The following is a 288,358-nucleotide window of genomic DNA, read 5'->3' as shown; positions in this document are numbered from 1 at the left end:
CTTCAGCCACAAAGATTAACTAATTAACAGGTTCCTTTGCTGTTTTATACCCACCTTTTCTATTCTAAATTTGGGATCGGCCATTCAGAAAGGAGAACAAGTTTTTACTGAAGACGCTGAAAGAAAAGGATATATGTTTTTAGCACCAAATAATTCGCATCTGGAAATCCGAAGCCAGGGCTTCAGGAACTTTCACCTTATATTTAACCCGCTTATGCAGATCACAGTTCCAAAGTACGTGTACGTGGTATTTCCTAAAGCTACAAAAAGCATTGAAAACTGATCATACGGAAGGATTTAGGAGGAAATCAACCAAAACCACACAAGAAACATATTAAATGGCCAAAAAGACAATTGGATAATGAAGAAAGGTGACAGCTTCAGCTAAAAGGCATCTCCGTTTATTAGCAATATAAGGCTAGCAACTAAAATAGAAAACCAAGATGACGAATGGAAACAAAGGCAATAGGTAACAAGTAAAATAAACTAGAAGCCGTGGGCAGCAGAACATGGGTGAGGAAAGCTAAAGATAGCAGGAAAATGGCTGCAGAGTTGGGGGTATGCAGTTTTTAAAGTGTAATAGAAAACACAGAAACCTCAGCAATCCTCTAAGACCACAATGAGATTAACATAGTGAAGCAGAAAATATAAAGTAGAAAACACAGAAGTCTTCACAGTCCTTATTTCAAAAGAGGGATTTTGACAAACTTACCAAAGAAGAACCATGAAACACTTAACAGTTCGGTAGTGATGAGCTGAAGTGCAATTCAACAGCACTTTAGAGCAGGTACGTTCTCCTAAGCCAGCAGCCTCCCGGGACGCCAGCGCTGCTGACGTCCATCCCTCGCAGGTCTCTGGGCACGTCCAGAAACGAGACTCTGCCACTACTCAGAAGCAGATGCGAGCAACAGCATAGCGAGAAGATGTTGGTAATAACACTCAGGTTAAATTAGGAAAGCTAACACGGGATTCAGCTTATTTTAGCGGCTGGGAGGGGTACGTGCATGCTAGTGCCTGTCGGTTGGTTTTGCACAGAACAGATCTCTCAAACGCCGGCGGCCGGCTGGGGAGTTGGGGGGCTGCGGAGCGTGGAGGGAGAACGGATCCCACAGCGAAGAGCACAGACCCAGCGTCTGCAGGACTGGTGCTGGACCCAGCGTTGGGCAACAGCTTAAGAATCCTGAAGTTAATCACTGAAAAACCGTCCTTGACGATAAAGATGACACAGAAATGTGTCCTTTACCTTGGGGAAACAAAGATCTGGTGGTGAAGCTGAAGTCAGACCAACTCAAATGAGAATCCAAGGACACCTCTCTTACCAGAAGGGTGATTAATCTCTGGGAAATGCTAGGGAAGGAGGGGTTGATTCTCTATGTGACATTTTTAATCCCAAATTCAGTGCCTTTCTTGAGCAAAGCTTCAGTCAAACTCTAGTTTTGGACTAGAAAAATCAGTAATTGAGGAAAAACTCAATGGATAGAGAGGATGTACAGCCCGAGACCCCTCTGGCATTAAATTCTATGGTGGAAAAAAAGAAAAATAAAGAAAGAAAAAGAACAACCCCAAAAATACCCTCAGAGCAGCCTCATCAAGTCGAAAACAACTGCTACACTGACAACACACTCTCTTGTACTCGGGGTACTTCTTTTCCCTGCGCTTGCTTGGCAATAAAGTACCACTGGATAAAAACGCAGGTTCTGGAGTGTTTGCCTGCTTTCTGAAGGACAAAGTAAGACTTGTAAAATGTTGGTTTTGAAGCACAATCTACAGCGAGGATTTGGGCTGAAACTGCATCTGTACGCTGAAGAGGGGATAGAAGGCCCAGCAGGGAAGAAAGCAATAAAAATATCATTGTAATATCCCTAACTCAATAATCAGCTCTCTCCGTGAGGGAGCGGGGTTTGGGCAAAGGGAGCACAAAGCGCGTTTCCCCGACGCGGGCGCAGGCTGCACGCCGAAGCTTGTTAGAAAAAATCCGGCAACGCAACGCGCACAGCTGCCTCGCTGCAGGTTTTGTGCCTTGCTCAGAAGACCCCGCTCAGCCTGGGCGTTATCCCTGCCCGCATCCCCGCTGGCCCCCGCGCAAGCCCGTCCCGGCGGGGCTGGCAGCCCGCGGCCGTAGCGCCCAGCGCCGTCCCCGCCAAGCCCCACGCCGCGGCGTTCGCGGCACCGCCGGCTCCTCAGCTGCCATGGGGGCTCGGGGTGGGACGGACGGACAGACGGAACCCTCGCCCGGCGAGCGCCTGCCACCAGGCAGCTTCTTCATCTGCTGCACCTTAAAACGCCATGACTGAGCGCGCACAGATTTGAATTCATTTTCATCCTTATCAGCTTTGTGAGAAACAGAAAAAAGAGAATAGCTTAGGAGCTTTGTGCTCCCAGACATCATACAGGTTGGGTAAGGACACAGACTGTTCATGTATGCTGAAATGTCTCTTTTTAAATGAGGAAAAAAGGGTGGGGGGCTTTAAAACTGATTTTAGTGTCCCAATGAAAGCACGACAGCAACAATTTATAATTTTCTGCTGTCTGGTTCCCTCAATATTTCTCCCTCGCCGTGCATCCCTCCTCTCCCTCTCCCCCCACATCCATCCTCCATTTCCCGATAACTTCTCATCACGCTGGCTCGAGCCTCATGTGAAATGGTGGCGTGCGGAGGGAAGAGAGGAGGAAAGGGAGGAAGAAAGGCGCTATGATTGGGAGGGCAGGGGGAAGAGAAAGATTGAGAGAGACAGAGAGAATGTCAAAGCTCAAGTCTGGCATTTGCCTATTTAAATTCAATCACGCAGCCCTTGCAGAGCTGGAAATGGATGGCCTGCGTTATGAATTTCTGATCAGACGGCTGATAGGTTATGAGCAGGGACGTAATCCCATTGAGAAAGCCTTTTTTCCCAAGCAAGGGCAAGCAATAACTGCCCTTCAGAGATGGCTCTGTGCTTTGCCCTTTTTATAATTTTTCCCTTTTCTTTAAAAAAAAAAAAAGTCCAAATAAGCATTTTTATGATGATAAATGTGTAATAATGATTCATTCTGCCTGCATCTGAAATGGGATATGCCTTTGCAAGGCAGACATGCGCTCAAAATAAACTGCCATATTTTTTCTTTTTTAAACCTAATTAGAATTCTCTCCTTCTCTCAGCTCATTTTGTACCAACACCAGTGATCTAAAAAGAAAGTGAAAGGAATGAACACATGCATTGAGACCGGTATTTTTAATACCCTGCAGGGTTTTTATCGTTTTATAGTTTGCCTTTTTTAACATGATGTGTTTACATAAAAGGATACAAAAAAAAATTTTCTTCAAATGGCAAGAACTACTGGCATACAGTAGGGGCAAGCCAGAAATTATTTTAAAAGCTGATGTTTTCTTACTTCTACCCACGTGACATCATTCAGTGTTGCTTTGTGTTACAGTGAATTAATCAAAGTAGCTGAGGACACTGAAAGATTTACAGTAGCCAAATTCACCAGTGAAGGAAAGCGCATACAGCAGCACGTTGGCAGTGCGTGCCAGCACCGGAGCCGCGAAGAGCACTCGTAACTTTTGTAATCTTAAACAGTAGAAAGCACGGAGTTCGCTATTTAAAGCTCAGGGTATATGTGCTGAAACGACACCCGTCCCAGTCTTCTCCCATGTAGTTAGCGATAGGACGAGAGGAAATGGGCTTAAGCTGCACCCGGGGAGGTTTAGGTTGGAAATTAGGAAAAATTTCTTTACGGAAAGGGTGGTCAGGCATTGGACCCGGCTTCCCAGAGAGGTGGGGGAGTCCCCATCCCTGGAAGTGTTCAAAAAACGGGCAGAGGTGGCACTTGGGGACATGGTTCAGTCTACTCTACCTTTGATTGGCTTAGTGTGGACTTGGTAGTGTAGGTTAATGGTTGGACTGGATGATCTTAAAGGTCTTTTCCAACCTAAACAATTCTGTGATTCTATGATTCTATGACTGGAAACAGTCACAGGGGAGAGGGACGTTGTCCCAAAACTGCATTAATAGAACAGGGGAGACACCTGACGTGACGGAGGCTTCTGCGAGTAATCAAAAGGGAAGAAATAATGTCTGAAGGCATGGGGGGACGGAGGGGAGAGCAGAGAAGCACCTCAGTGCTGGTGCTAAGCAGGAACTGGCTCTTGGAGGTGCATCTCCAGCGTATCCAAAAGAGGAAGGCACGTCAGTGCAGTACTCTGCATATGGGAGTACTTTGGGAAAGGAAGCATTGGAGACCATGGCTGCGTCTGCCAGCAGGTATCGTTCATGTAATGGAAATCTAACAGCGGGGGAACCCCGTTACCTATCTGTACACATTATTTAATTGCAACAGAAGCCCAGGAAAGATTTAAAACATAAAGCTAAATCCTGGCCACATCATTTCAGCTCATTACCAGCTATCAGCTGACTTGAGTTTGCCGCTAGGCTCTCGCTTGCTCCACTCCCCTTCCCTCCCGAGCAATGCCCGTCCTTGTCTGTGCGGAACGCAGAGCCACCACGTTCAAATCCTCCGGGATCTGAGCGGGGGAAGCCTTCGCGCGTCTCACTGGAGAGCCGTCAGCTCGATGTCTGTGCTCAGCAAACGGCTACGACCCTCCTGAAACCGGGATCAGAGGCGTGCCAGTGAAACGGCTGGCTGGGAAGCCAGCACCTCGCACCCGCGGGGAAAGCCGAGCCATGAGCCAACGGAGACGGGACAGCAGCAACCGCTTCTGCCTGCGGCTCGTCGCTCGTCTTTCCTGCAGCTGCACCTTTCCATTTGTAGATGCACATTTCAGCGCCGGCAGCATTTGCAAAACGCAAGTTGCTGTTATGCCTCTTTGGGTACAAGAGGTTTGCTGTCCCACACGAAGTGAGGTGAGAACACGGCAAAATCCCGCGGTCACAAGTTACCATCTCCACGGAGAGCACCACGTCCATGGGCAAATCGTGACTGCAGAAACGCTGCGCACGACTTCCCACCTCAGCTCCTGTTTGTCCTGCTTTCGGCTGGGATAGAGTTAATTTTCTTCCTAGTAGCTGGTGTAGCGCTGTGGTTTGGATTTAGCATGAGAATAATATGATAACACACTGGTGTTTTAGTTGTTGCTAAGCAGTGTTTATACTAAGACTCCACACTGTTTCATTCATATTTTTCCCTACTAATGTACTCACATATCAACAAATCACCTTAAGTAAGCAAAGAGATTTTTTTAATTGCCAAGTTGCTCCCAAATGAGAGCTTCAGGGCTGACGGCAGCCAGGCTGAAGCAGTTTCAGGCGGGTCTGGGGAGGGCTGATGCACGGTCACCACTGACAGAAAACCCAACGCATGGCAGAAAGAACACGAGACAAATCGCATGCCACATCACTGCATTTCCTCTTTGATTTGAGCCGAAGGTGGCTGTTAACATAAACCAAAATGTGCTGTCTATCGGCTCGTATGGTGCCACGAGCACCTCGGAAATAGAGATGGAAACTGCAACCCAGGCTGCGATGTCTATATGGCATTTCTACAAGTTCTTCTAGGTTTGTTGGATTCATTCCCAGATGCGGCTTTTGCTTTTTTAAATATGCCAGAATACCTTGAGACAAGCGAGCACCTAAGGCTATCGGTGTCTTAAAGGAGATCGTAGTTTGCAACTGGGACTCTGTGAAATTCAAGTGCTGGGTTTGTGGAAAGCGTGATACCAAAGAGTCCCCTGTGAGCTCTAATTTAGCAACCACCTCCCATCAGTCAGGAGCTGAAGCCAACTTTATTCTTATAAATGCAGCTACTTCAGAATAGCAAGGCTATCAAAAAAAAAAAAAAAAAAGCACAGACTTTTCATGTTTTCCTCATTTTGCTCAAATCATGGATCATCAGCTAAAAACCAGAGCATTGCGGGGACCCTCTTGGACGTGCTCGGCCAAAGCACCAGGTCCTCGCTGCGCTGCAGCCGCACCCCACGTAACACCCCATCTCTCCTGCACCGCCCTGCCGGCGGCTGCAAGGGACAGCCCGGACCGGCACGGGAGCCCTACGCAACAGCCTTTCTTTTCTCTTTTAATAGATTAAATTGTGTGAAATTTGCCTGTGTCAAATTGCCACAGCTATGTGCACGAAGGGAAAACTGGAAAGAAGATATAAAGTGATTTTCTACCCTGCTGACAACGTCGTAACTGCAAAGAGTTTTAACATTTTGCATGCACAAAATGACGGTCCCACGAAACCCCTGCTCTGCAAGCATCTTGTGTATTTTTCCTGAGGAACGCAAAAAGCTGATGAACCAAGTGGTTTCGTACTCTCGCATGCTCCAAACGGTTAATTTTGTTCAGTATCCTTGCACTGAAATGGGCAAGAAACCTCGCGGCTGATAATTATGAAATAACGCGGCCACAGGGGAGTTCCCTCCCCATTACCATTGGTTAGGGACTGTCTTATGTCCTGGAGCAGTAGAATTTTGATTATTTAATTGAAATTATATGTATTAGCACGGATGTTCTCGTTAGCCATAAAATAAAATATCTAATATTTTCAATCTTGTTGCATCAACATCTTGTGGCAATGAATTCCAAGGGCTAAAGGCACCTTACGCGAAAACATCATTGTTTAAATTTGCCACCTTTCAGTGTCACTGCGTGGATTCTTGCATTAGGAAAAAAGAAAACAAAAACGAAGGGGTAGGAACAAATAACTGCCTATTTGCCTTCTTTATCTCTTTTTATGTCATATGCAGAATAAAAAATTTGCTTTAACTGAGGTAGAAAAGTATTGTCAATTATCCAGCATATCACATAATTTCTTTTCAATCAGTTTCTAAAAAAAGTCTATCTTCCACTACCACATCTTAAAGCCAAGTGTTGATATTCTCCTTCCGAACCGATCAGTTCCCAATGACCGAGTAAAAATCCAGAAAGATTTTTTTTTTATTATTATCTGTGTTCTAGTCAAATACGGCAGTTCCTAAGCTGGTGGTTACAACTGCTGCCACTTGTATTTGCAATATCTGCTTGACATATTTATTTGGTAAATCAAAAATAGAGGTTAGCTAAAGAGGCAAACCTACAATAATAAAGCATCTTCTTGCAAAAAGCTTTTAGTGGTTTCTTTAACTTATCATTACATTTAAACTCATTTTTCCTAGTTTTCACTTCTGCAGTTAATAACTTTTACATAGCAATCCTATAATTACATTAACAAAAAAGTAAATTTCCCCCATTTCTCACAGCATTACTAGTATTACAGCATTAATGGTGTATTAACCAGTAAAACCGCAAATTAAGTCAACTCATCTTCCACTGATAGGGCATGAATTCGTAATTTAGGCGGGTTTGAAGTTTTCAGTGGTTTTTTTAACTATTATCAAGCTTCTGCTTTTCCCAGTGTAACAGTAAAACCCACACAGGAATCATTTTCACATTCTAATCACCATACAGGACTTTTTATTTGTTTCCTGAAATACAGCAAACACGGGAAGTCGATTCCAGTGGAGGGCGAACCGCGGTGTTCGGCTCCGGACACCGGGACACGTCAGGGAGAGGTGGTGACGCACCGAGAGACAGTCCGCGACCAGAGCCAGCGGAGCATGTGAGCGTCTCCAGAAAAGATTTCCGACGCGCATTTTTCTCTAAGCACGTCCTTCTTAGCCAGTGCACACCCTCAGTATTTCGGTCACATCCACCACACATCATCCTCAAACTCACGCGCTACGGAACGCGGCAGTGGAAGCCTCGCCTCTGCCAGCACGTTCAGTCCTGGGCAACGAAGGCAAAGCTATCGGGGCAGAAGAGCGCGCGGGGCATCTGCACCAACAGCCTCAGGCACGCACAGCTACAAAAGCGAGTCAATAAACTGCTGATGGAGGGGCAGGGGAAGCGTTCGGGAGCGTCTGCCGTGGCCGCGGCGCCCCGGGCTCAGCACCCACAGCTGTAGCCCTCGCGTCCCAAGGTTGGGTGGGATCCTCGCCCGAGCTTCAGCGCTTCCAAGCCAAGGAGGGGAGGGACAACACAAACTCATGATAAAATGAACAGATTTCAATAATAACTTTAACAGTCAAAAACATATCTTTGGAATATTAGATTTATGCAGTGGGAAGGAACCGTCAAAAATGTTCCATTTCAGAAATACAAAGGCTTACTGAGCCAGCCAAGCACAACAGAAACACTCGGTGATAAAGGACATCACAGCCCTTTATAAACTGAACCGGTGGTTTCCCAAATTTAATATGCATGAACAGTGCATGTGAGTCCTCTTAAATCCAAGTACCAAACCCTGCCTGTTTAATAAATCTCACCAGTACTCCACTATTAGACAGGGGATTAAAACTAATCTATCAATCCCAAAACCAAGCACAGAGTGGATTAAAATGCAAAACACATGAGAGTATGAAGATGCTTAATGCTAAATAACAAACATTTCAATCACAGAAATCATTTTTATCTTCTTGTTTATGCTAAGTAGATACTATTAGGCTTAATATCTGTATTAACACAAGTGGGGGAAGAAACAGTTTTAAGGAGACCTAAATACTTGAATGCTACTGTATTGCTTGCAAGCAGAAGCTCTCTTGTTGAAAGTGAGTACACCATGGCGTTTAAAATAATTGTTTACTCTCTGAGGCCAGCTCAATGGTGCTTGACCTTTTTCTATTTTTTTAACCCAAAGCAATGCACCCATAGTGTCTTAAGAAAGAGAGATTTCAAACCTGTTATTTGCATCATAATATCTGAATATTGCATTACCCCAGCACTGGTGGTGTCACAAATGTTCGTCTCATCCCCTAATGTTCAATGCAGCTTGTCAATGAACTGCAGTTTGGGCTGGGGTTTGTTGCTTTTTTTTTTTTTTTTTAAAGAGTAAATGAAAAAGAGCTCATCCCACCATGGTATAAATATAATAAGCAAAGATGTGGAGAGAAGCGTGGAACTGCGTTTGCCTATACGAAACAGAGGAATGACCAAATGTCACTCACACAATGCCTCCCAGTTCACCCAATAATTCACTTTATCATTGTAGCTCCAAATTCATAGCAAGGGGACAACCCCCTTTCTGGCATTGTACGTGAGCAGCGTGAAGTTACACATCCATATCTGCATTTGTCCATCTGCTTTGCAGAGATAAGGATTTGGGAGCGTTGCACCCAGCTGTGGTAGGAGACGGTGCTCTGTATGTTCCTTCATGACTTTCTGAGTGCTGGGAAAAGCCCGGTGCTTGCCTGAATTCACTTGAGAGCATCCCAAACCTGCAGAACTGGACCTTATTCCTCAGTATCCAAGCAAAAACCACCCACTGAATCAATGAGTAATCATATGATTTGATATGAAATAATATCCACCGGGGATCTGTTTGGGGTCATCATCACCCTCATTTCACTTGTAGGCATATCAGGTTGTGAACCGATGTCTGCAGATGTGAAAGCTGGTGCATTAACCCAGTGGTATTATCACCAGCAGAATGTATAATGAGGCGAGCGAGAGCGGCTGGTTTGCGTGAGGGGATGGATAATGTCACACAAGTTCAGGCTCTCTAGCTGGAGAGGGGAATTTGGCAACAGAGAAAAAAAAAAAAAAAAAAAAGAAGATCCAACCCCTGCTCTCGCCTCCACAGCACAGACTTACAATGCTGGTTATTTGTCCACAGGGTCTTGCTTTTGGTGTGGCAAGAGGCTATGGTGCTATTTCAGCTGAAAAATGCAGGAAAGTTGCACTATTCTTGTTTATCTTTGCATTGGCAGCTAAACATGTTTGCTGAAGTGTCGTCAGTCACTAGTCACTGAAGTCCTTCCACAGCAGTGTACAGCCTTAATGGAAAGCATGAAATAGAGAGAAGCATACTTTTTTTTTTTTTCCTGAGGGCTGAGACAATTAAATAACAGATTTATGCTGTCCTAATCTCTTAATTTTAGCAGAAGTCACACATTCAGGAAAAGAAAATGGGAAGGGAGCAGCAGTTTGATAGTTTCTGTATGAATTGAAAACGTCGGTATTTTATTTCACAATGAAGTAAGACACACAAAACAGCGAGCACACCCTCTCAGCTCATCTGTTTGACAGGTACGTCGCCTCTCTGACTACAGCTCAATTTTTACCTGCCGCTACCCTCCGCACTGCTTGCGTCCGCGTCATCTCAACACAGAGCATAAGCATCCCATTTACGTGTATTGACAAGCGAACAGAAAAAGCATGACCGTCTAATTTCACAAACGAAGGAATATCCACAAGCAGCTGTCATCCCTTTCCCTCTCCCCTAAGGAGACGGCTGCACCTCTCTCCCGGCCTCGGGAGGCAGCTGCGGACAGGGCTGCGCTCAGTGTCCCCCTTGTCCCCCTCCAGATACACCCCACGCTGCCCCTCTGCCCCATTCGTCATCAGCGTCCCTTCCCCCGACTGTCGCTCCCCGAATGCCCAGAGTGGTTCAACTCTGTTATTTAAAGGCATTTTCATTTTCCCCACTTAATGTAACACTCAACACCAAAGATGCCAAGAAGGAGGTGAAAAGTCGGGATCATTACAAGTAAACAGCTGACGGTTGCTAGCAAAAGCTGTACAAAATAAATTAATGACATTATCATCAGTAATTGTGGAAGCGCTCATTAAAATGCCATTTGGAGAGAGGAAATACCTTTGACAATGGTAAAATACCTGGAAAAAAAGTTAGTCCGTGGTAGCGTAGGGCTCAAATAAGAAACCCGTGGGCAGAAGAAGGGGAAGGAAAAACGGTGCAAATGCTTCGGAGCGCAGAAACTATTTGAGCCTACGTAGCAGCTCTGTACCGGCTGGAGCTATCTAAAGCTCCGTTCAGCTTCCCCCAGTCCGTTCCCAGTGGTAAAGAGGCAGTAGCTGCTGTTCTTATTTCCCCTTTTAGGGCCTTTCCTCAGAAGAAAAGCCTTGCGGCTGGCAAGCTTCGAACAGAATAGAAATGGAATAGTTCATTTGGAAGGGACCTCCATCCATCACCTAGTGCAAGCTAGCAGGTGCAGCCCGAATGACCGGGGCAGGTATGCCCATGTGCAAGTCGGGTCTGGCGCCAAGACTTTAACTTATCTAGGAGAGGAAAAACGTCTGTAGCGTAAGCGCTTGTGTCTGTTAAACAGTCACACACTGCTTTCAGTCTCCGACTTCGTCTTTGTGCTTCCAGTGCGCTCGTGCGGTGCCGTACGAGGCCAGGCATTGCACAGCCTTTGCAACTGCGTTGCTTGGGGCCGGCTGCGCCATCCGTGCGTTTTGGGAACCGCTGCCACTAAAACACATCGCCGTTCAGAAACCGTCCGTAGCATTTGTGTGACCCGGAGCAGCCCACCCCGAACCGGGGTCCCCTCCCCAGCCAGGGCTGCCCCAGAACAAAGGGGGGCTGACGGGACCCTGCGCTGCTGCCCGGCAGCTCAGCGCGGGTGGAGTGCGGAGAGGTTTATAAGATTAATTCTTATCTCTCTGGGCAGTGGGTCAAGTCAGAACCGTCATTCAACGAACTCTATGGATAATCTCCCTTTATTACTTTCAATCAAACTAAGTGTCTGCAATCTGCAGTGTGGTTACTAATTTATTGAAAGAAATTACTTGTAGAGCTTGATTATATAATAGACGAAATATAAAATAGTCTGGGTAAGCATCCATTAAGTTTTTCCATATCTCATTGCATAGCAAAGCTTCTTCAGCCTCGCTGCATTAGCACCCGGCAGCTGTTCGGTGGGTGAAGATTCACAGAAAGAAGTGGACGTTATGCTTGTCCACTTGCTAATTAAAATAAAAGAAAAAGAAATGTGATTAGGGTTATGTTTGGTATCAAATCTAAAAATTTGCTGTTTGCAAATATTTAACAAATGCGTTTTGTGAGAAATCAAATTTCTAGTGTATTCTGGTTAATGGAATTCTGCTGCAGCCCCTGGACAAAACAACGTAAAGCTGCCCGGATTGTGGAAATCATTCTCCTCCAGTGATGGATAATATAGCATGAGGTTTTGCTTGGTTTGATTAATTTCAGAATATTGCAGAGAAGCTGCATAATCCCTAAGATAGCAGAGAAAAGAAGGAAGACATGATGAAGTAGGATAAAAGTGCGTAGTAATGAAGCACAGACCGTTTCATGCATTATAGAAAGCTCACAAACTCATGTTTTTTTGGCAAGTAGCAACCACAATAAGGGGCAACACTGGAATGCACTTTTGCTTATGCAATTATATTATATGATCTGAGCAGGGGTATTTTGAAAGCAAAAACCTGCTAAACATTTCCACGGCTATGACTGGAGACAGAACAGAAATAGAAAATGCACGTTTCCCTTTTTCTGTTCACAACGGTCATCATTTATACAAGCACTGAATATGGAAAAGGCTCTGACAAATTTACAGTGGTGTTTGGATGGATGAGGATGACGAATGATGGATGAGGGAGGCAGAGGATTCCCTTATTAAAGCATCAAATCTTTCCCTAAATATCAAACAGACATCTTAGCCTCAATTGTTTGACTCATACCAAAAATAACCTGAACCAATGAAGTCAAATTTTGCTTCTTGATAGAAACTGGAAATTTGTCTTCCATTATACACAATTTCCACTATATAAATTAGTATTTTTTATTCTGTGCTTTATACCTATTTATATTCATAAAAAAGAGAGAAACGTGACAACACAAAAAAATTTCAGTACAAATTAGGCAATTGGCGTAATTACAGAATTGCTCTGTTTGGCAATTTTGGGACATAGTCCCAGCATTAGAGTGCACGGCACGCTCTCCCCGTGGCCCCGAAGCAGAGCTGCTGCGGCAGGGAAGTCCCCACTCGTGCCGGCTGGCGTGGAGAAAATGTGGAGGGGGGGAAAAAATACCCCTTTGCTCCTGAGGTGATTTTATTTTCTGTACGGCCTTTACTGGCAGAATAAGACAAAGGGCGTTGCAGCCCCAGGGCTGACGGGGACGGTTTCACCACCTTCCTCCGCACAAACTGCGTTTGTGAAGACGGGTGCTGGAGCCGGCGATCGCCGCTCTCCGGCTCGCCCTCGCGTAGCCGGCCCGGCGCAGGATGAAACTCTGCGGGAACCGCCGTACAAGCTACTGCCATGGAGCGTCCCTTCGTGAAAGGGGCCAAACCATAATCAGAAATTAATGTTTCCTTGACGGCGTCACTTGATCTGGTGTACGATCGGCAATACAATAAATTTGTATATGGGCAAAGAAAGCAACGAAGCTTCAGACAGTTTTGAAACCCAGCAGATGGTTCTGACCCTAAGAGCAGAGATGTTTCACCCGGTTGTGCTGTGCGAATTGAACATGCAGTGGCAGAACAAGACACCAGAAAAACTAAAATTCTGGAAATTCATTCAAAGTATTAAGAAGGAAGGGGCAGGTTCAATTCAGCAACGTGCTAGACAAGGGGTTCGCTAGCTAATAGGCAACCAACACCCTGCGTTCAATTCCATGATGGAAAACAATATTTTAAATTCCAGAAAAAAATTTTAAAAGTAGTTATTAGCGGGTCTCAGAAGAAGTTTTATTGCTCAGCTGCAGTCCTGTAGATGAGTCATTTTAGTTTCAAGACGTTTCATCCAAGGAAGCATGCCCGTATACACCAGCCATTACAAGTCCATCAGAAAATGCCATACGGACTTTCCACGGCGTCGACGAGGCAAGGAGCCTCCAAGCAAGCGGGGAGCGACCGCCAGGACATACGCCTGTATCCCCTCACCCCACCTTTGAGAGTTTCAGGTACAGACAAAATTAGAAAGGTATCTACATTTAAAATGTATTTTCTGCATTGTAAGAAATTGCACGGTTTAAAAATAAAGACAAACAAAACCACTTTGCATACAGATGGGGACAGCCTGAATCTTTGGGTCTGTACTCATTCCCCAGCACAAACGCCCACCCTGTATTAATGTCAACCTGTCTCTGTATTACCTTAAAACCCACCCCCTTCCCTTTCCAACTGCGCATAGGAGGCCAAAAAAAAAGAGCCGCACACGCCTCTGTTGCAATGAAAAGAAGGAAAGAGTCACGCGAATGAAGAGCAATCTAAGCAGGGCTCGCAGAAGTTCTCCAGAGGAATGGGCACGGCTGGCTTCCCATCAGTGATGTGAATGGCCACGTCCACCTGGGGCAGCTAAAACCGAGGGCAGGATGGGGGAAAAGCATCGCCTTGGAGCCTCCCCCTTCTACGGCGTCAGCCCGCGGGCGAGTAGCGACTGCTCCGACTTTCCAGCCGCGTTGCCGGTGCGCCGGCGGGAAGCGCGGCCCGTCCGCGGGGCACGGGGCACCGAGGGGCTGCCCCCGGGGCCAGGCAGGGAGCGCGGCCCAGGGCTGGGCACAGCTGGGCGCGGGACGGGTGCCCTGAGCACCAGCAGGCACCCGCCTGACGCCGGGAGCGATGGTCCCCACGCCGAGCTGAAACGTCCGCCCGGGACTGACCCGGCGCTGGACTTCGCGGTTTTCTTCCTAAAAGAATCTTTGCATTTTCTTTGATAGCCAAGAATCAGCAGTGACTCACTTTAAACGAAGACAGATGACAATAAATACACATCTGCTGCTTGCTCATGGTCACAGAGCCACGTCCTTCGCCTGCTTTTGACCGGGACGGGCTCCCCGTCCCCGCCGCAGGCACGGGCTCGCTCCCACTGCTCCCGTCAGCACTGGCAGCGTTTAGCACTTAGAAGTAGTTCAGAGAGACAGGTAGGCATCTGTCTAAATTTAAAGCATCTAAGTAACCCTTCAAATTGTAATGAGCAGTTATTTATTGAGACACAAAATTCTGTTCTGTGTTACTAACAAAAAAAAAAAAAAAAAGAAAAAAAAACCCTCAGGAATTTTCATTACTGAAAATATCTTAATACATGATTTTACTCATGTGAGCAGTTCCTTTGAAGTCAACAAGCTGACTCGCATGTGTAACTGTTTGCGGGATCAGACACTTAGTTTATCATTTTTAAGTTCTGCTTCAGCATTGAGGGATGATGAAAGTGTCTCAGTGGCACGGATCAGAGCCGGCGCAGCCCACCAAAGAACTAACTTTTTTAGAAGAGACATAATGAAGAAAGGAGAAGCAACCTGAGCGTCTGAGCGAGAAGAGGCTTCCAGGGCTGGAGGAAATGCCGGGGAATGCATAGAGGGGTATCGGGAGACGACAGCAGCTCCAGGCTGAAGGCAAGAAGTTACCAAAGCGGGATGCTAGGATGGATAAGGCTGAAATACTGTGGTTAGAAAAGCCAATACATTAGGATGCTGGATAATACGGGAAAATAATGTGTAACACATGTAAACCGAGTATTCTCAGCTGTAATGTATAGTAGTGACTATCCTATTTCAAAAATAATATTGCATGATTAGAGGTGATTCACAGCAAACCATCAGGAATGATTAGGGATATGGAAAATCTCTCGTATGACCAGAGATGAAAGACGACTTTTTTTTTTTTTTTTAACCTTAACTAGGCAATAAATAAAAGGAGCCATAATAACAGCATATAAGATAATGCATAATGTACAGGGGGTAGATCAGCTGCTTCTGGGCCATCGCATAACACGAATACCTGGGCATCCTCCATGAAATTAAAAGGTGATGCATTCAAAACCAATAAGGGGGATTTCTTTCCACAAAGGCAAATTAAACTTGGGAACTCCCTGACACTGAGCACGCTGAGCAGAGGAACTCAGAGATGCAAAAATGGAGTAGACATTTATGCTAATATAAAAAAAAAAAAAAAATCCAGAATTATAGAAGTTAATGGTAATGATTTAAGAAAAAAAAAAAAAAACAACCCACCCAAAAAAACCCCAAACATTACCTCATACCAGTTGTGGTTTAATTCACTCGCTAGAGAGAATCAAGGGGAAAAATAGTACATGGGCAGACAGTTGCACATGTCTAACTCAACATTTCTTATTCCCTTTTCTGAAGCATTTGGGCTGTTAGTGCAGGACAGAGTACTGGGTTAGAGGGAGAAGAGGCGGATGCTGTCAGCTCCCCAGCCGTGGCTTTTTCTACCAGAGAGCACGCACACACCAAAAAAAGAGAAGAAAGAAGAGTCCTCCTTCTCGCTCCCAGATTTGTGTGCAGAGCTGATGACGTTCAGCCATCACCTAAGGCAGCGATTCCAGGCTCGGTGCTGGGCACCACCCAGGAGCAGCAGCACACTCGCACTCCGGTTTTCCAAAGATTTAGCATTTACTCCTGCCTCTTCCCACATCCAAATCCTGGAGAAAGGAGACAACAGCCTACACCGGTGGCCCATGCCTCGCCCACCCCGGCCACGGTGCCCGCTCCCTGCCGGGAGGTGGGGGGTTGCTGCTGGAGGAGGGTCACCCCTGGGGCTGCGGGCTCCCCGGGACGGCACCGCCGCCACACAGCCGCGCCGCGGCACGCAGCAGGGCAGGCGCGATCCTGCCACCAGCCACGACCACAGCGTCACCTCGTCTGGCGAGCGGGGACAGCCAAAAGGTTTTGCAGTGCAGCTCAGCGTGTCCCATCGTGTTTGATTTAATGCTTCCCACAAAGCGAGCCAGCAGGTCCCTGCGCCTCTTCGCCCCTGGCTGCCCATCCTCCCTGGTCCTAACCAGAGGCAGCTGCTCTGCAAACCTCCCCAAAGGCACGGGGGAGCAACGAGCACGCCGGCACCGCTGCCCTCCCCGCATCCCACCTCTTGCTCCAGCACCCTTCATCCCACGTGCATCGGGAGCCCTCAAACGCCTCGAGGCCAGAGCAGCCTGCAGGTGCCAGATCCCACCCGGAGCTTCAGTCCCTCCCGGCAATATCGTGCCGTGAAGGCACAGTGCAGGAGCGGGCAGCCGGCAACAAGCCGGGTGGCCCCAAGCAGCTCGGCAGTGTCCCTGCACTGTGCCCTTCCCCAGCCCGCTTGCAGCCAGCTGGAAGTTGTAAGAGGGTCAAAAAAGTATATATTGTAGTTATTAAATATATTATTATATATTTATTGTAATTTATTTATTAAATATGTATGTAAAGAAAAGCCCTCCTTCTGCAGCCCCCTTTTTCTGGAAGCACAACTCAGTGGAAGAGGCAGAGGCCGCGGCTCAGCTTTATGCCTGGGACAAAGGACAAATCCTGCCAACCTCCACGCCTTTGCAATGCCGTCGACGCACCGGAGTCGGCAATGGGAAGGGTCGTTCCCTGCCGTGCCTGTTGCCCACCGGACACGTGCCCTGGGCCGTAGTCCCATCTCAGCTGCAATATCACAGGATGCTTTAGGTGGGAAGGGACCCTTAGGGATCATCTGGCCAATATCCTGTACAAAAGCAAGCATGTCCTGAGCTGGTAGAGGGGGCGGCTGCAGAGCCACCCTGTTCCCCATCACTGCGGCTCGCTTTGCTCAGCCTGCCCTGCCAGCTGGGGGTCCCGGACAAACCCAAGCGTTGGGCACGTTGGGCTCGGCAGCCGCCCCAGCAGCCCCGGGCCACCAGCAAAGCACTTCTCGACGCCCAGGGCCCCGCGCCGGCTCCTCGCCCCCTGCCCAGCACCCACCAGGCTGAAGCCTGCAGCTCTGTCACGTAGTTGTTATTCCAAATGCCGATGAGGACGTAGGTTTATTTTGCACCAACACCCTCGTACAAATGGTTTCCGAGCCTTGCCTTTTTTCCAGATCACAGCTAAGCGTTGCACCGCGCTTCCACCGTCAAAACCCCAAAATGCTAAACGTGTAATTGATGCGCCCCTTTCTCTCCAAAGCCCCGTTAGCTCTCCATTAAGTTTCACACGTGCACTGACTTTACCTTCAGACCACTAAGCTGTTTGTAGATTTTACTCTTCAAAACACTCCCGTGTTTTCCTCTTAGCTACAGAGCTACACATGCAAACGCTCCAGATGAAAAGCCCGCAGACGGCACAGGTTCTGCACTTCTGGGCTCAGCATCCCAGGAAATGGAATCCACATGAGAAAACATCCCCTTAACTACCTTTTTATTAAAGCTTGTCAGAAAGCATTTTCTCCCTTTTTTTGGGTGGAAAAAAAAACACCACCAAAAAAACCCCAGTCCATTTACAAAAATAATTGTTTGGCTCAGTTTAATCAAAAATGCAAAAAAAAAATCTGCTGTCAAAAATTAGTTTTGTTTTTCATGTTAAAGGTCAAAGATTTTCAATCAAGACAGATATTTAGGTGAAAGATTCCATTTCCTCACAACACCATTTTTAGCTGGGAAAAAAGCACGAGCAAAGCTTTTTTCCCAAACATCTCTTTCTCCTCGGCTTAATTAGCTTTATGTGCTTTCCTCACGTCACCGGCACGCAGCGCGGGATGCTGCCAACCTCTCCCGTGATCCCACAGGCAATGCCAGCATCGCCGCCGCAGTCACCGCACGCCAAGACACACGTTGGGAAGAGGAATACAGTGCATCAACAGCGACGCGAAACTTGTAGAAGCACCTTCGCATTGGAAGTCATTCATAGATTCCCTCTCCTGGGAAATACGTACCTTATCTGGGTCTCAGCAAGGGAGATACCTGCCCGTATCTCTTATACGCTCCTCTATACCTGCCGCCTGCTTGTGAAGGTGAAGTACCATGAGCGAATATACGCAACAGCAGGGAGACGGGTGACACACGACTAAACAAAAAAAAAAAATTATGGACCCTTATTCAAACAACAGCTTGGAGGGGTCGGGGGAATCACCTGCAGGTAAATTTGGATTTGTTTGGTTTTGCTTTTGTTGCGAGTGCTCTTATCCCACAAAATGAACCTCTGCAAAAATAAGTATGTAAGAAAAGGTAGACGAGATATAAAACATACTTCCATCAGTTTCTTGATGGTCTGCAGTTACATTTTTGCATGGAAGTCAATAAAATTCCATGCAGTCTGTGGTTTTTTTTCCAGTGGATGCAATTTTTACAAAGGAAAGTTATAAATAAATTATTAGTTGGGTAAAGCTGCATTTGTTCTTAAAGGAGAAGAGGATCAAAGTAAGGGAGTGCGAGAGAGAAGGCAAACAGATACAACTAGATTAGGCTGCAAACACCTTTAACTCTTCTTTTATTATTGCACCTGTTAGATTCATTTTTAATGATTTTTAACCTTATAATTTTATATTTTAAGTCTCTAATAAATCACATTTCCCTCCCTTGGGTGATGTGTTTTGATATCTGTTTATTTATTCACATCAGTACCTGAATGGTTATGGTAGAAAAATCTTTCCGTAGTATATTTAACATGGCAGAGCCCAGAAGGAAACCTGCAGTTCTCATAATACTTCTTAAAATAAAATAAAGTATCTCCTCTTTTATTTGCCTTTGAAGCAGTCACCAGCTGCGGTGGTTTGGCTCCTGCCGCACACCTCACCCCGCACCCAGGTGAGCGGGTATTACCCCACTCGCACCCCACACCCCGCTCCCAGGGGTGGGAATTGGCACCGCTCTGCAGGGAGGAGACCTCCCAGACCCGGCCACGCAGGAGACCAGGGCTGTGGGTGCGTCAGCCCTCCGCAATACGTGTAGGTTCTGTTAACTGTGCATTAAAACATACTTGTCATAGAATCATGGAATCGTTTAGGTTGGAAAAGCCCTTTAAGATCATCCAGTCTAACCATTAACCTACACTACCAAGTCTACTCTAAGCCAATCAAGGGTAGACCAGACTGAACCATGTCCCCAAGTGCCACCTCTGCCCGTTTTTTGAACACTTCCAGGGATGGGGACTCCCCCACCTCTCTGGGCAGCCTGTTCCAATGCTTGACCACCCTTTCCGTGAAGAAATTTTTCCTAATTTCCAACCTAAACCTCCCCTGGCGCAGCTTGAGCCCATTTCCTCTCGTCCTATCGCTTGTTCCTTGGGAGAAGAGCCCGACCCCCCTCCCTGCCCCCTCCTGCCAGGAGCTGCAGAGCGATCAGGTCTCCCCTCAGCCTCCTCTTCTCCAGGCTGAACACCCCCAGCTCCCTCAGCCGCTCCCCACCAGCCCTGTGCTCCAGACCCTGCCCCAGCTCCGTTGCCCTTCCCTGGACACGCTCCAGCACCCCAATGTCCTTCTTGTGCTGAGGGGCCCAAAACTGGACGCAGCATTCCAGGTGCGGCCTCACCAGCACCGAGCACAGGGGCACAATCACCTCCCTGCTCCTGCTGGCCACACTATTCCTGACACAAGCCAGGATGCTGCTGGCCACCTTGGCCACCTGGGCACACTGCTGGCTCATGTTCAGCCAGCTGCCTACCAACACCCCCAGGTCCTTTTCGGCCAGGCAGCTTTCCAGCCACTCTTCCCCAAGCCTGCAGCGCTGCATGGGGTTGTTGTGACCGAAGTGCAGGACCCGGCACTTGGCCTTGTTGAACCTCATACAGTTGGCCTCGGCCCATCGGTTCTCTCATTGTCATCTCATTGGAAACATCCAAATTACCATTTACGCAGCAACAGGACAAACCAAGAGAGCCAGAAGAGCAACCTGCTATAACATGACTGGGAAGCGCTCCCATCGCTTTGAGCAGCGACCCATCTGCTTTGTACTGCCAGCCACGGAGAGCACCAGCAGCCGCCAAGGGAGAGGTGCCTCCGTGTCATAGAATCATAGAATGCTTTGGGTTGGAAGGGACCTTGAGCAATCATGGAGCCCAACCCCCCTGCAGTGACAGCCATCCCCAGTTTCTAGCTTGGTGTCTACAAGGCGCGGAGACTTGGGAGAAGCTGGTTGGGACCTGCAGTGACCCACTCTTGCTGCCGATTCAGAAAACACCACTTCTTCACCCCCTGAACTTTTGCCAGTGCTCACAGCCTCCACCCCAGGGACCTGCCTGGACCATCCCTTGTCTTGTATATCCCGACTGGCCAAAGTAATAGCGACATAAGGAGTTTGGCGAAGGAATTCCCCCACCAGTCACCTTACACTTAAAAGGCACTGGAGACTTACAAATACTTGTGAAATAATAAAAGCCCTGAGAGGTACTGTCCTCGCAGCAGGCTCCAGCTCTTCGGCGATCCCGAAGCTCGCGGGTTCCCAGCCAAGCAGGGGCCTCCTCCTTCCCCCGCGCCGCCTGGACCAGCGCCATCTCCCACATGCGCTCAAGCAGCGCAAAACCCACCTTGGGTTTAACCTCCTCCTTGTGTTACAGACTGAGGGAAAACAGATGTCTCGGCCGCGCCGGTATGGCTCACAGAAAGGCTGGTGCGCCGCAGCAGCCCTGCACCACTCTTCCATGCCTTCCCAGGGATGGTCTCCCAAGAAGGCACATTCCCGCTTTATTCGGTGGGGCAGCATCCCAGAAGATGCCGTCGTTGGCTTTTCTTGGGCAAGGTTAGGTGCATCTGACACACAGCCTCAAACGGAGTTTATAGATAAAAGCGGAGCTCTTGGCTGAATGCACGTAAATGCTTTTAATCATATCACGTGTGAGATCCCTGAGCGTCTGGAGGAAGGCACAGCGGGTCAAGTGCTGGATGTTTTGCTAAGGAGATGCCCGTGGAGGAAGATTGGATGGCACAGCCAAGGATCGAGACATCCGACCGACGGCGAGCGCGGCTGCAGTGTGCCCGGACCTTCACCGGTCGGGTGAGGGAGGAGCTGGCTGGAGACACCAGCACCGACACAGTGGCAGCTGGCACAGGATAACAGGAGCCCATAGGCTCCTGGCCACTAAATTCCTTTTTCTTTTTTTCCTTCTTAGAAGTGGTGAGAGATCAGTTGATGCCTCCTAGTCCCTTCCAATCACGTTGTCTGTGATTTCCATGATCTCCTAAAGCTGAGGAGTTTAGTCCTCATTCAAACAGAAAGTCTACAAGACCACAGAGTGAAAAATCACGGGCTGATGTCATGTTTAAGGTCTGGGAAAAAACCTCACGGGCTTACTGGGCTGCCCTAAAAAAAAAAAAAAGGAGCATGCTTCAACGCAAGCTCTTCAAGACAGCAACAGAGCTCTTGACTGCAGTTACGTGTTTTGCTCTGGATACGCTCTGAGGACACAGAAAAGTAATCCATCTCGAGTATTACAGCTTTTCTATAGACAACGCATCCAAAAAGGTTTCTAAGTGTAGGAAAACAAGTATATAATTACATAATTAAGCAGATGCACTGCAATTTTTCTTTCATGTTACTCTTTATATTTTTAAAAGGCAACAGGACAGAGCTGTGCTAAAAAGCAATAAAGCACGGGTAATTTAATACTAAATTACATCCATATTGAAAAGTTTACATGAAGTTGAGAGCAGACAGAGGTCAGGTTTTCAACAGGACTGTCTTTAATTGTGGCCATCAGTTTTAGCAATCCAGATCTCTGGATCAAAGACAAATATAATGCGTTTCCTCAACACTGAATAGTGAAAGCAGACAGTAAGCATGGCACTATCTTGCACCGAAAGGTCATAAAAATGATTATCAGAGGGGGAATATGTCTCGCTGTTCAACACACACGTTTGCATAACATACTGTATATTTTCAATAGTCCATTTTTCTAGCAGATTTTTCAGCAATCAGGAATGTAAATTAAGAATTTTACTATTAGTTTTCAGATGCAAAGGGGGTTTCTCATCCTTTAATAAATGGGCCATTTTTGTGTAGGTCTCTTTTAATTTTTTCAGTTGCTTTCAATCATACTCTCAGCCCACTGAAACAATTCCTCCCTCCTTAGGGAAGAGATGTGAGCCGAGACACTGTTTTCTTTCTAAGGGGGGTGGCAGGGAAGAAAAGAAAAAAAAAAAAAAAAAATCAAATGAGGAGTAAATTATCAGCAAATCAGATAGAAACAAGTTTCCTAGGTCTGCAGATCCATTGTACAAATGAAGCAATTTCATCTCTGCTTGCTCTGGGGGGGTGGGATTTTAAGTGGCCAAGGGGGACTGGAACGGGATGCTAGCAGACGAAGCATCACAACATTTGCATGCATAGACCACTCAAATCTGCACCAAGAGACTACTTGTGAGAATCCATCTTTTTTCACTTAACAAGATACAAAATATAAAACACATTTGCCTCTTATTAAGCCTCTCTTGTAAGTGGTTCCAGGTCCACCATTTTTAAAGAGGGGGAGAGGCGAGCCTGGATGCTCTCTTGGGAATTTCACGGGAGTGACTGGAGATGAGGTACAGGCTGGGAGCCTTTATTACTTTTTTTTTTTTTTTTTACTTTTTGTTTTTTTCTTCTCTCTAAAAGCACAGAAGGAATAACATTTTAAATCATTAGCATTTACTTTAAGTAGCACTTTCTTCAACTAAGCTTCCCTTCCTGGCCCTCACCCTGTTAGCACTGCACCCCATGCTCACGTGGAGGAGCTGCCCTGACGGAATTGCATTCTGGTTTTTGAATGCAGAAGGTGCTTTTTAAAAACTCTGGCCTCCAAAGAGAGGCGGCTGTGAAAGAAACCGTAATCTTGTTTTTCTTTAAAGCGTACCGAGAATAGGGTTCTTGTGTTTATTAGCACCTAGACCTGCAAAGCATATAGCCTCTTAAAGTTCCTTTAGTGCTGCTGGAGTGGTTTCTGGTTTGGTTTAAAAAACAAAACAGCATGACATAAAACCACCACCAATCTCTGTTAAAAACCAAGGATTCTTAGCAGCCTAAATGCAATTCACAGTCCTATGTCACACATTCAGTAGCATTTTCATCATTTCTATGCATGTTAAATATTAGATGCAATACTGAAATATTGAAGAGGAAAAAGGAGGCTGGTAGCAACTGCTTGAATTTACAACACAGACAAAGAGATAGGTGGAGGTGAGTTATGAAAGAAGTCATGGATCCTGCAGGTTCAAGCATGTAACAGAAAATAGTTATGAAATACCCCTCATTCAGTGTTAAAAAAGGAAGGAAAAACAAGTTGCTCTTTATCTGGAAATTAGGTGTTAATAAGACCTCTTCAGAAATAAAAATTGTGTAATTTTCACTGCAAAGCAGAACGTATGTTCTCCCTTTCAATTTGCCCAAAAGGAAACCTGGGGCACAGGTGCTTTATCTTGAACATCTAGTATTTCTAAGAAAATGGACCACATTTCTGGAACAGAGCAAGCATTGTCTTTCATTTCCACATAAAGAAAGAGGCAGAAGAAATTCTTTTATAAAGCAGTCAAAGGGATGGAAAATAGAGCATCTGTTAGAAGGGGGAGCAGAGAAACATCATCTCTGCTACATTTGGCACCAAAAACTTTTGGATCTTTCCAATGCATCTTTCGCGAGTCAGACAGTTGCCACATTTCCCCTAGATCTCCTGGAAACACTGATTTGCTAACTAAAGCATATGTCGAACAACCCCTTTTGCGGCATAATAAGTTCAACAAGATAGTTCACTTCCTTGGAGCAGCTGTGCAGAAGGTTAAACGTTGGACGCAGAGGTAGTTTGTCACAGCTCAGGAGGTGAGAGGTGCCTCTAATCGGCTGCACGCAGCTCGGAGCAGGAGGTGCACCATCACCAGAAGGTCTCCTTCGGGGCAAGGGAGCCGGCAGGGCTCTGGTCACGGCCGAGCCCGCTCTGCGGGGCGGTGGCACCACCCCGGCTCCAGCCGCAAAGCAGCTGCTGCAGTCACAGACTCCTACCACAGCAAGCAGAGACACGCAACGTCTCTTTGTCTTTGGTCATAGCAGGAGAAGACCCGGGCTACGCAGGGATCTTGTCTCACACCCCACCTCAGAAAACACGTTCACCACCTCACCGCCCAACGCTTGGCCATCTTTCCCACCCTGCAGCTGGAGGGACACCCACTTTTAGGCTCCTCACCTCCCAAACGCGCTCTCCACCGTCTCCTGCCGCCACCAATCCTCTTCCAACAGTCGCCCCTAGGCTGCAGCTTTTGGGTAGGATGGGATGAAAGCACAGCTCTGCCCCAGCCGGCAGCTGCTCCTCCACAGGCACCAGCCACAAGGCCACTGCCAAAAGGCAGCACCAGCACCTTCTGCTCAGTGGAGAGCCCCTCACCCCCAGGTGTGGCCAAGGAAGTGCTGATTGCCTTCCACAGCTGTACCAGATCACAGGAATTAAGAAAGATGAAGACAATTACTAATCCTGGTGGAACATTTCACACTAACTTTTTGTAGGTTTTATGGTCTAAACTAACAGCAACTTGTGTCTCTCCAACCAGCACGTGGGCTGAGCTGGGCATGGAGTCATTTGTACGAGGAGAGGTTTTGTGGAGGTCCTACATCACAAGCTTTAGAGAAGCCACATGTAGAGCACCATGTCCCTGAAGCATTCCCCCTCCATGCACAGTGACTGAGGGAAGCAGCAGCGATGGTATTATTATTGACTCTTAACCAAGTCTTCAGCTACATCGTTATTTTCTGGGGAAGTACACTCTTTTCGTCTGTTAAATGGGTCTCTCACTGCAGCAAAGATTCCCAAACACTGTAGGTAATCTCCAACTTTCTCCTTTCAGTATCCTAGTAATATCATTACCTTCTTAAACATTACTTCAAAACTGGGATTGCCTGGAGCCCTCCTGAGAAATCAGGTTAAAACAGGTGAAGGTATTAACTAACAGATAAAAGAGCAGACTCCAAACAGCTGGCTTCCCTCCTGCGCTCTCCCATGTATCACCCAAAAAAGTGCTTCCGAGCCTGCTCTCGTGACTTGTTGTGTGCTGGCCCTTACACCAGTAGAAGGGGGTTTGGGGCAGGGGAAGGCTCCCCGGGCAGAAGGTACAGGGCTGAGAATTTAATCCCTTTGTACCTCAGTCACCTAATCCATAGAACAGGGATAATAATGCTCACTAATCTCAGAAGGCTTTAATTGATTATTTGTTAAGATCATCAAGAACTTACCAGGAAGGCTTTAAATACCTGCAAAGTCTATTAATTATTTTATCATTATCATTGCTGAAAAATTATATTACTTTCATCCTTTTCCTTTGTGACGTTTAGACCGGGAAGGTTTCGAGGTGAACCTTCTGTCTTCCTGCTTGATCACGTAGCACACAACACCCCGAGGCCGCACCCCAGCTGAAGTCTTGGGGCATTATTATAATAAGCATAGCTTTAATAGTAAATTCCTCAGACCAAGGATTATGTCTTTCTGTTTATCTCATTGTTATATAGAAAAAAATATGAAAACGATATGGCAGAGTGCAATGCTGTGGCTAATGGCGACAAGCGAGGAAATACTGTATTAAATGAATATGGCAAGGTGAAGGCAACAGCATTTCTAAGAGGGGAACTTCAGCTGTAGCTTTTCATCGTCAGATCTTGGAGCACCTTGCAGTGGAGCGCAAGCTTTTCTGCATCCACTTTAACGCACAGGTAAAGAGCAATCGTGCCAAGTTAAGTGGCAGAGATCCAACCTGGTCCCCAAGTCAATCTTAATGAGGCATTACTAGAAAATCTAAGGCTGTTTATCACTGCTAACACAATGACAATTGCATGTTTATTAATGTAATATATATAATCATATTAAAACCATATGTTTGTCTACACAGTTTCATAGATTTTTTTTTTTTAAAAATTACTTGACCCAAACTTCAGTGTAACCGCACTATAATAATTTTCATCCTTTAAGCTCAAAGGCTTGTTAAAGCACTGACCAGGAAAGCTGCCTGTCCACGTTATGGATGGCCTGCGACAAAGAGTTCACCAGCTCCTTTGGTAACTTCTTCCAGCGGTTAACTACTGTCGTTAACATACCTGTGCCATATTCCCCGACTGAATTTTGGTGGTTATAAGCTGAACCTGCTGCCATTTGCAACAGCTTTCTCCGTGCAGCCACATACACAGAGGGAAGAGTTTCATGTCAACCTAACTTACGCAAAAAAAAAAGGCTGACTTCTCTAAAGTGCTTTAGGCAGCTACTTGTGTTCCAAATGTTTGCATTTTTAGACCTAAATAATAAGCAAATGTTGCTTGTCACCAAAGCCTATCTAGAGCAGATATTCTGATGCTCTAGAGTGAAGATTTTTGCATGATTCTGGCAATATTTGGTCACATCTGAAAGATTGGCTTGTCTAATATCAGTAAGGAAAGATACTTCATGGCTGGTGTATTAGGAGGAAGCATGTCCTAAATGACTTCAATTCTCGTTTAATCTTTTCACCTCAGGGATCCAAACTTCTCAGAGCAATGGCCAGTGTGAGCTCAGCCAGCTGAGTGCAATAACGCCGGAGAATCTGGGCACAGCAGGAACATGCCGGAACCGTTACCTGCAGTTTGCATGTACATCCACACCACGCGCGGACGAGGGCGGTCGGTGGAAGATCTCATTTTATTATGGCCTCAGGACACCGAGCTAGAAATGGTCTAACAGGAAGGGGAAGGTTATTGAGCCACAAGCTTTCTCTCAGATGGTTTTCTCTTCAGAAGTTTACTTTACCTCCCAAATTAAATTTTTTGGTAATATTCAATACTTTTTAAAAAAAAAACACAAAAAAAACCTTAAGTTGTAGCAGTGTGTCCACAGTTATTTATTACCTGCCTTGTGGTCTGAACAAATATGATTTTCTTATTCTATGTTGTCAATAGGAAAAGCACATATGGTTTTGGTTGACAAAATTATGATAAAATTCACTGTATCCTAAAAAATGATTGAAAAGTTTGCAGATGGTTTCTGGGCATAGTAGGGAGGGGGAGGATTGAATTTCAACAAAAGACGTGCCAAATTTTTTTTCTCTTCTTACTGTTCACCCTGTTTCCACATCCCAGCTTTTTTCTTATTAGATACTAGGGTAAAGCAGGTATTCAGCCCAGAAGTCATATGTTTCTCTTTAGCTTTTGGCATTCCATCACACTTTGTCATGTTCACATTATGTTATACCCAGGTTCATTCACAGATAAACATGAAATGACATCATAAGCCTCAAGTCACAAACAGCAAAACACAATTAACAGTAATCTAAAGAGTGTCACATTTGCCTCCCAAAAATTTCATGTTTGAGGAATGTTGGTCTTACTCATATTCTGAAGGTTTTCAGTCAATCTAAATTTTGTCATCATTTTTTTTTCCTGAAAAACTAAGTTCTGTTCTTCTCAGTTCTTTTACTTCCTAAGGGACAAAAGAGTGGGGAGAGGGCCAGGAGCTGCCAGCCCAGATCAGGCATTATCTTATTTCTTGTTTGAATTCATAAACCCCTTTTCCGCAGCACTGTTCATGTAGTCAAGATCGTCACTTCTGTGGGCTTTGCTGTAGCTGCTCGCTGTGCTTTTGTCAATTCTATAAAACAAAAGACCCGTGCAAGCCCTGCTTTTTGCATTTCATCTCCAAAGCATCTTTACAAAGAGATTCACCTCTCACTCAGTGAAACACATTTTTCTTCTACTTTGTCTTTCTGGGAGAAATATTTATTTAACTTTCTGTACCTGACCGCTGCAGTGATTGGTGCCCCGTTAAAATGACGGCCAGGTGGGCTGGCAGATGGGGCAGACGCTCGGACGTTGATGAAGGTGGGGACTGGAAGCTGCAGGCTGGAGCCTCGCAGCCTTGCGAGAACACAGGGATTTTGAATTAACCGCTGCGCACTGGGACCAACCTGCATTGCTAAAATAACTCACGGGGAGCGCCTCTCACCTTCTCCTGTTTTCCATTAATTTGGTAACAGACTTCAACCTGTCACAGAGGTTTTTCTCTCCATGACACTCATGGTAGTTGACGATCTGCTACGTCACCACCTCTGGCAGTTGTTCGTACCTTGGTGTACAGATGTAGGTCCACACTCCACGTGGTGATCAACATGGGCTGGAAGAACAGAAACCTGGCCAGGAGATTCTGCTTCCCCAGGAGAGGGTGGAGGGATGACATCCCCTCCGCGCCTGAACATGAGGCGAGCTCTGAACTCTGTCCCTGCTCTTTCATTTTAGCCATGTTAATGATGGATAACACAAAATCCTCAGAATTTATTCAACCTGCCAGACTATTCCCACCTCTGCCAAACCTGTCAGTGGCCTTTGGCAGCTGTCGTCCCACCTGCCCGGCGATGTCCATGGAGCAGCGAGCCAGTTGTTGAGGGGAGAACATCTGGAAGGTGTCATTGGAGTGTTAGTAGCTCTCCCTGTCCATGAGCTATGCCCAAACATGTCGATAAGTTTCCCAACATGGAATTCATTTTTTATAACAGGATACATGTGGAAGTTCATGTTTCAGCGGTGGCCAGAAGTGGCTCTTTTCTTCTTCAAAAAGATTTGTGACCTCTTCTCCAGGCTACTGTAATATGATTTATTTGGGTCTCCTTTCACAGAGCACTCACAGGCCACGGTATTACAGAATACAAGAGCACAGGCTTTCAGCTACGAGTTAATGAGAGTTATGCTCTGTGACCCGCACCATCTGCCCGTTAGCCAGCGAGCACAGCGTAATGACTGCCACGGCACAGAGCCGCTCTACGCGAGGGTCCATCTGTCCTGCGCCGCCAGGACAGCCAGCGTGGTCCGCGCTGGGTAGGGACAGCAAAACTCCACGTGCGCGGAGCAAGCGTCAGAGTGCAGGAGGGACACTTCCCATCCCATGTCTGCACCCAGAGGCAGCAGCCGTCTCCAGGCGTTTTCTGTGCTCCAGACACATCAGAGATGCAAAGGAAAACAGGACATGTGCCTGGTACAGATGTTCGACCACAGAAAGACGAGCAGAACAGTGGCTGCGCCTCCTTCCTAGAGCTGCTTTGATCCTAGCCTGGGACACGGAAGTTTACAGCCCAACTCAAACACGTCTAGAAGTTTTTACGTGCGTCTCAGAAACATGGAAGGTTCACCCAGCCATATCTGTTCAGTCAAAAGGGTACCTGTCCTACAGCAGTGATGCACGTTCTGTAGGCAACCATTTGATTGTGCAAAGGAAATATTTGGCAAGATCTGTGCAGTGCAAAACCCTGAACTGACTGAGGAGCAAGATGCTCTCCCTACCCATGCCTACTTCTAGCAGAGAATGTAGCCTCATTGAATTTTATCTAAAACTATTTTCTTATTCAAGGTCTCTCAAAGCACTTATTAAAATAATCAGTTGAACCATCACAATGACCCTAGACAAACGCAGCAGCTGGAAGATCTTTAGCAACAACTCAAAAAACATCCTTGTAGAATACCATGCATCACATATATCTCAAAATACCGCACCTAGGAAGAGGTTCCCTTTACTGAGGTTCTGAGCGGTTCCTTTTCAAAGGGACCACGGAACCACTACCTCCGGCTTGGACAGAGAGCAACGTGCTTTTACGCCTTGTCTGAACTGCCACCTTCTGTCTGAGGCTCCGAGAGGCGGGATCAGCCCTCTGCATTAGTACAAATCCTTGATATGATGCTTAAACCTCTAACCCACCAGTTCAGAGGGAAGAATTCTACCCAATAAACCTTCCTGACATGCAATAAAATAACACATTTATTTACTTGCTTGAACCCACCAATGTGCTGTTCATTTCAGTGATTGATAGAATTGGGTTATAATAAGCATACTTTATTATTGAAAAATTTAATTTAAGGTTTAAACATAAAACAAATGGTATTTTCAAATCTATTTTAATGAAGACTATCAAAACCATTCCATTGCCATAAGGGAAAAATTCTGTCTCCATATCTGTTATGTATATATGCATAAAATCTTCAGCCTACAAGTATAAGTCGCCTGTCCTTCTATCAATCCATCATTCTGAAAATAGAATACAGAAAGCCTTATTTTTTCACTTAATTTTCATTAGATTCTTGAGGGAATTAAAATAACACAATAATGGGCAAATTCTGCCACTACAAATCCAAATGACAGCAATGAATCTACTTACGGGCAGAATTTGGCCAAAACTCCAGCTAGGAGTGCCAAATACCGAGCAGGTACCCATAAAAGTATACTTAGAGCTCAAGTATGTCAGGTAGGTAAATAACATACTTTAAATTCATACAAGAATATGAACGCCTTTAATGTGCCATAGCGGGTAATGGATTGGCTAGCGGGACAGCGGCACGGCTCCTGCTGTGCGCTGTAGCTGTGGGCAAACCCCTTTTGCATCGGTGCAGAGCACCAACAAGGCTCTTTGCCTCTTGGGGCAAATCCCATGCTTGGCGCCGTCCGTCGTAGCCGCACTCCTACCCACGTTTCTAAAGAGGTTAAGAGGTTTTTCTCGCACAGGGAAATGCAGGATTTCTGGTGTGCCTCCAACAAGGCTTCCGGACATCCAGACACCCAGCCTCAGAGAAGTCTAGCGATGCGATGTCTTGCCCGGTGCTCACGGTGACAGACTCGGCACGTGCATCTTCATCCAGGGCTTCCCTGCGTAGATGTTAGCCAGGCAATCCTTGCAAGCACCGTGCCAGAAAGCACAACCCAGCAACGCGCTGGGACGCCTCACTTCTTCCAGCGGGACTGGAGAGAGTTGCCAGGTTGTGCGTATCGGCTCTCCCTTTTTCCACGTGCGTTGTGTCATTCACCTCTGTCCCATATACACACTTGGAAAGAAGATTTTTGGAGGATATTCTGAGAAAAAAAAAACCTCTTCTAAAGCTTTTCACTGAAACTTTCCAGAGACCTTCCCGCAGTCAGTGTGGACATCACCTCTCTCATCTTTAAAATAAAAAAATGCAGAAAGATACCTGACACGCCAGAAGAAAAATGCTGCTCCTGAGTCCCTTTCCCTCACTCCGCTTTCCCTGCAGCTGGGAGGAACGAAAGGCTGCGGGTGGCTGCTGTGGGACAGAGGTTTTAGGGAACAGTCTCCCAGCCCCATCCTCTCAGTTGAGTGGTTGGAAGACGCCTCTACCCCAACGGTGGCACCGGGATCACCGCCCGACCTGCAAGGCTCGTCTGCAGACCCCACGCCAGTGCCGCATCTGGCACCAAGTCCTCACGGATCACAAACAGGCAGAGTGCCGCCCGCCCGGCAAACCGCCGTCCCTGGGCAGCCCAGCCCCAGGAGGTGAAAACATCTGCCCACAGCTGGCTGAGCTGGCCCCGCTTTCCTCAAACCCCTTCTCTATTCTTGTCCCATTACCCTTTATTTTTGGACATAGGCAAGACATTTTTTCAGTTTTAATGCATTTTAAAAAATACTTTGTGGCTGCTTGCTTCTTATAATTGAGTGCGTAAGTTAAGGTTTAGCCATGTGCTGAAGTTCAGGGGGTAGGAATAATAGAATCGCATTAAGGATGCTGGGAATGTTCTCATTCACATTTTCCTTAAATTTTTTTAAATCACCTCAAACCATAGCAGTACATTAGAAGTGCACGTTGTTGGCTGGATTCTTGTTTGATAATTTCTAAATGATCGTCTGTATTCTAATTTGGTTTGCACACTGCCCTGATAAGTCAACGGATTCATTTCTTCAGTGGGTCAGAGCCTTAGTACATTTTGCCTTTTTGCAGAAAAGAAATTTATCTTTTGAAATGACTTATTCTTTCCCTGGATGTTCCTTTGATGCAGGTCTATTGTTTCAGTGTAAAGAAAATGTATTCCTTTAACAGGTTTATGCCTTCAATGGAATTTGTGTAAGTAGGTTCCACTGCACAAACACAAAAAGCCCTAATACATGCAGGCTGGGTCTACATCACGCCGTCAGATGTCAAGTTTGATGACTGATGGTACTTACACAGATTTACACAACAAAAAGTACATTAAAAAGGACGTTAAGATTGTGAGTCAAAGTCACAAAAGCATGGAAATTCACATTTCAGGATTTAAACATCCAATATTGACATGGAAAGCTGAATATTAAAATGGTATCCCATTAGAGTTAAGGTACTGAATAATTTTTAATCTAGACTATTAATTTCCTGAAATTTGTTTTTCTCTCTGCCTCTTAAGGCTTTCACATTTTTAATTAAGTTTTTGTTGTGTATGTGTCCTTGTCTTGTAATTTCTAAGTTGCTCCTTCTGTGTCTAGTATAATTACATAATATATGCAGCATGTATGATAGCTTAATTAGAAATGTTAACAGCGATATGTATGGAAATCATAAAAAGCTTCATGAAACTTTGAGAGTAAATGTTTCTACAGATTTACCGAGGTTTATAAATGGTTGTTTCCAGTATTATTCTCTAATAAAAACAATTACACCTAACGCCAGCCGACTTGGAGTAAAATTGTTAATAATAAGAAGAATAATTAGTACTTACAGAATCCTTATCACCACGGTGTTATTGGTTTCAGGTGGAAAAACGGATGTAGGGGTTAAGTGACTTGCCAAAGGGCTGACTTCGAGTCAGTGTAAAAGAAAAAAAAAAAAAAAAACACAACCAAAAAATCCATGCTTAGAAAACATAAGCCTCAAACCAGGCTCAGGCAACAATATTAAACTGCCTCGCTTTGATCGTTTGACCCCCTCCCCCACGTGTCTGGCATTATTCTTACAAAACCCTTTTGGATCCAAACCTTTCAGATGTTGAATTGCTCTTAGGAGATGGTGAGCACTAAAATAAATGGGAATTGAAGGTGCTTAGAAATGTGCACAGCCAGAATGATGCAAAGTTAAAAATAGTCAAGTAAATTGTTTTTTGAAATTTTTTTTGTAACGTTAAAAAAAATTATTCCCAAGTTTACACATCTTATGCCAGGCCTTACCCTGGCGTGAATTCTCCCAGGCGATTTTATAAGCCTTCCGAGTAGAAGCGTGTAGCAAACCCAACAGCATGCTGTAACTTTAACTAGCAGCCTTACAGCCTCGCTGCAAGAGAAGCAGAAATATGCAAGTTAAACCAGTGGATAAAAAAACCTCCACTGTAATGACTATTTGCTACACTTTCGAAAGGGGCTGGGACAGCTTATGAGGAAAGCAGAGGAGTACCGGGAGGAAGGCAAAGTGCAATGAGATAAAACAGGAACCGCTAGTTTGAATACAATTTATGTTTGCTAATTCCATTTCTATCTATACAGAAGTGAGGCTCCATCTTACAGCACAGTGCAGCCATTTTAAGTTCACCAAGAACAAACTAAACAGAAAATAGTATTTTTCCTCAAATAAACCATAATATTGGTTCAAACGCTCACGGGAGAAGTAATGGCTAATGGATGATTAAGGCCAATATCAAGTAAAAAAGTGAAATTTTCTTAATATCTCAAGACTAGTCTGTAATTCCAGGACCAGAGGAATTGCCTCTCTCTGCAAGCGCGCCCATGGTAACATTTTGGTGTTAAATCAGTATTAAAATACACCAGCTATGTATTGGCACGGGATTTGCAAAATACGATCATTTATCGGTTTCCATTGTTGCTGAATTTGCTTTCTTGCCTGCAATGGCTTCACTTTGGACGAGCCAGAGCAAGAGCAACCTCTCCCATTCCCCTCTGTAAGCCAGTGCCTGGGAGCCCGCCATCCCATCAGGGCACGGAGCGGCGACACCAAAGCCGGGCGCTGGCATCGGAGAGGGAACGGGAAGCAGCAGGTGGAAGAGAACGAACCACGGAGGAAACGCCTCGGCAGTCAACAGCGGAGCGGCAAAGATGGAGACAACGCGCGGAAGTATTCAATGCGTCTTGGTGAGCCGTGTGTATTGAATTTAGCAGACGCCAGAAGCTCGCTCTCCAACATGCAGAAGAAGGAAACCCGCGCCCGGCGGGTGGCTGTCACCTCCCACTGCCGCGAAGGACCGGAGGCACGCGGCGAAGGGCACCGCTGGCGCGGGGCCCCTCCGGACGGGGGGTCAGCGCTTGCCGTGGAGTTTTTCCAGAGTCGGAGGAAAAGCGTGTATACTTACTTATCTGCTCCCTGTGTAGATAATGAATGGACAGACCTGATGTGCTCTGGAAAGAGTATCAGGTTCTGAGTGGCAGGGAGTGCATCAGAGATAAGGTCTGTTCGTGAAACAATGGGCTTTTGTAGCCGTGTTTCATGTCCCTAGATCAAAGTCCACCATTCCTCTTCAGTCACTTCTAAAACAGGGGTTTGAGAATCGAAGGGAAGCCGATTTCTGCTGAGGGGAGTTGTCTAAGGGGTATTTCAGGTGGTTTAGCCTTTTTCTTCCCACCAGAAAGCAAAGAGAACACGAGTTACTAAAAGAGGGTTTTTTCACCATAGCCAAAATCCCACACATTTAAAATTTGGACACGAGATAATCAGAACTGTGAGAGCTGAGCAGCCTGTACTCTAACTAGACTGTCACAACACCGTACAACAGCGTTTATCGGCAGGGTTCCCGGGAATCCCCTGCCCCGAGCGGCTCTTGGAGCTGATCCGCTTTCTGCTGAAGTGGTGGAGGGGGTCGAAATTTGGGTTTATATTGAGAAATAGATTTCAGCCTCTGTTCTGACTAAAGACAGCGCGACTGGAACAGTGGCAAGCGCTCTTCATTCTGGACTTCAGCAAAATACTATTATCAATAACGTTAAAAAGCTATGTTTCAGCAGACAAATTGTTATGAAAGAAAACAATTGCAAGCATCTCCTCGCCGGTCCAGCCCTGAGCCCGGGCTCCTCTTCCCACACCGCCGCTGCGTACCAGCCAGGCAGCCACCGATTCCTCCTCCCCTGCAAGGTTGAGAAGGGCACTTTATTCTTTCCAGGTGTCCTGCACTGGTTTATTTATGGTCGCACTTTCTTTCTTAGTGTGAGAAATCCTAGCTTTTAGCCAGCTGTAAAGGATTGGCAAGACACATTTGTAAGGGGAAAAAAATTAGCGACGCTTTTTTCTTACCAACCTTTGCCCACCTTATTAGGCGGGGAATTTTCCAGTGTACTTAAATAAGCCCCGCAGCAGCCTCCGCGTCTGACCCGTGAGCAACGGTGTACGAGGGCACTCAGTGCGTTAGACCAGAAACCAGCCGAAACGTGGTCACATCTGATAAACCTGGGCTCTGGCTTAGGAAAAACTTCCCGTGAGGAATGAAAAGGAGGACAAGCTGGTATTTCTATTCTCAAGGGCTTTGGCAAAATCACAGCCACTGCACCTAAAAAGCCCAGGAGCCACCGCTTCTCTTGCAGTCCCTAATAAAGTCACCTTCTCCCATTCCAAAGCCGGTGTCGCGGTGGCAGGGACGGAGAGGAGAGGTCCCCGGCAGTGCCCACCCATGCAGCATCAGATCAACCCAAAACGACGTTCACCAGCTACTGCTTCTGCACCCGAGCCCGGTAACCCTCTAGCTGGCTGCATCTCACTTTTTAAAAATGGAAATGGCGCACTCAGAAAGAAACAGCTGTGCATCACTAGTCGCTCCTCTAGCTGTAAATCCGCACCCAGAAGCAGGGTGTCTTTTTTTTTGCTGGAAAAGCAAACTCAGGGCGCAGGGAATGTGTTGCGGCAGCTTCGTGAAGCCCAGGACCCCCGTGGGACCAAAATCAGGCGAAGTTCAGCAGCATCGCATGGGGCCCATGGGCTCTGTCCTCACCGCGCAGCTCCTGCCCAGAGCCTGGCCCGCAGAGGACCGGGCTCTCGGTCATCGGAGAGGTGACGTGGGAAACGTGCCGAGAGCTCAGCTGTGAAACAGAGAAGCGTGAAGGCCCTGGAAAAGTTGTTGCTTGGAAGAAAATTAATCTTGGGTTTATCAAAATGAAGTGTCAGATACCTTTATGCATATGCTGGAGAGACTCTACCCTGCTTGGTTAATGGCAGGTTATTCCTTTTCTTACGCTGTCAACTATTGTTACTGATTGTTAATAGCATTAATATTTCTATCACTTAATTTATTTTATTAATCCCATTCAGGTTTACCATTACCAGCATATGAACTGTAAATAGCAATAATAATGCCATCAAGGTTAATATCAGTGATGCTGAAGGGTATTATGTAAAACACAGCCTGTGAGCGGCAGCGAGACAGGCGCCTATAAAACCTCGCCGGCGATAGCGGGGGGTGGGTTAAACAAAGGTCTCGCACAGATTTACGGAATTGCGTTATCTTCTGGAAGAGGTGAAGATTTAATACCAAAAGCCTCCTTTAAATTTCCTGTAATGTTCCTTTCTATCCCCCGACTGTAAAAATATAGCCAGAGAACGTTCTTAAGGAACAGCGTTTTTATCTTAAATTATTAAAAGTCTAATAGCGGTTTCAGTTTTCTTCTAAAAGCAAAGGCAATGGAAACAGACAATTTGTCAACTTTTAAATCACAATATGCAGGTGTTAGGGTGATTGCAAACAGTGCAAGGAAAAGGTCTGTGTAAGAGAGCACAGGACAAACACAATTCCCGGTGTTCCCCCGAAAGCCCGACGCCAAGCGCCGGGGTGGGAAGGGGGGAGGCGGCTGAGCAGGGGGCTCGCACCCCGGGTCCCGTGCAGGCGGCAGACTCTGCTCTCTCGGGGGTTTGCAAATGTTTCAGCTGTCGGGGGCAGAGCTGCCGCCTGGGACCCCCGCGGGGGCCGTGCGGCCGACGGGCCAGCGACAGGAGCGCCAGGGGGCAAATCGCCCGCGCCCCCGGCCGGGGAGGGCTGCGTGTGGGACACGGGGTCACGGGGCCGGGATTTCACATATCGGCGACGGCTCTGAGGGCCTCGCGTGGCTGCGGCACCCGAGGCACCCAAAAAGGCCCTGTGGGTCAGGCAGGTCCCGGGGGGGACCCCGGTGAGCGAGACGCCCGCAGCACCGGCCACGCCGCACGCTGAGCCTGCAAAGCGCGCCGAGCCCCGCCAGCGGGGTGCGCGGGGGCCGTTCTGGATACTCTTCTTAAATACGTCCGGCACGTCGCAAACCCAGGGTAGCGCTGCGCTGTCAGGTGTGCGGGCACGTACCGTGGTTGACCGAGAAGAGCGACGATCCCATCAGCAGTAAGCACGCCTGCATTATTTATTCCCTCGGAAATAAAAATAAATCTGCTAGCTAAAGGTTTATCAGCAATTAAAAGGCCAAAATATCTTTATGCAAACTATCGTTCTCCCAACTGGAAGCCTCACGGCGCAGTGAGGGGACGCGGGTCCTACGCGTTTATCACCATGACGTACGCGTACCCCGGCGCGGGGCGCGGGGCGCGCCGGAGCCCCTTCTCCCGCGGGCGAGCCAGGGGGACGAGGAGGTGACAGCCGGAGGGGAAGCACCCAGGGACATCCCTGTCAGCGGCTGGGCAACCTAAGGAAATACTTGCAAAAGCAGCTTTGGAAAAAAGGGGGTGAAAAAGATCCAAGAGAGAGAATTTAAATCCTGTAGGAATTCCAGGAGAATACGGAAGCGGCTAGCAAAGAGGCCATTGACTGCAGCAGTTGAGGGAAATCGGGAGAAAGGGCTCTGTTTGCCCCTCTGGGGTGGGTTTCTGAAGGTAAAGAACACGTCGGCTTCCTGCGCCCGGACAGGGGGATTTAGTATTCACACCCCTTTATTTGGGAGGAATTTGTAAAGGAGTTGGAGCTATAAAATACCTTTCTGCTTGTTTTTCATGGACGCTGCTGCAGCGGTTGCAGAAGTCTGCCAGGGCAGAGAAGGGAAAAGGACGTTTGCCATGGAGGAAGGCTTCGACCTGCGGTAGGAAGTGGCCCGTCGACACAGACCCTCCTTTCTTTGTTACATCTGCCTTGCCTTCCTCGAAGAATTAAATTAGATATACAAGGGGGAAAGAGAGAGGGAGAGGGGGAGAGAGGGAGAGAGGGAGGGCAAGGGAGGGAGGGAGGGAGAGACGAGAAAAAAGGCTCAGGCAGGAATATATTTCCTATGTCTGGATAAGGGGAAGGATTCGAGGTAATTGCTTGCTTTTCTCATTGTTCTCAGCTGCCAAGCAGAGATTCATAGAGTGTCTGCAAAGATCTCTCTCTTTTTTCTTTTCCTTCTAATTCTTCACACACACCCCCGAACCCCCATCTACCCCGATCCCCATCCCTCCCCTTCCTCCTGCTTATTCCACCCTAGGAAAAAAAAAGTAATTTGTCTGGTTTATTTATGATGCAATGAAGGTATGCTGAACGCATCGGGATAACCTGACACTGGTCAAACTATCTGTCAGCAAAGAAGAACTGCCTTCATACTCCAACGAGTGCATAATTTAACCATTTCTCTACCAGAGGGCAACGCCAGACCATCCATTTAAAACAAGAGGGTTTGTCACTGCTCCCTTCACAATAAAACCCGGGTTTGTTGCACCCTGGCAAAAACAAGCATTTGACATGTTTTCAATCAACCCTTTATCTTCTCATTTTCGCTAGTCATATACAGATTGTCTGCATGTAATAAAACTTCTACTTGGAAAAATATAAAATGATTTGAGATATTCATATGAAAGCCAGGTCCCAAAACAAGATGGAACACACAAATCTGCCAGCTATGAAACCAATTCAGGATGGATTTAGGACCCAGATAGATCCAGACAATTGGATGCTGAGTATGGGGAAGAAATAGTAATGCCTCAGGTCTGAAAGAAGTACATATAATCCTATCCTCCTGATGCACAGGGAGGCAATGGCTTCAGCTCGGAAAGAAAATGCAACCCATCCAGCGAGCAGGGGAAAAGGGAAAAGGGAGAGAGAAAGAGAGAGAGGAAAAAAGAAAATATTGGCAAATAATATTCCAAAATATTTGAAATGTGAGCCAAGAATAAAAAAAACCAACTGCATAAGGGCTTTTTTTCTTTTCATTTAAAAACCCAAAACAAACAAACAAAAATAATCTACGCAAGCCCTGTTGAAATAGGATGGAGCGAACAAGGGAAGGGAATTACTAGTTGCATTCCACCATTTTAAATTAGTCACAATATTTTCTCCTCGCTCCTGATACGGCGCAGCAAGAAGCATGCATGACAGCACGCTGGCCAAGCGAGTTGCCAAAGGAGCCATTTGCCGGCACGGATTTTGCCGGCAGTTCCCACCGCGCCGTGCCCAGCTGGCATCCCGCTGCGGCCGCGGGGACGGGACGCTCGACAGCAACTGCAGGCAGCTCCCCGCATCCCCCGCAGCTGTGCCGCTAGCTGGGATAACTCCTGATACAAGACAGAAAAAGACACGCCGAGTTTTAACAGTTAGATTTTTTTTTAATTTCATCATAAAAAACAACACACAGGATTCGGCCCAGAACTGCGAGTTCTCGCGGTGTGAAGCCCTGCCGGGCACAATTGCCTGAATACGTGGGATTTGAGCGCAGCGAAAAATATTCTGATGCTTAATAAATGACAGAAGAAAGTATAAAAAAAAATATTTTGCAATATAACGCAACGCATGCAACAGGGATCAGGGAAGGAACTCCAGGAAATAAGGGGTTTGACGAATAGCTCCTGCTCCTGATCTTATTTATTCCTGATACACACCAGCACTCGCCTTCACGCCGTAAGCAAGCAGAAGATTTTATGAATGGGAATATCTATGGCAAAAGGGAATGTAAAATAGAAGGGAGATAATAGGAAGGGTCGGGTCAAAGCCAAGAGGCGGTCCCCGGGACAGGCGAGTGACAGCCGCCACCGCAGGCCACCCTCGCCGGTCGCCCTGGCCGGGGGCGCGCGCAGCCCCCGCGCCACTGTCCGGGGGCCGCCCGCCTCCTCGAGCTCTCCTCCTGCCGCTCGGCTGCTTTTGGCCGTCGGTTTTGGAAGGAGGGATTGCAAAACTGAAGTCTGGTTTTATTCTGCGTTACTGAGAAGCCAGCGTTTGGAACCGACGTTTATTTTTCTTTGTGAGATTATTTAGGAGTCAATCGCTCCAGCTGTATACTCACCTACAACTGTACGTGTATAAAACACACATTAAGATAAAAGCAGATACATTTGGCAAAACATCAAAATGAAGGCATATTTTGGATATGGGGAATCAATTCATAAAAGAAGGGATTCTGTAGTAGATGGATCAAAAAAAGACAGATAATGTTGTTTGCCCTGTCATTTGGGAAATCCCACGTCTGCACAAAAATGATGAACATACATACGTTTTTCACACAGGAATTGCTCCATAATAATTAGTATACTTGGGAACGGTCCATTTTACTTTCTTGTTCACCTTTATTTTTTCACTACCGAATGAAGAAATAACATGAAATTGCAACGACCAGCCAAGCTCCTTTGAATTCACAACCATTTTAAAATAGGAAAATACAAAGCGAGGTAAATCCAGCAAGCTTCGGTTTTATTGTCAAATTGCAACTAAAATTAAAACGAGTTAAAACAATTTAAATTTGTTCAGAAAAAGCTGCAATGAGATTGAAACATTCTGTGCCTGTTTTTAACTTGAACCAATTTTTTTAAGGCTGAGTTACAAACCTGAAAAGAGGATGTTAATACCTGAAACAGTTGCATTAATTTAAACGTAGGAGCCCAAATAACATCATTATAATTCCGAACAGGTTGTTTTATCTCCTCAAATCCAGAGTTAAAACCTACTAAAATAAAATTACCAGAGCCTTTTCAACAGACAAGCCCCTTCAAAAGAAACCGTACAGTTCTGCAGCCTGATTTGTGTTACGGATTTTGAAGTGTTCATAATTTGTATTTGTGAAACAAGCTGGATTATTGCAGCGGGGGAGATCGTATCAGTTTACCGTCTGCCTGAGTTTCCTACAGAAACCTGACAACCCTCCTCCATGAGCCCCTCTTTAAGTAATTGCTCTGCCATTTTGTTGTTGCTTCTTTTCCACCTGACTCGGCCCCGGAGAGCCCAAACCGCACGGTTAAAAATAGACTGGAATGTCCCAAAACAAAATTTGCTATTAACAACATTTCTGTCGTCCCTCCTCATCACAAAGCAGAGGCATGTATATGCTGATGCAAGGGAATTTCCTTCAAAGCAGCGATATTTTACTTAAATAGGAACTTAGAGCAAATGAAAATCATACTTTGTAAAATAAAAGAATCCCCATTCCATTTCAAAAGGCTAAAATTGTAAAAGAAAAGTAGAAAATATTTGCAGAGGAAAACACATTAAAAAGGAAAGAAAGAATAAAACAGGTAGCCAAAAGAAACTTTAAAAATAAATTCACAATTCTCATTAGCAATGTAAAAATTATTTGGATTACAGATTTCCGTAATATCCAGACCTACATTTTTGAGAGCTGGCTTTAAGGTCAATGGATATTTTTGGTTACATGCTCCTCTGGTGTAATAAAACCAAATAATAAAATGCAAGTCCTATTAAAACTGAAACACATCTGCAAGTTTTTTTCCCACCTTTGATGAGTTATGGGCATAGGAAAGTGCATGACCGTTTTCTACACTGTTTTAAAATAACTATAAACAATTTCTATAATGTATTTTCAACGGGAGCTTGTTAGTAATATGAGATTTTTTTTTTTTCCACAAACGCTAGAATACTTAATACCTAAACTGTTTTATCATTTGGCTGCTGAGTATTTATTTGTCACAGACATGTACTTTAGAGCCTCGCACGGAGAGATCCCGATATTTCTCTGGGCTCAGCTCTTTGTGAGTCTACTCCTTGCTCATATATAAGCATGAAAGAAATACAGTTGACATAAATACTGGTTTTCAAATACTGTGATAGTTAGTAGTTCGGTGGCTGCAGACTAGCAGCAATTCGCTGTATTTGTCCCACTCTCTTGTAGGCTTTTCCCTATTTTGGGTGGTGGTTTAATGAAGCCATTTGCCTCTCTCATCCCCAACGCTATTAAATTTTAAACCCGCCACGCAGCCTTTCCTTTTTTCACCCTTTTTTATTATTACCACCCGTTACGGCAGCATGGGGACCCCCGCGCCCCGGTACCCCCCGTCCCTCCAGCCGCCCCAGCCTGGCGCTCTCGCTCCCCACGGTTTGGGGTTTCCCCCCCCCCCCCCCTTCTCCTTAAATCTCAGCTGCTCTTTCAGCTGGCCTCATGCGCTACAAGGGAATAATTTGCTTTCATAATTTAATTTTTTTTTTTTTTATATATACACATCTCATGTTTTTGTTAGGGGGATGCTGCTCGGGATGCAGGCAGCCTGCGCTGCCAGGCAGCGGTTCGTGGATGGCGAGTGCCCTCTGCAGGAAAAAACACCCCCAGCCCAGCCGGGAAAAACACCCTCAGAAGTAGGAGAAAACAGAAGCAAATCAACTCCTCCATTTTTTTTTTTTTTTAACTCATTTAATTATGACACCACACATCAGTGCTGATGGACGCGGGGAGTGCTGCCGCGCCCCTGAGCTGCATTTTCCGGCGAAGCCCAAAGCTGCTTCAGTCCCGCCGCAGTGCCACGGGCCGTCCCGCTCCGGCTGCGGGGCAGCCGCGCGAAATACGGAAGCGGGCAGAAGAAGAATTTTCATTTGCGAGGTAATGTTTTATGGCAGGCTCTAAAATCCCTGCCGCGTATTTCAGAGCGCAGACATGCAGGATTCCTGCTTCTCCCGCAGCAGAGCTGCGCAGGATGGAATTTTTATTGGTTTTTTTCCCCAAAATAAGCTCCGTTGGAAATTTCAAATCGAGCCCTGCTCAGACACCTGTCCAGAGCGAGGGCGCTCGCTGTGTGCGCCGTGCGCCGCTCACTCTCCGTTCTAAATAGCAAATTCTGATTTAGCTTTTATGTTTCTATTGATAAAGTCGACGCAAAACATCAACTGGGAGAAAGCTATAGCGGCAGATTAGTAAAAACCAAAACAAAGAGAACACTTTTAAGGCAGGTCTGTGACCGGGCGCCTGCGAGACCTTTGAAAGCCAGCGCAATATACGGCGTCCTGAATGCCTTTTAATCAAAGGCCCAGCTCCGCGCGGGGACCCAGCTGCCTTGTATATCACAAGCCATGATTCCTTTCCCCAAACGCAGACGTGTGTATTGCAGAAGAGGGTGGGATTAGGGGAAAAAAAAAAAAAAACGTTCTCTAAAGGGAAAGCATTTCAAAAAGACGTCATGAAATGAGAATTTACTAGTCTTTTCCAAGAGCTAATAATGCCTGTGCAGCACAATAGGCATCGCTCACTGTGCCACAGACAGGACTTGCAGACTCCTTTTTGTCGTCGCCGTCGTCGTCCCCCCCTCTTTAAGAATATAGCTTATGCAAACCTCGCCACAGACTTTTCCTTGAGATTGTATATCAGAGCAGCAGGGGGGCTGATGAAGTGCTCATTTTTTTACATCAGTCTTATAAATTGCTCTCCCCATTAATTGTTTCCATGGAAACGATGCATTTGGCTTGTATGGGGATCCTGAAAAATTTTTAATGGGATTCTTAAAAATGTGCAGGAGGCGGGTGGGGGGGAGGTAGGTGCTCTCAAACACCCTCAAAAAAAGATCCAGCATAAGTTCTAACAAAATGTGCAGTTAATTGCTTGTTTCCAAATGTTGCTAGACTGAACCCAGATTAAATCGAGGATCTGAAAACATTATTCAAATGACCAGGGGAAAAAAAAAAAAAAAAAAGAAACAAAAGGGCAAGTACAGATTATGTGACAGCACAGACGAGACTTTTCAAACACCTCCTAGCAAAACACAGCCATGAGACCATGACCAAATAACAATTTTTTAATGTCACAGCCTTAACTAATAATTTAAGCATGAGCAGTCCTTGATAACCCATCAGATCTTCCAACAAATGCTGTGCTCCTTGCAGAATCTCCACGCGCTGCTGACGGGGACAGCAGCAGCCCCACGCAGGCTGCGCCAGCAGCGCGCACAGACATGCACGCACCATCTTCCCTTTCTCCACTCTTCGTACGCCTGAGAGGATTTTTCTTTTAATTTTTTCTTTTTTTTTTTTTCCCCCAGCAGGGAAAGTATTTGTATTACAGGGTATGAAACTAGTCCAACATGCAAGCATATTTAATTTGGAAAATGTGTGGCTAAATGCCACTTGTTATGGGATTAGTTAACAGCTGCAAGTCTGCTACTGTGGAAAGAATTTAGAAAAAAAAAAAAAAAGGATTTAACTGAGAACTGATATGTGCCGTCTCCCAACTTTCTCTGTGTATTTTCAAGTTACATCCAGTTTCTCAGCTCTCTATGGGGTTGTCCTCACTTAACTGTCAGCTGAAGCTATCTACACTTAAATTAACTCCTCTCAAGTCAGTCTGCTGCGAGCGAGGGAGCACAGTCAGCGCGTTCGGAGGCGCGTTCGGAGGGGCCGGCTCAGCCCCACGGCGTGACTCGCACCAGCAGCAGCTCCAGCCCCTGCAGGAGCACCCCTGGCTCCAGCTGGAGACACGCACCAGCGTCGGGTTGCTGGCAGCTCTCAACTTATACCTCAAGCTAATCACGCAGCGAAGACAGGCTCTAAATTACTTGTTAAAAATACTGTCCTCGTCCCGAGTGCCCCATAGTGTCCTCCAACGCTAAGTGCTGTTAACGGAGGAGAGTGTCACCTTCAACGCGGCAGTCACATAAGGCAAACCCACCAGCCACTTTATTTTTCCTGCCCGTATGGCCACGGCCTCCCTGTGCACCTGCGTACGTCTCCGCACGACAGAGACACGGAGAAGCAGGGTCCTAGTCCTGCAAGAGCGTAAGCATGCCTTAACTTCACGTGCATTAGCGGCTCCACTGGGACCTGCAGGCTGCAGATGCTAAAAGTGGAAAGTAGCGTGCGGAAGAAAGCTGTAATTTCCTTAATTTTATCTTAAAAGGGTCCAGACTGGGTAAGTTCTGTTTTTCACAATGCTACAGCAAAATTTTCCTTTTCCGATATTCCCTCTTAAAACTGACAAAACAAAAATCATTGTTTCGAAAGTTGGAGGTTTGCAACCTCACTCCCCCCAGGGAGGCTGGTGAAGCTTTTTTCCATTTGTCCGCGTTTAAAACCAGGTCCGCTTTAAGAGAAACAAGTGAGAAGCGGGTTTTACCATTCCAGAAATGAAAGGCATTTACCCTCAAGACAGTAAAACAGATCTTTTAAACCTTTCTGATGCAAGAGAGGAAATGGGAAGTTTACAAAAGTAAAGCTCCAGTCCTGCACGTACAGACCTGATCTTCCTCGTGTGTATAGCTGACTGAAATCAATACGATTTCTCACGAGTGAAGCCGCAGACGCACATAAACGTTTCCATATTTGACTCTTATATCAATACTAAAGTTGCATTAAAGAAGAAAACATTCTTCGCGACAAATTCAAAAGGTTGCCCAGTTTAAAAAATTATTTGTGAATTATGTATGCGCTGATAGTTTTCATTAAATTACGTTATTTATGCATTTATTTAAAGCAAGTCTCCGAGCTCGCATGTCCTCAGGATAAGCTCGGCCGCGGCTCCCCTGCCCGTAGCCAGTATTTACAGAGCCTGCACGGGCCGCAGTCGCTGGCCGCGGCCAGACGCGGCAACACCTCGCCGGCACCACGCGCACCCAGCCCGGCGGCTGCAAAAGCACGCTTGCTCCGTGCGTGCCCGCGCTGGGGAAGGGCGGAGAGGGCAGCTCTGCTCCAGGGACACACCGGCATCCACGGGTTTAAGGCGAAACCAATTCCTTTCTAACCGTCTCGCAAGGCCGAGCTCACACCAAGACATCTTTTTTTGTGTGTTCAAAAAATGGGCAGAGGTGGCACTTGGGGACATGGTTCAGTCCGGTCTACCCTTGATTGGCTTAGAGCGGACTTGGTAGTGTAGGGTAATGGTCAGACTGGGTGATCTTAAAGGGCTTTTCCAACCTAAACAATTCGATGATTCTATGATCTCTTTACTCTGCAGAGTGCTGCAAAGGGCCCTCGATACGGAAAAGCAACAAGTATTACACGGAAAGGACGGCAAGCAGTAAGGATCAGCAGGAATTACTAATGCGTGACAGGGATCGCTTCCCCGAGGCCTTCACAGCGTAATCTTCTCTCCCACTTTATGAAGCCACCCAAAGCAAATCCCAACTGCTAACCATAAAAAATGAGAGCTATTTGCTAGAGACCTGATAATGTTTAAAAATATATAGTCAAACATCTTGCTAAGTGAAGGCATGATAAAGTCAAGTCCATCTCTTACACTAACCTTCAAGGTAAAATTAATAATTAATTAGTAAAGCCAGGACATGGAATGATTGCTATCAATATTTTAATACTTTTACTGCTAATTTCATTCTCTCTCCATAATCTGCTTTCTGAAAAAGGAGGAGAGCTACGTGTGCATTTTCAGTGCGATACCCTGCCGCAGCTGGGGTCAACGCTGGAGAAGAAATACCGCCCCGAAGCGTGCCACAAATGTCATTTCTGCACGAAACAAAACCCAGCGTCCAAGGCTCGGATTTTGTGACGTGCATTCGGCAAGCGCGCGCGCTGCAGCCTTTCACTGCATCCGCGCCAAACCTGGGGCTGCTCTCATGAAGCCAGCAAGAAAACCAGGGGTTGCTTGTAATGAAGATAAGCGAAACGCACCCAAAAACTTCCCCTGAGCGTTAGAAATACCCAATTCCCTGAGCTGCAACTTGGCAAGGAAAACTTTGGCCCAAGAGGAAAACTGCTGGGAAAGCTCGGAGGGGTGAACGCGGGTGGGCACGGAGGCCGGGCAGGCGCTCGGGGCGGGCAGCAGGCGGGCGAGGGCAAGGGCGGTAACCGCTGCCCTCCGCTACTGGCGAGAAAAGTGTGCCCTCGCCCGCTTTATTTACTCTTTATTAGTCTAATGAGGCTGTTTCCTGGGAGTTTAATTACCATAATAGAGACAATTCCTTTCTTAACCCTCTTTACAGCCTAGAAGAGAAAGAGCCTCTGAAAGGGGGAAGCCGAAAAGACGAGCCGCCAGCCGAAAAGCGGTGTTTCCAGTCGGGCTGAGCAGAGGCACGAACCCTCCGGCACGTGGCCGTAAATCTCACCCCGTGGGGTGGGGCCGGCTGCGCGGCATCCCCGTGGCGGCCGCGGCGTGGCCGGTGGGCCCTGCCGCGGGGGGGTCCCCGGCCGGGCTCCGCCGCCCGCCCGCCCTCGCCCACCGGCCGGGCGATCGCAGAGCAGGAATGCAACGCTGCAGAGTTCTGCTGCAGAAAAATTAAGAGCACATGATTAATGCTACGTAAAATGTATGGGTTACCAGCCCTTTGAAATCTTACCTCTTCATCATTTTCCATTTACAGTTTACTAATGAAATTAGATATGGTAAAGGGTTTCTTTCTTTCTTACTTTTTTTTCCCTTAAATCAACTGTGCATTTTTTTAGAGTTAAATCAACATATTTTTCCATTCCACATTCAGCAAGAAATCAGAATATTAAATGTTTCTTTTTCCTGGTGCTGCTAAGAAATATTTCCAGAGTGTTGCCATAATACTTACAGCGATTTACTGTATTAGACTTACACGTCTGTTATTCTACGCACCACGGATAGACCAGATCAGATTAAAACAACTTTTGTTAGCTGGGCTAGTCCGTACTGACACAAAGCTGACATGCGCACAGACCGGACCAGCCTTCCCTCCAGACTTGCGTTAAATGGCAGACAATAACATTGTTCTGCGCTTTGCCATGTATATATTATTTAAAAAAAGAAAAAAAAAAAAAACCCGGTGTTTGAAACATTAGCCAATGGTGGGTTTAAAAGGAGAGCACTGAGCAGCAGCCTCCTCCACCGACGGCGGGGAGCCCCGGCCGCTCCCGGCACCGGGGCTATGGCAGGCAGCGGGGCTCCGAGGCCAGAGCAATCTGCTGCAGCCGTGGCTTGCAGCTATAGACATTTTAAAAAGGTAAAGGCAAAGAGGCAGTGAGGATGAAAAGAACCAGATCTAAGAGGAGAAAACATACAGCCTATGAAAAAACCAACACCGAGCTGCATTAACCCAACCAGAAGCCTCTCCTAGCCCGCTTCGTTCGTTCCTACGCAGTACGGACAACGTCCTGTAAAGCCAGTGCTGAAAAGGGGATCTGCAGGAAAACACAGAATAAACTTGTGCCAGAGTCCAAAGTCCAAACCAACACAAAATCCTCTACTGATTTTCTTCCACTGAAGGCTCAGCACCGCCTCGGCGAAGGGGTTTCCCCTGGCTGGCGCGTGAACCACTACAGCTGCTACCCGGGTGCTGCCTCCGTCCCCGCGCCCTTGGTGCTGCTCAGGCACGGAGCAGCTTGCCAAGCGCCCGGGAATGGGCTCGAGGAGAGCCACGGCAGGGGTGAGGGCACCCAGGGGGCTGGGAAGGAGCTGAGCTGCGGGGAAAAGGGATAACTATTCAATGTCTTGGTGCTCCAGCTCTGCCTCTGCCCTCCTCCCATGCCCAAGCCAGCGCTGCTCCTCATCGCGTCTACTGCAGCGCAGAGCCCGGGCAAGGAAACGACGGTGGATGGCGGTGGACACTACCCAGAGAGCAACGGAGGCAAACATGCACGATGCAGTCAACTGCCGCTGTTTCTTGCTTTGCTTAAAATTGCATCACTGCTGGTTTTCCTGACCTTCTCCTTCATGACATCCTGCAGTGGGTTCGGCACCCGTCCCCCGCCAGGGACGGCAAAGGCGCGGTGCTGGGGCAGCTCGCTGCGGGGGCTGCTGGCAAACATCGTGTGGCTTTGAAACGGCGATGGCCACGCCTGCTGCGAGCGCAGCGCAAACAGAACGGGGCGAGATGCCAAGCTGTTCGGAAGCCCTGCTTCTCGGGTAGCACAGTGTCGATGAAATAAAGCAGTTAAACACCACTGCTGAGTTCACAGCTCGAAAGAGGCCAGGAGACGAGGTTCACGCTGATGTTACGCACTGCATCCACGTGAGTTACACGTGCACCACGTCCACGTGAGCTACACATGCACCACATCCACGTGAGTTACACGCATACCACGTCCGCTGAGTTACACGCGCACCACGTCCGCGTGAGCTACACGCACGTGGCGTCCACATGAGCTACACGTGCACCACATCCACGTGAGTTACACACGCACCGCGTCCACGTGAGTTACACGCGCACCGTGTCCACGTGAGCTACACGCGCACCACATCCGCGTGAGCTACACGCGCGCCACGTCCACGTGTTACACGCACACCACGTCCGCGTGAGCTACACAAGCACCACGTCCACGTGAGCTACACGCGCACCGCGTCCGCGTGAGCTACACGCGCACCATGTCCACGTGAGCTACACGTGCGCCGCGTCCACGTGAGCTACACGCGCACCACGTCCACGTGAGTTACACACGCACCGTGTCCACGTGAGTTACACGTGCACCGCATCCACGTGAGCTACATGCGCACCACGTCCATGTGAGTTACACGCGCGCCGCGTCCACATCAGTTACATGCGCACCACATCCGCGTGAGCTACACGCGCGCCACGTCCACGCGGTACACGCACACCACGTCCGCATGAGCTACACGCACACCGCGTCCGCGTGAGCTACACGCGCGCCATGTCCACGTGAGCTACACGCGCACCACGTCCGCGTGAGCTACACACGCGCCGCGTCCACGTGAGCTACACGCGCACCACATCCACGTGAGTTACACGCGCACCACATCCACGTGAGCTACACGCGCACCACATCCACGTGAGTTACACGCGCACCACGTCCGCCACAGCCACAGCTCGCTCCCGTCCAGGACAGCTCTCCAGCACTGCCTGCCACCGGGACCGCTGGCTGAGCAGCGTCCAGGGACCGTCGGGAGGGAACCACCTACTTCACTTTGGATCATACTCTTTTAACAGACAGGATTTTTGGTGTTTATATAGCTGTTACCACAACCATAGATTGACACTGTAAAAACGAAGGTGAAATGAAATAATTAAAGACATTCTCCCCGAGGTTCTGATCACAGAGTCGCCACAAGAGAGAAGGGATTTGTGAGCCTCTCGCTTCACGAATCCAACGCCGCGTATTTAGATTAACGCTATCTTTTTCTGTGTTGCATTTTGAAGGTTAGGACTTGGCAGCCAGAAACTGCACTCTCACTGAAATTCATATACGGATATCCCCTTTGAACACCTCCTGAATGGTTATTTTAAATAACATTGTGTTTATTAGCAGAACAGAGGAAGGACTGTAAAGCAGGAGAAGCGAAGAGTTTGATTTCCAGTCAGTGATGAATGGCGGGGGAGGCCAGGTCACCCGGCTGCAACATCAAAGGGGCGACTGAACCAGCCAGCACACTTGAAGTTAGTTAAAATGCCATAACAATTTTCCGAGTTTTTCTTTTTACTTACATTTAAAGAAATTATATTTCATAGCGCTGGCTTCAGCCATTATTTCCAGGTCTCTGATGATACCCAGGACTACAAAAAGGCACTACCTGCTGGCGTGCCAAGGGGTATTTGCCGCACATTTTAATTGTGATGCAACGCGCTCCTCTCCTCGGCAAGAATGATGTCTTTTAAAGAGGCGGAACAAAGCACCCACCTCCAACAACGCGCTATTATGCACCCTCACGCCAGCCTGTGCTGCTTCTAACACGTCAGGATTAAATTGCCAAGTAATTTGCATGGGTCTGGCTCCTTTTGGGCTAAAAACTAGCCTTGCCCTTGCCCCTGGCCCCTCTCTTCTGTCACCAGCGAGTAAGGAACCGGATGCTTTTGGGGTATCCCCTGGCAGGAGGGGCGAGTGCTAAACCGGTGCTGTAGAGGTGGGCCAGATACAGGCTGAAGAAATAAACTCGGATACTAAGTGCACTAAGTTATTTACCAAGTGTAAACTCGTAGTTAGCAAAGGTAAATGCAGCCCCAAACCGACTCACAGGAGCAAGGTACGGGTATTGAATGAACAGGTATTCACAAAACTGCGGGTCTTCAACCAAGCCTTAGCAAGTACCGAGAGAAACAGCAAAAAACTCTGGTAAAACAGACGCGTCTGCTGGCAGTCATCTACTGCACACATGCCTCTCACTGCTCGTTCCTCAATCGCTGACTGCTCACCAGTGGTTTTCCAATAGGATTTTCCTTCCTGGAGAAAAAGGAACCATACTTAACAGGTTCCTCACTTACGTATTTATCTTTAAAGACCCCCATTACACCGGAGCATCTCCCGGCTGCCTGCTGCACACCCAACCTGCTCCCAAACCACCGCGTTCCCATGCCAGGACGCCCGGAGCTCGCCTCGCATCCCGCATTGCGGGTCACGGCGGGAGAGCAGCAGGGGGCAACCTCGCCCCGGGAACGCTGCGGGAGCCGGGAATGCTGCGGGAGCCGGGAATGCTGCGGGAGCCAGGAGCACAGCGGGAGCTGGGAATGCTGCAGGAGCTGGGAATGCTGCGGGAGCCGGGAATGCTGCAGGAGCCGGGGAGCCACAGCGGCCCTGGAGGGTCCACTCCAGGATAAACCGAGATGAAACAAACCGAAATAAATAAGAAATGAACTAAATAAAAAATAATATAAATACCCCCCAGGCCCCCCCGTGCCGGCAAGGAGGAGGCCGTGAAGGCAGATAGACTTACCGGGGGTTTGGGTTTAACTTTGCCTGCAGGCACTTTTGAGCCCAAGTAACGGCGGATCTGGGAATAACAGGTGTTTATTGATTTCCTTGTGGTTGTTGGGGTTTTTTCAGCCGCAGAGCTGCAGCAGAAAGACATATGTAATCCATATGTAACACTTCAGAAAATGAAAGGCAGCAGAAACACCGAACAGGTGGGTGGAATGGGGGGAAGTTTTGACTCTCTCCCCAATAAACTTTACCTACTTTTCCCACATCATCAATACTATGAAGAAAGAAAAAAGAATTTTTTGAAAAACCCGACCTCCCCTCAAATGGCTTTCAGCGTGGATGCAGCATCCACCCAAATCAGAAAACAGGCTGGGGTTCCCTCCTGACCGTTCCACTCGGGGGCAAGTTTCAACGTAGGGTAGCTGCAGCACGGCGCTGCTAATTCTCTACGGCTAACGATCTTACGTCGGGGGCGAGACGCTGTTTTGCCACAAAGTGAACAAAGCCAGGGATCGGGAGGATAAAGCAGCAAGTCTAGAAAACGCAACCAAGCCGTGGCGTAAAGCTGAGCAGAAGTACATTCCTGCGTGTCAGGCTTTCCTAAATTATCTCCTAGGTAAACAACCTAAAACTGGCCTCTCCGCTCTGACGTACACCAACTTGTTTCCATGGGCGTTTTGCCTGGGCAAAGAACCCAGGCCTTTGTCCCAGTTTTTTTATCCACTGAATTACATACATTTATTCAGGCTCGTCCAGCCTGACTGGGAGCGTACGGACCGCAGAGGGCTGCCAGCGCCCTCCCGTTCCACCGCGCCCTTTGCCGCCTCTGGAGTACCCATAGCCCTTCTCCTCCCTGCAGCGGCAACAAATTCATCTCCACCGCATTAGTCCAGCATTACCTTATCAAAGTGTGTGTGGGGGGGTAATATCGATCATTTTCTCCAATTTTAAAAAGAGGGTGAGGGGAAAAAAGAAAAAAAAAAAAAAAAAACGAGAAGGGGGAAGCAGACAAAGAGAGGCTAAATCAAACCACAGAGCAACAAAGGAGGAAAAACAGGCGGAAGGTGGCAATTGTTTTCTGAACCCCGGCTAAGTGGAGAATTGAAACGAGGGAGGCACCGCGAGAGGACCAGGGGATGAAAGGGAGAGATGGTAAGAAACAGAAGGGCTATATAAGTCTGAAAATGGCTAGAAAGAACAAGGGAGAGAGGAGACAAGAATGGAAACCTCTGATGTTGGCAGGAAATGTTGTGAGTCTAAAGATGAAACAACTTGTGGGGAAAGAAATTGGGAAAAAATACCCCTGTGTATTTCCTAGGGTGAACTCGAGCAGCAAATGAACTGCAGAGGAGACAGCTGCCGGACAGCACTGGGCAGGAATGAAATGGTGCAGCATCCTCTGAAGGAGAATTCATTGTTAGAAAATGACATCCTTTCATAATACCAATATTTTTCAAAGCCTGCTCCAGCTGCAGCTGCAGATGTGACTTAAAAACCCGAGCAGGAGGCCCATTCCCCTATGGCAAGACTATATATTCTATGACCGTAGTATTATTGCCATAAAGGGAATAGGAGAGATGGGGCAGGAGAGATACTTAAAACTTCCAAACTCATGCCAGACAAGCAGTAAGGGACATACAAGGAGTTTAGGAAAAGAAACACGACGGCTTTCTTACTTATCTATGAAATTCTTATAGAAATGTTTATCATGTATATTTTCACTATCCCCTAGTATGTTGGGGGCTTTAATTCCTTTGGACGGACGCCAGCACGTTAGGAAAAAAAAATGCCAGGGAGAGGGAAGGAATACATTTACTAGAAAAAAACTGCATTCCTTCCAACCTTTCTGCAGCTTCTTAAAAAAATACAAAAAGCCTCCTTCAAACTGCTCAGTGCCATACCAATTTCCTGTGTAGACCTGAATATTAGTATATGTTTTTCTGTGTCTCCTAAGTTTCCCAAGTTACCTAATGCACGCTCAGCATGAAGCATTTTTAAATGAGTTAGTCTTTATTGAATTATGATTTCCAGCAGTCACTAATAACAAAATTCAAATTGCTCCAGCAGACGAGGATTTTAAGAATGCTGAGAAGAAACTGAGTTTTTAAGAGACTCTAGAAGAGCCACCCACTGCTTGTGTATAGTAACCGTGAGCCTCTTGACGAAATACTTCAAATAGTTAATTAGATTTGCTAAAAAAAAAAAAAAGAATCAGTCATTAGGAGTTGCCACTCTGGGAGACACTGGATAAAGGCTGTTACTGGTGCACCTACGGCTTCATCAGAAGTGAAGCTAAAAAAAATTTTTTTTTTAAATAAAGTTTCAGTTTTTCCTCACACTGTCCCTGCAGTTGGCACGATGCAATTAGCAACACATCTAAAGGGGAAAGAGGAACTTTTATTCCATTAGGACTTCTTTTTTACCTCGGGAATTTCTTCAGGCTGCTAAAAAGGCGTTTTTCAAGCAAGGAATAATAGGGACGCTTGGAGCCTATCCGCAGTCCACGAGGCTGAGAACTGCAGATCACCTGCAAACTGAATTTGTTCTATTTTGTTAACCATTTATTTTGTCTTTACTGGCTGTTCAAAGGGAAGTGTGATAATCCCACTGTTCCTCACTTGCTCAGCAGGGAGTTTAATCTAATAAAGCTATTACAGCAGAATGGATTAAAGCAACGTGAAGCATTAGTAATTTGAGGAGCAGTTAAAGAATGTTAACACTGAGACTCTGCGCGTATTCTCCTAAAAACACGATCACAGAGATGAAAGCAGAGCTCCTACTCAATATGTCATTTTTCAGGCACAAAATTTAATTCTTTCAGCATCCTCATCCAGATGTTTATAGCGAGGAGCAAGAGGCTGGCTATTATTTCACAACTGCTGAAACCAGAGGCTGGCCAGAACGGGCATGCTTTAGCTTACCCCAATTTTGATTAATCCCTCTGTTATATCTTTTTTAGAAAGAGATACGTGGCCGAAGTCATCTGATACGGCATATTAGGATGAGATGCAGTATTAAAAGCTGAGGGACTTCACAACGTTCCCCGCCGTTCACCCCCTGGGTGCAGCAGATGTGGAGCATCGCTGCCAAGAGCACTGAAGCCCCGCAGCGGCGTGGCTGGGCAGGTACGAGACGGAGGGAAGCTCCACTCGGAGCGGGAAGGGTTTGGCTCCTACACCATGCCCCGATCCCAAATGGAGACAAACCGTAGTGGTTTCGGCAAACGGCCGACCCGAGAGCTTCCTGTGCTGATGCCGGTGCCAAATCTGCCCATTACAGCCCCAAAGCGAAGACGTTAATTAATAACCGGCAATTACAAACAGAACTCGGGCTGCATCTCCGAGGACACAGGACTCCACGGCTGCCATGTCCCTGTTACGGAGCCGGGACTGCTGACAGCCTGCTGCCGGGGGGACCGCGGCACCGGGTCCCAGTGAGACAGAACCAAGTAAATAATAAAGCGGTAATGCACTGCGTAGAGATTTTAAGTACATTGTACACTTATTTTACTGTACTTGGTTTTTAACGTATTATTGATCTTACCGTGAAATCAAGCTTTTGGGGGCAGGAATGCAACTGAAACCCCAATTCCATCGCAGATTCCTAGATTCTTTATCGATATTGTCTCAGCCAGGAAAGCACTTAACCCACGCTTGGCATTTTGTCAGTAAATAATATACATTCACGACATCAGAGGCGGGCGTGCTCTGGGTTGCTCCTGTTCTGCACGGGAGCCCGGCAGGACTCTCAGCATGCCTCTGCACTGACCGGGGTCACGCGCCAGCGTTTTCAGGAAGGGGTACATTTCAAAAGCTCAACAGCACGTGATTACCACAAAGCCTTAAGACAAATGATACAGAAAACATGGTTTTGTCATAGCCAGGAAAGTTCATCGCTGCGTTCAGAGATGCTCCTGCTCAGTCCCGACTGCAGAGCTGCTTTGGCTCTCCCAGAAGAGGAACCTTTCTGTGCTCACAATAATAGGGGTAAGAGCCGTAACGGGATCAGTTGTGCCCGAACACATGGAGTCTTGTGGGGGGAAAATACCTGAACCCCGCATCATTTCCAAAGCCCACCGGGATGGTCCCAGCCCGCAGCCACCTGACAAACTTAAATCTGAACTTGAAGGAAAAAAAATAGGCACTGAGAGTCAGGAATGCGGGCCTCCTTTACACCTCAATGCTGGCAAGGACAAGCGCATCTCAGAGAGAAATCCACACGATCTCACCTCCTGAACGGTAATTAAAAGTGCTTTGCTACCCCAGGATTTAGGGGCCCGTTCTGTACCTGACTGTTCCCTAAAGGGCAAAGTTTAATGCAACGTTATATACATATAAGCATATGTATATACGCTTATAACATAAAATTTAACACAGCATAATATGCAGTAGCACTGATAGAGGCACAGGTGCTTTAAATGGACCACAGCCCAGCAAAGTTCTTTCGCACCACCCCAGCGACACAGAGGGTCCCTGGTGTGGCAGACCCCAGCTGGCCCCGGGAGGAATCAGAGCAGGGCGCGAGGGGAAGGCTCGTGGTCAGAGCAGCCTCCGGCAGAGTCGCTCCTGCACCCCACGCTGCAGGCGCCTTCACCAGAGGAAGGCTGTGAGCTTCCACCTACCACATCTCTCTCTGCTGCGATAAATACTTTGCAATACATGGCAAACGTCCTGAACCTCTTCTGTCTGACAGTCTGTAGGTGCAATGGTCTCCTACAGAAAATTAACAGCTGAAGTAGAGAAGATGGTAATTATTTTAAAAGCTGGGAAGCGAGAGAGTAAATAAACAAGAGAGCATCCCATCCAGCACAAGCAGGTGAGGTCAGGCTTGGGAGATGCTGCCCAGAGCCGTCCACAAAGCCCTGTCATAGGACAGAACCTCACAAACCCACCCAAGCCACCAGTACTGTCCTGAGGAACGATCATTGATTTGGTAGATTTAGAAATACACATTAATGCATTCAAAATTGCTCCTCTAATCATCTTTACTACATTTCTTCTGAAAAAAAAAAAAAAAAATAGCTACATGCTGACATATGCATCGATACATGGGAGCAGGATTATTTCTAGGAAATTTGTGGGGAAACTTGGAAACTGGACTTGAAGCATGAAAGTAGCTGGCAGCTTAACTATGAAAAAATCTATTGCCTCTCCATGATGCAAGTTCCTCCACTTAATTCAGTCACTGGTTAATTTGTTTCTTTGTTTAATATGATAGAAACCCCAGGGATCAAATCATTCATAATAAAATTATATTAGTACTTTATTTTTGTCATTTCTGATTGCTCTGAGCAAGCATTATTGGATAGTTTGATCGTGGGATACAGAAAGTTACCATTTAATTAATATGAAAGGTGCCTAAATTTTGAATAATATTGAAGAAAAAAGCCTTAGGACGTGGCAGGAGACTCGGATGTATTATTAACTCCTATTGCTTTCTACGCTGTATTGGCTGTCAGGTTTTGGGTGCACTTCAAGATGTGAGATTTAATCTATAAAGCCTGTAGTTGCTCAGAATGTTATGGTCAGAAATACCCATTTTTCACCAGTTGTATTGACACGACGGAGAAGAAGCCAATGCACACCACAGAGGGGAAGCCACATGTGTGGGGTGCAGGTGGGTGCCGGGGGGCTGGCGCTGCCCCGTGCCGGCTGCTGCCCCTCTTGGATCTTGGTTTTTGGGGTTAGTCATCAATGACAACCAACGAATAAATCAGGTTAGCTCAGGAAACCATGAAGGCATTATTGACAGTTTGAGAACAACCACCAACCACCTGTAGCCACATGTTCACATAAAAAAGCCAAATCTTTGACAATGTGGGGATAAATACTTTCTCAAGTGAAAGTGGCAAAGTCCAGCTGCTCAACACTGCAAAATTGTCCTGAACCCACTGAAAAGTGGGGTGCTTTGGTCATCCTCTGCTTTGCCAATACACCCCACCAGTGTCTCGAAGGACCAGTGCCAATATCCTTTATTGCAGCCCACCGGGGAAATTCTCCGTTGTGTGCAATGATGTCCTATCAACAGGCACAGCGATACTTTTCTTACTGTTGTCAACTCATCACGAAGATGTGAAGTTTGTTCACGAAGCCTCTGTCCCTCTCCGGTGAGCAGCGTGTTGAGGGAGCCTCCCAGACGCCCGCTCCCCACCGGTTGTGCCACGCTCCTCCCCTCCTTTCCCAGCTCTCAGCTGGATTGCCACAGCTGGGAAATTGCATTTCATTTTCCTCCAACACAAACCGCTGGTCGGTACATTTTGCTTGTCTGCATCAACCAGCCGGGTAAACCCCAGCCACCTCCGGAGGGATGTAGGTGACAGTGTCAGGCGTCAGTAATGATGCATTTTAATCAGGCTCTATGGGGTCAGTCAGCAAGCACAGGAAAAGCAAATAGTTGAGTCAGTACTCCAATATTTTTGAGATACCTAGCCTAAGATCCACAGGTCATAATTAGCAAAAAATGAAATGACCAGGGGATAAACACTGAATCAGAGGACGAAAACAAAAATAATGGTGTTGAATCCAACAAACAGCAGTAAGCCATACACACAAAACTGGCTCACCTCTTAATTCAAATATTGGCATGCAGTCTAAGCTAAACATTTTTGAAGAGAAATGTGAAGATACAAGACTGAAAAGATAAGTATGATAGGTCTGTGATTTAACTGCTGGTTTAAAACTTCATCGCTGCTAAACACAGCCCCTGCACCTCCCAGGGAGCGACCTGAAGACAGCCCTGCCTTCGCCCTACAGCCCGTCAACCTTTCAGATGGTACATGGTCAGCATCTGAACCATTTCCCAACCGGTGAGCCGGACTCACCTCCTGCCTCATCTGCAATAGCAATAAATAACAATAATCACAATTATGTCAATCTTTAACTACCAGAGAGCAAAATAAGGTATACATTTGGGGGCGAGATTACATAGCACCAGCGTCCTCTAAGGTTCTTGGGTTTTCCCCTAGAAGATGCAAGAACCACTGCAGACAGGGACGAGTGTCAACCAGCAAGAAAATTCCCAACGCTCTCGGCACAGCACTTGTTTTCTGCAGCATCAGCTCTCCAACCACTCCCCTCTGCCCGCACAGATTCATACCTGTCTATAGTTAACAGCGTAATAAAGACAAACAATTACATTGTTGACTGGCGGGTACAACTTGCAATAAGGAATGAGAAAAGCCTGATCTAAAAGCCAGCACCAATGTGGTTTAACAGCAAACGAACAAATATTGTTCCCATCCTGCTCCCTGGGAAGTCACGTCCTCTCATTGCACGTGTAGAGCAGGTAGGAGCCTAACGAGCATTTGGGCACAAGACCACCCACGGATGATTAATCTGTCCCTTCCTTGTGGCAAGGATGGATGCTCCAAATGTTTTATATATTTGTTGCTTTTGGCTGAAATCTTTGCTTGAAAACTGCAACCAGGACTAGCCCTGGCAGAACAAAACAGAGTCTGCTTTACCTCAGCAGAAAGCCACATTATTTTTAAATCCCAGAGTCTCTGATTCAATTTGGGTGCTGGAGTGGCGTCCCCAGCAATACAGCTCGTTCATCTTACGCAGTTTATGCTGCTGAAGCTCTTTATGGCTTATGAACCATCCAGCTCCGGCTTTGCAGTTTTCATATTGTTATGCAGACTGCCCAAGATTACACTGCACATTGGATTCATTTTTAAGGAAGCTATGTCTTTCTAGACATACGTCTTTAAAAATGAGGCTTTATACACGCATGTCAAGAAATTCAGAGTTGACGTTCCCATAGCAAACTCAATTTTCTCCCCACAAGAACAGGCTGTGACCACTGGACGTATTTATAAAGGCATTAGATCCGGTTATGCTAGCTTCTGTAAAGATTGCACATATACCTGTTTCGTATAACAATTTTAAGTGCAAACTATTTGGCCTTTGTTGATATGGCCAAAAAGCGTGAGCTGTGATGGGGAGCAGTCCAAGAAGTTAACACAAGTTTCTCACTGTCATCAATAGCTTTCAGTATTTCCAACATGCAAAGGCAAGGTTTACTTTTTAATTGTTGCGACTAGTTTAATAAATGTGAAGGTTATAGCTAATCAACTAAATCCTCATTTTCACGTCTTAAGCAGCTCTCTGCTATATCGGTCAACAAAACATATGACGTTGCCATCATCTAACTTTCCTACCAGATACAGAAAATGCTGTCGTTCGTTACCAATCAGTTCCCTAAAGAGTCATGGGTTAGAAGTTTAATAGTTTTCATTTCCATAGCCAGCTGAAGCATTTTGGAGAAAGTCCCCGGTGCTCATTACGCTTCACTGCACAACAGACACAGATGTCTGCTCTTTCCAGACCCTCTTTAACCTTGATCTGCACGTGGAAGGTACTGGAGTAGCACTGTGATAAAACACAGCACAAGCTGGCCCATTTAATATTTGACCTGGGAACAGTTTATCCGGTCCTACCGGTTGATTAAATCGGCACAACACCAAGGAAAGTTTCCGTTTGGCTGCAGGACGCTGAGCTCGTTTGCCGACGCAGGGATTCCCGCAGAGGACGGGAGCAAGCCTCCGTGCAGCACCCTCGTGCCTGCAGCATCAGGTCCTCCAGGGAAAGCCTCAGGAGAGCCCACGCCAACCCAGCACCGGATAACTTACCGAGGCAAATTTTTTACCCACTTTCAAGCATTTGATAGCTTGGTTACTTTCTGAAGCATGAGATTTGTATGTCTTAGGATGTTTATTTAATGTATTTGGGAGTGTTTCAGTTATTCCTCTTAACACCAAGTGTTCTTGTTTTGCTGAAACATCTGACTACAAAGCACTTTAAGGCACCGGCTCCCTCAGCAAAAAGGGAAGGTGAGAAAACAGCCGGGGCTGGTACTCTTCCCCTGGTCCTCCCAGCCCTGCTGTTCCTCCGAGACCTCCAGCGTCATCCAGAAGAGAGTGGACTCAGCCATGTGCTAATTCTGCACTTACTGCTGGCTCATTTAATCACTCCATTTCCAGCTTTGTAACCTAAAAGAAAGCGTTTCTCTCCGCTAGAATAAACTTCAGGCTCGCCCAGGGTTCAGCGTGAACTCCAGCGAGATTTGCACACTGGCGTCCCAGAAGAAATGCATCTTTCTAAAGCGCAGCACACCAGCTAACAAGCAAAGCCCCGCCAAGCGAGCCGGGACCAAAGGGGAATCTGGGAAGTGATGCGTCCTGCCGGGGCACAAGGGGCAGGCGCGAGGTCCCAGAGCAGCAGGATTTCAGCAAAAAGCAGGAGCTGGGAGAGGCTGGTCACGGCAGTGAACGTCCCCAAGCTGGCACACAGCAAAGGAGGGCTTTCCTAGCATTTTCATCACCCCGATACTAATACCTCTCTGACTCTCTTTGGGTCTGGGTTGGCAAAGCAGCTGACCTTCCAGCTCCAGCTGCAGTAGGAAATTTGACTTTGGACTGTGTAGGGATCCCTACTTCACAGATGTAGGGATTCTTATCCTTAATGCACTACCACGGGAAAGGACCGTGGTGTAAAAATAGGCATGGAAAATAAACCTGCAAAGTATTTTACCCTAACCCAGACACCTTTGCACTTTATGCTGCTCCAGCATTATCTTATGATCCTCCACAGTTAACAAATGCCTTGATATTATCTAAATATTTCTTTTACCCACTTTCATCATCTTTTGTAGGTTGTAAGTATTACTCATTTGGCAAGTCCCCTCTGCAGTTTGAACAAGTGCAAAAACAAAAGCAACCAAGAAGTACCCGTTCAGACAATGAACACAAATTGATTCTATTTATAAAACTTATTTTTCTCTTTTGTTTTGTAAGATATTCACAAATGGTAATTAATATAATTAGCCTCCTTGTAAGTCCAGTATGAATAGTTCTTTTCATTAAAGTTAAAATAATTAATATTTTTAATGCCTGTCAAGGCTTTGGAAGTACAAAATGCTGTAGGCTACAAAGGGCAAAAAATAAGGCTACAGTTAAAAACATATATTATAAATGGTCCCTTAAACCCTGGCGTGGTATCCTTTTATCATTCCTTCATTCCGAGGTTAGTAGGTTATTAACCTGTATCCTGAGGGAGAAAGGATGCACATCAATTATATCAATTGAATAGACAAATGAAAATCAAATTAAAAATTTAACACGCACAACCATAATTACAATACAGTGCTTCTAAGAGGAATTTCTTCTGAGGAATGAAACGTAGAAATGCTTTCTCAATTTTAACTGCAATTTATAGTAGCAGGAAAAAGTAGCCAGAGATAGGCAACCTAATGAAAGTGAAGTCCATACAGGAGATTTCAATGAAGTCTTTACTCCTAGTCCTGAAACACTACTGTGACAAATCCATTGTAATTTAATCGACCAGTCCAGTATTTAACACTGTGAGGAGTGCTTTAAAAAGAGAGATTTATTTGTGTTACTTCTAGCCAAAGTCTAGCACGAGCGTGGTCAAAGCTGAAGACAAGAGGCCGTGCGGCTTTCCGGGCACAGCCGCTGAGGATGCGCCCAGCCCCGCTCTCCAGCCTGGCACCGGCACCGCCAGGTCACTGCTCCTCTGTGCCAGCATGCCCACTACAAGCTGCAAATAAAATATTGTACCCACTCATCACGTGCTATCGGTATCGACAATTTCCGTGAGGAGAGTAGTGCGCTCATTCGTTTCACCTGCTGTACAGCTAGTTTCAAGATCATCATTAAAACCCGAGTGAACCAGGGAAACCTATTTTTTGCATACTACTTAAATTGTGCGGTTGTGGTCCTCTGGATTTTGTGCCCTCTGTCACCTCTACTCCTAACAGAAATGATTAAATGTTTAGAGGCATCCATCAGAGAAAAAAATTCTTTTCTAAATCTGCCACCCACTGAGAACTTTTGATTGCAATTTTAGACTAAGATGCAAAAATATTTAGCTCATTTAAGTAATTAAATGTGTTTATACTGTGTAATTATATGTATTAACATTGGCATATTTAAACAATTAAATAAACAATCAAAATGCTTCTGCCTTTCATGGTATTTACCTATCACAACAAGCTCCAGCTCCATGAACCTTCCAGCTGGCAAAGTCCTGCTAGAAACACTGGGATGCATGAGGGGTCCCTGGCCATTCAGTAACCACCGAATTGGGTTGTCACCTTCCATTACTGGACGTGAAAACAGATGTGAAAAATGTAATGGCACAGTTAACGCACCGCAGTATCTCCAAGGGATGGCAGAAAAGAGAGAGGAGGCTGGACAAAATAAAATACCTGGAAAAGGACAGGCAGGCTTCTAAGATGGCTGCGGTGACGCAAAAAACTGCACGTCTAAGCACATACAAAACAACGTAAAAGCAGGCCTTTACCCAAAATGCCAATGTCCCGAGACTAGCAACTAGATACAACAGCTGGTTTAAAATTCAGAAAGAGACATTTCGAGGTTGTAGAAAAACTCTCCATAAGTTGCACCAATAAACCTTTCCAGACGTCCCACAGAGGCTCAGAAGTACCACGCAACAGCAGAAATCACGTTATTCCTGCAAATGCCGCCCAAGACTTCACCTGAGAAGCTGTAGAACAAACTATACAACCAACGTGCAAACACGGGACCTTGAGCTCCTCGCTGTTCTGGCAAAACACTGAGGAGAGCTCATGGAGGAAAGCTGAAAACCAGAAAGACGACAGAAGTCTCAGGGAAATAATGGGGTGCAGGAACAAAAAGAGACTTTGATGAATGCTTCCCGTTCCTAACATAAAATCCTAGATATGGTATTATTTCCTTATATTCTGCTTTAACTCTGAGGACACCACAACATAGAAATGTGAGACCATACGTTTGTTTAACTTGCCTCCAAGCAAACATTGCCACGAGTAGTATGCAGATGCAGTCAGTGAAGATAGAAAATACCAGTACAGCCCGTGGGAAATACAGGCATTTCTGGAGGAAGGAAATACTGAAAGACTAAAATCAGGGCAGCCAAACCCTTCCCTTTTATCGTACAGGCTTGGTCAAGCATCCCCCCGAGCCGCTGCTGCTCCAAGCCCTTGCCGGCGGGCGCAGGGGATGGGTGTCTCTTCGCTCCCTGCGCTGCCTGTACTTCTCAGGCCAGAAACAACTTTCTAGCAATGACTCCCAATTATCTTAACACCAAAGTTGGGGAAGAAGCAAGAGGCTCCGCTTCTCTCTGCAGATTTGCCTGTAACTTCAACACTTCATCACTTGTAAGCTGAGGACAATTACTCAGAAACAAATAGGGAACGAAGGCAGCACTGCAACAGAGCTATGCCATTTTAATGCTATTTCTGTCTATATAAAATCTTCTGTAATTTGTTTACGACTACCAGATTCAACAATAGTGTGCAAATGCAAACCCATTTATGTTAATGTCCTCTCTCTCTCTCTTTCTCAGATCAGATTCTGAATAAAAATTAGGTAAATACTCTGTTTGAAAATATATAAGATGAGAACTAGTTGGGGAGGGAGCAAGAGAACCTCCAAATGCACGATCCTATCAGCCACATTATTTTTTTTTACTTAATAACTTAAGTGTACTGTTAGTGAAATTACAACCTGCTTGTGACACAATAAATTTACAACAAAATTCATTCCATAAATTATTCAATTCACTGACTGCAACTACGCTGAGAAATATCACCATGAGCAGATGATTAGCATGTGAAAGGAAAGCCATCTCCAGACTGAAACAATCACTGTCACACCTCCATTTGAAGATGCCTAGTGGAGTTTTGTAAAATTACCATTAAGAATACACATTTAAGGCTTTAGAGTTTCTATAAAAGCGTTAAGTATTTGATTTACATTAGATTCATTTGTTCTTTCTTCAACTGTCTCTTTTTCCTACAAACCATAACTGTTTCAATAAATGCTGGCTCAATCAAGTGTGCATTAAAACAAAAGAATTTAAGTTCAATAAAAGTGATGAATCAGAACTAGAAGTTAACCTTCCCCCTCCCTCCCCTTCCCTTGCCACATGATTGCTACAGCAGGGGGAACAGGCCGATTTGGTAGCTTAGAGGCACAAAATAGTCTTGTCCCACATGGACATACACTCCTGGAGAGACAACCCAGGGCCTGGCCACCGGTACGGAGCTGTGGAATCAAATGCCAAGTCCTTCTCACCGTCAGTAAGGAGAGGAGGGTGGTGATGAAGAAACATTTCTATGCAACAACTTATCTTCCTTCAGATAAACACTGGAGCTCTCAATGGACAAAACTCGACATCTCACAGTCTAACCTGAACCAAATTATTCTGGGTATCCACCAAATTAAAATTCTAGCCTAAGTTCAGCAATTAGATCGGCAGTCTTCCCAATTACAGGAGAGTGAGACTACTAAATGTAACTGATGCCCAAGCAGCAGCAGCGTCTACCAGAAGCATGAGCAAAATCAATGGAAATGCTTCACCAGGCTGCTGAGGTTTCTTCCGCTTCTACAGTTAGTTTCTGCCCCAAACAGCTATATAGCAGCTATATAGTGGTAGGAGAACCGACTACAGCTGTATATCCCGTACATCATTGCAATATAATACTAGCAGCAATTCTTTACAGCAGTCCTTTAAAAATATTCTGATAGGGCAAGGTAAAGATTAAAACCTCCCACTATGCTCTCCTTTTATACTAATTGTTTGAAGAATTCTTTTTATTTCAGGATGCAGGAGTAACTGCTCTGAAGACATGCATTAGCTCCCTGATGAACGACCCACATCCAGCTACTGCAACGCCCCACCCGGAGAAAACAAGCTGATGGATTAATTTTAAGCACAATTTTCTCAGGTGACCTAGATGAGTTTACCAAAATGCCTCCATACAACAGACCCTTCTGATCCAGGCCCATGAAATGTAAACATCTTACCCATTAGAAGCATTTAAATGGCTTCCAGCATCTTTTCCTCCTGCTGGATTTCTCAGCTAGAGAAATTCAAGGAGTATATGTAAAGAATTTATTTCCCTGGAAAGGAGGAGGAAGGATTCTTCTCGTTCTGGGAATCAAAACGTTAAATTTTCACAAAATACTTAAAAAAAAAAAAAAGCCCAACAGCAGTCTCCAAGTGATTCAAGAGTCACTGCCATGACAAAAATCCACTTTCACAGGCGTGAATGTTTCAAAATAAAAGCTACTGGTTTTAAGACGCATAATGACATTAATCTGACTTCTTCCTCACCAACCGTGCAACTTGCATTAAAAAAAGAAAAAAAAGATTGTTCTAGAAGCAGTGACCACAAGAAAAAAAAAAAACTTTTTTGCTCCTTTACCCAGAAACTTTATTGGCTCTACATAAGACTGCACTTCTCCATCCATTGACAAATTGCTTTATCTTTTATTATTCTGAGTTCACGATCAGCACTCAGACATGTTCCCTAACTGCTTCTCGAAGTCTCTCCCATTTGAAAGCAGTACCTTACATTATTCATAAGGATAATCACAAATATGCAGAGAGCCGTAGACATGTAATGGAGAGGCTGGCTTGTATCCGATCCAAATTCCATGCACTTCATGGAGCTTACGACTTTCCCATAAATTTTTGCAGCATGGACATACCTCCATTCTCAGCCACTCCAACTGTCCCAAAGCAGGGACGACTTTGGAAAAAGTTCTCATGCTCCCCCATAAAATTTTATTTCTTTTGAAGGATGGAAATCAAGTAGATATATTATGCCACCTTCTCATGGGTTCTCCAGTTGGATGTATTTGTTTACGCTTGCTGTCTCCTGACTGTGCATACAGAAGGCACAAATGGTGTTCGTGCTCTTAAACAGTATTCTGGGAATTAAGGGAAATTAAACGTTTTTCAAGAGCACAAGGAAAGCAAAATCAAGTCACCGTCATTTCCAATGGCTCCATGAAAAAGCCGAGAAAAGTCAGTGCCCTAGTTAGCAGGGACTGCTGGCAGCCAACACCTGGGCATTTTTTAAGGCAGCTTCTTTACCTTTGGTGATCTAGAGAGACTTCTTTCTCGACTACCTTGCAAGAGCACCCTGTCAGCCACAGTCCTGTGGCAACTGCTTTACGAGGCAGAAGGTAGGGGTAAAAGCCCAGTCAGCCTAGAAGAGGAAACAAATGAAACAAGTCTGTAACTGCAGGGGCTGAAATGATGTTTGCATGGGAGATTATTAAACAAGGACAGAAAGGAAAGGTGAGGGATCTTCATGGCAGGGGCTTTCCACTCATGTGGTACTGGAAATATCCCAAGTCCTTTGGGCAAGATTATTAAATAACAGTAATAAAGTAATAGATTAAGAAAATTGAGGTATTTCTAAATCCCTCAAATTTGAGACAAAAAAAAAAATTCTTTCCATTAAGCTTCAAACTCATCCTGAGCAGATTCTTGTCATCAGATGCAGTCATAAGGAAGAAAGAGATGATGCATTCATAGCCACATTAACCGTAATAACTGTGTAACTTCAGCAGAAGACAGAATCATGGAGACATTAATAAGTGATGAGATCACAAAACATCTGGAGAAATGTGAGCTGATATAAAAAGTAGCCAGCAGAGTCTTGTAAAGGGTAAATCTTGTTTGACAAATCTGCTGGAATTTTTTAAAGAGGTAACACAGACTCCAGACAGGAAGAAAACAAGGGACATAATCTGTTTGGATTTTAAAAGGTTATTTGACACATCACAGCCCACAGGCTGGTGTATTTAAGTACGGCGAGTCAAAAAATGCACCAGCTTTGAATGGACATATAAAATTAAGGAAGTTAACAGCCTGGTAATATTATCAGCGAAAAACAGAGGGAGCAAAGAGGAGCATGTTTTCTTCTGCGCACGTAAGATAAAGAGGAAGACATCATAATGCAAACATCCAACCAGATGGATCACATTGAACCACTATGTGGAGAACATAAAGCAATATACTGTATAATGGCCATGATATTCATCTTAACTGTAAAATGAGGAGTTTTAATATCAGAAGCCTTATGTACAATGATGCCTTTGGAAGACGCACAGCAGAAGAAACTGGGAGAGACTGTAGGAATAACTCACGAAGATTTCACGACAGGCAGAAGCCTAACAAGGCAGATGGAGCTGTGCACGACAGGGAAAACTGGCTGAGTCCTCCATGAACTGTGCACCGGCCAGTTCGGGAGACCACACTGGGATTGCTCTAAAACGGGAGCAGCATGCCTTAAGCCTTCTGTCTTAAGGACAAAGTGATAAGAGGTTGATGGCTAACTCACACAGAAAGGAAATACAAAGGGCTCTTTCTTTATATTCCGGTAGACTGAAGTTTTATTATTATTTCTTTTCCCCAAATCCTTTCAAATCTACATGGTTATATCACTCAGAATAAAGAGAGGTAACAATCTGCCCAACATCAGGCTCTGACACAGTTGTGGGCAGCAGTTTTGGGTGGGCCGAAGATTTGGGGTTTTTCCTTCCAGGGAAAAAGACCATGTGGTGGGATCATCCTTGAAGCTCTGATCCCTCCTACAGTCTGTCAGAGAGAATAGCCACCACTCCTGCATGGAAAATCCATACACAGATGGACATGCGTCCAAGGGCTGACCCAAGAAATAGTTCGAAGTCAGGTCCTTCTGAAGTAGATCCCTGGCAGAAGGGAGATCTTCTCCAAACTCTCCAGAAGCTGCAAGTCAACAGTGAGCTAGGCAACGAATAGCCAGCAGCGAGCAGATGTCCTCTTCAGCAACAGGCTCCACGTTTATCCTGGGAAAACTGATGGGAAATTTCTCTCCCTTGAAACAGAGCAAATAGTCTTCGTTAGAGGGATGACAAGACGATGAGGGCTCCAAAGATGTAGATTATCACTAGACTGAAAACCTGGAAAGCAAAATGACCACTCCAGAGCTCCTCTGGCTGTTTATAGCAAAGATGAAGGCAGCAAAAAAATATAGAAATAGAAATTAAAACCAGAAAATTAAATTAAGTAAGGAAAAGTCTGGTCCCAAGGGGATGCTGTTGCACCTCTGGCTTGAGTATATGTGATGGTATGAATACTCACAGAGCAAAAGCACACACGGCATGCCTACTCGAAGGAAAATGCACGTCAGTGCTTTCTGCTCTTGTTTGGTGGCCTTTATTTTTTCTTGATAAACCATTAATGACTGAGATTATTTGTTCGGTTGTACAGCCTCCCCATTTTTCTGTTTGCAGCACAATTCCCTTTTATGCTGTGGAAGTGGACTCGCAGGGAGCTCCAGCAGCCCTTCCTTCATGTGTTTACTGTTCCTTTGCACAAAACCAGTTGTCTTATATCGGTTCAAACACGACTGGCCTGTTTTTCCCCTCTGGCAGGCAGCAACAAGTAAAAACTAATGCAGAATTCATTCTCTGACTTAATACATAAAACTTGATCACATTTTCTGCTTCTCAGCTGAAACATATTGATCTGATTACTCTTTGGGATGAAACATGGAAGAAGACAAGTTCCTCATATATAAAAATAAATTATTTAATGTAGATGTCCAAACACACATACAGTTATATTACACGTGTAGATCAATACATGATTTTTGCAAAGTGTTTGACCATCTCTGGAGATAAAGAACATATATGGAATTAAGCCCCAGTTTGCCACATTATGCCAGTTTAATATATCTATTAATAGCATTGATCTTAGTGGAGTCAGACTTTCAGGGAACTAGAGGGGAATAAGGATAACCCAGAGATGAAAGAAACATAGAAGAAAAAGGGGGGAAAAGGCAGCACGAGAGGGGACGGGTCAGTGACATAAAAGGCAGCTGGCTGCCCGTGCCGGGTTTCTGGTCCTGCCTGGGCTGCCTGCGCCGAGCATCACCTGGAAAGACCCTGCCAGGGGATTTGATGAGAAGTTTCTCATAAAACTGCAGCCTCCACGCTGCACGGGATGCAGCCACCCAGGGCAGCAAGCTCTGGCTGGGCACGGGGCGGAGGGACCGCAGACCATCAGCAAAAGTGAAGGATCAGTGAGCACAGGGCAGGGCGAAATGCAGAAGAAAAGATGCACGACAAAAAGATGCCGTTTGGTCGGGGGCTGCAGTCAGCACTGCCCGTTTCATATAAGCGACGAGGCTCCCAGCTACGGGACACGCGGTGTCCGCGTGCGGGGACGTGCACGGGCACCACCCAGCCCACCCTCCGCAGCGAGAGCCTGCAGCACGCCGCATGCACTCCGGGAGACAAGAATACGTTTTCAAAAAAAACTTAGTTCAGCATTTTCCAACTTCTGGAATTTGAAACTTAAATAATCTCCTTTTCACCTTTTCTTTAAAAAAAAAAAAAAAAAATGCACGGAGGATTGTTTTCAAACACAGCCTGCAGTGCAGCGGGCTGCTGAGGCAGCAGCACTGTCTTGAATTACAATTTTTATTTATTATTTTGTTGTGCTCCCTATATTTTTCTTACAGCACAGAGAAGGAAAAAGGCAATTTTCAAAAGTTTATAACTCAACTCTACCGCAATGAAATGTCATTTGGGAGACAGAAAAGTGGAGAAAGAGGGACATTTATGGCAAATCTCCTTTGCCGGTGTTTTTTCTTGTCTCTTTACAAATGTCTGCAGAAAACACCAACAGAATTAAGGCTTACGGGGGGGGGGGGGGGGGGGGGGGGGAATCACAAAAATGCTACAGTGGAATATGTTAAGCAGTCCCAGTATTATATATACCTCTCTTTTTAAGTGTTCATACAGAAATACACTTGTAACCATGTAAACGTTTGTTCTCCGAGGGCAGGATGCCGCCCCGCGATGGGTTTGTAAGAGCTGGCACCGGGGGGGAGGCACGGCGTTCCTCGCTCGTGACCGCACCAGTACGGCCACACATCGCAACATGCCTTTGTCATGATTTTTACTTTGGAACTATTCTAGCAAGCACTTATACATGTATTTAGGGAGACTTACTGCATTCTTCCACCTGTAAAACTTTAACTGCTTTGTGTTTAATTAACATAAACCTCTGAAGGAAAGGGAAAAAAATATGAAAACAAAGGCCCCCGGTTTCTCCCCAGTTGCAGGGGCTCAGCAGAGATTTCCTTTAGCTTTGGTAACATTAACCAGCGTAAAACCAATTACTAGAATGAATTCAAATAAATTTCTTGTCTTAAAACTCATAACTTCAAAGCCAATTCCTGTGAGCCTCCCTGAGCGAAAGGAAAGGGCTGAGCCTACTGAAACACAAGGGACGTCTCCTTCTTATCGGGTCAGTGGGGCAGGCTGTGGTGCCCCGAATGAAGCACTTGTGGGGTGAAAACAGGAAGAAAAGGAAGTGTCATGGTGAGCAGGTATTTTGAGCTAACAGCTGCAAATAAAGTTGATCAAATCTTTGTGCTATTGAAACAAACCCGAGCTGGGAGCAGAGCACAGGTAAGGAGGTCAAGGATGCATGAGTCACGGTGTTGAGACATTGCGATGAGTTTGCTTGCAGACATAAACGCTGACGCAATACCTGCATCCACAGCTCATCGCCGATGACTAACCACCGAATCTCAAACCTGACCTGGGAGGACCGAACTCCAGGAACACGCAGCAGCTGTACCGAAACACCTTTGAGCATTTCATCGCTATTCCTAGAACTAAGCGCAGACTCTCTCCCGCTGCCGAGAAGCAATCCCCCAAAAGCTGGAAGTGGTCACCAGCCGGGAGCCGACACCGAGCCAGGTCCAGCCCCATGCCCTCGCCCGGCATCCCGCCTGACACCGGCAGAGGAGCCGAGAGGGCAGCACAGGGAAAGACGCGGCCAGCTCTGTCAAATGCTTTCCAATTCCCACGCTAGAAACCAGGAACACTAACAATAAATCCTTACTGGGGCTTTTTCCTGGTGCTCCGTCCAAGGCTGCAAAACTAACATTAGGAAGGGGTCTGAAGAGCCGAAAACAAATTCAGCATTATGCAATGCATATTTAAAATACATCTAAAATCATTCCTATAGCACAGATTCGGGAATGAAGTTGATGGCGATCTCACCAAACTGGTCCAAAAGCATCATTAGACACAGTGTAAAGTAGGAAGGAAACGTATGAAGATAAGAACGCACAATGGCACGTGCGGCAGGGAGCTTACTGTCAAGTATTACATTTTTTCTAACTGCAAAACGGAGTCTTAAAATAATTTCTGCATAGGCTTTCTGTGTAAAAAGCACAGTCAGTGAAAAGTTACACTAATTTAAACAAAATTAATAAAGAAATGTTCTGCTTCTTTTTATCATCTTTCTACCTCTCATCATTTATCATGCAAATTAAATTGCAGTAATAGAAAATGTAAAGAAAACAAACTCTGCAGTATATTGAAGCCTCTATCCAGCAAGAGATAAGGTTGAATATTAGAAGGAAAGGTGCAGAAAATTAGCTGTCCATACAATAACTGGGAGGGAAACTGTTTTATTTAGCCTGGAGGGATTTTTTGTTGCAAACTGACTAAATTAAAATCCAGACTATTATACCCAGTATCGCACCAGAAAATGCCTTTTCCTTGCACTTTTAGATAAATTTTCATTGATCTCATTTTATGCATGATTACATTTTTAATGAGATGTACAATATTTCGAAGCTAATTTTAAATGCCTTCTCTCTCTCCTTCCTCCATTCCCCTTACCTCCTCCCAGCATATACACACTTACTGCTTGTTGGATTATCATTTCTGATAAATTGCTAGACCAAAAAGGAGCGTTACCAAGAGGAAATAAATCACTTCCATCTTTTGCATTACTTCCATCCTGCACAGTAACCTTAAAAATGCCCACTGTCTAATTATGCCACCTTGCAATTCTTTCCAAAAGCAATCATTTTATTTCATGTAATAATTTTATTTGTTGTCAGTAACCCTGAAAAACATACAGACTGTGGTAAGACGTCTCCTTCCTCTGCCGGCAGTACTGCCCTTGAAACTCAAAACTCGTTTAGAAATAAAAAGTTTTATTTGCAAGATCTTTGACTCTTGTGAATAAAGTACAAAGCAGGTGAACGTGGGTGAACTGGCCTGTTGCCAGAGCATGGTGATCTTGACTTCAAAATATTAGGCAATAATTGATTTTCAGCATGGAAAACTTGGCTCATTCCCAGAAGTTTCAAACTTTATTTTCTTCCTTTGACTATTTTTGGTAAAGTCATACCCTGTAAAACAAAGGGGGAAATTGCAGGGGCAAAGCATGAAATAAAAGTTCTGCCTGTAGCCCATCATTAAGTACCCCGCATTTTATTTCCCGCTTTGATTTGAGGGCTGCGTTTTGGTGAACAGGGGTTGGTTTGTTCACATGACAGGCGGAGGCTGAAGGAATGCATTGCAATGCCCGAGTCAGCAAGCACAACAGCAGAAAGATGCCTCAGAGGTGTCAATACGTAGGGTCAGAAAATGAGAGTAACAAAAGGCGGCTGAAGGTATGAACTGCCGTAGGCTGATGATGCAATGCCTTCACAACGGGTACAAAAGGAGGTTTTGCATGTCCTCTCACCCTCGTACACTGAGTGTCCTGTTCCTACCCTGTGATACGCCAAAGAGCTTCGCTCTTTCCAAACCCCTTCCCTGGGCTCACACCCCGCCCCACGAGCCCTCCGGCTCTGCGCAGGCTGAGACCCCGCCGTGCTCCGCCATCCCCCAGACAAACTGGGCTGCCTTTTTCCCTGCTCTCCTCTGCTTTTCCTCCAATTACTTAAGATCTTTTTCAAAGCGCGATGCTCCAACCAGATACTGAAATGTAAGCGAGGCTTTGCGAGCCCTGACCAGTGCAAGGTAATAACTTACCTTAATATATATGGTAACCCATCCCAGAAGGCTCTACCACTGCGACACTAATATATACACCATCCCACCGTCCAGTCACCATCAATTTGTGGTTACCTCTGCGCATTTTTTGCAGTTCTGCTACCTTGCCAGTTTCTCTCCGGTTTGTATTCAGGAAGGGAAAACAAATAAATGAGTAAGTACGGAGGTTTAGGTGTCTCTTAATTGAATTTCAACTCCGTAATTTCTGACCATTTTTCAAACTTTCCAAGGTTGTCCTGAATTGCTCTCTTGTCCTCTGGAGGGATAGCGGCCGCTCTCCTCCTTTCCTCTGCCAGCCTCAAGAGCACATTCACTACTTCATCGTTCACAGATCTGAAATGACCGAACAGCTCCTGTCCAAGGCAACCCCCCCAGCTCTCCGCTTGATTTACCCTCTCAGTTTAACAACAAACTATTGATAATGACACTTTCGGAAAATTTCATTCTCCTAGCACATGTGCACCCATCTTAGAGGGTGTCAGTGCAGGTAACCGTAAGCAAGGCTGCATGGGACCGTGTCAGAGCATCACTGAACTTAAAATGCATCACAGCTCCAGCCCCTGGGGCTCAATGGCATAGTTGCTCCTGGGGATTGGGTTGACCGGACACGATCCGCGGTTACCAAACCCCTAGTGCCCTCCTGCATTTCTCCTGCGGCCGTCCAGCCCCAACCGCAGTTGTGTCAGGAGGGGCCGCGAGCACCTTTGGCACTGGATCTGCAATGGCAGCCGGTCTGGTGACGAGCAGGGACGGGTGGAGAGGAGGGGAAGTGGGGACCGCAAGATGGGATAGCCCTGAAGTAAAGCAGTAGGGGAGAATATGAGAAAACTGGCGAGAATGGCAGGAGAAGGGAAGAGGGCTGAGATGGAGACTGGGCTCTGAAAAACACGGAAATGAAGGCGCAACGGAGAAGTGTCAGCTCAAGCTGAAGCATCAGGAGGGGGGATTAGGAGTTTAGACTCAGGACACTGGAAATGAAGCCGAGTAAAACGTCCCGTAGACAATGGGAGCACGAAAGAATCTTAAATGCAAATCCACATTTCACAAAGGATTTATCGTTATCCAGCACCGCTTTGAGAATTAAGTGTTTCCATCAGGAGTCTTGTCCCAGTGCACTAACACGACAGACGGCGTGAGCCTTTCCAGATGTGGGAGTGCGGATGGGCTTACGGACCTGCGAAGCAAAATACTTTCCTACTCTCCCCAAACAGATGAACGTTTACACAACATGTGAAAAATTATTATTACCAAGAAAGCATCGTTACAGGCAACAGACAACAGGATCCTGGGATCAGAACCAGTGTGTGAAAACACAAAAAGAAAGTTCTAGGAAGGTGAACACTTGAAGAGAGGGAATATAGATCATGGAGCAAAGTCTGACCCTCAGGATGCACGCCAATTCATATTAAATTGTAGTTGTGAAGGATGAACAATGTCAGAGCTTTTAATGAATAAATGACAGGTCTTTGTGGTGAAATTAAAAAATTGTAAAACTTCCACAGCTAAACAATAGCAAAGAACCATTATCACGGGTCATTAGAGCTCAGCTGCTATTAAATATAAACTTTGGGGAAAAAAATGATTATTTCCACAGATACAGTTTGAGACGTCCTGCAAATGATACAGGCAGGGGAAAAGAAAAGGGAGAGAAAGAAGGGGCTGGGTAGAGGAAAAAACATCCCGCGCAGACCAAGCGACTATAAATTCACAAAAAGACCAGCTGGAGATCAGGACATCCACGGCTGCGAACCTCTAGCAAGAAAGATGCCTTCTTAAAGGAAAATCAAACTAATTGCAAAGCAGTCAGAGTAGATCAATACAGCTAACATTTTAAATACAAAAACCTGCATGTTCATGTGGCTTCCACATGTACTGAATGCATCCATGTTTCTCCAAATACTTGGTGTGAAAGCCATAGACTATTTATATTTGCTCTGGCTGCCGGCATTTCATACATGTCTTTTTAAGCAAACCATTGTACAAACTAAACACAAGTTCCCTGCATTACCTGTGGCATGTGGTCTTGTAAGGAATTTAAATCACTGGCCCGCCTGTAAGGAGGGATAATCTGCAGCGGACGGTCTGCGCATGTTAGCTGCCCACCTACAGCAAACCAGAGCGAAGTATAATTTCCATCTGTCTTTTAAAAATACTGAGCTTTGCAATGAAAATTTGAATTGAGGTAACGCATGTAAGAGCAGCCATATGGGGTTAAGCTCTGGAGTCATCTGTCCCAGTGTCCGTTTTTGATGGGGAGCAGTAGCGGGTGCCTCAGGCGAGCACAAACCCTTCCCCACGCACAATAAGCATTTTAGCGTCTACTCTACTAAAAGTTGTTTCTCTGGGCCCAGTTGCGTTCAGCAGACGCCCGAGTTTTATCCTAATTTTGCGGGCATATCTTGGACTGGGACTGTTTTCAATAGAGTACATTTTCAAAATAATCCCAGACATTTGGCAGAGAAATTGCAAAAGCTGCTCGTAGGTTGTATGTAACTTTTAACACACAAAAGCAATTATTGCCTTCATTTAAATGCCTCTCCAAATGGATCCCGTTCATGTGCTGGCAAGTCGGAGAGCCTGAACTGAGTCTGCTTTCAGGAATGTGAACTTCTGGACAGTGCTGGATCGCAGGCTCTCACCTGAACGGCCAAGGCCAGCTCCGGTGCAAATAAACAGCCCAGGCGGAGCGGGAGGGCAGCGCTGGGCTGGGGAAGGCTGAAGGCAGGGACAGGGGCAACATCGCACAGACAAACTCTTTCTTTCGACGCAGGCGTAACCAACTCCCACACCCTGTTATTGCTGCTACTGCTTTATTAAAATGCATAAAGCAGCCAGAAGCAAAGACACCAATAAATTCTTCTGTAAAAGCAGAAATGTTTTTTTCAAATGGCTCCCTTAACACTAATAATCACAGCTCTCTTATGTGTACTTGACTCTGGTTAACCTTTTTCTGGCACTTTTTAACTTCTCCAAGTCAGGTACTAATATGGAACTAATGTGGGGTTTATTTTCCCTATAGGAATAGCAGAAAGAGCACTGCACATTATCGTAATCACGCAAGCTCCTTCCAGAAACTGCAGGACTTTAGATCAAAGCATCCGCATTATGGCACAGGAAAAGAATTTAATAACAATTGTGGGACTAAGCATTTTTTTAATGTTAAGGGTTTTTTATTGAATATTAATCCTATAAAATGCTCCTGAAAGTTGGCAGAAGGAAAACTGATGTCCCAAATAGTTACCGCGGCCTTCCACATTGCAGGGATGCAGTTGCAGTGTAATCAGAATTCATCATGCAATTAGCAGAAGGACAACAGGAAAGGAGACGCTTTCTCCCGCATCACGCTGCTTGAAACAATAAGAACTGCGAGAAGCAAACAGAGCTCGTAATTGTTAACCTTAGCCAAGCACTTGAAGTTTGCGTGGTTTTTTGCTTCATGGCTTGCAATTTCTTTCAATACAACTCACACTCAATATTTGCACTTTCAATTTTACCTTCTGTTAAGGATTTGCACTATATTTCATCTCCCAGGGGAACAGAGATGCTGGGAACATGTCTGCTGTGAAAATGAACAAGAGGTACCCAGAGTTCCCCCCCCCTGTTTCTAACTGCTGGATACTTTCCTTTTTCTTTTTTTTTTTCCTGGAGGAGGTCACTCCAGCTCCCCGACACGGCTGCAATCGTGCTCCAGCCGCATTAATCCCTGCCCTGCTGAGCTGCTGGAGAAACAGGAATTCATCTGACACCAGCAGGGGAAAGACAGAAGGAAAAATTAAGGAGAAAAAAACCCGAATGAATAAATAATTCAGGCAAAGGATGAATACTTGAACAAAGCAGCGTCTGTGCGCGAGGGAACGTCAGGCTGTGCTAGAATAGATAAGAGCACCAACCGACAAAGGCGTACTTTGTAAAAGCAAAGCCAGTTTACCTGGCTGGGGCGCAGAGATGAGAGCTACCCCCGAGCATCACCTGGACGCACACGCTCAGCGCTGCGGGCAAGACCTGCTGCCACCCCAACGCGGCACAGGTAAGCCACCACGAAGCCAAGAGGGGCCAAGCGCCAGGCACGGACCCTCGCGCTGGCACGTGCCCGGGAAAACCTCGGAAGTGGCCTGGGTTTGCTGCCAGCCAGTTCAGCTGCTACTGGATAGAGGGACGCTCAGCACGAGTTCTCCTTTCTCTGTCTAAGTGTCCAGTGGCCCCAGTCACCTGCTTTAGGATTTGCTGGGTAACTTAGGAAACCCAGCCCCAAGGCATGGGTAAAGGATCCACACTGTGGAAAACACCCTGTGCTTTAACTTCCACTTCAAATAACCCTTTTCTCTCTTCTTCACAAGCTAAACTCTGAACAGGTGGTTCCGTCACGCTGCACACACCAAAGCAAGGGAACATAAAACCGCGCTCCTGTGGTACATGACACTGAAGAGCAGGGCAGCACACAGCCTCTGCACCCCACAGATACCACACTGTACTGGTGCGTGGAGTAAGGCAGACTTGCCATTAGTTTCTTGTACTGAGACGCCTCTAGCTTCTCCTTTACCGGAAAAGGAAACTCATTAGGTATTGCAAGACCGTGTTAGTTAACAACCTGAAATGAAGCGAGTGCAGAAACTACTTTTACCATCACCTCCACCTTATCGGTTCAGAGTTTGCTGGCACTCAGTGGAGACGTTTTCCCACCTGTTCATCAAACAGACATCCTAAAACAATGAACAGGAGAGTGACCGACCAAGTGCCATGCAAAAGATCAGTGGTTCCCCCATGGTCCCACACCAGGGTCTGCGCCATGAACGTTACCGTCAGCTGTGAGCCGCTGCAGCGGTGCCTTCCAGCATCCCCGTCCCTGCTGCACTGATGCCCAAAAGTGATTTTCCTGCCATGACCATCAAGGCCAGGGCTGAGTGAAAAACACATTAATAAATTTTCATATCTTAGTGTTTTATCAATGCAGTCTTGCAAGTTTATGAGCATTTGGCTTTATTTTACACCAGACAACTCAACGCCACCCCGGAGCAGGCTGCCAGATGTGCAGTATTTACTTCTGCAGCCCTATCGCCTGTGACGGGTCAAGTCAAACAGAAACCTCCTGGGAAGCCAGGATCGCTCTCCCAGCTGCCCTGCACGTGCTCCTCTGGGCACCGCTCTCCAAATGGGTTGACCACATTTGTGACACCTCTGTAAGTTATTTTGGAGAAGAGTTGGTGGTGTCACCCAGCATCTGGGGCTGGAATACAAAATTACGGTCTAAACATCTTAAAGACCAACAAGGTGAGTGCTGCAGTAGAGATTCAAGGCATGAACTAGGTATGTGAGGATCCCAAGAGCTGCAAAAGTAGTTTTCATTCATATCCATATACAGATTTCTCAAGATAAAACTGCTAAGCTGGCATCTATGCAATACCAAAGATATGTGCTATCAAGTGCCCTCAGGAATCTCTGCATATTTGGCATTTGGGAATGGTGAGAACATCAAACAGTTGTGGACATCTCAGCAACATACAGCTCTATGTATTTCACTGTACTACATACTCTGCCATCACCTAACCTTGCTTTAAAACTCCCTACTAACTGAGTTTTCTCCCATCTTTGAGAGACTTGTGCTTAGTATTAAAGATTTCATTATTGGTTGCTTTTTTCCTACTATTGCTTAAAAATTTCTTTTGTTAAATTCAGCCCCTCACCTTCGGTTTGTAAGATGGGCGTCCTGCTGGACAACAGATCTTTCCATCATTGCTCACAGCCGTGGGCATTTTTGTATGCTGATGTGGCTGCTTAGTCACTGCTTAGCCAAGCTGCAAAAATTTACCTCTCTTAATCTCTTCTCATAAATCAATTCTTCCAGGTCCCCAGTTCTCTTTGTTGCTTTTCTGTGAACTTCTTCCAGTTTGTTAACAGAAAGCCACTGACGTGGTGCCAAAACGGAGCATGATTTCCCAGCTGCAGCCACGGCTCAGTACCAGGGTCACTATTATTTTCCTGCTCTTTACTGTGATGGTTCAGTGCAGGCAGTCCAAAACTCTACTGGACATTTTTCCTATATGACACTGCAAACTCGTATCTAACTTGCTGTCTGTGGTTACCCTGAAATGTCTCTTAGCATTGCCACCACTCAGGTTCTTTCGTATTGAATATACCCGTGATGGATTAGTACTTTCATACACAGGCAGCTATATCATCTGTATTTTTCAAGGCTGAATTTCATTTTTCCCCTTCCCGCTTCTAACTTCTATAAATAACCTGGTATTATACCTGTATAAAATCCTCCACTACCCATCATTCTCCAAAGTTAGTCCGATGATGCTTACTTCATCTCTCAAGTTATTAGAAGTTATTAAAGGAAATGCACAGAATTAATTCAGGACCAGCCACATGGCTGTAAATAACGCACCACTACAATATTCAACATTTTGCCTTTGCCGCTGTTCTAGTCTTTAGCCTTTTGTTGAGTTTTCCATTCGGTAGACAGAGCTTCCACCTGTACCACCAGAATTAACTTTTCAAACACGAGCCTGTGAGAAGATGAGCACTGTTTTACTCAAGTCTGCCACAGGGAATCTACTGCCTTCCTCACACCCACTCCCTTCTGTGGGTAAAAAGCTGGGAGCAACCTTTGAAGAATCCTATTACCTGTATTGCTAATGGGTCTGCAATTTTCAGTCTCAGCACGGTTACGACTATCAGCTCCTGGGCCACCTTCTGAAGACCGAGTCGGCACTTTTGCCGCTGTTGCTGTTGGGAATTGGCTGAAGACTGGGAAGGCACATGCAGGAAACGTTACTTTTCCCTTCCTGCCATGTCTATTGCAATCACTTAATGATTTCTGTATCAGTCCCATCAAAAATACTGGGGTAGGACCTGGATTAGGTCAAAGCCCTTTACTATGAACCCCGCGTCTATGGGCCTACTTTGAACCTGCCTCTCAGTTTTATCATGCCAACATCTCTTTTCCCACTAAAGAGCACTCAAGAAACTTTTAGATGCTGGCGGAAAGCTGATCACGTAACAGTCCTCTATTTGTGGCTAAGCTTAGCAATCTCCACAAAATGACAGCCAGTTTTCAGGCGATACGCACACCCTCGTCTGAGCCGTGCCTGTGGGTTTTGTCCGGATCAGAAGGATGCCAGCACATTTAACCCTCCAATTTCAGGCTGCGATAGTTCTTTATTATCTTATCCATAAATCTTCCAAGCACTTCTCTTTTAAACATTCAAAGAGAAAACTTCAGAGCAAGCTAAAGGTAGGCATTTTATTGTAGTAAAAGAAAAAAAAAATAATCCAACAGGAGATTGCCATCTTGACAATCTGTTAAAAAAATCAAACCAAAAAATGCAAGGGAGAAATCTTGCCTGCATACCTGTTTTAATGTACCATGCAGACCATCTGAGTTACATAAACAACAAAACCTCAAAAGCCGTCGACATCTGAGTATTTTAAAGTTGCTGTAAGGCAACTTTTTGGCAAGTGGTCATACAATTATTTGTTCTGGAGACTCTGCGTCGACTGCAGAAGTAGTGAACACAAGCTTGCAGAGGTTTTGCCTGAACATGAAGCAGAAGAAAGTGAATGGTCTCTGTTTCCTAGCAGTCTGTCCCAACTTGGGCTCAACCACAGGAAATCTCTACTTTTCAGAAATAAACTTGAGCCTTATGACAGGTGGCTAAAGGGAAAAACTGTTGACTATTGCCCTTTTCATAAGACCTTCAGAGATGCCCATCGCAGGCTACTGAACACCTGGAGGAGAGGATGGGGCTCTTGGACTGGAGAGTCCTGTGAGCAGATGGGCAAGGGCAAGCCCCCACATCTACTTGCCACCATGGACTGTCAGCATCTCCAAACTGCCTTTTCCAATGAGAGCTCCAGACCAACTTTATCTATGTTATAGGGAGGGAAAAGAAGAAGGAATCAATACAATTTGAGATGTTTTGAGCTATAGATCACTCACAGAAGGCGGCAGATGTCAAAGTCTGGGCTGGCCAGACTAAAGACAGCAAGGAGAAGCATGTTAGGCATATCAGGACCAAAAGACATTCCAAGAACTGAACTGGTTTATTATTTGATGGAGATGATTATATTATTAATAAGGATACAGACAGGGCAGAACTGATCAATAAACATTTTGTTAGGAAAGACACAGACAGCATACTCAAATCAGACAAAGACAATGAACTAGTCTGAGTCTATTTCTAGCCACGGGGAGTATTAAACAATCTAAAATCTGATGGCCTCTGGATGCCCTGTCATAAAAGAGTTTCCAGAAGAGATCACCAATCTGTCAATATGAACTGAAAAAGTTAACATACATGGGAAACTGCAGAACACTGGGAGAGCATGAAGATTACATACATACAGAGGAAGCAAGACTTGTAACTATAGGTTACTTAACCTGACATCAATCCTCACCAGAAAGTAATCAGATGCCCATCTACAAGAAGGGCCGGAAGGAGGATCTGGACAACTACAGGCCTGTCAGTCTGACCCCGGTGCCGGGGAAGGTTATGGAGCAGATCATCTTGAGTGCCATCATGCGGCATGTACAGGATAACCAGGTGATCAGGTCCAGCCAGCATGGGTTTATGAAAGGCAGGTCCTGCTTGACTAACCTGATCTCCTTCTATGACCAGGTGACCTGCTTCGTGGATGAGGGAAAGGCTGTGGATGTTGTCTACCTAGACTTTCGTAAAGCTATTGACACCATTTCCCACAGCATTCTCCTGGAGAAACTGCCTGCTCATGGCTTGGACAGGCATACTCCTCGCTGAGTAAAAAACTGGCTGGATGGCCAGGCCCAAAGAGTTGTGGTGAATGGAGTTAAACCCAATTGGCGGCCGGTCACGAGGGGTGTTCCCCACGGCTCAGTACTGGGGCTAGTTCTGTTTAATATCTTTATCAATGATCTGGATGAGGGGCTCCAGTGCACCCTCAGTAAGTTTGCAGACAACACCAAGCTGGGCAGCAGTGTCGATCTGCTGGAGGGTAGGATGGCCCTGCAGAGGGATCTGGCCAGGCTGGACCGATGGGCCAAGGCCAGCTGTATGAGGTTTAACAAGGCCAAGTGCCGGGTCCTGCACTTGGGTCACAACAACCCCATGCAACACTTTTAGTATTTAAAAGACGTGTAGATGTGGTGCTTAGGGACATGGTTTAGTGGTGGACTTGGCAGTGCTAGGTTAACAGGTGGACTTGATAATCTTAAAGGTCTTTTCTAACCTAAACGATTCTATGATTCTATGAAAGTTAATATAGAGTTTGATCAATAAAATATTAGAGGATGGGAATAAAATTAACTCAAGTCACAAATGTTTTATACGGAGTCTTGTTGAGCAAACATTGATTTTTTTACATTTCATAGTGTTGTTTGAATTGACTGATTCTGAGTCAGAGCCTTTGGGCAAACAGGGCTGCGCCATGCAGCAAACCCCTCGCAGGGCTTTCCCTGCCCCAGCACCACAGCAGGTGACTGTCCCCAACAGAGGGGCAGAGATATCGTCCACCAGGCAGCACACAGGGGTTATCACATCCCACCTCGACCCTCGCTACCATAGCAAACTACTTCATGTTCATTTGAGGACAACGAGCCCCAGCCTTCACTTGAGTTGATCTTCTCAAGTAGACCTCAGAGTACTGGGTCACACCACCGACAGAAAAGCATGGCAAAACGTAGGAAAACCTGAGTATTATCACATAGTGTTGGCACGTGAGTCCGTTTTATCTTATCAGTTCTTACAGCCCAAGCAAGATGGCTGAGAGCAGGAGGAAAACCATCCCCACAAAGTGAGCGTGTGCTGGTGGAGGCACTCCTTACAGCCACCGCTATCACATCCACTGCCCCTCGGACCAGAAACGTTCCACAAGTCACCACGTCCAATTCTGTGGGGAAAACAGGAAAGCTAAATGGAAGTTTGGCCTTGATCCACTGAAAGCAGGAGATCACTGTAAGTGTTACAAGGTGTTCCCATCCTACATTATGGCCAGACTCCAAATTGCGCAGAAGCTGAAATAATGGTTTTTATTAAAGGGGATTGAGGCTGGCCTTTGGCTAGCTTCTGCGTGAGCTTCCTGAGGAACAGAGGCTTTATGCTCGCTCATAGGAGACTGGAGCTGATGTATCCAGAGAGTTTAGTTTCCAGTTGCTCAGGTAAACGCAACTTCAGGCTAATTTTTATTAGCTAAATAAGTTCTCCGTGCACAGATTTACAACACATGTGACCAACTCAAAATTTTAATTACAAGCAGAGAATGATTAAGCTGCTTCTTTAAAGGAAAGACAGAGCTAGTCTGGTGGCCTTCTGGTAGCACTCCATAACGTGACGGAGAGGCCTGGGCTGGCACTCAGTTCTCCAGCAGCCTCACTTATGGGGCCAGCAGATGAAGTATAATCATCTGCTGGAAGGGCTCCAATACTCATCTGGGCCTCCAAAGACATTATTGCCTGGAAAACAGCGAAAGCTGGGATGAGGCCAAGGTCCCCGCAAACACCAAGTGCTGGGTAGCATGGCTCGCCTTGCCCTTCCTGAAGGGGAGAGAATAGATGGCAAGGCTTGGGTTTTGGGGTGGGTTGAGGCAGAGCATTTTCTGATGCGGCAAGGTCATAAAGTCATTTAAACCGCGGCACTTCCGTTGCATCCACTGAAACATCAGTGGTCTATTTGTAAATTATTAGTGTCATACACAGACTGCTTCAGGGAAATGCCGTGTGGTGTGTGATGTAGGAAGCAGGGCGGGCTGGGTTTTCTATGAGGTTAACTACAATACGCTGCTGCAAACTGGCCAAGTACAGCTATGGTGCTACCACACACACCGTCACAGAGCACAATTAATGACTAATTGCTGAAGTGCAAGAGGGCACTGGGCACTCCTCTTACATGGGTCCTAAAGGGCAAGGACTGGGATCCGGCTCCCAAAGGAGCTGGTGTCAGCCCCACAGATTCAGCAGGAACCTCCTCCACCTCCAGCACATCCCTGACAAGTCCTTTACTCCGTGGACACCTCTGCAATCTCCACTGCTTCACACATCCCCATCACCGCCAGCCTGATGCAGGACACCCACCTGCAAACATGCGCAAGAACCCCGAGATAACGGGATCCAGCAATTCTAAGATTCAACTTCAAAGACATTAAAAGACATAACATTTTATTTGCCTTCTGCTTTTTAACTTTTGGGGTCCAACCAGGTAATGCTTTCAAATTTTTAATTAAAAATAAAAGCAAGGCTGCTTCTGCAGTCATTTCTCTTTGAAGTTGGACATTTAAGTATAGTATCTGTTACCTGAAGACTTTGCTAAAGCTACAAGTTTAGGGAAACTCTGCCCAAAACATATGTCTCAGCAGATCTGGACGCTTATTTTGGTTTGATCTAGTTTTATTTTGCCTAAAACTCTTCCCGTACATTCTTTCAGCAATTTAAAACTCATTTTGAATTCCAGGCAGTTTTTCTTTTTGCATTTTAATTTTAACGCACTCTTTTCATATCATCACGACAAATTGCCTCTCCTTTTCAATCCAGTAACAACCACCTCTGTGCTCAGCACCTTCTCGCTGTCGCTGCAATAGTTAACAGCGGTCCAGACACAGCGCTTAAGGAGATAGTTTCATTAACACCTGGGAGAAGAGCAGGGCCAGCGGCTCTGCTCTCGTAACGCCTTTGCTGCCGGGTGGGGATTCGTGCGGGGCGCACGCGGGCTCCGCACACCTCGACAAAGCCCCTGCAATTCGCACGGTGCCTTCTCCGGCGAGGCAGCGCTCGCAGCCAACCTCGCACGTCTGTGAAAGCAAAGCACAAGCCTCCAGTCTTTATGTTTCCTCTTAACCACAAAAGCATACTTACATCCTACATTACTCGGTGTAATGGGATCCATCATCAAAATACTCTTTCTACTGGAGGACTGTTATGTTTCATTGCTGAAAGAACTAAAACTTTTGAAGCCTCTCCTTAATTTTCAATGAAAAGCATTTGGTTCCAGGGTGACAGACGAGGCTCTTAAGAGCTGTTACCACCTCGGGTAATTATAAAATGACGGAAGGGGGCGGGGGGGGGAGAGTGAGCGCCAGATTAACACTCTGTGTGTTTGTGCAGGGCTACAAAGGCACTGCCATGGGTGCCTGCACTGAGAGCTCAGTTTTAACAGCTTCCAGTTGGAAAGAAAATTGAAGGAGGATGGAAGTGAGGAAAGAAGAAATTGCAATTAAAAACTGAAATGAATTCCAAAATACCATATGAACTGGAACAATACAAAATACTTTCAGAAAAAAAAAAAAGAAAAAAAAAATTAAGAGAAGTGGCTTTTGTTGCACACGGAAAACAGCCCAGATTTGAGAGAAGAGTCAAAAAACTCTTGTGCAAGCTTGGGGCTGGCTCAGGCCCTAGGAGCTGGAGGAGGTTTGTCCTCTCCCTGGGAAGCAGGTAAATCTCAGCAAATTGGAATTTCGTTTTGACACTTCACTTAATGTGCTCTACATTAAGTGTAACTGGGGGGGCGGGAATCAAAGCAAGACAAAACAAGGCAAACAGGCTGAGCAAAGCCCCAAGAAATGAAACTATCGCAGCAGTAATAATTAGCTCTTTAATATGGTGAAACTGAGTAATGCTACAAACGCAGGTAGACATTACAAGAAACATACAGACTGGAAGCACGGAAAAGCATTTTGTCTTGGGAAGAGATAAAATGAAGTAGCTCTTCAGTGACGACAGCTGAGCACGGAGGTGGGAATCGCGCAACGCATGATTAAACAGGGCAAAAGTTGGAGACAAGGGGCATCACCGAGGTACAGTAGCCTTCAACCTTTGATACCCTGGCCCCTAAATCTAAATTAAACCAGAATAAAATGCAAGATTACTAGCCTATAGGTCCATGTAATAAATTCCTCCCAAATTTTGCCTACTGCCAGCAAAGCGTTTATAGTGCTAGGTGGGGAAAAGCTAGGAAAATCTCTATTTTAGTGGCCGCGCTCACTGCCAGCCGCCAGCGTCCACGGGCACCAGCTGCACTCACCCATTTCAGACCGGGCCAGCGAGTAAAGGCACTGCTCAACTAGGGGGGGAATGATGGCAAATAAAGGGCGCTTTAATAAAACAGCAGCATAATACAGGACTCTGTCCTCTTTATTTTTTAATAGAAGCCTTTCATGATATGGAACTAATTATCGCCATCTGCCGTCCCCATACTTATATTTCCTCTCTCACAGCTCATTCTTCAAAAACTCAGTAGCTTCCTCCCTTTACATTTGTAAATGCTGTTGACTATGGATAAAATCCATGTTTACTTTGTATTCAGGGCCCATAGGAAAGCTTGTTTTAATCATCAACAGATGTTACATTCTGCTCTGCTGTGCTTGGCACACAACTTCAGAGGGAAATAAAAGAAAAATCTTTATTTTAAATTTAAATTGTAGATTGTTACAGACTAAATAAAATGCCAAATTGTTATTGGAAACAACATGGCCACTGTAATAACTATAACTGACATTTACTTTTAACAATTAGAATTTTTTTTTCTGGTGCTGTTTAACACAAGATGGTTTCCACATTTCGCAAAGGATTTTTTTTTCCCCCCTTTTCTCTGAAATGATTTGCAATCAAGCCACAGACATTTGTAATTTATTTTTATTTAATACTTTCCTACGAGTTTATGAAATACTGAGATTATTATGCTATATACAGTAGATAGTTTTTGAATACGTTCTCTCCCTCCGGACTCATATTTCAATACACATTATCCCCTTGAACTCATTTATAAACACCCATTATTCCCACAGACCCCGCTATAAACATGTAATATCTCTGTGGACTGTTTCAGCCTTATGGTCCTTTTTATCTCTGGCTTCTTTCCTATTTATATTCATCTTTGATGTCTGAACACGCGTTCCCCCCCGGTTTTGTGTACCCGGGGGCTGCGGGTGCCCTCCGGGCAGTGCTGGGAGCAGCACGCCGAAGGCACAGCCCTGGCTTCGCTGTTCCTCATTTCCCAGCTGCTGGCAAAACCGAGCTGGCAACAGAGGCCGGCTCGGGCACCTGCTGCACATGTGCTGATTGCGGCATCCTGACATTCCTTACTGATGTGATCGACCGATTCTTTTTTAGCCGCTGGTGTGAGCAATAAGAATATGATCTCCAAGCCTCCATCGCCAAGCACTCATCCCATACCCTCCCTTATCAGCTACAGCTTGGCCCTGCGTACAGTTACCAAATCGGTGCTTTCTTTGAGTGATAATTTCTCATTTCAGTTTTATTTCTACACTACTGAAGAACCTACTTTGTGAAAATATTTATGTTTAGTATTGCTCAGAAGCAAAACGCATTAAAATGTCTGAGCAGAAAAACTGAAAAATTAGGCACGATAGCTCTTCATTGTACCTGACTACAGGGAGCGATTGGGAGTGCTCATTCTCCCAGCAGATTTTGCCAGACTTTGCCAGATGCTGAATATTTGAATATTTGCAGCAGCAAATAGTATTCATCCACTTTACTCCTACAGTAACAAAATACACGAAACCAAAAAATGCCATGTGAGTCTCCAGAAGACCACAACATCCCAGTCTGGGTACAACAGAGGGATGTCTCAGAAGCAAACAAAAGGTAAGGGACATACACTGCCATTTATAATTAAACCTCATAACGTTTTTATGGGACAAAAGCTGCGTACTTGGAAAGGAAGGAGCATCCCACACAGCCAGAGTGAATTTCAAGGGGTGTGCTGCCTTAAATTCCTAGCCTTAAGAAGGGAGACATTTCTCAATTACTGCAGCATCCTCTTCTCTGTCCTTGACAAATGCACTCTTGCTCTGTTCACAGCCTGTCTGGAGTGTTACTGCAAAGATAATTTCCCCATCCATCACCTGGAGCGTATCACACATCTCTGCAGCCCTCCATTAGCCACCTCTTCTCCCCTCCTCAGACACAAGCTCCTTCTCTTCACTTTCGTGGCTCTTCACAACCTCTCCCCGTTTTACTGAACAGCGCGACGGGACTGCCTCCCACCTCCGGCCGGCACGGGCTGCCCGCTTCAGCTCCCTGCCTGCCAGCTTTCCAAACGCGTTTGTGCTTTCTCCCATCCTGCTTTTCAAAACTGAGATTCTACTATTAAACACTGGCTACAAGGGCAACACGGGTGTCTGCCAAACCCAAACCCGCTACCTAGAACTGAGCACAGCCGCAGGTACTCGTACGCTTCAGCTCTCATACAGTCTCTTCGCTCCGTGCATAATCCTGCTCGTGCCCATGTTGAAAATGTTGAATTACCAGCAGTGCAAAAGCAAACCATTGAGCTCACTTTAAAGTCACAAGTCATTTTTGTCCAAAATCACTTAAATGTCTAAAACTCACACAAAGCAACGTGAAAAGGCCAGCACTCAGATTTACCCTCAGCACTCTGGATAACACACTGCCAGCTTTAACTCCATCATGCATCTCTCGCATTGAGGAGCCATCGTGAGGGCAGCAGCAACATCCATCCGCTGTACTTCCTTGGGTTTCTGTAACCCTCCAAAACCCATCATATTGTACCCAAAGCTTTCATTAAATCAACAAGAGAGGGAGAGCCTTGCTTTTTGTGCAGTCTCTCAACATGCCAGGCAATGAAAAATTATTGTAATCATCCTCATAACCTGCACGTGCACCAGAAAGCTTTCAAGAGTACCTACAGTGAAACAAAGGGGTACCTGCTCCCCCCATCAGTTCCCTCTCCTGTTTGAAATCACGTGCACGTAAGAATGCAAATGCATAACGATGTTGACAAGATGATATTGTAATTTTAGATAGTTGCATGATTTCACACCAAAAGACAGGTTAGACGCAAGCTTCCTGCATCTGCGAGTTTATGCATCAGAGTGTCCAGAAGTTTTTAGAGCAAGTCAAGATGGGAGCAGAAGGAAGCTGTGCTGTACCTGGATCGATACGGCGAACGCCATTGTAGGCTTTGGAAGGATGCAGATGTGGGGGTTTATATCTAGGATAATACATTTATAAGAATGCAACGATGCACACACAATTACTTACAGTCAGATGTTGCACATGTTTGTGCAAATATTAACCACAAACAAGTTAAAAAAATTTTTCTTAGGAAATTTTGAGACCTAAAAAAGAAATCTCAAGAGGAAATAAATCCTTTTCTTTCAAAAATTGCAAACTACAGCACAATGCAAACCAGCTTGGAAAGCAGCAGACTTCTATTTTACATCACTAGTGAATACTGTTATGAATTAACAGCTCATTAAGAAAAAAAACTTTGCAAACCATGAATCTCAAAAGAAAGTCAGAGAAACTGTCATCTGCAATTTCCAGTGTGTGAATAAATCTAAAAAGATGTCAATGGACAGAGTTTTTACTGAGAGCCAAACAAACAGGTGTCCCCTGGCCTCCTGACCCTGACATCAACAGCGCAATAAAACTCTTCCCATTTCGGGACAAAACCATTTGGTACCAGTACATGGAATAATACCTGCTGCTTAAAATACGGAAACACGTATAACAAATGCCTCTAAGCCCCAGAAGAAACAGAGACTTGCACTGTGAAGTATTCCCCCGAGGAATCCTGTAAATCACACCGAAATTTTACTTGTCCTGGAACAGGTTTGAAAATCTGTTTGCGGTTTCTTGTACATTTTTTAAAACATATCTGGTCAGTTCATAAATGAAAGAGTCCTCCAAATTCCAACATAAAGATCTCTGTATGTGTTACTTTAAATAGCCTTAAATTGCAGACAAATTCGCTCTGAGAACTCTTATTATTTTTATAGTTTAAAAAATTTTACTCTTTCTTATTTCTATCACATTCGATAGATCTGGAAATTAAAGTGTCATTACTTCATCCATTCATTCCTTCCTATCAGACTTGGCTATGCTGTCACTGCAAAGGCAGTGCTATCACGGCCTTGAGTTATTTGCTTCTCTATGAACTCCAGCATTTCCGGTGTGAAATGTCTGGGCAGCTGAAATCACCGCGAGCTTCTCCCGTTTACTGAAACGAGGAGCTGAACGGCAATGCTGGTGGTGGGCTTGAAGCGGGGAGACAAAGGGACAGGGAGAAAAAGATGCGTTTGGCATAGCACTAGTGAGAACGAGTTTATATTGCATTTAACGTACGCAAACACGCATTCTGCATTAGGCTTTATTTCAACTATTTAAATAAATGTGTTCGTGTAGGAGGACCTCTGCAAGTTAAACAAGGAAGGCACATCGGCAGGCTGTGAATGAGCAAAACCTGGGTTCTCATCTACAAGGGGTCATCGTTTGGGCAGAAGAAAACAAGTAGAATAGGAAAAGAAAAATATCTGAACAAAATATAAATAGTTAGATCCACTGTCACAAAAAATGTACGCTTAGTTACATGGGTTTTCTTGTGTGCTTAAAATATAATCATGTACAAAAGGAAAGGAACTGGAAAGTAAATTGGAAAATCTGAGAAGGCGGAGAGGAAATAAATATAAGCAAGGGGAGAGGAAAAAAATACAAGCAAGCAAAGCAAAGAGAGTATCTGAATAAACTGTCTTCAAAAAAGAGAAAACACCAACATATACAATAAATGCTACTGTATTTTTTCTGTAGATATTAAGGAGAATTAGGAGTCTTCGTTATTTTTCAAATTTAACGGAGAAACATATTATCACGACATTTGTATGTGTGAGGAGAGGGCAGCGGGGTGCAAAGGCCAAAGCGCGCTGTAGCAAGTCCACAGACGTGCATCGAGGCCTGCCCCACCGCTGCAGCCGTGCACAAAGCCCTGTCGCTACGGGGTCTTCTACCGGTCCCCCATGGTTTCTCCTCTGACCTTGGGATTTGCACAGCTGGATTACATCCAGCAATAGGCAGGATAACCCGAGTCCTGCATGCCTTCCAACTCCGAGAATGACAAGGAAGGATGCAACGGCAACCTCTTTGCTGATCCCATTATCACCAGTCATCCATGGAAACAGAGATCTCCCATTTCGCCCAAAATGAACGGTCCCAGCAGCACGTCGCCCAAGATGGTCAGTGCCATGGAGATGCCAAATGGAAGCGTCTCCTAAAGCAAAAGTATTTTGGCAAGACCTTCTCGAGGAAAACAAGCGTGCTGAAGATTAAAAGACATGACTCATTTCCCCTCATGAATAACAGAAATTAGGTTGACTAGCATCACCACCCCGATGGAGATTTGCATCCTGCTTTCTGAGCATCTGTGAAAATGTATCTAATGTAGTAATTTCTCAGCAGGTGAATCTTGTTTACAGGACCAGACTGATGGAGATCTTGTTTGGAAGAGACAAAGCTCTATGGTGTTTATCATCGTTACAGAACTCTGGGCACAATATGTAATGACTTTATGATAAAAATAAATAGGTCAGGTGTTACCCTGTATAAAAATCTCTGCTCATGCAGATGGTCACCCACATTTAATTTCCTTGACTACCTCTCCATCCATCCATCAATTCCTCTGCACTTGAAATGTAAAGTCAATTTGGAAAGCTATTCCAAGATAACCTTCAAAGTCATTTCCAAAAGGTATGCCCCTGATTGAGGATGACAGTCCAGCCACTCTTTGGTGTTATATCTTTGTGACCATAATTCATTGTATTCACTCTGTATTGCATCATATTTCAGCAAGAGGAGTATTTTTTTTAACAGTACGTGTTAGTGTGCAGTTTATTAAAATGAAAACCCTTTATCTCCTTTGTCACTTCGCTCAGTTCCTTGCAGTTTATCCCATCACTGCTCTCTATCATTAAACTAATACAATGTACATACACAGACAAGGTAAATACCAAATAATAAAACAGACAACGTTGATGTTGTGACATTCACAAAAGGCAACAAAATTAAAGCTGGGATTGTCACTCCAGCCTTGCATAACACCACGTTGGACATGGGGTGCCACAGTCGCATAAAGCATGGGAGATTTAAAAGAAGAAAGAATAGGGATACAAAAAAGGCAGAAACATCAAGATTTTTTTTTAATACATTTTTCTGACAGCTCATTGCATTATCATTTATTTTCTATACTTTGGATCATCACTGAAGAAATCCCACGTTCAGACAATTCATGGTGATGGAATGAAACGTCGTATCAAAACCACTGGATGGTAGGACTGCTGAATTATTCAAGGAACAGGAAATTATTAGAGGTTGTGTTTATTCAGAAACGAAAGTGCCTTGTTAATTCATAGGACTCTAGATACTGTGATGATTTGATCTGACACTTTGCATAATATAGGCCACCAGAATTTTCTGTATTACTTCCAGTTTAAAGCTCAATGGTTGCACTTGAACTGCAGCTTTTGGAAAAATCATCCAATCTCAATTTTAAAATATCCACCATAATGGCCATTAAGCTGTTCCAGTGATGAATCACCTTGCCTGATTAACATGTACATTATTTCTAGTCAAATTTTTGTCTACCTTTAATTCAATTCACTAGATCTCATTATACTTTTTTTCTGCTACTTTTAAGAGCTCTCTGTTCTCAAATTTCTTTTGCCTGTGTAGGCACTTATTGACCGTGTTTCAAGTCACCTCTTAAGTGCCTTTTTGATAACATAAGAGGCCTGACTTTTTTTTCTTTTGATCTGTCACCATAAGATAAATTTTCCACTTATTTAATCACCTTCCTGGATTTTCACTGCATCCATTTCAGCGCCCTTCTCCAAGTGTCAGCCCAAGAAATGGACAGTATTCCAGAGGCGTTTGCAGTGGCAAAGAGAGATCACACAACCCCAATCCTACACAGCATCCTCCAAGTCTTACACGAAAGGACTGCACCAGCAGATTTCTCTGTAGTTGCGCTAAAAGTGACAAATAACTCAAAGAGAAAACAGTCTCCGTGACACACACGTCATAATGTCTCGAAGCAATGATCACACAATTATTTCAAACTTTATTTAAGGTCATACAAATGACCTTAAATGGAAACGCATTTCTATTAATTCACAGATCACTAAGATGACACATGATAATAGCTTCCAAAATGAGTGGTATTTCTCAAACTTGATAGGAGGATACTTGCACAATGTCAAATGAAAAGTTGAATAATAGCTTATCTAGAATATGTCTCATTCTCTCTTGCATATGCAATCAGAAGAGCAGTATCTCTTAGAAAAACAGAAAACATTGTAGACTGGGAACACTAGGCACCCTTTACACATTCAAGTGCCGCTACTCCTTGCACAACACAGAAATACCATGAATTTGCAGAGATGATCCAAATCCTGTCTTGCTCTGAGAAGCACTTTGTGGAGAGCAGACAGACACGCCTGGCCTAACAGCTCCTCATACTTCTACAAGCGTCCCCAGAAGAAAAACACGGCATTTCTCGGCATTGCCATGCCACGTCACCATCCTGCAGGCGACCACGCACCGAGCGCCGCTGGCAGCTGCCCCCCGCAGTGTGCGGCGGACGGGGCCAGCCCTCCGTGACCACGGGGCATGACAACGCGCGACGGACCCCAGATGCAGGAAAAAAGTGGGAGATGACATCTACTGCTGACATCATAGAATCATAGAATCATAGAATCATCTAGGTTGGAAAAGACCTTTAAGATCATCCAGTCCAACCATTAACCTACACTACCAAGCCCACTCTAGACTAATCAAGGGTAGACCAGACTAAACCATATCCCGAAGTGCCACATCTACCCGTTTTTTAAACGCCTCCAGGGATGGTGACTCCACCACCTCTCTGGGCAGCCTGTTCCAATGCCTGACTACCCTTTCCGTAAAGAAATTTTTCCTAATTTCCAGTCTAAACCTCCCCTGGCGCAGCTTAAGCCCATTTCCTCTTGTCCTATCGCTAGCTACTTGGGAGAAGAGACCAACACCCACCTCACTACAACCTCCTTTCAGGTAGTTGTAGAGAGCGATAAGGTCTCCCCTCAGCCTCCTCTTTTCCAGGCTAAACAACCCCAGTTCCCTCAGCCGCTCCTCATAAGACTTGTTCTCCAGACCCTTCACCAGCTTCGTTGCCCGCCTCTGAACACGCTCCAGCACCTCAATGTCTTTCTTGTAGTGAGGGGCCCAAAACTGGACACAGTATTCCAGGTGCGGCCTCACCAGCGCTGAGTACAGGGGGACAATCACCTCCCTGCTCCTGCTGGCCACAGCATTCCTGATACAAGCCAGGATGCTGTTGGCCTTCTTGGCCACCTGGGCACACTGCTGGCTCATGTTCAGCCGGCTATCTACTAACACCCCCAGGTCCTTTTCGGCCAGGCAGCTTTCCAGCCACTCCTCCCCAAGCCTGTAGCGTTGCATGGGGTTGTTGTGACCCAAGTGCAGGACCCAGCACTTGGCCTTGTTGAACCTCATACAGTTGGCCACGGCCCATCGATCCAGTCTGTCCAGGTCCCTCTGCAGGGCCATCCTACCCTCCAGCAGATCGACACTCCCACCCAGTTTGGTGTCGTCTGCAAACTTACTGAGGGTGCACTCGATCCCCTCATCCAGATCATTGATAAAGATATTGAACAAGACTGGCCCTAAAACAGAGCCCTGGGGAACACCGCTCGTGACCAGCCGCCAACTGGACTTAACACCATTTATCACTACTCTCTGGGCTCGGCCACCCAACCAGTTCTTTACCCAGCGAAGAGTATGCCTGTCTAAGCCGTGAGCTGCCAGCTTCCCGAGGAGGATATTATGCGAGACGGTGTCAAAAGCTTTGCTAAAGTCGAGGTAGATGACATCCACAGCCTTTCCATCATCTACCAGGCGGGTCACCAGGTCATAGAAGGAGATCAGGTTGGTCAAGCAGGAAGATCAGGTTGGTCAAGCAGGAATCATGCAAAGGAATCCATGAGTAAGGGGAAATACAATCAAGAACTCTTGAAAGAAAAAACGTATTCTTATCCAGGGCTGTCCACCTTCTTAATAAATGGTGTTCAGATTATACTACTGTAGTTTACCAAAGGGCCAGATAGTGAATAGGCTTTATTATGATGGACGGTGGAGACGCAAAGCCGGTGACCACTCATTTGCGCAGCCCTGCCCCAAGCTGTGTCCTCAACCCATTTGATGTTTCAGTACAATGTAATTTTCCAGAACATTAAAACCACCAAGACCACAAAACATTACAAGTTATATTCTACATTTAAAATATTGAGTTGTTCCAACTGGATCCAAGCAAATTAAAGCTCTAATTAATTTCTCTCCTGCATAACCCTATGCCTTGATGAGACCTTTACGTTTCATATTTGAAGCAGAGGAAGAAACAAAAATAAGTCATAACCATGAGAAGGAAATTGGTGAACATCTCAGGAACTCTTGCTGCAGAAAAAGGATCCTTTGTCTGCTCCTGGGATGTACATTTTTTGCTGCATCAGGCTTTACTTTTTTTGGGTTTTTTTAAAGAAAAATTGCTTCCTTTAAATAACATACAAACAACAAGAGCAAGACACGAGTTTCCCTTTGGATGTTGTATGCTTTTCTGTATTTGCACAGGACAGGCCAGGGTGACCAGATCAGACCCTGAACTCTTGGATGTTTCTCTCAGCTGTGATAGCGAGTTTTTCTCTCAGCTGTGATAGCGAGTTGCTTCTGAAGCTGCGAGGAGTCCTCGCAAGCTGTCAGTGTGCAGAAGCACACCACAAACCCACACAGGCGCATCCTTGTGCAGAAATAGAAGGAAGCGGCTGCTCCACTCCTTCCAAGTCCTCCAACGCTGAGGACTCTTTCCTTCACACACACACAGAGTAAAACAGCGCAGGGACCCCGTGAAAGTGGGCAGCTGTAGATGTACACACGGACGACGTCTTATGAATCTACGGTCACCAAACAGCTGCTTTTTTGCCCCACAGGGCAGCCCGTGTGTACGTACCCGCACAGCGCCCGAGGCTGCAGGCAGTGTCCCATAACCCCAGCTGCCCACAGACTGGTCGTGGTCAAAGTCTCGTTTCTGCAAGTCCCCATTAGTGGCATCAGTAGCACGTGAAGGCACCGGAGGATGCGGAGACTACCAAGATCAACTAAAGAGGAAACTATCAGAATACAAAAACTTTTCCGCGATTATTTTTAATTTTTCAAAAGAGCCATGTGCTTTTAAAGTGCATTTCAACAAAAGGCAGTATCTTTTATTTTCATAAATAGACAACTTTGAAATGTATTCTCTTTAAAAATTATACCATTTCTTCACATCTTAATTAATGCCAAAACTTTATTTTCTTTCTCAGCAGTGTATTAGAAAGCTGCTATTAATGTAATCTAATTTTTGTAAGGAGCAGCATTTGTTTTCTATTTTAAAAAAAATAGGTGGTTCTGAAATCCTGGCCTGTCAACATCACTTAAAACATTCCCATTCCATGCCTCTACATAATAAATTAAATCAGTGTTTTAATTGTGCCCATGCTTTGTGGTTCCTGGCAGTACAAAAAGATCTTCTGTGAATGCGTGTCCCAAAAAATCCTACCAAGTGATTAATTACTAGTCTGGAAGATATAAATATGCTTTTCAGTAAAGACAGTATGGACTGCTGGAAGCTTTGGCCTTATATATCTCTGTAGATCTCTTTCACCCAGCAGACATCATCTTAATTCAAACAAGATCCCAGCTTCAATATTTACTGGCAGTACAAAAACCTTTCTCTGCCCATTTGCCCTACTTAATTAATACAAGGTATATCTATTTGAAATTGAGGAATACAATATATGTTTATTCATATTTTAGATTTCTCCAAGTTTTCCTCATCCTTAAATAAGCCATCCAACATGGTACCTTAAGTCCTGCATGTTCTGGACAACACAGCTCCTCCAGAATAATACTTTTAGCATCCGAGTAAAGAACAGCCAAGCTGTCGGTCCCAGCCCCGTATATTACTTTCCTCCCCACAACTCTGTGCTGTCACAGCTGGTGGCTTTGCTCTCTCCTTCAACCCTTCTTCTGCTCCAAATCAATTCTAGGACAACCCAGTGATATTTGCAGTCTGTTCCTAGCTTGTCATACAATAAACGTACAAGGAGAGGAATTTTATTTTCCTTCCCACCGGAACACCATCAAAATTAAACCTGAAGCTATTCCACCTGCACATCTGGAGCAGTGCCACTCCAGCTGACCAGTGGGGTCCAGCTGGAGCTGGACCAGCAGGAGCTTCCAACACCTTGGGGGAACATCTCACAGCAGGCTGAGGAGCAACAGGCAGGAGATAATTCAGTAGAAGGAAAACTAATCAAAAACGGCAGCGAGTTGAAAGGACCTGGAACCAGCAATGCAATATTGAACTTCTCGCACTCAGGTCACCAACACAAGCCAAAGCAACGTAAGTGGAGATTACTGCTTAATGGCCTGAAAGAGGGGACTGATGGATCATAATCTAGCTCTCTATCACAAGGAACACAATTTATTTCACGACAAGCAAGAACATGACAAACAAAGACTAACTCCATCCTTACTCTTTGAAAAGGTCTGTCCATAGTCAAGGAACAGACTGAGATATGAAAGAGAAACGTGTGCCTGTCTTGAGGATAGAAGACTAGAGTTTTGCAATTCTCTGAGCACCAAAATTCACTGAAATCACTGGTGCCATTGTGATTGCTCATTAACAATACACATCTTCCAGCTGACATTTTTCATTTGGACCTTGTGAAAACCACAAATCAAACATACATAAGAAGGTAGCCAACTTCAACTGAGGAAAGGTCTTTAAAAAACAAGAAAGAAAGTAAACCTTTGATAAAATAATTGCTTCTACTGTTATTTTTTTGCTATTGCTTCAAAAACAATTTCTCTTTCTTTCTTGTTCATCTATCTGGTGTCCTGCTGTTGCACAGATGAAAGGTCCAGTCTCTTTAAAATTTCATGCAGGGCTCTTTAGAACATCTCAGTTTTAAATGCCCATGGCAAAGACAACAAAATGTAACAGTAAGTGGAAAGCAGATGAAAAACCCTGTTTATATACTTCATAAAGGTAGTGCGTGCGGCAGAAGGTATATTTTCACACCCAAGCATAGTGGCAATAACCATTCTTGAAATCACTGAACCACACAACTTACATTCACCAAAGTACTGACCGCAACTCAGCATCCCAAAAGCTACCTGTAACTTATCAAACCTAGGTGCTGTACAATTATATCATCTGGTAAGAAAAGTTTTCTTCTCCTTCTACCCCCAAAGTAGAGGTTCTTCCAACATTGCACTAGCCTGACCTTAATGACAGAGGACACATACTTGTGGCAGCTTTAAGGGGTGTAAAGGAATGGCCTTGGTGGAATAAAAGCATGAGCGATGCAAGATGGATGTACCAGCATGGCCACAGGCATCGACGTGGACCACACACATGTCCTACCACCCGCCAGGTCCTTCTTGCTCTTTGCAGCACTCATGTGCTTCCCTGCACATTGGGAGAGGAGCCTGTAGAGATGCACACACATTGACACAAGTGGCCTGCATTTATACACGCACCACTAAAAAGAAGCTGTTTCCAAACTTTCCAAAAAGGATCTCATTTCCTTTTTCTGGAAATGGAGCATATTCCTATTAGGAAGATGAGGAGATTTCACTGACATTTCCTTCAAGTGATTTTGCCACTCACAAATAGCGTGTTTTTACCAAATTCAAGACAACGGGGTCTTACAACCTATTTCAAGTTTCTACAGCTCATGAGCCAGCACAGTAGCCACCACCGAGGCAGCGACATTCAAATCCAACAGGTTTGTGTAGTTTTGTAGCATCTTTTTGTATCTAATAAGTCTAAGGTATTTTACCGGAACAGTCACTGAATTTAAAACCAGAAGCCACAACATCCATTTCCTATATCTCTATTGCTGCTCTTATTTACAGTGTTCACAATTCTTAGCACTCTTGAGGATAGATTTCTTAGCTCACTGTGGATTTGAAGCACAAGTGTCACATCTGTGGTGCCAAAGCAGCTAGGGAGGGACCAGTGGATTCCCTGCCTGCAAAGAGCGGGGACATGTATAATAAAAAAAAAAAACCCCAAACACACACACCAAAAACCCACCAGTTGCCTTGAGACACTTCAGGAAGGACAGAAACTGATAGATTATTCTTCAGAGAATCATCCTGATACCTAATTGTATTCGCATTCCAGATATGACAATATGGATTTCAACAGAAAACTGGAATGTGAGTAAAATACTGGAGGTATTTGTGCAGGTTCAATAAAAATAGTCTAGCATTTCTGATTATAAAAAATGTTGAGCCTATTGCATCAAGAGTGCAAAGCAGTGAAGACTGTGTCAAGAGAGGAACCCCTAAGCCTAACAGAAACAAGCCCCAGGCGGGCAAGCAGCACAAGAGGCAGAACATCTCTTCTGAAATAGCACAAGCATTCCTAAATACAGAGGATTTTTGAGGTGCTGGTTATAATATTGGTTATAATACACTAAATGCAGATGCAACAAGGACAGACGACAGGATCTTCCCCTATAGGAATAGGGTAGCTTTAGCTGCGTAAACTCATTAGGAGTAGAGTTATGTTTTGTACACTAAAAATGAAAAGAACAAACTACTGTATCAAAGTGGGCAACCCTGAAGGTTTAGACTCTCAGCATCCTGAAACAGAAAACGTTACCCTGCAAGAGTCGCTTGCATTAATCAAAATACTCTGCTAGCTAATCCCACGCTGATAACAAGGGCTAACCATGCAGGGAGATCGGGTATGTGATGGGGATGGCACAAAGCAAAGATGATTCAACCAGGAAACATCTCTGCCGTAGCCTAGAGGTCGAGTTTGGAGAGCACTGCACAACATCACCCACAACAAGAAAACTTACCCTGTATCCAAACGAGCTGCTGATCTATATGCTCATCCTGGGTAACCACCCACCAAGGCAGTTTCAAGGAGGCAAATCAAGATCAGCAGATGTTCAACAGAGCAGCTTTACAGATAAAGGATGGTGTCACAGAGGGCTGCACGAGTCAGTCATGGACTGTTCAACACCCAGTTACGTTGTTGTTATTATTAAGTCATGGCTTAATAAATGGGCTTGCTCCGGCCACATCCCTTCGTCATATAGTGCTAATAAGACCAAAACCCCTAATTGTATCACCGTGACAGAGGAAACGATAAGCTCTTTCAGTCAAAACTGAGCTCATGCATCCAGAACAAAACCACCCCCAGTGATTTTGCAGCCAATTTTTGTGAAGTTATCAACAGGAATATGAAGCTCAAAACACTTTCTGTATTACCAAATAACTAAGTACGTGAAGAAGCCCAGAGAGCCCCAACGGGGAGCGAGTCCATCCCGAGCCCAGCAACAGCGTGTCAGCCAGCCAAGGCTGTCAACAGTGCCATGACAAGGGTCCTACCTAATGCTGAGAACAAGAAACCAAGCGCAGGAGATCCAAGTGGAAAGAGCAAACCCATCACTCCCCCTGCACCACCTCACTAAGCTCTGCGGTAAGGGACAGAGCAGGGCAAAAGGGACGAAGAAAATACTCACATGGATGTTGCACATACCGTGCATTTTTTAGAATATTTATTTTAGCCTATATTGTCCATCTTGCCACCACTTTGTATAAATAGGTATTACCTGCAGTATAGCAAAGTAAAATAAGCCAAAGGAGTGGCCATGCCCTGGTCTTTCAGCATGGGAAAGGAGCAGAGGAGTGCGGGAGCGAGGGGCTCCTCACCCAGCACCACACTGGGGACCAGCCGCATCAGCCGCGAGACCCGGCTCGGGGTGATGGCGATCCCGGCGCAGGCAATGGGAAGCGGGAAATCCCTGGCTTCGCTCCAGCTGCCCACACGCCAGGACCCGGAGCCACTGGTGACTACACTCATATGCAGCCCCGCTGCCTTTTAATTAAATGTATATCACAGAAAAACTTCCAACTTAGAATTATTCCAGTATTCATCCACAAGTACTCCAGCTTGAAATATCCGTATATTTAAAATTACTGGACCTATTTTCCACAAAACTGGCTTCTACTTCCTTCCTTCTTCAACAATGATCCCATCATCTACTGAATTTCAAATTCCAGCTTCAATGGTTTTGGTGTTTTTGGCTCAGCACAAAGGAAGAATTTAAAAGGGACATTATTTTCACACAAAGATCCAGAAATCCAACAGACTCGGAGTTATTTAAAGAAATATTTGAACAGATACCAGGCAAGAAAAATTTCAGCTTTAAAGAACTAAAGCAAGCTATCAGTTACTGAAACACTGAAAGACATTAAACCAATAATGGTTTTGATTCGACTCCTGAAAGATTATTCATATATTAAAACAAGAAATAATAGACTTTTCTTGGAAAGTCACGTTACTTTAACACACATATGGGCTTCAGAAATGTAAAAGATCTCTTTAGGCATGTTTTTTGTAGAAGGGTTTAACTAAAGATCAGTTTCAAGTTTAAATCTTTATTTTGCTTGTGTTGCACTGAGCTGTAGGTGCAGCCGCATCGGAACAATTTGTATTCTCTTTAGTCTGAACCAAACCCTGGGACCGAGGAGGGAAAGGTGGGTCAGCCCCGGCCCCGCTTCCCCCCTGCCACCACGGTCACCTTGCCATCCCTCAGCAAACCTGGGAAAGAGCCGAGTGCCAGCAGGAGCGGTTTGCTTCCCAGGATTTAATACACGAGTCCTGCAGAACCACTTTCAGGTGTCTCTGTCCCAGCTGGGGGGGACACACGTCGCTTCGGGCTTTTAAGGCTGAAAATAACATGGGTGATTTTGCACAATAATCAGACCATTGCAATACTTCCACCCAAATGGCTGCTGTAGGACCACGATGGAAGGTGTAAGTAAAAGGAAATCTCTGTTACTCATCCCAGACTTTAATCAAATGAGAAGGATAAACTGTGTTTCCTTTGAAAATCACGTATGTGGTACATAACGTGCTATCATACCAGAAAGGTCTTAATACAAAATGAAAAAGTCAGCTCCGTTTTCTGTAAGTAGGGAAGAAGCAACTCGGGGTTATCCTTTTAGCTTATTCACACATTATGAACTCAATAGGCTAGTCTTGGTTTTCAATACGTTATTATGAATTAGACATGGCATAGCGAGAGGCAGAAAGCAATTAGAAGAAACAGCAAACATCCAAACTCAGTGCATCCCTGTCCACAGGGCTCTGCTCGCTGCCCAGCACACGTCTGGTCTCTGGACCGCCGTGCAGGTGATACAGGAGAAACACGCTCACGCTGCCGATACGGGCACGATGGGGAGAGCAGCGGGCCAGGCTTCCCCATGTGAACCGCTGACCGCCCTCTGCTCTGCAGCCGTGGGGGGGTTCGTACCTAACCGGCCACGCAGCCCCGGGTGATTATCGATTACTACTGTAGCCTTGTTTATTGATTATTGATTATTACTCTACCCTTTATTGGTTTGGTGGTGTTGGGTTGGTGGTTGGACTGGATGATCTTGGAGGTCTTTTCCAACCTAAATGATTCGATGATTCTACGAGTGCCCCAGCCAGAGCTCCCGCCCGCCGCCCGGGCCAGGCTGGCCATAACATGCAACGCTGGACAGTTTTCACCCACTTTCCTACAAATCACATCTGAGGAATGTATCTGCTTTTTAACTAAATCTAAATATTTCACATAGTAGTTGTGGTTTAACCCCAGCCAGCAACTAAGCACCACATACAAAATTTTGGCAACTGTGTATTGCCTCATTAGTGGGACATACAGATGACAAGTCATTTTGTTAAGATTTTCCAAAGATCAAGCATTTACTGATCAGAGCTTGATGCAAAAGAGGTTGAAATATTACTTTAATGTAATTAAGTTTTATTTCCCTAAAAATCACATTTTCTCCTGCAGTAGAATTGACTTGCGATAGCAATTTTAAATTAAATGCAATTTGAGCTAAATGAAGTCTGTTTACAGATAATGCTTAAGTTCATAAGTAACCAGAAGCATTCCCAAAGGTCATTGTCTGAAGGCAGACACATCCCGAGTAACTCGTGCCCAGCAAAGGTGTTCACATCACCACCACCTACACGCCCTCGGCAGCGGGGTGACCAAGCACACGAGCTGAGCCAGTGCGAGGGCCAGCAGGCACCGCCAACAGTACAGTGAAACGTCCCTGCTTGCTGCGGGAAACGTCTACTGGCGTTTAATTGTGTTCTCATGAGAAATACCAACCTGAATAAGTACCTCAATGCATTCTGGAAATGTATTTGTAGGAAACTTACTCCTGGGTAAAAAGGACTCTTGTCTACCAGAATTCACCATATAATATTGCTCTTCAGCATTACTGTAAGCTGAATTTTAGTCTTCAAATAAAAGATAAAACTATAACAATACCAAACAAAAAACTATCATATTATCTAAAAAAAGTTATGAAAAATGAAATGCAGAAAAATAAGTACAAAATTAGTACAAGAACTGTGAAAAACTTGGGCCAGAGCCTCACTGGCTGTAAAGCCGGTGTAACCTCTCTGCCCGTAAGGGAACTGCACCAACAGCTGCCGCCTCCATCCGACCACACCGTGGTTTCCACCTGCGCATCCGAAACCCCTTGTACAGGTGACAGATGGGTCGCCAGTTATCACATCTCCCAAAGTTAACGCATGAGCTGAGATAACCTTTAAACACTTAAATTGAGAAAAATAAAGAACCAAAGCAGGCTTTTCTCTTCCCTGCTCCGGTGCAGCTGGGCAGGAGCAGCACCCCAGCTGGGTGCATGCAGAGGACGATGCCCAGCCCCAGCAGCCGCCTGTTTTCGGTGCAGGAGTGGGCCCGGGCTTGCAGCCTGCCGTTCCCCGGGGCAGAGAGGGGCCATCCCCAGCCTCAGGACATCGTGCCTGTTGCTGGCTCTGGAAGGGGCCATGGCACAATTAATGCACACTAAAATGCCACGATCTCCTTCCTGCGACCTTGAGCTGTGTTTAGCAGTTCATAGAATCATAGAATCGTTTAGGTTGGAAAAGCCCTTTAAGATCATCCAGTCCAACCATGAACCTACACTACCAAGTCTACTCTAAGCCAATCAAGGGTAGACCAGACTAAGACAGTTACGCGGTTCCCAGCCAGACTGCGGCATCGAGGGCCACGCAGATGAAGCTTGCAGCTTCACAGTCAAAAAAGCTACAAAACTAATTCCGACACACTTTTTCAAGCACATCCTGAATTACTGCAGCATTAATTTATAATCATATATAAAACACATGATGACGCGCTACTGAGGGAAGCTTTTATTGACGCTTCACAAAGCCAGCTGAACAGGCGAGGCTTTCCCGTGCGCGATGGCTGGGTGCATCCCCGCCCGCTTTGGTGAAGCCCTGCGCCTCATCCCTGCCTGCGCCCGCCAGCCGGTACATCCCCCCACAGCACGGCACGGCACGGCCCACGGCCAGCCGAGCCCCAGCACAGGGCCGGCAGCACAGCAAGGCAGCAAACCCACTTGGGCACAGTAACGGAAGCATCCTCGTTAGGCACTCTATGCAATTAGCTCAAGCCAGTTGAAAGCGCATTTTTGCTCGGCCTTTCTACATCTGCGTTTTCCCTGAAGTCTTGACTTCCTGGTTTACTGCTCAAACGCTAAAATTCGGCTCTCCCTCCGTAAAGTATTTTAATCTAAAAATAATTTGAACCATGTTTATTTTTAAGAACTTTTACCCTCCCAAAAATAATGTTTAAAAGCAAGCAACTTTAAACATTAATACAGAGTAAGTAATTGCTGTTGCTTTCATTGCAGATAAATCACTTTTAATCTAAATTTTTTTTTCAAAAAAAAGATCAAAAGTAATATTAATCGTGCTGGCCAGGGAGCAAAAGGACATTCCCAGACATTAACTGCTCTCCAAATATGAAAAACATATTAAATATCTCTCTTAAAACAAGATGTTTTCCTCATGTTTCCTTCGGGGGAAATCTGCTGGGCGCATTCCTCCCCAGGCGAGGCTCGGGCATCGCCAGCCGGGCTTGGCCGGGGGGAGCACCGGTGCATGTGCCAGTACCACCCAGCAGACCAAACCTACCCGCGTGAAGCCCGGGGACGCCCCTCACCACCGGCCCGGGCGCCGGGTGGGCTCCAGCCCCAGGACGCCCCTGGCCCGGGCAGGGCAGGATGGTGATGCTCCAGCGGCAGGGGTGCCCCACCACCTCGCCTCCATCACCGGCCCTGCACCAATTAGCCATGGCAGCAGGCCTGGTTTACACACAAATTCTGCACCGTGAGTCATCCTGATTCTGCAAATTGATTTTTTCCAAACTTTTATGAGAAAGCAGACACGTGGAAACTCCCACCGCATCCAGCTGTCGCCATGGCACACATGGATCAAACACCACAGACAGATTTTGCTTTTATTTAATCACAACCTGTGATTTCTGTTGCAATAGGATCAGAGGCAGGAGGGAGAGAAATGCACTTCTGCGGTATAAGGAAATATAATTAGGGTTAGTCCCAAATAAGATATAGTAAAACTGTTTTTCCTTCAGCCAGGTCCGCCCAGGCTGGCACAAAATCCCAGCGCTCCCCAGCCTTCTTCGCTCCCCCCGCACACACGTTAAGAGCGGAAAAACACGAGCCGGTGGAAAGGTGCTGACTCGGGCACACAACTTACAGTAGCAAAGCGGCATTAAATCCACAATTTGAATTTGTTATTAGGACAAAAAGAAGCAGGGGGGAATGATGCTCACTGCTGCGTACTGGCCACAAAGCAAAGACCATCAAAAGCATCACTTCTCCCAGAGGTTTTTCCCCTCTCCCCCCTCAAAGACTTTTTAACAGTTTCAAGACGCATCAAGAAAATACTGAAGCTTTCTTCCAGTATGGGAACTGGGGAATCGCGCTGCCCGTCCAGCCTCCTCCGCCCCATGGCAGGGCACAGCGGGTACCAGCCGCAGGGACGCCCTACGGGCGATGCCAGCAGCGGCCGGTGCGGCACACAGCCGCCCGCGCCGGCGGCGTTCGACACCTTGACGCCCGGTTTCCTTGATGCCCCCTTGCACCGCCCCTCAGGAGCCGGCGTGTCAGACCAGGCAGCTCCAGCCTGACGCCCACCAAGCCCCAGCCTGCCCGCGGCACGGCCATGCGACACGGCACCTCCGCGCCAGGCCGCCCGCTGCTCGCCTCGCCGGCTCCTGAAAGAGCGAGCTGAAAGGAGAGGGGTGATTTTGTTTTTCCAGCAATAAAGGCTTCCCACCCCCCCATCAGTAACTCCCTCTTGCCCCACACGTACCCCGCTCCCCCCAGCAGCAGGACAGACCCACGGCCCGGGGAAGGCTGCCGAGCAAAAGCCAAATCCACTGTTGGATTTGGTTTACGTATTTATTTCTAACTGAAGCCAGCCACCCTAATTACTTTTAAAGCATGTGAATTCTGGTCACACGAATTAGAGTTTTCTGTCAAAGTAATATTCCTGAAAGAGCTGTTTCTCTGGAATAAGCTCATCTGCTAATCCACCAGAGCCGCAGCCGCCGGCCTTTGCAAAACAAAAGAATACCTTTTTTTTTTTTTTTCTCGCAGATACCCAAGGAAGAATTTTATTAGGCTTTAGTGTACATGTATGATTAGAATAACAGAAAGAATCGGGTTTTTGTGAAAGAACTGACATAAAAACAATACCCAAGTCCTCAGAGGACAGGGTAGATGCTTTTTAGCAAGGAGCATTTAAAAAAAAAACCCACCAACCACAAACACACACACAGGTCCCTCACTTTTTCAATCTAGTTTCTTCTCCCTACCTCACTAGTATTTTTTTTTTTTAATACAGAACAGAAATAGTTTGAACTGTTACCGACTCCTAATGAATTAGGATTTTGCATGTTTATCATCCCTCGTAAGAAAAAATTCCCACATACCCCAGGGATAAATGGCACATAAACCACAACCCAAAGTGATAAAACTTGTGGGAAAGTTCATAAATACAGATCTTTAAAATGTTTTAATGTGAAATAGATGATAATGCTCTATTTCCCTGCACTTTGTAAAAGCAAATTAGGAGTGAGAATCACAGGATTCGTACAATAAAGCTGTTCAGTATCTCCCATCACTATGGTAGCATACGCACGGTCCAGATGCTACAAACCCTATTAAAGCAGGAATTAGCCGTCCCTAACTTACCTGCCAGCTCCCAGGCGCAAAGCTCTACACTTTGGCGACCGCTGATGGCACTCGTGTCACCCACAGACAGGACGCAGAGGACGCTTCAGCTGAGGCGTTCGACGGAGTCAGAGGTGGCAGCAAGGCTCCCTCTGCATCCTTCACACGTCCCGTCCGGATAGTGACGGGACCAATAAAATCTGTGAGATGTTTGGGCTCACAGCAATAACACCCGCCAACACCCGTCCTTGACTGCGATCAGAGAGCGGTCTTGAGGGTACCAGCCAGCGGTGCCCAGTCTGTTGGAATGCATGCCCTTTTTTGAATTATGACACCAAAAAAGGAGCCTACATAAATTATTATTGTTTTCTGATTCACTGCTAGATTAATACTCAAACAGAAGATATACAGTCTCAAGTTATTTTCAAAACATTAGGAGAAGAAAAACCAAATATTTAATATATTGACTTAAACTTCTGCTGGGCAAAAATAGTTCAGACTATACCCTCAGCTCACTGTTTGTAGGTGTGTCTATGCCACCGCCAATTCTGACAACAGGCCTGTCACATGCCAGACGCCGTGCATAATGGATACAGGAAAAACCAAACAAACAGAGAAAATACAAATAAGTGAGGCTTCTCCCCAGCCTTTTTTCCTGCACAGAGTGGATTCTCCACTATGAAAGAGACGGTTATCCCTGCTCCAGCAGTACTTAGATAAGCACACACAGAATGCCTACAGGCTACAGTTTTTCATTTTCCTCTTGGCCGATCTACAACTAAGCTGCCAAAATAAACAAACTTACCCTTCCAGTCAGGCTCAAAATGAACCAGCAAACTGAATTTTTATGTCATAAAAGGAAGCAAAAAAATAAGCAGGAACACTTAAAATGCTTAAAATATCAGTACTTTTTTCCAGAAGAAGGGAAAATAAACTTATGAAGACAAGCTATTAAGTGATGCTAATTACACAGTCCTCAATGCATCCAACACAGTATCACAATCACAGTCTTCTTTCTAAAGTCAATGGAGAGAGAAAGTTTGGCCCCATGACATCAGGGAACAAAAAATAGACATTTTAGGTCAGAAGAGGAACAAGCACATATTTTGAAAGCTAACTCATCTAACTCATTCTTTGCAGAACAACAACTTCATTAAACTACAGGTTTTTTGAGTGATGTTTTTGCTGCCCAGTGAAAGCTCCAGAAACAACCCGGAGAGGAATCTGAAGTCTCCCCGCTGACGCAGAGCTGCAGGGATGCCCCAAGGTCACCTGTGCGGCCAAGAGCCAGCTTGGCTTTAAAAAGAGCTGGTACTGATATTGTCTAGAGACACCGACTTTTCTCCTTAGGATGCAGACAACTTTCATTTCTAGACCTAATTTGAACATCTGATTAAATTATTAAATATTTTCTTGCGTATCGAAGACCCAAAAGATAAACTTTTCTAAAATGCTGAAAACACAGTAAGCAAAATTAAGATAACATAGCCCCAGAGACTACAACAATCACCTCCCGCAATGCCAGTCGGCTCATTTATTTTGGCACAGTTCTGCCGGTGACAGGCCAGTAACCACAAACAAAGCTAAGCCGTGAGATGCAGCGCAGTGTTTGCAGGTCCCCCGCCAGCACCGATACAGCGCTCACCATGTCCTGCACGTACAAAGCCACTCAAGATGTTTCACTGAACCAGTGTATCGTGCGCCGACTCGTGCGAGAGATTTCTCTGACCACCTGGTTCATTAAAAAAATGTTCCTTTTAATTACATCACGCAAACAACTTGGTCTTCAGAACGGGCGAGGCGCAGTCACCATCAGATAATGCTCACGCTGACCACTCCAGCAGGAGCCTGTAGCCCACGGAGTGCAATCGCTCCAGCAGTTTTGGCCATGCAGTGCGGGGAGAGCACTGAAGATTACTCCAGCATCCACCACACCAGCCCAACATCCCACACCTGATGGGAGACAGCTTCCCATTTTTCCTTGCAGCAAGGAAATTTCCTTCCTTCCCTGGGAAACAGAAGATGCAAAACTCACATAAGGTATTGCTATCTCATGTTCTTAGGACGAATATTTCAATGTAAATATTCATAGGGGAACACCACAAAGGAAGCCACTGGTATACATTCGAACTTTTGTTTTGAGCAGTTATAACGTAAATGCCCAAAGACCAGCACGGTAAGACAAAGAAGTCGTACAAGTAACGGGTACCTGTGCATGGGACAGCAGACCTGGAGACTGAAATTCTTTAGTTTCACTTCACTGTAAAAAGTTACACCTGTGCACTGTTTCCCAAAGTCCTCTCCAAAAGCATAGAAAATTCACTATTTCCAGGTTTGCGACCAACCTTGCAGTGCATGGTAAAATGAAAGACGAGCATGAATGTGCACAACTTGCTTTTTTTCTGCTCGTAAGATTCATTTCACTTAAGTTTATAACAGTCCTCTTTTTTCAAGATAGAAACATACAGCAAGCTTCTTACAGAAGCTGTAGCTGTATCCACATCCTTCAGCGTGTAATTTTTCTCTACATTCGCGCTATAACGGAGCACGCACGTGCTGCTTCATTTATCTCCGCTCTTCTCATTCATTACTCTGTAAAGCACTTCAAGTACTTTAAAATACCAGCGTACATTTTCAGCTTGGCTCAGTAAGGCCTAGATACGCGGAACGTCTGTGGATCCGGTATCTTGGAACAGGACTGCAAGCTTAGTCTCAAATGTATCTTGGAGCAGTCCAGCACTATTTTAACTTACCAACACCTAAGGCACCAGGGAAGTTGTACACAGCTGAGGAAATTCTCCGGCAGCAGATGTCACTGAGCACTTTGCATCAGGAAACCGAGGAAAAGGATCCCGACCAGCAGCCAAGGTCTCGGAGAGCCCTTCAGAGGCCTTCCAGCCACCCTGCCCCTGTTCCTTGCGATGCAACTCCAGTATGTGATCTTTTTTCCTTGGGGCAGGTTTTGTCATGCTGCTTGCTTATAAACACGGCCCTACCGTATTTTTTAAATTCTCATTATGGACAGGGAAGTACCAATATGAAAACAGCCCTTGCTTCTCTGCACATCATTTTTGCTTACAGTAATTAAAAGAAGTTTCTGTTCTTTTTATCTCTGCAGTGGCAACACATATAGAGAAGTACGAACTGGAGCCTGCCCTGCCTCACACACCATAAAGAGAAGCATTCACTAAGCTCCGACTGTAGAGCCCTTATTGCTGATGATAATGTATGAGACGGAAAGAAAACAGATGGGTTTTCAGAGGCCAGAGCCTGCAGTTAAGGGAAGAAGGGGTGGGGGGGTGGGATCAGATTTTAGCTCATAAACTGCAATTTTGCAGGAATCATTGAAAAAGAATGAGGATTCCATGATGTCACTTTTACAGTCAATGTTCTGACTACAACCACGCTTTACTGACCTGCCAGTTTGAAGTACTAGTACACCAATTCACCACTTTGTTGCATAAAACAGTGTAAAAATACCAATTTTAAATAAAAAGCCCATTTTGTGATTCACGTATACTAAAGTACAAATCCCAAGTACCTGCTGTGTCAAGTAAAACACATAAAGCATTATCAGAAAAACACACTGGAAAAACGTGAGTGCCACATAAAGCAGCCTGGAAGAGTAACTTAAAATGACTGATGTGATGCTTATCTTTTTTTTTTATGTGCTTTTGCCCTTCTTCCACTTACTGCACTCATTTCCCTTTTTTAAAAAAATATTCCCCTTTATACACTGCCTTTGTTCGACCCTTTCAGAGGATAACATAGCATTAATAAAATAGGTGGGCAAATATACAGACCAAAAGAAAGCACGACATATATCACATCCAGTTCCTCCTGAAGGACAAGCTTTGACTGGAAATTTGTGTGGATAGAAAGACTGAATTATCAAATTAATTAGAATTTTGTATTTTCTTTTCCTTATTATTCTCGGGGGGGAGAGGAATTAGTTCCACAACATGTATCTTAAGACAAGACGACTGCAGATCCAACGGAGAACCAGAACAGTAAATCCCTGGAACACACATTTCCAAGATTTCACTATTATTCATACACAAAAGCTTAAAATAGCCAGTAATTTGGACGCAAACAAAATGAAGCATTGTCCACAGAGATCTTTGTATCCAATCCTTGAATAAACTTAACATACAAAATAATATAGTATTATGCATATTTATAACAAGTGGTGGATTTACAATCAGCTCCGTTTGTTAGGTCCTGTGGAAACCCAGCGCGAGAGCCTGCCTGTGCCGCCTGCGACGCTAGCGCGGGCTGAGGACGTGCCGGAGGGATGGAGAGCACCGCCTGAGGCACCAGGAGAGGCACGCAGCAAGCCCGCGGCCGACCTCAGGACCACCACGAGACTGGCCTCCCGTCTTTTGAAAATAAAATAAAATAACCCAGCTGAAAACTAGTGGGAGGACACGTATGGCAAGCAGCATCATACACCTGAAACACCCGATGGCAGGTTGAGCTTGGGTCACGCAGAACAGCCTGCGCTGATGCACAAGCTCCTCTTGTCCTACCCCAAGTGCAACACGGCCGCTGCATTCCTCTGAGACCAAGGCAAGAAGCTTTTTTTGCTGAAAACAGGCTAATTCGAATTGGACATTCAGCTCGAGTTTTTGGCGATGACAGTAGTAATCGCTGAGAAGATACTCCCCAAACAGCCCGGACTCTCCACCTCCGTACATTTACAGATGAAGCTTTGAGTCCCTTTCTGAAAACAGGCGCTGAACAAAGACACGTCGCTGAGCTCCGTGGCGGTACCACGGCCACAGCTAACGGTTTCTGAAACACGGGTCAGGCCAGTCTGGCGGCAGCAAGAGGAAGAAAATTCTGATGGTTACGGACAGCTAAGTGCTTCCCTGGAGAACCAAATTTCATCCTGCCCCTGGAGAGACTTCTACAAATTTAAGCCACTCTTAAATCAGACTTGCCAGAGGTAGTCGCTAATTGTATGTTCCACAGATACTGACCTCCAGCCTGCTAACGGGGTGTCGTTTGCAGTGTGCTGTGTATTCTCAGATACTAAGTTAATGGGATTTGGTTTTACGCAGAGTGCTCAACAGCGCTAGATGCTTTGAGTCACACAGTCTAGATAATTTTCAACTTAATCTCGTGGAGATTCTGACTGAACCCTGCTTCTGACATTTCCATAATTAGAAGTGTTTGACATTGCATTTTAACAACATTCTTTTTATTTAACATTTTTGTGTGCAATTAATAACCTAGACTAAAAATAATATTTATGTACATGTACATCGCACTATGAAAACCAAGATATTTTTAATATAGTATTTCATTTGAATACTTTATTGAGGTCATGTGGAGCATCTGTCTCTTTATATGGATAACTAGAAGCAAAGAGGAATCCATCATGATAACATGCAAATAAGTACGGTGCATTCATACGAGACCAAACACTGAAGTAATAAAAAGGAAAGAAAACTACACAGCAGGACAGATATTTCCAGCATTAATGTAGCATTTTCACCTGCTGTGCAGACGCAAATTTTGTGTACATGAATTAACACTTGTTCTTATTTGTTTTCTCACCTTCTTTATAGAGCAGAAGCCCTGTGTGCATCTTTACTTTCAACTAATATTAAGAAGCATCCATAGCTGCAAAGATTATTTCCACTTCTACCCACATGTGGAAAATGTGGTTGTTATGTACAGTTCCTGGGGGAAAAATTTAAAAAGTTATGCCAAAAAAATAAGAAGAAATGTCTGTTTGACTCTCAGCCTTTTATCACTAAAATACCTTTTAAAAAAAAAAGAAAAAATCTTACATCCTCTGAATGCTTGTCCAAATGCCAATAATAAGGACTAAATCAATTTAATAGCATAACTTCTACACCTGCTGGTCGAGGAAAGCTCAGCAGGGAGCTCCTGGACTTTATGTAGGTGGAGACTGGTCTCTGATTTCTTATCTTAATGTTTTGTATTAACGTTCTTTTAAGATTAATACTAGCCTGAAAACAGTCCTGCATGTGCAATTGGGTCATGCATTTATTTTCATCATCATTCCTCTCACAAGGTTTAACTAGTTTCTTGCAGATAAGATTTCTGAAATATATGTATATTTTCATGGTAGCCAGATATGTTGTAATGTCAGAGCAAACACCATGAAAGGAGATGGTTGGGGGGGGGGTGGGGGGGAGGGAATCATTATCTCCACGTAACAATGAAAAGCAGAGCACTGCCAAACTCACGATTATCACAGCAAACCTAGAACGGACGACTGAACAACAGATCAGTCTACAAGGATGATTCATTGCCCTACTCCGCTTAATTGATGCCACTCAGGCAACAGAAAGGAGGCAAACCCCACTGTTTTCTCCACTGTGAAGGTCTCCTTGGGAAAGGCATGACAGAAAAACCAGTTGTCTGTCCCCAGATGGCAACGGGAAGCCAGAGCTCAGCCCGTTGCACCCTGCACTGGGATGGTCCTACACAGAGAATTCGGAGAGCCGCAGCTACGTCAGTGACATTTCTTGATGCACTGGGAGTATGGATGTTGTACACAGCCGAGAACCTGCCAGGGTTCAAGAAAGCTGTAATGCTTCAGCCACATACCTTCTCCTTAAGCGAATTCACTCTCAAGCATGATTTGAGCTATTATGTTCAGGCCAACACCCCCCTTCTATCTCTGTCCTCCTGCTTTGTCTCCCCAGTCCAAACTAAAATCACAGTCCCTTTCTTTCATGTGTATGTCCAGCCACAAGACTAAGGACAGTTTTACAGAAGCATACCTTTCAATTTTTGCCTTCAGGCATTCCTTGTTTCTCCTGACTCATCTTCACAAACAGTAATCACCATGTTTAGACTTATAATGTGGCCATTATGCAAGTCTCATCCTTCTACTTCTTCCATCAAATCTAACGTCATGTTCTTCCTGCCTGACGCTATTAGGACGTGACTTTTCCTTTGCATACAACTAAATGTCTTGATCAAGCCTTTATCACGTAACATCAAAACTCCTACAACCTTCTTCTCTACAGCCTTGATAAATGCAATGTTGCTCAAATTCTACCATTTAAAAAGTTGCCTCAAGAAAATTTTCTTGACTTGCTAGGGTGTTTGCATACCAACATGATACAGACAGCGAAGAGTAATGATTATGAACCACCTACTGTACTTTGAGCGTCCAGTCAACACCTCGCATGGAAGTTACATGCGACCTACAACACACCAAAGGCCCAACCTGACATATCATCCTTATAGGTAATTTTTACTGAATTAATAAGAGGCTCCAACACATGGAATTCAATCAGTTATGCTGTATCATTTTATATCAGAACATACATGTATCATACTTTACTCAGCTCAGCAAGCAAACTCCAAGTGTTTTCAAATCTCTGGTATTCTTATGAGGAGCAACAATGGAACAGTTCCGATTGCCTTTGTTCTGCTAATTAGGAGGAAAAAATCTTGGAATATGTTTTTGCCAGCAAGTGCATTAGTGAACACACCGTACAGTAATACGGTACCACAAGAAACTTCTGTAACAGATAACTCTGCCTTTCTGCTTTCTTAAGTCTGACACAAAGCTGGAATAATTAGGATGATAAAGTCTAAGCAGCCCTAGTAAATTCAGCTAAATCTGGTATCAACACAGTTGGGATACTTATTTGCATGTTTAAATTACTCAAGTGACTAATTTTATAATTTCCTTTTCAATTGCTGAATGCCTTACTTTTAAAATTAGTCCCCTGAGAAGCAGAGGCACAGCGCATGGTGCTGTTAAAGTTAAAAACTTGTTATACTTTAGAAGATTATCATAATATTGCATGCATTATTTCTTATTTAATAAAAATTTAATTGTGCATATAATTTGATAATTTAATACCAATAATTTGTTATACAAATCTAGAATACATTCTTTTTTTTTCCTTGGAAAAAAGTTACATTCAAGGTTTCTAATAATAAGAATGTTTATTCACAGAACTCCCAATTTTGCCATATTTTGCTTGCTATCTTCCTAAATGGGACAAAACTCATTCCCAGTGAAATCATATCCTCTTATTGTTACTCAAATGTCCTTAAATCCAGCCCCCTGTTCGTGTTGTGGAAGATGCAGAACACTAAGACAGGCTACCTCGCTTCGTTAATAAAGTTCTGGTGATGCTCCTTGGGCACGTCTTCAACGCAAAGACAAGGAACCACCCCAAAAAGCCGTGACAAGAATGAACAGCATTTTGTTGCCACTGGAGGCGAAATTCTCCCCTACTCCTTTTCCAGTGGTGTTCAGTTTTTAGGAGAAAGCCAGATCTCTGGAAACCATTATTAATAGCGATCACAGTAAAGCAGGACCTGTTTTCTGCAGAAGCTGACTCATCGTGACCTTCCAAAATGTCAGATTCCATACACTATGCCAAAGACCCATGCTCAACTTTATCTGTTTATTTCTTCACACAGGGACAAAAATTCAGCAATAGGAAGTGCTCAATAAATTGCATGTGCAATGGCGATTTGCTCGGTTTACAAAATAGATAAAGGAGAGAGTCCCACTGGTAAGGACACTGTCACTATAATCCTCATTTCTCCGAGGCTTGTACAACAGATGGATTTCAGAAAAAAGAAATCTGGCAGGTTTTACTATTAACCTGGATCAATCCTTGTATGACTGTGGGTTTCATACATCCACCTTCTTGCATCAATAGCAGGTTTGCAACACTGACTTTGTCAGTTCAGTGTACCCTTCAATATACACAGATGCTCTATGTAGATTTTAAAAACAGACTGCAAATGGCCACTGAAAACATCTTTAAAAGCATCTGGAAAATCCCATTCTGTTACATCATTGCCAATTACCGCCTCTGGCAAACTGGTTTGTTGACGTACAATCTGGTTTTCCATATCCTGTGGGGAAACAGCGATCTCGGGAACCTCCTAACGAAAGTAAAACTCACTCAACAGGATCACAGGAATGACAAATTAGTTATCTTCTACAGAAAGGACGAGAAAATATTTTTCTCATGTGTTCTACTGACACATTCTTTCTTTCCTATTTTCTAACCTGGCTCTCTGTGGACCTCATCAAAATCTCCAAAGACAACAAGGACCATTGTTAACAGTTCTACACCCTCCCTCTCGTATCCCCTTGAGATTTAACACCCATCTGCCTTCCACCAGTCATTCCCTATTACCGGTGCTGGTGGTGCTTCACGTCTGCATGACGCATCCAGAGACCCTAGCCTGAAACCATGGCTTCTCCGCACCAGGAGTGGTTAACGCTGCTCGGGTAAATTCTGCTCTAGCTAGATAAAAGAGCCAAATAGCAACAGGCTGCGTACAAACAAAATGTTAGAACTAGTCTCCCATAACTCATGCTTCGCTGTACTCTTGTTTAGTTCTCTCATTCTTTATTTGGTTTTAGTTTTTATACCTCTAGCTTCCCTGGCCAAATATAACAGCAAGGTTTTCAAACAGCCTGTTTCTGGTAAATTCATTTCTACCCTTTCTTCTAGAGCTCAGGAAGGCATTATCTGAACACAGCAGTGATGTAAAAGTTCAAAAGCCCAGATATTTTACAGTGCTGACATTCTTCGCTTCAAAAACAAAACAAGACCAATATCCACTCCTTCCCAAAACTGAGCAACGCAATTCCTGCACCCATGTGCCCAACAGCAAGTCATATTAATGTATTTTGTCAAAAAGTTTAATCGAGTAATTACTTCAATAAAAGAAGAATACCAGAGGATGCATTTTTCCATTGCAAACAAAAAAAAAAATCTTCAAGTCCTAATAAATTTCCACCTTCGTACAGCTGTTAAAACCATTAGAACCTATACACCTCTAACACTAGCTTTCTGTACTCGCAGAGTAAAGGGTTATTTTTCTCACAAGAAAACGAACTTTTCATAGAACGTAGTTTTCGCAGAACTACGCTAAGTTCCTCATGCAAAGGTCAGTAAAGTACACGCAGCAATCTTCTAAAGCTTGCTGCTAAGAAAACTGACTTTTAAATCTGGTAAGCCTATATGCAATCTTAATATAACATACAGATGACCTTACTAAGCTTCTCTACCTTCTATAAATTTCAATTAATTGTATCATTTTATTTAAGTTCCCAACTTGCTGTGGTGTATTAGCATATTAAAATTAACTCTGCAGGCTGTAATCACTTTACCTTAATAAAACAACTTACCAAGGCAAATTTGATAAAATTATAGTACCCCCTTGTGGTGTTACCTTCATACCCCAATAGAACATTTCTTAATATTATATTCTAAAAAAACATTCTTCTATCAAGCTCAGTGGATAACTAATTAACCTTTTCTAGAATCCAATATGAGCAAAGGGAAATTAAAAGGACTATCACCAGAATCTGAGAATGGATGAGCTAGAACGACGTTTTTCCATAAGCTGAGAAAGTAATCTTTAGTAAAACCTTATGCATTTTTACATCAACAAACATAGCATATAACGCTTTAATCTGAAAACAGCATTTGGATAATTGTCTCCATGGCGCAACACCAGTAAAGAATGCTTTCCATTAAAAAAACCCCACCACCCAAAAACCAATCAGCTTATCAGTTACAAAAGTGATTGAAGAGTTCACCATTCAATGATTATATCTCATCTTGTACAATGTTTTCCCTGACTAAATTTAAATCACTCTGGCCCTTTGATTGCAGAGGCCCCCGCTGCAGAACTCTTCAGCCTTCCATTCCCTAATGTTGATGCACGTACACAGCCCCTTCTCCTCCTACCTCAGCAGGGTCTTGTGAAAACAAGGAAACAAACAAAAAGTAACAATAGGTTTTCAAAGCAGGGCAAAACAAAAGTGTGTTTTGTATTCTCTATTCTTTCTATTTTGATTCTGAAGAGGTGTGGGATGCCATGTGTTTTGAATTTTTTGTATATCTGTACAAACAAGATGCATTTTAAAAAGATGTAATAACGATAATTAAGGGTTTTAAAAAAAAAAATCAAGATATTATTACCCTGTTTTCTTCATGATTATATGGTAATAGTTTCAACCAGTATTTGGCCAGACTGAAGTGAAAAGGCTGATTTTTATTTACATTAACCTACTGGCTTATTAACTAATACTTCTATAGGTATGTTAGTGTTTAATCTACACACGAGAAACACGGCAAAGGGAATCAAACCACACAGTTGTCTACAGCCTGACGCAGATAAGATGGCACAGTTGTTCTTAAATATCTGAAAAAAGTATTCACTGCATCCAACGTGAATTGCTGCTGTTAGCAGCAAATGAGGGAATTTGAGACGCGTGGAAGGGGTACAGGCACATCTTCAATAGCATGCGTGCGCTTCAATAACCCCTTCAACAAAACTGCCTCAGTCGGTGATCTCTACGCAGAGAGGCAAGCTTTCCAGAAATAATGCCATGGAAAAGAAAGGGATGAGCAAGTGGAAGGGAGAAGGATCTCTCTCCCAAAACCTGACTCAGGCTGGTCTCCCCACCCATCGAGCTGGGCGCACACAGTCAAATTCGGGTTGAGGGAGAGAAGACATGCAGATGAGGGAATATTTGAGAGGAGTATCCGAGGGGAGAAGCCAGCAGCAGACACCAAGCTGACCAGGGAGCGAGGGGGAGATGCCAGGCGTGTACCTGCCGCGGGTCGCCGTGCCGCTCTGCAGCGTCTAGCGGCGCTTAGACACAAGCCTGGTTCCACGGCGTCGGTTGTAGCTACAGGAGAAATTCATCTTTCTAGAGAAGGTATGGAAAACAAGCATGACATCCCTATTGCAGATGTTTCGTTACAACATAATTAACACAGCACAGCATTGAGAACAACAGTAAATCTGGTCTATAAAATGCAGACCTAGGCTATACAGGATTTGTAATTGCCTAATATTAAAGCCTCAAGATAAAGTAAATACATTTTAAGTTCCTGTTAGTTATGGAAACAGTTTTGAAAGATTGAAATGCAGTACCAATAAAGCCTTTGTAAATGCTATCCTAAAATACGTGTCTCTGAAAGAAAATAGTTGCCATAGGAAGTTTATTTTATTTTTTTCCATATTTTTCCATATCAGGCTTACAGGGAAGTGGTGTAAAACCACTTTTGTCTGCTGAAAGAAGGTGTGGTTTTGCGTTATTCTTAAGTTGTAACAAATTGGGTATTGGGACCAGTAGAGGTGGTAAAATACCCTATTAAAAACACTGGTGTATGTGTAAAAGAGGGAGTAACCATGTCGGTGGCAAAGTAGGAAACAGAATTTCTCTATCTCTGCTGGTCCCAGCATCTTTCACAGGGACCGCTGCTCCCACAAAAGGAAGTCGTTTAAAGCAAATTTGTGCTTCCTCAGTCCAGTAACATAATTTCAATACCCTTTAAACAAGAATAAACTACATCCCTGCTACCAACATTTCTAAAACATGTCCACTACAAGAATTTCAAAACTCAACACCCATATAACTAATTTTCCATTTTCTAAGTGAGACTGCTGTAACAGAATGAAAAAGTGATTTTGTCTCAACCACACAACGAAGCAGCAGCAGAACAAGGCAGAAACACCAGCTACATCAACCTTACCATGTTAAAGCCCCTTCAAGGCTAATTTACTGCATCCTCCATACCATCGTGGCCTTGGTGTCACAAGAATTCAGAGGAATCCAGGTGGTTTACATGCCTTTCACCTTTAACCATGTGCATTCAAGGGCCCTGGGGACAAGCGAACTGAGTTGTTCCCTACAAGCAGCACAGACCACTGTCAGAGAGATTTTTGCTGTTGAGCTTCGACTTCTCCACAAGTCCAGCGCTATGACAGACAAGGTGCTTGGAGACGACCACAGCAGCTGGACCACGGAGGCTGATGGAGCCACAGGGACAGTTTGGCTATCATGGTGCTTCCGTAAGATTTTCTTTGTAGGAGAGTCTTCCACTGAGCTCAGTTGCCCAAGTGCCTCGGCAGACGAGCCTTAAACGGGTACCCCAAGACAGAATAAGGAGGGATGTCTTTGGTGGGATTGTATATCATGTTTAGGGCAAAAGGCAGTTGACACAGAACCATACTAAAGCTGAGTAACTCTTTGGGTACCCAGACCAGAAAGTCTTCCCATCAGCGCCCGTTTTTTATCAACTGCTGTTTCACTGCTCTAGGAGCCCAAGCCTAGTGCCCTCCAACACCAAGTTTGCAATATGGCTTGTGTAACCTCCACAGGACTAGAGACTGAGCTTTCTCAGAACTGGATTTTCTGAAAGATTTTCTCCAAGAATTGGTAGTAAGCACTTGGGGTTTTGTCCACAGCTGTGCCCATGAGGGCAATGAAGTGTTTTACTCCTCACAACAGTAATTCTGTGCCCTTGCAATGATTATTGTGACACTTGATGGACCTTTGTCCTGTCTCCTAAATTCAGTGTCCCAAGGAAACACCTCAGCTCCCAGACTGTATGCACAAACCTCAGAGGCATCTCCTTATAGATCCCGGATAGCCTGTACCACTCCGCTGCCCTGACTACAGGCCCATCGCACGAGCTTCCTCCAGCAACAGGACGACTCACGCGGGACAGGCTTAGTGCCCATGAGCTCAGATGCCCTCCAGAACCTGAACACAAGGGAACGTGGAAGCATCCAAGAGCCTGCTCAGCGGCACTTCACAGTCAGGGAACACTGCTGGGACAGTCTTTTTGAACAATCTTACAGAACAGCTTAGACGCGGCCATGAATTCCCAGCTATTTCAATCCCATCGGCTACCAAGGGCAACACATTATCTTCCATCACGATAGAAGCATGCAAAAAAATTAACCCCTCCTCTCCATAACAAACAAAGCTTTCCATAGTCAAAACTGCATACATTCCTGATATTTGACCGCAGGTTAAGGATGGAAAAAAGAGAAAGTCTGAAAGAAATATACTTAAGGAGATTTTATTCAGGCAAGAGAGGACCTCCTGCTTAACATACACAAGCCATTAAGAATTTTTTCAACCAAATCATATGGACCTGCATATACAGTACATGTTAATTCTTCTTCTTCCTTACAGAAGTAATGACGAAAGTATCTTGGCTTCAGGATGGACTGGTTTAATTCTGCTTCAGCACTCAATTCTACCTTTCATTTTCCTACTGACTTTCTGAAATTCCATAGAAAGACATTGTTGTTAAACAGCAGTGAGTGTTATTCTCACAGCAGTGTACACTAATAATAATTCAGCGTGGTGTCATAGAAGGCTGTGAGCTCTTAGCTGAATTTATTTGAAAAATAAAGTTTGGTTTTTTTCTCGGAGATCTTTACTTAAGTCAGCATGGAACTCTTGTAAAAGATAACTACCAATAAGTCACAACTACCCAAGGAACAGCCTTTTTATTTTACTTTTTTATTCCTTGCTCACCATGACAACATAATAAATGAGCCCTGAGAGACTAGAAGTGCATAACTATTTAAAATTTTGTATTTTATCTTTCATTGTATGCTTCCAGACATAACATTCATGATCTATTTTTTAAAACCCTCTTCAGTGTCTCCAAGTGAAATACTCCAATTTTCAACTGCAATATACAATCATCAGAAATACATCTTAGCTGTGATTCTAGGTAACAGTTTACAAAACTAGTCTTACAGTATTTTTGTGATCCGGTAATAATTACTTGCTCCTGTAAAAGAAAAGCAACAAGCCAACAGTTTCAACATCTGCTTTTTCAATTTTTGTTTTGAGTTCTGTTGGATGTCTCTGTATTCTTTCATACATGACTAATAGGAAAGATACAAGACTAATAGGAAACATAACTGCAACTTCACTTACGGTTGGTTTCGGTTAACAGATGGTCTTTAAACTATCCAACATAAAAGCATTCATTTTAGAAAAACTGACCCCAAAACTGCTTCATAAAATAAAGAATTTTGATTTTTTTTCCCCTCAAAGCTTCAGGATCTTTCAAGACACTACAGTATAAGAGGCCCCAGGGTTAAAAAGAAAAAAAAAAAAAAAAACCAAAACACACTTATAATTTCTGACCTTAAATATCAGAGACTAAAGGTTTTGCAATGTAAGTATCAGAAGTAACATACACAGCTATACGAAAAGGTGGGCCTCCTAGACTACATTTTTTCTTGCTAAATTTCAAGTGCCAACATAAAATCACAGCGCAGAGATCTGCAAAATCCCTGTGCTACAGATGACTGCCGTAAGAGGTCAACCGAAGCTTTAGTTTTCCATAAGCTAGCGCAGCAGTTATGGTGGGGTCTTTTGGCTGTTGCAATAGCTGCTTCCTTCTGGATAAATAACCGCTACAAGTCAGCCACCAAGAAACATCTTTAATTTCTCAGTAATAGGCTTTCACAGGCATATGAAGTAGGGTGATAATAGTACGAGTCCTACTTCCAAACTATTTAATGTAGAGTACGGTGAATGAAAAATTGTTTGTCCCACACGCACCTTGTACAGTTGAAGAGCGTTTACTTCGGATCAATAAATGGGTTTGGCAAGACCTGTGTCGTTCCACATTTCTTATTCTGACACCGCCACTGTACGTTTGCCCTGTTGTAACACTTATCTACAAGCCTGCTGCTGACCATGGTCGAAGAAAGCGTAGCAGACCAGATATACCTTTGGTCCTTTTGTTCAGTGTTTTTGTTCACAAAACACCACATTCAGGAGCTCCGTGATAACTTTGCTACGAGTGCAATCTGCTTACAGCATGGCTTTTCTTAAAACTCCGTCTATAAAAGCAAGCCAGAATAAACCCAAAGAAACAGCTATTGTCCAAAATGCCTTCCAAGCCCATCCGTCACAGCTTGCCTAACTCGGGGACAAATGGGTGCCGCCGCAGCACTGCTGTAGTTATATGGGCACCATAGCATGGTGCTGATTTAAATATCAACAAGGTTTAATGCCTCTGACCTTTTTCAGGCTCACTCTTCCATATGTTATGACAGCAGCCCGATGGAAGCCAAAACATCAAGAGCAGCTTCACACAGTTTCACATTTACAATTAAAGATTATTATATTCAAAATTATATTGGGAAGTACTTTTTGCAAGTCTGTTCTCCCATTTTGAAGGTGCCTGTGCAACAACGCCAGCCAGCTGAGCATAACTGGACTTCACAGAGTTTTCAGGCAGCAATGCATCTCTTTCCCAGGAAGAGACTGTAGGTGGCAGCATTTTTATATGGAAAAAACAATTGACATTTTTTTAATATTCAATTTAGAGACAGATTCTGAGTCCCTGGCTCACATGCAAGGATATTTACTCTTGCAATCAGTTCCTCCCACATGGCTGTCTGTTAATGAAGTGCCCATACAAGCCATCAATATTTTGATCTAGACAAGCAGCTAATTTTTTCTACCTGCTAACATTCAAAAAGTCACTCAAATACAAGTTTAGAAACAGATGAAGCAACTGAAGCTTGCAAAATAGCGCTATACCCTAGGAATATGGCTCTCTATTTTAAATAGAGTATTTTTATTACTTCCTAACCAGAATTCTTTCAGCTTTGCAGAGAGGTATATGACCACTTTTTTTTTCTTTTTTTAAAAAAGGGAAAAAAAAAACCAAAACCAAACGCTCTAGTTTAAAAAGTGCTATTAAAAATCATACAAGAATTAGCACCGGAGAAAAAGTTAGCAAATAAACCGAAGTTGAAAGTAAGTTTCTTTCTTTCTTTCAGTCTGGTTTTCCAGATGCATCATCAGCATCTGCATGTTAGCAATTTTTCATTATTCATAAATGTATTACAGGAACACAGCCAAACTGCAAGCCAAGAAGTCCAACACACACGTTTTTAAAAATAGGGAATGTGTCTTGGTTATAGAACAAAAGAACTCATTTTATCACTTGGCTTTACCGCTTGAGAAAATGGCTCCTGGTGTGCTGAACTCCATGATAAATGTGCCCCCTCTAGATCTTTATTGCCCTTGTAAATCAAAGGACTGACAGCAGTTAATAAGAAAGCTTTTGAGTGGTTTTGAAGTTTTGCTTTGTACAAATAAAATCTCATATTAAAGAATTTGCTAGTCCTCAAGGTGTGGAAAAATGAGTATGACTAGAACCTGTTGTGCTTTCTGTTTTTTTAACTGTTTGTTTCCACTATTTTCAAAAAATCGTTTTGTAGCAAGGGTACCAAAATAAAATAAGCAAATCACTCTGTATTGAAATATAAGAATTAGAGTCAGTGACTTAGTTACTAAAAACAAAGTTTCAAATCCTTTTGGCATTTCTATACCCTGTGATGTCTGGACAGGACAACAGAATCAGAAGTGCGCAATATAAAACATGAAAGGTTTTTCCGTAATTTTACATAAGATGTCGACATTACTTCTACAAACCGTTTTTAACTAAAGAAAGCAACAATTCCACATCCAAAAATTATCAGTCAAAATTCCACTGTGGTACTGTCATAGGGAGGATAGGATTATTTGAGTCACCAGCTAACCCACAGGTATGGACAAAAGTTTTTAAATCCATTGGCAGAAACTACAGCAGTATTCACAGATGGCCAAGTTACGGTAAATAGCATGAGTTCTACTTATATATGTACCTTTTGGTCAAGAAACAGTACTCTATAGGGAAACAAAGAAAGAAATTACTACAACACAAATATTTAAAGATCATAAAGTGAACAGATCAATTTATAATTACAGATTTAGAAGTTTGCTTTAGAGATTACATTCTAGAACAGACATTTGGAAAAAATGGTTATTTGGAGGTCTTCAGAAGCAAACTGCAGTTTGGATAAGGACACTTTACGGCCTCACACACTGAGTATACAGCGTCAGCATTTCACTGAATTACAGTTTAACCAAAACAAATTAGAATTAATGTTGTGGTGGCTTTCTGTTTTGCTTCCACGGCTTGCATTATCCTTGTTCAATTGCAGGCAGCATCGTTCCTTCTAAAACAGTTTATGACACACCCTGGCCGAGGAAATCTTAACAGGAAGCTACAGTTATTTGGACAAAGCTAAACGTATTTATAGGGAAATAAATGTATTTCCTGTTCAAACCGGTAGCACAAAGGTATTATGTGACAAACTATCAACAGGTCTAAAGAAAGCCTAGCTTCTCTTGACTGGACTTTAAATACATTTTAGAAGGCACCTCAATGAAAATACACATTAGGGGACATTGTCTATTTAACTGTTCGTTCCCCCTGCCCCAATCTAGGAAAGATAAAGTAGGGTTTTTCTTTAAAAACAAAGACAACCAGTATTAAAGGAGCACATTAATAAGCATCATTTCGGATTAGGATCCAAAGTATCGGGCATCAATATTTCCCAGCAGCATGGATCTTTTGTAGCCAAAGTCCCAAGGATGTCACTTATCACTAGCAGACACTGGAAAGCTACAGAGAAAAAGCAAATCAGACTGAATCATTACTGCCTTCTGCGTGATTTACCCTCCTCCCTACACCCCGAGCCTGCCCTGCCCGCAGCCCGCCATCTGCTTGCTCAGGCAATCTTCCGTCATGCACTCTGCCCTTCGGGTAGGTAGAGGACCCTCTTTATCTGGGAGAGACTCGGTGACATGGATAATCAAACCTTTCTTCCCAGGAAGAGGCTACGGATCAGCAAACAGCAGCTCCTTCTCCGACAAGATGGAAAAATACACATCAAGAGCTACACACAAAGCAGGCTGTAGGTCTGGAGGGTGTAGGCTACCGCACAGCCATCCGAGGCTCAGTTCATGGCCTTCATGAACCGGGGTTGTTACTGTGGCATTTCCACACTGGTGTTTTCATTGAAAGCACTGTTACGCTTCTAACTCTCATCACCGGAAAGAACACCTAGAAATACAAACTGAACGTATTCAGTAAATGTATGCCTTCCCTAGTCTGTAGATGATCAGACTCTTCTGTGACTCTGCCAACAGAATTACCTCCATTTGGTTTTTTTTCCCCTATTACAAATTTCCATCACTGGCCCCCCCCGGTAGTGACAGATTGGAAGGAGAAGGCAAGAGATAAGGCCTCTAAAAGCGTCCCTCAGCTGTAGTATTGTGGTTTTATAGGGCAGCATTAGTTAAATTAGAAAACAGCTGGCAAGCAGAGACTCCATAAAGCCATGCTTGACGGCTGCCCAGAGAACATGTCACCAGTCTAATAAGGATCTAGGCCCAAACCCGACACGGGACATTTCACAGAAATAAAAGCCTAGTTTCTGAAACACCTAATTACGTCACAGTTTAAAGACAAATACTAATTCCTGATGGAAGGTCCAGCATTCCTGAAGTAGAAGTGTGATCCCCAGGGCTGGAAAAGAGGTCAGAACATGCCAGAAGATGTAGAAGCTACACAGAATCCGGGGTACCAACAGTTTTCTTCCTGCTGCTGCACAGCAGCTGACAGTGGCAGATCTTGGTTTAGAAAAGCCTACAAAGGTGTCCTTCTGGGCCACCGGTAAGTACAACCTTGCACTTGAGGAGAGTTTCTAACACCTAACAAATCAAAGGGAAGAGAATAATAGCAAAAAGTGAATTCAGAACGAAGTTACAGGAGGCACCATTCAAGATAGCGTTCACTTTCTGCAGACGAACTTTCCTTTAAAATGCAGTCGTAACTGATACTACATGAACGGGACAGCTAGCTCAAAGAGAGCAAATGTCCATCTCCACGGACAGCATAATGTTTCTTTGCTACCGACTTCCCCCTTGAGGTTCTCAAGGTCATTATTAAAGGGAGACTAGAGGCTGGTTTAACATTTATAATCATGAATTTGATTTTTAAACTACTTTATGATGACTTATTCTTATTTTTCAATCCAGAAATTATTCTTAAACCTCCGAAAAGTTATGCGTAAGTTTTGGGTTTTGTGGGGCTTTTGGGTTTTTTTTTTGTTTTTTTTAAACAAAAGCCCAACAATTAATGATGGACTCGCTTGTTCCATTTAAAGAACAAAACGCAGCTCCCTCCCTCCCCGCTTCAGGTCAGTTGCCGGGTGCCCACGTACTGCAGAACCTCTCTAAACTTGGAGCTTCAGCTCAGCAATCACAAGCCAAATCATATGTAAGTATTGATGTTTGCCACTCTACAGTTAAATTACATCAAGCATCAATGCAATCAACTCATTAGCTGTTTTTTATTGAGCACCAACATTCATTACTTACTTTTCAATTCTTTGATTAAGCAACATATTGCCTGTATTCCCAGCCTACATCTACCAGCTGATTAGCTCAATAATACTGATAATCTTCTCAAGTCAAAAGAGCTGGGAAGGGAAGTAACCGAAACCCCTATGAGCAGACTCAATTTACTCCTTTTGTGTATAACATCAATACGCTAAACTACTAGCAATACAATCCAGCAAATGAAACTTCAAATGTGCTAAGTTAGAGAGTAATTTTAACAAAAAGTCGCAGCAGGTCATTAAAATGCCCCTTAATTGTCTCTAGATCATACTCCGTTATCCTTCAACAACCTTCCTGGCATGCTGAGATTTTAAATCTCTTCTGACTGATGTAAGAACCAAGAACAGAATTGAAGTGTGATTGTCACATACGGAGTCTGAATGCCAAAGGTCAAAACAGCTTACTGGTATGCTGGCCCACTGCTCCAAATTTTATATCTTTTCTGTCCCTCGGTTATTGCCTGACATGATTTAACAACTGTAATTCCTTATTTAACGATGTCAAAGGTTTTTAGGAAATTGACTGTATTTCACCAACGATATATTTCTTCTTGATTACAGAGTGGTTAAAATGATTTTAAACCAAGACAGCAAAATAAAGCAGTAATAAAATCAATAAAAGGTGCTTAAAACATTCCTTCTATTAGGTAATGGCATTTAAAATATCCGTAGCTTGTAATGGCACTTAGGATATGCCCAAAAATCAATGAGCTAAATTACTTATTGAACTAGTTAATTTGAACATTGAGTTTTATATGTATATTGATAAAACAAGCTACAAGAATACCGGCTATATTTTAATTTCACGGTCAGATATCTCCCTCTGCTGGGAAAAAAAACTCTAAAAACTCGACCAGAATTTTTTTTTTTTTTTTTAAAGCAGCGACACTAAAGGCTGTAACGCCTGAAAGACTCCACGAGAGGTCCCTAATTCTCGTAGAGTTTGTGAGTGAACACTGCTTTTGCTGAAATCTGCCAAGTGTTAGAAGATGCTAAAGAGCAACGCAAAACTTCAGCTCTCACCCAGAGTACCGCCATTTGGTCAGACCTGAGAAATATGCAAAAAACACATAACGTGGGATATCAGAATGCTTTAAAAACAGTGAGACTGTCCTCAAGAATTTTGCTAATACTTTTCACGTTAGTAATTCCTTCATAGTCGATTCAGGAGTAACAGCCTCAGGTTCTATTTTCTCCCAGAAGTAAAGTACAAAAGACAAGCTCTGTGTCTAGCAGCTCCTACTCCTGAGGTGCAAAACCCCTCCTACAAAGACTAGCCTAAGCGCTCAGCGCAGTTCAGAGCCTGTTTTTTCTTTACATTGAGGAATGCTGTACTTCAGAGAGGAGTAACGTTCACAAAAAGGGAGGCTGAAGTCTGTTGGGTTTGTGTGCGAAACAAAACAAATTAGCCTAACATAATCCCCTCGGAAGAAAGCAAACACCGACAGCAATAAATATCTCTGCTTATTTATGTAAGCATTTGTCACTGCAGTACCGGGAGCCTTGAAGTTACCCAAAGCTCTGGAACGAGAGGCAGGGCGATGGAGCTTTTTCAGCCCAGGCTGCAGCAGCTCCCCCAGTTGCAGAGGCAGACGCAGAAGTTGAGGCAGAGCACGGAGCTAAGGCCGGGACACCAGCCTGCATGTGCCATTAGTGCTTTCACGCCCTATCAAGACGAGAAGGCCGCACCCCTGCACCCTAAACCTGCAGTCTAATGGCAATGGCAAGATTACGGCATCGTTCTGAGGCAGCTCTCTCAATTTTCTGAAAGGTCATGGTGATCAGGAGACGTTCCCGACAACTGGAAAAAGGCAAATGCCACACTCATCTTCCACGAGAGCAGCCGAGGGAGCCGGGGAAGGCTGGCCAGCCCCGAGACCACTGTCCCTGGGAGGACTACGGGGCAAACGCTCTCGCAGGCCACTCCGCAGGGGCACAAGGGGCCCGCCGGGGGGGCCGGACGCGGCTCGGCGGGGCTGCCCGCCTCCCTCCGGCCCTGCCTCCTCAGACCCCCGCTGCCAGGAACCGGCCCTCCGGGGCAGGGAGACCAGCACCCCCGGCCACCCCCCGAGCGAGGGCCGCTCCCGGCCCGCCCCTCACCTCCGGGCGGAGCGACCCGACTTCCCCAAGATGGTGCCGCGCCGCCGACAGCGGAGACTGCACCTTCCCAAGATGGCGGCGGCGCGTCCGTCTCCGCGACCTCTCCAAGATGGTGCCCGGCCGACGACGACCTCTTAAAGATGGCGGCGGCGGCCCCGCCCGCGAAGCGGGGCAGGCTGGGAGCGGGGCCGCGCGGCGGGGAGCGGGCCTGCTGCGGGCGGGCGGAGGGGGCTGGCGGCGGAGCGGGGCCGAGCGGAGGCGGGCGGGCGCCATGCCGGAGCTGGCGGTGGACCGGGTGGTGGTGCACCCGCTGGTGCTGCTCAGCGTCGTCGATCACTTCAACAGGTGGGGGCCGGGCGGCCGCGGCGCCGCGGCGCTGAGTCACGGTCACGGGCCGGGCCGTGAGGGGAGCGCGGCCGTGAGGGGAGCGCGGCCCTGGGGGCGGCCCCGGGGCGGAGGGGCCCCGCGCCGTGAGGGGAGCGGCGCGCCCGGGCCCGGGGCGGTCGCTCGGTGCCGGGGGCCGCGGTCCCCGGGTGGCGGCGGGAGCGCGGCCTGCGGGAGCCGCCGGAGCCGCCGGGCCGCCGCCGTTGTTCCCCCTCAGGAGCAGAAAGCCCGGGGGGGAGCGGCCGGTGCCGTGGGGGGCTGCGGGCGGCAGCGTCCCGCGCGCGGAAACAGGCGTGGGGGAGAAGCGGGTTTGTTCTGGGGCTGCAGCGGCTGAGCAGGGGCTGAGTCGTATCCCTCGAAACACCCGGTGTAATTTGTGCCTCTTTTAACTTAACTGCGCCAACGGACCAGCAGTCTTAATATGGGGGGGGGGGGGGGTGTTAAATAATTTTTTTTTTTTTAAATAAATAAATTTCGCAAGGCAGACGCGCCTGCCGTTGTGAAAGCACACCGTGGGTGCGCCGAGCAGGGGCGAGCTGGCTCAGTTTTTTGTAGCCCGTTGCCCTGCGGAGAGGCTGCGGCGGGGCCTGCTCTGCGTCGCGGCCCCTCAGCAGCCTGGCGCCGCGGAGCCCTCGTTCGGCACCGCTGCGTTGCAGGGTTTGGTTCCGAGGGCACCGGAACGCTCTCTCCTAGGTGTAAAATAGCAATCGGTGACAAAACAATCGGGCCTTGTCTTCTGTTCCAACGCGCACGCTGTTTAACTTGCGGGAATTAGACCTAGCGACTTGTCCGCCGTTACCGTCTTCCCTGAATCGGGCTTTTTGTCGTAGGAACTGACAGTCTTTCCCATTTAGAATAGGAAAAGTTGGAAATCAGAAGCGAGTCGTCGGTGTGCTGCTGGGCTCATGGCAGAAAAAAATACTAGATGTGTCCAACAGTTTTGCAGGTGAGTTTGGGTCTCCTACCCTTCTTCGAACCTGCTGAATTATTTAATAGATGAACTGCATTTGGGTTCTTTTAAGCCACCCTGCCAGACCACAGATTCTTCTCTCCATCTACAAATCAGCCTGTATCAAACAAAAAGTGCTAACTGCTGTCAAAACTACACCTATTCCAACTGGTCTCGTGCCGCATTTTCCCTGGAATATTGTGCAATGTGGAAAGTTTCGGGAACGGATGTAAACCTCTTAAAATGCCGGTGAATATTTTGCTGCATTGGACTTGCTGACCTCCGCTGAGCGATCAGCGTCTCGGCGTGCCGCACAGAAATCACAGCTCTTGGTGCTGGCGTAGCTGTTACCTGCTTGTGTAAAGATCTAATGCATATTTTACCTTTGCTTCTTTTCCTCAGATTTTGTCCAGTGCAATACTAGTTCTTTCCTTATGTTGTTAATAGTGTTGAAATAGTTTCCTCCTAAATACTTACATGTGACAGTAAAAGTACTTCTTGAATACATGGCTTTTGCTGACCCATTTGTGTTAGTTAGATCACTTCCTTCCCAGTGGGGCTACTCTGTGACAAAGCAAAATTATCTCAGTTTATATATGGAGTTTCACAGTTTATATGGAGTTCTCCCAAGTGTGGGCTTTTTTTTTTTTCCCCCCTCCAATTTTTGGAGGACCTTTTTTCCATGTGAGTTGAAAAGAGGGGTTTTTTCTGTTGTTTTGACAGCCTTTCAACTATGAAGCTTTTACTATACCTATAAATTAAAAGACAGACCAGTCTTTGTTCTCAGAACTGAGCCTGTGTGTCTGTGTACATGCTAATTGGTAAAATCACTAGTCATTTACTCAGTGGTAAACAGTCCTTACTTAAGTGCCTCATTTTATTCTAGTAGCCTATAGAAGTGCTGATGACGTGTTCCACACTGAAAACTAATATTTCTCTAAGTAGACTGCTGTTGATCAAGCTATAAAGTCTGCTGGGATACCCAGTTTGTCATATCAGATGCCTCTGCACACTGTTGAGTCACTTCTGTGTGGGGCGGGATTTCTCTCTGATGCTTGATGTTGTCCACTGAGGATAACCCTCAGAACGCTTTGCATTTCATTGCTCAGCTCCAAACCGTTAGTGATTATGAGACGGCCTCTACTTGAGAGAATTGACCAGCACTGCAGGTTAGCTTGTGCAGCGTAGTGTTGCAGAACGGTTGAAACTGGTTAAACTCTCCTTTAGCAGCCGAAGATACCCTAAAACATAGTGTTTGTATAAACGTTTTCAGTCTGGAAGTTGGATTCTTAAAGACCGAGATTTTGTTTTATTCCCAGTACCTTTTGATGAGGATGACAAGGATGATACCGTGTGGTTTCTAGACCATGACTATCTGGAGAACATGTACGGAATGTTTAAGAAGGTCAACGGTAAGTCTTCTTCAGCCAGGGTTACTCTCCTGGAAACTTCCAAGACTCTGTATGGGAAAGTGAATTCATAGTAAGGTAGAAAATTAATTACTTACGTCAGAAGCCCTTCCGTGCTAACTCCTTGTGTGGCTTCACTTTCGCTGATGGTTTCCATGGGTTAATTTGTGCGAGTAGTTTGTGTTCTTAACACATTAATTTATACCTTGTTAATTTTCCCGAGTCTCCTGGCGGCTTTGTATCTTCAGAATAATTCACATTGCAACAATGCCATCATTTCTGAAGAATTTCAAAGCTTTCCCTTCTATAACCTGTTTTATACAGATGTGCCCTGAAATTAGTTTTTTATGAATGAATGTTACGAACTTTTAAGTAATGATTCCAATTGCTCTTCTGTTTTAAAAAGTGTCTTCACTGCTCAGCTTGAGACTTCAGAGCTGAATGTTCAGTCATAACTTAAATTTCTATGAATTTTCTTAGCACTGGGAACAGTTGTCATTCTCATGATACAGTCTGCGTTTCTAGAATTTGTGCATTCTTAGATGTCAGAGTTTCAAGCTGTCAAATCCTGGTGTCTGCAAAATTAATAAATGATGTGAAATAGTCCAGTTTAGTTAAGAACCTAGGAGTAAAGTTGTAGACGTGATTAGTAAGCTACGATAAGTAGGTATGATTAGGAAGCTGTCTTTGTCGCTAGCCATGTCATTGTTTTGCCTACTGTGATTCATTTCCCCCTACTTTACACGCATCTTCTACACGCATCAGATTTTCACCCTTGATTTGCTAATTCAGTCTCTGCCTAAATCTTTCTGCTGTTGTCTTACCACGCGATTCTGATTTAGAATTCTTTCTGGTTTTGCTCAGCTAGAGAAAGAATAGTTGGTTGGTACCACACAGGCCCTAAACTGCACAAGAATGACATCGCCATCAATGAACTGATGAAAAGATACTGTCCCAACTCTGTAAGTGTGGCGCTTTTTCTTTTTTCCCCCCCCCCTTTTTTTTCCCCTGTCTCTCTTCCTGAATGAGGGATCTAGAAACCCTTGGCCCCCACCTTTGCTACTGGTGATAGAGCATGTTAAAGACCTGGTAGCTGTAAAATGATTGAGGAACTCCAGTCAGAGTCTTTTGAAACAGCTATAGATGTCTTCTCTCAATGCCTGAAGTTAACACCTCTGAGCAGCCAGCGTGCTATTGCTGTGGAGTGATGAGCTGACGGAGGTATTTTTTTCTAGTCCTTGAATGAAACCTGGTTTTCTGAAATGTTTGCTTTTTCCATGAGGTGTTGGTGATTATTGATGTGAAGCCAAAGGACCTGGGGCTGCCCACAGAAGCTTATATTTCAGTTGAAGAAGTTCACGATGTGAGTATTTAACATCTCTGCCTTTTACTAGGAAAAGGGTTTCCATTAAAAGATGGCTGTTGGGATTGCCTTTTTCTGAAGGACACGCATCCCAGGGCACATAGTCAGGATGTTGCACTCACTAGCGAGGGCCTGTGACTTGCAGCCAAAATCTGCTGAAACCAGAGGTTAAATCCCAGTCATAACAAGCATTTGTAACGAAAGCTTTCATCTGCCAATGCTCGTGGGAGAAAAGCTGTGCGTTACTGTTTGACCTAAGGAATTCCACAGCTCCAGCTGTCCGTATGATTTAGATGCTTCTTACCTGTTCCTGTCATGTCCGTGGCCATGAAGAAAGTCACAGATTGGAGCATTTCTAAGATGTCACTTTTACACGTCAGCCTGTTTGCAGCGGTGTTCTGAGTAATTGCGTGCTTACTCATTTGTGCCCCTGCCAGTGCTGAGTAGGTAGGTCAGGCACGAGCAACGCCCACTAATCACTGGCAGCGGCATGCAGACAAACAACATAGAGTAGTAAAACAGCTTTAGCTTTTCATCTGCAACTCTTTGATTTAAATTACATTTTGGATCTATATAAAAAACTTTGGTCCTTTTGCCTTTCCGAGACCCTCGCTATGGAGAAAAAGCTGCTCCCAGTATTGCAGAACTTAACCTGCAGGATCTGTTCTTAGTTTTGTGAATTCACAGCAGTCCCAGTGGTGCTTTCTGTTTACAGCTGTATACTGGTCCAGGTAATGGTTTTGAAAACACATGGGTAAAACTCATTCACAGAAATTCAGCCTGTGAATCTTTTAAACAGCTTCCTTAATATCCAGTGCATAAATTATAATTTTAATGAGATTGCTCCATAATAGTATTTTTTTCCCTGAAGCTGCATACATGTGTCTAAGTGGCCAAGAGCAAATATCAGGATGACAGAAGTTATCCCAAAATGTAGTAAGGTTGTATCAGGAAAGAAAGAATTAATTGTGATATTTAGTGGGACTTTCCATTCTACCCACTAGTACACAGACCAGCAAAATACATTAATTGAAAATTACACAGAGCACAAGAAAGAAGAAATTGCTAGCAACGCTGGGCTTGTGACAGCTGGCAACACTAATTAAGAAAAATCCAGCTAGAGTCTTTCCTCTCCGATGTCCTGTGGACTGTATATAACTACTTTGCTAGGTTCATTAATACGGTTTCCCATACTCTGTCTAAAATTCCACGGTTTTAAAAGGCATTGTGATCCACTTACAAACGTCTCCCCTTAGCTGTGCGCTTTAGTCCCCTGATAACTGTTTGGCCATAATTTGCCCCGTTGCCTCTTCCCGATCCTGTGGTGCAAACAGGCGTCGGTTAATCTTACGCTGTGACGCTGTGCGAGCTGCCCCGCTGTTGGCGTGCGAGACGCCCGTGCCGGCTAGTTGGCGTGCGGCGTGGTACCTGCAGCCAGCTCTGTGCTCGGTCTGACCGTGTCTCCCGTGTCCTTGCACCCCGAAGGATGGCACTCCGACCTCCAAGACCTTTGAGCATGTGACCAGCGAGATCGGAGCAGAGGAGGCAGAGGAAGTTGGTGTTGAACACTTGCTACGGTAAGCGTCTTTCAAATGAAAGCCGCCTTATGAGGCTCGCGTAGCAGCGAACGCGATCCATCTGGCATCTCCCGGTGCCAGCTTCCTGGGGGAAACGCGGCTCTTGTTAAAGACGCTACTTAAATTCTAAGAGCGTATTCATTTAGCAGTCTTGCTTGGCATATTCGCTCATCGCTAGTGAAAAGTGTGACTGCCCACTGATGAGATGATGAAAATGACATATTTGTTCTATCAAAGCTGCGGAATATTGCATGGTTTGGAACTGTCTCAGCTGTCTCCAGGCGCTGTGTACCTCGGAGCAGAACTGAATGGGATGCTGAGGGGTCTGTAGCTCTCCAGTCAAAAAAAGAGAGCAGTCGCCCTACACAGACCACGTCACCTTTTTCACCAGCCAGAAAAGCTGTTGTTTATTTCTCTCTCTCCCTCTAACTGGTGTTGCAAATATTATTCCAAAGAGAACATACGCGCACCGTGGGATACAACAGTGATCTATTTTAGATATAGTATGTAATGTACATCAGTTTGTTCTCATGCTTTGACTTGCAGCATTCGTTTCAAGTGTGCTTCAAACTGCTTTTCTTTTTTAATCGGGAAAGACGTCTTAAGTGAATGTGCCCACCTGTTAATGAGAACGCAAACTAACGTTCCAATGCCGATTCTTTCTGTTGTGGGTGTTTCAGAGATATCAAGGATACAACGGTGGGCACTCTGTCCCAGCGGATCACAAATCAGGTCCATGGCTTGAAGGGACTGAACTCCAAGCTTCTGGACATCAGGAGCTACCTAGAGAAAGTAGCCATGGGCAAACTCCCCATCAACCACCAGATCATCTACCACCTTCAGGACGTCTTCAACCTGCTACCAGACGTCAACCTGCAAGAGTTCGTCAAGGCCTTCTATCTGAAGACCAATGACCAGATGGTGGTAGTTTACCTGGCTTCTCTTATCCGTTCCGTGGTTGCCCTGCACAACCTCATTAACAACAAGATTGCCAACAGGGATGCAGAGAAGAAAGAAGGACAGGAAAAAGAAGAAAGTAAAAAGGAGAGAAAAGATGAGAAGGAGAAAGACAAGGAGAAGAGTGATGTCAAGAAAGAAGAGAAAAAAGAGAAAAAGTAAAATGTGTAGGTTTTTTATTTGTAAATTAAAAATCTTGTAAACTAAATCACTCTGACGCTGGGTTCTTTTGTTGAAAAGGTCAGTGCTCTGCTTTCCTCTACTTTGGCATCTGCTTTTTGTGTTTGTCATAACATGGCTGGATAGATTTTGCTCAAAGCAGCAGCTGGTGGAACATGAACGGCTGCTGTGGGGCAGGCCTGGCCGTTTGGGTCTCGGCCCTGGGCAGGGAAGGGGTAAAACCAGGAGGAATTTTTTTTTTGTTTGTTTCACTGCCACACTCTTTCCCCCAGGTCTCCTTCGAGGACTTTTAGGCCAACAGCTGAGGATTTCTACCACATACTGCATTAGACCTCACGCTATGTGCATCTCTAGGCAGTCACAGTGAGTTTTTACTACTGCCTGAGACCTGATTTATTAGCATCAACTTATTTTTGAGCTGAGGCGGAGGTGCCGAGTTCTAGAAGCCCCACGCCACGGAGCAAATAGCAAAGAGGCTGTTGCTACTGCTGGCTGTTTTCTTCCAGCTGTACCTTGTGCTGGGCTAATAAAAATTTTTTTTTCCCCCCCCATTCTTTCTAGCTGGCCAGTGACAAGATTGGGGTTGGCTGTTTTGTTACCTGACACTTAAAAAAAAAAAAGGTAGCTAAAAAAAGAAATATATTCCTGGCTCATGTGATGCTCTGCAGGGGTGGAAACAGAGGGAAGAGAAGATGGGAGGGAAGGGTGTGCACGCTGCTGCCATGGTGTGACGAACGTCTTCCCTTCCTCCTGTAGGACAGCAGGTTGTTACCGTATTAGGCTCACAGTGTGCATACATATTTGCATTTTTCAGGACTAATTCAGTACAACTAACCAATTTCACACAACAGAGACATCTGCGTATTTAATCTGGTTCCTATCTGCGCAGGCCCTAGGCGCCGTGTGGCCTGCTGGTGCCGCGCCGCTGCTTCCACAGCTCTGTGCCAGCGAAGGAGCCGGCACCGCGCCGCCAGCCCGCCTCTGCTCAAGCGTCGTCGATAAAACATTTGTGGTGGCACCAGAACAGGCTGGCCTCTCGCCAGCACGCCGTGACAGCAGGAAGTGCCGGGGAACCTGCCTTGCGCGGCGTCTGCAGGGCAGCCGTGCCTATAACCTGCCACGCGGTGCCACGTCACCGTCCCGCACCGGGACAGCAGGGATGGGCAGTGCGGGTGGGTGCTCGCCACCCGCCCGGGCCAAAGGGGCAGGATGGCTGTGCGCTGCAGCGCTGCAGCCAAACCCAAAAGCAGCTCCAGGAGAGGGGGCAAAGAGGGACGCGATGGATGCGAGCGCTGCGGCAGCCTGCCCGCAGCGACTGGAGCATTTCTTCTGGGGCTGGGCTGGCACCGTCTGCGCCACACTTGGCACAAGTACACACTATTAAAAAAAAAATATATATATGGGAATATTGGGGGGGGGGGGGGGGGGAACACCACCCAAACCCACACAAAGAACCAACCAGCCAAGGCAGCTGCTGAAAAGCAAAGTCATGGCAAAATTACTGGCTGCAGGCTGGCGATATGAATAGTGGGTTTGTTTAGTTCTGCTTGTGTTAGATTTTCTTTTTTTTTTTTAAACTAAATGCTGCCAGCTGAAGGCTGTCCGTCTCCTTCACCTGATCCTGTTCCACCAATGCCGCTCTGGGTTTCGCACGGTGGCACAGGGAGGCAGCTCCGGCAAAGTGGCCTGGAGCTGTTTTTAGCCATGTGTGATTACAGGTTGGGCGAAGGCAGGCAGGAGTGCTGCGCCCAGCCCGACCCTCCTGCACAGTGTGTGCATGGAAGAAAAAAAAATACATATTTATGACAACACGAAGCTCCAGGTGCCCATCACAGCAGGCTGTCCCCCCCGTGTGACACACCGACCAGGGACACACGCCGCGGCAGCTGCTTACTGTTTATTGCACAAGAAGTCGGCGTCGCTGAGGCAGGATGGTGCAGTACAAAACTATCCGGTTACCGGTCAAAAGCTATTGCAGCGTCTTGCATCCGTAGCCTTCCTTTGCGTACAGCTATGTACACCGATGCTCGCGCGGCTCCGTCTCCCCGGTGCACGCTGGGGGGGGGCAGCAGCGGAGGTGGCATCCAGGCAAGGGGCAGAGGCCTGATCCTGCCCTCGCCGCAGCTCCAGGAGCTCCTGCCACCAGCCCGGCCCGCGACAGAGAAAACACAGGGAGTTTGGACTGAACCCACGAACCAAGCAAAGGCCGGATGTGCGCCGGACGTGCCCGGAGCCCCCGAGGCTGCTGCAGAGCACCAGCTCCCAGCAACGCACCGCTTAATGATTAAACACAGCAGCACAGGGGCCACACGCTTGCAAATCCAAACACGCAACGGACGTGGTCGGCCAGGCCCTGGGTCCGGGCAGCCGCGGGTCCGGCACGGGAAGGGGCCGTCCCAGCCTTCGTGCGGTGCCTTGGGCCCAGCAGCAGCAACTGGGGGTTCCCCGTTCCCTTTGCTGGGTGCAGGCTAGGGCCCAAAGGCGACTTGAGAGTTGGTTCGAGAGCCCTTTCCCCTCATCACTTGCATTTATTAAAATGCCATGAGAAGGCAGAAAACACTAGGGAGGAAAAAATAGCCTGTGCCGAAACCAGCTCTCATGTAAGCGTGTCTGCGAGAGGGTCCGGGGAGCCTCGGTGCACCGCGCGCTGCCTGCCAAGGCCCAGGGCTTCGCCCCGGCCCCTCTGCGCCAGCCCGCGCCCCTCGCCAGCTGAGCGGAGCCGGGCTTTTGCGTCCACCTCCCCGTCACGCCTCGAATTCATCTGGGGAGGGAAACGTGGACCCGTTTCCCCCGGGGCTGCCTTAGTGCAGATCTCGCCCAGGAACAAGAGCAACAGTGTCCGCAGCTGCCCGCGCGCCATCCCGCAGAGAGGGCTCGGCGCTGGGCTCCGCGGGCGCCGGCAGGCAGGACCTCGCAGCCGGCAGCGCTCCAGAGCCCTTCCCGCCCTGGGAAAGCACCAAAGCTCCATCACTCCTGTCCGAATCCTTCCGTCTCCTCAATCGCATAAAGCAGCTTCTCCTTCAGCTGTTCGTAGCTCTTGTAGGGAGGGAGATCCAGCCGGTTAAAGCTGGAGAGACGGCAGAGGCTGTGAATAGCACTGCAATCCCAATTCTCCCCCCCACCGCGGGGTCCCCCCGGCCTCAGCCACGCACAGCAGCTGCGGTAAGATGCACGGCCAGGAACAGCAGCTACGTCCCGTGGGAACGCGGGCGGAGGGGACGGGGGGAGCCCGGGGCTCCACGCAGCCCCGCAGAGACTGCCAGCGGTTGTCCCCGTGTGCTCCTAACGGGGCCAAGGAGAAATGACTTACCATGTATGGCTCCGAGGCAGCCACGTCTCTTTGCCAACTTTATCGATGCAGAATTTCTGGGGCCCGTTGCTGCCTGTTAATTATAAGCACAGCAAATGTCATTACACGACCAGGAGCTGAAAAAGAAAACCCTCCGACACACCGTCAGCCGGCTGATCACACCGTCACACGCCCTTATGATCCTAGAGACACATCGGGGCATAAATCCGCAGCAGCGCTCAGTGCCTGTTCTGACCCCTTTGCAGAGGGGACATATGAAAAACAAGAAAGGAGAAAGGTGAAAAGCATATTCACAGCACGGAGAGCAACAGCGTGGCTTCTAAGCAGGACGGTTGAATAGCAAGTGCTAAAATGTGTTTATCCATAGACCTGCAGGACTGAGCGGGTCCATCCAAGAGTTTTAAAGGACCTGGCTCAGGAAGTCTGAGTCACTGAGGTCGCTTTTTAACAGATTGTGAATGCTGGAGAGGTTCCAGGGGGCTGGAAAAAAGCTAATATGCCAGCAAGAATAGACGAGTGAGGTAAGTTAGCTGGTTAGCTTGACACTGGTTCCAGGAAAGTAAGGGAAAGGCTGGTACAGGCCCCAGAAAGTAAAAAATTAAAGGATGAGAGCAGAATAATGCCACACTGGTTTTCTGGAAAAGGGGTTTCATCACACAAAAATCAAAATTAAATTAAAAAAAAAAAAAAAAAATCACATCTCATTCAAAATGAGATTACAAGCTGGACTGGCAAAGCTAACTGTGGCGGCACAGTTCATGGCTAAGGAATTTGTCTGGGTACGGCACGCCACCGGATTAAATCGCCATGCTCAGACGTCACAGCTGCTTCACTGCTTATATGCTGCGGGCTGCCTTGAAGCCTGCGATGGAGACACGGACGGGTCCCGCCCGCTGGCCCCCGCGCACGGCCGCTCCCCCTGCTCGCCCCAGCCCCAGCCGAGCGCCTGGGAACACGCACCGATGAGCTCCGCAAACCCCCCGACGGGCAGGCGGCAGGTCCCCGTCACGAACTGCAACAGCCGGATCCTCTTCTCGTTGTCCATCTCTTTAACCACCTACGAGAAGAACGTGGCAGGAGTGGGATCCCCGCCACCCCCAAGCCCGCAGCCCGGCCGGGCCCAGGGCACCGCCCTGCAGCACAGCTCCTGCCGCGAGCACCCCGCGCCCTCCGGCTGGGCTCGGACACAGCCCGGGGCCGCGCAGCACGCCGGGCACGTGGTCCAGCCCTCGCCTCCCGTCCCGCATCCTCGAGGCCGAGCGCATCCCAAGGGGCCTGCGGGGAGCAGCTCTGCCCAGCCTCACCCTCCTTCAGAGCCATTTTTGACCCCCTTCCCTCCTGGCCAGCACGGAGCAGCACCGCCCGAACTGGCGCAGCTCCGTGACATGTCACCCCCTTCTGTCATCCTGCCAAAGAGCAGCAGCTATTGCTAGAAACACGCTGACCACTAAGTGCTGCCTGCTGCCCTCGGCAGCGGCGCCGGGGCCTCTGCCAGCCGCAGCCCAATGCTTCTCGCTGAACACGTGCTCACGGTTGTATTTCGTCCTTCCTGACAGCCTGCAAGGCTGCCTGCCCCGGGCCAGCCCTGCCTGCCCCAGGCCTCAGGCAGGGGATGATGCCGGGGCTGCGGAGCGGGTCAGAGGTGCTGCCGGCGCTGGGACTGACCTGCCAGAACCACTGGATCTGTTTGCTGTTCTTGGTGTAGTGCCGGTAGATGGTGTTCTTCTGCCAGTCGTTCATGTCGATCTCCTGCATGCCGCACAGCATCAGCTGGGGACAGAGGACAGTCAGCTTGGGGACAGAAACAGGGCCCTGCGCCCGCGCTTCGCAGCGCCAGCTCCTCCGGTGCTGGGCTTCGCAAGGCACAGGCTCCAGCACCGGGCACGGAGGTGTCCGGGAGGAATTCCTCGCCTCCAACAGGACATTTTCTCGCTAACGGACCCAACGAGCCACCCCACAGACCCAACCACCCGAGGTGGCGGTACCCCCATCAGCAGAGCCGAGGGGCAGAGGGTGCGAGCGGAGCCTGCGCGCTCCGCCATCACTGCGTGCCGTTCCCGGGGCAGCCTGCGGTGGGGCGGGAAGCACCGGCACCTCCACGTCCCCGTCCCAGCACAGGCGCCAGCTCACCTCCAGCTCCTTCTCGTCGAAGTACCGCAGCCACTCCAGCGGCACCACCTCGTTGAAGCCGTCCAGGAAAGCCTTGGTCTGCTCCTCCACGCCCCGCGTGAACCTCCAGTCTGTCAGCAGCCTGGGAAGGCAGACGGCGGTCGGCAGGCAGCCAGCGCCGCTGGCCCGGCACGGGGAACCCTCGCCATCCCTCCTGCCGGCGGGGAGGGCCCTGGGAGCCGCAGGGGTGCGTGGGGAGGGGGAGAGGGGCTCCTGCAAATCAGCGGGGCTCCCCTCGGTCCCCACTAGTGGGTTTCTCTGCCTCCGAACCTGTGAGCAGCAGACAGCCCCGGGCACAGACCAGCAGCCTTCGGGAGGGGTGCAAACCACGTCCCCCGGGCCAGAGCCTCCCATCAGCAGGAGGAGACGGCCCTGGCAGCCCCCAGCCAGCCCAGCAGCGGACAGGCAGGGTGAGCAGCCTCGGCACAGGGAGAGAAGTCTCACCCTCTCTCCCCTCTCCTCTTTCCTGAAAGTACTGGCAGCTGCCCAGCCAGCAGCAAGCCAGACCGCAGCGGAGCTCGGCCGACCGCGCCAGCCCATACTTGTCACAGGCCACGTAGCCCAGGGAAGCGGCCACGTCCCAAGCCCCACGTTCCCACCCCAGAACTGCCCTGCAGCCAGCGGGGGTAGGCGCCCGGCAGGGGCCTCGGGGCAGCCACTCACATGATGTACTCCTCCTTGTTCTCCTCCGTCACCCGGATGCTCTCGCCGCCCTCCTTCAGCTCGTGGGTGGTCACCTTGCCCAGGATCTCCATGTCCTGGATGAAGTACAGCTCCAGGCCGCACTCCTCCAGGCTGTTCTCCCTGCGGGAGGACACCGGGATGTGGTTTCTGATGGAGGCACCCGACAGCAGCGAGGGGCCGTGGGGAGGAACGCTGCCTCCCCGCAGCGGGACGGGCCCCGGGCCGGGAGGGAGCCGGGGCACTCACTTGGTCCAGACGATGGAGTTGTAAAACTCGGGGTCGATGGATTCCAGGTCCTTCAGTGTGGGCCGCTTGTTCAGCATCCGCTTGTAGAAGGGCAGCGTGAAGCCAGTATCGATGAACTTCCCATGATACAGAGCCTGCGGCCAGGAGGTGATGCCGGGTCACGGGGGACCCCAGGACGGACCCACCGGGGCAGCCATGGGGCGAAAGGGAATCGTTCCCGGGGTCCCAGAGCCGTGGCGCTCGCTCCTGGCCGACAAACGCGGCGGGGAGGAGCGGGGTCCCCCCAACAGCACTGCCCAGGGGCGGCTCGCCCAGCGCGGGGTGTGCTCGCAGCCCCTCTCCTCTCCCCACCGCAAATTCCACCCCGTCTCCTTCTCCCCTCACAGCTCTATTAAGAGCACTTGTTTAAACAGAGCTGTGCTGCGGCTTCCCTGAATCCCTGGCTTCCAGGAGCCCCAAGGCAAAGGCAGCCAAAAATAATGCAGACGCTTGTCTAGAACGGCCCAGCGGTGAGTAATAGTCTGGGGTTTTATTGGTATCCTGCAACGCGCAGGGCAGGGCAGGGCAGGACAGAGCAGGGACCTGAGCAGCGCACAGCCGCCTCCCACACACGCCTCACGGGGCCACGGGCCAGGGACCCTTCCCCACGCTCGGGGAGCCCCCGGCAGCCCCCCTGCCAGCCCAGGGCTGGGCGACCTGCAGCACGTGGGCCTTGGGGAACGCGAGACGAACGGGAGGAGCCGCGCCGGGGCTTGGGCAGCTGGAAAATCTCACACTGCTTGGGCTAAAAATAGCCCCTGGAGCTGCAGACCCGACAGCACCTGGGGTGGAAGCCAAAGACCTGGAGCCATCCCCGCCACACAGCCCCTGGGAAACCAGGTCCCCTCCGGCCCCACGGCCATTCCCCGGATTTCAAATGCATCACCCCACAGCCTTCCCCGCGGCACCCCGGCGATGGCCCGTCTCCCACAGACCCACACCTGCGTGAGACGGGGCTTCAGGAGGGCGCCGGCGCCGAGCCGAGCACAGCCGTGGCGTGGGGGGCTGCCCCTCACCCTGCTCACCGCCCCCAGCCCCTGCAAGGCCCCCGCTCCGCGGGGACGGACACAGATGAAGGCTCTTGTCGCCCGTCACCTCCCCAGCCGCTCTCACCCTGGGCTCTTACCATGGCGATGAAGCGGCCGATGAAGCGGAAGTAGGTGAGGTGGTCAGGGTTGATGGAGGAGGCAGGGTTGATCTGCAGGCAGTAGTTGTTCTTGCCAGCGTACTCGAAGAGGCAGTACATGGGGTTGAGCACCTCGTGGGACAGGAGGAAGAACCACTCCCTGGGGCGAGAGGAAGGGGAAGCGCGGTGACGAGCGGCTTGAGCAGCCGGGGTGCCCAGGGGCTGCGCGGGGACGCCGTGCCCCGGCGGAGGGGACAGCCACGCGCCGCCGCGGCACGCCCCGCACAGACCAGGCGCCCGTCTCCTCGGGGTGCCGGTGCAAGCGTTGGGCCCTGGCGTGACTCGGCGAGGGCGTCCGCCGCCCCAGGGGTGCTGCGTGTGCTTCGCGAAGGGCTTCCGGAGACACCAGCGAGAAACACCCCGGTTTGCCGGAGGCCCCGCTCGGAGCGCCGGGGATCCCAGCAGGCACCACGTGGCTCAGTCCCACCCGGGCCGTCACACACGTGCTGTTGTGTGCACCCCGAGCTGTGTGCGCACACACACCCAGCCTCCCCGCACAGGCTCCCCCCGCGAGCCCCACACCGAGCTCGAAGCGGCACGGGACGGGTACCGTCCTGGCTTTACTCCCCCAGCCACGCAGGGAGACGGGAGTCCTCGGACGCAGAGGCAGCCCCGGCATCCCGTCCGTGGTTCTACCCTGTGGTAGAACAGCATGACGTAACCTACCATAGGGTAAAACCACTGGCAGGACACAGAGAGAGGTGGAGAGCAGGAGCCCCTGCACCAGAGCCGGGGGCAGCGGCACTATGGAGGAGGAGCGGGCGAGAGCACGGCAGCACGAATGCCGGGGTGGCGGCAGGCGGGGGGAAGCGTTAGCCCAGCACCAAGGAGGATGCCCCGAGCGAGCCGGCGGGGGCTTATGGGGACACGGGACCCCCCTCCAGCCGAGACGCAGCCCACGCTCTGTGGTAACACCATCCTCAGGGCAGGCAGTGGAGGCTGCAGCAACCGCATCTCACCACGCCTGCCCCGGCACGCACCGACTGTCCCGGGAAACAGCAGGGCCTGCTGGCTGCGACGGCAGGCTGTGGGGAGAAGAGGCCACTCGACCCATCGCCCCGCCGGGGGCGGCAGGAGACCCCCAGCGGGGTCCCCCAGCCCTCTCTGCGCCAGGGACAGGCTGGTGCGATGCTTTCAGGGTGTTCCACCATTCTTAAAACTCACGCTGTTTGCCATTTGAACAGCCCTGGGCTCCTCCGCCCAAGCAGGCGCTGCAGAAAGGCCGGGGACCCCGAGGGCAGGTGCCGGACAGACTCCCGTGCCTGCACCGCCCTTTAGGGATTCGCGCCGCAGGCAGGGCGCAGCCCCGGCGAACGGCAGCCGCGTGCTCTGGCACACCGGCGCTCACCTGGCGATGCCGCCGTAGTCCAGGCCCTCCTCTCCTCGCATGATGATGTACAGGCGTCGCCGCAGGTCGTACGGCTTCATGTTCATGATCTGGGGAGAAGCAAGGGGAAGCGTCACCGCGGGCAGGTGTGAGGGCCGGCTCCACACCTCCCCGGGCTCTGCAGCCCCGACACCTCCTCACCTGCTGGAAGGAGTCCTCAAAGAGCGTCTGTCGGGAAACGCTGATCTTCACGTGGCTGGGCAACGCGTTCGACTACGAGCAAGGCAGAGACACGAGGCTTTGTGCAGGCTGGCAGAGCGGCTCCTCGCCCGCGCCTGCCCACGGGGTCAGGCTGTCCACGCACCCACCCAGCCCCGTGGCTCAGCAGCCCCCGAGCTGCCACGGCTCTCCGGCTGCTCTACTCACATGGCAGAGGAAGCGGAACTGGTGGTACTTCCAGCGAAAGCTCCGGTCGTATGCCCCCGGGGAGCCACCCTGCTTGCTCCTGCAAAAGCAGCACGGGCCGTGGTTCAGCATCCCCGTCTGCCCTGGCGTGAGCTGCCCGGCCCCAGCAGCCTCATCGCCTGCCAGGCGGGAGGAAGATCTCTGGGGCGCAGCTCACCTCCGTCAGAGCCAAATGTGGGGCCCTAAACCCACTATTTGGTGCCTTTACAACGACGCTGACCCACTTCCACTCCGTGTCACGACCACGGGAAGGCACGAGCTGCCAAGAGGCAGCTCGAGTCCCAGCTCCCACTGTGCAGCCCAGCTGCAGGGCGAGGGGCCCAGCCCAAAAGCGCTTACCCAGACTCAAACCCAGGGCGCGGGTCCTTGAAGGTGGTGGTGCGAGTGTTGTGGTCCACAAAGTAGCGCACACCCTCGTTCGTGTACTTCATCTCCCAGCCGGGCGGCAGCGGCGGCTCCTGGATCATCCTGCCGACAAGGAAGGGGTCACCAGGAAGGCACCTCAGGCATCTCTCGCCCTGAACTGTGGCCCTCCAAATTGCTGCCCTTGGGGACCACCTTCAACTTGCGGCTCCGTGCCAGGCAAAAGGAAGGATTTATGGTGTGGGATTAGCGGGAGGAAGCCTGCACCCCGAGACAGGAGCCCCTGCCTGGGCTGTGCTCTCGGCCACAGCCAGGACTGGCCACAGTGACAGCTTCACGCTGCCTGCGGGCGAGGCGGCCTCAGTGGAGACCCGGGCCAGGTCCTCAGCCGGGGCCAGTCTCTGGAGAACCGCAACCCAGAGCTCTCAGGAGCCCAAGCAGAGCCCTGCAGGAAGGCAAGAGGGCAAGAAGAAAGCACCTCTTTCTGCCCAGAAAGCCCTGCGGTCTTCCCCATCCTCATCTCCACCCTCAGCTCCCACAAGCTGAGAGCTGCCCCGCGACGCCAAGGGTTGCGGCATCCAACCCTCCCGGGCTCCGCCACTGCCCGCTCACTGCCTGCGGTTCTCAGTGCTTTTGGCTCCCCAGCGCCGCAGCCCGCTTGGTCCCCCGGCACGGCCAGCTCTCAGCTCTCGGTAGCCCATCGCATGGACCTTCCGAAATTGCAAGCATCCTCCCTGCTCTCCCCGCAGGCTGCCTACCCCTGCGTGCGAGGGTCTTCCCACTGGGTGGTCCGCGTGTTGTGGTTCACGTAATACACTCGCCCATTGTCCTGTCTCTTCTCTAAGAGAAAAGGGAGAGGAAGCGTTAGCTGGAGCGCCCTGGCCAGCGCTGAGCCCCAGTCCCGGGAACAGCCCTCCCCTTCCCAGCTCATGAGAAGTCGGCTCCCCATGTCCCACCTCCCCGCTGGTGCTGCCCTGGCTCATTTGGAAAAGCTACGATAAAAAAACCCCTACATTTCTCCTACGTGCACAGGCCAGCTTTCTCCGGTGCCCTCAAGGCCAGTGTGCGGGGAGGTGCCACAGCCAAGCCTGGCCCTGCCAACGCGCTGCCAGGCTGGCACAAGAGGCGTGCTCGGCCACGCACCTCGCAGCACGCATACGCAGCCTCCTCGGGCACGCAGCGCTCCGCAAGCGCAGCATCCCTCCAGGCTGATCCGCGGGTGCTTTCTCAAACGCATCCGATCTCCCTGCGTGGCCCTGCTGCTGGCGCACAGCTCGCGATCCCGGCGCGCGCTGCACACGCGTGCACGCCCACACCTCCTCCTGTCGCGCACAGGCGCAAAACGAGCACGCCGCTCACACCAGCGGCGCTGCTCGACCCCGCTCCGTGCCCGCAGCCTCGCACATGTGTCGCACAGCAGCTTCCCCGCACACGCTCCCCACCTCGCCCGGGCACCTGCACCCACCCCACGCGCCCACTCTCGTCCCACCTGCACGCCTGCCGACGCCGCTCTGCCTCTCGCCAGCCACCCCCCTGCCCACGCACGCTCGCTGCCTCCCCACCAACACGTGTGCCCCACACGCAACACACCTCCTCCCTCCACGTGCCTGCGTCACTCCCCGCACGCAGGGCCCTGCTCCATGCCGGCAGGGACGCCCTGCACGCACGCTCCTGTCACCTCCTGGCCACCGCGGTTCCCCTCGCTGCGTCTCGCTCCTGGACTGTTGGAAGCGGCCCCCAGGGACGTGGCTCCAGCAGACCCCGCGTACGATGGTCAGGACTGCATCCACCCCGAGGACCCCCACCCCAGGGTGCTCAGCCCCACGCAGAGCTGTGCTGCCCGGCTCTCCTCCCAGGCCAGGGCTCGCTGACGCAGGAGGTGGGCCGCCCAGCGCAGCGGCAAAGGCTCCAGCACCGTCCCCATCGAGACCCTGCCCTTGGAGACCCCCTTCCTCTGTCCTGCTCCAAGCTCCCCCCAATTTTAACCCCTCTCCTGCTTTCCCTGCCTGCCTGGCACAGCACCGCCCGTCTGCCACCCATCCGTGCCCACGAGCATCCCAGCCTGCCCTCTCCAGTGATGCTCTTGCCACGGAGCGGGGATGGCACAGGGACCTTTCAAAACATCCCGGCACATGATGCTTGGGCCATGGGGACAGGACAGCCAGCCCCGCTCCTGCCAGCCCCCAGCCCCGCTGTGGAGCGGGGCAGAGCATCCCGGGATGCACGCACGGCAGCAGGACGGATCCCTGCTCGGCAGAGGAGGGGTCTGGGGACGAGCAAGGATTTGGATCCCCAGCCTCTCCCCCCGTCCAAGAGAACAACCACAAGCACTTCTGCATTCAGTAGCAGAGAGAGACTGGGAACTCCTCCAGGAAAAGGGGGGAAAAAAACAAAAAAGGAAAAAAAGCTGGATTTCAAATCAGAAGTCGTGCTAATCACAGGCAGACTCAGCCCCACATGCAGCAGAGCACTGGGAACACTGGCTCCCCAGCCACCGTTCCCACTAACGCCAAGGACGGGAGTGAAGGAGCTGCTGACGGCACCGTGCTCCCCGCAGGGCGGGCAGGGTCCCGCTCCGGCTGACGGAGGAGCGTTCCTGGCAGGCTGTCCGGCGAGCGCGGCGGCAGGCAGGTGAGGCGGCTCAGTACTTACCCCAGCCGGGAGGAAGGGGACCGAGAGGATCATTGTCGGACGGGGCGCCGGAGGACTAGAGACAACAGAGAGGGCAAAAACACAAAATAAAAACCAGGGCAGGGACGCCTGGGAAGAGCGGAGTGTGGAGGTGAGCTGTGCAGCCTCCGCTCCCACTCGCCTCCCCTTGGCCCGCAGCTCCCAGAGAACTAAAAAAAAAAAAAAAACCAAAACAAAAAAAAACTTGCACACTCAAGGGGGGTTAAAAAAAAAAAAAGGAGAAAAAAAAAAAAAAGCACAAACTAAACAAAGGCTGGGGCAGCCAAGGGGGTGGCAGGGCAGGGGCCGTGCCGCACGGAGGGGAGCGGGATGGCGCGGCAGGGTCCAGATGTGCGCGGCTGCTCGGCTCCCGCCGGCCGTCCCCACCAGATACACCTCCAGCCTCCTCCAAGAACCACACACAAGAGGGGAAAAAATATCGCAGGCCTTTCCAATGAAATCATTCCCACAAGCCCTGTCCACGCCCAGCGCTTCCTGGCGGGCCAGCGGCCCCCTCCTCCCCGGGCAGGGCGCGGGGTGCGGGATGCGCTCGCACTGAGGCCGCATTCATCCCGCGCAGACGGGCGGCTCCGCACCCCGCCAACCCCCCCAGCAGGTTGGGGGCTGCCGCACAAAGCACCTTTCTTCTTCCCCATGGCGGGCAGAGCCGGCGGCCGTCACCCAGCCTGAACCGGGGGGATGCCCCGGGACACGGGGAGCGGGCTGGCGCGCGGCCCCGGCGTGGGTGAGCCCCCCGTCCCCAGCTCCGCCGGAGGTCCCTGGGGATGGAGGCGCAGCCCCAGCGGTCGGGGCTTCAGGGTAGGAGGAGGCCTGCAAGTGCTGTCAATGGTTAAATAAGGAACGCATTGTTACCGAAAAGGCATTTTCATTGCACCTCCTGAAACCCAGCTGCTGGAGAGAGGCCGGCGTCCCAGCCCTCCGCACTGGGCTGGGGATCGGCGTCAGCCTGGGCTCAGGAAATGCCGCCCGGCCCTCCCGCCCAGGAGCGGGAGGCAGCCCCGGGCCCAGGCACGGCCGCTATTCGGGGTGCCAGGGCCCCCCACTCAGACAGGCAGCAGCATTTGGGGCGCCCCACGGCAGCCCAGCACCCTGGGGATGTCCTGCGGCGCGTCAGGGACGGGGCTGGCACAGTCCGTGCCTCTCCGAGCTTCGTCTCTTCTACCTGACCCCACACGCCAGGACTGGGCGCAGGAGACGCTGTCCCGGCAGCGGCCAGCCCGGCACGGCATGCCTGCGGCGTGGGGCACCCTCCACTCCCTCCCTGCCCAGGCAGGCTGGCCAGAGACGCAGCCGAGTCACGTCCAGAGGTATCACCTCACTGTGACCTAAAAATAACTAATTAAAACTAACGGGGCAGAGACAGACGAGCCTGGGGCAGAGCTCCGGGGAGCCGGCCCCTCCGGCAGCTCTCCACAGCCCCTGGGAGGTTGCTACCTGGCCCCTCGCGCCAGCAAGACCCCTCGGTGCAAGGGACGCTGCGTGCGGGCACAGCCCGGGGAGCCCCGCGGCACCCGGGTGCCTGCCGGCAGAGTGGTCCCTGCCTGCACCCCAGCCCCCCGAGCTGCGGCTTCCCCCAGGGGCTGCGTGGAGAGGGCTCTGCATCACCCAGGGCCGTGGCACGGATCATCCCCTCCCCACCTTCCTCTCCTGGCAAGGAGGGCAGGTGGATGCTGGGGACGGGAGGGCAAGGCAAAGCAGAAAGCCACGGCAGGGAGGGAGGGAGGCAGAGCGGGAGCCATCGCCGCTGGCAGCAGAGAGCTTGAAACAAAAAGTACAATCGTTTCATCAGGCTAAATTTGGAGCGCGAGTCCCTCCCTCCGCACTCCACGGAGCCCGGCCAGGGTGAGTCGCGCAGCGCTGGAGCGGCTCCAAGGCTGGCGCTGGCAGAGACACGAGCGAGCGACAGGCCCGGAGCCCCGTTTGGCCTCCAGTGGAAGCCCCCTCCTGCGCACCCCTCCGCAGCGGTCCTGCGAACGGCATGCCGAGGGCAGCAGAGCCGTGACGGTCCCGTTCCTGCCGCAAGGCTCGGAAGGTCGGGCGAGCTGTCCGGAGAAGAGATGGGCAGGGGGAGGAAGGGGGCAGAGCAGCTTCCCGCACCCCCGGGGAGCGGCCCCGGTTGCATCTCATGCAGAGCAGCACCGGAGGACGGACTCTGCACCCCCCTCCCAGAGAGCATCCGAGCTCCTCGCTGGAGCACAGAGCTTTCACCAGCGCTAGCAGCGCTGCTGGGACACGTCAGCCTCCTGGCTTTCTCCAAGAGGAGCTAAACGTCAACGGGAGACTGGTCACCCTGCTCTGCCCACCTTCACTCCACACCTGCCCCACCAGACCTCCCCGCCCTCCGGCAAGAGCCGTGTTCTACACCGCAGCACAGCCTCTGCAAGGCACGTGGCCGGCTGACGGCAGAGAGCACTGGGACGTCGCCGCGCCGGGAGGCAGAAACGCTCCGGCCTGGCTCTTTCCCAAGCACTGCTCACCCTGCAGCACAACGGCCGCCAGCACCGTCCTGGTTATCAGAGGGTGCTCGCCACCACTGGAAACTGGGTCCCGGCTCCAGCAGCAAAGGCAAGACCAGGACAAAAGTGGTCTCTGCCCAGGAGCTATTGCTCTGCAGGGCTGTTGAGAGATCATTCCCTGAGCAAGGAAATGCAGCTACTCAGCCCAAACCAGGAACGAGGGGAAGAAGCAGAGAAAGCAGGAGGTGCTCGTTCCCTGCGCTCTCTCGGTCCCCTGGCTCTTGAAGCCCCTACTGTGCCAGCACTTGTCCCCTGGGCCTGCAGCTACTGCTGCTGACTCCTGCTGCCACCCAGGACCCAGCTCGCTGTCCTCAGTCCAACAGAGACGTGGGGAGGGACGAGCTCAGCCCTGAGAGCCTCCCCTCCTGCTAGAGACCCAGCTCCCACAGCTTCCTCAGCATGTGCCCAGCTCCGACAGCAAGCAGCAAGTCCTGCAGGTAAGCAGCAAGGCACGGCCGACAGGAGCCACGGGACAAAGCAGTGCCTCGCCACGCTGGCACTGGAGGGACACCCGGGACAGGCTGCTGAGGACACCTCCCACCACCCTCCAGGGCCATGCAAGCTGGTTTATTAAAAGAAAGTTACTCCCACAGGGCTCTCTGCACGCAGCAGAGGAACTCGTGGGCTCTCCCGTCCGAGCGCTGCTCCGCCGAGCTCAGCGAGCCGACAGACCCCACGCAGCCCAGCGAGCACCTCCCCACGCTCAGGGTCTCCCAGGCCAGCCCAGGTGAGACCAGTGGGAGAGCCAGGCGAGACCTCCACCGCCGCAGCCCCCGGCTCTCACCTGGTACAGGAATCTTTGGCTGAACTGCTGCATGGCTCCTTGGAGCTGGTTTCGCTGGGACTGCCACTGCTCATAGTTCCTGACGTACTCGGCCGTGGGGCGCTGCCACGTGGTGGTCCGGGTGTTGTGGTCCACGTAGTAATACCTGCCTCGAGGATCCACGCGCTTCTCCCACCTGGAAAAACCAGAGGAAGATGTCACTGTCTGTCCTCAGGCAGCTCGGCGGGTCCTGCTGGCAGGTGCCTCCAACACTATATCCTCCAAAACTCAATGCTAATGCCCATGTGAAGGCAGCAGAAAGAAACCCCGAGAGGCCGGGAGGCACAGCAGAAGGCACACACCATGGTCCCTCACCGAGGAACCTCCCATTGCCCTCGCCCAGGGGCTGCCTCCGGGGTCTGGACGTGCAGCAGCAGCTTGAGAATATCCAGCTGCTGCCCCAGAACGTGTTGAAAGGGCGACCGAGAGGAGCGCTGGGTTGTGAGCCACTTCCCCAGCTGCCACGCTCCCCTTGTGCTCCCCATGCAGCGGCTCAGCAGAGGATTTGTGGTCAAGCTGTGCCTCTCAGAAATGCAGGTGAGAAAAGCAGCTCATCGTCCTCTGAGGGAGAAATAGCCGAGAGCTGCCGGGTCCAGCTATGAAGACCGTGATTTTTCATTTCACTCTGCCACTACAGGCTGACTTCAGACTCTTGCTCTCTGGTTCCTCTCACAAGACCCTTTAACACGAGGGCTCCACTCCCAGCTCCAGCATAACCACCAGTTTCACAGCTGAAGGGGCTCTTCTGGACAAAGATCCACCACAAAAGACTAGCAAGACTTGAAGCAGCTCCCTGCAAGGGCACACGAGGCCTAGATGGGATGCCTAGACGCTAGCAGAGTTCGCACCAGGATGCCGTAAGCATTCCTCCAAGACAGCTGACCTCCGGCAGAGGCAAGGCACGGGGTTGGAGCCCTGCGCAGGAGGGAAGGAGCACACCTGGGGCACTCCAAACCTACCTTTCCAGGTAACAGCCTCCCTCTCTTAACACCAGATAGATTTCAAGCCGTTGTAGGATCAGAAAGCGGCTGCAGAGATCACAGCTTAACTGAAGGTAGTGTGTGCCCACAGGAACCTGGAGGCTCCCGTGGAGGAAAACAGGACGGGTCTGTATTTCACTTTCACACATTACGGCTGGCGGTTAAAGCACACTTCAGTCATTCCAGCCTTGAACAAACTCTAGAGAACAACAACAGTCTGGCTGGACCCACTTCTCTGCTTTTAGGAGCACAAAGAGGTGAGAATTCAACAAGCTTCTGCAGAGCACATGGCCCCAGGGCTGTGTAGAGCCTTTATGACCTGAAGGCTCTTTACTCCTGCAATGAAAGCACAGCCCTCCTGGACACGAGCTTTGCAGAGTGCTTCCTGCAGCTCTCACGGAGCTGAGCAGCAGCATCTTCTCGAGCAGAAGCAGACCCCAACGTGGCTGAGAACATAAGAGGCCCCTCAGAGAGGCCAGGGTCCAGCTCCAGGTTCGGGGCACACTGAGCGTGCCTGTTCCTGCTCACCAGGAGCTCAGCCCTCATCTAGAAGCATCTGTTTTTCCAGGTGACACAAGGCCCACCCACTCCCTTCTCCTGGTCCCTGGGGGGACTTTGCTGGCACCCCGTCCCAAAGGCACACCCCTCTGCTCTGCCCACAAGTGGTTGCACTGCTGCTCGAGTGTACAATGATTTCCATGGACTGTTTTACAAAAAAAAAAAAAAAATTAAAAAAAAAATCAACAGATCAGGAAGCTTTTCCCTTTTTGCAAACACTGAAAAGACCTTTCTGAGGATACAGGGTGTGCTTTCAGGCCAGTGAACACTTGGTCATCTCACCCCATTTCTTTTTAGGAATGAAAAGACCTTCCTGCTACCAATCCACTTCTTCCCTTTCATGCAGACTCCCATGCATCTGGTACAGCAAGTTCGTTCAGTATGCGAGATGCTTTACTTTCATTAAAAAATAATCCAGCCACCAAGCCAGGAAATATGAAATTATTACTCTACCCTTAATTGGTTTAGTGGTGGACTTGGTAGTGTTAGGTTAATGGTTGGACTGGATGATCTTAAAGGTCTTTTCCAAACTAAATGATTCTATGATTCTATGCCAACTGCCCCCAGAGCCCCTTACCCGGGAGGAAGGGGTCTCTCCCACGTGGTGGTCTTGTTGTTATGGTCTACATAGTAGACTCTACCATTAGGCAGCTCTCGCTGTTCCCACCTGCAAGAAAAAAATGAAAAAAAAAAAAAAAATCATGAGACGGTTGATACTTGCTAGCACAGAGACCAAACGCTGGCTGAGGTGGAGCTACCAAAAAGAACTGCCCGCTGCGATGCCAGCCAGAGCGGCGTGCCTCCCGCCGCACCACACACCGCGCCAGGGCCGGCTGGGGAGAGCGGCAGCCCTCGGCAGAGGACACGGAGGACACCCGAGGCAGACGAGCCAGCGCCTGTCCTCTCCTCAACCCCGGAGCTGAAGCGAAGGGGTTCAGCTGGAAGAAGCAACGTGGATCCAGCAGCCTCAGCCCCTGCACCTGGAGGGCGGCGAGAGCCCGAGCCTTGCCGCGTAGGACCGAGAGACCTCGCAGGCACCTTCATCCTCCTTAAATCGTGCCCCAACAGCCTGCCTAGCAAAACTGTTTGCATGTGCGCCCACAGACCCGGACTGTAGCTGTGCAGCCAAGCCTCTCCCACGGATCAGTGAGCCGTGAATAATTAATAATCACCTTATTACCATGAATGTCCAGGGAGCTGCATCTGGTGGATTAGCAAGCCTACCTCCTCGCACTGCTTAGCTACAGCGCGCTAACCTTTATTTAAAATAAAGAATGACAGCAGGCCTACATTGCAGTTGCTTGGCTTGCTAGATCAAGATGATCAGAGACGTGCTGTGGCAGCCTGTTTTCTGAAAACAGGCATAATTTGGAGCATAAATTCCTAATTTCCTCCAGAAAGTAGGAGGGTTGGCATAAGATTTCACACAGGGTCAGTTTTATGTCCTGTGAGTTTTTGAGGTAGTTTTCGTTTGGTTTCTCTTAATACATCTTTAAAGGGGAGCTTTTGAGTTTGGGCTGGGGCTGAATTTTCTCCTTGGCAGCCCTCCTGCTCGCTGCCGACAGATACCCCTTAAAAACATGGCATGCCCGCAAGGCACTCGCTTTGGAGGTGGTCCCTAAGGGGAGCCGGTGCGACAGGGAGGCCTGGCTTTACACAGCTACACTGCAAACCATTCTTTGCCTGCCTTCATTCATGAAAGTTTATGCCCTGGCAAAGGTAAAAGCTCCGCGGAGCACCACGCTTTCCTATCAGCTTTTACTCCGCAACAGAGAGGCGCGAGCCGGCAGCTGCTGACAGATAAAGTGTTCTCCTGCCACACTTCTGCTCCCACAGCTCTCCCTCCCGATTCAATCTTCAGTCTCAATTAATCAGCACAAAAAGCCCTAGGAAATTAATATACCGGCTTCTGTTGTGACAGCAAGGGAACAAATCTACGCTTGCAGAAAGCAAGAAGCCCTTAAGGAGGAGACGCGCTGACTGCCAATGCCCCATCGCCCGGGCTCACACCGTCCCTGCTCATCCTCAAACATTGTCATCCTCATTGAGGATGTCATGACATCCTCATTGTCAGGGGACAATGAAGCCACCAAACGGTGGCCTCAGCCACAACCACAAATCTGCTGCGACCACAGGTTGCGTGCATCACAGCCTCGAGACCGCTCTCGAAAGAGGTGGGAAGGCAGAAACGGGGAGAGCTTCAGCCGCATGCCGTCAGCTGGGGACCCCAGAGGTCCAGCAGCCACGCGGGCAGCCTGGAAAACCTCTGCCCCGGGTGGAAGGCCATCTTGCACTCTGAGCTAAGAGTCAGTTCCCCAAAAGCTGGAGGGGAACGCGAATGCCAGGCTCGGGATTTAGCAGAGAGATGTCTAACCCAAATCAGAGCTGTTGGCTTCGCTCCTCCGGGCTTCTCAAAAGTGCTGTCAACTTAATGCAGACGCAGAGGCCAGGTAACATCTGCAGATGAAAGCTACCAGTCAGCAGCACTGGATCTTTTTCATTCCTAGAACAGATCGAGGAACACCAGTGGTTATCTCCGATGGTCTCATCCATCTCCTTGCAGGTCTCTCCTGCAAGGCAGGACCTACTGCACCCGTACCCCTTTGACAGCGAGGGGCTGCCAAGCACAATTCCACCCCAAGGAGCATCCCCGTGAGAGCAGAGCCGGCACTACCCAGTGCCGTTCTGGGATCAGGAAGTCTTTGTCTCTCTGCCCGGCAGCCAGGCCTTTTCCTGGGTTACCCCTGGGCAGCGTTGGGCGTTGTCAGAGGGGAAACGCCTGGAGATTACTGTTGACTAGCGATGAACACAATGCTTCGTGAGCATAAAAGCACCAGGACAGCTAAAAGATTGAAATCTCTGAAGAGAAAATCGGCATAGCTGACGTTTCTTGAAGGCACAAGCATGTTCACCCCATGAGATGGACAGCAGAATGTCCCCGGGCATCGTCAGGGAGAAGGCAGGGCTGTGGAAGTGCCGCTGGCTGGAGAGCCATCCACTGCAAGCGCTTCAGATGGCCACCAGCAACCAGATACGGATCCAGCACAAGGCTCAGGTGGAGGAACGCTACTCTCAAACAAAACTCCAAGGCACAACTCTTCTCATGAGACTTCGCAGGAGTCGGCATCCTGCAAAAACCCTTTAAGCATCACCTTTCTGAGGTCAGTTGTACGTAACAGCCTCCTTTGGGTGGATCTAGAGACCGCAGCACCGCTCACCTACAGTGAGGACCCCCCCAGCCAGATGTCCCACCCGTTCTGTCCACGCTGACATGTAGTGCTTCAGAGATGAACGGGACATCAGCCTTGTGCACACAGAACCAGCGGTGCCAGCAGTCGTTACTGGAGGGGGCAGGTCCTCCAGGCTCATCAACAGGTTCTCCGATCAATACGGCTCTGAGGACTTGGAAGTCCTTATGGCAAGAGGCTCTCAAGCCCCCAGGTACCATTTCTGTGGCTGTAGAGACCAGAAATCCCACGATGAGGACTCCTCGAGGGCAGAGGGTTTCTGGATCCCTCAGATATTCCTCTGGGTGCCTTCGTGACTGCAAAGAGCCACGCAGGACTGGGGAGACCTGCTGGTGGCAGCTGCTTTGTCCGCTGTCCCCGTCTCACACCTACACAAGCAGGTGACAAGCTCACACGCTCCTCAGGTCAGCGGCTCCCTTGTGATCTGAAACCTTGGTTTGCCGAGGGCTGCCTCACCCTACGAACAGCGAACCACCGCCATTAAACAGCAAGCTGTGACAAACTGCTGCTATCGCTGACACAGCCACGGCCTCAGAAACAGTGGCACCGGGGGCAACCATCCTTGCTCAGACCCCCTTGCCCAGCTCTTCACAGGCTTCAGCCTTTCCGAGCTTCCCTGCATCCCGTCTGGGGATGGGATGAGCACAACGGGCTCTTCCTCCGTGGAGCCGACATCACAATAGCATTCCTCCCCCATGCCCGCGGCCACATCGCCACCGGCAAGGAAGATGGGCGGTTTAGCAAGCGCTAGATGGTGGGAGCTCTCACCCACGTGCACCGCTGCTGCAAGCGCGAAGCGCGCGACATGTCGGCCCCTGCTAGCTCCCCTCCGACTGCCCGCAAGGCTTGCGACGGCCGTGGATACAGGGAGCCGCGGCCAGTGTGAAGTGGCAGCGCTGAGGCAACCCTGCAGTCCAAACAAAACGCCCTCCTTATGTAAGAAACCACAGCCCCATGCCTTCTGCCAGGCAGCATAATGTACCTCTTTGTACGGGCGAGACAGCGCTGTGTATACACACCGTGCTAACGACCGTCTGTCCCCCGCGCGGGATCATCACTGATAGGAACCAGATGCAGGAGCCAGCAGCTCTTGTGCCCTCTCCCCTTTCGCTATCGGTCCGCTCGGAAACCCCTACGTGAGAACCGGGACGCCGCGCCGAAGGCCTCGAAGGCTGCGACCGGCTGCTCCTGTGCCGCACACGCTCCCCGGCTTCGCGAGGAAACATGCTCTGCCCAAGCCAGGAGGACGTGAAGGAGGTTCTAGGCACTATCGGGGCTGGAATTTATTCAGAACACCTTCCAGCACCCTCCAGCCCCTAGAACAGACTCCCGGTTGTGTGAGAGATGCCTTTGTGCCCGCCACATCTGGTGCAGATGTTCAGAGACAGCTATCTGAGCAGAATATATAGCTCTGAATCCCTGCATGAACCCAGCTGCTCTCGAGTCCATCTGCACGCAGCCCGGCGCGAGCAGGGAGGCTGGGGCTCAGCGCACCCACGAGCACGCAGCTAGGAAAAGCTGCCACCCCTCCGGAGGCTGAAGGGAAGCCGAGCGCGAGTGCTCCTCACGCTCCCACGGATGAAAGGAGACTCTTAGAGAACGAGGCAGGGCTCCTGCAGAAAGCCGGAGGGACAAGACGGCTTTCCAGCTGTTCAGTGCCAGAGCGACCAGCAGCTCTGCAGGGAACGTCGCTCCCGCAAGCGGCAAAGCGAGAGCGATCGCTCAGGGGCTCCACAGCGTGCTCTGCACAGCCGTCCCCGCAGGAGCCAGGCCAGCGAGGGGCTATCCTGCACCGTTTTCTGCCGAGCACGCTGCTGCCAGAGCTGAAGTGGCCTGGTTTTGTCTGCATCCCTTCTGCCTGAGACATCGCTGCCTCCACCAGCCCAGCCAGCCGCATCCCCATCTCCCAGGCTGGGCCCCAAACCACTAGTCGAAGCAATACCCTGGTGTGGCGAGCCAGCCAAAAATCCGCTGCCGTAGATCAGGTCTCGAGAGATCCCCAGAAGCTCATTTCTACCACCCCAGGGCCACAGTGTTTTGTGCAATCCCCTGTTTAGCAGATTCCTGTTTGTGCAAATCCCCGTTAGCCCAGAACCTGGTCTGGCCGCTCTCAGGGCAGGGCTCACACCATGGAGACCTCAACAGACTCAATTCCCCGCTCCCCTTCGCCTGGGAGGACCTTGATACTCGGTCTCCACCCGACCAAGCGGGTCAGCTGCTACCCGAGCCAGCCCAGCACGAGCGCGTAACTCGGAGCACACGCAAGAAGGTTGCTGCCCTCTTTCTCCCCTACAGATCCTACGGTCGGGATGGGGAGCGACAGATGCACAAGGTGCTAATCAAAGGTGTCTCCAGAGATCCAAATTCCGCAAGCTCAGCCTGGAGGACAGCTTGCTACCCCTCCATCGCTCTTCTCCAGCCATCTCCCAAAGTGTGACAGTTTCCTCCTCCTCCCCGCTCTGACACGCGTGGTTTTCTGGTGTGCGAGCACCGCAGGGAGACAGGCACAGGGAGGACATGGGCCACCCTTGCACCCGGCTGGCCCAGGTAAATGCAAGTCTGGCGTGTCTTAGAAAGCAGGGCTTGCAACCTCCCCGAGCCTCCGGAAACCCTAATCGTGAGAAACCCTAATCGTGAGATACCCGCAGGCTCCTCTCCACCCCGGGAAAGAAACAACAGCCTGTTTCCACCTGGGGCCGTGCAGAGGTGGGGAAAAGGAGACCTTCAGTCTACCTGGTAAGAGCAGAAAGGGGCATAAGCTCTGGCTGGAATAAAGACCTTTTTCAGAGCACTGGACTTTTCCAGCTGCCTGGAAACAGGAAGCGCCCAGGCCAGAGAACAGAAACCCTCACACACCCCGCATAAAGGCACACTGAGCCGTTAACCCTAATTACCTGTGACTGACACACGAGCGAGGCCCTGACCTTCCAGGCATCGCCTCAGCCAAAGGAAAATAAACAGCTCCCTTCATACGAAACACAAGCCATTTTCAGCCCCCCCACTTCTCGCTGCTTCGCATTTTCAGTCCAGAATTAAAGGTGTCTGAAATACAAGGGGAGAAGGACCCAGCTGCAGCAGGAAGGGGGGCCGAGTCCAGAGCCTGCCCGCTGCCCCCACCAAGAGCCAGCGACCCCACCGGCACGGCTCAGCCGGCCCCAGCTCTCCTCCCAGCCCCTTCCCCACATCCCACGGAGGAGGAGGATGCGGAGCATCCGCACCAGGGAGACGAACAAGCACAGCTACGAGAGGGTCCTGCCCATCTCCCCCCAGCAGTGGCCGATGCCCTGCGGTGTCTCTGGAGTGCGTTTGTGCCCGCCTGCTCAGAGGGAGCTCCCTGGAAATCCACGCTCGCTCCCTCGTGCGTTTCCTCCAACTGATCCCTTCAGCGGCCCCAGGAGAGCAGCAGCCTCTGCGGCTCCCCTGGGCACGGACACGGAGAGGCTGCTTGCCGCAGAGATGCGATTCCCTGTTTATTACCCCAGGGACCCGGAGCGGACGCAGATCAGACCCCAGCCCAGAGGAGGAGGGAGGAGCCCGCAGCACAGCCAGACGGCTCAGACAGGCAGGACAGGCTGTGCCAGGGGAGCGGGGGCACAGGGATCCCTGACAGGCGCTCCAGGCCCCCGCCGCTCTGCTGAGCGCCAGCGTTTCCTCCGACTCCTGGCGCAGCACAGCCCCCTCCCTCAAACACCCTCTTCTTCCAGCACATGGCAGTGCCCCAGTTTGCTCACGTCCCCCCGGCCATCCTTCCAGGGCCATGCTGCCCTCCCCAAGGGCCGCAGGCGCTCCATCGCGCTGACCCTCTCCGGGGAAGGGAAGTCTCCAGCGGAAGGCAGAGCTTACCCGGGGGGCAGAGCGTCCAGGGCTAGCACCGCTGCCCGGGCCGGCGGGGTGCTGGCGCCAGAGGCTGCCTCCTCTGCCTCTCCAGAGCTGGTCAGGGCAGGAAGGGCAGGAGCCACGGAGCCGTCGGCCGCGCTCGATGCCGCCACAGTCGGTACGGTCGCTCCCGCTGCCGGCCTTTCCTCTTCGATGTCCGCAGCGCCTGCTGCGTCTCCGTTCACTGGAAAGGCAGAGGGCAGAGACGTTAGCACCCAGAAAGGGTGACGGGGCGATGGCTGATCTACCGCACCCGTGCAGCCCTGGAAGCAGGGCACGTGGTGGGTGGCAGCCGCTGCCACCCAAGCACGGGACTCACGGTGCTCCCAGCCTGCAGCAAAGGCAGCACCTCCTTCACCCAGCAGTCAGGTCCCTCTATGAACCGCTGCCTTTTGGCAGAGACAAAAGCAGAGGGCACTTTGCATTTGCGCTCCGTATCTCTTCTGCCGCTTGCAAACATGCTGCGTGGCCGATGGGAATTCAGGTAATGAGCAGGAGCTCATTACTCCGGCGCAGCGTCCCCTCCCAGGCAGAGGGAAGGCCAGGCTCAGCAAGTCAGCTGGTGCACTGGTAAGAGCTAAATGTTGCTGGATTCCACTGAACTTTTGGAAAAGGGAAGGGGAAGAGACAGAGCAAAAGGAAAATTACAAAGAGAACTGAGGAGGAGGAAAATGCAGACCAAAAAAAAAAAAACCAAAAGAAAGGGAATTTGTTTGTCAAATATTTATTAGATAGCCAAAAAACCCTGAGACTTGGCAGTCCAGCAGAGGATAGCTTTCGCTACAAGACATCCTGGCTTCAGTGGCAAAGCAAAAGGATTAAAAACAAACCAGCAACAAGTAACAAAGAAGTAAGGGATGCAGACAGAGCTCCACAAGTTAGAGTTGAGAAATGTAGAGAACTGTAAGGGAAGTATCTGTGTCTACGAGCCCAAGTATTTGGAAGTATGGCAGGAAAAAAACCTCACAACGGTATCAACCCCCACAAATGGGTGACTGAAGAACTACAGACACGCTGCAGAAGAGGCGGACTGCTCGGGACGCTTTTGCTTTGCAGCTGGAGTGAAGCAGGACAGCATCCTCCAGCACCGGAGGAATCTTGGTACACAGCAGCAGCAACTAAAGGAGCCCTCAGGCAGCATCTGTGGGCGATGAAGGTTTCCAGGTCCGCAGGCTCACAGCAGCTTCCACCGGCGTCCTGCAAGACTCGGCTGAGGAGCTCTCTGACTGCTGCTCATTTCTAGCAAGCTTCGGAAAAGGCAATTTTAGAAGCTTCAAACAATTTGTGCCAATCTTCAAAGGGAACCTGCAGAATGACCTGGGTAACTACGCTGCGATCGGTTTGATCTCACTCCTGGACAAAACAGGGGAAAAGCTGATCCAAAGTTCACCAGATAAGGAAGGGCTCCAGGGAGAACACAGCTAGGGCTAAGCAACGTTGCTGTGGAGAAAACATGCCATGAAATAATCTCCTTTTTTTGTCAGATGAAATTACAGCTGTGAGTGACAAATGTAATGGGGACGTTCTTGCACCAGTCTTCTCAAAAAACACGATAATGTCACCAAAATGTACTAAAGTGAGGAGGAAGAGGATGGTTTCTAGAGGCATTCCACGGAGTGCAAGACAGGGTGTGCAGCCCTAATCCCAGCCACCCAAACACTCATTTCCCCATCCTGAAACGTAAAATCATCACCGACAGGACTTGCGAGAGACATGGAGGCTGCTAAGTGGTAAACAGCGACAAGGACGGCACAGTCATAAAGCCACTGGGGAGGCTGGGGCCAGGCCAACAAAACATGTTTTAAATAAACCAAAGCCAAGGAGTCAAGTTGTACTTGCAGGAAGAAAAACTCTGCCCACAGCCCGAGGGAGCGTCCCCTGCACAGCAAGGACGCAGGGAAGGGCCAGGTGGGCGCAGGGGACGCTGCGCAGCATTCGCTCCCGGTACAGCGCTGCATCAAACAGGGCAGAGACGAGCCGCAGCCCCAGGGAGGGGAGCACAGACCAGGAGCGACAGCCGAAAGGCAGCGTTTCACATCAGCCTTCCGCTCCCCCGTCTCCCTCCCAGAATGGGTTTTGGCAAAATCGAAATTGCATTGCTCCAGGTTTTTTCCAATGAAACGGAAGAAGGGAAAAAAAAAAAAAAAAAAATCTTCCTTTTGGGTTGAACAAAACATTTCCTTCTACCCAAAACAAAGCACTGTGCTTCTCCTTCCAGGTCCCCAACAAAAGCAAAAGGACGGACGGCAGTGCCTGCAGCAGCAGTGCAGGGGAGCGGGAGATGCCACACTGCTTGGCCAGCTCCATGGAGCCAGAGAAGGAAAACAGATAAACCACTTGCAGCTCCGTAGTCAGGCACTCAGCAGGTCCCAGTCCACGCTCTACAAGGCATTTATGGCTTGGACAAACCCAAACAAAGACAAGAGAAACCCTTGCAGAAATAAGAACCAGGCCCCTTTTGAGAGGTGGGTTTGTGCCTTCTCTGGTGCTCGACAAGACGGCTGCCCCTCCCCACGTCGGTGGGCAAAGAGCTCAAAACATTTTCGCCGAAGACTGATAGGCAAATTCAACTGAACGCTCCCAAGCCTGAAAAAAGTCCGCTCAGCTGTGATAACTGTCCTCCTTGCTGTGGCATCAGTGACGTTGCTGTCCCAGTATCCTCTTAAAAACCTGGAGCTGGATGCAGTGGTTTTTGTCAGGGAGACTCCAGAGAGGAGCCAGAGAAATTATTCGCGACAGGCAGAACAGATCTTACCAGTGCACTCTGCAGAGCTGCCCAGCTTACCAAAAGTAAAATCAATAAAAATCAAGCAATTCACAGGGAGGAAATTCCCAGGCACTACAAGATCCGTTATCTTAGCAGAAATTCACTTTCTCCCACAAAACGCAGCCCCGAGCTCTGTCCCCCCCCGCTCCCACGAGCGCCGGTTCACCTGTGCCGTTGGGTGTGCCATTGGCCATGCTGGTGTGCTGCACGCTCTTGGCCTGCTGCCGGTGCCGGCTCCTGGCGCTGGGACTTTGCTCTCCGCTCCCCGTGTTTTGCCTGGCCACTCCAGCCACATGTCGGTGCGTCCTGCAAGGGAAAGAAACACGGCGGGGGGTGAGACACACCACGCTGGCCTCGCAAAGGAAAACTCGCTCCTGCCTTTCTGCCTCCGTCTTGTGCTCCTTCTCCCGCAGCACAGCCATCGGTCTCCCCCGAGAACGGCTGGGATGCAGCCACGTGCCTCTGCTCCTCCAGCAGAACCCTGAACTTCGTGCTGCTTACTGGGACCTGCCAGCCTGCCCACGGGTCCCGGCACCCGCTTGTCCCATGGCAGAGTCCCATGGAGGAGTAACCCGGGTGCCAAAAAACCTCGCTTTTGTTTGCGGGTGCTCACCCCAGCTGCCCCACGTGCTGAGGAACAGCCCCGGGCACTCAGGGACAGAAACCTGCTTGCAGCACCAAGGCAGTTTGCTCCTTCCAGCCCTGCAACAAAGCTCCCCGGAGAGATCCCGCGCCGGCGCCAGCTCCTGCGCCGCAGTGCCGCGTCAGGTGCCGGTGGGAACCCTCACCGTGCCTCCTGCCTGGCTACAAGCTTTGCACAAAAGCAGGCGAGGAAGGTGCAAGTGTTCACCGCTGCCTGGACAGCTGGGACAGCCACGGCCTCTGGCTAAGGAGGGAACAAGCAACCGGGAAAGACGGGAGCTTAAATCATGGCGCAGGTTGCAACTGGCTTGGATGCAGCTGCTCCATCTCTCGGGGGGGTCTTCTCTGCTGCCACACCGCAGCGCCCTTGCCACCGCGTCCCCTTCAGCAAGCTCTCCCCCTCTGAGGCAGCCCAAAGGCACTCAAGAATTCAGGGTTTTTGGGCTGATTAAGAAGCCTAGCTGTTACTGCAAGCGGGAGGGGGACGGGGCAGGGCGGGAGGGAGGGTGCTGCCTTCCTGCATCTGGGGGCCTGGGGAGCAGAGGCAGAGCCCGGCCACCTCCGCCCAGGGTCCTGGCCCAGGGCAGCAACCGCAGAGGGCGAGGACCGCAGGGATTAGGAAGTCGGTTTGCCCCAGCCAAGTTCTCCCCTTAAAAGGGCAAAACCCACAAACTGTCCCCACGTCTCGGGGCTGGAGCTGGGAGGGGACAGCAGCTTGGCAGCGACAGGGCACAGCATCAGTCATGCCACCCTCACCAGCTCCAGCAAGCCCTCGGTTCCTCCCACTCGCTCCGAAACCACTCTCCTTGGGGAGCAGCTCACGACAGAGGGCAGAGGAAGGGCTGGGATCGGGAGGAGACATGGGAAAGCAGGAGATGGCTGTTGAAAATAGATCAGATAAGAGCCGCGGGCAGAGCACCCCGTGAGCAGGAGCTGCCGAGGCCGCTCCGACCAGCCACGGACCTTCCCAGGAGGGCAGCCCCGCACAGGGGCTCCTCGAGGCACTCCCCAGACAGCAAACTCGCCCCAGAAACCCCAGCTACCCCCAGGACACCTCTACGTGCTGGGGGTTTGCTTTGGCCGCCAGCAGCCGGGGACTCGGAGCGGCTGCCGGCGCAGAACGAGCTCCTCTTCCCCCGGTCAGGAGGTGCAGGCTGCCCCTCGCTGCCCGTCCACGGGGCTCGGCGAGGCACACCGGCACCACGCGCTTTCTGGAAGTTGGCCAGGACCCACCTCCCCACATTCACCCCGTGGCGATGCCGGGCGGCGGCACGGAGCCCCGGCCGGAGGGCAGCGGGCAGGTGGCATCGCCGGCAGGAGCTGGCCCTGCCGGGAGCGGCCCCCGAGGCACGGGACAGATCTGGTCCCTGCCCTTCTCAGCACAGATGAGCTAAGCGCTGCCTGGAGAGTTTTTAGAAACCAAAACAGGATGTTTCCAGGCTGCCAGCCGGCCGCACAGGGTTACCAGGCCTGAATTAGCCGGCTCGCCGCCCAGCCCAGCCCTCCTACGAGTGCTCCCATCTGGGCATTGTCTTTTAATAGATGCGTGGAAACAAACCCAGCGAGGCCACGTGAGAGCGGCGGGGCTGGGAACACGCTCTTAAAATAGGAGCGGGGAGAAAACAAGTCAGAGCGCGGATGGGAACAGCCTCTCGCAGCCACACCGGCGGGACGGAGCGGGGCGTGCGGAGGGCAGCCCACCGCCCAGGCAGCTGGCAAGACCCCCGCTGTCACCCGTCCATCGTGGGCCTCGGGGGGCTGCCCCATCGCCCCTCCTGGGCCAGAGGCAGGGGGCGCGGACGATGCCAAAGAGGAAAGTGGCGTCAGCCAGGGTGACATCGACCTTTCAGCTCCCCCGCTTCTGCCAAGGCAGAGCCCCCGCGCCACAGAGGCTGACACGGGCCCCGGGCACGAAACCCAGGAACAGCCGCCTCCTCCCGCTGCGGTGGCCAGAAGGTCCTGGCACGAGACGCCAGCAGAGGTGGCAGCACCGCTCTCGGTCTGACTCGGCACACTGGATCGCAAACTGCGGCCGAAGAGGAGGGAAGGCAGAGCACGCACCCAGGAGGCAGCGCCAGCTGCGGGGGGTCAGGCCCGGGAAACACAACCAGGATATTCCCCCTGCCACATGGGCAGTGGGGCTCAGCTCCCAAAACACGGAGCCGAGAAATTCCCCCCACCCCTGCAAAGGGGGGAGTAGGCAGCCACGTCCCCCAGCACCCAGCCCTCACGCCTGCGGTGCCAGGAGCGGAGATGGCACCCACATACCAGCACCCTGGGGCGGGGGCAGGAGGAACAGCCCCTTGCCCCACGGCAGCGGGACATGCAGCCAAAGAGACGCCTGGTTCCAAAACCCCAAACCCAGCTTATTCCTGTTCCCCACCCCCTTCCAGCTGACCCGAGACCCATCTCGCGGCTTGTTCTCCATGGCCCTGAGCAACCCCCCGGCCCCTCTGCAGCAGCAGGCAGCGCACCCGCCGTGCAGCGCTGCCTGCCTCTCCCCTGCCTGCGCCAGGGCTGCAACCGGAGAGCGCAGCTCCCCGGGCCTTTCGCTGCTGCTGTCTCACACCAGAAGCCACACGCCTGGGGACATCCCGCAGCCACGCGTTGGGCTTTGCAGAGCAGCGGGTCTCACGAAGGGAAACGCTTCGTCCGAGTGACCCGCAGGTGTGTGTCCCGCCTGCCCTCAGGGATGCTCGTGCCCGTCACTACCTGAGCGGTGACTTTTAGACACAACACAAGCGAGCAGCGAAAGCAAAGCAGGCCGCCCTGAAGAAATCACTTGAGTTTGCACAAGCTTATGACAGGTGACAGCAGTTTCTCCGAGCCGTGCCTAGATCGCAATAGCCGACGTGGCTCGCCAGCCGGAGCCTCCCCGCAGGGCAAGCAGCAAACCAGGCTACTTTATTCCCTGCTGTCAAAAGAGGCCCCTTTGGCCACCACAAGACAAACAGGGATTGTGGCAAATCTCTCGGCACCCACGGCACCAGCTCGCAGCCGGGGACCTCTGGGTTCTGTTTTCTCTCCGCGCAGAGGGCTGTGGAATTTCACACCCCGTCACCAAGATTAGCAGCAAATCCCAAGATGACATTTGTTCAGGAGAAGAAAGAGAAGCCCTGACCAAGCAGTTTCCCTTGAGGGGACAGTGTAGAAATAGCTGAGGAGCAAAGAATGACCCTTTTCTTTCCGTCCTGCCTGCGAGCGAGTTTGCCAGCATCCATCACCAAGCCCATGAAAATAAACACGGCTCTGCGTATAAACAGAGCAAACATCAAACAGCATTCCCATGTGCAAAGGATCCGTACTCCACTCCGGAGAAGGCAGCCGCCTCCACGGCGGATACGTACAGCAACGCTCTGCCCCACGTAGCAGTACTACATCAAACTGTGGAGTTATGTCCAGAACAACCCTAAATTCAGGTGGGCCTAGGGTGAATGGAAAACCAGCTACTAAGTTTCCCGCACCAGAGCAGCCATGGGATTTTTAATGATTGCAAGCACACCTGGAAGGTCTCTGAAGGTCCTCTGCAGACGTACCGGCCAGACCTCACCACACTTCTCTCACACGCTCGCGGGTCAAGACGACACCAAAAGCAGAAACCACTTACAGACAATTGGGAAGGGTCGGGAATCAGAAGTAAACAGGCACACCTAGCACCAGGCTGAGCCTCCCAAACTAGAACTTTCTTTGCAGGCTTTCTAGCACCTCCTGATAGCTGCTAAGTGGCTGCAAAGTCCAGCTCCCATCAGGACGCTGATCACTCTCTCACCCGTGAGAAGGCTGTAACACCCGGACAGCAGGAATCGAGAGGAGCAGCCGCAACAAAAGGGCACAAACTGCGCTCAGCAACCTGCTCCCAATTTCCCATCCCGCTCCCTCCTCGGGTGGGAGGCGAACACACGATATGGAGGGCCAGGGTCATTTTTTAGAGCCGAAAACATTTATCCCCTTCGCTCATCTCTTGTATGTGCCTGGCAGATGAAGGAGGAGCGGAAGAGCTCGAGGCGCGGGGCTGGTTGCTGAGAGTGCTCCTAAGCCTGGGGGCAGGCAGAACCTCTGTCGGGCAGGCTGCAGGCACCCTCTCTACGGGCACACTTCTAACCAGAACATCTGCATGGGCTGCTGGGCCACTGCCACGCTCTGGAAATATAAACAGGTGTTAAATTCAACTCCATGTTGACAGCATGACACGTCTCTCAATAACCACAGCTCCAAAAGGAGCAGCGCTGAGCCACTCCGGCCCAGCGAGAAGGCAAGGAAGGGCACCGTGCCAGGCACAGGATGGCCTGGCGCCCAAGCATCTCACTTCCTTTGGAAGCAGCTGTTATTTCCCTGCAGCTCTGCTTCTCCTGCTCTCCCTGGACCTTCAGAAGCGTTCCCCCTGTGACCATCACCCAGAGGAGCACTGTGCTTCCCAGCCTGGCCCAGCGCCTGGCCAGGGCCGTGCTCGAGGCAAGAGCTGGGGGCCCATAATCCCCGTTCGAAGGGACCCCTGCAGACCAGCCCTTTGCTGGTTTGCCTGGTCGCAGCCTGCCCCACACCTCCCTGGTAGACCATTCCCTCGGCTGCCAGTAGACCAACTGGTGGAAAAGCTACAGGCTTGGGGAAGAGTGGCTGGAAAGCTGCCTGGCCGAAAACAATCTGGGGGTGTTGGTAGACAGCCGGCTGAACATGAGCCAGCAGTGTGCCCAGGTGGCCAAGAAGGCCAACAGCATCCTGGCTTGTATCAGAAATAGTGTGACCAGCAGGAGCAGGGAGGTGATTGTGCCCCTGTGCTCGGCGCTGGTGAGGCCGCACCTGGAATGCTGTGTCCAGTTTTGGGCCCCTCACTACAAGAAGGACATTGGGGGGCTGGAGCGTGGCCAGAGAAGGGCAGCGGAGCTGGGGCAGGGTCTGGAGCACAGGGCTGGTGGGGAGCGGCTGAGGGAGCTGGGGGTGTTCAGCCTGGAGAAGAGGAGGCTGAGGGGAGACCTCATCACTCTCTACAACTGCCTGACAGGAGGGGGCAGTGAGGGGGGTGTTGGTCTCTTCTCCCAAGTAGTGAGCGATAGGACGAGAGGAAATGGGCTCAAGCTGTGCCGGGGGAGGTTTAGGTTGGAAATTAGGAAAAATTTCTTCACGGAAAGGGTGGTCAAGCATTGGAACAGGCTGCCCAGAGAGGTGGGGGAGTCACCATCCCTGGAAGCGTTCAAAAAACGGGCAGAGGTGGCACTTGGGGACATGGTTCAGTCTGGTCTACCCTTGACTGGTTTAGTGTGGACTTGGTAGTGTAGGTTAATGGTTGGACTGGATGATCTTAAAGGGCTTTTCCAACCTAAACGATTCGATGATTCTAACCAGTCTGGGCCATCACAGACCCGATATTCCTTGGGAAAGAGATACTTTAAGAGAGGCTCGGGTCAGCCGCAGCCCCCCCTCAGCACCGCCCAGCTCTGCCGTCCTCCCGGAGGTCAGCCAGCCCCCGCTGCTCCACACCTCCGACGGGCTGCTTTGCCGGGGGCTCACGGGGAGATCTGGAGCGGGGCTCACCCCACAAGGATGATCCAGACACTTCTCAGCTGCCTCACGGCTGCAGCAACCACCCAGTAATGGACTGAGAGGGGCTGCCAGCACAGGACCCTTACCTTGGTCTGCTTCCAAAGCAGTTCGTACTGGGAGGCTGGTGTCTGCCCTCTGTGGCTGCAGCCATGCTGCTGGGGTCCCGTCCAGGCACCTGGGACCCTGAATGGGTGAAGAAAAAGTGGGTGAAGACAATGACTGAGGCACCCACTAGTTCCAGCCTCCTTCCTTCCCTCCCTGCTTCCAGAAAGGGGACCCAAAAGCGCAGCAGCTCCATATAGCACAGGACAGACCCACCAGCACACAAGGAACCCCCGCCCTTACACCGGGGTGCTCTGCTCTCCCACCGCTGTGCAACGGCATAGCCCGGCCCCTCAGCACCCCACGGCTCCGAGCGCAGCCCTGGGGAAGGTAACGCAGGACTTTGCGGAACTGGCAGCACCAGGAGGGCGGACGCATTTAAGACTCCCTGATTTCACAGGCTTTATCTCCCAGCAAGGAAGGGAAGGAGCCGAGGGAAAGCAACGCACCAGCCCCTGCTCAGCACAAACTCTGCTTGCTCCCCAGGCAGCCCCGACGGGTCAGATGTCAGTCTGCGTCCCTGCGCACCCTCTGCCCCTTTTCCAAGCTGTTCGTTAAGTACAGAAGCCATTTCCCCAGCCCACGCAGGACACAGAGAGAGGGGGTTGAGCCGCACGGGCAGCCGGCGGAGGGCCCGGAGAAGGGCCGCTCCTCTCAGCCGGCGGGGAGGCAGGGCGTGAGCCTGTCGACGCTCACGCTCCCATCCCACCACACGCTCGCTCCCGTGGGAGCCCGTGCGCAAGCCCGGAGTTGGGGCGGGCAGGGGCCAGAGCCTTACCTGGGAGAGGAGGCGGCTGCTGGCACTCAGACGCTTGCTCAGAGGTCCCGGGGGCCGTGCTCTCAGCCCCACTCCTCTCCCCGCCGCTGCTCACCGCCTCGTGCTCAGAGCCGCCGCATGCATGCGGAGACGGGCGGCACTCACCCTCTGTCACGGCACTGCCATTAGGCAGGCTTCCCAGATCAACAGCAGGCCCATCCAGGAAAATCGTCAGCTCTCCGCCGGAGACAACGCTGCCTTTGTTCTCCGTCTGCAGGTCCAGGGTCAGCTGCCTGTTCTCCACTGTGGGAGACGAGGGGACATGGAGAAAGAGACCAAGCAGTCACCCCTCAGGATGCCAGCCGCGATGGAGGATGGCTCCACCACCCCGGCTCCCCCGTGGGATGGGACATCAGCCTCCTGGTCCCCTCCAGGCCTCCCCACGCCCACTAAGGACAACGTGCCCACTCCCAGCCGTCCCAGCGAGCAGCACCGGCATTGGCCCCACACCTACACGTACCTACCCGCATCACCAGAGGACACCTGGCCAGCCCCACCACCAGCTCCCCAGGAAAACCCCCCTTCATCGGCCATTGCTCGCAAAGCCGGGGCTGGAGCTGCCCCAGGGGCCCTGGCTGCAACACAGCCGTGACCACCATCGCTCACAGATCCAGAAGCTGGGGCTATAAGGGAGATCGTGGCAGGAAAGCCAAGGGGTTCGGCTGGTTTGACACAACATACGGGGCAAGAAGGGTCCTGCATGACGGGGACCACTGGCAGGTGCCTGGCACACGAAGCAGGCTGATGGCTACATGCCCAACGGTGCCCGAAGCCCTGGCCTACTGCAGAGGAGCAAGCAGCATCTTTCAGAATCAGGGGTGTCCTCATGCCACCTAAAAAACCCAGGGAAGCAGCAAAGGAAAACCCCAGGCACATCCCTCCAACCTCATTCCCGTGTATCAGTTCCACTGAACGCAAACGGCACAAAGGGCTGCCTCCAAATGCACAGAAACGCTCCGCTGCGGCATCAGACCGTCTTCACAGAAGCTTCTGGAGTGGGTGGCATGGGCTGGGAAGGCTCCTGGAGACAGCCGCCAGCTCCACTCCCCTCCCTCGTGAGCCAGTTTGGCTCCAGCAGCTTAGCGAGACTTTGCCAGTCACAGCTCCACGCGCAGCTGGACACCGTGGCTTTGCTCGGGGTAACGGCCCCAGGAACACCGCTCACCGTTCTCACCTCGGGCACGGAGCGAGGGGCTGCAGCGGCGAGGAAGGGGAGCGACGAGCCGCACGGTGCCACTCACCGGGGCACCCAGCAGCTGCTTCAAGAACCAGCGCCTGCCCTGTTTCACCGACACGTGTTGGCAGCCACGGCTCCCTGCGCCCCAGGACAGGCACCCACCACCCTTCCAGCTCCTCCGAGGCCTCCCGACAGCTCCCTACTGCACGCGGATAGCAGCAAGAGGTGTCCCTGGAAGCCACCAGCACGGCTGGAGCAAGGCACGGTGCAAAGGGGCCGCCTGCACACCCTGCTCCGCCACAGAAGGCCAGAAAAATTTGGCTGCGCCAGCCTGGGACACCGGCCCAGACGCTTCCTGACTCATTTGCTCAAATAATATTTTTATTATACGCAGATTGCTCACGACACAACGGCACCATTTTTCAGCAACCTGCTTTGTCCCGGTCCGCCGTGGGGACAGGGTGCAGTACCTGCCAGCGAGAGCAGGAGGAGAATGGGAACATGCTCCCCACGGACCCCTCGTCCCATCTCTGGCTCCGGGGTGAGACACGCTGACAGGGTACCGGGGCGTGCAACTGCCACCCAAACGGCACCTACGGCTCCCGGCTGCCAGCCCAGCGCTTGCACAGCCCCAGGGGTGACGGCGCAGAGACCACGGTGCCGCTGCGCACCGGCCTGGCCATCGCTAGCACCAGAAGCAGCCACGCACCTCTTGTGCCAGCCCGGAGAGCGGCTCCTGCCTTCCTTCCCCGTCCAGAGCTGCTCCCCGCCGCAGGGCACCTGCCGGCCTCGCGCAACTGGGACGGGACACAAAGGGGACAGAGAAGGGGTCCAGCACGAGGCCAGTCACAGCACTCACACCACGTGCGCCGGCCCATGGCTGGTGGCCGTCCTTCCTCCGAGCCGACCAGCGCTGCGAGGGGAGCCCAGCTGCAGGGCCGGCGGTTCCATGCTGGGATCCACCACCCCCTCCTCCGAGCGGTCTCTGCCCCGCAGGGCACTCAGCAGGCAGCCCGAAGCCCAGCGCCACGGGGTCTGCAGCACAGGCCGCGCTCGTGGATCGTGTGAAAGCGTCTCAGGATTTTAGTGCCAAGGAGGCAGGGTCCGGGCACGGCAGGAGCACTTGCTCACGAGGTTGGAGCCCAACTCTGTCGCTCGTTACCCGCCCATCATCAGACAAGGGATTCTGCTAAGCCTGGTCTTACCCATCTGCCTAAAGGAGTTGCTCTCAGTTTGCTTCCATGGGGAACCGATCTCGCAGACCGTTTTAAGAGCCCGAGACAGAAGATGCTACTGAGGGCAGCCAAAAACCAGAACAAATCCAGACCCTGTTTCTCCCCGGCTGCTCCAAACCATAGGAATTTGCATTTTCTCCGAGCCGTGCGGAAGTCGTGCCCGCACGCTCCGGGGGTCCCCTCCATCCCCCTCTGCGAGCGCCCGGCAGCCGAGCGCGCCGCTCTCCCCGCCGGAGCTGCACAAGCCCTCATTGTGCGGGCGCCCAGCCGAGGGGGCGGCAGCGCAGGAGCAAAGACAAGGTGTCTCCAAGCGGAGGATGTGAACACGAACCTCCCAGCCGGCTTCCTTCTCCCCCTCGCCACCCCCTCCAGCTTTTTTAAAGAAAATAAACACTAGCAGAACCTTCCATTCACTGTCCCAGTCCAGCACGCGGGACGCACAAAGGGACATTGCTGTTGCACCAACAGAGGGTCCCCTGAACGCCTGAGCACAAAGCCTGCCTGTGTCCCGCCGGCAGCCAGAATGTCAGAGGGATTATTATTATTTTGGGAGGGGGTCGGGGGGTGATTTGGTCCTGAATAAGGTCTCAGTTCAGCTACTTCCAGTGCCCCGCACGCAGCATCAGAGCTCCCATTTAGTCGAGGTGAGCTGGAATTCCCACCCAGCCCATTAAGCGGATTTACAGTTCCGCGAAGCGAGGCTGGTAGCAGCCAGCGCGATAACGGCCCTGGGCTGAGCCCGAGCGCAAGCTCTCTGGGACCTCCAGGAGCCACGCGCGTCTGACTCCTATGGGCACAAGCACCAGAGAGCTGCCAGGCGGGAGGGGGCAGCCCCTCTGCCTCTTCCCTGGCTTGGGTGGCTCCATCTTCACACACGCAGCCAGGAAGATTTCTAGACAGGCAGCCGGACGGTGCTTCCCACCCTCTCAGCTCCCCAAACGCTCTTCCACTGGATGCAAAGGCCGGTTTCCACTCAAACGGCTCCACGCGATCAAAGCTGTACCCACCATCGCCCCCTGAGAGCCGCTGGGACTGCTGCTTACGCAAGCAGAAGATAAGCAGATCCTCTGGGCTACCCTGAAACCCAGGCACGCCAGCCAGCAACCTGCCTGCCCCCCATCAATCCGCAGAAGAATCGAATCCCAGAGCCAGAACCCTGCCCTGAAAGCACCTAGACAGAAAAAGCAGGGCAGAAAATAATGTCAGCGGGGCCGCTCTCAGCCCCAGTGGGAGCACGGAGCCGTGCCGGCTTCCCCCGGGTCTCGGGGCCCCGAGCTGCCGCAGAGCTCAGCGCCGTCGGGCAGGCAGCACCGCCCGCGGCACCCACCTCCCCGGCGCTTGGCAGGTTACGACTAGCTTAACCTTTGCGCGTACCTGCGGCCGAAGGAATGACTCCATGCTGCGGCTAGTCCCTCCGGGAAGAAGCAGCGGGAAGTTAGACCTTCCCCAGCCATCCCTAAACCAAGGAGGAACCCAGAGTTTAGGGGAAGGAATAATCTTTACTGTCCCAGGTAAAAAGTAAAAGTCTCCCCAGGCAGCGGGAAGCTTTGCCCCTGCTGCTGACCCAGTCTCAGCCACCGCGGCTTAGAGACAACCGTGTCCCACTCCATTTATCTGCCAGGTATAACCAGGAGGACCTCAGACTTTTGCTTCTTTCCTCTGAGCCATCGCAGCCCTGGGAAGGAAGACAAGAGGGGAAGAGAGAGTCAAAGAGCCCGCTATCTCTGACCGGGGGCAGCTGGCTGGCTGCAAAACAGACCTGCCAGGGCACGGCAGGACCGGAGCCAGCGGACCCTGCCTACTCGCTGGCTTGGGCGCCAAGAGCGGCCACTCGTCCAAAGAGAGCCTGGAGGCAGCCAGGGCACGGGGACAGTGCTGGTGGCCACATTCCCATCAGCTCTGCAGGACGCTCGGGACACAAAACCCGAAAGGTGACGCAGGGTAGGCACGGTCTCACCCCCGCTGTGACTTACTGGCTCGGACAACCAGTTTTACAGGACTGTTGCCCAGCTGCCACAGGGCCAGCTCACTCAACAGTCACCTCAGCCAACCTGCACGCGTGCCTTCACGACCGCGCGCTTTGCAGTCGGGCCACGCAGCAGAGCTCCTTCGACAGCGTATCCACGACACGGAGGCAGCTGCGGCTTTCCAGAGGTTTGGGGGTTTGCTGCTGGCTTCCTGGAGGGTGCCGCGAGGCCGCAGCTCCAGCAGCTCTGCCTGGAGTGCAGCAGCAGGGAAAGAAAAGGCTCTGCAGGATCTGTAAAACCCTGGCATGCGGTGCCACTCAAGAAACAGGAGCCTGTTGATGTAACTTGCAACCCGAGCAGCAAGCAATAAAAGCGAGCGCTTTCATTTGCAAGCTGCAGCCTGGCTCACTCCAGCACCTGCACAGACATCCATTGCTCGGCACACAGAGGGGCCAGCAAAAACCAGCGAGGCCCAGTATCGGCTCCCAGTGGCAGACTGGGGTGCGAGGCCGGCCGGGGACGTTCCGCAGGCCTCGCGGGAGGAGCGGGCGAGGAGCTCCCGGAGCCTGGGAACAAAGAGGTGCCTCTGCGGCAGGCAGCAGCTCGGGGGCCGGGGCAGGGGGCTGTGCCATTGCAAATTAGCTGTTTTACGAGAGCCCTGGGAGCAGCTCCGCGGAAGGCTCCAGCTCATTTTCTGTGATTGAGCCCGTTCTTACCCACCTCTCCATCTCCCTGGCCAATCCACTCGGAAAGCGGGAGGGCGCTGCCTGCCAGAGGAGAGGCCCCCGCGGCGCCTGCCAAGGCGGTGGGAAGCACAGTGAGCCCGAAAGCAAGGCTGGACCCGCCCGGAGCAGGAGCTCCTGTCCGACAGCTCGGGCTGGTAGCTCCAGCAGGCTCTCCCCATCTTCCCGGGAGCTCAGGCCTGACCGGGCTCGTCGCTGAGCTCTTTTTCCAGGCTCCAGGCCTCAGAGCTGAGACTCTTCCGCCTGAAGCAAGGCACGCTTGGCAGGAGGGCCGACAGAAAGACTGGGGGGAGCTCCAGCACCTTCCTGGCAGGCAGGAGCCCTGCACGCACTGCCACGGACATCACCGGCAGCGAGAACACCACCCCTGCCCAAAAGCAGGGCAACCAGAACAATTCTTCTGCACCAAGGAGAACTACAGGAACGTAAACCAAAGGCCACAGCTACACTCACATATCAGTAACTTACGGAAAACCTCACTAAAACCGTAACAAACCCAATTAAGCTAGAAAGCGGGTCTGCTGCCCGGCGGGAGCAGCTTTGCGGAGGTGAGGGGGAAGGCACACTCCTGCTGAGTGCTCCCCAGGACGGGGAGAGGACGGCCAGGCCCCCGCCACTGGCAGAGGGCACACGCGTTTCCATGCCTTCCCCAGGCAGAGGGTCGCGGGCTGCGTTAGGACATTACTTGTCCGACTCAGGATGGCTTGAAATCCCAAACGCCCTCTGCATGCCCTTGTGTGAGCTGGCCCCTTCCCGGGGCCAGCAGGCAGAGGGAACGGGCTGCTCTCCCCAGGGAAGGGGTCTCCCAGGCGCCCAGGCTCCCACGGGACCTCTGGGGACCAGCAGCAGCCTGAGGCTCACTCAGAGCTGCAGGAAAGGCCAAGCAGCCAGTCCACAGAGAAGAGGAGGGAGCAGACGGCAGGCTAGACAAGATGAGAGCACATGGCTCGTCTGGGCAGTGCCGGCTGCCCCCAGCCCACGGCAGCACCTTCCCAGCAGGGCAGGGCAGGGCAGGCTCTGCAGCTTTAAGAGTCCTCCCTCCCAGCCCATGGTGTCAAGGAAAAATCTGACACGTTTTTTCTGGTGGATGTTAACGGACAAGCTAGAACAGCCAGTTGCCTTTTCCATTCATTTTCCACACAGCCCCCTGGGACGCCTGCTAATGAAAGAGCCGATTGTGCCCCTGCAGAGGAGCAGGCAGGTAGGGCGGGAGCAGCAGCGGCTCCAGGAGCCCAGCATGGCAGCTTATTCACACAGCTCGGGAAGAAAAAGCTGCAGAGGAGGGTGCGCTGGGGCAGAGACCCCCGCTGCAGGCTGCCTGACAACAAGAGCCCAAGCACCAGGCAACCCAGCTCTGCAGCTACCCGGGGCGGACGTTCAGGTCCTCACGGGCTTTGCGGGATGACGGCGGCAGAGCTCCCTGCATGGCCCTCGCTGCCCAAGCGGGACACGGTGCCACCCAGGGACACGGCAAAACGCCCGCCGCGGGGAGCACAGCGGGGACGCTGTCGCGATTTCGTAGCCTGCAGCTGGCAGTGCCAGGGAACGCAGCTCACCCCAGCCCCTGGCACGGGGGAGAGCCTGAACCAGCCCCGTATCCCCCCGGGGCACGGGAGGCCCCTCTCTCCACTCAATACCAGGTCTGTCTCTCGCAAGCGGCAAAGCTTTGCTTGCAAAAGATAGAGCGAGCCTTTTCCAGCCCCGCACAGCCGCTCGCGCGGCCCGAGCCCTGAATGGCCGCCTTTATGCGGTAGCTGCTGTCACGAGCCACACTCTGGCAACCACAAATGGCAGCAAATAGCTGAGGAGTTTGTGTTTCCACGCAGGCTGCGGCACCCTGGCTAACGGAGGTACGGCTTCCGTCACGCCCCAGCCCTGACAGGGTGCACAATGGCACCTTGTTCCCTCCTGGGGCGGGGGGCTGCACGGGAGCCGCCGCGGCCGCCGCTTCTCCTCCCCGCCACGCACCTACGGGGCAGGCGAGGCGGCAGGAGCCTGCGGAGCGCAGGGCCCCCAGCCGGGGCGGAGGCCGAGGGACCCCGGTGGGGTCCGGCTTTGTACGTACGTTTCCCGCCACTCTTCAGCAGGTTGCCGAGGCTGACGGAGGCGGTGCCCAGCAGCTCATTCCTCAGGGTATGGCAGCTCCACACCTTCAGGTCCAGGTGGCTCTGAGCCGTGACGTTCCTGCAGAGACCAGAGAAGGGGGCCATCACCGTGGCCTTGGCCCTGCTCTGTGCTCGGGGAGCAGGCAGTGCCAGGCCTGCCAAAGGCAGGGAGCAGAGGGAGGCGGGCAAGGCCACGGGGCAACGGGAGACCCCCCCGCTCCCAGCCCCGCTGTCCCTGGCAGCGTCCTCGTCTGGGGGGCAAAGATCCGAGCAGCCCCAGCCGACGGCACAGTGGCGTACGCCGGGGAGCGCGGGGCCAGCCCCGGCACCAGCCCCGCACCGGGGAGTCGTGGAGACTTACAGGACGAGGATCTCATTCCACAGCAGCTCAGAGCTCCCGATCTGCTTCCCCGTCTTCTTGGTCTCGCTAGGCAGCCCGTCGCCCACCACCTCCACGTAGCAGTTCATCCGCGACGGGCGGCTGTGCACCTTGGGCTTCATGGACACGACTGGGCAGGGGGGACAGGCAGAGGGTGAGGCAGCCGCAGGGGAGACCCCGTCCCCCGCCCCACACACACACACGCCCCATCCCTGCCAGCTCGGGGTGCCACGGCTCGCTGCAGAGTCAAACTGCTTTTGGGCGAGGGGGGAGCGAGAAGCGATTCTCCTGATGGCGGCAACGGCCGTATCTGGGTGCTCCCATCACCAGCCCCCGGTCACCGCCTGTCCCCAGCTTCACCCACACCTCAGCCCCACAGCCAAAGGCTGCAGGAGTGTCAGGGTCCCCACAGACACCGCCCCAGCCCAGGGCTCGTGGGCAAGGTGGGGACAAGGGGGCTCTGCCGGAGCCGCTGGGTAGAGGCACCCACCCGGCGAGGCTCGGCCACCCCCCAGGAGGCTCGGCCACCCCCCAGGCCAGCACTGCCCTGCGCAGGGGCTGCAGGGCAGAGCAGGGATGCGGCTCCAGGGGATGCGGCTCCGGGGGACGGGAGCCATCTCGCGGCCACGGGAGCACCAACGCGGCCCTGGCAGGGCCACGGAGCCACGTCCCGACGGGGAGAAGAGGCGGCGGAGCCCAGCCAACAGCCGCTCCGCTTCCCAGGGCGCCCACGGGACGCAGGGCAGTGCTGGCCTTCCCCAGCCACTGCTCCCCCCACCCAAGGTGGTCTCCCAGCCCGGGACACAGGCAGAGCACACGCCCGGACCAGATGCACCCGAAATCCACGTTCCCTGCCTCAGCGAGGCAGCGGGACCCACCTTTCACAGAGAGCTGGGACTTCTCGCAGGGCGGCCCGGCCCTGGCCCTGCTGGAGCTCGCAGCAGCCATGGCATCACCCCTGGCTGGAAGCAGAGAGAGAGGAGACACCTCAGCACCGCTCCCACCGTGCCGAGGAAGCGGGGGCTGCACTGGGGTCCCAGGTCAGCCCCTCTGGGCCCGAACGCAGCCCAGCCATTACTGCAAGGGACCCACGCAGCTGGGAGACCTGGCAATGGACAGGCACATGCCTGGTAAACGCAGGTTCCCTCTCACTCCTGATAAACCAGCCCTGCACTGCAGGCAACGGCAACGCTGCGCCCTAGGGAGAGAAACTCCCCTTCAACAGCACCGCCACGGCCTGAAAAGATCCGAGCCAAGCCAGGCAGCGCTCAGCCCTCTGGACACCCCATTTGGGCAGCTGCAGCTCACCCTGACCCAAAGGTCACTGCCAATGTCAGCCGGCACAAGGACAGAGCAGTCTCCGAAGCCTTCAGCGGATACCCTGTCTCACAGCCTGCTCGGTGCTGCGGAGCAGCAGCACCGGCTCACGAGCAGCCTGCATGGCCACTGCACCAGGGATCCCTTGGAAAGGACGAGGCAGTGACACTGGCGGAACAGAGGAAGGCCTGGTCACAGTATGGGGAAGCAGCTGCATCCCTCAAGGACAGCCCAGGTCTCTTCCTGGCAGCAAAGTTCCACAGAAAAAAAATCGGTCCCCATCTACTCTAACATACTGTGGAGGGGACGGGGACCGCAGCTGCTCTGAACACAGAGAAGGATCACACTGCGGAGCAGGCTACAAGCCCAGGCTTCCACTTCCCCAAGCGCTCGCTACTTCCTTGCTCTCTGGCACCACGTCACTGTCACCGCAAGCACAGCGCTTCCCCCTGCCCCTTCTGCTGCAGCTTCCCCCTGGAGTCACCCACCAGGGACAGGGAAGCGCGCAGGCTGTAACACCCAGGGACGGTGGCAGAACACGCGGCCGGACACCTCTGCCGAAACGACTGACCACGAGGTAGAAGGATGAGGTCACGTATCACGCAGAAGCACGAGGTGCTCGGTCTGGGACTGGAGTCAGCTATCGACTTGCACTGTCCTCCTGAGCCCGCAGGCAGCAGTCCTCCTCTCCGCGCTTCCCAGGCAGAGGAGCTGGAGAGGATGCGCCAAGCGCGGGCGCCTGCAGTGGGTGTCAAGGTCACGGACCGGAGGGTCCCTGCCTGCACAAGCCCCCAACACAGCGGGGCAGACACTGCACACCCCCAGGCAGGAGCAAAGAGAAGCCTCAAGCCTGTCTCCTGGGGTGGCAGCAAGGGCTCAGATGGTGTCGAACCTGATCCCCCTCCCAAGCCGCCAAAGCCAAGAGCACCCTCCTGCCCGGCCCCGGCCCGGAGCGCCTGCCAAGCTCTCCCTGCCCTGAGCAGGGGGTGGGAAGCATGAAGAGGGGAGAAGAGCATCTCTGCCACCTCTCCTCTCACGCAGGAGTCTCTCTCTTCCCTGCCCAATCCCCACACCCTCATTAGACCTCACCAAGCTCCACCGCAAAGCCAGGTTCCATTTTAAACCCCCTCTCATGAACCAGGGTCTCCACTCTCCACCCCCTTCTCCGTGAGACCTCACCCCCCCCCCCCACAGCACGGCAAACCCTCCCGGGACTCCGTGCTCAGCCGAGACCTGGCCGGTGCCTTGTACAATCCCCACCTCTGCCCAGAAAACCTCGCTTGGTGCCAGACTTGCCGCTGTCTCAGCTCTATCAGACGGGGGCTGGAGGCTCGCTAGCACACGCTGATCTCCCCATCACGAGTGGGGGAGAGCCGGCTTACGGAGGGAGGTCCTTCACGAGACTAATTGCGCTTGCTATTACTACAGTTACTCCTACTCCAATTATCCTGGCTCACAGATCACCCTGGCCTTCCCTTAGGATATTGTTATTCCTCGTGTTTGTTATGACTCCCCAGCTCCGCATCACCGCTTATTTCATTAGCGCCATTAAGCAGGCCCACAGAAAACAGCCGGGTGCACGTGTCCCTCCTAAACAGCACCTCCTGCGACCCGCCCCGGGCCAGCCGCCGGCCCTCGGGGCCTCTCACGCTAACGTAACAACCTGCGCCCCAAAGTCACTGCGGCGAGAGCCGAGGCTCACTCCCCTGCAGCGGGGACCCTGGATTGCCGGCGCTCCCTCGCCGTCACGGGTGCTGCTGTTGCTCTTCTCCAGCCGCCCCCCGTGGCGACGCCAGCCTCGCCGCCCACTCCACCGGAGAAGGCGATTTGGGGTTCGTTCATCACCCAGCGGTGCCTGCTACAGGGGCATTTCCACTTCCCGGCCCCCGCTCCGCACACCGTCCCCTCGCAGCCCTGCCGCCCTCCCCTGGTACCGCTGTACCCCGGTGCCGGGGCACGGGCCCAAGCCGCCGCGACGTGCCTGCCCCGTGCTCGCAGGCTCGCCCGAGCACCCCGTGACAGGAGAGGGCCCCGGGCCAGACCGGCCGCCGGTTTCCTCACCGCACCCTCCTGCGTGAGATGAGGGCGAGAGCCTTCCCGTTTGGGCTGCCTTTATCCTCTTTTCTTTTAAATCCTGACTCTTTCCCCCACCTTCCCTCCTCCCGATCCTGCACGGCTTCGCCACCGCTTGCTTTAATTCCCCTGGCCACGCTAAACACCCCGCAGCCACCAGACCGCCCGTGCCAGCGCCGTTCCCCGGGCACAGCTTTCCCCCCGGATCGGCCTTTCCCCGCTCCCGCACGCTCCATTTTCGGCTTAAACCCCGCGCCGAGTCGGCCTGGGCCGGGGCAGCAGCCGCGGGAGCCGGGCACCCCCTCGCCGCCGCCGGGCCCGGTTCGCCCCGCACAGCACCGGGCCGGGCAGCGGCGGCCGCCGGGGAGGGCGAGCGGGGCCGGAGCTCCCCCGCCGCGGCCGGGCCCCGGGGGCAGCGCGGCGGGGAGGCGGCGGCCGGGACAGCCCTCCCCGCGGGCCCCGCCGCCCCAGGCCGGGCCGCAGCTCGCCTGGCCAGGCCGGTACCGCCCCGGGGCGGGCAGAGCCCGCGGCCGAGCGGCTCCCGCGGCCCCGCCAGCCCCCGCCCGCCGGACGGGAGCGCCTGCGGGGCCGGGCCGGGGCACCGCGGCCGCCCCCCGCCCCGGTCCCGTTCCCGCCACCCGAGTTACCGGCGACCGCTCCGCTCCCGCTTCCGGCCCCGGCGCCCGCCGTCATGTGACCCCGGCCCGTCACCTGACCGCGCCGCCCGGAAGCGGTCACGCGGGCGCGCGGCTGCCGGCGGGGCGGGGCGGGGCCATGGGGCGCGCGGGCATGGCGCGCGTGCCGCACGTCGTGGCCGACACCGGCGCCTTCCTCAGCGCCGCCCCGCTGCAGGTACCGGGCCCGGGCCGGGGCGGGGGGAGCGGGCCGGGGCGGGGGGACTGGACCGGGTTTAGACTGGATATTGGGAGGAATTCCCTCACGGAAAGGGTGGTCAGGCACTGGAACGGGCTGCCCAGAGAGGCGGGGGAGTCCCCAGCCCTGGAGGGGCTCAAAAACGGGCAGAGGTGGCACTGGGGGCCATGGGTTAGTGGGCACGGGGGTGTTGGGGTGACGGCTGGGCTGATGGTCTTAGAGGCCCTTCCCAACCTTAATGATCCCTAGTTTTACTTTCATTAAAAAATAATCCAGCCACCAAGCCAGGAAACATGAAATTGCTACTCTCCCCTTAACTGGTTTAGTGGTGGCCTTGGCAGTGTAGGTTAATGGTTGGACTGGATGATCTGAAAGGGCTTTCCCAACCTGAACGCTGGCCCTGCAGAGGGGCCTGGCCAGGCTGGGCCGATGGGCCGAGGCCAACGGTGTGAGGTTGAACAAGGCCAAGTGCCGGGTCCTGCACTTGGGTCACAACAACCCCATGCAGCGCTACAGGCTTGGGGAAGAGTGGCTGGGAGCTGCCTGGCCGAAAACAATCTGGGGGTGTTGGTCAACAGCGGCTGAACATGAGCCAGCAGTGTGCCCAGGTGGCCAAGAAGGCCAACAGCATCCTGGCTAGTGTCAGGGATAGTGTGGCCAGCAGGAGCAGGGCAGGGATCGTCCCCTGTGCTCGGCGCTGGTGAGGCCGCCCCTGGAATGCTGTGTCCAGTTTTGGGCCCCTCAGCACAAGAAGGACATTGGGGTGCTGGAGCGTATCCAGACAAGGGCAGCGGAGCTGGGGCAGGGTCTGGAGCACAGGGCTGGTGGGGAGCGGCTGAGGGAGCTGGGGGTGTTCAGCCTGGAGAAGAGGAGGCTGAGGGGAGACCTGATCGCTCTGCAGCTCCTGGCAGGAGGGGGCAGGGAGGGGGGGTCGGGCTCTTCTCCCAAGGAACAAGCGATAGGACGAGAGGAAATGGGCTCAAGCTGCGCCAGGGGAGGTTTAGGTTGGAAATTAGGAAAAATTTCTTCACGGAAAGGGTGGTCAAGCATTGGAACAGGCTGCCCAGAGAGGTGGGGGAGTCCCCATCCCTGGAAGTGTTCAAAAAATGGGCAGAGGTGGCACTTGGGGACATGGTTCAGTCCGGTCTACCCTTGATTGGCTTAGTGTGGACTTGGTAGTGTAGGTTAATGGTTGGACTGGGTGATCTTAAAGGGCTTTTCCAACCTAAACGATTCTATCATTCTATGATTCTGTGACTGGGACCGGGGAGACCGGGCCAGGGGCCAGAGGGGACCGGGCCAAGCCAGGGGGGACCAGGCTGGGGCCCGGGGACCCAGGCCGGTCTGACAGCGCTGCCCACAGGACATCGCACAGAACCTGTACACGGTGCCTGAGGTGCTGGCCGAGATCCGGGACAGGCCGACGCGCCGGCGCCTGGCTGCCCTGCCCTGCGAGCTGCACCTCCGCCGCCCCCGGCCCGACATCCTGCGCCTCGGTGAGTACCGGGCCCCTGCGCCCCGGGGAGGCCCGGACCACCCGGCTCCCTGCGTCCCCGCGAGGCCCGGACCACCCCAACGGCTCCCGTCCCTTCCGCCCTGCAGTGACCGACTTCTCCAAGAAGACCGGGGACTACCCCAGCCTCTCGGCCGCCGACCTGCAGGTGCTCGCCCTCACCTGCCAGCTGCAGGCCGATACCGACGGCCCCGGCTGCCTCCGCTGGGAGCCCCAGGACAAGGTATGGGCCGTTCCCGGGGACGGGGCTCTGTCCCCGGGGTTCCCCGCCGACCCCCTGTGCTGCCTCCCCAGGTGCAGCTCAGCTCCACCCTGCGGCACCCCGAGGCCCCCCTGCACCTCGCCGGCTTCCACCTGCCCACCAAGGTAAGGGACGGGGACGCAGCGCTCCGAGGCGAGGCACTGGGGACGGGGACGCAGCCCCGCAGAGCCCCCGGCAGCAGCGGGTGAAGGACCCCCTGTCCTGCCTCCCCCCCTGCAGCACAAGCGCCCAGGGAAAGGCCAGCGTCAGCCCAGCCCCGAGAGGAGCGCGGTCCCGTCTGAGAGCGACGAGTTCAGCTCCTTCCTCTACTGGCGAGCCCCGCTGCCCAGCATCGAGGAGGAGCTGCAGGAGCTGCTGGTGAGGCCCAGAGCCTCTTCTCCTTGCTGTCCTGCCCTGGTTTCTGACCGGGAGCGCGGCGTCTGCCATCGCTGACTCTCTTCTCCACCCCAGAAAGCTGAGGGCGTCTCCGTTAGCCCAGAGACCGCTGAGGAGCACCAGAGCTCTGAGGATGGGGCCAGCGCTGAGGAAGAGGAGGAGGAGGAGGAGAGTGACGATGAGGGTTGGATAACACCCAGCAACCTCAAGCAGGTCCAGCAGGACACGGGGCACTGTGACACTGCTCCCGTCAGCGTCCAGGTCGGCTGTGTCACCACCGACTTTGCCATGCAGGTGGGTGCTGGCTGCTGCCCTGCACGGCACCGGCTCCAGCCTCAGCAGCGTGTCGGCGTGGGCGAGGGCAGTCTCAAATAGCTCAAACCTCCGGGCTGGTTGAACCAGCACACCGAGACAGAGGAGCGCGTTGCCGAGTCCCCTGGGCAGGATGAGAGCAGCTTTGTGACGGCTCCTTTTATCTTAAAAGCAGCCGGTTCTCTCTGCCGCAGAGGCCCCTGCAAAGCTCGTTGGCATCGCTTCCGTCCACCTCTCGTTGCCTGGGCTGGCAAACCCCAGTTAAAGCTCCTGGCAGTCCCAGCTGACAGTGTCCCGGTTTCTCCCTCCTCGTTGCAGAACGTGCTGCTGCAGATGGGCCTCCACGTGCTGGCGGTGAACGGGATGTTGATCCGCCAGGCCAGGAGCTACATCCTCCGCTGCCACGGCTGCTTCAGGTGAGCGCGTGTGCGCAGAGCGGCACGGGCACGGTGCTTGCCGGGGCTGGTTGGATGATCCCGCTCATGGGCAAAGCCGGTGTTCCGTGGCCCAGGGAGCCGTAAACCCGCTCCGTACCTGTCTTGCAGGACCACTTCGGACATGACTAAGGTTTTCTGTCCCCACTGCGGTAACAAGACCCTGAAGAAGGTTGCAGTGAGCGTCAGCGATGACGGGAGCCTCCACATGCATTTCTCCCGCAACCCCAAGGTGCTGAACCCCCGAGGGCTCAGGGTGAGTAGCTGTACGTGACGTGCTGGGCGGCTGCTGCTGGGACAAGGGGCCGGGCCTGCGGCCGGCGGGTTGGAGGGAACCATTGCCAGGCAGGAGCCAAAGCAAAGCTGTGCTCGTCCTCCACATGTTCCACTTGAGCAGGCGGCTTTTGGGCTTCGTTTGCTCGGTTCTTCTCTAGAGGCCTGCAGTCATCTCCGAGTCCCTTTGAGCAAGAGTCACCCCCGACGCGAGTTTAACGACTGCCGTTCTCTTGGCAGTACCCGCTGCCGGCCCCGAAGGGAGGGAAGCACGCGAACAACCCTCACCTGGTGGAAGACCAGCCCTTCCCGCAGCAGCGGCTGTCCCGCAAGGCCAGGCAGAAGACCAACGTCTTCGACCCCGACTACGTCGCCGGGGTCTCGCCCTTTGCGGAAAACGACATCTACAGCCGCGCGGCCAATCTGCAAATCCGGGACGCGGCCCTGGGCGCTGGCAGGAGGCGCCTGAACCCCAACGCCGTGACAAAGAAGTTTGTGAAGAGGAGGTGAAGGCTGGGACGGGATGGGACCCCCGCAGCCGGCGCTGCGAGGGAAGGACCATCCACCCGCGCCTTGCGTGTTGCTGCCCGATGGCTCCGGGAAGGCGAGGCCTCTCCCAGCGCCCTTCCGAAGGCGGCTGCCCTGGACAGGGGCCGGGCTTTTCCTTCTGCGCTTCTGTGGTGCCCGAGGAGTGGCTGGGGGTGGTGGTTGTCAGGTTGGGGAGGCTCTGACCCGGCCTGGCCTGCCAGAGCCGGGGGAGCTGGGCAAGGTAGCGGCTTCCCTGCTCGCCCCCCCAGCAGTGCCTGCCGTGCTAATAAACACAAAAAACCCGCAGCGCCCTGGCTCCGTCTTGTTTCTGTGGCTGCCTGTGCCAGGCTCACGGGCCGGCGCGTGCCTTTCTCCGAGCCTCGCGAGGAAGAGGAGGCTGAGGAGGGTTTCTGAGGGTGTTTTCTTTTGTCCCATAGCACCACAGTGGCACTAATGAGGGGGACGGATAACGAGTGCCTGCAGCAGGGCTGGCAGCTCCGGGGGGGGAAAGGCCAGCGGCTGGGGGTTGCGTTTGCCACGTCTGACCGAGGCACTGGGGCAGCACTGGGGGAAAGCCTTTCGGCTGAACCTGCTTCAGGCTCTCACAGTAAAACACTCTGCCCAGCTCGCGGGGCGATTGCAGTGTTTATTCTTACCCCCGTTGCAATTTCTCAAAATGACTGACCGGGACCGGAGGTTACATCCCTGCAGGTCAGCAGGAAGGGGAGCACGCACCTGAGCTCAGCAATCCCCAGACCGTTACAGCACCAATGCCCCAAGATGCAGATAAAGCGGGGCTGTGCTAATTCTGCTGGAGAGGCCGTTCATTCCAGGCTTCTGGCATTGCCTCCCTGGGGCAGAACAGCCCGCAGAGCATCCCGGGGGAGACCTCTGCATCTCCTCTCGGGTCGCTCTGACACAGAGCCCTGCTTTAGGTGGACTACACAACTAATTTCTTCAAACGCTCTGTAACTTGCAGTGGGGTGTGGGTAGTGAAGATGGCAGTAGAGATGGTTACTTTGGACTTAACACCACAAAATCTGAATGAGACATTGCAGTATTTTTTTAAAAGTGCATGTGCAACACGGTGCCTTTTCTTATGCAACGACACAGCGGGATACGCCACAGGCACAGGTCATCGCGGGCTCCCGGCTTTCCCAGCATTTCCGAGCACCGTATGGATCCCAGACGGGTTTGTTCCGTACTGAACGGACGCCTTCTCCCAGCAGAGAGGGTGCCCTTGCAAAAACCACAACAAGACTTTACACTGCAAAATGAAAACTTTCATTGTTTTATTTTTGACTGCAGCTGTTTACAGAAATATAGTTGCGAGTATACAAATGTCCCAATAGAAGCAAAATATTTTTATTTTTTAATATTCAACAAGTTATCACAGGATAGCTAAAAACATAGATGCAAATGAAATATCCCCTCATGGAACAAACTGAAAACACCGGGTATCAGTGCTTTGGAAATCCCAACTACGAAAGCCATATACACAGAAATGCACAAAGGAATATCTGGTGCTACTTTCACATTGCAGGACAGTGGAAGAGGCAGCTCAGCAGTCGATCAGTGCACCCCAGGAACACATGGCAGAAAGGCGGGCAAACCACTCGAAGATGCAGCTAGCAACAGAGGTAGAAAGCTCTGCTCTGAAGGGTTTTGGAGCTTACTCCTTAACAATGAGCTCAGAAGTAAATATTTCAAATTACAAATTTCAAATGTCCAGAATTTTAAAAAGAAAACAAACAAACAAAAAAAGCTTTGGGAATACTGTGGTCTACTAAGGAGGATCCCGGAACGCGGCCCCAGTTCTGCAACACCCAGAAGTGCCGCTCGCGCTCCTTTCAGAGGGAGCTTCCCCCGGGCGCCGTCACCCCGACCTCGGGACCACCCGCCCAAGGGGCACGGGGGCCAGACCCTCCCCAGCTCCGAGGGGCAGCGCCAGGGACTAGGAAGCAGTGCAGGCCACGTACGTGATCGGAACGCAGGACCCTTCCTAATCTGGATCCTGGAGCACACGCACGCAACCGGAATATAGAATCATAGAATCATGGAATCGTTTAGGTTGGAAAAGCCCTTTAAGATCACCCAGTCCAACCATTAACCTACACTACCAAGTCCACACTAAACCAATCAAGGGTAGACCAGACTGAACCATGTCCCCAAGTGCCACCTCTGCCCGTTTTTTGAACACCTCCAGGGATGGGGACTCCCCCACCTCTCTGGGCAGCCTGTTCCAATGCTTGACCACCCTTTCCGTGAAGAAATTTTTCCTAATTTCCAACCTAAACCTCCCCTGGCGCAGCTTGAGCCCATTTCCTCTCGTCCTATCGCTTGTTCCTTGGGAGAAGAGCCCAACACCCCCCTCACTGCACCCTCCTGTCAGGCGGTTGTAGAGAGCTATTTTACAGTGGGCTGCTGCTGGGCGTCAGAGCTTTGGAGCCTGAACCAAGCGCTTGCAAGAGCGTCAGTGAGTGTCCTATGGCAAGCAGGGAAATCCCCGGATTCCTCACCCCCATCCCAGTACACCTGAGCATTACGAGGCAACTTCATGAACTGCAACAGCAAAAATTACAGCAGCTCTCCGTCTCCAGAAGCAGCAGAGATCAGACCTGCGAACTGCTGGCTCAAAGAGAAGAAATAAGGGCATCTGCCGTGGCAGAGGTGCTTCGATAAAGCCTGCACCAGGACAGTAACGTCTATCGATCAACCTAATGCCACCCCGCACTGGAACACACCTCATTTGGCGTGACGAGTCGTGCTGGACAAAATACACGCTACTGATTTTACAATCTGGACTTCTTTTAGAGTTTAATTTCTCACATGATCTGTAAGAAATCGGTACAAGTCGGGGCAGGGTTCCTCACAGCTAGAAACCAAGGAGAGCTTTCACCAGCTTTCCAGGAGAGTTTTCTATATAGTGACTGCTGCAGTACAAAGCCAGTTTAAAAAAAAAAATTAAAGATACCTGCCTTTATCAGGCTAGAGGGAAGAGGAACGACAGACTAAGCTTCACCTTCCCAATCCAAACCAACCCAGCTGAGCAGCAGCCGGGATCCGTTGCTCTGCAAGAACGATGAGCAACCCCACCGGGAGAGAGCCGCTGGTGTCAGTCCAGCTCCTCCGGAGCAACACGGCCACCGCTGTTCCCTATCGGCACGAGCTGCTGGGAGAGCGAGAACGGAAAAGGTCCCGAAGTCAGGAATCCCTGGAAGAAAGGGGGCAGGGGAGCAGGCGGGTGCAAAAGCCTGCGCTGCTGCTGCTGCGCCTCCTGAGCCCATCCAGCGGGCAGGCTCTCAACCAAGGCTGTCAGCTCTACCGGCTTGCTGACGCCACATCTGCAATTATTAATAAAAAGATATAAAAAAAATACAAAAAAGCATACAGCTGGTTTAAACCCATGGGTATTAGTGACGTTCACAAGCAGAGCGAGTTTCTGGAGCAACGTTACCAACAGCGCCACGTGTACAGTACTGAAAGGTGTTCATACAACTATTAATGAGTTACTACAAAAACCCCGGTAAATAACCTCATACTAAGGAAAAGTAATATTGTTTCAGGTTTATAAAAAATGTAAATATAACAGTATTATATGCATGTGTCTACTAATTATTTATACATAATAGATACATGATTCCTCTATTTACATATATATAACCCTAGAATATACAGGCACTGTGTATTTACATACCTATACAGATTATAAGAAAGGAAAAGCCTCTCCTGTGTAACCCCTCAGAGCCTCATACGAACTGGAGAATTTTACCAGTACGCTTTTACAGGAGTTTATCTCTCTTTTTCCTGCTGCATTTTTCCCTCGTATCTAAAGAGCGTTCCTCACATTTCCAACAGGGATCCCCCACGCTCAATTCTCAGCCTGCAGCGGGCACCGACAGGCGGCCTCTCTCCGTAGGCTCCGGTGGCTGCTGCCGTACGCAGCTGGCAGACCTGGGCTGAACGTGAACCCGAAGTGCTCACCGTCTATCCCAAAAGACTCCAAATGAAGACACAACCCCCAAACAAACCAAGCATCTCAGTACCAGTGTCCTTTTAGCTCCCGAAAGAACGGCGCTGCCGCCAGGCCCTCTGGAACACAACACCCACCTATTCCCTGAGGAGACATCTTGCGCTAATGAGGAGTCACCAGTGACCAGCATTTCTCCTTCTCACCTTCCACCTGCAACTCAGCTCACAGCATGCAAAGCAATTCCTTCTCCTTGCTCTTGCTCTACCACTCGGGTCAATGTCCGTAACCCCTTGTACTCCTCTCCTGTCAGCACCCTGGAGAAGTAACCCAACAGTTTGCCATACGGAAGCATGAGATTCAAAACCAAAAATTCTTTTCTAACTTTTAATGAATGTGCACGTGCATGCCTGCACACACAGACATACCCTCGGGGGAAACCGCGCGGAGCTTTTTTAGTCCGGTAACAACTTCTTTGATTTTGCTTTTTAATAAATCGCCTTTCCTGCTACTCAAATTGCGATTTCAACTATGTTTTAAGACAAATGCAAGCTTCTGACTTGTTTGATGTTCTTTCTGAGGACTCTGGGAAGATAGTAAGAGAGTAGAAAATCTATTCAGACCAGTTTTCTTCTTAGACACTATATCCTAAATCAAAATCACAAAGGAAGAGCTTTAAAAAAAAAAAAAGTTCAACTATCTAAATTAGGGGAATGTCCACTGATACAGCTGCCCAGACTCTCAGTATTTCCAGTAAAAAAACCTGCCAAAGTAACAAACACTTCACTGTTCGTGCTTTATTCTATCTTAAAACTAAATAGGAAGTAACCACCCTGTCAGTAATTAAAAGTAATTACAACAAAATGGTTGGTGATTAAACATCTGCTTCAAAACAGCAAGGCTGAAATTATTTCTTGAACTATTTTTATGTTAAAATAATAGCAAAGCATTTGGCTTGAGTAACTGCTGACAGATCAGACAGTGAGGAGGCAGTTAATAACAAAACGTGGACTTGCTAATTAAGCACAAAGCACCAATACCTTCCTACCAGAGGAGAAGTTTAGCTAATAACTACGTATTTTGTGTTATTCATATGATTTTTAATACATATATATACACACAGTGTATAAGCGGACAAGAGAACGTATGCAGAAGTCACGACTGGCGGCTAGCAGGTACGCCTCCCTAGATTTTAATCTGTGCCAGGAAACGGCTGTTCTGTAAACCACCACGTACCGCGGATGCCGCGCGGACCGTGGGCGCTGCGGGGGCACATGCAGCCGGAGAGCGCAGCCCACGTCTAACCTGGAGGATCAGATTTAACGATTCTTTAAGAGCGAGCTCAAGCAGCAGAAAAAACAAGATAGAGGAAACCCACGCCAGCAGTGCAGCTCTGCAGTCTGTCCTTTTTCACCCAGTAATATCTTCTGTATTTAATCGCTGCTTTGTGGATATGACAGTAACTTCCCCTTTGGAATAATGTCAGGAACTTTCAATTTATAGAGACGGATGTCTCGGTGTCTTCTAACTGTCTCAGTCGAACTGGGCTAGACCCGATACCAGCACCTCAGCTCTGCAGGCTAGCGCTCCGTCTGCTCAGAGCTAGCAGGCACGCCGGCGAGCGTGCAGAGGAGTGAACGCAGGGATAAACAACCAAAAAAAAAGCAGAGTAAGCTCCAATTATCAATAACTGCTCAAACGACAGAAGCGTTCAGGACTGCGATAAATACAGATGTGGCTCACACTGTTCCTGGGTCTTTCTGCCATGAAATCCTGCAGCCTGTCTTTAAGCTCTTTATTGGCTTCTCAAAGCTCTCTTTATCCTGTAACAGCTGTTTGCACGCAGCATTCAAACACTAATCAACCGCTGAGCAATCTCTTCATTCCTAAGACAAATACTTTTTGTAACCAAATCACGTGTTCAAAGTGTTGTACATTTAAACATTGACCTAAAATGAACAAGGAAAATTTAACACAAGAAAAGAAAGGTGTTATCCAGAAGTGAAAAATGTGATAGCACAGCCCTTTTTTTCTTTTTTTTTTTTAATTTATTTTTTTACTTTTTTTTTTTTCCCCTCTTCGTAAGCGACCTAAAATACGCACACAATCCAAACATACCCTTCTCCTGGAGCTGTAGCAGTCTTGGTATGAAGTTCGCTTTTGGACATCCATCCTGTTGAACGGAGAATTGGTCCCTGGTGACTTGGCACTGACCAACAGCACTTCAACGTAAGGATACACCTTTTTGGAACAACGGAACAAATCGAAGCAGCACACAAGTGAATTTATCATTCCTATTACTTCTTCTGTGTATGAAGGCCCCAGGCGACACCCAGCAGCTTGTCCTGGGACTGCGATCCTGCAAAAGCCACCAGTTCATTTTTTAATAACTGGTTATCAACTTCCACGACCATCTGGAAGTTGTTTCAGTCCGTAATTCTCAGTCTTTTACATAGCCTCGAACAGCATTTAGCCAATGCTGCGAGACTGCTTTTTTCGCGTCATGAACCATAACAGGACCTTGTTACTATTTTGTCTTAGCAGGTAAAAAAAAAAAAAAAAAAAAATCACAGACAGAAAAAGTATGGTTCAGGGTTATAAAGCAGCTCTGGACATTATGAAATTATGAAGCAGGGAATTCTTTTTACCATGATTAAAATTTTAAACATTTTAGCATAATCATAAATTAAGAGTTAAAACACAGAGGCGCTAATAATAAAATATTAAATAGACAATGATAGTGGATAAAAGCTGAATGGCTCATTCTGAATGAAACCCCATTATTTTATATACGCCTAAATTCCTACGGGTTTCCTCACTAGATCGTATTGCTGAGTGACAGACACATCAAAACACACAGTGAAGCTTCTCATAGCCAGTCGGAACAATAAATTGCCTGATGGAATGGCGAGAGATGAACAAGTTATTTATGTTGCAAAAAGTACTTAAATACTCAATATAAGACATAACAAACCCCACCCCACCCCACTGTTATCAGACGCCACGTTGTGGTAGAACATCAGACAAACTCACAAATTTACCACAAAAATGTGTGGCAGAAAGAATATTTTATATATATGTATATATATAAATTTTTATATTTATGCCAATGTACTCACTCAGTACAAATAGCAAAATAGTATACCATTTCCTAAATACAAAATATAGCTTTCCAAAAAAATGAAACACACATTAGATATAAACCATCCAAAACTTGAACGATTGAAAACTGTATTCAAAATTAAATGACCCAGAGCAGGTCTCTTTCTGAAAAGTTCCCTTCATATCGGCAAGAAGCCTTACTACTGAAAACGTAATTCAATGCCTCTCAATGAGAGAGAGAAAGAGAGAGACAGAAAGAGAAAGAGAACGTTATGACGGACTGACAAACAGGAAAAACCATTAAAACAAACAAAAAAACTCTACACGGCTCAACTAAGCACACAAGTTAAGGGAAAAACACACAGTAAACAGACTAGAGTAACTTAAAAACCATTTACAGGCTATTTTTTGTTATTTAAAATAACAAAAATGAAAAATGACATGATACCAACTACACTCTACCAAGGCATAATAGCCATACGTGACAGCTGTTTGGCTCTACCTGTAGCAACAGCTTTCTACGTGCAGGAGGAGAAGAAACCGATGTCTGAATGAGGCTGTAGTGAGAGATCACAAAACCGTCCAGATAGTTGGAGCACCCAAAAAATTCACATGCCTCACAATACAACTGCATGGTCTGGAGTGGGTTGGTTTTACATTCTGGAACATCAGTCTTTTTTTTTTTTTTCTTTTCTTTTTTTTTTTTTTTTTGAGACACAACAATCTAGAAACTAGACTTGGGGACTGTTGGTATTTAAAAAAAAAAAATCACTTCAAAACCGCAATGAGCTCAATATGCTACAAAGATGCAACAGCTCAGGATGAAGTGAAATTTTCAAGAATGCTTAAAAATGATATAATTTGCTCCCTACTTGGAGTAAAGTCAAGCTGAAGATTTACATCAGTAACAGGAAAATGACTGGTTATGGGGGATTCCTGCATTGAGAAGGTGGTGGAGAAATTGCTTCCTCTTTCCTTAACCCTTGATTATTTGTCAAAGTTTCTCCTAAGCAATTTAATGCCGTAGATTCCTAAAAGCTGCTTCTGATCTTTAAAGCCAGCAGGATATTTATGTCTTTTTTAAAAACACAACATGAAACTGAGGGAGAGAGAAGGAAAATCATGAGAAGAATGAAAGGGAGAAGGCTGGTCCGAGAACGGATAACACAGCTTTACCGAGCTCTAACCCATACAGCCAGAGTGAGAGACACCGAGGAGTTCTCTCCTCGGCCAGGCAACGTTCCTTTCAAGCTGAAGGTATTTTAGAGGATAAGATTTTAAGAGCAAAATTTAACTGAAAGTTCCCCTTCATTTCTTCATTTCTTTTTTTTTAGAGCCACCAAACCCTTGCTCTGTGTACACTTACGTGTAAGAGACATGGAAAACCATTAATCACCTTCTCCGGTGGGAAGCACCCACCTCCGGCTATCTACAGTAGCAAGCAATTCTCCGCTTACTACAGTTATCAATATTTTTCATTGCCACCTACTGCAATTAACAAATCACAGTATTAGCTCTCCCACTCAACTGTAAAACACGCGATCACTTACTGACAGCTATGAGTCACGGCTCACGTCACAGGCATTTGATGTTTCTGCTTCACAAGCTTTTCTAGTCAAAAGAGGGGATGTGGAGGAAGAGGAGGGGAAAAAAGTAAACGCGGTAACATATATTACCTTCTAACAACAATAATAACTGACCAGATATGCTTTCAATTGAAAGAGCACCCCACTGTCAATGAGGCTTAGGAATCTAGTAACAGTACAATCCCATGCCCTAGTAAAACAAAGCATAGCTTTTCAGCATTATTGGCACTACAAATCCCAAATACTATGGTCGTAGCCTTAGGTGCTAGACGCTGCAATTGGCCATGTGTGTGCTCTTTAGAGAAGAGGGCCACTTTTTGACAGAAGCAATCAGTTCCACACAGCCTAATCCAGAGTTGGAAGGTCTGAGAGGATCTGGGAAATCGTCACTTTTTTCTTCACAGAATTTCTGCAGGAAAACACAAGCGAGCAAAAAAAGTTAGGCATAACTAACAAAAGTCATCATCTTACTTTTGTGTAGTTCCTTCATCTTGAAAAGTGTCCTTCGCAAGAAGACATGGAACTATGAGCGAGTATCAGAATGCAGCACTCTTCATAAAGCAGGATTACTCTCCTTCCACTCTCCTTTTTAAAAATTTTTTGAAGTTCGTAACTTCATATACAAAACAGTTTAGATTAGAAAATGGAGTGTATCGCTTAAGTGAAATTCATGGGGGATTTAGGATGGCAGCACAGTTAACTAGAGCCAAGTTACACACACACTGTGGACAATGCTGGATTCCAGCGTCGTCCTGGTTCTTGGTACTCATTTGTAGTCAGAGCTCTTTCACCTCTCTGAGAAAGGCACCTTCTAAGAGCAGAGCGTTTCCTAGTAACAGCTGATTGGGACAGCTCACTTTTAACAAAGACTCAGCATGGGGCACACTCCCAATAGCCGCCATACTCTACCGAAACTTGTTTTCACATTATGTTATTGTAACCCAGGGGGCAACTTCAGAATTGTACAGACTTGAGGTGGTGTTTACTCGGTAAGCCTTACGTTTTGAACTGCAGTCATATTTCATAATGCTTTGATCTGCCAAGCCGTCGGTGAGCTACTCTCCTCCCTAATAAAGTACTGGACCGTAACAGCAGATGACAAAACATACAGCAATTGAATGACAAGACCCAGTCTCAACCGTTTCTTACAAATTCTGACCTCTGGCTGGTTTTTAATAACTCTTCATTCTAGCCACTGGTATTATAGTCTTAATTCAGCAGTACTGGTATTTGAGCTGACCCCTTAGAGCATGGCAATACACCCCGAAGCAAAGACTTACTGAACAAAAGTATGCGTGGCAGGAAAGAACCCAGGAACCCAAACACATTACTTACTTGACTAATTAAAACGAGCCAGCCATATTGTTCCCCTGGTTTTGCAACGACACAAGCAGATCATCTATTTTCTCAATATTCTGGTTGGTTGCCATGGCTGAAGGTAGTGGCGAAGTCTCAGATATCTGCTGGGAGAGCAGCGTCGGCACGGCTGTTTGTCCCTCGCTCTGTGGCTGACCTGGCTGGCTTATAGCCATCAACTCATCCGGCAACGTAGCTGGTCCAGAAGTTAGCAGCTGCCCACAGTCTGTTAAACAGTAAGCAAAGAACAAAGGACCATTTAAATTAGGTTAATACATGCAGTGAGTTAGCCAACTTCTTTACAGACATCCATATTGCCTATAAACTGCGTACGTAGAAAGTAACATGCACTTTTGTTCACATGACCACCTTTGCTCACCGCTCCCTCGGGGTATAAGCACAAGTTCAAGGTGTACATATTGAATATATGGACTCTCTATTATGACCAAACACTACTAATACCCCAGACACAGGACAATACTTAGCTAGAAGAAAAACAAAATGCATGGCCTAAGTGTTGAGTATGCCCATCCTTTGTCTTTATTAATTACAGATGTGTCTTTTTCACTTCAGCCAAGGTACCCACTAGCTCCTCCTGTAGATCTGCAAATGGTGTCACATCTCCTGCCATTTCTAGCATTGCCTTCAGCTTCACGGAAAGGCTTGGCTGCATATGGCCCGACTGTCAAAGAGTTCATACAGCAAAGCACATCTTCAGGTATAACCACAGACTAAGCACCCAGCTACGGCTTTCTGTCCAGATCTTTTCTAAGATGCTACAATCATCATCTGCATCTGCTACTTCTGGAGCTTCACAGGTATGTACAGCCCTTTACAGACAGACTAAAGTCTGTCTTACGTCTTTGTCATCTACGTCCCAAAGACCTTGTCATAGAGGCTAGGTTCAGAGAAGAGATACAGAAAAGTGACGGCTTATGAAGTTAAAGGAGTTTCAAATACACTTCAATACGCAATTCTCCGGACCACACAGCTTAGAAAAAACAATCCTTCCTTTCAGTGGAAATCAAATGCAGCAAGAGAAGGATTAGTGGAGCAGTCTTAAGAGGGTGTAACCTCTTTTTTTTTTTTCTTTTTTTAAACATGTGTGTATATGTATTTTATCTATTATTTGTATGTGTGTTGTTAATTATACATAATATTTCTATATAAATATACATACAATTCTAAGATGGTTTTGTCACATGTTAATCCTCAGTGTAAGACCACCAACAGGTATTTAAGCTAAGAGTTCTCATGCAAAATCAGCAACCTAAGTGTACATGCAGAGCAACATGATGAGGATGTATATTCTCAGTTGCAGTGCTACATTACTTATTTCAGGATTTTTTTTTGGTAAGGAAGTATCTTAGAATTGAATAATCATTGTCTCGCAGACTCCAATTAGTAGCTCTTCTAAATTGCAAACTCAGAATCAGGCATCTACCACTTACTGTTTTGAATGCCAAACAGGAATATTCCTGATGTTTGCTGAGATGAAGCAGGAGAATTCTGCAGCTGGTTGATAGCACCTCCTGCCGCGTTGTGAAATAAAGCAGCTTGCTGCTGTGGAGGAGAAGCCGTTCCTTGCATTCCTGCCATGCTGTTTTGAGAAGAGTACATAGGCGACTGCTGCAGCTCTTGCTGGCTCATGCTATTCTGCAAGGCAGACATGGAAGCTGAAGAGATGAAGAGGGTGACTTGTTGCTCTTGAGAACTCGGTGACCCTTGGACCAACTGAATCTGGGGTGAGTTATGGAAGATGGCTGGCTGCTGTGCTTCAGCCTGGTTGGATCCAGGATTCTGAAGAGAAGACACTGTAGTCTGACTCTGGAATTGCATGGGCTGCTGCTCCTGGTTCATTGATGCCATGTTAGTCTGTGGATGAAAAATGGACTGGCCTTGCTGCTCCTGATTGGTAACTGGATTTTGATTTGGATTGAAAATCATGTTCTGCTTTTGAGAAGCAATTGTACTCATTGCATTTTGGTTACTGAACATCATGTTCTGCTGCTGTTGCTGCTGCTGTTCTTGAGATGGAGGACTACTCTGAATAGCAACTATTGAATGCTGAGGCTGGAAGATAGCCCCTTGTTGGCTCTGGGGAATTGAACTGGACTGGATGGAGCCTAACGACACTTGAGACTGAAACAAACCTTGCTGAGCAGGCTGAGTCTGGGGCTGTTCTTGGGGAAGCATAGAACTCTGGATATGAGATATCTGTGTCTGCTGCTGGAAAGAAGTCTGCTGTTCGGTGTTCGTTCCTGTCTGAAGAGGAGAAATGGAATTTGGGCTTGTGAAGAATGACATCTGTTCTTCCTGAGTTGCAGGGTTGCTCATTGAACTCTGGGAAAGGAACATGTTGGCAGACTGCTGGTCTTGAGGAACTGAAGAGCTCTGTAACACACCCATGGCATTCTGCGAGTGGAACATTGAAGGCTGCAGTTGGTCTGAGGAATTAGTACTGGTCTGGTTGTGGACAATGGAATTTGGACTGTGAAAAATTGAACCTTGTGCTTCCTGTGATATATTTTGAGCATCACCAATAGGATTCTGAGAGTGAAAAAGCTGAGCTTGTGAATGTGGAGACTGCTGCATAAAGCTTCCCGACTGAATAGACATCATTTCTCCACCTTGCTGGAACAGACCACCTCCTTGTTGTTGAGTTCCACTTGCCTGAACAGTCATCATGTTTTTGGTAGATGAAAAGAGATTAACTTGGGACTGACTTTCTCCACTATGCTGCATTTGAACCATCGTCTGAAATACAGTACTTTGCATCTGTTTACTCTGACCTGAAGCTTCTTCTCCATCTGCAGAGTTTGATGCCTGAAACATAGCAGACCCATTGTTGGAGACCTGCTGCTGAGCAGCAGGAGTACTCTCACTTCCAGAAACACCAGGAGATGACGAGAATAATTCACACTGCATTTGCATGTCTTCGCTTGTTGATAACCCACTCATTATGTGAGAAGCCTGCTGGTAAACAGGTGACTGTTGGAGGGCTCCATTCCCCGAAGTTGTTGAAGAGAACAAATCAGACTGCATCTGCGTTGCAGCTTGGCAAATGTTTTGTTGGATTCCTATCACCATTGCTGCAGAAGTCTCCATCGCCTGCTGCTGCTGCTGCTGTTGTTGCTGTTGATTGGACAATGCGTTTTCAGGCTGCGAGTGAACATTTTCAGCTCGTCCAGGCAAAAGGTTCTCTGGTCTGGAATGGACAGCTGTGTCTGATGAGGAAAATATCCCAGAACTGACACTATTTTGTATCTGGCTAACTTGCTGAAAGATATCTGCATTCAGCTGATCCTGAACATCCTCACCGCTGTCTGAACCAGAAAATAAAACAGAAGATAACTGCTGTTGAGCTTCCAATACCTGTTGCACCAAGTCAACATTTCTATTGCTGCCAGTGGCAGTGTTAGTTGGAAAATTTCCAGCTTGCAGTTGCTGTATAGTGTTCTGTAACTGACTCACGCCGCTTGCTGATGAGAAAATACTTGATGAAATCTGTTGCTGCAATGCCTGCGCGGGTTCTGAGAGCGTAGACTGTTGTTGTTGCGATGCATCAGTTAATTGTGACAAAGTGACCACTGTGCCATCTGATTGCAAGACTTCCCTGGTTTGGGAATCTCTTGTCTGGAACTGCGCAGCTTGCTGCAATAATGCATCACTGTTCTGCAGCTGACCCGGAGTAGAGACTGCTGAAAAGCTGCCGGGCTGGGAAATGTCCTGTGTTTGGATAGTAGTTAGTGTCTCCGGATTATACACCTTCGGCTGTATTTGTTGCTGGTTTTCGTTTTCAGAAGGTAAATGGGAAGCAGAAGTTGATATGCCGGACATACTGTTTTCCAATGTTTGTTGAGTCGGTCCAACCACATTTGAAGCCTGAAAAGAGCGATACATTAAGTGATTCGTACACTTACTCAGGTTATTGCTTATAAAATTTCCACCAATCCGCTATGTTCAAGAAAGATCAGACAGAAGATGTGATGGCTATGTAACTCTTCATACATAACCAAACAAGTGAGCAAATGACTAGCAGTGGAAATGCTACTTCGAGGAAGGAGTCAAGGTATACTTTAACGAAAGCAATGCTAGGAAGTGATTAAAATACTATTCTTACAGTAATTTACTAGTTCTGTGTCACAGGACAAAAAAAATTCATCATCGTTTCACTAACCGATCGATCTGTTTGAATGAAGGAACAAGGGAAGTTACTTTCAAAGGAAATTGTCTATTATTTTAATCATGCTCCGTGATCGTATGTTTTGCCCAGACCGATCTCGGACATGACATTTTCCCTGTGTGTTACTCTTCTACACTATCAGAACACGGACTGATGGGTAGATGTAACTGAGACTATTAAAGCTACTGTCTTCGGTTCACAACCAAACGTACCTTGAAGACAGGGGGAGATCTTCTTTCTGCACTTACTTCCATTGGAGCCACATCTTCATTCTTAATCATACTGCTTGGCATGAGCGGAGTTATCAAGGCACTAGGAAGAATGTTTACCTTCTCCAGGTTACAACCAGTGGCCTTCACTGCTGCAGTCATAAATGAAAAATAAAAGAAGGGCAATGGAGCGTTAACGTGCACTATGCAAAGAGTAGTTCTAGTGGTGGCCTGCTTCCCGTTTCACTTTTCAGCCCTACCACAAGAGCTCTCATCCCCATGTAAGATGCTAATATGCAGAGAGATCGTTGCAAACATTTGAATACTTCAAATAGTCCTAGAAAACCTGAAACTTCAAAGGTTATTTTTAAGACTAACGGCAATGCTGTAGTTTTGTTTTTCTTCCATTTCGTATCTTTCTAGAGCAGGACAGCCATCCACCGACTGCTTAATCTACAAACATAAAAGCTCAAGACATCTTTCCACAAATGATCAGATTTTAAACTTCACTGCATTTTAACTGTACAATCTCTATTTCATTTTGAAAAATGTCTCTTTTCAGATAACCATGTGAACAGAGTGCTCAAAGCATTCAGACTGTATTTTTAATCTGTTAAAAGACTAATCAAGCAAAAACTTGATAAATCTGCATGCCAGCTCTGTAGCAAGAGCAGGTTGTTATTTTGCCTTTGCAGTGCCTATTTTTTCCTTTTTTTTTTTTTTTTTTTTTAAGTAGAAAGGTGGCTTCTTAAAATTAGTTAGACCTTTTAGTTTTAATTTTAATTTTTCCTGATCCACATTAAAAAATATTACATAAGCTGAGATCTTTGCTGTAAATGAAATTGTCTTTCTTGACTTCAAATACTGCTGAAACTGAGCTTAAAACAAACCAATGGGAAAGCCTGTAAAAACCACAGCTCCATAAGTACTTTTAAGTAAATTAAAGAATTAATCTTCAACATAAAGCAACAGATCTCCATGCTTTAAACAAATCTTACAATAACATGGCAGTAAAATTTCTGCAGTCCTTGTGTGTTTATTCTATGTAAAACCAAAGACTCTCTCCTGAAATGGTATTTTCTGTCTTCAGCAATAAATTCTCAGCCATCAGTATGGCAACAGCTGTCAATATACCAACAGCCAAACAAACTCTTTCCCTCCTCCTGTTACCTCGCGGGTTTGGGGTGGCTGGCTCCAGAAATACAAGCCCCGTGACCTGACGTGTTGGGCTGTGCTGCTGGCAGGGAATGCAATTTGAGTGAGACTATTCTAAAATACATCTACTTCAGGACAGCTAGTCATACAATGTCTTTAAAAGACAGCAATCAGTGTTTTTTCTATACCATAGTCACAATTTATTTTCTCTTCTATGTGCTTAATCATGTTGCGTTCATCAGAAAAAGTTAAAAAAGATTTATGTAAGCAATTAAAAAAAAAACCCAGTAGTATACAGACTAAGATTCTAGCAATGGTACGTTCATTCCCAGTGACGTATTTGGTTGGAAGAATGAAAAAAAGAAGAAAGATTAATAATGAAAAAGAAGTTTCAAAAGCAGAGAAACACTGTTGATTTTGGTCTTTTACTGGAGTTTTGTAATACACTCAGTTTAGAACTTCTGAATAGTTACCATGTTGTCAAGGCATACACACCCTCTTTTCACTTTTCTCCCAAGGCTGGAAACCAAAACCTTCATTAACCACTCAAAACCAATGCTCCAGCACTACTTCAGTGTCAGAAGGCAAAGACCTGAACTACACGGTTGTCCATACGCCCCCATCCTCCTCAGGTCTTACAGAACAGCTTAGAATTCTAAATTTGTCATCTTGAAACATAACTTGTCATTGAAGTCTGTCAAATCTGCAGACTCTTAAATGTTAGAGCTCAGAATCTGTAACGGCTTTGGGAAGCCACGTTTTGGTTTTTTACATATGCAGATGTTGTAACAGGAACGGTTTTAAAGAATATTCACAGATACCTGAGACAAAGATTGAAATTGCCTGTGGTAGGACGAGAAAGGCCCTGTAGCTCAACACATCACTGTACGTGTCCCTGGCAGCAAAAGTTCATTCTATTTGGGCAGGGCTGCTGGAAATGATGCCGCTTAAGAAATTATGAATTCTAGGATTTTGCTCCCAGTGAAAGGAAACAGGAAGGAAACAGCATCCCACCGATCCCCACCTGGTCTATCATCTCAGAACAGTGAGGAAGGACGGGCTGGGACACATGCAGAGACAAAGTACAGAAGGCAGACAGAATTGCCTGACCTCTGGTTCATGATCAACCTAGAGCAGAACAGGTACAGGAATGAACCGTCAAAAAGAGAGCTGGCTAGCAGAAAACCCACACGAGAAAGTAAATTAAGATTTATCTCATAAATTAGACGGAGGACATTAAGCAACAGAAATAGCACATTGTGTTCTTCCGAACAGCAGATGTTCTCCTGAAGCACTTGGTATCTTCCCTTGGTTAAGCCTCCGTACTAAATCAAATGGATGTAAGGCTCGCCCTGATACATTAGTTATTATTTTCCTCATCTCTGTAACCTCGCTACTAGAAGTCTTACCAGTCCTTTTATCATCTTGTTTAATTGCCCTAAATATTTCTGCATATTTCTCCCCCAAATATTCTCTGCAGGTTTAAACTCATCATATCTTGTATCATCCTCCCTAACAAGTTGTAAAGTCAACTTGTAAATATATCCCCTGCCAAGACCAGGCTATTAACTTCAAAAATGAGCTTCATGATTTTAACCTGAAGCTATGGATTCCTATCAAACTTGTGATCACATTGTTAATTTGCTTACCTTTCAACCTGCTTTCACCAGAGCAGGCTATGGAAATTTCCATTAAGCTCTGCACACTACCACAGTTTTAACAATCAACTAAGAAACATTTCCTTCCTCTACTTTATTTCAATATCAGAAGGATCAATTAACTCACGCTTAAAAACAAGGCAAACCTGCAACTTGCTCCCTTGGAACAAAACGACAAACTTTGCAGGGACAGAATGGTCAGGGGAAAAAAAACCTCACTGAAGGGAGTAAGTTGAAATTGCCAGAATTAACATTCTTAACTCGACCCACTGAAGGCAGTCTTATAAAACCATTGGACAGCTTCTGAAAAACACCAAGTTGGCACGTTTGTGTTTTTCAGTACTCAGTTCTTCCCTCACCACCACCTTTATGTGTGTTTTTGCTTAAATTAACACTACACAGTTTCTAAATTCTTTGTATTAACTGCCATCTGAGGCTGCTTTCTTTTTTTCTTTCCTTGCAAACATATTAAATGAAGATTAGACTGCAGGGCCTGAGGCACAAAAACAAAAAAAAATTGGGGGGTTTTTTTGGGGCAAAGTTTTGGTTCTATACTAGCTCATGTTAAAATATACTTAAAGGAATACAGTTACAAAGTAAAATATTCAGAATCAGAAAACAAATCTCACAGTAAGAATATGGCCAGATTTTATAAGCACAGACTTATCTTCACAGGACATCGGATTCATTCCTCCAAATTTGGGTAGAAACTTATAGTTGAATTATTAACAACAATGATAAGAACCAATTTAGTACCTTTTATAGCCTCTTCAAAAGAACAATGTTGGGCTGGGCTAGAGATTTCCTTCTTCACATTAACATTCAGAGTACCAGCTGCTGAGACAAAGCACATTGAAAACTTCCTTATGTTAAAACAACAAACAAGCAAAGAAAACAAAGCAAACCAAACCACTTACTTATACCTTAAAGAAATTAAGGTTCTTTGAAACCCAGAGAAACAGAGTTGTACGTAAACGTTCTGTTCGTGGCTAGGAACGCACCCACGATCCCAGCGTGCAAAATACCATTTTTGCTTCCAAAAACGAAAGAGCCAGTCACCAATTGCACCACGTATTGTAATATACATAAACAAAAATACACGATATGGTCAAACTTCAACATTCCTTCGGATAAAGCTCGGTACTATTTTTCGGTTGTATTTGGTGCACTGTATGTAGTATGTCTACTTTTTTTCCTGCTCAGCTTCATTTTGAACCTTATACTAGACATGGGTGCTACTTTATAACAACAGCTGTCTCCATGGAGCTGAAATTTGAACTACCTGCCACATAAACGTGAAAAGCCAAGCGTTTCGATTTCATTATTTAACAACTGCAAACCTCGCCAAAAAGAGGAGTTTGAAAAGATCCACATTACTTAACGTTTCTGTTGTACGGGCTAAATACTACAAAATCGCAAATGAGATGCTGAGCAGGTGAAACTGTCCATTCCTTCCCTCAGATTTCTGTTTTACATACATGTATCTGGAGTGTACGTAAATGGTTGCACATCGTGTGATCTTCCAGCATTGGTCACCACATATATTCCCACAGAAACAGCTGAGGTTATTTGCTGGTCATGATATGGTGGCACCTTCACAATGAGGTGATTCTGCAATGCAAAAACAATTAAAATACCACATTAGAAACCCTACTTTATTGACTTTAATTGTATTTACATCCATCAAAACAGAGAAACAGACTGATAAAACACCAGAAAAAGCAAAGACATTGGGGGAAACGTGATCAAGTTACACTTTCAGTAACTAACTTGTGCTAGAAGAGAGTTTTCAATAATCTGCCTATATGATGTTTATTGCCAACTTAGAGCTTAAATAGAAGGTGAAGAAAGGAAAGACATATAAAGTCCAGTACTTGAAACACAAGCTTATGCCTAACATGCCTTACTGAACTGCAATCAGTTTGCCATCAAATTCTGCTGGACTCAGACACTCCACTGTTTTGCTGAATCAGGACTTTCTATTCAGTGTGAACAGATGGAGGATGCAGCTTCATGTTACACTTAAGCGGATTTAACACTGAGCAGACATCAAAAAATAGGCTTGCAGTCATTCATCAACAGTAATAGAGATGAGCGATCTATAAGCTGTCTATTCCCCAACTATCTGTCCCGCTAGAAGTGAGAAATCATTTCTACCAGCGCATGCATGGAATACTGCCTTCAGAGGTGGGAGCAAGATGACATCTGTCGGATGTCTAAGTCCAACTAAGATTTATATCTAAGTTTCTCTAATTTCAGTCCAATAGTCCATAAAGACACTCAGTTGTGTCAAAAAGAATAAACAAATATTTTGCAAAACGTTTCAAAGTGGAACCAAAATTCAGCCACACAATGTATTTCCACTCAGTAGTAATCTAATGTGTCCTTAGGAAAGCTGCTGGAAAAAACTGTATTAGGCCTTTTAATTACTTTGTATGTAAGGGCAAAGACCTGCCTACCAAGTTCATACGCCACACTCCTATGATGGTATTTAAGCTCCCAATTAGAAATTGAACAATTATACTTGTGTAAACCCAAACTAATGATACTCTACCAGACTCACTAAAGAACTTATTTGAAGAAAAGGAATAATATTTCTATAAATGCACAGGAAGAGGGAAAGGCCTATTTGATTTTTCTTTGGAAATAGAGTTGGAGTCTTTTTTTTTTGTAATAATAATACAGAAGTACCTGATGAAATAATTCCATGTCTATTTCAGCTTCTGCCTTCCAAGAATTCTCATCTAAACGAAAGTTAAAAAGCATAATTTATTGCACATCCATATAAAGCAATTTATTTTAGTGCCTTTGATGCTGCTTCTCAGTTTGTTCTCTACAACTAAACTTTTATCAACCAACGTAAACCCAAATTTGCTCTCTTCAGCACCCCAAGCCATTACTACTTTCACACTAACCAGAAACGTTCTCCTGGAAAATCACTTTTGTTCCCTTTAGAAAGTTCTTGCCAATCAGAAAAACTTCCTCTTCGCCCTTCACTGAACAACTGTGCAGACTTTTCTTTAGGATCTCTGGAACTCCTGCTGGTTGAGCTGTGGTTGAAAAAACACAGAGTTTGAAATCAAGAAAATATCATCATGCAGAACAAAAAGCTTCTACTTACGGGATTATAAAGGAAAGAACAAAATTCCTGAGCATCTTCCTTTACTATATCATTCATGACAAAACTTTTCAGAAGATAACCATTTCTATTATTTCCTCACTAAATGTAATGACCTCTTAAAAAAAAAAAATCACACTTAGGTAAATGACCCACTAATAATCTTTTCCCTTTTCTCCTGCATTTATTAAATCTTCAGAATGAAACTTTCAGCACTTGACCTAAAGCTCAAGAAGCGTTCAGGAGAGAAGAAAAATGGGTTCTGTAATTTCCGGGCATAGAGCGTGACAAACGAATGCATCAGCCCTCAGATACAGCTGAAGTACACCTTCAAATTTATCGTTAGGCTCATAAAAAAATTTTTTATGAAGCTTGTTTTGTTCTGCTGTGCAAAAGGGTAGAAGAAGTAATTCCCATATTACCTGGGTCTTTTTACAGAATTTTTTTTTTTTTTTTAACATGACGTAGCTTTCTGGCTGGTGCAAGAACTAACCCAGGGCTTTGAGCAACCCGGTCTAGCAGAAGGTGTCCCTGCCCACGGCAGAGGGGTTGGAACTACACGATCTTTAAGGTCCCTTCCAACCCAAACCGTTCTATGATTCAATGACTTCCTACACCTATATACTTCAGCTAATACAAATCCTTGCAAGAGTCACATCTCTGCAGTTGGGGATTATAGCAGTTTATATCCTATAAACTAGCAAAGAGAACACGGCTTACAGATACACACCCCTGGAAACCTCTGCCTCTCAGCCAGCGATTCAGACGATGATTTATAAAACACATACTACAAATCGCCTTTGCTGCAAACTATTTCCATGCTTCTTTAAAGCATAAATCAAATAAAACCATGTGTGTTAAATGAAAATGAGCACCAAAGACAATTTAAGCACATACATTTTAAAATAATGTATTTTGACTTTGTCACATTTAATATGTTATAAAATAATTCCAGTATCTAATAAAGGTTTCTCAACCACCTTTTCTAGTCACTGTAAAATCCTAGTGGCATAAACTTGTGCTTTGCACTTATGTGACCCACTTTTGGTGTTTAATAACAGTATTCTCTGGGCTTACTACACAGAAGAACACACATACTGTAACACTCCAAATTATTTAATGACCTTTCAGAAAGGATTTTTCTACAACTGTTGCAGCAGGTTCCTAGGCAACCATTACGCAACTACTAAATATGCTTCAAGGAACATGAACTTCTGAAAAGAGTAACTGGATTTAGGTTTGCTAACAAGTTAACAAAGCCTATTTAAAACGCAGACCCTAAATAAAGGGCCTGCATCTACTTAATGTCTTTCCTATGGTTTCAGGAACTTTTGACAGCAATATTAGTTATAAAACACAACATAAACAGGCTCCGATTAGTGAAAATGTAAACCTTATTATAAGAAGGCGCAGTACACATCGGTAGTAAGATGTATGTAGCAAACAAACCAGATGTAATATGCTGGAGGAGATGATTTATATAAACAAATAACTTAATAAACAACAGAATTTTATGCCATATTGATCAGCCAGTATATGTGTACCAGCACTATTTGGTTGGCTAAGGTCTAGTGCAAGTCACCATAACTTCAGATTAAGTTTAGACAGCAGAAGCACAGAATCCTGGAACGCAAGCCTGGCAGGAGCCTCAAGAATTCCCCCCTCAACCTTTACATCATGATCAGTTTTACCCACATCAATCCTCAAAAACACAAGTCTAACCAGAGTATTTGGTTTCTCTGTTTTAGACTTCCAGCAAAGGATATGCTATAAAATTCCTGGGCAATCTCTTAGCAACTTCCATAATTTGGAAGATTTTCTTATCAACTGACCAAAACCCAGCTTGCTAAAAGCTAAACCAATTTATTCCTTACTGGACTTTTTTTTTTTTTTTTAGAACTTTATTTATGGAAAGATAACTTTTATTTCCTTCTTTCCTCCTTCCTTTCTTCTAATGTCCTTAGCATGTCATCACTCTCATATATTCTGCTTTTTACTCGCTGCCCGTATCTCAAAACATAGCTACTAATGTTGTGGGTATAAACGGATGCATTCAACCGAAGACTACAAGGGACCCTCATAAACCAGTCCCGGGACAGCCTTACCAACAAGCTAAGCAGGAAGTGCATCAAATACAGCTTTTTTTAGCTAAACAGCCTATTTTAAAATCACTCTCTAAAAATATTTCAGACTCTCAGCTTCTACTTACAATAGCAAGTTTTGGATTGTCCTGTGTTTAAGAAAACACCAGATTATTTCCATTCCCATTTCTGCTACGATTTAAATAATTTAATCTTTAACCAGTAAGTTAGTGATACAAACAAAATGTATACAGAAATAGCTTTTGGAGATTATATAGAACTGGTTTTTTTCTTAAATCTGAAAATTAGTATCAGATACTACAATGCTATACTGACTGGAATGGGGCTACAGCCACAACCATATTTCTAGCAAATGCACTTTGTATTTTCCAGCAACATAAATGCATACATCCGAGAACTCCACCAGTTTAAAAAACACTGGAAAAAGAAAGATTTAGCAAAAGGTGGCTGGAGGAGGAAAAAAGAGGGACGGGAATGCCTCAAGCTGACCTTTCTGGAAGAGCAACCCAAACATCAAACTATTGCCTAAAGCACAAACATGGCTGAAGAGAGGAGAGTGCTCCCCTGCATCAGCAGTGGCACCTCTCTGGTTATCAGCCTTTGCAGGGTTTCCGCAGGGTCCCCGCTCTCCCCACGTCCTGCACAGGGATTCTCTGCGAGAGCAGAATACTGGAAGGAGAGATGTGCTACATGGCACAGCTGCCGAATCGCCTGTTGCCTGCAGCGCTGGAATCGCACCGTGGTATCTGATGTGGAAGCTCACATGTTTCTAATTATCTCCTCTTCCAATCTGTTCTTTCGCTGGCAACAAAGCTGCAGTTTCTGATGAGTTGAATAGGAGCCCTGACACAATAGGTACTGACTGTTTAGAAAAAAGAAAAAAACACCAAAAACAATAACTTCTTTTCATACAACGGAAAGAGCGCAACACAAGCGCCCAGGAGCTTGCATAATCACGTTCCACGCATGGAGAAAAAGCTTTCTTATCATCTTGTTCATCAAGAAGTATCAATAATCCCATCAACAGCTGTATTAAACACATTTCCCTATCTCTTCTGACAGCTGAGCAGAGTTCCCTGTAACTGGAAGTCGCTACAGGCAGCTCCTGACGTACTGCAGCCTCCTCTGATTTCCCTGCGGCTCAGTATAACCTAACCAGTCGATCTGTGCCCGGTGCTAAACAGAGCATTTTAATAAATAGCTACAAAAAGTTTCATTCTTGCACTGAACCAGAACAGATTCAGCCTCTGGCCCAAGAAACTACTGCAACTGTAAAAGAGCCACGCTTACTAACTTTTTAGAAGTCCTTTCTATCACTGAAAGCTGAGAGATGAACGTGATAATACAGAAGACATTAAAACCTGTATCAAGAAAGTCACACAGTAAGTTCAAAGCAATCATGACAAAAATTCTGACCTTTTAAAAGGTAAAAATTAATTTGATAAAAGTTATAACTATTTTTAAATACTAGTCAGTCATTTAAATAACACCACACCCCCAATAAACATCAATCCATGTGATCTTAGCCATAGCAATTCTGAAATAATCACAGATTAACATTGCGGGGTTTTTCCCCCCCCAAGGCACTTTATGGCAATCACACTAAAATCCAGAGTCCTCCAATACCAACTTTTTGCTTTGATACTTACTGCACAAAATTGGGGAAGAAGGTGTCTGAAGAGTCAAAGTTGAACCATCTTTGCGAGTGATGTTAACACGAAATACCAGCCTAGCACGTGTGCTTTTTTTCTTGGAACCAGCAATCCCTATCCTAGCTTCAACATCAGCATTTCTCAGCTTCAGTATTCCCACGCAATCAACCCTAACAACACAAAATAGTTGAGAGTTTAATAGAGTTTAAGAAGTTCAGCATCTTTAATAATCTTTGGACTAGTTACACAAGCCACAAAGTCAAAACTCTTGAAATAATTACTGAAATATTATTTATTTATTTATTTACATGAAATCTCTGTATGACCTTTCTCATTATATAGCCCAGTTTTCAATTCATCCCTACGTAATTTAGATGATGAATCATGGGAGGAAGGAATATGAAAGTAGTATGAATAAAACAGAAAACGCAATGTAACGAAGTCATTCCGGTAAGCATTCAATTTATAATCACAGGTCTTCATTCTTCCATTCCTGGGGATAGATCTGGGTTTGTAAGATTATTACTACAAAATGTTCTGCATTCACTTAAAGCCGTAGTAGAAGAAAACTTACTGTAGTCATATTATTTTTTATGGTCAGTAGAACTTGGATGTGATAGATACGTCATACCATAACTGTGGTCCTACGGGAAATGTATACAGGGCCAGGGTGAGAGAGTGATGCAGTGCTAACTTTCAGAAAGACACGCTAGATGCAAGATTATTTCAAGCAAAAAAAACAACCAACAAAAAAAACCAACGTAGCCTGATGCGTTAAGACGAATACTGTAAATTTACCAGGATCTTAGGCCCTACAGCCAAAAAGTACAGGGACCATCTGATACCTAATTTGAGTGGAACAAATTTTTGTGCTACATCAGGGCCAACAAGCAACAGCTAGGGAGCAGAGAGGAGGGGAGAGCGTGGTTCAGAAGGTGGCACTGGCATCACCATCAACAGAGAGGTGCTACAGCACCACTGAAATACTAGGAAGACTTCTTTTGAGACATCAAGATGTCTCTCTTTTGAGAAAACAGCCTAGACAAAACTCTTCTTCCTAGATAATTCCAAATTCATCTTTCTAGTATCTGTGTACTTACATGGTTTTACATTAACACTTGAGGACAATTATAAAATTACTCACTAAGAGGCAGTTTCCAAACTTATCATGGGAATGTATTTTATATTTAAAAAATCAAATTGATTCAGTCTATTAGCAAACTGTACTATCCTGCTTAAGAAGTGGACACTGTAAATTGAAGAAATGTTTCTTCTCCTGAAGCAAGACAAGCTTCTAAGTAAAGAGTGGCAGCTTTCAACCACATACGCATTAAAAGATATTCTACTGAAAAGACTGCATTGAAAGAAGATCACTCCCTTTCTACGTATCATCTTATAGATAAGCTTATCAATAAGATGTGATAAACTTATCAGGGAATTGCTTATATCTAAAGTTTCTTGGAAGATCTATACCACACAGGCAGATGAGGCCGCTTGCTCAAAAATCTGCTGCAGCTCGGTACCGCCATCGGGCAGAGCGCATCCCTTCTCAGCAGCGGCCATGCGCTGCCTCAACGCGGCTGCAAACTGCATCCAAAACGTCACCTCCGCTTGACCAGCCAAGCTCCGGAAAGGCAGCAAAGCAGGAGGCTTCCGTGGCAAAGGACTATCCGGTGGAAATGCCAGAAATGGAAGAAGCAAAGCAAGAGAGGAGAAAAGCCAGAGTTTAGCCTCGCCAGCCACAACTCCCAGCCTTTTGGGCCTAAAGGGATTGGAAGGTGCCAATATTCTCCTTCCCTCTTCTGATGAGCAATTCTGTACTTGTTAAAAGACAAGACAACCAGCAGAACCAGTGACCAGTCTATAGGTCACAAAATGCTCGAATGTGCACATCATTGTTCAAAGAGAACATGAAACTAATGTAACAAAATTAATTGATAAAGTTTTAAGAAAGACCAGATTAAGCATTAAGTATAATAAACACACTGACAATGCGATTTAAAAGCTTTCCTTATACATGTAGCTTCACTAAGTACCAAGATGTTCCAGACTTTTAACTACTAACCAAGCCAATCGGAAAAGGAAAATCAGTTTCTGAAAACACGCTAATAAATGAAAATATTTTTTAAAAATTAAAAAAAAAAAAGCTACTCACGCAAGTGTCATATTGTTGCTCGGGTCCAGTCCAACCTCAATAACAGTAGTCCCCTCGATATCCACTTCTTTGCAGGGAGTAGTGTTTCTCCCAGTAACTCTGCAGGCCTGGTAGAACCCGTGCGGCTTCACTCGACCGGAGTCGTTACCCACAAATACCTGCAGCACCACCGGCTCGTTGTGACCTTCCAGCTGAAACACGGCAACACAAATTAGACATTTCAATTGGCCAGCAATGCCTCTTAATTAAAACAGGAAACATTTTATGCAGCTGAATTTGAAGTGAATCTCTTCCCAGTGTTGCTGGAAACAATCCTAAGGGAGGAAGGAACAATAATTTTTCATCTAGTTTATAAACAAAATGCTAATACCTGGAGGCATTTGAAAGGCATGTAGATGTGGTGCTTAGGGACATGGTTTAGTGGTGGACCTGGCAGTGCTAGGTTAACGGTTGGACTTGATGATCTTAAGGGTCTTTTCCAACCTGATCGATTCTATGATTTGTTCTTCCATTAAAAGACAAGTCAGTCATTTAATAAACAGATGATTTTTTTTTTAAATTATTATTTTTAAACCAGCTTGAATCCTATCTATCTTCACGCAGAATTATCCCAACTCCAACCTTCAGGTCTCTTACGACCTGTTACTCTCACTCCAGTCATGACCATTTCCCCACCTCTTCCCAGGATCTTCCTTCCCCACCAGCATCTACATCCACCAGTCACTGAGAAAGCGAACTTTTGCTGTGGCTGGTTCCAAGTATGAGAATTTCCTGGTCAGTACGTGCATGCCAATCAATCGATCAGCATGCTCTGCTTCTAGGATCCCATCTTCATGCCCGCCACACCTCGCAATCTTTATGAAACAAGATTAAAATTGTCCAACGCTTGCAAAACCGCTGGATGAGTCAGAACAGGATGAGGGGGAAAGCAGAGGGAGGAATGGGACGAATGATTGTATGGTCCAACCATGCAAACCTCATCTTCCTTCAGACACCAAAACAAAAATAAAAAATGGCAACTTGACATCTCCTACTTAAAGTTTATGAACGTGTTAGGATTCATTGAAACACTTAATAAATAAAAGCAGGTCAGACATACATTTCACATAATGATTTAGCAGTCCTCCTGCAATCCAGTGTGCAAGCCATAACTATCCCAGAACACATTAGTGAAAAATGCATTTGTTTTTATAGCATCGACATCCTAGCATGGAAGGGTTTGTGTCCTTTTAACGCTTTTTTATTAGCGGAATCCCACTGTGGTGCTACATACTAAAAATACTCTGACATAAAAATTAAAGTAGTCTTGAAGTAAACCTGGACATTATATTACGAAGTAACCTCTCATTCTTTTTAGGTAATAGAAGAAAAATACTTCAAGTAAAAAGAAACACTAGATCGCTGCCAAATTCCCAGGCCAGAGATGGAAATTCTTTGCCACAGCATTCTAGGAGGAGATAAAACAAGTATTTTTAATGTTTTCATTAAGCCACAAGAGGATTTCTGGGTGACAACATTATGTTTCATCCTAGGCCTGGAAGTCCAGTCAATACTTGCAGAAAGCAGCTCAATCTTTATTAGTAAGGAGATGCAAATGAGAGCAGAATCCTCCAGAGGATCTCTTAGGGCATTAGTCCCCCACACACGTAGAAAATTTAGTTCTGCAGTTCATAGCAAGTTTGAAAAAGAAGGAAAGAAAAAAAAAATCAGCAGATACTGATAAAATCATAGTATGCTCCTCATGTCCAATAGGAGCAATCAGCTTACAGCAGGTAGGTGGGTCATGACTGTTATGGATGGGCAAAGCCAAAATATTTCTGGAGGTGGCCTAGTACAGGCTCCCACGCACGAACCACAGGCTAACGGGTATAGTTCGTATCAAAGAGCTCAAAACCCAAGAGACCACAAAAAAACAAGAGACCATGAAACCTGCCAACGGAGGACTTAATGTCACCAGGTGGTCAAAAGGAAGTGGGGAGTAAAGGGTACTCTGATATTCTACCATTGAATCTCTTTTACATGGCAAGCTGAGTATTTGCGTCGTGTATCTTTGTGTCATGTCACCAAGGTCTCCTTGACTAGAAACAGCATCGCCACAGCTAACCAGTGTTGCTTTTCTTCCCCGGTGTTCTTGTTAGAAGAAGATATGAAAGGTGTGCAAGAGCATCTCTCATCATCTGGATGGTAACTGCTCCAGCTTTGCGATGCTGTTAGCAAGAAAACACAAAAATCTGCTACTGATGGCTGGAATACCTCCACTGACACTTTGCATTCAGGATAATCTTTCTTTCGCCAGACAAGTCACTTGACTAAGGGTTGGTTATACAATTTTAATGTTGCATATTGATTGCAGACTCTCTAGTTCTAAGTCATCAAGTAACATGGTTTTCTTTAAAGGGCCACAGAACCTGCTTCTCCTCCTCGGTCTGCTTAAGAGTGATGCATCTGAACGGCTGCCCGTCACAGGTGCTGCCAGAGAAGAGCAAGCACCAGATCTCTGCTGAACTAGCAACATTTTTACACTATTCTTCCCCATCTTTAAAACAGACCCCAAAAAACCCAACTGAAACAAAAAGCCCTCTTGTCTTTCACATATTTTTTCCACTAGCTCAGATTTCCTGAAGATCCACTGATTCATTTTGCCTCTCCAACCCTGGCTGACTTTTATATGCAGAGTATGAACTCGTTTGCCTACTGGTAAAGCAAGCTTGAGCTTCCAGGAATTCAGTAACACGAGACTCTTCCAAACAGAATTTTCACTGATGGGTGCTAAAGGGTAGCTGGGAAAGGAACTAAAAGGAAATTCAGATGAACAAAGGCCCATTAAGAAAATTCACATAAATGAGCACTAAATCACCATAGCAACAGGACTATATGAATGGATTCTTTTCTTACGAAACTTTACTGGATTTCTACATTACTCAGGAGGACTGAGCGAAGTGTTGGAGATGTTTCTAACACCACTGAACAGGACTTTAAAGATAAGTATACTTCTATACTCTGTCAGCAGTAGTCAGCACAAATTTTAAGGGCTGCATCATAAACAAACATTTCTTTGTGGTCCTGATAAATTAGTTTGGGCTGAGAACTACTTGGCTGCTTTCTCAAAGTGGCATAAGTAAGAAAAAGTATGAAAGGAAATGTCTTTATTTTTCCTATTTGTATGACAACAAATATAGTTGTCTACTCGCTCGACCTGCTGGCCACACTCCTCCCAATATAACCAGGACGCCGTTTGCCTTAGTTGAGTGTGCAACGCTGGCTTGTATTCAGTTCGGCGTCCACTCTCGCATTCATACTGTGGTCACTGCAACTTCTGTGACAATATTTGACATCCGTTCTTCTGTTTGTCTCTGTGTAAGTCAAGTACGGCATTACTCCTAGTAAGCCCCTCTACCATTTGCATCAAGAAGCCTTCACAAGCACAGTCCTAAAGTTCTTAGATTGCTTCCACCAGGCTAGGCAGCCATCCTTGCAGATGGACAGACAGCTGAAACCTCTCACGATGAGAGAGGTCTGTGAGCAGGAGGCTCCTGTTAGTTACCTACAGAAAACATCACCTATTCTCTTCTCCGTCAGGCAGTCTGTAACGGGTACCAAAACATTATCCCTGAGCTTCCTCCCTCCCTCTGATCTCAACAGGCCAGTCTCCAATTTCATGCTGGAGGTCTGTGCAGTCAGGGTGCTCCTTAGGACACACGATGTCCTCTCTTCTTCCTAAACAGCTGCCGCACATCCACGACTGCATTCCAGCCACGTACGCTACCCCAAGTCTCTGCGATTCCAGTCAAGTCACAGTCCTGTGACTACACAAGGGAAGAAACAAGACCTGCAAGTTCACACTCTGTACATTAGTGTGCAGTCACTGGAGAACAGCCGCTGAACATTCTCCCTTTTGAGCAGGAATGTGAAAGACCTCTTTGTAGCCTTCTTCTCTCCTCCACTTGTAGCTCCTCCTTCCCTTCTGGGCTTTGGTCCCTGTCCTCTGACGAACTCACAGGAAAGCCCTCCTCACCAGGCAGGCAAACCCGATCACCAACAATTTTTCCCCTCTTTTAGTAAGGTGAATTACATCAGTTGTCCTTTTCTCCCTTCCAAATGAAGCAAGATGAATAAAGAAGCAAAATGCTTCCTGGAGAAACCAGCTCTGCGGCCAGGCCCTGGATCCCTGGCTGCATCTGCTCTATCCAGATCCTTTCCCTTGATCGGGGGGACTGAGGACACCATTCAGTCCCGTGTGCCGCTCATCCCTGCCTCAGAGCAAGCGACCACCAACACCCAAACTTTAAGGCATCAACAGGCTGCATTTAAGTGTGCATACGGCTGCTTCCTCTTTTCTTCCCCCCATTCAGCAGTTCTACTAATACACACGTACTTCACTACCGCTAACCATACTGAGCAGTACGACCATGAAGTACACCTCAGATCTTTATGACTCTTCTTGAAAGACAAGACACTGGGTATGTGGATTCAGATACTTCTTATTAAAAAAAAAAAAAAAAAAAACCAAAACCCCAAACGCCCCCCTTTTAATTTATTTTTAAATTAAACCTAGTTTTATGTCCTTACCAATAAGGCATAATGATGACCCACTGTCATCAGCAATCAGTTACAGCATTTCACCACCCTAGTTTTGTATGCTTCAAGTGTCTATCTATTTACACAGTTCGTGTAATTGTAGTCTAACAGGACATGCATCACAGATTACACATCATTGCCTTGACATAAAGCTTCCTTCCTCCTGTAACTTTGTGATGCAAATAGACTTCTTGTTACCTGCAAGAAGAGATACAGTACAGTCTCTACAGCAGAGACTGCAAAGTCTCCCCACTTCCCTCTAAAAACAGAGATTCGAGGCCTATTTGAACTGAAGCAGCTCCCATTCTACCAAAGCATCCCTCGGAAAGGAGTCCCCGTAGCACCCAATACTAAAGAGCCTACCTTTACAGTTGGAAAGCCTTGCTGTGTCCGGTCTTTCACGGAGCCTCGGCTGCCTTCGGTCAGATAACGAGCCCTGTGCTGGGTTTCTGGCTGTACCACTATCTTCAGCTCCTTCCCCTCACTCTTAGTCGGATACTGACCACACAACATTGGGGTCTTCTTCCCTCCAGCTCCCTTCTGGTTCTCTGATGCTCTGGGAAGTCAAAGCAGACCATTAAAAAGATCTTATAAGCAGCTCCCCAATAAAAACAAACTAAATCACAGAAAAGCTATAAAGATAAAGAGTGTATATTAACAGATAGAAGATTTATAGCTGAGAGCAAACTTTGGAATTCTCTTTCTGACAGAGAAGGAAACCTGCAGGATGAAGAGGAACGGTGCTTCCCTGCCTCCTCCATCCAGTGCAGATAGGAACTGCTTTTCGGAGAGTAAACATAAAGGAAGGGAAAAGCAATTAGCATTAAACTATGTTAACAAACAGAAGGCAGCTCATAACCTGCTTTTTCATAGTATATGATAGAGCCTGATATTATCTGAATGAGCTGTTTCGCTTCTGTAACAAATAATACATATGTACACACACACACTGAATGGATTTCAAGTTAAATGATACTTCTTTAAATAGGAAAACAGCCTCATGCCTGTGTCCGCCTGGACTTGCATATCCATGCAAACTCCAATCTATCAATCTGTTTTGACAGATTTTAGTATTTATCTTCAAACCAAATTAGTTATTTTAAAAAGCTCTGACATAATTGCACCAATTTTAAATCCGCAGTGTATGCAAAAAGACTGCTTCTTTCCAGGTGCGTACCTTAAGATGTACTGTATCTTGTGTTCAGTTCCATAATTAAAACCTGAATGAAGAAGCCCTCCAAAGTATAACGTCATGTGATCAATTCTGTGTTCACTTTAAAGCGCAATGGAAAACAAATCTCGATCTTATAGAGAGCAGGTTTGTATAATGATCCTGACCTGAAATCTAATGAACCCATTTAACACTAGGGAATGTAAACATGCCATGGCAAACGGTACAGGCAGAAAAAAGGCTCAGTGAGTTTATGCAGAACGTAATATTCTTTTCTACTACCAAAAAGTAGTTTCTAACAGCTAACGACTCTGAAGAAAGCGGCTTAAAATAACAGGCGTGAATTGCCTAAAAATAAATCCTGTTCCAGCGTGCAACATACAGGAAGTAAATTATCCAGGATTTTTTTTTCTCAGGGAGAGGGGTGAACAAAATGCTTTTTTCTTCAGAATAGTTTACTGAGAGCTTTGCCACTGCATGAGTTTTTCACTGACCTGAAGGCCGGGGCAACCCATAGTGTTCTCTTCCCAATTACCAGCCGATTTATACTAACAAACGTATCGGCACCTCTCCTGAAACTCCTCCCGTGCAAGGAACAGCACAAGGCCCCGTAGTACACAAACACAAGCCGGTCCGCAGCGCCTGCACGCCTGGCCCAGCCCCCTTCCTACAGAAGGGCCATCTCCTGCCCCAGGGAAGGTCGGGCGCTTCGCCCCCCGGTTCCACATCTCATACCCCTCAAAGTCCTATTTGCCACGCTCTTATTTCTACTAAACCCTCCAAAACTTTTTAATGTACGCAACAAAGGGTTAAAAAGGGCACTGCTGAGCTGTTAGGAGGTCTGGGCTTGGTATGAATTTCACTCGTGTTTTGCCGTTCGCGGTTAACCGCCTCACCACGGGACTGCTCATCCAGCCGAGCGCGGGCCGGACGCCCAGCGCGCGTCCCCGAGGCCCCCGAGCCGCCCTGGCTGCCTCGCGCGCTCGTCTGCGGCCCGGTACGGCAGAGCGGCAGGGCCCGGAGGGTACGTCTTCCTGCCAAGGGGTCCCCGTTACTCTGCCACGCTCTAGTCAAACAGGCTAAAGAAATAAAAACGCTATGGAAAAAAACAGCTTCTTTTAGAAAACAAAGGGGCAAAATTCTTCTTCCACGTAGCGTATACAAAACCCGCGACACACTAAGCAAGCTGCAATTAACACCACTACGCCTTTTGCTTCTGTACAAGTTAAGCAAAACCCCTCATCAAATCCAAGCTTGCTAGATAATCGCTTTGTTCTTCCTGTCAGGACATTACTCCAGTGGACCTTCACCGAAAGCCTTCCCTTTTTCTTACTCAGAATTTTAGCTCACACAGCTGCAGTCCCTCAGCTTCCCCCAGGGAACGCGGGGAGGGCCGCCGAGCGGGCTCAGCTACGAGCTCCACCGCGTTATTCCGAAGGCCGTGCCTGCCCCCGAGCCTCCTGCACCTCCGTGAGGCCGGGCGCTGCACCGTCACGTGGATCGCTTACCCTGACCTCGGCACGCTCTCCAGCCCCATCAATGAATGCAGAAGACTGAGATATTATTGAATTTTGAAGGGAAGCGTTAGAGAGGCAGCCGCCAAAATTAAATTCACGTTAAACACTCAAAATGCCAAGTTTAGCAGCGTGACATTAACACTTTGGCCTCCCCAGCACAACTCTGTGTTTTCCTGACATTACTTTACTCTTAAAACCCAAGTTACCTTAATTGTCAACACACTAATATTTTATCCACTGTCATATTTATGTGAAGAGATGTTGCCTAACAACTACTTTGAAAGTTTTCCTTCTAGAAACCTAAAGTAATCATTACTTTCAGTCAGATTAGCTGAACTTGAAAGCAATTGTAAAGCCTTCACCAGAACTTCGCAGTGGTCTTTCTTCTCAAATTACCAGGCTACATCATTTACACATGCTTTTAACTTAGTTTATTTATAATACTATTATTTATAAAACTAATTATAATACTAATATCCACGCACATACAAATACTAAAATATTTCATACACGCACATTTATTTATTAGCTTAACTGCTACCAGAAAACGTCTCCTCAAAGCTAGCACTTCTTTTCTAAAAAAGCAATGCAAGTGGCAAACCCCATGATTCTATTAAACCAGAGTTAAGGTTTGCCTGGCCCTGTGCTGGCGTCGGGGCTGTTCCCAGTGACGACCTGAAAGTGAAAGTGAGACCTGTCGCCGATCTGAGACTCTTGGCCCTACATCACCATCAATTCATCCGCTTCTAAAAAGGCTTTCACAAATTCCAGCAGTTTCCACAGGAATATATTCTTTTTCTTCCTAGCTTTTGAAGACAACTGACTAGGAGTCTCTTTTGAGGCACTTTGCAAATTAGCAAGGGTGCTTTCCTTGCTCTTTTCTTAAAGCCAAAAGGAAAGAACTCCCTTGGCTGAACTCCATCAGGCTGGAAAGTTTTTTAAAAAAAAAAAAAGTCACTACCGTGACCTAGATTTGTAATGCTGCATCTCCATATTCCAGCTGCAAATTTAACTTTTCTAATATCTTGGCCATTTCTTATCCCAGAGCTTTTATTTAAAAGGACAATCCTGTTACGTCAGAGTTTTGCTGCAGTTCAATCTAGCCTGTATACGACACGAGGAAAAAAAATTATGCTTATCTACCCCTGCGTTCGCAGAGTATTGCTGACGGTACGGATGAATGTTCACTGGTTAGCCCCTAATATTTTAGGGAATGTTACAGTCTTGTGACGTTCTAGACTGAGATCATATGTGCTGTTCCGGAGTTTACCAAATCTCCCCTTTCTGTCCAGAGATCACATTTACGGTCACACAGTCCTTGCCTTTTGACAGTTTCTTCCCTTTGTAAGGGAGAGCCCGACTCCTTCGGGTCCACCATGCGCTAACATGTTACTTTATTATCCATTTCAGCTGGTGAAAATGGGAGATGCGGGACACCGGCAGCCAAGCTTAGAGCAGTGGTTGGACAGGGGGACCAGAAGACCCAGAGGTCCGAGGAGACAGGAGCGGGCGGCAGAGCCAGCGCTCCCGTACCAACCAGCTCGGCTTTTCCCGGCACAGCACCCAGGCCAGCACACTCTGGAGAGTTTCTCACAATCACTTTCTCACAGTGAAATTTTAACTATGGAACTGCAACAATCCTGGGAATACAGACTCCAGGCTCTTTCCCTTTGGAATATGAGAAGTTCATAATCTTTCCCATCAGTCAAATTTTAATATTCACCATTACTGTGATGAACATTAGAACGAACTGCAAGCACACACATAAAAGTAAAAACAGAAACAAAATAACCCCCCCCCAAAAAAGCCACAAAATAAAAAAGCCCAATCTATCCACGTGACCATCCATCTTAAAAGTATTAAAGAAGCCACAAGTTAAAAAATAAAATAAAATAAAAATATGTATCAACACGCTCTTGTAAACTGATGGACTTTTTCCTCTTTAAGCATCTACTGAAATGCATTTAGTGAACAGTGTGAAGTGGGAGAGATGAGAGACCACCACCCAGGCGTGCCCACGTACAGACACACGCATGCACACAACCCAGAAGCACAGAGAGAAACAGGATTAGAGATTTATTTCTGAAAAAATCAAATACAGAAGTGAATTCACAAGAAAAAACCCAAAATTTTGGTTCACCATATCATCTTAACATTTTATAAAAAAGTAAAGGATGTGTTAATTTAAATGATGAGAAATCTTAACAAGCCGTTAACTTCTACTCCCATCGCTCTCTCTATTTGATAAATAGAGAGATGAACAGAAGCAGGTAAAGTGCACAGCCTGAAATCCTCACATAAAATCCTGCAAAAAACATTAAGATTTAGAGTGCGCCCGGTCCACTTCTGCCTTTCTTTTTAAACACACTAACGTTTTCGTTGCCATTTTATGAATGGAACTGTGCAATCTTTTAGCAATTTCACTTAAACAAGAATACAGATGAGCTCATCAGTGCTGCATCCAATTGTTGCAGGAAAGCTCAGCTTTATCTTCTAAATAAACATCAACAAGTCTAATGAGAACTTAATCATGGGCTAGGATGCAAAAGGGAACAGCAGACAAGGGAAGGGATTTATGTGAGAACCTGAGTAGAACACTTGACGGGGGGTGGGGGGAGTTTTATTAGTTTGGTTTTACATATGGCGATAGAACTTTAAAAAAAAAAAAGCAGATACCAACCCATTTCCTGCTTTTGAGTTGCTTTTGCTGTCCGTGCTGAGCTGAGAAAGGACATAGTGAGGCGCTTTGGCGCTGTCGGCATCAAATATATCCATGTTGGACTCTTCACAATCTCGACGTTTGATCCCTGGCCTCTGCTTTGGATTTCGTTTGCGTGATTTACGTGGCACCTCAGTGTTATCATTGTAGGAACTGGTACTCATGTTACTGAAGTTGGAGGGTGAATCCTCCATCCACATACTGCAGCTCTGTTCTGACTCCAATCCACAGCCCTCATCCTGGCAGGACATCCGACTGTTGTCCAGCAAGTCCTCGGGTGGTGGCGAGATGTACAGGACTGTGTGTCTCTTCGGCGTTGACTGCTGCTGCTGGGCTGTGTTACTGGTTAACTGCTTTTCACTTACCCCTCTGGTACTTACCCCCACGGCTGAGGAGCAGCTCTCCACTTGCATAGCCTTGCTGTCGGTGACTGAGGTAGAGTAAATGGTAGGACTGGAAGAGGTGGTAAAGGAGCTGCAAGCACCGCCCATGGAGGAAGAGGAAGGAGCTGAAGAAGCATCTGCGGTGTATAATTCAGAAGTAAATACAAGATACATGGTTCTGTGTGCGCTGGCTATAGCAGTCCCATTGAAATAAAGCGATTTATAAACAGATTTCTTTCCCCCAACAAATATTTGGAATTTGGTTACGTTTTAGAATGTAAATGCGTAAAGCACTACAGCCTAGCCAGTACAGTACTTTGGAAATGTCCAAATAAGACTTAGTACGATCCACTGTAATCAGCTTTTTTTAAAACTTAATGTTAATTCATAAAAATGGCTGCAAGTAAACAGAGCTTTCGTTGCCTCAGCTGGACTAGTTATTTGTGTAGAAGCCATTTCATCTAAAATAATGGAAGCCCCAATGCAAAATGCTTATAATCCACATTTAACGCCAATTAAACCATTTATTGTTGGAATTTTTTATTTTTGAAAAAGACGGGACTGTGCTTAGCCACAAAATATTAAAATAAGTTTCTAACCTATGAAGCAGAGAACTACAGGTCATTTTTAATGCAGACACTCCCTGCTTCAGAGGCAAATCCTGGAATAAAAATATGAGAAAATAAATGAGAAAAAGAGCTGCTGATTATTCCATCATAAATGAGAAATAAAATATAAAATCAACTGAGTTGGTAGGCAAAATGGAACTGGTATCAGTCACTATGACACAGCTGTTTATTCTCAAGGTTCAAAACAGGGATAAAGTAGCTGTATCGGCGACGTGCTGATACAAGACAACATGAAATTTCTGCAATTTGACTCTTTCAGTCACTGAGACTGATTTCTCTCAGACTTTATTAGCCGAGTCCCTTATGCATACAGAGACGGCTTGGGAGAGACCTCTGAAAAATTCATATTCAGCAGGATATTTTAAACAATGCGACTGTGACTTCTCCGGAGGTCACACAGCTCCGTCTGGTTTAGAAACATGAACGGACAGCTAAATTCAGACAAAACTCTGAAGATTTCTGGAGAACAACGTTATCATTTCCACTGAAGAATTTTAATGGACAAATCAGCTGAAAACGCAGGCTGAAATGTTTGAGGGGAAGCAGTGCGGACAAACATAGGGCTTTGTTTCTTTATCTGAATCAGCTGTAGCTTACTGAGGAATAACTAACTGAATTTTATATTCAGATTTAAACTTCCTAGGGGGAGATGCTATTGTCTGTACTTCTGCACTGCTGACCACACCTTACACAATAGAACCACAGAAATAAGCTAATTTTGGAAATGAATTGTACATACTCTATATACACGTAACGATACAGTATGTTTGTTCATCTAGTTACAGGTGATGAAGAGGTAATACCTATTATTAAGAGGAACACGATGTTTTCATTTTTGCTGTTTGCAGTTTTGTTTAAAATCCAAAATATTGTATTACTCTCTCAAGCCTAAAAGGTTTAGAGATAGTTGAACTATTTTATCCAGTTTAAGCTATTTAAAAGTAGCAGAATAAATGTTCAGCCATGATATATATATTTAACCAACAGCAAAACTTAGCAAACCTTCCTATAAATCAGCCTACCTGTAATTACCAGGGGGTATCAATGACTGGTGATTAGGAATTATTAAACCGTTACTGTTTCTTACAGCTTTTCTCTGCTAAATGAATTTAAAAGTAAACCTACACTACTTCAGATTGTAAAATTTAGTGGTCATTACAGTTTATCAATAAACTATTCTGCTTTTATCTTCACGGGAAGTCCCTTCCCCGAACCTCCCAGTGAACCAGGAGCAGATGAATGATACCAGTTCCATTTTCCAGCTTGTTCTTTGGCAAATACAGTGGCTGAAACTGGAGAATTCAGTCACTTTGAACTGCATTCCAATTTAAAGGCAAATTTATCCTTTCTATATCATGCATTAATGCAATGCTTTTTTCAAAAACATTTATAGGATTGGCAAGAACTATTAAATCTAGATAATAATTTCAGTGACAATATTTAGGAGCTGATTTGCAGCCACTTTGAGTTGAGAAAGATCGTTGCTAGTTGGGATGTTCACTTTGTTTTGTTAACATAGAATCCGTTTCCATTCATCGTTTACACACTCAAACAGAAAGAGAGAGGGATAGGCAAATATGCTGCATGCAAGTGTTTGCAAACGGAATACACGGAGCACACAGCAGTAACGCTGCAGAACTGGATCACTGAACAGCAGTGTATTTCCCCCTTTTAAAATCAATTTTTCTTTTAACGGATGAAACCGAGTATCGTGCACAGTACAACGCAGCGTATGCACGTCTCGTGTTTGCCTGTCCGTGACAAAGACTTTGACAAATAAGTAATTATGTACATTGAACCAGGCAGCAGGGCTCTAGAACTGGAAGACTTCTCCTCCAGCAAATACTGGGAATGTTCTAGAAAGGTCTTTTAAAAGACCTAGAAGAAAAACTGCACGTGACAATCCATAGCCAGGTCTGCACTGGAACAGGTACGCCAGACACTGATCACACCCTGCATATCAAATGGTTCAATGCATACCCTGCCCAGAAATGCAACTACTGTACTTTTCCCTCACTTTCCTAGGGAGGAAAAAAAAAAAGAAAAAAAAACCTAAACAAAATACTTTTCGGTATAAAGCTAAAAGAGCTGGTAATGTATCATTATTTTAGGGTGCAGCATTTTGCAATATTTCAGTTGCTATCATTATTGCTATCCAAAACAATTTGGATATTTGGATATAGAAGTTTAAAAGCATGTATGTGTATTAATATGTGTATATGTTCTTCCTTTACACACTTGAAAAGGAAGGAAATACTATCCCTTATAAATTGGTTATACTCTCCTCCGTTTATCAGACACACCCCTGTGTAATAGTAAGATTAGATTATATTATCAAAACAGTATCAAGCTAAACAGTAATGGCAAGAAAACCTCTCTCTTTAGCCTTATATATTCTCAAAGGAATGCCATTACCACCCACAAACATGCAAGTGTTTTAAAGCATCTGCGGGCTCTCTAGCATAATAATTAAAAATATGTAAGCAAAGTATGACAAATATTATTATAGCCAAGGAAATAAACTGGCTGTATTAGAACAATCAAATATGCAAGTTTAAAAGCTATTTTGGGGGATAAATTAGTAATTGCTTTAGTAACATTTTTTAAGTTACACAAATACTAAGAAACAGAGTAAAATTTATGTCTTCCTGACAGAGTCTGCAGCAGGCTTTTAGCCAACTCATCTTCCTCTGAACTGATAAATAAATAAATGGGGTCGACCAAATAAGAATTCGCAAAGTTACCGTAATGAATAAACCACTATACGTTTCACATGGCTTCCATTTTGCTTTACCAGTTTATTCTGAAGCCACTGACAACACATGTGTATCTGAGACCCAAAGGAGAGCTCTTGCTTGAACAGGCTGCATTGGGGGGGGGGGGGGGGGGGGCTTATTCTAAAGTTTTCAGTAATTCAAACTTGACTGGTATTGCTTTACAAGGCGAGAGCATTCTGCATTTCCCGGTTTTGAGGAACGAAGTTCTCCCCAACATGCAGATAATAAATAAAATCTAACTAGTGGGCATTCAGCGGGAGGGGTGTAGCTGGTCGCTGGTCTGTCGGGTTCAGAGTGCAAACATACACACGCCTCTCCCAGTTTAAGCATTTCTTTTATTTGAGGTTATTTTCTTTAGACACGTTAATGGGAATTGTTACAGGTGGCTCTTTCGTTTGCAATTTAACAGTGCTTGCAATGACAAATACGTAGTTTAAATGAGTACGTACATTTTGAAATATAAGACTGAATATATTTTAACACAGGCTCAAAATAAAAATTCCTTTCAGAGCGACACCACTGACTAGAAGCCAAGTGCATGTTATGGCAAGTATGCAGCCACAGTATTATAAATGAAACGTGCACCAGCATCACAAGGTGGGTTTTTTTCCTTTTTTCTTAATTAAAAAAAATGAGAGAGAAAAGAAAACTACTTCCACATCAGAGCGACTTTGATCACTGTTGAAACTAAACCTCCTGAATCTATTCATTGCCATGACTGTAACATGTAAGGTAGTTGAAATAAGTAATTTGGAATTTGTTGCCTGTCTTACAAGCTTTTTTTCCCCTCTAGGAGCGGCAAAATGATATCAAACAGTTCAGCATAAGAAGTCCTGGTGCTGGTTGGGACATCGTAATTTACACACCAGTAACAAGCAATTGTGCGATGTGTAAATGAAAAATCGAAAATAATCAAGAACTAACAACCAAAGTGGTTAGTGCTGGAGTTCAGAATGCAGATAAAGCTAACCAGTCCCTCCGCACTACTCCTGGGAAGACTACATTTCAACGGAATTCCAGGTGGTCACGGTACCAGTCATTTGTACATCTGCTTCCCAGAAAGTCTGAAAACGTGCCTACCGCTCCCAAACATTCACCTCACTTTCAGGCAGTGAACGGAATGACATTCACAACCGAGAGACTGAGTAGTTCGGGTTCTTTCTGAAAAGAAAAAGCAGCCAAAAAGCAGGCAGCGGACGAAGGGATGCAACACACGTGGCACAAGTGCATGCTGCTAAAAACCACAGGCTGACAGAGTATCAGAGGCTAAGGGAACGCACGGCAAAGGGCGTCCCCGTGAGCAAATCAGCGCACTCTTTTGCTTTTCAATAACATAAAGCATCATACAGAGAAAATGTATTACTGCCTGAGTTAGCAACTAAAGCAATGACATATATTTCTATATCCTATTATCTTGTGGAGTCAAACAAGGCATTCAGCCTCTAAAAAAGGTCTGAAAGGCAGGAGAAAGAAAAAAAAATATCACTACTTGGCATTGAGGGAGTGTTGTCTTTAGGTAAGACTTAGGTGGAGCCAATCCTGAAATCCTTGTTCATTCTTTCCAATGAGATCCTTAAATACAACAAGGATTACCAAGTTCTCAAAAAGAAACAAATAGTGTCCTGATGACTTTTTTGTTTTATTAATTATTTTTGCAGCTGGAGTGCAAAGCAAGTCATTTCCCAGACTGGAAAGCTTAAGATTGCGAACGCAAATAAACTGGAGATGGTTTTGTTTTTACAAGTTTTTCAGCCACCTGTGCACGAACAGCCAGGACTAGCAAAAAGCCATCAGAGAACTCGCCTTTTTCTCAGACCCTAGCCTGCATCCCATGCGATCCCCTACGCTATGTTCAGAAAACAATTAAGCGTCAAAGATGAAAACTCACCACACAGGGTGATGTTTAGGTGGTGTATAAGCTTAATATATGAAGCATAGCCATTTATTAAATTTGTTAATTTATCTAACGTGTCATGTTCTTGGGAAGACTTTTGATGTTAATTGGTTTATTTGAACCACTGGAAACAGAAGAACAATTTCAGAACAAAACCAGAAGGATACTATGTGCAAAATTTCCACCATCAACCCTTGTGTTGCCAAAGGTTTTAAAGGTAAAAACCAGAACTTACAAAGTGGCTGCAAACCTGCTTTCAACACCTCACATGCCAAACTTGGGTTTCTACTTTTCTTCTTCTTGTATTACTGATGTAATGTCAAAAACTTTTCCAAAAAGTTTAGTTTCAAATCAGTATCAATCCACTATTTAGAAATAAAACAAAACAAAAAAAAAAGAAAGAAAGAAAAGAGACTTATGAAGAAGTCTGAAAACAAGACCGACCTATACCCTGGGTGAGATTGGATGGGTTAAGTGTCTCTGGCACTATTTGTCTTCACTATTGACAGACACTGTCACACAACCCACCACTCGATGCCTGTCTCTGAATGGCGAAGCTAGAATGCAAGTTAAGTGTATTAATAGAGAAAAAAACTAGCATCCCAGCAAATATAATAAAGCAATCCAATTCACCAGTTATTAAAAACACTCAGATTCAAGATAGGTAGGTTAATTTAATTTACATTAAGCCCAACAGTGTAAATTCCCCTTACATTCACATGCTGAACCGAGCAGTGCATTATACTTTGGGTAAATACATCAATCAATCTGGTTTTGTTACAAATGACATACGTTATTAAATTAACACTCAAGTTTAGGTATCTAAGTAGGACTTTTGTTAGTGGCTCACACGCATCAGTTCCATGTATCTTAGATGCTTCCCCACTCGGAGCGATATCCGGCTGCATCCAAGCAAGTCAGAACTCTAGGACCCTCAGCTGCTCTCTCCAAGCTCTACCTGCCACCTCCTCAGCTCCCTCCGCAGCCCGCTACCCTAAAAGAGCGACTACGATGGCGTCAGGATCGATGGATCTGACAGAGAACACTTCCATTGAAGAAACAGGCTCTTGTTCTTTAGATACACAGTTGGTTTTTTCCTAAGACATTAGGAACTCCTCTTGGCCTTCATGAAGTCTTTGATGCTGCTACCACAAGGAGGTGCCCAAATAATAGTACAGGAAGATCGTTCTCTTTCTGCCCTTCACTGGCTTGGTGTTTCATTATTCATTAAGGAACAGGGAATTCTCTTGTCACAAAGTAATTCTCAAGCCTTTCTGATGCAAGAATAGGAGCCGCTTCATGCAAGAATTTGCCATAAAAGACCTCTCAGAATGGTAAAACAGCTGGTCTTTGGTTGAACAGTTCTGGAAAATTGGGTTTACTGACTATATGAGACTCAGGAAGACTGAAAATACACTTAATTTAGCAAAGAAAGTAGTAGATCGATGTACTCGATGTACATCGATATAATCCTTTATAGGTAATTATATGGAAGCTCTGCTCCACGCAGAGGAGCCGGTATGCACTCAATGCACATACAATCCCATACAACTACAATGTTTTAACCGAATGTGCAGAGAACACGTCGTCTAAAAAGTTTCCATAGAATGGAACCAGTAAGAGAAACGTTTTGCTTTCGCATTTCCCAGCGAAGACTTCTCACCAGCCGGCAGCCTCAGAGCGACGAAGGAACCTCTCCGCCGCCTCCGAGCCGTATCTAATCACGGCCCGGCCTCTCCCAGATGAACGCCGTGAGCTCCACCGTCGCTCCTTTGGGCACACACTATTGCCAAGTTGAAGTTAAAGTAAGTTGAAATATTACTTCAACTTGTTCACACAGATGTTCGTGCTAACAAGCCAGAGCGGCCAGGGTACTGTATTAATAACATACAGCACCATGAAGATGCATTTTGAAACAGCATTAGGATCTGGTTTAAATTAATTCTGAAAGAAAGAAGTATTTGACACATGGCTGAAGCAAGCACACTGCAGGCAGAAATCCCTGGAAGACGTCCTCCTAGGAAATTACGGGAAGGCATTTCCAACTGGGAGGGCGGTGGGAAGGGGAAGGGAAAAGCCTACAAAGAAATGGAAGTTTTTATAGTCATTGGAGACCAACTACAAAGAAGAATCTTTTTTTTCCTGATAATTTGTTTACAACATATAATTATAAGCCCAGGATAACAGAATTAGTAGCAGCACTGATATCCCCTTTGAAATCTCTGGTAATTATTTCTGTATCAACAGGAAAAACTGACTAATGACACCAGGAAGGGTGATAAATTGACAAAATATTTTCATTAAAAATAAAAATCAAGAAGCCTGAATCTAGCTACTCAGAGAAACAAAAAAGCCAACTCCCTCATCTCCATTTTCAGGCTTTATTACAATCTTTAGCTTGAGAATCATGAAAAAGCCTTATCTTGGCAGTGGAAAACATGACCCATATCCCTTAGCACCCAGTCTCTACCCCACAGATGATGCAAGTATTTTCATCCATTTCTCTACAGTAGCAATTGAGAGGCAAAGCCTTATTTTCATAATTAAAATGACCAGAAGTGCTTATGGCAAGTATTTCAATAACAACTCTGATCAAAAAAGCCAATTACACTTGTTTGGGACAAGTAGCTTGTCCCTTTAATTAAAAAGAAGAACAAAATTGACATGACCACAAAAAGGTAAAGCTTCATCCTTTACCAAGTATTTTCCCAGGATATTTTCCCAGGATACATAGATGTTTGGGAGCCAGAAAAATTTAATACATCACAGATTAATTGTATCCAAATATGAAGAATGCAAAAAGAGATCAGTAAATACATTTCCGTGGCATAAAATCTGTTCCCCTTTTGTTACAGCAAGAACATAACTCTTTGTGGAGAATTCAGTTTGAGGTAAGAACTGTAAATGGTCAGAACGGACACGAGGCAGGAAATACTGTCCTGGGGAGCAATACAAAAATATGGAAATATATATATTTGCCTCTGTGGAAAATGGAGAGCCGCTTAAGAGATCATCAACAAGCTGAAGCAGCTCATTCCAAGATCTGCTCCAGAAAGAAGGAACGGATGATAAGCAAAGAAGCAAGCTTCTGTAAGTTTTCTTCACTGGGGTTCAGAAGGTTTGAGCATTCCTGTTACTGAAGATAAAAGATGAAAATGCAACACGTGTTTAAAGCACATGGTCAAAAAGACTCCTGAATCATCCCCGAAAGACAAGAATAAGGTGTTGACCTACCAACTAGAAAGACACCTTTGAGAAAGGACTTAAATTAGCAGTGTGAATTTTAAGCATTTGAAGCACTTGTTCAATGTGTCTTGATCAACACGAAAAAAATTGTTGAACCTTTAAGAACCAACTGAAAAGAATCAAGCATTCCTCCATGCAACTGGAGCTTAAAAATATTGTGTAGAAGGCATTATTAAAGCTTCAGGCACATTTATTTCATATAAGAAATCTCCAGGCACAGCTTACAATGACATTTCTCAGCATGACACCCTCATGCATTTCAAGAGTCTAGAAGATGATTCATATTTTATGTGTTTATGGTACCGCACCAGGCAAAATCCTCCTTTTCCTGTCCCCTGAACAAAGACGCTTGTAATTCAAATAGCAAGCACAGAGAACAGTTTCTAGCAGTAAAACCAGATCCTTTTCCTCCCTTCTGCTTTCCAGAATAACAGAAGCTTGAGGTAGCAGCTTAGGTTGTCAACATTGCAGCTCAAAATCCTAGAGTTCTATTAAATTATACTTGCCTGTTTGATATTCAGAGTGGGTAATACCTCTTGTCTGGATTAATGAATACGAGATACACATTTATTAACAAATTAATGAAAATCCAATCAGCAACATTCCATTTTAATACTCTTAAAACTGTTCTGTAAATCACAAAACAAATTTCCAAATGGAAGAACTAGAAGTCTGCCCCTGGAAGGTCATCACTGCTAAAAACAGCCCATCCTGCTCCTCCAAAAAAACCAGGGAAGTTAACTGCAGCAATATGTATTTCTCACCTATAATGTGGTTTATATGGAACAAAACCCCACAGCAAAGTGACTGTCAGAAAAGCCTCAAGTAAATTGAATTTCAGCCACATACTACCTTACCCTGTGTTTTGGGAAGCGGAAAACAAACTGTGTTAACTATTACAGGAGGAGTAAAAAGCTCTCACCGCTTCGGATCATTCCCTGTAATGTAATCCTCTCATTATGGAGAGTAATCATATCTGCAATTGGCTTCTACATAGTGTCGCTAGCAGCATTTCAAATTGACCCTTCCTTTTAAAAACAAGAGTAAATGAAATTACCTACAACACTATGGAGACTGAACTATCATTTCCCAAAAAAGTGAGGGTTTAGAGCAAGTAAGAGGTGACATAAAAATTGAGAGAGACTTAACAAAACAAGGGAAAGATTTCACATACAGGAACACTAGGTTGCCAAAGTCGCCTTTCCTCCTCACCCTGTCATCTGCGCTGTGTCAGCTCCTCGAAAATGTGCCTATGGTCTGCTACTAAGGACTTGGTATATGCAAATGAATAGTCAACCTTGCTCTTTCAAAATGTGAAATATAAGTTTATGTTTCCCTGTACAAGCATACAGACATGCACAAAGCCCAGGCTGATTTTCCTCTTATTTTCCTGTTAAGAAATCAGAGCCCAGCCCAGCCAGACTTCTCATTACTACAAGAAGCAGGGTGACAGGGCTTAAAAACGTGGTAGCAACTTTTCAAAGACACTGCAGCAATCCTAAAACAATTGAAGAAAACAGTAAAACACAATACACCCTTTTATCTAGAAACACGGTACAGCTACAGCAAGAATGCAGCCCAAACACTTGTGTCCCATTCTCTTGAGAAAGTGGAGACGTGGGTGCAGAAGAAACACACAGCTAATCTCTATGAAAAGCAAAAGCGCTCCTGGGATTCTGGAAGTCGACCGAGAACACCGGAGAACGCTCCTGCCCCAAGGTAGCTGCGTGCTGCAGGTACCAGCATCAGTTCAGAAGTGCTGAGTCCAAGATGCCTTAGAGGAGGAATCCTCATCAGCCACCACACAGCAGGAATTTGTGGGAGTGGGGACTATAAAACAATCCACTGAGATCCACCGCAAAGAGTAAATTCACCTCTCCTTGTCCCCCACCTACAAACTTCTGTAGACTTTGATGTTCTTTCCTCTGTTCCTAAGAGTTTGTCCCCAGCTTTAAAGAGAAAAGAAGTCAGGCCTCAGACCTACCAGAAATACCCAACCATCTGTCCACCCTTGGGGTATAATATATATTTTATACATTTTTTAATATATATTTTTTTTTTATATATATATATATATCTCCCAACATCAGAGGGAGGAGCAGGGACTGTTCTTTTCAGCTCTCTGCTCTGTCTCTACAGTTTTGGAACGCAGCCTACAGACCCGTTTTGCCTGTAAACATCCAAGATGCACGTATTGTCTTTCAAGGATGCAGCGGAGGACAGGAGAAAAACATAAAAAAACCAAAACCCCCACTAACCTCTTGCACTAAAACTACCTGATATTATTCACTGGCCACGATGCTGAGGCTGAGCCTTCCTGACGCCCGGGGAGTTCGGCACCTGCTGCCCTCTAACAGCACCAGCCGCACACACGGCTTTGGGCTGGGCTCACCTCTGCGTGCCTGGGCACACAGCACAGCTCTGTTCAATTATCCCGGTCATCACAACTCCCTCTGTTTATAAAAGAGCAAGATTCAATTGTTCTTGCGCTCAGTGTCGTGGAAAGTGACATAAGCAATGAAAACAAAACGCGTCTTTGCTCTGCTTGGGTTTTTTTGTGTGGTCGGTTAGGTTTTTTTTTAAAGAAAGTTTTTAACAACTTGGAGAACTGCAGTTGCTTGTGCTTAATACTTCTGATCCCGATTTTAACAGCACCCAGAAACTTAACTGTCTCGTCACAACACTGATGGAAGGCCTCCAAAGCCACAGTTCAGTAAACAGTTTAAACCAGCACAAACTGACAGCCATTGAGAGAAGCTAGCTCCACCTTTTCCGACTGCTCCTTCCTCCCCGCGTTCCTCCTTTCTTTGTACCACCAAAAGCACTCGTGCAGACCCGCAGTGAACCCACCCAGGACAACTCTAACCTGGAGCGGGTCCCTGATCCGACGCACTCCGCAGCACGCACATGGAAAGCTCTTCTGCGGCGGTGGTATCAGCTTAAAGTCTTTGCGAAACTGCGCTACCTCTGACACTGAAAAGTGTTCCTAACCGAACAAGTACGTCTCCTTTCAGTGTTAACAAAAAAAATCTCGACACTATTTTTTGAAGTTTTTCATTCAAGAAAATTGTGCTGCAGTTTAACCCAAACACAGCTAACATTCTTAGTTTTTTCAAAAGGAACTGGACTGGCTGTTAGCAGACACTGAATACCTGGAGGTAACAGACATTTAGTTCCATTCAAGTTTTTAAGTCTTTTCTGTTAGATACAGAATTCATTAGCAGTTCATGTCTATCTGTGGATTTAGAGTGTAACAGGGTTTGTGGGATTTTCTTGTTCGCTTAAGACACACGTTTCTGCAGGATTTGGTTGCTGCTATGTCTTTGAACCAAACCGATCATTAAATATCTTGATTTTAGAAATAGACACCCAAATTATTTTTGAGTAAGTGTTATAAAAATATCAAATCCTTTCAATGTAAAAAATAAAAACATCAAATTCTTTCAATGACTGAAGTTCCACTGTGCACAGTTAAATCCACAGGTTCTCTCAGAAGAGGTCTGGCAAAACACGAATGGTGAGCAGTGCTGTAAAGTTTCTCTGACAAGTCTATAATCACTTCGGTTTCTGATCAGGATTCCTGTACCATGCAAATCTGGGAAACATTCTCACACAAACATTTAATGCATATGAACTCAGAGAGAAAAAAGAATAACGCAGCTATCTGAATCCTCACCTTAAATATACACCTTTTTCTCAAGCAACAATTTAAGGCCAATTAGGAAAGTGGAACATGACCTTGTAAGAAATATGGGGATCAAATTATGCAAAAAAACCTTATCCAATGAAGAAAGATGCATCAATCATGAGCGTGATCATTTTCCCTTTTTTCCTCATTGCACAGATGTTCACTAATATATATTAGTGACTGACAAGTTACTGACAAGAATTCCAGATGCAAGCCAGCGCTAAGGCTAACCTCACAAATCAGAACTTTGCCCTCAAATCCTCACATTTTTACGTTTAATGAAGATCAATGACAGAATCTTTAGACTAAAGTCTAAAACATGACTGGGAGTAAGATAAAGATGAAGATAAAAAGGTCATGCCTCATTTTTATATGCCGTCAATTAGAAAAATAACTAATTTAAACTTATCAGTTTATAAAAGTGCCATCCTGACATATATGGTATTCTCACGTATCTGAGAATTTTGTAGTACATTACGATAGAGAGCTATGTGTGAACGGAGTTTAAATACTACGCTTTCTCAGGCCTCTTAAAGGAAAAGATGACCTTTCTTTGTCCTTACAGTTTGGTAAAAGCTTCATGGCCCAAAAGGTAATCTCCCATTCCCTTCTTTATCCTAGCGAGAATTTGCTGTTGTACAGTGGGTCAGCATTATGCCCTAGTTCCAAATAGGTATTCATCACCTCGGAAGGCAGAGTGCATTCTAGGAGTTAACAGGCCTGCGCTGTGTAACAACAGAATAGCAAAACGGGTAACTTGCTACTTATGAAGACACATGTATGAAATACAGCAACCATTAACATAGAATACCTGATAATTTCGATCACCCAGTTTAGTTTAATTTGCATTACCTAAATTCTCCTAGAATGAACTCTGTTACTTCTCCACAAGCTCTTTTTTTACAATCAAAACTTTGCCAGCACTGTTCATGTTGGCCAGAACGTGACAAACCTTAACAAAGCAACGGAATAAATGAGAATGCTTACCAGCAGCAACTACAGCTGGAGGCGGTGAACCTGCCTCGCCACCACTTGTTTGGCTCATGGATGCTACAGATGTTTCTCTGGAAGGTGGTAACTGCAGCTCCTTTGGGAGAAGGTCATAGACAGATTCTGTGGAACAGAGGGAAGACAAAAAGGATTTAATCAAAAATCTATTCCTGTTCTGCAAGAGAAAAGAAATAATGTTTTTGCCTAGAAGATATGAACTATAATCCAACCCTTTCAGAACCGTTTGAAAAAGTTACATTAAGCTCTTGGAGATCTTAACATCATGGAATAAAGTTATTTCAGAAAACAAACCACCCACAGAAACGTTAAGATACACGTTCTGAAGATGGAAACAAAAGGACACAAATTTGTTCAAAGAAAGAAGTAATTCGTGAACTTCCGCAGAAACCGTACTCATTTAGAATGAAGGGGCTGACAGCACCTACAACAAATCACGCGAGAACCAAAGACAAACCCGTTCTCAGAATTCAAACTGTGCAACTGACTTCCAAAGAAAGAGAGACTTAATTTCGTACTGTCACCTACGGAATATCCTATAGCGTCTTCCCAAAAGCGTCAATTCTTATTATGTAAGATCCCCTACTTCCATTTATCTGCAACTTTTTGGGGTTTTTTTGGCCTCAAACTCTCCTGTAAACTCATGCAGATGCTCCAAAGCAAGCAGTCTTCACTAACAACACGGCTGGTGCCAGCCCATTTTACACAGAAAGCTCTTTGATACAACTGTGGCAGACCTGTGCAGTAGTACAACTTCTAAAAAATTTTTTCACGACTTCTCTACTGTGAAATAGCTACGGCCACCACACAGCTCACCTGGCAGAGCTTCAGCAGCCGAGATGCAAGAAGTGAAGTCAATGGCCTCACGTTCCACCTGCGTCTCCATGCTTGCGGATGGCTCAACGCAAGTCACTGCCTACAGTCAGACGGCTACTTCGGAGTTGGATGAGCCAGAGCTCTCGCTGCACCCAATGACTGAGAACGTATGGCTGAGTTATTCCGAGAGAGTAACAACTCCACTCAGGCATGAGCACGCAGCTGTAAACGCACCTCTTCCGGGGGATGCACCAAAGACGCAGCATTTCAAACACCCCATCTGGAGACATAACTAACCTAGATGAACAGCTGTAAACTGAATCAACAACTCTACACCACAAAACTTTATGAAATTCCTTTATATTTATTGTTTAGGTGCCTGAGAGATATGGAAACCTCCACGTGCATTTTTAAAGTTTTCTATCCTATGAAGCAGCAGTTATACTCAACTGATCCTAAGAAAAATATCCTTGTGCAGCATTTCTGTAAAAATAATTTAACTGAAAACCCACAGAGTTGTTAACTAAAAAGCTTTATCCACAATTAGGCCCTGCAATAAATGAAGCATACTCAAGACAAATGCACAGGTACGTACACTCCCAGCGACATGTAATTGTATTAAAAATATAACACATACCAACTGCTGGTTATGCCACGAACCAGAACAGTTACCATACCGGGTAAGAGTGAAAATACTCCCACCATGAAATGGCATTAAAAGAGCCCAAGAAAACTTCAGTGCTGTTTACAGGGTACTTTACGCGCAAAGTCACAAGCAACTACAACAGCGGCTGCAACCTGGCGGTGAGGTGCAACCGGAGTTAGCCCCGTGCCCATCAAACCTCTTCCCATCTGCTGCAAGATTTCTTTTTTAATTATTTACTTTTTGGGTTTTTAGTTACACCCACTTTTTGGAGAAATAACTTTTCAGTGCCATGACAAATAAACAGAACAGAACTTTTTTTATTATTATTATTTAAACTGATAATCAAAACATTGGCAACCAGAGATTACAATCCAAATCCCAAGCAGAGACCTCTGCAGAGGTTTTCTGTAAGAGGTGAAAACAATGGTGAAAGTAAAATATTTTGAGACAGCTCAATTTAACCAACCATAAATTCATAGTTTTATTCTTTGGAGCAATCTGGGGGAAAAAAAAATTTACTTGTGCTTACTGAAGGTCTTAAAAGGTACGAAAGGCAAAAGGAACAGACAGACGTTTGTTCATATTTTTGCTCCTGTTTTACTACGAGGAACAGCTGCATTAGCATTTCCCTCAAAGAGGAGTTCCCTTTTTAAAATTAACTTTTTTCCTCAGCTATTAAGGCCCTTTCTCACCCTTCTGAACTAATGATTTTCAACACCATAAAACTGGTTTTCAAAGTAAAATAAATTAGACCAGTTTAAAATTGGTTATGTAAAGATATGGTTACAATGATGCTTCTCATTTTATACTTCATTTACTTTTCCCAAAAAAAAGGTTAGTTCTTTTTTAGTGATAACATATTACATTTGATTAAGCAGGAACATTGTGTACTTCTTGTGTGTGCGAGCACTTACGTAGTTTAACCATACTCCAAATTCTAGCCTTTATTAAAAAAAGGTGAATCATGCCTTTATTTTTCATCTACCAATTTTCACTTAAGTTACATGTGCATACAGACTTGAATCCAATTCAAAAATTAAAAACCAAACTAAATTGCATTTAAAATTGTTACTAGCCAAAGACTATCTCCTTATGCCTGCTGTGCCAATGGGGGGGGGGGGACGGGACGGGGGTTATAAAGGCACAGTTCTATTTTATGATGGGAAGGGAATGCAGAAAGTACAAGGAAAAAAATCCATTGACTAAATCAAAAAGAAGTTATACTGATATTTGAACAAGAATGTCTGAGGAAAGTGAAGGAAGTAAAATTTTTTTTATATTGTATTGAACATACTTCTGCCAGTGAACCACAAGTGCTAAATTCATCGGAAAGAGAAGCAAGAGGGGTTCACTCTTAGAACAGCAGGGACAACCACAGCACTAGAAGACCAACTGTTACCTACTCTGCCTTGGGTACAAAAATTTAAAAAAAAAAAAAAAAAAAATATCTACCAGTCAAGTTCTGGCTGGACCATCCATCCACTGAAGAAGAGTGGAGCAGTTGAGCATCATCTGGCTTGCAAAAAGGAGCACGTTTGATCTCATATGCTTTGGGACTTATGCAGTTGTATTCACAGCTTTAACGCCAGGGAGGACAGTGTAAAATCCAGAACTGGGAAGCCAACAGGCCCGGTTACTTCTTCAAATAGCCACTGTCAGGCAGTTTCTGCACTGGCACTATGAGGACAACGCAACGTATCAATGGGTGTCATCGTAAATTCAAATCTGCTTTAATACATGGAAGCATTAGAGCGAGAACCCTATTAACGCACTTACACTGACCGCTATTGGGGCTTTTCAGCCTCAGTTCTCCTCTTTCTTTCATAAGCCGTGCAGTCAGTCCTCACGTACAAAGCCCAGGGAAGTTATATGAAAGAACAAAACACGCGTGTTCGCACCTTTTTAAAAACAAGCCAGTCTAACTCATGTTCCCAAGCCACCTCTTGCTCTACAAGCACAGAAACGCAGCCAGCGCTGCATATTTTGTAGACATTTGTTATTTGTCATGCTGCGTTCTGAGAAAGCTTCTGTGAACCACAAAATCCCAAGCAGTTTTCAAAGAAAATGTTTGCTTATTTCCACCTTGAATGGCTCCTATAAGCTTGGCCGCTGGCAGAGCTATCAATATGTCAAGAAATTCTCCAAGTAAAACGTGGCATTTGGAAACCACAGGATGTGTGTGGGGCTATTTTCTGCTGAACTACAAGTTTTCTTCAAGATGAGTATCTTCATTCAAGAGACTGAAGAACGAAAGGTTCAGATTTTGTCCCATCGATGAAAAGCACAAATACCAGCTGAAGAAAAATACGGTTATGACGTGAGAGGGTGCTTCCCTACTTGACACCCCTGTGCCTCTGAGCATTATTGCCCCTGCAAGGCAGCAGTTGGTACCACAGCTCCAGACAGCAACCCCTTGTAAATGAGCACCAGCCTTTATTCTGGCTGGCACTGGTACTACTACCTACAGGAGGCGAGTAAAATCCAAGCTCACTTCTGTCAAAAAAACAGCCATAGGCAGATCTTCGGTGCTGGAGCAGCCGCCGCGCTGGAATTAGCACCCAAAGCATCTGTCACAACCTCTCGTATGGAAAATTATGCCCGTTCAGCTTTGTTGACAAAAAGTGCTCTTAGCTCCAAGTGCACTCTGCAACAAATTCTTCCTACTAAGTCGTCCAAGAAACCCACACGCTTCATGGTGCCAGAGCTGGGGAGGCTGCTGCCTCCGGAGTAGTAGCAATATTTAAAGCTGCTGCAGTCACTTGACGGGCAGCCCTGCTTATGCTGAATATTCTTTTACACCTAAGACACTGGAAGCAACTCGCCAAGTATTTCTGTTCTGCAAAATGTTTGGTGACGGGCCCCAAAATGAGGGACATGGCACATGTGTGTGTGCCTGTAAGTAGAGAAACCTTTACATTTTTACGTGTATGTTGTATATCTATACACATACATTTTCATTCCTTTCTGTTGTCTCTCACTAAACCCTCTTTGAGGAGAAAGTTGCTCATCACCATAATTCTGTCATGACTCAGAAGATATTTGGTGTTAATTACAAAGCCTCATTTCCAAAAGCTAAGTTATTAGGCAAGAGTGAGCTTTCTCTTCGGGTTGGTTGTTGGGGGGATGTTCAAGAAACTTACTGTTAACTCTCAAATGTGACAAAGGTTCTGTCAATTTTGCTGCTTTAAAGGGATGCTCAGGACCAAAACTCTCACAGCACATTTTTTTCTCAGGGAACACATATTTCAGCAGCAATCCACAACAAGCACAATTATAATCTTTGTGAGTAATTCTAACAATGTGATAAAGAGAGGGAGGGAAGAAAACACTAGCATTAGAATTGAAGCACATACCCAAAGATCACAACACCGTTAAGAGCAAATCTTCAATTTCACGCTTCATTGATAAAAGACCGAACTACTTGAAACATGGTCTAAAACATGACACCCAGCTTTTATCCCAATACACTTGGATACCACACCTAACATTGAAGATGAACCCTGCACTTGGAAAAGAAGCTGGCATTAGCCTGGGCAGCTGTAAATATGAGAGGACGGAGCAAGCTATTAGGAGGGAAGGGAACACCGCTATTGGAACATCACTGTGGGGTGCAGCCAGGAGAACACAGATGTGGTGGAAGAGGAGCACAAACAGCACCATGAAGGTTCAAACCAGACTGCACAGCCCTGGCCACCATCAATGCCTCCTCTGCCTCCCCAGTTCCTCCAGGCCTATCTCCCCTCTGCTCTCATGGCTCCCCATAACATCCCTCCCCTCCCAACAGTGCCAGAAATACTGCGTAGGGAAGTCACAAATAGCAGTGAGAGAAAACACGGGAGGTCTACTGGGTAACACATGAGGAGGAAAAGAGATCAAAACCATGGGATGAACACAGCACAGGAAAGACATGGAGCTGTTGGAGCAGGTCCAGAGGAGGCCACAGAAGCGACCAGAGGGTGGAACACCTCTCCTATGAGCACCGGCTCAGAGAGTTCGGTTGTGCAGCCTGGAGAAGAGAAGGCTGTGGGGAGACTTTATTGCAGCCTTCCAGTACTTAAAGGGGGCTTAAAAGAAAGATGGGGACAAAGTTTTTAGTAGGCCCTGTAGCAACAGGACAAGGGGTAATGGTTTTAAACTAGAAGAGGGGAGATTCAGACTGGATATAAGGAAGAAATTTTTTACAATGAGGGTGGTGAAACACTGGAACAGCTTGCCCAGAGAGCTGGTAGATGTCCCATCGCTGGAAACATTCCAGGTCAGGTTGGATGGGTGCCTGAGCAACCTGGTCTAGTTGAAGATGGCCCTGCCCATGGCAGGGGGATTGGACTAGATGACCTTTAAAGGTCCCTTCCAACCCAAACCAATCTGTGATTCTATGAACACACGGAAAAAATTTAAGGTCAAATCCAAACTTTAAGGGGAAAAAAACCCAACCTCTTGGCTTTTTTTCAGAACAGATGTAGCTTCATAGTCTAAAACACATCTTCAGCAAACTGGATTTCTAGGAACCATCATTTCAACGCTTCCCTGAGGAATCCAAAATTGCTTGGGTACCTTTAAGAAAGCCTGCTGCAATAAACCTGCTCTGCACAAATCAGACTTCAAATGAAACTTTGTGTTTTCACCTAAACACAGGCCAATGTTTATATATGCTGCACTATAAATAGCATTAAAGCAAAATCTGACAAAGTCCAGAAGGGTTAGAGTTGTCACAGGGAAACTAATTCTTCCCCACAGGATATAGTTTCCCTCCACGCCTGGTATCATTTAAATAGCTCCAGCTCCCTCTCCTACTGATCAGCTCGCCTCCATCACCGTGTTTTACACACACGCGCGCACAGTGAGTACATGAAACTTTCTGCTATAATTTTACATTTATTTATGTGGAAAACACCCACAAAAAGGAAAAGGTTGTTATATAAATGCAGTATTACATTTGAAGGCAAAAATAAAAATTCAGCATCATTACGTATTCCTGCCTAATTAGCAAGAAAAAATGTGTAGACAGAATTCCTGTTTTCAGCAGCCACTGTGTTGAATCAACAAGTCAAGTTTCAGCCAGCTGACAGCACAAAGTGTCTTTTAACTTATTGCCGATTTCAAATCCCTTTGACCAATCTATTTGTTGATCTCAAGTTTCTGGGTTTTTTGCTAGAAGTAGCTCCATTTATACCCAGCATCTCCCCTTAACACGTTTTCTTTCTCCATATAGGAAGAGAGGGACATGCATTTCAGCAACACTGTTATTATGAAATATAAACAAGATCAGTACACCAAGTAACAAAACACTAATGATCAGCTGAGTCTCACACACTCATTTCCACATGCAAACCTTCACCTGCATTCATGTAATCAGTTTTTAGACATCCTATTTACCATAAACTTCTGAATCTCGTATCTTCCCTCAAAATACCTCAACTAGACTAACTAGAGGAACCCAGGCTTCACAAATTCTACTACTGAAATCAAGGACACATGAGGACAAGCAGATTTACAAAAAGTATTTTAAGTGTCAAATTTCTTCAACTGCCCTTTATCCGATTATCCTACCCCAATAATCTCTCATCTGAGATCAGCTGCTTGTAACTTTGATCTGCCAGTTACACTGACAGTTCAGAAAATTCTATTTCCCATGGCTATACTGACCAGAACAGCATCAAACAATAGGTCAATATCCAACACCACAAAATTTTAAATCTGGGGAGGACAAGATTCTGTTAGTGCACTGCTTGAAACTGCACAGAACATTCCAAATTGAAATATTAATGAAAAAAGTAATGGTATCAGACTTGCTTGTTATTGCAGCACATCAAAACCAGCGCACCCGAGCCAAACAACAAGCATTCCAGTACACTTGGCTATCAGCGGGAACCGAGCCAGCATCCCGTCGCAGGTGAAAGGTGCCCACCACCACTTTTCCCAAAGAACCGCAAGGGCAGCAACAAATCCCGAAGGTACACGGAAGGATATACAGCACTGCTAGAAGGGATGCTCACCTACTACACCCTGCTACACACAGCTGAAATCAGTTCATTTTAAATTCAAAGAATTGAACAAAAGCTATCTGTGAAAAGGCTGGATGCATTACGATCAGTCTGCACAAAAATCTGTCCTTGGGTCAACATGTACCTGGATCAGTCACAGCAGCGGGTGACAGGAGCTCCGTCTTTGAGGGATGGGCCTAGGAAAGATTCAGGCAAAGTCACTCGGAGAAGGTAGGAGACGGTGGGTGAAGCCGACCTGATGATACTGCAGTGGAAGCGCAAGGTGGTTCACGATGGCAAACAAATTTGTAAGTGCTCCTTCTCCTCCCGTTTTCCTCAATTCACCGTAGTGCACACACACAGCTGCCCCTTTTGTAGGAACATTTTTAGGTTTCTACACACAGACTAACCAGGCTAAATTACAGACATCTGGGCTTACGGCAAAATCTAAGTACCCTAGCCTTTCCCCATCACCACCAACAAAAAATACTAAAACTTTTAAACCAATCTCATCATCGCAGTATCAAATGACCTTTCAGAAACACACCATGCCTTGTGACCAGCAACATTAGGTTCCTCCTTACTAACCAGGAAACTGTGATTCTATTTCAACTTTATTCTTAGGAACACAGCAGTTAAGCTTATGGAAGCAAAGGGAACACTACACAACTGCTTCCTGTTTGGGGGTGCTAAGACAACTGGAAGATGCTGTGAGAAGTCACTGCAGCTTCGGACACAGCCCAAAGAAAGCCCCGCTTTCTCCAAAGCATACGTATTCTTACCATGGAGAGCGCTCTCCCTCATAACAAAAAAGGAGAATTCTTATTTCAGAATTTCAGATAACATCCTACGGTCAGAACAGAAGCCACTTTCAAGCAAAAGGTCTCTTGTTAAGTAACACAAGTTTAACACTGAAAGAGAGAGAGATGCTGTCACTTCAAGAGGACAGAAGGCAGGAAGAGAAAAGAGAAGTAGTTTTCCCCAAAATAGCTAATGAAAGTAGTTGCAAATAATCAGTTTAGCTGTAATGCAGCAAATCAAGTACACATGGATCCAGTATTCCATCACATGCAGCACCTGCAAGACTTTTCTGCAGCTACTCACATTTAATGAATCTTGAATGACTTTTCGATTGCATCTGCATAGGAATTTCAGCTATACAGATTAAGAAGTGCAATTTCTAGTAATTTAGTGCCTCAGTAACTCACACTGTGCTAGGACTGGTTCGTGATGTTACAAAAGAACTTGCCTGTCCTTCTCAAACTTCTGTGAGGCTTTCTTAGCCTACCAGCAAATTTAATTGAGATCCTTCTGGTCACTCAACCAAAGGGCTGCTTCTTGTAACTCAGCACTTGGTGACGCTGGGAGCACAGAAGATATGCAAAAACAGCTGAGAATACCGGTTTCCAATGTTTAAAAGCAACAGCAGGCTCATCCACGATGAATGCAGACATCCTCATTTTGTCAGTACCACCAAACGCCTTGAATGTTATGGAATGCTCTTCAAATATACTGATGATTTCTCCACATTTTGCTATTCTGTACCAGAAGCAAAGCCATGCCACCCAGAACTTCCACGCGTGGAAGCCAAGTTATGAACTTGATGGAGAACTTTGCCCTGAGCTACTAGCGAATGAGGCCATAACTAACACAGCGGGAGACTGATACCACCATCTGAAAAGGTCATCCACTCCAGACTGCTGCAGGTCTACAGGACCCTGCTACAGAACTGAGAGCAATATACAGTAAAACAGCCATTTCTGCTTTGCATGTAATCCCCTCCTCCCTTTTTTTTTTTTTTTTTTTTTTAAGTAATCAGTGTAAAAATCAGTAGAATAACCAGTTAACCTGCCAACATTTCCCCACTATTTCAAGTTTATTTTTGACACCATGTAGTTAAGAACACGAACAAGGAACCCAGGAAAGAAGCACTGCTTCTGCCTTTAGCTGAAGCCATCCTTCCACTGCATGTAAGAGCCTCTAAATCAGTTGCTGATCATGATGCGGAAAATCCCTTTTTTTGCTACAGTTTTCCTCTTAACAACGAAGATGTCAGACATCACTTAACCTGTGCAGCTCCAAGGCCTACCTCAGTGCCACTTCTCCAAGTTGTTCCCCAGGCCCAGCCTCGAGGAGGTCGCTGAAATACGGCCCCGGCTCTCCCCCAGCCCGCCTGCCTAGCTGTTCCACCGCCGTGGTCTGCTCCTGCGACTTCACCCCCTCCAAGTGCCGGGGGCTTCTTCAGCAGCACCCCTTTTATCTCTGCCCCCAGGCTAAAAGGTAATGACAGCCTTCCTGCTCAAAAGGCAACCATGCGGGACAGCACGATCAGTAAACGGGTGTCGATGAGAACCAGCCAAATTGTTTGCAGTAGAGGCAGAGAGAGGGCATTTTCCACCTGGAGCTGGCATTTTTTGCCTTTAAGGGTAGGTACCATCCTGGAAATCCCTTACCGCTTCTATGACCTCACGAACAGCAGCAAAGTTAATCCTCGTCTTTTAATAAGCTCCCTGCACTGAACGGCTGCCCATTCGATCCCCACTGATACTAGTCTCCTCAACATGTTTTAATACCCGTACAGATTTGGCTGCTTCTTCCAAAGCCATTTCCTTGCTGCAGCACATGACAGTCACACCAGAGATTAGACAAAACCTTGGTGTACTTTCTAATCAGCTGGCAGCATCCAAGCAGAAATCTTTTCTAATGATGTACTCTAAGCTGATCAAAAAAACAAGCAAGCAAACAGGCAAAGAGAGTTGTTTCTATGGAACCAAGATTAAAAAACAATGAGAAATACAGGAGCCTGCAAGTAGCCTCTGTTACATGGGAGGTAGGTGAGAAAAGTAAAGTGCAGCACGCATGCTCAGCAAATTAAAGAAACTCTATAAAGGAGAAAATAATGGTGTTCATATTCCACCGCATCCCCAGCTAAGCATACGAACTGAGGTTCAGAGTACCCGTACACACATGTATAAAATTCTATGATGCTCATCAGTTTATGTTAAGACACAGTTTTGGGCTAATCCTCTATTACCAAGGTTGCAAATATCAACTACGGGCCTGACTGTCACTCCTCACTCCAAAGGTAGCTGCATTTTAGTAAAACTACATATGCAACTGAGCAGCTTTCAAAAACCTTTGTGGGTAAGAGATGCTAAACCCCAAATCTATTCTGCACCTGAAAAATCTAGCCCTCTGAATCTGCCAGAAGACCTTGTGGCTTGTTTGTTTAACTTGAAGTTCTGTTCTACTCAGAAGCCCAGTGTCTACGATAAACAATATTGTTTAGTGGTGTAGTTTATTGTATGCCACCGATTCCACCACAATAGCTTAGTTCACAAAGAGTTTTTAAAGAATGATGGGGGGGAGCAGGGGGAGCGTTACATCAGCTCTAAATATTCAACGTCTAATCAAAGCCTTGCTTTGTTGCAAAATGTTAGTGTCCGGTGACCCTCGTGGATTCTGCTGTATACAAAAGCCTGGGCGTGGGAATACTTTGAAGCGAACTACTCCGCCTGTCAGGAAGAACCTGTAAGAGCCAGCTGATGGGCACTCCAGTTCTTAGCCCTCCCCACAGCTCCCTCCAATACATCACCAAAGACACACAGGTTCTCCTGCAGATCCCAGGAGAAGAATTTACTGAACATGTTTGGTTATTACAGCACAGAGAAGAGAAGACACGTTTCAGAAACCTCAGGCCACGCTCACGTGGAACAGGCATTAGAACCAACACAGAAACTCCACGTTACACGGCGCAGCGACTGCTCTCACTTCATCTAGGCTAAACTGGGAGAAGTAACATCAGGACCCACCAGAGTAAATTCTGAAGTGAAAATACAGGCAGTCTATTCCTTTTTTTGTCTCCGAATTAGGAAGACAAAACATTACTACAGCTACCTTGAGAATACACAGCTGTACCTTTGTGCAAATGAAACAGAATCTGTACGTAGCTGGTGGAATATTTTAAGAATTGCTGCTCCATGAGATGGCACGTTGATAAGGGGGCTGGCGCAGGGCACAGGAACAGGGACTGCAGACAGGAGGCCAAAGCAGGATAACGAGGACTCAGTAAGAAGCTCAACAGAGGAAGCTTTGAGAGCCTGAGAAAGGCAACTAGAAGAAAGACAGAGAGCCTAGTGCATAAAAACAGAACAGAAACAGACCGAGACAGGCACAGGCCAGACGAGTCTGTGACCACTAAAGTACTTTCTACTCCAGCGTGGTGGTTTTGTTGTTGTTAGGGTTTTGGGTTGGGTTTGGTTTTTTTTTTTCTTCCTTTCTTTTTGGTTTGGTTGGTTGGCTTTTTTGAGCACTCCATCAGGGATCCAAACTCTCACTGGCAGAAGCGAGAATCACAACTGCAGACAACAGCAGCGCTACTTAAGGTACAGCACAGATTTCGTATGGCAAAGTTACAAAAAAGATTTGGACGAAGGAAAGAATAGACAACAAAGAGTAAATCAGCTTTTGTTCTGTATCTGTCAAAAGAGGATTTATGATATATTACAGGCTATTTCCTAACATCTTTGCAACTTCAGTAGACTTAACACAGGCTTGCTTAGCAGTAGTTAAAATGAGGCAAACAGCCCTGAAGACAGGTTTAAGTTTCATACGGAGCAAGAAGGGAAGACCCTACTTAAGCATACATAAGAGTAGGTAAAATGCAGCAACTATTCAAAGGTACTTGTCGCATAAGTGCATGGCAAAAGCCAAAGAGCAAGAAAAAGCCTATACTGAGTGAAGCTGAGCAAAAGGACACCATACAGCACTTCATAGTCTCGATGCAGACACCTTAAACTTCTTACAAAGTTGTCAGTCTGATTACTCCTACTTTTGCAAACGCAGAAACTGAGTCGTGGGAAGAACATAACTCAGGAGGCTCCCCAGCCAGCCAGCAGCAGGACACAATCGAGTTTCTCTTACCCAGGCTGCAGTCCAGTGCTCAATCCACTAGGTAACACTTACTAAAACAATGTTTTTATTTCACGTCTACGAGCACGTCTGAGAATAATGTCATTAAACATAAGACTAGGTTCAAATTGACAGTGCAACCTAAAATACGTAAAGACTATTTCCTTCTGTTCCTGTACACGTTAACGTACTCTGAGTAAGTTCCCCAACACTACCTGGACCGCTGTTTCTCGCACAGCTCTCAAATGAAGGTACGTCAGCAACACACTTGGCATGCTTCCTGACGTTGTACCGGTGCTTTCATTTCAGCAGCGCCTCTGAAGAGACGGCAGTGGAAACGAGCTAGAGAGTACTATTCCCTCTCTCTTTATCTGCCATGCTATATTCAGAGCATCTGTAGATGGTAAAGCAGTAAAAGACTGGGAGCAAGTCTTCCCGCCAGTACTCCTGTTATTGTCAATACTGGCAGAACTATATTGCTGCTACAGCAACAGTGGCAGGTTTTCAAAGAAACTGCAGTGTATACAAGGATGTTTTACACAGCCAAACAGAAAATCTTCCTTCCAGTTCCCTCTGGCTTCAGACAAAAGAAGCAAACCCTAAATCAACACGATTCATGAGCACATACGGAAAGGCAGATGTCACAGTTCTGCCTGCATGAGGAAGCTTGATGATTAAAAAGTTTATGTTGGTGCAGCTCCGCTCTGAAGAATCAGCAGAGGACCTGAGCACTCTGTGTTGATGATGTAGCACTGGGCGCTGTAAAATCCAAATCTTGCCTGCAAATGCCGCTACTCCAACACCGAAATGCACATTACAGTGTGTTAGCGAAGATGAGAGAAGAGTTTGCTGAAAGACAGCTACTTCTATTTTGGAGACAGGTGATCAGTAATATATTATCAACCACCAAAGTCATTAAAATTTTATCACAACTGTAATATCATTATTTCTTGTACTTAAAAATAAAAATGGAAGCTAAAAGTTGTTTCTTGCATTTTTCTAAAGCACAAGTACTAGTGCCAAAAATGCTAGTATGAAAAAGGTTAATTTTGCAAGCAGTTCATAACTGAACAAAAATCAGTTACTGCAGTATTCCACTAACCTTCAGAAAAGCTGTTAATCTCAATATTCAGGATTCTGCACAGCAGGGTAGGGTTGAGAAATTAATCCTTTTAAAGTTGAATTTCAACAACTGACAAAGGCATGTGTTAGCTGAATTCTATTTATGGCATTCATCCAAATATCAAATAAAGCTTTCCTGGCTGTGTTTCAGTCATCCCCATTCACAGCTCAAAGAGTACTTTTATAAATGTAGACAGACAGTATAAATCCTGTGTCTTGTTTGCATCCAATTTTACACATCTCAGAAAGAGAGAACAACATTATTTAGTAATTGTCACTTCAAGAAATGGACCTCTAATGACTTACTGAAAAGTCTATCCTATGCAGTTGTAAACTCCAGACAAAAACCCAAGAACTCACAAGACACTACTAAAATACCACAGCGGGCAAGGCAGAGCAGCTAAGGGCTGACAGAACTGCACGTACATGAATGTAACAGGGCACCGCTCCGCTGAACGCTTAAACCCTTCAGCAACGTATTTGAAAGGTTTTACCACATATGAGGAGTAGTATTTAAAGATGCACATTTCTCTCATAAATAACCCAAAATGGGGGGGGGAGGGAAATCAATCCGTTCACAGTACCTTAAGAATTAAAAAAGAAATAAATCCAATGTTGCCATGTTTTAATCTTCCAGCATGCAGGAAACTGAGCTAAGCTTATGTTTGGAAACAATCCAAATATGATAGGTATGAAAATTCAATTAAGGAATTCAAACAACCTCATTTTGCCTTATAACCCCGTTATATACAGTTGTTATAACAACGGCCTGCCTTTATTTGTGATTCTATACCACACTGAGTTTTAGGCATAGTTGGTTTTCTCCCCATCTTCACATTCTGTCACTACAAAGACTTCATTTCTCAAACGCCCAAAGAAACCCAAATACAGCATGACCAACGAATATTAATACTAGCTATTTATTGACCACTTTGAAACACTGCTATTGTTTCAAAGCCAAAGTTCACCAGAAACACAGAGGTAATCAGGTGCTCCAGCCAGTTATGCTAGTTCCGTAGGTGCAATGCATCATCCAAATTCAGACACACGCAGAAGTCCGCCTGGCCCTCCATTTACTATTCGCTCGGAACAATGTTTCTCAGCCTTTTCAGGTTTGCACAATTTTTTCCAATGGGATTATTTTTGCCAGCTCTTGCATTCGCTGTAGAACAAGAAATGCAACACCAGCAATGAAAAATATATGCACTTTTTTTCTTTTGAGGCTATACCACAATATTTGACCTTGAAGAATAAAAGTGTACGGGTATTCAGACAGACTGTCAATACATTGCAACCACCTCTCGGATTCAGTATTTCGCTATAAACCTGGGTGTAGAGGCTCTGTTCGTGAGACTTTACATGTCCTAGAAACTCCTAGCATGATGTCTAGCACCTTGAGCCCACAAACTATCTTCACGCCTCCTTCCCTTTACTCGTTTTAGTAAGACACTGACATTAAAAAGGTTTTTTCTTTCGTCATTCCCCAAAACTGAGAAATATTTATGCTTCCCGCCATCATTTTAGTTTCTAGTTATAATTCAAGTACTATGTTTGATGATAAACATAATTTTTTAAAAACAAACATGAAGTAATGTTTAACAAACAATACTCCTTGGCACAGTTAAAAGAAAGCTCTGCTGAAAGTCTGACATCCGTAACATAACTTCTAACAAACTGATCAGGTGCGTGAAAGCCATGTTGTGTGAAAGCGATGGAGCCCGAGACTCTTGCATCTCACCAACCTCTCTCTGGTATTGCAAGATCCCAGATTAGGAGGTAAAACTGCATCGGCGTTTAAAAAATCGTTGAAAGTAATGAGAGGCAGCCTGGATGCTTCACACACGTTTCACACAGTCACAAGGCATCTCGGAGCACGGCACACGAGTCCCAGATTGCCTGCTCAGCTTTCTGTCACGTTCAGCACTAACAGCAGCTACCCTGAACACGCTCGTGCTGGAAATGGGAAAAAAAAGAGGGAAGGGAAAAAGAAGATTATAAATAAAATCCTTTTTAGCGAGCCTGAATGACAGAGCAGCAGCACGTGTTACGGACAGCATTTGTTCAAAGTAAGCTTTCATCAAGCACAAGGTGCTGCAGCCCGAGCTCGGGCTCGGCGTCGGCCAAGGTGCTGCAGCCCGAGCTCGGGCTCGGCATGGGCCAAGGTGCTGCAGCCCGAGCTCGGGCTCGGCGTCGGCCAAGGTGCTGCAGCCCGAGCTCGGGCTCGGCATGGGCCAAGGTGCTGCAGCCCGAGCTCGGGCTCAGCATGGGCCAAGGTGCTGCAGCCCGAGCTCGGGCTCGGCGTCGGCCAAGGTGCTGCAGCCCGAGCTCGGGCTCGGCGTCGGCCAAGGTGCTGCAGCCCGAGCTCGGGCTCGGCATGGGCCAAGGTGCTGCAGCCCGAGCTCGGGCTCGGCGTCGGCCAAGGTGCTGCAGCCCGAGCTCGGGCTCGGCGTCGGCAAGGCCTCTGCTCCTTCCGACAGACTGACTGACAGACGCCGAGCCCCCCAGACTGCAGGTGAAGGCAGATGCAGCTACTGAGGCACATACTCAACTGCAGGCAAACCTGCGAGAGAAGCGCTGCACCCGGGAGGAATCCCGCAAGGAAATAAAGATGCAAGTTGTTTTTAAAAACAGGTTTTGAAACTATTAAGCAAGTTCTTCTGCAAATAGGTTCACACATGACTCAGGGGATAAGTGGGAGCCTAAGCCAACCATTTAATGGCAAAACGTGGATAAAAGATTCCTTTCTGTACTACAGAGCTAAAACCCTAACAGAATCGAAGGGAGAGCAGCAACGAAAGAATCAGTGGTATAACTGCTCCGGAACCGCCAAGTTATGTAAAACTTAAGGACGGTCATAACAAATCACACTAAATATTGATTAGCCCACATCTTTTCTCTGATAGCAGCAAACTATAGGGAAAGGTTTACAAGAACCAGTAAGCTTAGAAGAGTATTTCTACCACAGTATCTTCCAAATTCTGACAATCAGCTACAGACTAACTCCCTAGTTTATGGGCTTCCCTAAATAGATATATCCTCTACAAATCTAACGGCTTCTTGAACCATTTATCCTTTTACCACCCAAAACATCTGCCAATGGCTTCCACAACTAAACTGTGTACAAAAAAAAAAAAAAATCTGTCTTTTGTTTTAAATTGCTGCCTGGTCATTGCATTGGGTGTCTCTTATCTCTGAAGTAATGAAAAATAATAAATAAGCACAGCCTATTTATCTGCGCTATACCATTCACAGCTTTCACACTCCTCTCCCCTCCACGCAAATCTTCAGTTCTGTACCTACAGTTAGACTGTGCACCACCTTCTATACGCTAAAGCTTGACATTGATTCGAGCAAAGACAATATAATGGAAGAGGAGTCCCCTGAGGGTTGTGGTTCACGGGGGTAACTGGCAAGCGTGCAGATGAAGATCATGGATACAGCGTACCTGTCAACCGGTTCTGGGGATTCCAACACCCCTTGGCTAACGCTATCCCTCCCCACTCCCCCACAAGCCGAGCTATTACAGTCTGCTATGACCAGCTTCTCAAAAGCCAGATGCTGTAGTACTTCAAGATCTTCAGCTCAATTAAATTGTCTTTCCTTACGGGACTTCGAAGAGGGCGGGGAGGAAGCCTGTACTCAGAGTTTCTTCAACAGACAACTAGTATCCCACTATTTAAAGTGTTTGTTTTGAACGCCCAGAGTACTTCAGCTGTCTTGCCTCTAAAAGCTGACTTCAGTAAAAATAAAGCCCTTAGATTCCTTGGCTCAGGTGCAGAAGGGTAGTAACCTTCCTAAATGAATTCTTTTGCTATTGTATTAATGTATTGAAACACCTGCACGGCAAGGCATACTTAAATTTACTCTAAACAATATAATCCCTTCCTTGCTACCACACCTCCAAAAGCACCTTTTTTACTTAAGTGGCAGCAAATAACTGAATTACTGGAAGCTTAAACTGAATCCTTTCAGGCCACAGAATAAGAAACCAAATTATTTCCCCATCTGATTAAAGAGCAACTCCATTGCAGGTGCGGTTCAAGTTTCAAGGTGAGGCAGATGGCCCTGTCTAGAACCGAGATGCCCTAAAAGAAAAACAAAATAAGATTTATTCCCAAATGAAATCCACACACAGGCTAAGGACGGGCATTGATCACACTCGCACAAATATACTTACAGACCAGAGATGACGGAAGTTCTTTCTCTACCACTAAGAAATGCAGAGAAGAGTTTAAAACAGCTGAAGGCGCTGAGTGTGCCTGGAGCACAGAACCCCAGGAATGCCCAGAAAGCCACTTTCAAAGGAATGCGCTCTCGATAAGAAAGGGGGTTACACTCCTTTAAGGGAGCAACATGGCAGTCACATCTCCCAGGAGGTTCTGAACCTAGTAGATATCCTCAGCAAAACTGATAACAGGATACAAAAATCTCAGTGCACATTTCCTACAGATTTCAGGACAATAAACAGCTATATTCCAAAGGGAAAACCTGACTTAGTGCCCAATAAGCAAATGACCGCACCATAACGCTAGGCAGGAGAATTTCTGATGTGGGAACTCAGAAATGTCCCAACAATAGTAAAAGCTGTTCAGAACTCACACTGATGTGCATTTAGGGCCCCGAAGAGGAAGGGCCTGGAGCATCTTTCACACAAGGAGAGGCTGCGAGAGCTGGGACTGTTCAGCCTAGAGAAGAGAAGGCTCAGCGGGATCTTATCCATGTGTATAAATACCGATGGGAGGGAGCGAGAGGCTCTTCTCAGCAGTGCCCAGTGACAGGACAAGAGGCAATGGGCACCAATTAAGACACATTAAATCCCATCTTAATTACCTTAACCATGAAGGTAGCCAAACACTGGCACAGGTGGGCCAGAAAGGTTGCAGAGCCTCCATCCGCAAAGGCAGTCCCCAACGGGACACGGTCGCAGGCAAACTGCTCTAGCAGGCACAGCCTGAGCCGGGGTTTGGATGAGGCGATCTCAAGGGGTCCGGGCCAACCTCAGCGGCTGCGTGACTGAAAGCTGGCACTGCCTCCAGAAGTGCTCGCCCCGCTCCTTCCCCACCCCCTGCACAACCGGGACATCTGATTGTTTTCGGAACTTTAACCTCAATCAGATTCCTGGGGTCTGTAGCATTTACTTATGAGATACAACCAAGACTATTAGGAACTGGAACGGTAAGTTCCTCAGTAAATCTGCTCTAATAGGAATACATATTCCAAGCTAAGCCACCTTTCTTCCCCCCTAAGAAACGAAAACATACTCAAATATTTTAAACCAGGAGACCTCCTCATTCCTAATATTAGACTGAAGAGAGAGTAAACTTTAAATGGAAGACAAGAAATATTTCTTCACCAAGTATACAATTGGACCGTGGAATTTCTTGCTGAATCCAAAAACTAATCACCAGTCAAAGAAGAACCGAGTAAGATCCTAGATACTCCTGTTACACCCCAAATAGTTAAGCATATGCACGCACACATACAAAGGGACCTCACCGCAAAGGCAGACCTACCCAAATTGGGAAACAGGCGCTGTCAGTGGGGCTCGCGTTACTCAAACGTATGGATGCACGGTGCTGCTCGGCATGAGCTCTGCTACGGCCTGCAGCTCGGAAGGACAAGCACCGAGGGAAGCGGAATGCAACTGTAACGGAGGCAGATTGTCACTTACAACTCGCATCTTCCTGCCCCACTTTGCAAAGCAGCTTTCATGACCACTGTGAGCAAACAGGTCATGTTCCCCTACGCACCAGAAAACAGAAACCGTCATAGCTAATAGAACCTACTGAACTCTGCAGCTTATTATTTTCCAATCACTCTGAAGCGCTACTATCAAAACTTACAGATTGTTCTGCTGAGTGAATCCATAAAAAAAAAAAAAAAAAAAATCAGGCCTCCAGACAATGAGAGACTGAAACAACTGGCTTGTAATGTCAGTTTTCTGAACAGGAGAGGAACTCCAACATCTGACAACTTTTTATTACTGTTTTTAAACCTCTTTCTTTCCTTTTCACCTTGTCTGGGCATTAGTATGAACTGCTATCCATCTTCCTTTTGTTTGCCAAACAGCCTGAACTTCACCACAACTCAAATCTGCTTTTAGTATCAAAAACTTTGCATTACTTTGGCATATTGCATTCGTTTTATAAACTTTGTAAGGTGACCCAAAATTCTTTCTAATTATTTACAAAGCAACTGTAAAACCTTTCCAACTGCTGGAGGGACAAGTAATCAAGGGGAACTGGAGAACTATCCTTCACAGCGTATTTATGTAAATAGTGAAAACATTCCTCTTAGTCTGACGCAGTGATACTTGCCACACAGAACTACAGAGAGTTAATAACATAACGTGACTGATGTTGAGCATTTACATTTCAAACACTGCATGCTTTTGGAAACAGCAGTTACTTAAGATTTTCCTACGTGCCCATTAGAATCCGCTATTACACCACAGTTCAGAGTTAGATCAGAAAGTTCATTTCAGCCAGTTCCTAGAATAATTGCTGCACTTGCTGACGAGAAAGCCAAAACTTGTCTGAATATTCAACCTCATCAGTTTACTCTTTACATAAACACAGAGAAGATAACAAAGGTGATAAACTGCACAGACATGACCACATACCTTACTTCACCCACACTTTGGCCACTCACCAATTTGTGCTAGGGTTTACCACCGTATCTAAACTTCAAAATGAGTTCAGGCCGTTGCCTTTTTGTATAAAAGAAAGCATTACTAGTCTTTCGTTTTCTCCAACTCAAAAGAAGTACATTTCCACATAAAACTAAGTAATCTGTGTACTGGTGCAAATATCAGATCAAGGCTCCGCCTGACAACCCTTTTTAGTCAACATACCCAACAAAAGGTAACTACACTGTTGAAAATTTATCAATAAAGATCAGATGCATTATAAAAAATTGAAAAATCTTAACCTACAATCTGGGAAACGTACGATAAAAAATTTACTTCTTGATTGTACTAAACAGCAGTATCCTATGGATTCCCCTATTAAGCTGTAATAGATTTCAAATATGCAGGTCCTGAACTAACTGAAGCACAAGTACTCTTGACTCCTAGTACTTTCATATTCTAAAGACTCTCAGATCTCTATTAGAGCAAGTGTCAAAACCGCACAAAGAACTTTCCAGAAAAAAACAAAATACAAGGGATGCCCAGTGGCATAACCTCGCATCAAAGACGAATGCAATGAGGCGGAAAGACTAAAGTAGGAGGAAAGAAAGTATTGGGAAAGAGTGTCTTCCTCTAAAGCATATCAGCAATCAGAAATATCTGCACAATAACTTAACGACAGTTTTCCAACCTCTGGGTCCCTGAGAACCCCCCAACATTGCTGGATTAAAAGGCAAATGTAGTAAAACGTACCCATTTGACTTTGCAAGTGGAAGAAGCCTGAACCCAACACACCTGATCACGGGGAACCCCACATTCAGGGCCTGCAGGCTTCACCAGCACCCCTCCTCCCAGAGCAGCCCTGGCCGGCAACATGCCGGAGCCCATTTCCTCGCGAAACGGATCGCTGCGACACTTGCCACGCTCATGCCGAGACCTCACTAAATCAAGTCCAATTCAAGCTCTTCATTGCAATATTCAAATCCTTCCATGGGATTGAAATACATTCTCTCCAATTACGGTTTCTTTGAATATCTAAATTTAAACAGGACAGGAGAATTGGGCAATGTATGGAGATTCTCTAACAGAAAAAACCCTACAACTTTTGTAGAACTACGTAAAGTATCCAAAAAGAGGAAAACTGACAATGAAAAAAATCCAACTAGTCTTAGAACTACAGAAAAAACTTACTTCATTCCTCTTAATCTCCCCTACTCCTTGATCCACGGCACACATTTACACGCGGATACAAACAGGCAGCAAAGGAGAACCCAAGGCGGGAACAGAGCCTCACGCTCTTCCATCCACACCTGCAGCAGGAGAGGTGCTGCGGCGTCCTGCCCGGCTTCCCGAGCTCCAGAAATGGATTCCCTCGCCGATCCCCAAGAAACCAGCCCAGGCAGGAAGCCTGGCTTTCCCGGTCTCGGCACAAGAGCACAGACACAGCAAATGCAGGAGAAGGCACAATGCGAGGAGCGTTTCTTTCCATGGCAGAGCCAGTTTAGCAGTTCTACCACATCTGCCACCTCCTCTGCCATGTAATCCCAGTCCTCGATACCCCTTTTCTTGTCCTGACACCACTACTTGCGCAGCTGCACAGAAACTAGACCAGGGAGCAGAACAATGCTAGAAAATCCTATCAAAAGTACAATATACTCATTCTAGATTGGTTTCCTAATCCCATTCATCTTGCAGCCACAAAAAAAACAATTGTGCTGGCACAATTCAGAGAACAGTACATGGGTGAGAACAGACAGCAGGGAAAAGGGTCTGTTTGAACAGCTCTGTCACTGGAATATTCAAATTACAGTGGGAAAAGCTGTGTATTCAGAGTCCTCCCCCCTACCCCCAGCACCACGCATAATCACCTCGCAGCAACGTATTCTGTAGTTCTGTTTTTAAAGGCAGTAAACTAGGAAGATTCAAAGTAGGAATGGACATTCACGAGGCTGACACAGAATTTAAGGAACTTTGGTAGAACCCATTTCAGTTGACTCAAGTCAGAATGCCCTGGGGGCAGCTGGAAGAGCTGCCACGGGCAGATGTACGCCATCCGTCCCTGACGTAACGCCCAGCACTGCCTGTCCAGCATGGCACCTTCTACGGGTTACGAGCAGCAGCTAAGTGTTATTATAAAAAGAAGCTAAGTATTATTTCTATTCCTAAAACCTGCTAGTACTAGTTCTAAAGTTCAAAACTAAAAGCAGGCTCTTACTATTTTTATAAAGCATTTGTTCCATCCCTCTTTGATAAGAGGGACGTGTCTTGCCAGAGTTATCTCTTGGATCATGGAAAGAAAAAAGTTGGCAGGGGTGGGGGGATCACCAAAAACTACACATTGTATCAACAATTCTCAGCGAACACAAGTAGATTGCCATCATTTAACATTTAAGCATGCAGGAAAATTGAGTTTTGACTGTATGACATTTTTAGTGCAAAGGAGCTATTTAGGAGACTATTAACATTTTTCTTTTCTTTCTGGAACAAGTTCCAGAAAGTCTCACAGTTTTACAGTTACTCAGTTATGTAAAGCAAAATGGGGGGGGAAGGATAAAAAGTTCTGATCGTTCTTGCTGCAGTGCAAAAATGCAACTTTATTAGTACACGTGTTACTTTGTAATTCTTCAAAATGAATGCATTAGCTAAATTAATCACACATTTAATCAGTTCAGATTTAGTACCTGATGTCTGATGAACTGCTTTAATCGCAGTTTTTCACCTCTGCCTGTTTACAATGAATAGCTAACTTCGCTATATTTGAATGTTGCATATGATACTCAACCACAGAACAACTAGCCTGCAGGTTTTAGATTTTATGCTCCAGTGATTTTTCTACTACATTACTAATTTGTATGCACATTTGGGTTGTTTTATTTCAAAAAGGCCAGTAGGTTATGTAAAGATGGGAATTAAACCTATTACTTTCTAAACCTTTTCAGCATTCAAAAATGCATACATTTTTGTATATCTCTGTTATCTTCTTAGATACCATCCTTCTGCAATGGTTACAAAGCATATACCTCTGTTTAATATTGATTATACATAAACCGACGGGGCTTAGTCCCGAGCACAAGTCAGTTCCTCAGGAGCTGTGGGGATGAGCTTCAGCAACAGCCCTTGGAATCAACACTTTGCATTTCTTTTATTTTTAACAGCTATAACCACTCACATTCCAGAAGCCTGCAACTTCAATACAGTTTCACTATCATTTTAAGCCACTATAACCCGGCACTGCTGCTGAAAGAAATCGTCCCACCCTTCTCCACTGCTAGTTTTCACATGTCCTTCCCTTGAGTCAGCACAAGCCATTCACAAAGACCCACAGCAAACATGACCAGGATACTCACCTAGTTAAAAATCAACATTTCTCTTCCCCTTTTCCTTTTTGTTGTTGGGGGGCAGGGTAAGAAGGAATAAGGGAAAAGCTGAGTTAATTTTACCACGATCAGTTCCCCAGTCCAGTTCGCTGCATGGCCACGTAAATGTTGGCACGAACAGAGCAGCAAGGAAAAGACAGGGGACAAGACTGCTTTAACTCAGCAAGTGGGAATTCCTACTGGCTGGAACTGCTCACGAAACCACACCTACAAGAGTAAAAACTAGGAGGTAAAGTATTTAGATACTCAAAGAAAAATATTCTCTTTCCCAAGCTACGCGTAAGTGAAAAGAAAGGACTCGAATTATCAGATCAAATTTTAAATTAAACGACTCTCCCTTTGTCTGTATTGCCGTTTCACCTTAGGTTTGCGTGCTTTTAGAAGTTCTGCTTAACATTTTTAAAGGAATATGAAAACACAAATCTTTATTGAAATAGCCATGCAAGCCAAAACTTTAACACACAGCGTGGGGACAGAGTGATGACGTAACTTGGTCAGTCCAGAGAACGGGACAAACTATACCATAAAAAAAAATTGCACGAGCATAAGCTACATCTTGACTCACTGCGTTTTCAAACATAACTTCACTTTTAAGGGCAGGCAAGTATATTTTAACCAGCACACTAAAGACTCCTCCACTTTTACTGCAATAAACTCTGTACGTTAGAAAACCTCAGTTACTCCCAAGACCACCCCAATCTTTCAGCTTCTCTCACTTTCATAATCTTTGTATTTCCAAAACATCACAGCGATCATCATCGACAAATTTACAAGACCGGTATCATTAAACCGCAACCATCCCGACGCGCACACAGGAATGCAATTCAGAGGAAAAGTGACTGGCCCCAATTCAATCTGCGAGCTGGATTCCAAACTGCGGGGTAGCTGTATTTCTAAAAGGAGAGCAGTTATGAGAAACTACATGCTCCTAACACACCCTCATCACAAATGCATATTTGTGGCTTTCTCACTGTGTTCAGACCTTTCCCTTTATCTCATCAGTTGTATTCATACTCTGATCCAGAGCATTTGTCCACAGGACAAGTTTATCTGTATCTATCCGGGGGGGGGGGGGGGGGGGGGGGGGGGACGACGGGGGGGAGCACACTGAAGTGTGTTCCGATTAATCAGATAACCACTAATACCTTTTCCTAAATCCAGCTAAAAATCGTACTAATATACCTCACAGCAAAGAGGATCACTGAATTATTCATTCTGTAAAAGTATATTCATTTGTTCCAAATTTTAATTTAAATTAAATTGCATTTCAACTTAACATCTCCTTGATCTTTTATTATGACAAAATATGAAAAGCCAGCCTTGCTTTAACCTCTTTATAACCGTTCACTGCTTCATCCTATCATATGCCATCTTGTTTGACTCAAGCAGCTCATTACGGCCACTCCTAAGCATCAAACATCCTCCTCTAGGCCTTTTCTAGCTCCGAACCCACATCAACGCCACTGGAAGAAAAAAAAAAAACATACTCATGATTAATCAGTTTGAGATCCTTTTCCTACCCGAGACAGACACTCTACCATATAAACAATTTTGAGAATTCACAGTAAGATTGGCGAGTTCAAAACTTCTGCTCAATTAAGCATGAGTCCCTGAAGAAATTTCACAACTTACATGGAACCTTTTTATTTTAAATGTTTTGCAGATCACTTCAACGGTGCACACTTTTCAAATTTCCAGTACAATAAACGATCGTTTTGAGAAGGTTTTATCACCTGTATTTTTTACTCAGAACTGCCCTGTTTCAAAATACTCTTTCCCTTCTACTGCCCTCCCTAGGACTGGAACCAACGGGAATACACACGTGTTAGCCAACAGGAGAGCCTGAAACCCCTGTAGTAACATCTTTAACAAAATTTACAAACTATTACACACCGGTAATAACTTTAAGATCTCTGAACAGCGAGACAACGACTTCGAGCAGTTTGAGAGCTTTAAAGACGCGCTTCGACTCATTAAAGTCTTTTTCTTCTTTTAGCTTCCGCACTAACGACACACACCTCCGAGTTAGTGAGCTTATTACAATTAGTTCAAAAAATTTGAAAAGAAAAAACTCTTTCCTGTAATAATGTTAAGCTCTAATTAGCTACCTTCACTTCAGGGTAATAAAAGACTTTCCATTTCTTTTGTCGTATGTCCCCAAAATTGCTCCCCGTCCGTGGTACCGCGGGCAGACACGTTCGACAGCCTGCGAGGAGCGACTGTCGCGTCTTTTAAATAAGAGAAAAGGAGTTAAGAACTTGCGCCGTACGTAACATTTGCCCTCACGCGTACCCTTGCTGGCGTGCGCTTGTCAAAACTAAAACTCGGGGGTTATGAAAGCGTTCGGTTCGTTCACGTTCGCCGCTCCCTACGTTGCCCCCCGGTCCCGACCCTCCCCGGAGCATCGCTCGCCGCCGCAGCCCCCGGTGCATGGGGCTGAGCCCCGGAGCCCCGAGCCCCCGGGACCGGGGCCCTCGGCCGCGCCGCAGCCCAGCCCTCCGCCCCGCGGGCTCTTTGCCCGTTTCTAACCCAAATCAGAACGTCCCCGGCCGCTCGTTCCACCGAAACCCTCTTCCGAGAAACTTCACGAGCCGCCCTCGGGGAGATCTCACGCCGCCCGCGCTCGCCGTGCCCCGTTACGGCCGGTCCCCGGTCCCCGGTCCCCGGCGGGGCTCGGCCCGCAGCCCCGCGGATGCGCCGCCGAACGGCGAGGCCAGGGCGGCGAGGGGGCCGCACCCGCGCTCCCGGCCCGGCACCGCCGGCCGCACAGCAGCCCCCCGCCGCCGTGCCGCTCCCGCGGGGGCCGCCGCCGGGCCCCGGGCGCAGGAACCTGTCGGGACACATTCTTGAGGCCGCCGCGGCCGGGCCAGGAATGCGGCCGGGGGAGCCGGGCTCTGCCCCAGCGCCGACCGCGGGGCCCCTCCGGCGGGGCGCCGGCGGCCGAGCATCCCGGTGCGGCCCGCAGGCCGGCGGCGGGGGGGGGGGGGGGGGGGTGCTCGGGGCGGGCGAAGCTCCCGGCCGGCCCCGCAGGAGGACGCGGGGAAGGGGGGGGGGGGGGGCGGCGGGCCGAAGCGCGGGCCCGGGCGGCAGGGCCGGCCGTTAGCGGCGGTTAACGGCGCGGGCACGGCGGCCTCCCCCCCCACCCCCCCCGGCCCCGCCTCCCCGGCCCGCTGCCACACTCACCCTTGGAGTAGAGCGACTTGGGGGACTCGAGGTCGAGGTCGGCGCTGAGCAGAGAGATGAAGTCCGAGGGCATCGCAGCTCCGCGGCCCGGCAGGGGCGAGGGGGGCGGCGGGAGGAGGGGGCCGGGCCGGGGGAGGGGGGGGGGCCGCTGCTGCCTCCGCCGCCCCGGGCTGGGGAGGGGAGACACCGGCAGGCGGGAGCGCGGCGCTCCGCACGTCGGGGCCGGGTCGGGCCAGGCCGGGGTGGGGGGAGCTCCGCTCGCCGTCGGGACCGGGCACCGCCACCCGCCGCCGCTGACAGGAACCGGCTGCTGCCAACGGAACGCGCCCGATCGCCCCCTCCGCTCCCGCTCTGCGCCTGCGCGGCCGCCGGGGAGGGGGCGCGGGTGAAGGAAGCCCAGGGCCGGCGGCCCGCGCATGCGCCCCGGCGGGCGGGGAGACGCGGCGGCGGAACAGCGCCCGGGCGGGCCCGGCGCGCCTGCGCGGAGGGGCCCGGGGCCGCGCTGCCCCCGCCGCCGCCGCCAGCGCCGCAGCGCGCATGCGGGAGGGGGTGGCGGGCGGCGGCCGGAAGAGCCGCCGCGGTGGCGGGGGGCGCGGAAGCGTCTAGAAAGGGGCGGGGGGGGCGGCCCCCGCAGGGAGCCCTCGGCGGCGCGGGGGGGATCCGGTCCTTTCAGGGAGCCCTCGGCGGTGGGGGAGCATGGTCTCTGGGGCAAACCGGTCCCTCAGGGCAGCCTGGCCCCTCAGGGGAGCCCTCGGTGGCGGGGGGACCCCGGTCCCTCAGGGCAGCCTGGCCCCTCAGGGGAGCCCTCGGCGGTGAGGGGACCCTGGCTCCTCCATGGAGCCCGGTCCCTCAGAGCAGCCTGGCCCCTCAGGGGAGCCCTCAGTGGTGGGGGGACCCTGGGCCCTCCAGGATGCCTGGTCTCTCAGGGAGCCCTTGGCGGTGAGGGGACCCCAGCCCCTCCATGGACCCTGGTCCCTCAGGGCAGCCCAGTCCCTCAGGGGAGCCCCCGGTCCCTCAGGGAGCCCTCAGTGGTGGGGGGACCCCAGCTCCTCCAGAGAGCCCGGTCCCTCAGGGCAGCCCACTCCCTCAGGCTGCCCTCGGCAGCAGGTGGCCCGCAGCTCCTGCAGCCACGGGCTGGGCTGTCCGACGGAGGCGAGGGGCGGCTCTGGGGATCCTGGCTGGCGGCTGCGAAGGAGGCCCCGAGGCCCGCGTTGCCCACAGGCTGGCCTGGCTGCAGGGGTGCCCTCCCCAAAGCATGGGCGGGCTGCGGGGGTGGCCCCTGGGGGGCTGCGGGCAAGCGCTCGGCACTGCCTTCCTCGCCCGGTGTTGGGAGAGGCGAGGGGCACGCCGCGGGGCAGCCGCCGTCGCACCTCCGTCCATCGCACCTCCGTCCATCGCACCTCCGTCCATCGCGGCCTGCCAGGGCTTGGCCGCCCTTGGTGCCAGCGGTCCAAACAAACTCCTGATTTGTATTGTCCCAAATAAAGAAGCAGGTATTTCTAAGCAAACAAAATGGAAATGCAGAAAGAGCGTCACTGGTGTGTTTTGATTAGGTGAAACAAAGCCGGCATACACCTTAAGAACAAGTACCCCAGGTCTGGGTAACCTGGGGAACATAGCTAGTAAAAAGTTGAGGGGGTTTGGGACCCCTTTCCCTGACTAAGAAGGTGTAAGAAGGGGGAGGAGGTAAGGAGAGGTCACCCGCGTGGATTTAAAATTAATTTTCCAAGGTGATAAAAACCTGCTTTGGAAAAGGGGAAGGGATCGGAAAGCGAGAGGGCTTGCCGCGTGAGTGCATGGAGGTGCCAGGCAAGTGCTTAGGCTGTGAAAAATGGAGGAGGAAGGAGCTGTGAACAGCTGGCGCGCACCGCCGGCTCGGCGGAGGGTCCGGTTTCCCCGCGGGGATTGTGTCACCGAAAGGTTGGCTCCCGTCCCTCCTGCAGCCGGCTCCTGTGCCAGTCCGCTCTTGGATGCCAGCGAAATCGCTTTCCAAAAACACTCGGCATCTTCCAGAAACTCGCCGTACCCCACCAGCCGGGACAGCGGGGCTCGGGAGCGTTTCTGGAGCCGCCTTGAACGTCCGACCGCGCTCGCGGCACCGTTGCTGCGGTGCTTCGAGCGCCGGGTTGCGTTCCGCCGTCTTGCCCACGCAAGCAGGGCTCCGAGACGGTGCCCGTGGAGTCGGCGTGGCCTGGCACGCGCGCGGCGGCCCGCTTCACGGCCCGGCGGAAGAACGATGGCGACTGCGCGGCACGCGTTCGGTTCTGTTTCAAGTCGGGTATCTCTTTCATCCCAGACGCGCTGCTTTAATCCCCCGGAGCGGTGCTGGCTTTTCCTCCCCTCCGCCTGACCTCGTCGTCATTCGTGGCATTTCGGGAGGGCACGGTGCTCGAGCCGCGGAGTACGTCTACAGATTTCAGTGCTGCCCGAGGGCTCATTTGTGTCCAGTCTCTAATGTCATTTTCTGTCACCATCTTCAGACTCCAACGTCCTTTTCTGTCACCATCTTCCCTACCATATCTCCTCCTTATGCCCCTCTCGCGTACTCGCCCATTACACTGTTGCACCGACTCGTGCTCGGGTGCGTAAGGATTTGCCCAGCCAGGCTCTCCTCCACCTTTTCATAGAATCATGGAATCGTTTAGGTTGGAAAAGCCCTTTAAGATCATCCAGTCCAACCATTAACCTACACTACCAAGTCCACTCTAAGCCAATCAAGGGTAGACCAGACTAAACCATGTCCCCAAGTGCCACCTCTGCCCATTTTTTGAACACTTCCAGGGATGGGGACTCCACCACCTCTCTGGGCAGCCTGTTCCAATGCTTGACTACCCTTTCCGTAAAGAAATTTTTCCTAATTTCCAACCTAAACCTCCCCTGGCGCAGCTTGAGCCCATTTCCTCTCGTCCTAACGTTCCTTACGGAGTCGCCCTGTCGCCCGCTAAGGCAGCCAGCGTGTGCCCTGGGGAGCGGGGAAGCGCGTCCCGCCGTGCGGAGGCCGTCACCCCGGGGCCGTGTCTGGTGACCACCCCTTGCCCGAGGTCTGCAGGACCCTTCCCTGGGCAGTTACTGCCCGGGCACGGCCATCCCATTCCCCAGGGAGCGCTCGTTCCTGCACACCGTAACTCTGGTGCTGCTTCAGAGTGCTCAGCAGCGTTCACCAATACAGTGAAAAAAAGGCAATTGTCATTAAATGTGTTATTTTTATCATGTCTACAGAGCAGAGCATTTCTGAGGCTGAGCCGCAGGTACAGCAAGGTGGTTTTCCTTCCTTCACGGTTAAGCACAATCATCCCTGGGAACGGCTCCGGCTGCTTGCGTGCTGCCGTGCGAAACGAGCAGCCCTCGCGCGTTTTGCTGGGAATAGGCTGTCGAGGCCTCCTGGACGCGTCCCCGGCTGTTCGCTGCTGCCAGCAGCGCCGTGCTCCTGCCTTTCAGAAGCGCCAAGCAAGCTTCTCCGCTGCCTGCGCCCGGAGCTTGCGCAGGCCTTTTCCTCCGCTCTCGTCGCTCCTGTGCCAAGTGGAGCGGGCAGACGGCATCACGCGAGGACGTTGTTCGTTTGCTTCAAGCCAGGCACAAGTATCCTCCCGAGTTAAAAATCTTCCAAAGGGTTTTGCCGTAATCACTGCGCTATCACTCAGCTGGCAGGCAACGTTTCCTTGTGGCAACCCGGCTGTCTGCTTCGCAGTTTCTTAAGTTGCAGCAATGGCAAGGAGGGGTTACCAGCTTTCAGAGGGCGGTGTGCCACTGCCGAGGTTCTGGCGTGAACGACTTTGGCAAAAAAATCCCTCACTGAAAGGAGGTGAGGAGCACCCAGAGAGCAGTGCTTCAGAGAGCTGATTCTGGAAACGGTACCAGAGCAAAAAAATCCTTTTGCTAATGGAGCGAAGGGAAGCAACGTGAGGCAGACCTGAAATTACAGCTGAAGGCATTTCATGGCCAGTTTCATGGTCTACTAGCCCTTGAGAAGCTGTATGTGATTTGAGCTGTCGTAGGGGTGAGGAGATGGTACGTGCACTCTCCAAAAGCGGCTGACACCCTGACAACAAGCACAGCTCCCAGCTGGCAGCAGGGGGAAGCCGGGGTGGGCAGCACGCTGCTTCGGAAAGGGGAGGGACGGCTGATGCGGGGAAGTTGGGGGTCCTTAGTGGAAGATCACAGGCGCAGGGAGCTCTGTGTTTCACCCAGGCACTCACACGCTGCATTCAACTGTTACCGGTTGCTGCCGCTTGTTCGTTGTCCTGAAAAGACATGGTTTCATCGCGCAGGGGATAGAGGTGGCTGCAAACGGCAGGCAGCAAAGCTGCAAGGATCGCCGCTGCCTGTTGAAACAGCAGCGTGTGAAGGAGCTCTGCCAGGAGATACCAGCGCTCCTTTTCTGCATGGTTCGGAAAGGGCACTCTGTCCCTCCTGTGCTGAATCTTGGGCTTTTTCTTTATCTGACCGATGAAAGTTAAAATCGAAACCCTGTTTGCTGTCCCTGGGTATCCTCCTGTGGCACTGAGGCACGGATCATATCGCAGAGGTGGAGGCTGTGCTGCAAGGCGCTCTGGTGTGTTTTCCAGCACGTTTCCTTGCGTGACCTGACAAATTTAGCTCCGAGCAGCTGTACCACCACCACCCCTCGTGAACCACAGAGCAGCGCTGACCGAGTTCAGCGTGCCGGGTGCTGCAGTTGAGCCGATTTCATGGTTACTACAGCTGTAAGGGAGGAGCGCTGCTGCTCCCACCACCCGCTGCTGCTGCGGCACGAAATGCTTCTGCCGGACCCCGCAGCCCTGTCCTGCTCTGGCCATGTCCTCATGCCGTTTGCGCTGGCTCCACTGGTTGTCCGACAAGTGCGTGCACGGAAGGCCCTCAGCAAAACGTCGAAGGCGGACGCCAAAGCCGATGCAGCAGGCGTGGAGGCTGGCGGTGGGGCAGAGGCAGCCCAGTGACAGCCACAGCTGCGTCACCGCATCGCTGCAGCGGCGACTGGGAGACTGTCGCTGCAACGCGATGTTGCTGGAAGCTGCCGTAGGACGAGGTAGTTGTGCCCTAAACCACATACCTCACCCCCTCCCCGTGCCTGGCACCAGAGCTCCTTCAGTCCCGTGGCAAGCGGTGTTAATTAAGGAGCCTGCCTCAAGCTAATGCTTCTTTTTTGTGAGGTTATTTTGCAGTGGGGTTGGTTTCCAGCTGGACTCTGTCCTGCTCGGCGCTAGTGCCAGCACAGAGCAGGTTGTGCAGCGGAGAGGTGAGGTTTGCTCGGGGCAGCCCACCCACGCCCGGCTCAGCCCAGCGCGACCGCAGGAGCGCAGCCCACCTGAACTGTTAGGCTACCTGAGAATACAAAAACCAGCAAAGCAGTTTGCCAAACATAGCAACGCCAAGGGATTGAAATAAGGTAAAACGCCAGCCATAAATCCGAGAAAGCAAGCATTTCAAAGCGCGAGTCTAAAGGTATTACTTAGCTGAACTGCACAAGGGCCTTGTATGGCTGTCGGAGCACGCAGGAGAAAAGAGGAGAGCTGAATACACACAGCACCGTGCAGATTGGCAGGCTCACATTCTATGACCGTGGAATTAAAAGGATCCGCTGATAAATTTACTGAACAACTGGCAATTTTTTCTTATGGTGGGAAGTTTAGAGAGGGGAAGAAAAAGCTGTGGAGCTGTCCCATTCGGAAGAGCTGAAGAGAAGGATCCCCCCTTGGCAATGGCGTACCTGCCAGCCCTGGGAGCGAAGGTGAATTCATCTGTGCCAGGCGAGGGCTGCCCTGCCCTGCCCGGCGAGGGAGGAATGCCTTTCCCTTGGGAAGAGAGCGAGCTACTCCTACGCTGACACTACAAAATCAAACCATTTGGGTAGCATCCAGGGGAAAAAAACATAAGACGGTGCTATAACCACCTCCCGTCTCAGTACCGAGCGAAACAAAGGCTTTCTGAGAAGGTGCTGCTAACAGACGGTCTGGCAGAGAAGAAAAACGCATCTTACTCCCGAAAGGGGAGCGATGAGAGACGGAGCAAGCAGGGATGGAGCAGGCAGCTCCACTGCTTTTGGAGGGCAAAGGAATTCATCGCTGGCCAGCAAAACCGGACAGCGCCGAAACCCCAGACGCTACCGGCACAGCAGCAGCAGCGGCGCGACTGCGAAGGACGGGCGCTGCAGCAGGGACGGGTCGCCCCGCGGCCAGCGACTGGTTTAATTGCGAATACAGTCGCAGGTGGCACGAGAGCATTCTCCTTATGGTCGAGAGCCAAGCTAAGTGCCTCTGCCCGACCGAGGCAAGCCGCGTTCATGTCTGGAGCCAGCTTCTGCTGCCCGGTGATCCTGCAGCCACCGAGGCGTTATCCTGGGCTTCCCGCGGCAGGCGTGCCCGAGCAGGACACGGAGCGGTGGGAATCATAGAATCATAGAATGCTTTAGGTTGGAAGGGACCTTGAGAGATCATCGAGCCCAATGCCACTGGCAGGCAGAGTTCCCAAGTGACGGTGTGTCCCCAGGACTGACTGTGCACCTGAAAGCGGGGCAAGCATCTCTGGACGCAGCTGAAGTCACAAGAGCAAACAGCAAGCCACAACCGCCTCTTGCAGCCGCTCCCCACGACAGCTCGCTGGCCGCATATGGCCGAGTCTGCGGCTGGGTGGCTTAGGGAGGGCTTTTGGCTGTGAGGAGCCTTGCAGAGTGCCGGGAAGGGCAGAGCTTCTAGGGCACGAATGACAACACGGAATGAGGGGAAAAGTGGAGAAAAAAGGAGCGCCGATCCTCTACGGAGTGAGGCAGTAACGGCGTGGCTCTTCAATCCCCACCTGTGGCTTACCCAGCCCGGAGTTAACTTCTGAAGCAAGGTCACGATGAGAGATGGAAAGCAGAGGGGCTGGGGGTGGCGTGCCTGGAGACAAGCCCCCGGTGCTCCCGGGCCCTCCGAGAGCTGCGCGCTATCGCCGGAGAGGGGGAGGCGATGGGCAAAGGCCAAATTTGAAGAAAGAATAGATAATCTGCTGTTTGGGAGGAGAGGGCAGTCCTGTACAATTAGACTTTTTAATGACTGAATGCGATTAGTCCAGGGTACGGCACGGAGCAGTGCTTAGCAGTGGGACCTGGGGAAATGACCGCGCCGAGACAGGTCAACAAAACACGAGTACAAGGTTTATTGGAGTCCAGCTGGAGCCATAAACTCCTCCTGTGGACCGCTGCATGTGAAAAGCCGTGTGGAGCACACAGCAGAGGTGCTGCCAGGAAAGGTGGGACGGTTCCTCCTTATCTTACAGTTTTGAAATCCAGCTTGAGTTACAAGACACATCGAAAGGGTCAGCGAAGCAAAAAGAAGAGGCGCGGGCGGGTGAACGAAAAGGCTTCGCAAGCCAGAGCGCAGGAGGATGCTCAGGGCATTGCACAGAGCCAGCGCTGAGGCGCTGACCTGGGATATGGATTTGCGTGCAGGCAGTAAGAGCTGTCGCGTTAAGCCGAGCCGCTGAGCGACCACCCAGCCGGCCTGCCAAGCGACGCGACGCCCGTGCCTTCGACAGACCTTAAGGCAAGCGGTTATCCTGGGTGGTGCATGATGGCAATACGTGAAAAACAAAATTCCAGCTGCTCCTACCCCAGGTGCAGCAGTGCAAGGTCTTGCAGCTGCAGCAGGCAGTGGCTGCAGGACGTGGCCGAGGACCCCGCGGCACACGCGGCACTGACCGCGCTGGCCAGGGAATGCTGTGAAGTAGCACGTGAATCGTGCCGTGTCTCAAGGTTGCCGGGTGGGTAGCAGTGGGCAGGACTGACTGACAGGATTTTTTTTTTTTACTTATGTTTTTGCTTCTGGTGGACATGCCCTTGCACTGAATTGCAGGGGAATTCTTGAGGCTGTCTGGAGAAGACCGGCACCAAGCGTTGCTGGTGGTGCTAGGTCTGTACGTACCACCCAGGGAAAGGAAAGCTGCGACCGCTTCCCAAGACAGAGAAAATTTTCACGTGAACAGGATGAACCTGATGAAGCAAGGCAAGAGATGTTTACCTTTACCAATGAATCTCAGCCAGGACCTCAGCCTCCAACCTCCCTTGTCTTGCCCAAGATCTGGGTGAGGTTTAAGCTACAAGAGCAACTACAACGTTTAAGCAAATCTTTCTCCTGGGTGTTCTCAGCAGCCCCAGGCCACAGACTTGACATCACGCTGCGTTGCTGTGCTGTGCGGACACCAAATTATACCCAGCTTGTGTTCCCTGTCTGGGAAAATGAGGGGACGGTGTAGGAGGGATTCATACCAGCTGCTCCTGAGGGTGGGTGAAGGTCGCCAGCGCCCGGCACAGCCCAGCTGTGTGGTGCCAAAGCCCAAAAGTCAGCGTGGGACCGAGCCCTCCGGCTCCACAGTTGGTGCTGGGCTCGAGGGCTGGATCACAAATAAAACTGGAAGCTGGAGAGGCTAACATGCCAAAGAGGGTTGTAGATGGATGACCACCGAGCTTGTTGTGCATTTTGCTTTATTTTTAAGAGTTTTGAATATTTTGTGCCTTTCACCTTGGGTAACCATCCCGTTTCAATGCCAGCCTAGGCAGGTTTGCTGGTGGATTCTTTATCCGAGCTCTGTAGATCCTTTTCAAATGTCAGTTCGGCTGATGGGCAAAACCTGTAATGTCCTGAAAGGGCAAACTCCAGCCGGTCCCTGCGGTGGAAACAGTGAGCAGGAGCCGAACTGTGGAAGTGACACAAACAGTGGAAGTTGAAATAACACAGTAAAGGAAATCTGCGTCCCGTTTGGGAGCGGGGGGACCGCAGCTGGGGGTGGCACGCGGCTATCGGGGGGTTTTCCAGTCACCGCAGCAGGGATTTAGATGGGCTGCACTTGGGATTCTGCCTTCAGAGTCTGGGGTCGGGGAACTGCCGATCCCCAAAGCCTGGCACAGGGGTGGGATCCCCGTCCGTGTCTGCTCTTTTTCAGGTATTTCTCCCCGGAGCGTGCGCCGGTGGCCGCTGCTTGGCAGGCGGAGGGGGAACCTCGTCCGGCTCCGGTTCAGGGATCTGAACAAACTGAGGAGCAGCAGCGCGCGGCCGGGGACGCGGCCGAGACGGCACCTCAATGAGTCGGTTCTCGCTCGCACGTCTGTGTAACGTGGCAACGTGTTCTGCCCGCGTCTTGATTTTGCAATTACAATATACGGAATAAATGTAACTAAAATACACAAAAATCCTTACCAATTACCTGCCAGGCACTGAAACAGGAGACTTCCCATTAAAAGTTACGTGTTCTGTGTAATTAAGGTATTCTCTCTTTTTATAATGAAGTTGTTCTCCCTGCATAAGCAGTTGGATAGCGGCAGGTGTGAGGGGGAAGGGGTCTAAACCAGGATCGTGGGGATAAATTTGCAGGTGCATGCGTAATATCGCTAACCCCATTTGCAGTTTCGAAGCCTATGTAGGTGTTTTATTTTCTAACTGTGTTAGAAGGACTGTCAGAAAATAATTAGGCTCTGTCAACAGTTCCCCTATCCCCAGATTACTGCTTCCTGACTCATTAGAGCCGCTGAGGTTGGCAGGAAACTTGTTTTATAGTGATTTCTGTTAGCGGTGGAGAAGAGACAACACCGAGCGTGTGACACCGGCGTTGACTTCATCCTCGTGACGGAGGCACGGGGCGGCGGGGAGCCGTCAGGGCTGCCACACGGCGTTACCGCCGGCACGAGACACCAGCGCCGCTGCATCCCCGTGCTGGAGCCGGAGCCGGGACGACTGCGGATCCCGGGCTGCCTGGCTGACGGCCGGGCAAGGTTCCATTTGAAGGACTAGGAGCTGGCATGCGTGATTTCCTGGTCTCCTGAATATTTGGCCGGTTCGTGAGGGTTTTAAAAAGAGAAAAGCGAGGGGCCGCTTAAAACCCATTCAAGAAATGGGTCTTCCCGTTCAGTCCCAGGAAGAGAGCCACAGCAGCATCCCCATCCTCGCCTCCGGGAGCGGCAGCCAGGATGTGTAAGCGCAAGCGGGCTGCGTCAGGAGGCACCTCGGCTTCTGCGGCCCGCTGGCGGCAGGGCAAGCGTCTGAGCCGGGCTCCGCGCAGGCTTCGCGGCTGTCTGAGCACATCCCAGGGCAGGAGTTTGTTCCATACGGCTCTCTGTCCCTTATTTTCCCCGTCCCATAAGTACTGAGATCATTAGGCCAAAACCGGGTATTCACATTGCAACAACGCTTCAGGTCATCTTCATTAATCAAGCAAAAGAAAGTGGTGCTTGGTCTAAATATGAGCAGGATACATCCTCTGTCTGTAACAGACAGCGCTTCTTGTCGGGTGCTAAAGGAGGCGAGAGCGATTTGAGTTGGTCCAGTAAAAACAGGTTTCTTTTCTTTCGGTTGAAAGCTTTAATAATTGACTCCATCTGCTAAGGATATTTCCCAGTTTCTGAGGAGCTTACGACGTTTATCAAAAGGATTTGTTTCTACCTGCTCCCCTCCTGCAGGCTGTCGGGAATAAGCTCCCTGTTTGCACAGTGCTGTCGCCTGTAACACGGCGGCACAGAAACATCGCCCGGCTTATTCGGGCTCCCCTTCCTCCAGCTGTGACTACTCAGAGCTCATGCCGGAAGGAACAACGCTGGGACAAGCATGCTTGACTTCCAGCCGCCAATTCACTAACGAGCAACATCCCAGCATCGGTTTCTAACAATTTGCCACTCACCGCAGCATCAGGCTCTGACGTTCAGCGGCCCCGGGCTGCGCTAGCCGGGACGCGGAGGTTGGCGAGTGACTTACCGCCCGGAAGAGCCGCAGATGCGAGGGCCCCGCTTGCAGCTAAGGTGGCTGCGCTCCGGGACGGGGAGGACCGTGGCATCGCTCCGAGGACCTTTTCGTCCCTCCGGAAGGGCCACCCTGGTTCCCCCCGCGCCGGGGGCAGCCGGGCCCCTGCCTGCCCGCGCTACGGTTCGGCTGGAGCACTTCGCGCGGAGATATTTCTCCGGGGTTTCAGAGACTCCCTGCTTGTCCCCTGGCAGAGCAGTGGGTCCTTGCCACCACCCTCCTCTGCGGGCCCGGGGGGCGTCCGTGATCCCGCTGGGTCGCAGCCCCCACGGACGACGCGGGAGATTTCTGTCGCGCTCGGCTGCACGAACCGGCTTGGCGACTCCTCGGCACAGCTTGTCCAAGTTAAACATTTTGGCCTTTCTGTCTGTTGTCCTCACTAAAAATTAACTCCCTCCAGAATGGTATCATTGCCAAGAAAACCTTCAGGTCACCAGCCGGCGGCTGGAGAAGAGCCCAGCAGCGCTGCAGGAGCGGCAGTGCCGAAATCCCGCCGCTGCTGGGCGAGCAGGGCCGGTAGAATCATCGAATCATCGAATCATAGAATGCTTCGGGTTGGAAGGGACCTTGAGAGATCATCGAGCCCAACCCCCTGCAGTGAGCAGGGATTCGCGGCGACCGGCCGTGCTCCGAGGTGAGCGACAGCACCGTCCTCCCCGGCGACGGGAGCTGCAGGTTCTCCTCCTTCCCCCGAGGCAGCAGCCCCGCGTCAGCCCTTGCCGCGGCCTCCCCGGCGCGGGGGGAACCGTCGGAAAGCGCACGGCTTTTCCCAGGCGTTGCTGGCTCTGCGGCGTCTTGAGCATCCCCACAAAGCTGGACTTCAGCCTGGGCGCTGCGGATCCCGGCCGGCGCACATCCCGACGGCTCCTGTGCTGCTGCACCCACGCGGGGAATTTGGCCCCAGATAACAATCCCGTTCGTGCAAGAAGCCGCGCGGGCGCTGCGGACCCGGCGGCCAGGACCCATCCGGAGGCGCAGAGAGCGGCAGCCTCCTCCCCGCACCAGTGTCTGCTGCACCCGGAGCTGCTCCCCCTCCGCAGCAGTGGTGCGATGCCGGGAACGCTCCCAAGTCGGGCATGTTTTCCAAACTGCTTTACCAGGAGTACCACGGCTCAACAGGTCAGCCAGCGGGAGGGCTGCTCGCGTTCTCAAGCACATCTCTCCCCGCGGCCGGCATGAAACGTTCCTGGAAAAGGAGCAGTGTTTTGGGCAGCGGTTAGCGCAACAGCGCTCCTGTCCCCCTCCAAGAACACAAATTGCACTCGTGTTTTCTCTCCTCTTTTTCCCTTCCCCAATGCCCCATTTCAGCTGGAAACAAAGCCAGCACCCGCGGACTGGTTTCCTCTCCGGAGCTCTGGGTACGGCTTGGAAACCAGCGCAGGATGGTATTTACGCTAAATACGCTTCAAATCAATAGAGAAGGGAAATAAGATACTGCCCGTGAGTATGAAGAGCTACAGGTGGTCGGCGCGGGAAGCCGGCGCGGCGTTAGCAGCAGCGGAGGCTCTGGCCCAGGCGCCCGCCGCTGCAGCCGCTGCTGGGGACGGGGCTGGGAGGACAGGGATGGACCAAACACGGCCCTTGGGGTGTTTCAAAGCACTTGCTTCTCCAGCTGATGCCTCTTTCGAGGAAGTATCAAAAAAACACTCTTTAATGTAAAAATAGTCTTTGGAGGGGAAAAGAAATACAACGCTAATCGGAGGTTTACTGATTGGGAGCAATTAAAATGTAAAGAGTAGCTGGCTTCATTAGAAATCAAGACGGGACGGTGCAGACAGACCGACGGGCTGATTTCGTGTCACCTCCTTCGCCATCACAGGCGCTGGGGTGACTTTTCGCCCTCTCTCCGAACTGTCTCAGTGTTCCCTGCACCAGCGAAGGGCAACGTACAACTGAATACAGAGCCAAGGCTGAGACGCAGGACTAACGAGAGGCGCCGGAGCATTCGGACTCCCCTCATTTTTTATCATCTCTGTCTTGGACACCCCGCAAATTCTCCTCGATGTTTGGAGAAGCCAGACTGTGCTCGGTATTGACCCCGCAGTACTTGGAAGCGGTAGTTCAGAAGTCTTCTCTTTATTTCTGTGGATTTTGGATCCAATTCCTCTTGATCGAAGATAAATAAAGTTTACAGTGGAATAGTGCTTGCCAAGAAAAGAATTCACAACTTTCCTTCATGTTGCGAATCAGTTCTTCCTTTCCTACGAGCACACCGCGGATGCCCTGTCCGGTGGCCGCAGCTTCTGCTTCCCAGGCCACAGAATGGTTTTAATACCCAGACCCTCGCGAAGGATGCACCGCGGGTTTCGTGCACTATCCAGCACCGGTTACAAAGCGCTCCCCCCGCTCTGAAACCTCCACTTCCAACTCAGTTAGCGGCCTTTTTTTTTTTACCTACGTGATTTCAGCTAAAATCCAAGGCCAAAGCAGACAGTTCCCACTGACGTCTCCTCGCCCTTTTGTAAAGTCAGCAGCTGCTGGTTACCTGCCTTGCTGCTCTCTTGCTCCCTCCTGGGATGATCTGACCGGGTACTGCTGCCCGGAGGCTGCTGCGACTACCGTGAGAGCCGCAATTAGGCAAATTTTTAAGAGCCAGATTCTGCTGACAGCCATGGGAGTGGGATGTTATTCTTTCGTAAGTATACATGTAAATAAGAGATGCATTTTGTGGTCTCCATTTCCATCGAAAGCAACCCTCCTCTGAGCTCTTCTTGCGGTGAAGAGTCTGTGCTCCCGTGCACCGCCGGAGCGTAACTGGGCTGCTGGTGGCACCAGGCGATGCTCTGCTCGCGAAGCTCACGCAGAAGGCAAGAGGCGGCACCGCTGTCACCGGCATCGCTGTCACCAGCACCGCTGTCACCGGCACCGCTGTCACCGGCACCGCTGGTCACCGGCACTGCTGGTCACTGGCACCGCTGTCACCAGCACTGCTGTTGCTGGCACCGCTGTCATTGGCACTGCTGTCGCCGGCACTGCTGTCATTGGCACCGCTGTCGCCAGCACACGCTTTACGGCTTCTTAGCTGACAAAACTTGCTTCCATATGGCTTCTTCACCGCTTGCTCATCGCACTTCCTAAGAGGCACCTGGAATTCAGCAGGATTACGCAGGGAGCCCTCGCAGCTCCCCTGCTGTGATTATCAAAAGTCCCGTTATCATTACAGTGTGCACGACTGTACAGAAGCAACAGGCGCTGAAGCGAGAGTCGACGTTCTCGAAGCTGGAAAAGCAAGACAGCACTTGGCAATGTAAATACACAGAGATCTTCGTTACAAACAGTCGTAGAGCAGAAGGAGAATGATTGCATAATGCTTAATCACTGCGAGCTCAGTAACGATCCACATTTAGATCACTATGGACTGAATTCTGTAGAAAACCCCATTCACCCCTAAAAAACGAGCGGCCCTGCTTGCACAGTGCTTAGCCACAACGGGCCGCTTCCCCGACACGCTGCGAGAACAACTACATCGCCCGGGTACAGCGCTCTGCAGATCGCCTTTGGCCCAGGCTCAGCTGTAACCGGTGCCGTCTGAAAGATTTTCCCTCTACTGACAAGAAGACAAATCCTGCGTCTGCCATAGCCCACCGCTTTCTTAGCTTTAACGAATAGTTTTAAGCAAGACAACTGCCACAACCAAAATTTCCGCCTCCAACCGCGCTACGTCTACACATTGCCATTTTCAATAATTGGAGTCAGCGCTGCGGTTCCCTCACGCCGCCGCAGCACTGTTCGCACCAGTGTCACCCCACTTAGCGGAGCGGGAGGATTGTTCCGGGAAAGAGCACGCAGCTGTTTCCCCCCACCCCAAATCCTTTTGCCCGATTATAATTCCCATTGAGGTGCAGTAGAGATCCTGTGCCTCAAATACCAGCGACGGGAGCTCGCCAGCTTTGCGCAACATAACAGACGCCGGGTTCTCCAGCCCCACCAAACGGGCGCCCACCCAAGCCGGCAGTCGAGCGGCACCTTTATGCAGGGACAGAGCGACTAAACATTTTGGAAGACAGAACCGTGTGCTTGCTCGTTGCACCTTTACCGAACACGGAGAATGCGCATCCCAGCGCGTCTCGCTGGGCGGACGGTCTGCGGGTACAAGAGCCGGCGTTTCGTGGGCCCGCTGCCTCGGAGCAGAGCGCTGCCTCGGAGCAGAGCGCTGCCCGACCGACCGCGGCCTCCCCGGGGCAGCGGCCGAGGCTGCCGGGTCCCACCTTGGCGGCACAGAGCGCTCTGCACCTCGTTCCCTCGCTATTCCTTCCCTGTATCAGCTGGTTTCAGCAAAACCAGGACCACGCTCAGACCTCCCACCCACCCTCCGCAAACCGTCAACCCGATTAACAGTTCCGTTCTGCTTTCTCAAGGAATTTGGGTGTATGGAGAGGCAGAAGCAACCAGCACAGTTCTGCTGGCGTTCCCGAGGCAGCCGTAACACATGAACCATGGAAGCCGCCTCTGTGCTCGTGTTTACAGTTCTTCACTCAGCTCCTCTTCCAAAGCACCTGAAGGAAGCAAAGCACACACACCCAGCTTTAGTTTCACCAAGAGAGTTTTTTCACCCTGTGAAAGCTGAGACAGCCACCTGCATTGTGCGGGGGACCTGGCAACAAACATCGGCTGTGCGAGAAGTTCAGCATAAGGACAAAGATTTGGAATCGTCCTTTTTAACCCTCAACTACAAACAGGTAAAACAAGCTCCGTTAATGCCTCCTTTTGTTGACTGAGCAGTTTCACACCTGTGGGACCCGTCGCTCAGCGAGCCAGAAGAAGAAAAGAAGAAAAAGAGAGGCGAAGAGGCGGGCTGGCCCCTCGCCGGAGGAAGCGCGGGGCAGGGCGGCCGGGCACACCGGGCTCGCTCCGTCACGTGCGTGTCGTCCGTCCAACCGTACCCAGCTCCGGTGGACAGCGCCGCGGGAAGGATCCGCCAGACGACCGGCCGGTAAAACTGGCAGCCGTGCTGGGCGCACTGGCAGACGCTGTTCTAAGCTCGTAATTAACGGAGAAGTGGGAAAACTTCGATGTGGCTTCTGTAAATGTGTCTCAAGCACGTCGAGACCTCTGAGGGAGCCGGCACGCGTGCAGAAGAGGGGCGGCTGTTTGGGAGAGGCTGCTTGGGTTCCCACAAGGCGTTGGACGAGGCTCTTAGCAGCTCTCAGAAGCTCTGGAATGAGACTGAAGGGCTCCCCCGGGCCGTTAATCGGTTAAAAGGAAACAGCAGCAACAACAGAAAGGCTCTGTAACAAATGGGAATTAACAGGCAGTTTTCCCAGCGGTAAACAGCAATGGGACGAGATCTGATGATGGCAAAAAGTTATCTGGAGTCACCAAAATGCAACTGAATGTAGAGAGCGCCAGGAAAACAGTAGTTTTTAAAAAAAAAAAAAAAAAAAAGTATGCACGCCAAAATCCGTGTGGAAGCGATGCCTATGGAGAAAACAGACGCGTTTCCCCCATCACAGCGGGCGCCGACACCAGCCCTGTTCCTCGGGCTGATCCGAGGCTCCTGGAATCATCCCGGGTGATTTTGCAGAGGGCCCTACGCTGCCCCCACCCAACCCGACTCAGTGGGACGGTGCTTTAGCCAACACGTGCCTTCCAGCTTCAAAACTTTCTGTCGATAGAGAACCCACTATAAACCTCACTAAGCTTTTTTCATGGTTAATGCCTTTGTGATAAATGTGAAAAAGCGCCTATTTCCAGTTCGAACTGCTCCAGCGTTGACGAGCGGCCTTTCTTAGAGCACCGTCCTCTAGGCCAGAGCCCGCTGATGGAGTTTCTATTCCACGTGCAAGCACCCCCATGCTACGATTTTGTAGTTTTCCCTTCGATAAGCTAGATTGGGCTCAAGCGTCTCACCATAAATAATGGTTTCCAAGCTTTTAATCATTTACACGGCATTTCTCTGGATTTTTAAAAGCCAAAGGCACAGTCATACCATTCCTCCACTGCAGCGAGAGTGCCAAACACGGACGAGCCTTCCCGCTAACGCCCGAGAGGAACGCGCCGGACCCTCGCCCGGCGGTGCCGCGTTCTGCCCCTTCCCTGGGGCGATGCTGCAGCCCCACGTCCAGCGTTCCCGCTTGGTTTGGTTTCCCATACACAACCCTGCATCGCTCTCACCAGCGACCCAGACCGCTCCGCGGCAGCGGCTCACCCTCCGTTGCCAAGCTCGCCGGTTTTCCAGAGTGCATCTGTCTCCTTTCCGGGTCGCTGCTACGTCTTAAACAAGCACGGATTGCTCTTTGGGGTGAATTTGAAATACGTTCACCGCCTGACTGTTGCCCTTCCATCGTTTTAATCTTTCCGTTTTCAAATTGCACTTGTGGATTTTTGTATTGGTTTTGTTAAATCAGGCAATAGACTTTGCAGTATGAAGGCAAATGCCTTGCAGAAGCCTAAGCAGCACATGAGTGTATTTTCAACTAATCTGGAATATAAAAATATCATGTCGGACTGATAAGATCTATTTTCCATAAGCTTACATTGACTGACCCATTGCTGACTTTAAGACCTATGTTAATGTATGACTTTGTGACCTCTCACCTTTCTCCTTTAAGATGTAGCTAAATAGAGTCTCCCAGGTCTTTCCCACTGGATTTTCCTCAGCTCAGACTTACGCTGTTCTGCTAGACCCTTGTTAGGACAGAATAAACAGAAACGAGACCACCAAAGCGGCCAGGGCAGAATGAGGGACAAACGTAGCTTGCAATAGGACAGCCACGTTGGCAACGGTGAACTCCAGGTTTCCCTGGCCAAATAATTCACCATAAGAGACAAAACAATCGATGGCAGTGAAAAAAGTCCTGTAGGAAGACAGACCTCTACGGGGACTTCTGTTCCAGTGACTCCGCGGTTCCTTGGCCTTTGTTTTGGAAAGAAAGAGTATAATTCCTCATCCAAGAAGTTCTACACAGCCTTCTGGGGAACACAGTAGTTTCACGGAAGAGAGAGGAAAAAGCCCAACCCATGGGAGGTTTTCGCAAACGGGACCCCAGTATATCGCTTCCCTTTTTGCTGCAATTCAAAAAGACGATCAGCTGTGCTGTAACATTTGAATTAGGAACCAGTGTCAGAGCAGCGCCGTACAGCACTGCAGAAGGACATCGGACACCAGAATGCGAGTGCCCTTTATTTAGCAGATCCCAAAGCCACAGACCAACGTGCTGGAAGAGCTGGAAAGATTCATGCCGCAACGCATGAAGCGTACCTGACGTTGTCCCTGCGCTGCTGGAGGCCAACTACACGACACACAAAAACAGAAGAAGAAAGAAATATCCTCTTCTGTTCCAAGACAAAAACAGCATTATGCACAAATCCCAAATAGATTTCTTTTCCCTTTTCATTTAGGGAGAGGAGACTGGATGTATTTGGATTCCCCCCCCCCATCTGGTGTGAATTCACAGTAAGTAAGAATGAGTTTTGTTTCCAATACGTGTCAAATCAAGACCTCATGGAGAAAGAAAAATCGGCATTTTGAGAAGCCACGTCAGTCCCCATTTCTGGCATTGCCACACGCAGCACAAAAGCACCCAAACAAACCAGGATTCACAGTATAAATTGTTTCACAGAATCTTCATTTTAAAGGGACAAATACAAATATTACAAAATGAACAGAATCACTTTTAAAATACTTATATTTGTTTAACCGTTAAAAACAGACACGTACAGAAAGAGGTAGCAAAGCTAACAATTTCCTGCTGCTCCAATTAGTGTTGCCTGCATGCACTGGGAAAGTTACCGCGGAACCAAATCTCCGGACATCTTTTCTGGAAAGGACTGTAGACAACTTGCAGTTTATTTCTGACAATGCTACGTGAAGGACTGAGGCAAACCCACAGGCTCACTAGCAGCTGTTTCACGTTGTCTGGCTTAACGAAAAGGCATTGGGGAAAAAAAAAAAAAAAGGTCGTCTGGGGTTTACTTCAGAGAGCAAGAGAGAGCACAAGAGTGAGTTCACAAGCACGCACACACGAGGGAGACCACACACAAACGTAAGAGAACACCGGGAAGTTGCACTCGCCCCGCCACCGCAAGAGGAAAGTACGACAGGTCCGTGGGTCCCAGAGTTGGGATAGACTGCGTTTGCTATTAGCTTGGTCCCATGGATATCCACACCACCTGACAGACTCAGAGCTAAAAGCAAGGCAGAAAAAGTAAAGGGAAGCAGAACTCCACGTGTTGCATGCACGCACTCTCCCTCACACCCTCTCTTTCAGGCTTTCTGAGGTCCCAGCAAGGTCAGTTCAAGAGGTTCTCCCATCCAACACGTAATAGCGATACATTAAACCTACGACCAGCGCTCCGAAGATGGGGATTAGCCATGTTGACCAGAAACTACGGGGAGAAAAAACAAAACAAATACACACAACATAAACCAGAAGCAAGTATCAAGTTAATAATTCATTCAAGATGTTAATCGCTTATTACACGTCTGTTGCCATCTAGGGAACTCTCTGTCTCCCACCAGCGCGCAGAGCAGCCGCACGGGCCTTGGCAGCTCCAGCAGCCCCCGTGCTCCGGGCTCTGCCCAGCCCCTGTCAGAGGCCCCTACGCCTGCAAGGGTGGCTTGGTGGCTTATAAAATAGCAGCTGAATTGCTGAAGTTTCCAGCCTGGCACATACAGAAACCAATTTGGGGTTTTTGTTGTTGGTTTTGGTTTGTTTTTTTTTTTTCCTTAAATAAGTCAGACTGTAATTTGTGCTATACAAACAGCTGAGTTGACTCAAGGATGGAAATTGCTACAGCTATCCCACAATAAATCTTCCTCACTCACAAACCAGAGGCCGCAGGCTCACCTTCAGCAGCCTCCTTAGCAAAAAAGTCCTGCATCAGCTACGAAAGATGAGGACCTTCTTCTGGTCGTAAGCACTCCTGGATTTTCAACTAAAATGGGGCTGGTCAAAGTAAAGATCCTCCAAAAAAAAAAAAATGCACATCACCCCATGGCCTGCAGTGACCACCCAAATAATCGCTGTAGTGCAAAGGGACCGCAGCCGCAGTTGTGTCATGTGAACACGTGGGCCAGAGGGTTCAAGCTGCGGGACACCAGGATGCCCGTGCAGCCCAGCGTGGAGCAGGGGACTTCGCACCGCGGGCTGGGTCTCCACACCCAACAAGGGAGGTGCACGCCCTGGCAGCTGCAGTTTGGCAACTTATTTTGGACTAGCTGCTTGCTGGAAGGACAGCCCAGTGATATCCCTGTTTTGTTTTTTTTTTTTCCCCTGACCATTAGAGTTAATATGCAGTTCTACAAAGGGAGAGTCCTGACCCCTCAACTTCTTACTCTTGTTTTAAGAGGATACTATACCTTGCTCGGCCTGAGGATGTCATACTTGGATCCTGAAGGAAGAAAGAGGGAGTTAGGGGAAAAAAGAAACATTAAACACGTGCTAATAACACTACAAGACTGAACATGTGATTACAAATACGGAGGAAAAATAACCCTCCCCTCCTCTCGCAAACACCCTGTCACGAGCGCGGATGTTTCCGGGGATGTTTGCCCTCGTCCTCACTTCCACGTTCCTTCCATCAATCCAATCCCTCCCACCCAGTCCTCAACTTGACACTGGAACCTGCACCCCTCTCAAAAAAATTACCCCGCAAACCAGCCTGTTCATCTCGCATGCTATGGGCAGCAGCTGGCACTGATACGGGCGGCCCTTTCGCTGCGATCCCCCCGCCACACCCCTGCCCGCGTCCCGTTCGCTATCCCGCTGCCTGACCGCTGAAGCACACAGCCACGACGTTCCCTTCAACTCTTCCCTTGCACGCAACCTGTTTCCAAACTTCTGTGCTTCTCCTTTCATGAAACTCTGAGAATTTAAATACTTTTTCCAGTCAGCTGAAATTCTCATCCAGGCTTTCATCAACTCTGCAGCCTCCTCCTCCTCGACGGCTGTTGCTGCTCTCCAGTTCAATCAATACCTACCAGCCAAAAGTCACCTTTCCTGCCCATCCTCAACACAATTATCTCCATTTCTTGAGAGCCTTAGTGCTTCCTTTTCTGCCGTAATACGTTCAGCGGACGCTAAACATTGACACTTATCTGTGGGGAGCTACCTGTGAGCCGCACCACAAGAGTATACACGTACAACTTTTTTGTGTGTGTGTTTCCCCCCAAGTTTATTTTTACGTTGCTGACTTCTATCTCTTGCTGCTATTTTTAAATTATACTCAGGCCTGCTTTTAAAACAGATGTTGTACACTGGAGAAAGACCTTAGCTGTACATAACTCACTGGACTTTCTCCTCAGAAGAGAAAAATATTTGAAAAAAATATTTAACTCAGATCCAAGGGAGCTACTCAGATTACTCCTTATTTCTATGCACATTTGAGGCATGTGATTCTGTTTATGAAACAGAGTTGAACCAAACAATGAATTTTAAGGCGAATATACGCATAACTATGCAGTCCCGTGCTATAACTAAGCGTAGGCTTTAGCCAGCCCAAGTTAGTCTTTCTGTGGCTGACTACAGCAAGCAAACACTCCAAAGAGCTTCAGTTGCCACCCTCTCTGTTGACAGTTTCCTTCTTGATTCCTGCTCCTCTGCAAGCAGCCCTGCTTCGAACAACAGCTAATGGAAGCGTTGTTGAAGGCAGAGCTGTGCCTGGTCCAAGCCTTCGAGCCAAGCGAGAAGAGAAGCCAGCTGCAAGGCACATGTTTACCTCTCAGATGGGATTCTATTTGTTACCGTTTCCCTCTCCCCATCCATCTCAAAGGCATTTTTGCAACACTGTGCCCCATTCTAATCCAGGAGTACCTGAGCTTTAAGCAACACCAATGATTACTAGGGCAGTTAACAGAGAATTCTTGTTTTACAGCCAACCCCACGGTGGCTGTGCCTGTCTCCTGGCTCGAATGTAACAACACTAACAGTTCAGTGGTCAGGACATAGCGGGTAATGCAAAAAAAGGGTCTGTGGCTCAAGGTGTGCAAATAACATTGCTGATGTCAGGGGAGAGAGAGCACAAAAAAACACTTCCAATTTCACACTGAGGTGACTGCTGAGCTTCAGAACAAAAACAAAGGTATAATTTGCTTGGAAGATTTATTCATTACTGTAGTTTGTGTAAACATAAAGCCACAAGCTCCACAGGAAAAAAAAAAAAAAAAAAAAAAAAAAAAGAAAAAAAAAGGTGTGTGACAACTTCTTTGTTCATTTTCTGAGCATAATATTGTTTCCACAGCATTAAATTAAAACGGAAAAGTAAAACACTAACAGCTTACCTTAGAACCTTCTTTTTTACGATCATGCTGTCAAGGGGAAAAAAAAAAGAAGAAGAAAGATAAGCACTGACTTCAAAAGAAACCTGCAGTCTTTACGAGGGAATTGTTCTGTACAGTCCTCATCATAAGGGTAATTGCCTGGACTCGGTTTTCAAAGGAGTCATTCCTTCAGCACCCAAAGGCATCGTCTTTGTAGCAGGCAGGAAGCTGGTGTTTGTGCCATGCCCCTGTGATCTCTCACCCTCCTGAACTCTAAATTACGAGGCAAGGGGAAGTTATGGTATCACCAGCTAAGGAGGGAACCGATTAGATGAGCTTCTTTAAGTGCCACTGATTTAATTGCAATGAGAAATCTGCTCTGAATGGTGGGAAGAGAAGACTAATTTAGTTTTGTTTCTTCAAGAGAGATCCTCTTTCCTCAAACGAAATCCTGGACAACACAGAGACTGCCTAAAACCCTTAAGTACTTACTTATTTCTCAAGGCGCATGTTGTTTAGTGGGTTACGCAAAGGAGAGTCACACTTTTACACAGTCCCATCCTGTGTTTGAAAGAGGCTGTCACAGCCAGCTGGTCCTTACCGGGTGGATCTCCCCTATGTAGTACTGCTTGAGCATCTCCCTGGCATCTGTGGAATGCCCAACATCTTCAAAGCTCTCTGTGGCATCTCTACCAGCTTGTTCGAGCAAAACCTCTTCTCCACCTGGATGCTGGAAGAGAAGACTTCAGGTGAGCAAAGGGCTAGATGCAAAAAAAAGTACCAAGAGTGTCAGCAGCCTTCCTTCCAGCCTCTTCCATTCAACACAGATGCCTCAAACCAACATCATCAATAAAATCTTCCAAAGATTCAATTGTCCAACCTCTCCTTCAGGAATTCACAGAGAACAACGTGTACTGCACAGCCTGGAAAATACCTTGCATAATAAAAATCCTTCCAAAGAAACAAATCTGCAGCACACACGGGGAAGCACAGCTTTGTCCCCCACAGCCAAGCTATCCCTTCTGTGATTCTGTAACAGATTTGGGCAAGAAAATGATACAAAAGAAAGGATATCCTCATGTAGCTTTTCAGGGGCTTCACTGCATAAATCAGACTCCCTTGCTTGCAGAGGAGCCTCTCCTGCATGATTTTCTCAAGAACTTTCCTGAGGCATCTCAACCGCTAGTGAAGCACAAGACAACACTGCCTTTACAGACACCAGTGGAGGAAAGGATATTCTACTTCTTCAGATACTACAAAAAATAATAGTATTTGGCTGCCAGCCTCTCTCTGCACATAGCTGTGCAATGAGGAATGGAGAACAGAGGAGAAATGCATTGTTTTCTAGTGGCATAAAAAGCTACAGCTCTAGTGTAGCCCCAACAATACTGAACTTGATCCAGTGTACAACCACTCAACGACCAGGGGAGAGGGGGAAAAAGAAAAAAAAAAAAGTGTCACAAAAAATTATACTGTTTGACATCATATACTGATTTCAGAGATTCAGAAGTTGCAACAACAAAAGTACCAAATCCACAGGAAGCTCCACGACACTGGCCTTTCCGTTGCTGGCAGACGGTCACAGACAACCGTCAGACCAAGCGGTACGAACTGAGAAAAAAAACCTGGTGCGATTCTGTTTTCCTGGATGGGTTGGGCTCTTCTCTAGCACTGTCAATACCATAACTCCAGGAACAGATTGGCAATGGAAAGCGCTAACCACAAAGCCAGCAAAGTACAATCTCTTGACAGTGTGAGCGTGAACAAATAGTTCAGTTCAAACTATCAGCTAATCCAGTTAAACCGATAAAGTGGTCAGGCTTCTGAGCGCACACACAGGGACTAACCCAGTTTTCTAGAGCATCAGGCAGCAAGCGCTGAATGCGCTAGTTGAGAAGATGAGACTTGATCGCTGCTGCCTGAAACGCCTCTAACAGCTACAAGCCTGGAACTGGAGATGTTAGACTACGTTTCAGATCAAAGGACTCGCACACCTGCTTTTCTCTGTAATATCCTTTTCCTTCCCACAGACACAGAACAGTTATCATTGCCCCTCTTCCTTCAGCTTGTCTGGTTTTGCTGTCAAAAGTCTAAATATTCCCACTTGGCTATCACACCTCATACCAAACATACTCAGTATGGACACAAAACCAGCCTGGTTGTTTACTCCAGTCGAGTTGCTGCAGCCCATTCTGCAACCCTTGTATCAGAGCTCTTTATTCTGAATAAATCCCTTTATTGTCCAGGTATGTAACGAAATCTACGTGGAGCTTTCTCAGCAGCCATGAAGGGCAAAGTCTGCAGTCCTAGGACACAGTTTGGTTAGCAGTCAGTTATTACATTGCCTTAGCTGTAAAACCATGCGAGGCTCCACTCTGCCCATTCCCTCCGTGCCTGGCTACAGGTCTCGCTGCCATTTCTCCCACACTAACCCTGGTGCTCACTTGATCTCTGAGGGAGTCAGATCAGGGACTACCCTAGCAGAAAACCCACCCTACAAAAAAAGAAAAGGAAGCAATTATCCGCTGGGGTAGCTGTGAATGAGCTCCGTACAGAGCTGGATGCGCATCTCTGTTCACGCAAGGGAGTTAACGGGAACGCAGGCTGCAGCAAGACCACCCTGAGATCATTTCTGCGCCCCTTAGATCACGCTCTCGGACCTGGCTGCAGTGGTAGAATGCCGTATATTGTCTATGCATATTACTCGGAACAACTGTCCTATTTTCAGCTATTTTATAAGCATGCTTGCAAAGAGCCACAGAAATTAGGGGATGAAAAGCTGGCCATTTACTTTAAGCCTTCTAGAAGAACTCCTTAGGGATGTCTCACCCAAACTCTCATTTCAGATGGAAAAATGTCAGAACTGAATTTTAAGAAGATAACCTTGCTTTCCTAATATCCACCCTAAAAGGGCAGACAAAAACCTGCAGTAACGGGGAACATGTGGTGGATATTGGCTTTCGGTGGCATCCAGTCTTTGCATGTACAAGAGACAAGAATAATGGTACAGTACAAGAGACAAGAAGAACAGTAAAGTTTACTCCTCTTCACATCTTTGGGTCTGAAGCCTTTCTACGCACTTGCTAAATCCACAAGTAAGAAAAAGAATTATTTATTCATGCACATCTGTCCTTCACTGTAATCACCAAGCCAAAAGAAAAAACTTCAAAACATTTTGGCATACCATATTTCTGAAAGGACTCCTTAGTCTAGACAACCACAACTGCAGCCAGACAATTCCTACCTTGTCATACCCGAGCGAATGTAAAACCAGACTATTTATACAGGAAGTCATTTACTCTGCCACAAAAGTTCTCAAAGCTACAGCTCCTGCAGGAAAACATAAGAACTGAAAGTGTTGCAAACTGTGGGGAAAAAAAAATGCACTTCCAGAGGAAACAGTGGCTGAAAAATGTCTTGTTTCTGAAAAGAAACAGACAAAAGCAAACAAGAACAAGAGAGGTGGGCCCAAGTGCCTGTCCTCAGTTTTCCTCAACAACAGCAATAGAACTGGAACCTCCTTGTCACTGGAGCCTCCGGCATACACAATAAATAAAGTACACATTGACAGCAACGTTAATAGTCTTGAAGCACCAGTTCTGGAAGGAACGCCACTGAGCAGAGAAAACAGTTTTAC

At 48.1% G+C, this 288,358-nt stretch overlaps 5 protein-coding genes across 5 annotated transcripts in view; 2 read left to right on the top strand and 3 right to left on the bottom strand.

The window, feature by feature from the left end:
• The first annotated feature begins 129,771 nt into the window (after positions 1-129,771).
• PSMD7 (proteasome 26S subunit, non-ATPase 7) lies at positions 129,772-136,544 on the top strand. The gene is made up of 7 exons (XM_075715412.1): positions 129,772-129,845; positions 130,739-130,830; positions 132,153-132,245; positions 133,107-133,204; positions 133,525-133,605; positions 135,091-135,182; positions 135,863-136,544. The coding sequence occupies exons 1-7, from the start codon at positions 129,772-129,774 to the stop codon at positions 136,299-136,301; spliced, it is 969 nt and encodes a 322-aa protein (XP_075571527.1). The 3' UTR covers positions 136,302-136,544.
• Positions 136,545-139,229: 2,685 nt separating this feature from the next.
• On the bottom strand, positions 139,230-179,234 carry WWP2 (WW domain containing E3 ubiquitin protein ligase 2). Its single transcript, XM_075715814.1, has 23 exons — positions 179,151-179,234; positions 178,255-178,402; positions 177,854-177,972; positions 170,628-170,909; positions 169,834-169,930; positions 163,734-163,873; positions 160,768-160,984; positions 154,254-154,343; positions 152,100-152,274; positions 148,761-148,815; positions 146,867-146,948; positions 146,085-146,213; positions 145,707-145,785; positions 145,482-145,553; positions 145,302-145,390; positions 143,894-144,053; positions 142,729-142,862; positions 142,462-142,602; positions 141,760-141,880; positions 141,295-141,399; positions 140,590-140,686; positions 139,630-139,702; positions 139,230-139,386 (listed from the first exon to the last, which is right to left on the bottom strand). The coding sequence occupies exons 1-23, from the start codon at positions 179,218-179,220 to the stop codon at positions 139,287-139,289; spliced, it is 2,775 nt and encodes a 924-aa protein (XP_075571929.1). The 5' UTR covers positions 179,221-179,234; the 3' UTR covers positions 139,230-139,286.
• Positions 179,235-182,451: 3,217 nt separating this feature from the next.
• On the top strand, positions 182,452-186,214 carry NOB1 (NIN1 (RPN12) binding protein 1 homolog). Its single transcript, XM_075715429.1, has 9 exons — positions 182,452-182,514; positions 183,899-184,031; positions 184,138-184,271; positions 184,343-184,414; positions 184,560-184,667; positions 184,803-184,979; positions 185,316-185,413; positions 185,543-185,687; positions 185,945-186,214. Exons 1-9 carry the CDS (start codon positions 182,452-182,454, stop codon positions 186,212-186,214), a joined length of 1,200 nt encoding a protein of 399 aa, XP_075571544.1.
• Positions 186,215-195,267: 9,053 nt separating this feature from the next.
• Positions 195,268-262,831, bottom strand: NFAT5 (nuclear factor of activated T cells 5). Its single transcript, XM_075715126.1, has 14 exons — positions 262,759-262,831; positions 236,071-236,196; positions 222,428-222,986; positions 217,423-217,615; positions 212,482-212,672; positions 210,324-210,496; positions 206,370-206,504; positions 206,146-206,198; positions 204,933-205,065; positions 204,211-204,291; positions 200,645-200,793; positions 197,698-200,131; positions 196,226-196,472; positions 195,268-195,299 (listed from the first exon to the last, which is right to left on the bottom strand). The coding sequence occupies exons 1-13, from the start codon at positions 262,829-262,831 to the stop codon at positions 196,234-196,236; spliced, it is 4,539 nt and encodes a 1,512-aa protein (XP_075571241.1). The 3' UTR covers positions 195,268-195,299; positions 196,226-196,233.
• Positions 262,832-281,695: 18,864 nt separating this feature from the next.
• The window catches only part of CYB5B (cytochrome b5 type B), a 13,050-nt gene continuing 6,387 nt past the window's right edge, over positions 281,696-288,358 (bottom strand). The window contains exons 2-5 of the mRNA XM_075715418.1: positions 285,323-285,451; positions 284,743-284,769; positions 282,823-282,854; positions 281,696-281,849 (exon numbers count right to left, since the gene is read on the bottom strand). Of these exons, the coding sequence (XP_075571533.1) occupies positions 281,759-281,849; positions 282,823-282,854; positions 284,743-284,769; positions 285,323-285,451 (279 nt within the window). The 3' untranslated portion in view covers positions 281,696-281,758. The remainder of the gene's footprint in view (positions 281,850-282,822; positions 282,855-284,742; positions 284,770-285,322; positions 285,452-288,358) is intronic.

Source organism: Pelecanus crispus, chromosome 8 (assembly GCF_030463565.1).
Source record: "Pelecanus crispus isolate bPelCri1 chromosome 8, bPelCri1.pri, whole genome shotgun sequence".
NCBI lineage: Eukaryota > Metazoa > Chordata > Aves > Pelecaniformes > Pelecanidae > Pelecanus > Pelecanus crispus.
Note: the sequence above shows the minus strand (reverse complement) of the source record. Positions and strands in the feature narration are given on the sequence as shown.

Bases quoted from the DNA above. Each gene is read 5' to 3' on its own strand.
- NFAT5 (XM_075715126.1), bottom strand. From the start codon at position 262,831: ATGCCCTCGGACTTCATCTCTCTGCTCAGCGCCGACCTCGACCTCGAG. The intron at 222,987-236,070 runs GTAAGCATTCTC...TATACACCGCAG, and splicing joins TCCAGCTGTAGTTGCTGCTG to ATGCTTCTTCAGCTCCTTCC. The intron at 206,199-206,369 runs GTTAGTGTGAAA...ACTTTCGTTTAG, and splicing joins TTTCCAGGAGAACGTTTCTG to ATGAGAATTCTTGGAAGGCA.
- WWP2 (XM_075715814.1), bottom strand. From the start codon at position 179,220: ATGGCTGCTGCGAGCTCCAGCAGGGCCAGGGCCGGGCCGCCCTGCGAG. The intron at 142,603-142,728 runs GTGAGTGCCCCG...GTCCTCCCGCAG, and splicing joins AACTCCATCGTCTGGACCAA to GGAGAACAGCCTGGAGGAGT. The intron at 139,703-140,589 runs GTGCGTGTTCCC...TATAATTAACAG, and splicing joins GGGGTTTGCGGAGCTCATCG to GCAGCAACGGGCCCCAGAAA.
- PSMD7 (XM_075715412.1), top strand. From the start codon at position 129,772: ATGCCGGAGCTGGCGGTGGACCGGGTGGTGGTGCACCCGCTGGTGCTG. The intron at 130,831-132,152 runs GTGAGTTTGGGT...TTTTATTCCCAG, and splicing joins TGTGTCCAACAGTTTTGCAG to TACCTTTTGATGAGGATGAC. The intron at 135,183-135,862 runs GTAAGCGTCTTT...TGGGTGTTTCAG, and splicing joins GGTGTTGAACACTTGCTACG to AGATATCAAGGATACAACGG.
- NOB1 (XM_075715429.1), top strand. From the start codon at position 182,452: ATGGCGCGCGTGCCGCACGTCGTGGCCGACACCGGCGCCTTCCTCAGC. The intron at 184,272-184,342 runs GTATGGGCCGTT...CTGCCTCCCCAG, and splicing joins GCTGGGAGCCCCAGGACAAG to GTGCAGCTCAGCTCCACCCT. The intron at 184,980-185,315 runs GTGGGTGCTGGC...TCCTCGTTGCAG, and splicing joins CCACCGACTTTGCCATGCAG to AACGTGCTGCTGCAGATGGG.